Consider the following 288,358-nt stretch of genomic DNA (forward strand, 5'->3'; position numbering starts at 1 on the left):
TTGGTTTGTTCCATCTTCAAGGCTGTGGGTTAGACTACTACAAGCCAGTAACTCCATAACCTGTCTGCTATCTGTGTGACGTGGCCAGAAACCTTCTTTGATCCATCTGCATAGTCAGGAACTTCTAAATATGTCTTGAAATGAAGAAACTATTAGAGATCATTTCCATTGATCTGTTTTTTTTGGGGGGGGGGGTTATTCATGAGGAGAAGAACATAGAACCAAAGGGTATTTCTCCAGTGCAGTTGATGGATTTCAAAGCATTCTGAAACAGATGTTGGAGTTGCCTGCATTAATTATCATTAGCCTTTGGTTTTCCATCCATCTGATTAAGGGCAACCAGAACTCACAGTCGGCCACTGGTGACCAGGAGCTTTCGAGGGTTTTCTTAAGAGTCAAAGCAGTAACGTCTTGGTCCAACTGAACACATTCTGCTTCCTCTATGAACAGGTTGGAGGTAGGAAACATCTTCTAACTCGTATTGGAAACAGAAGAGAAACAAAGAGGAATAGTTGAGGTGTGAAGAAAAGCACACAGCAGCTTTGAAGATGTTGGTAACTTGGAGCAGATGAGTGGAGGAGACAGGATACAAGTTGTGTGTCTGGATCCAAAGAGAAACTGACTGCAGCCTAACAGACAGATTCAGATTTATTACAACTATACCTGGAACCAATGATTTTATTTTAATAACTGAGTTAATCCAGCTTCACCTCCAACCCAGAGTCTGACGTTGATTCCTTCCCTGAACAAAAATTCAGAACAATCTGAAATAGACACATCAGAGAAGTTCAGGCTAGACTACAGAGAAATTGTCCAAATTCTCAGGAGAACAAGTTCAATTTTATTCCTTCTCATCTATCCTCCCTGTAAAGCTTTTGTATGTGTTGATGCTCCAGGTTAAGTCTCTTCAATTCTGTCTCTTCTATATCCCTCATGAACTTTTCCCCAATCATACAATGTGCTCCTGGATTTTATTGGCCGCTTTTCTGTCTCTGAGGATGATTTCATCATCATGCTGCAACATTTTCTTGGATCACCAGAAAACATTTGTTTTTGCAGATGAAGACAAGTAGTAAGTTGATGGGATTGGGACCAATCTGAAGTAAAAACCAGCAGCAGCTCTAGAACAGCAGCTGAATGGAGAGAGAGCAGGAGGAGGTTCTTCAGTCCTATCCAAAGCTGAAGAACCTCTTAAAAACAGTGTCTGACTCAGAATTCACTGTCTTCTTTGTTTTGTTTTCCAGCTCTAGATTGGGTCTGGATCAAGTTCTTGTTTTACCAGAGCTAAAACTAGATGAAAGGGAGAAAGGGGGATATTTTTGGATCCATGTTTTATTTTTGCTGTTTATGGTGACAGTCATGTTAGCTGATCTCAGGTCAGCCACATGTCCATCAGCCTTTTGGCAGGGAGGAGCAACCATGCTGGCCTTGGGTCAGAACAGCAGAATTTCACTGCTGCTGAGGAGAATTAGCCCTTCTAGGTAATCAGCATCAACTTCAGAGTTCTGGAAAGATGTTTTGCTTTGTTTTATGCATCCTGTCTTTATCTTTCATTGCTGGCTGAACATTAGGCCTCTGATTTATAATACTGAAGAAAATCAAACCTAAACACAACTTGACCTCAAATGTTCAAAAACTTCCATCTTCAAACTTTGTTTCAAATTTAGAGCAGAGGATTTGTTTTTCCAACAAAGTTCAGATTTATTTTTCTTTCATCTAATCTCAGCCTTTCCCCACTGGAACTTTTGAACTCTGTCAAACAGACCAAACAGCAGAACCTGCAGTTCTACGTTCATCCAAGGATCCTCCTTACAGCTGGATCTGCCGTCCGCCTCCCCTCCCAACAACTTGGAACACAGCCACAACTGATTCCCTGTAAAAACTTTTGTGAAAGTTGCAGCAGCAGCAGCAGCTGGATGCTAATGGGGAGCACATGGAGCGTGTCCTGGCTGCTGATCACGGACACGGAGCAGAACACAGGTCCAAATGTTTCACACACTTTGGTCTCTGGAGGGAAACATTCCTGTTGGGTCATTACAAGTCAGTGGACATTGTTATGCCTCAGAGTTGGTGGATTAGGTGGCCAATCAGATCTAGAGTTAGATTCCTGGAGAAGAAAGACAGAGAGAAGGAAAACCATCCTTGTTCTCCATATATCCAGTTTAATCTCTGTTAATCTGTGTGTTCATTATAAATATTAATAATAATAATGGCAGAAAAGCAGATCAGAGAACTTGACTAAATAAACCTGCTGGACATTCCTGGCAGCAGTCTCTCATTAAACCCTCCTGGCCCGGTCAGTGGCCCACTCTGCTTTCAAATGGAGGCACCGGATTGGTCCAAGGAGAGAATTCTTTCCCCAGAACCATTAGACCCTGATGAAGGGATCAGAGGACCCTCACACCGTTTAGGGGCTTTGCATGCACAGCCCAGAGTCAAACACACTCTGCATACACAACCTGATACAACCCAGCAGAACCAGCCAGTCATTTTAGTTGGTTCTTTCATCACTATTACTGTCATTGTTCACCTGAGTTTGGGCCTGGGGGTAATGTGGCTGAAAGTTGTTCTTCCTTTACTGATCATCAGAGAAAGGAAAAGATTGAGTTTAATAGTGTGATTTCTGTCTTCTCTAGGAATTAACCTTCTTAACAGAAATATAGAATGATATACTTTCATTCAGAGGCAGCAGCTTGTGTTGTACACCCACTGCTCCATGGTTTACTCTGTGGTCTGTTCCTACGACAGATAAAGACCTACGTAGCACTTTCAGTTTGAAAGATCAGGAGAATAAGAGCCTCCATGGTTCAGTCTGTTGTAGTGAAAGCTCTATATCCAGACTAACCGCAGTGACTGATTTTTTTAGTGACTGAATATCTCAGAAGAAACCAGCAGAAGGGTTTACCTTCAGTTTCTGGTGAAGAAGCTTAAAAACATCTGAAAATCAGAACACAATGGAGGTCAAATAAAAATTGCTGAACTGTGGAGGCAAATGTTAACATCTCACCCGGAGAGAAACAGTTTAACATTGTGTTGGTAGCAACATTTGATATTAAAGTTATGAAGGTGCTAAATAACAGAAAAGCTCTGTATGCAGTGAAAATAACGAGCACCCAACCCAACCTAATTCCTTCAACCAGACTACTGATACCCATCTGAATCTCAGAGATCTTCTTACAGAAATAAAATTATTGAGGTTGATTGTTTGGTGTTATAGGACAGAAAATGTCTGCATCTGCTGCTTCTCTGCCGGCTTCAGATGTTGAACATGTTGAACTGCCGGGAGCGATCTGGCTGAGCGAGTTCTGAGGTCCACTTTGTGCTGTTTGGAGTTAGTGGAAGAACTACACAGCTTTGTCATTTTGTCATTTTTAATTTGTTAGCAGAAACATACAAAGGTTTTGTTCTTGTTGGATGTTCTCCTCCCGAGGTTAAGGTTTAGATTCAAAGTTTATGGCTGACTGATGATGGCAGATTTTAATGTTTACATACGAGTCTGACGGGAAACAGGAAAGTTAACCAGACACATTTATAAACTCCCAATCTGAGTCTGATAAGCTTTGAAAGAAAAAGGAGAATTTTCTACATTATTGTGTACTTCAAAAAGGACTGAAGAGTGTGTGTGTATGTGTGTGTGATCTCACCCGGTCCTCAGTCTCATCTCCTTCTTCACCTCATTAATCCCAGCTGATTTGCTTCCTGAATGATGTTGTCTGCAAACTCTGTGTTGGGTTGGATTGATCTTTCCCTCACTGGAAGCAAAATTAAAGGAATACCAGTAAGATGTCTGACACAAGATTCCTTCTTGGTGCAGTAGCAAAGCAGATCACTATGGATCTCTGTGCAGCAAGTCAGGATCTATGCTGACATTGTGTCTGCTGTCTAGTGGCTGTGGAAGTTCATCCCTGATATTCGTCCACCGATGATGCAATATCAGGGTTTCGTTAACATAATATATGTCGTCACTATTTTTACACTCAAGGTCTTTAGTGCTGAAGTATTCCTGGTTTCTTTGGGAGTAAAAAGAAATTAATCATCAGCAGCGCAGAATTAGAAAAATCTTCTGAGCCTGAATCTTTGGAGACGACTGATCTGTTCACACCCCTGCAGTCTGACATACACACTGACTGACTATCGGTGTGTGTTGTGTGTGTGTCTGATCTGCTGGGAAGGAACTTCAGTGTTGTTTCTGGCAGGAGCCAAATAATCCTGAGGACAACGTGGTGAGAAGCCTGATCCTCCAGGGTGAAGCCAGCTCTGTCTGGCTGAGACACCTGGAGGATTTGATGGACGGCCCCCAGTTCAGGATTAAAAAATAAAAAGTGTGGACATTTACTTTGGAGCCGTCTGCGTCTGGTTAATGAGGTCAGTGGCTGCAGCCAAGAAGAAAACAAGAGAAAAGGCCTGAAGCTGTTTCAGACACGTGGAGGAATGATAAAACAATGTTGTTGCAATAATAGCAACTTACAGGAACTTTGTTTTAATCAAAATCTTAAAGAAATCAGTAAGCAGCAAAGTTTATATGATGTTTTTCCTAGTAGTTTCAAAATGTCTTTTAGGTCTGGACAAGAGAAAGATCTGTTAGTTTCAGGGCAGAGAATAAAAATACAAAGAACCCATATTTGGTCTTAAGTAAAAATTTCAAACATTCAGTTGTATAACAACTTTTAAATTACTGGAAAGGCCATAAAAAGGACCAAAAAAATTCTCTTTAATATTTAGATAAAGGTTTTCACCTAAAGCATCAAGAGACACATGGATCAGCTCACTGTCTGTGACGTCATCATCCTGAAGAACAGAAGATTTACATTTTACCTAGAATGAGGAACATGTGTTACCTGAAACCCAAGCCTGAGATGAATCAAACTGTGGATCTCTCTGTTTTCTCTTTCGTCTATAGCCACCACTTCAGTAGAGCTCATTCGGAGCAGCATGATGGCTGAAAAATAGTCTTAAAACTACACCTTGGGGCTCTGAGCTGACAGGAGACTCAGGTCTGTGGTGGGATGAGAGATGCTTTGATACACTGTCTCTGGGCTCCAGCCTGATATCTAGTAAACCCAAGGAGACGCTCTGCAGAGTATTCACCAGGAGGCGCATATATAGCAGTGAGTAATTTAACAATATGGGATGAGAAGGGAAGATGGAGGCTGATAGTAGGTGGGGATATTTTCAACAGCCTGGACTCCTGACTGTGAGGCAAAACTAAGAAAGAAAGAAGATATATTGCTGCTTAGGTGCTATCTGGTTAGCAAAAGCTATGGTAAGTAGGAACTGTGTGGGAGAACCAAAACAAAGTGATCAGGATCTGTAAGGTATCTCCTTCTTCAATGAACACATCCCTCCTTAACTGTCTTCCGAGTCCTGGTTCTGACTTTCACGGAAAAAACGGTCAGCCATATTTCCAAATGTTTGGATCAGTGTTGAGGTAGTAGGCAGACAGGTGGGGAAAGGGGCATAATCTTGTGTTTCTCCTCTGTGAAGAAAAAAACTACTAACCAGGTTTCATTAAAGTCTGTGGATTGGAGCAAAATAACCATTTCTTCATCCAAGGCCTCAAATACCCAATAGCACAGCCAAATGAGCTGGAGAATGAGAGAAGAGACCAGAAGGTGAAACACAACCCAAACTGACCTCAACAGCAGAAATGCAGAAGTTTATGTTGGAGACAAAAAGAAACACCAGATCCTGTAGAGCTGAAGCTTCTAATGGATCTAGAAAACGTCACATCCAGTTGGAAGGACAGGTCTGATGCGGAACCAGACACCCCGAGCTCTGACTCCATCATACAAAACATCCAGCTTTCCACCAGCATCTCATCTGCTCTGATGGTCCAGAGAGGCCAGAAATAGTCCATTAGTAACCACATTACTGCAACTAGACAATGATGAGAGACAAAGTTGTGTCTCTGAGGTCAGATCTGACTCCTCAGTCTCTTCTACTGCAGGAGCTGTTCCGCTTCCTTCATCAGTCCTCATCATCATCATCTCTGGTGGACACCTGGTGAAAGGAGCGAGTGAGGCTGCCAGTGTGTTCAGCGCTCCAACATACCACAGACCCAGGAACATCTGCTGAGCTACTTGCTGCTCCTCCACCTCCACTTACTGAGGAATGTCTCCTCTGTGAGCAAACACTTTATTTACTGTTCAGGAGGCTTTCCAAGCTTCTGTCCATGACGCATTCATGGTTTTTAAACTTTTAGCAGAACACCTCTGTCCCCACAATGAGGCAGCGCTGCTGCTGGCTGATTAAAAATCTGTCCCGTGGAATAAAAACTAAAAAAAATAATAGAGATTAGAGCTGGAGCCAGAAAGGCTTCACTCAAAGCAGAGAGCGATCCAGTTCCAAACCACAACCTGATCTTGTGAAGTTTCTCCAATCAAACCTGCTGCTACTGCTTTTGTGAAGAATTCAGAAACGGTGAGAAAGCTCCAGAATCTGAGAAAAGATGAATGAATGGAGTTGCTTCTAACAGAATAGCATTTGTGTCCCATCTCCTCCTACAAACTTGTGCTTGCCTCCAGAAACAGCCTGTGGCTCCAAATCCACACAGAAACATGAAGAAAATCAGAGGAAAAACTGTAACACTACCTGGGAAGGACAGATCCAACAACATTCCAGTGAGAGCAAACTGGAAGAGAAACTGAACATCCATCTTCATGTTTGTCAAAAGACCTCAGAGTGTTGTGGAGGACCGCTTCGGGCTAAAGTTAGAACACCTCAAAGACTTTAAACCATCACTGGACTCTTCTGTGACCAAAGCAGCAAGAACAACAAAAAATGTTGAGCTTCCATCACCAACATGGAGAAATGGTTGAGGAAAAGGAGCAGCATCACAAACTCCAACCAGGGAGGATTTCAGATTCCAGCCTGGATCAGAGGAATGGACAGAGTGTTTCAGGAAGCAGAAGGTGAGGTAGAAGAAGAGGTGAGTTGTTGGAAGAAGGAAAGGTCTGGAGATCACCAAGATTATCAGGATTCTGTTTCTACATCCTTCAAGGAGGATCAAAATCTCTACTTAATATTCACTGGCCAGAAAAATTTCAGTCAGCCCAGTGGATGATCTTCCTCCTGGTCCAGTTTCTACCTCTACCCACCAGAGGTACCAGTATCATATTTCTGTTGATCCACCTAGGTCAGATTCAGAACACCACATCAAGGCGCCACTGCCTAGTAGAACGGATCCGATTCAGGAGACAGGAAGTGGTCGATCACAGACAGACCTGCAGGGCTGCAGCAGGAAAAGCTGAGAGATGATCCATTTACTCAAACAGGATGAGAGGAAAAGCTGGGATTGAGCTTTGCTCTGTCACAGCAGATACAGTTACAGGATTCTGGCTTAATAGCAACAGGTTCTGGACAATGTGCTGTGGTTTGTGAAAGACATCCTGCAATTGGCGCTTATGTGCACCACCAGCTCAGTGAATTATGAGTGAGGCATCAAGTGAACCCACCTTTAGTCAGAACACAACATATAGGAGGACATAGGATATTTTTTTGACATCAGTGATTAATCCATATTCCATTATGTAAATATTTTTTCTGCTGTATAAAAGCCAATAGTTCGGAGGCTGGACATGTGGACGTTAAACCCAGCATATTTCGGTAACCAGGACCCAGTGCAGAGAACTCTGGACCTTGTTATATAATCAACCTCTATGGAATGAGTCTGGACAGGTTGAGAGCTAATTAAAACTAGCAGAACATTAAATTAAAACATCATTGAGACAGGATACATAATTTCCTCCTGGAGCTTCTGAGAAAGAAGACAGGGGCTACTTCCTTTCTATAGAGGTTCTGGATCCTGGAAAACCAGGATGACGCAGGACAAAGTCAGAATCCTGAAAATACAATATAAGGCTTCAGATTGCAACGTATGGATTTACTGTATGAAACAATGCAATGAGAGAAGATTCCCTTCTGACTTCACCTGAATGTAACGACAGCAGATTGAACTAATCATCACTGCTGCTTCATTCTAGTGGGAGTTGAAGACCTCAGAGCTTCAGCAACATCAGGAGAGATTTTGTCTATTTTTCTGTGACAAACTGGAAGCAATAACTAAATTCCCACAAGAAGATTCTGTGGTTCGTTTGCAAGAGAACAATACAACTGGGGGTGAACTGGAACTGGATCAGTCATTCAGTCTGCCTGGTACCCAACAGCTACAGACTGAAAATGAGCTGAAACCCGTCTCAACTTTCCACTTAGGTCCATGAATCCCCAGCAGCAAGGTGAGCCATCATTAAAGGTCTGCAGCACTTTGTGAAGAACAAACTGGAGAGGCCACATCAATGATGCAGAGGAAGAACGAAGCAGGAGCCAAGCCTATTAGCAGCTAACAGGAGAGGGATTTATGGCAAGCTGACTGACCACAAAATGAGGGATCTCAGAGGCCGCCTAAAGGCTGCTGACAGAAACTTGGTCAGAGGAGAGAGTTCCACCTGAGGCAGGTGGAAACTGAACACTGCTGTAGATTTTCTGTGGATTTTTCTGGAGTGAGAACTTGGCAATAGAATAATGAGTGAGGCGAAATTTATACAAAGTTTGCTTCACTGACCTGCTTTCGTCAAGAGAGGCCATATTTATCTAGCTATGCTAGTTAGCTCTCCGCAGCAGAGCTCCCATTTCCTGCCAGTTCTATTCCTGAACTGATGAAAAGTCTAGCAAACAAGGAGAAATGATCATCCTCCAGTCCTGCTGAGAGACACTGGAAGGAAGGCATATTTTCATCTGGATGAAATAATCTGATCCCAAGGCTCTGATAGAGTCTCCAGCAGCATGACGGGGGTCAGAGACCAGAGACACGTCCTCATCAGGGACTGAAAGCTGTCCTCTCTCCATCTCCATCACCTCCTTTGGTTTTTCACCTCCAGACAGAAGCAGCAGAACCTGAGGAGCCTTTCTGAACCAGGTGAGACCTGAGCGTTTCCATGATGGGAAATCTGCCAGATTAACAGGATGTGTGTGTTTTCTCTGCAGCGTTTAGTTTTTCAACTAAAGGCTGCCTTGACAAATAACAGCTGGAACCTGTGAAGGCTTGGTGGCAGAGCGTAAGAGAAGGACAGTTAAGGTTATATTAAGGGTGCGTTGCTGACATTAGCCAGGTTCTCCTGAATGGTGTTTCTGAGTGACTGCTGCTCTCTACTGTAAACTGAGATGGTTGTACTGGTGTGTACTTTACAGTCTGGAGGCCTGAACATTAGGTTGATTTGCAGACGTCTGTTTTGCATCTCAGTACCACGTTAGAAGCAAAGGAAACAGAGTCTGTCTCAATCAGAACCGTCTTCAACTTTGCTTCAAATGAGCTAAAGGAAAATAAGAATGTGAAGAGCAAACAGAGTCGAGTTTTGATGAAAAGCACAAAATGCTTAATATTCATAGTTGCAACCACAGACAGTAATTTTTGGGAAGTTGAGTTGCTTCCTTGCAGTTTTGAGTTACCAAAGTAAAGTATCTGGTCTGAGAAGGTCCGACAGAAGAACTCAGATTCCTCTTCAAAGAACATCTCCTAATAATCATGCGTGATCAGGAAGCCAGACTGAACCCAGGAGCTCCACCCTCATGTCTGGCCGAACATCTCAGAAACACAACCCGACCTTCATTAGTCTCACCATGCGCCCTGAACCACGCCGTGTTTTCTTTGGGGCCTGAGAGAACCACAGCCTGAATGTGAACAGGCCCGGCCCATCATTATCTGTGTTCAAGCTGCCTTATTCTGTGGCCATCCATAACAATCTGGGCATCAAATGAAACCCGTCTGGTTTCCTCAAGACCCACCATCAGGGTTCTGACTGAACCCTTCTGAGGCAGACCATAAGTCAGACTCTTTTACATGCTCACACCGCCATGTTACAACCCTGGATCCTGAACAAACGCTTTCTTCAAAGAGATCATTGAGAAATGATGTGGAGTTTTCTCCTTCAGTCGTTTCTGACATAATATAAACCTTGTGGCTGCAGATCGAAAGACCAATGGGCGAAATATCTGTAATAGAATATGAAAATGATGATTGATATTCTTTCAAAATATAAAACAACATGCAAAGACTAAAGTCAGGAATAACACAGCTGGAGATGTTTTGTTTGTAATTCTGTTAGTCAATTGATGAATCAGAGGTAAAATAATCTGAACATGGGATTTGCTGCAAATGAAGTTTAATTTATGTAATTATTTTGTTTCTGAAGGACAAAAGGCCATTACTTACTGATAGCCAAAACCTCCATGAGGATGAGATCAGGACAGGAAGTCAGGATGAGTTGCAGAAGTTGGTCTCCAGGAACATAAATATACTAAATCCACTCTTCACATCAGGTTTTGGTAAAACATTTAGTTATCAGTTAGAAATGCTTTGGGACCAGAAGAATATAGATTTCATGAACATTTGAAAAGACTGAGTAAAGAGCAATTTACTCAGTAAACACTTTTACAAAATTCAATGGAGTTTGGCTTTTATTTAAATGAGATGATGAGTTTTTCCCTTTACCTTCAGTGAGTTTAAGGCTCTCTCCCTTAACATGCTGGCCTCTGGATGGCTGACATGGGACACAGCTGGGCTGGCAGGACATTGAGCTGAACCAAGAGTTCTTCATGAAAACAGGAGGTGTGAGGAGAGACATGCAGAGTTACATATTCTGAACAACGTTCACTGAAAGCTGCGTGAAGCTCTGCAGTATAGTACAGGAATAGCAGGAAAATGGGAAAAGCAAAAACAGAAACAACATAGAGTCTGTCTCATAAATATTGAGTGCCTATGGCAGCAGGAGCTAGCAGTGAACTGATGAAATAGGAGAGATTGATAGTAGGAAAAGGAATCAGTGGATAGAGAGCAGATGAGCTGATTGGCTGAGCTGAAGCAGCTGAGTGGGAAATTGAGACAACTGAGGTAATCTACTGGTAGAAGCTAACCCACAATAACAGGAAAACTAAAGCATGACTATGCAGAACATAACACCACAAAACAATGGGTGAACATAGAAAAGTACATTTTGATGATAAAATTTAGGTTTGGGACCTGATCTGATGTTTCAGAGACCGCAGAGTCCTCCCTGCCCACAATCCCCAAAGTTTTAACGCATTGTTTCTCAAATGCGTTAAAACTGAGGTGCAGGAGGGTCTAACAAAATTGGACAGTGTAGGTGCTAAACTGTCTTTTAAATATTGCTTTAGTCACAGAACAAAGGAAAAGATACACAGGAGAGAGAACAGCACAACTAGATCATCTATAGATGTGGTCAATGTTGGTGTGATTCATCCCCAAATCCTAATTTCTATTGGCTGACCTGAGTTGCTGAAAGGATCTCTGTTCTCTGTGTCAAAAACCAAGTAGACTAATGTGTGTAAGTAGTGCATTATGGGTAACACATCAGCCCCATTATCTGCTTTGAAATAAAACATAAAAAGAGAGAAAGGAATTGGTGCCACTTTCGTCTCATGAGGTCACTGTGTTCGGGTTGAACTTTGTGAATCAGAGAAAGTCACAGCAAGAGCTGCAGAGGAGCCAAGAGCTAAATAAAGACCAACTCTAACTATAAAACCCTTTGGATGGGCAAGCATGGAGGAAAGATGGAGGAAGAAGAGGAAATGAGGCAGGAAAATTACCCACTGAGGCTATAAAGTCACTGTGAGGAGACTAGATGATGTGAGGACAGATGTGTGGACATACAGAGACCAAAAGAGAAACTGGACCAACTCTTCACCACTGAAGGGCGGACCAGCTCATTTCTAGCAGCTCTGCTCTGATTTGTTTTGGCCGGAGTGTCCTTAACTGTCTCAGGCGGCAGTTATGTGGACTGGACCTGGCAGTGTCTCACCGTGGACCACAAGGTTCTGTTGTGGCTGGTGGTGGAACAGCCCAGAGGTCCTGAGACCCAGTTTGACGCTGCACTGGACGACTGAAACAAGCTTCAGAGTAATCAGAGGAGCCTGGGCTTCCAAAGCGTCCCGTACACAGGAAGTGACCACTACATTGCAAAGCAGCACTTCCTGTCTCAGACCCAAACCACAGAACCGGCTGAGAAAAGAACAACCTGGTTTATGGAAAGCATTCAAAGTGAAACAAATCAACTGTGATCCATCAAGTCAACAGCAGCGTACTGTCAGATGTTTAAAAGACAGAGAAGACTGGAACTAATCTAACATGACAAAACTCTGTGTCCACACGGACCACTGGGGACAGATTCATCAGCCTGTCTGAAACTAAAATACATCTGTTGTTGTTCGATGGAGCCACTGATTTACATTCAGAGAAACTTTCTGCTTCATTTACCTCTTACTCAAAGTCTGAAGAAAACAAAGTAAGAGAATGGAGGCTGACAAGGTAACATGATATCAGAAACAGTTAAAGATAAATGTAACATCAGAAATGGTCATCATCATAAATAACACTTCACTAATGGATGTTTACAGACAGAAAGAGACAGAGAGGGAAAGGACACAGTGGGAACACTCCTGAACATAAAGAAATGATCACAGCAATGATGAGTTCTGCACAAACCGTCTAGGGAGAAAGGGAGAAACTCAGGCAGACAGCGGGTGGGAGGAGACATTTGAACCAGAGGAAGGCTCCAAGTGTTTTAGGGTTCCTTCTTCACAGCCGGAACAGGAACGGACAGGATGTGTCATCAGTCCACCGGTCCTTCCAACAGCATTTCTGCTCTGAGTCACACGTTCAGGTAAAAAGTAACAAAAGCTGATTGTTAGGTACAACATGAAGTTATTCTGGTTGTGCTGTAGTCAGGCTGTAGCAACTCTAGATCATAAAAGAACATGTGGAAAAGGTATAGAAGAGGTTGTCTTATGACTGATACGGCAGAAATTGTTGCTCTATTCAGTCGATTTTTGCAAGATGCTGGTTAAGTCTCTAAATAATTGAAAGATTACCTCAACAAGCATTATGGATTGTTCTGGATCCAATCAAACATCACTACAATTAATGATGGTTATTGTAGTGATGCATGTAGAGTTGCCACAAGCCAACTCTACATGCATGAAGCCTGAAAGAGTCTGTTCTCTTTGAGATCATGTTTTATGTGCCAGCACCTTAGCTTCATTTCAGATCAGAGGAAATGCAGGCTGCAGGTTCTGTTCAGGACTGAGGAACACATTGTGTTTCAGTTCCAACATTTTAATGATCAAACAGGTGAAGCTGGATTGAAAGCCTCCAATGAGTCCAAAGAAGAAGGAACTGAGAGGAAACTTGATATTTTGTCTCAATCTGTGTTGTTTAATTGGTCTCCACTCCCAAAGACAGAGTCCTGCATAGGGACAGGTAAATGACATGGAGACTCTGCAGATTGCCCCTTCAACTTTCAGTTGCTGTCAGGATTAGAAACCTTGCAGGTGGCTGGAAGGCCAAGTGTGGCAGTGTTCATCCGAAGTCCTGGTTCTGTTCAGCTGGATCCAGACGTGTCAGTGCCATGCGTCTCTAGAAGGTCTAGAAATGGTCTTGAGACTTTGACTCAACATCTCACAGCCTGCTGGTCAAACAGAGACAACATTCTGAGAACCCGGTTTAAGGTAATCTTTAATGTACATGAGCATGTCCAGCCCAACAATAAGTGATTTAATACCCAGCAGTGATTGGAAGAGCATGATGGAGGAAGGAAGTTTTCATAACCCAATAAAAGGAAGAAACTCGTCTTTCCCTCTCTGTCTGGTCTTCTCGGTTTTTTTATTGGATTTTCTATAAACATCTGCCCCCTTTGAATTTTTATTTTTCTGGTAAGAGGATGTGGAAATTCTCATTCTGATGTAACTGGAAACATGGAGGTCTTCCAGCATATCCCAGCGTTTTGGTACAGTATCAGTGTGGCAGTGAGCCGCCTGCTGGCTTCTGACCAGGACAAATGTCTGAAGCTCCCAGAGGATCCACCAGCCCCCTCAGCACAGACCAAGTCGGCCCCAAAAACCTCCAAATGTCTCCAATAAGCTGAAACTGACTAAAGACCAGATGCTCGGGATTCTTTTCTTTCAGGATGGAAACTTTGTTATCCCAGACAGAGACAAATACTTGGACACATTCTTATTAAAACACAGATATTATTCAGATTCATGCTTCTACAAATACCACAGGACCTGTATGGAGATAGCGACATGATTAGAAAGGGAGAGTGTTTTGCTGTACCTATGTCTCATTACTCAGTGTCATTATACAGCCATCTCCTTTACCACATCCAGCCGGTGGTTATTAGCATGTCTGCTAAAAGCTTTGTCCCGTTCAAACATTTCCATGTGTCGGCTTTCAGCCTCCTCCTCTGCAGCTGTGCGTGGCTGAAGCGTCCTCACCTTTAACTGCTGTGTGGGAGCCGTAAACCTTGATAGAACCTGCAGGTCCGGCTTGGAATAACATTGCTAGCTTTAATGAGGTTAATAAAAGGCCAACGGGGTCTTTAGAAGAGACAGGGGAAGGTTGGAGCCTGCCTGTAGGTGTTCAGGGTTCATATTTATCTCAGCAGGAACCTCAACAATTTACCAAATAAAGACAATGACTATTTATTCAATAAATGAAACTGCCCTAATGAGAGTCAAAAATATTAACTGCTTAATTTCAATAGTTAGAATCTCATTCTGGCCTTAGCTTAGAAAGGACTTTTATGAGAGTTCTTTTGGGGAAATTCCCTCATTTTCTTCAGTGTGAGATTGCTTTAGGTCACATCACGCGATCTGCAGACTGTGGTTGTTCAGTCTCATCAACATACAATCAATCTTTCTTACCCTCAGACCTCTACCATAGTCTCCTTTTCTTTATCCTGCTTCTACTGTTTGTCTGGACATATGTCAATGACTCACCACTAGCTTCTCTCTCTGATCAGATAAAAATCAATAAAATAGTTATTAGATGAAGGTAAAATAGTAACATCTCCTTAGTACCCTCTTCTAGCACCAACTGGAAACATTCCTTCATGTCTGAAAAGATTAGATTACTTATTTTGATCGGTTTGGTTTCAGAGGGCAACATCCCCCGATTCTCCTTCTCCCCGACATCTGAGCCACTCCACCAGAAGACTAGAATTTTTACAATATATTTTTATAATATAAGATCACAGAGGTAGAGAGGAAATGAAGCTACAAGGAGCCACCGACCACTTTCCCAGCAGGAGGCGCTCTGACCTCTGAACAGCTTAAAGCAGACGCTGATAGTCAGGAGGTCTCAGTCAGGAGAGCAGAGATGTTTGCATCAGGAAGGTGGAAAAATCCACATAAAAAAACAAACAAAACAAGTCTAATGAACATCATAAATGTAAAAAATTCACGGAGAGAAAAATATCAGCTGATGAAGATGGGCAGGAAGCAGCAGACAGAGGAGTGGGTTCACTGTCTGGATCTCCCTGAGTGGGAGCCCAACCAAACTGAGCAGAGGCGAAACGGCTCCCTGTCCCCGGCTGAGTCCAGAACCAAACTCCATCCCGGCAGAACCGGATCAGAAATCACTGAGCAGCAGCTGTCTGGAGGAGAGGAATGACCTGGAGAGCAGCTGGATCGTTTTTCTGCAGGCTGGTGGGAGGTGGAAGACTGTTTCTGACTTCTGAGTGATGAATCTCCTCACTACGAAATGTTTGTGGCATTGAAAGATTGTTTTCTGTGTCTTCTTGTTCCAATCAGGATCAGACTGTGTTAGATCTTAAAAACAGGAAGCAGCAAAGTATCCTAATCAGCTGTACTGGAACAGGTCCACTCAGCTAAAATATTCCTAACCATCAGAACCTCTGCCCGAACAATTCCTAAGCTCTGCAACCCGATCCATTTCGAGGACAGTTTTAACTGTTTATGGTTTTATCAAAGTTTATTTTCTCACTATTTGGTTTCACGTATTAGACTAATCGACACAGACATCTGCTGTTGATTTAGACTGAACACATTAGATGGTTTGGTCTTAAATGTGTGCATTTATCTGCTCTCATGTTTTCTCTCCAAATACTCCAGTAATGAGGGTTTTAATGGGATGAATACTGGAATATTTTCCTGTTCACATTTGCCGATGAAACCAGAGATCTGTGATTAAACAATTATATCAATGGAAATATTATTAGTAATGTCATACATTAATAATTCACCAATCTGGGTCAGATAAAGTCAGGAACGGTTCTTAAGACAGTATGAATGGTCTTGTGAACATTGTCCTAACCTGCTACAGCTCAACATCCCTGCTGAACCAGCTTAAGAATCCCATCACGTTCAAAGACAGAAACGCAGCATGAATATCTGACGAAATAAACTGAAAGTCAGATTTAAACTTTTCACAACTATAGTGTTAAATCTCTGATCAACTGATGAAACCCTTTGAGGCCAGTTTCAATAGTTTGCCTTCTCTTTGCATTTTGGAGCTCTACGTACGACTTGTTTATGATCCACCAGAAACAAATGCTAATATTTCTGATTTCAGTACAATTTCTTTCCTGATCTTTAGATTCTGCTCAGAGTAGTGTTTCATATTTGCTGAACTCTGAGACAATGCCAGTAAATGTCTGTAATCCTAACTTTTGCTCTGGATTTCTACTTTATAGCCACACATTTCTGCAATGATGAAGCTTCAATAACTTTGTTAAAGTCTGGAGGCAGCAACACACACTTCATCCATCAGAGCAGAGCTGCTGTGTCCCTTCTGGCAGCTGCTTCACCGATGACAAGCTTGATAAGTTCTGACATCCACACATGTCTCCAAGGAGGAGAAAAAGATGCTTTGTGTTGTTAAACTGTAAATTTGTAGTGGTTTGTTTCTCATTTACTCAACTCAACACTGAAAACAGATTCTGGGTTCTTTTTCAAACGCAGTCAGATGGCCCAGAGTTGAGAAAATCAACTGAAGGCAAATAAGACTGTTTCTTCTTGACCTTGGAATGAAATGTCTTCTTCTTTGAGCGTAGTCGAACGAGACCCGGTTAAAGTTTACTATAAAGATGAATAGTTTGTGTTCTGGTAACAGGGAAACTAAAGCAAGAAGCAGAACTTCTACATATTGTCACCTTCCTAAAGTGATGATATTCAAACTATACAGCTGCGTGTTTCTGAAATAAACTCTGTTACTGAATGAGTTCCTTGGTGAAAGGTCCAGACCTGACTCATTGTCCGGTCCGGTCCGGTCCGGTCCGGTGGTTCCCCTCAGGCTGTGGAAAATGGCAGCAGCGTGTCAGAGTGGTGAGCTGCTGAACAGAAACCCCACAGAGCGGCTGGACCTGAAGACGGCCTTTATGGTCTCTAGAGGCAGCTTGTCAAATACTTCCTCAGCTACATACATGTGTGCTACTGCAGCCTGTCGCCATGGAGATGAACATCTATCATATCTAACAGACACATGCATGTGTTTGTAGCTGAGCCAGCCGCTGACTGACTGAGTGTTCGGCACATTCACACTCTGGGTGTTTACGGTCCAACAGGTTTCCCCCAAAGCTGCAGAACATCCTGCTGTGAACATGAGCCAACCACACCTCGCCTGAACCTAAACACATATTCAGCTTCACACACTTCCTTTAGAGTCCAGCAGAAACAAGGAGAACCTTATCCACTGAGGAGAAGGAAGGAAATGCAACAAGCCTGAGAAAAACCAGACAGATGTGGAAACTAGGGCTGGGCAATATGGCCTAAAAATATATTATTGAGCAGTTAACCTCAATAATAAATCGATAACATTAGCCGCCCCTACATCCCCTAAAAATAAAGAATATGATACATCAACATAAATTCTTCACAGCCAGTGATGTTGATCAATTTAATATCAGCACATCATCATGCCTACTGAGATGAGTAAAGTATGATGGAATCATCAAACAGATCTGAAGTGACAATTGATTTTCCAACATGAAGAGATCACAGTCCAAATCCAGCTTCTACTTTATGCCAACACTAGTTTATGGTCCAGATCTCTCAAGTATTTTAAACAGCTTTGCCTGAGGTTGAAGTGAAAATGTAAAACCTGATAAAACCAGAGTTCACTGCAGTTCAGGACTTTGTAATCAGCGATAAAACAGGTTAAGAGGAGAGAAGGGCAGTTGTGGCTCAAGCCACGACTACAACATCCTGAACAGAGGACCAAACCTTACGGCCACTGAGCTGCTGCCAAGAGAACTGACCCATGTTAAATCAGTTCAGTGTTCCCCAGAGAGACTCTGCATGGTTCTGTTGTAAACTTGGTGATTGGAAGGACAGACTTGGAGAAAGACAAAGGACAGAGGACATGAAGAGTGGAGCAGTTTAACAGCCCTCTAATATCAGTCTGTCACTTTTAGTTTGACCACATAATCTTCAGTCTGAGGAAGGATTTGTCATTTCTGGTGGAGCTTTCTGAAGGTCAGGAGGAACGGTGCCGGTTCAGGAACACCTGGGACTTTTAACAAGACCCAACAGGCTCATGATGGACGGACTTAGAGAAAGATTCTCCACCCTCATCACGCTCCAACGGTGTCTGCTCAGATCACACCGGATCAGATGGTCACTGGGGAAGTAAAGTCACTCTGCCATGTGGTATAAAGATGAAATATGATAAATTGAAGTGAGATATTTCTCCTTCTTCTCATTCAGATCTTGACTTCAGATTGTTCTGTCACCATCCAGTGGAAAGTTTCTTTACTGCAGGGAAAGCTTTCAGCTCTTAATTGGGACATAGTTTCTACCTGACCAAAGTCAACACACCCCATCTGTTCCTGGTTAACCTTGATGTGTGAAACACAAGGTCTGATCAGTATTTAAAGAGAAAATAGCTCCAGGTGGTGGACGGATAGATGGGACATGGGGAACACAGAGGTGTAGGAAACTGTTTTTCTTCCTCACTTTTCCAAAACAAGCCTGCCCATCCAACCGAGGAGCAACATGGGTGGAGGTGTTCAGCTCTCAGCTGGATGTTGTTAAAGTTCTTCTGACAACATCAGGGTCAGGAGGTGAAGCACTGACAGGTAAATGACCTGCAAGACCTTTCTGAAAGAGCCAATCAATTCAAAGCTCTGCTCCAAAACTTATCATCAGTTTTATTATTCAGTCTGTTCCTGTTTCTCTCCATCCTGACGTGGATGGGTCTGAAGAATGACGAGTGTTCAAAGCAAAGGGCCAAAAGACAATTAGAGCCTCATCAGGGAAGCAGTAGAGGAAGGAGTAGAAGGAGTAGAAAAACATTTCAAGTTGTGATATGTTTCCAGGGATCCCTGAGTAGAACGGTTCCATGTTCATGTTATGGTCATCTAGGCCTTGACAGGAGGAGCAAGAACTGGACAAAGGAGAGGTGAATTTTTCCAGTCAGAGCCATTTAAATCTCCCCAAGGCACCATCATTTATCCAGCATCAGATGACTGGAAGACCTGCTACTGCCAATGGATTGATACACGTCAGAGGAATGCTCTGGAGAGCTTCAGAGTCTGCAGATCAGCTTCAGCCTCATTATTTTCAACAGGGGTGCTGAAGTCCAGTCCTCGAGAACTACCGTCCTGCAACATGTATAATGTTTCATGTGGAAATATTAGATACCTGCTCGGAACCATTCCTGAAGTTTTTTTCTATTAATACTATATTAATGTCGAACCCATAATTCAACAAAATATTTTTTGCTAACTTTAATCTCAGATCAAAAGACAATTATTTGTCAGTGTTTCTATTATGAAATGTGAAAAAAAATCTGAGAGTTTATGAAACTTTCTGGTGATGCTTTACGGTATCCTGTGCACCGGGTTGTTCTGTCGTTGTTAGTCTCAGTGTATGAAAACAGACGTGACTCATTCCATTCAGAGGTTTATTCATTGTTAGAAACCAGCAATTTATAAACGAAATTTTACATGAGAAAAAATCTGAGAACACAAGGAGATGCATACATGGTCATTGGATTGAACATCCAGTCTTCATCTGAATAAACAAATATATTAGTAAATAAAGAAAACTGATGGTTACCACTTCCATTGCTTTGATATAAATACAACAAAGTCATCTTGTTTCTGTTTCATCCCTATGTGTCCTGATTTACTGTGTGATGCTACAATATCCACAATGACTCCTCTGTTGTCAGGGGAACAAGGTCCTCCCTGTTAAAGCATCAGTTCTGTTCAGGATCACAGACGATGACTTCGGTTCACTGATACAGAACCTTTTGATTTACAAAAGGATTGGAATGAGCTTCATTGTTTGTCCTCGTTTCACCTCCTCCCTGACTTATTTACCGTACTGTCGACCCTAACAGGGTTCTGTTGACTGGCTGTAAAATAATACAGACAGATTGTGGTTCTTCTACTGTCCCACCAGATGAAGTAATGTAACTTTGTCTCTCATTAGTTTGACTTTCCTTCATCGTTTCGTTAAAACACATTCCCAATCAGGAACTCTTTGAAACATTCAACACCAGAAACTGCAAAACGGTGCAGCACAGTTCTTTCTCGAGGTCTTTGATCACAGCAGTTTGAGTGTCAGAAAATATAAGACGGCGATACTTCTGAACTTCTGTCCAATCTGACCCACATGAACAGAACTTGTTTATACTGGAAGAATGAGGGGAAAAAAAGAGCTTTGATCCAAAACAGAACCAGTTGACATATCCAGGCAACAATCATATATGCTTAAGGCTATAGTGGCTCATATAAACACCTGGTCTAAGGAACAAAGTCAAGGTTACAGTGAAGCTTCACTGATGCTGACTTTTATTTTATAGCAATCAGGTTCTGTTTGTTGTAGATCTGGACAATCAGAGAGCTGATCTGCTAAAACAAAAAAGGCACTTTCGAGAATACAAAATTTGTACCAGTAAAAATAAAAATAAAAGAAGAGTAATAAAATAAGAGTTACAAAAGTTTCTAATTTTAAGAAAAGGATGGTCAAGAAATCTTGTAGACATTTTCAATACGAGCAAATACTGACATTTCCTCCAGCACAAGTTGTTCCTCTGTCAGGGCGAGTTTATTTGGCCTCTGTTTGCTGAGAGAGGAACGTTTGCTGCTTTGCGTAGACGGATAACGTCAGAGCTAAAACTTCAGCAGCAGCAGCAGCTGAAGGTTTTTTAACAGTCTTCACCTCAGCTATATGGGAGGACTTCTGGATGATGCAGCTGGTTGTCCTGGAGACGCTGTCCTTCCCCTGAGCCAAGTTGGTCAAGGCCATGGCGGCGTTGATCTCCTTCCAGTACGTCTCATCTTTGGCCTTCACCTTCTCCTTCTGCGTTGCTGGGACGTCACCGTTGCCCCTGACAACCGGCACAACAAGCAAACACGCACAGAGAGAACAAAACACAGAGCGTTACAGCTCACGTTCAGCTGGTGATTGGACACAGGTTATCTGGGGAGAGAAGGTCGACTCACTTGTCATGTTGACTTGATCCATGGTCTGTGGCTTCTGAAAGCAGAGAGAGAAAAGCTCAGTAGACTTCTCTGGGTCAGAACACCAGGACACTCTAGTAAAAGATTTTTAATCTCAAGTTTTTTATCCTGGTTAAATAAAGGTTGATGATGAGAACCTGCATGTTCAGCAGATTAGTGGATATGTGTGTGTGTGTGTGTGGTTTTTGACTTGTGTTTTGTTCTTTCAGTGGACACCGTGTCCTCAGCAAACATGTGCTGCTCTGGTTTCTGTCTTTATTTAAGATGCTGGAGGAAAAAAACACGTTTATCAAGAAGCTTTCAAGCGTAAAGGTGACTGATAGGATGGAGCTGAAAGATGTTTCTTATGACTCATAAAGTCCATGGATGTGATATTTAGTTGGAAAACAAATGGAGCCCAGCCAGCATAATTGAGTTGTCTGAAGAAATCAGATCGAAAAAGACAAAGCGAAACAGATCTGAGAGGGAATGAAAAGGCAGTGAGAGAGTCAGTGGGAGAAAGATGGCCGCCTGCTGGCTTTCCTCCCCCCTCCTCAATGGGACCAACCTCCATCTCATCTGTGAAACATTAGTGAGGAACAGCAAAGTCATTAAACAATGAAAGTAAAGTTGTCTTTATGGCAGCCAGAGTGTTTACTTCAGCTGTTTACTGAGAGTTCTTGGTGTTTTGAGACCTCAACCTGTCTTCTGTCTCGCGTCCAGCCTTCACTCAGATCTGCCCAGCAGTGAAAATGACAACACAAGCTTGAAGTTTTATGAGGCATTAAAAGACAGCAGAACATCTGGACCTTCTAGCTGTGCAGCCTCCAGGCGCTCTCCTTAAGTTCACTAAACATTTAAGAAGTTTGGTCTTTACCAGCTAGAGATGACTGGATGAGCAGAAAATGTTCAAAAGAGGAAAATTATCTGAAAGTTTCTATTTAGTCCAAAGGTATTAAGAGTGTCAGACGTACAGCAGGTCGTCCTTTGTTCAGAACAAATCCCTCACACAGGGAAACCTCGTCTTCTACAACCTCACTCTGCTCATCCTGCATGTCAATCGGTCCTTTCTCCTGAGTAACATTTTCATCTTCACTGCATCTTTTCTTATGAATATAAAAGTCCAGCATCATGTGAAAGCCAAAACATTCAACTGCTCTGATTTTTACAGCTTTATCTTGGTCACCTCTCTTTGTGCTTTAAAAGCCTCCAGAGTTTCCAAATATCCTGATCCACTGATCTCATCTCTGCAGGCTCCACCAGCCTCAGACTCTCCATCTCCTCGCTGCTCTTCTGTCTGCTTCCCATGCAGTCTGAGCCATGATGACAGGACAAGGTCTGAGACGCTCCGGGCTGATATGGCCCTGATTAGGAAATGTCCCTCTAGTTTTCCGGTTCACTTTTGGATTCTTCCACAGAGAGGAGCCTGACCTCACTCACCACAGTTGTCTCCTTAGAAGAAGAGAAGGAATGTGTGAGAGGGAGATGAGGACGTGATAACCCAGAGTTACAAACCACTCAGTTTTAGTTCAGGTTGTAGTTTGTCAGAGATTTCCAACAATGTCCTCACATTAATGTCTGTCCACAATTCCCTGCTGTGCCGTCTTTCAACAGCAGCATTGTACATAAACCCCATCTGATGTATCTGTCTATGATGATATGTATCAAACAGGCATCAAACCTTGGAATTAATAGCATGTGAGACCAGCGGGCAGGTGTGCACCTCCTCACATCCAGTTTTGTTACAGGTCAACTATAAACCTATAGCTTAAGCTGTTTTCACGGTCACTGTTACTGGTGTATAAAAAACCCTATTTAAAATAAACAAAAAACACTTTTTTTGGAAGTGGTGGTGGAAACATTTGCAAGGATGCGCAGTGTGATTGCCACTCGGTGCAGCACTGACAGTTGTGCGTGGCGGCCAGGTGGAGAAGAAACAGAGCTAGGTGCCATTTTCACCAGGAGCTTTTATTACAGCTTTCTCTGAAACATTCCCAGGAATGATCAGCTCTTGTTGGTGGCAAATAAAACCCTCACATTAGGGTGGAAAAAAGCAGTAACCACAGGGAAACATTACTCACATTTGTAAGTGTTTACATGTGGACAAAAGCAGCCTTTTTTGGGGATCTGGAGGCCAAATGACATGTTTGTGCAGGACTTGCTGCATCATTATGTTGCCCTTGTTCACATTGGGAACTCAGCTGCCCTCTGTGTGTCTTGACTGGGTTACACCTCTGCTCTCTGGTTGTGAAGCTCTCTTTTCCTCCATCCCGTGGGAACACAGAGGCTACCTATTGTTCTACAGCCGACTCGGCTTTTAAAATGGAAACAGTTTGTGTTTTCCACAGAGTCGGGCAGTGCGGCTCCCTGAGCAGGCGGACAGCTGTGTTCCTCACATCTCAACATCTGATGGTGTGTGTGAGCCTCATTGTGCTACAAAGTCCTGGCGTTCCGACCATTTAAAACCCCTCAGACTGAGAGAGCTTTTTATTCCTCTCTCTTCCAGTTCCACGTTGGGGAGCTGCCTACAAGTAAACTGTGTGTAAAATGTGTCTGTGTTGATGTTTGGGAACCTTTCTCTGCAGCTTCACAGACAGCATGAACATGTTGGTCTCAGTCTGTGTCCATGAAGTGGCAGAAACACATCTTCTTCCAGTGACAGAGATCCAACATCTGAGCTGGGAGATTTATCACTAAAATGGCAATAAGAGGTCATTTTGACTGCTGTATTTAAGGATAAATTAATTTACCTCGCAAGCTTATAACTAAGATAAATTTAATTTAAATTTGCTAAACAACATTTTTCAAATCAAAATGTCATAACTGGTCTATATTTTTATTTTTAATAGATGTCATTTTATTATGCATCAAGCTTTTACCCTTATTGAAAATCATCATCAAATGGTAAAATATACAAAAGCAGATTTTTTTTCAATCAATTCATCCTAGACGTCTAAGAAAAATACATTTCTATAAATCATTAAGAAGACGATGTTACTTAATCCATCAGTCATTCTCAAATCCATTGAAGAAGGATTTGAGAAAAAGACTGATTGATCCAGTTAATTGGGCTTACAACTGGAACACAAACTCCAATTTTGTAAAATTAAATTTGGTGTTTGATGCACGTGTGCATGAGACCTGCACAGCATAACACATGATTTATTGTCATGGCAATATCACCATTCTATAATAAATGTTAGCTCATTACTTAAGTGCCATGCATTAAGGCTCTCTCTGACCAGGGTATTTGTTGTCGGTTGTTTCTTGCTGTAGGATTAGAAGAGTAAAAGTTAAAGAGTTGCTAAAACAGCAAACATCGGTCAGAAGCATCTTTTTCATTAAAACCTGGTTGACAAAAATTATCCAATTTTCTTTTTTATGGAGATGGGTAAATTACATATGTTTAAAATGAGTTTATATGTTTGTAACAGTAACACTTCTTATCTTTTATTCATTCATCTTAAGACATTGTCACTGCAACATCCACCTGTATCATCACATGCTGCTTGTTTTCCTTCTACCAGGCAGCTCTAGTGTGGATGTGATGTTTGAGGTCTTGGAGCTTCACCAGTGGGATTCCTTTCAAAACGACTGAAGTTTAGTTTTTCACTGGAGCCAATCCATGATCTCCATTTGCTGCCACGTCTGACTGGTCTTTGTAGTCAGGAGTTCTGGCCGAGCCCACAACAACCAACTGGGACACAAATGGACTTTGAACCAATGGGACGCCAGCTACCAGATTCACCACTTTTCCTTGTCCAATCACAACTTTGTTGCAGACTGGAACTTACCAAGACAATATGACCAAAAATCTCCCTGGACAAACTTAATATGTGAAAATCTTTTAAAGCCAGAGAACAGAACCCAGTCTGGGCTTGAAGCTTTCAGTAATCTTAAATCAGATTTATTTGGACATTGTGTCCTCTGTGGAGGTGATAGAAGAACAGATTTATGTCAAATCTGCTGCACAGGGACACATTTGTCTCTCGCTGTAAAACATAAAACTCTTTACAAAAGAAGAATGTGTTCTCTAAAGAAATATCTGGAATTTCCAGCAAACAGGAGAAAAAAACTGCAGGAAATGATAAAAACTTGAGCTTGAAAACATTTCTCTCTCTCTCTGCAATTTTTCATTTGCTTTGTTCCTCAAAAATCAGATGTGGAATGAAATTTTTATTTTCTCAACTCTTAATGTAATTTGGATCAGATCTGATTTTCTCAGAAGGAGCTTGTCCCTTTTGAATGAATCGTTCCGTTTGACCCAACAAGCTTCTGTCACATGTAACAGAGTAATACTTGTGTAAATGTATCGGAGTCCAAGGAGGCCAAGAGGGACACGTCAGTGGCAAGAAATTATAATAACCAGAGATAAAACAGTCAGTGTCTATTAAAGGCAGCAGCTCAGCCAGCTGAATTCAGCCCTTCTGGGATTTGTCTTGATAAAATCTGCTGGAGTGAAGCTTCAGCAGTGAAAACAGCCTGATGTTGGCTCAGGTCAAAGGGTTTTAATTGTTCCTGTTGGACTCATTGATTCATTTCAGATACACACACTCTGTCTGCTTCACACTCAGACAAGAAGAAACACTTTTGTCCAAAAGAGACACAATAACAGCAGCTCTTCCCTCCAACAATCCAGTTCAGATCCGGACCCTCCTTGTTCTGGTCGTGTTCAACACAAAGGGAAAATGTTACTATTGGATGTGAAGTCCACCTGAACAAAGACCCAGTGTTCTCAGCCGATACAATCACAGCTGACCTTGATTGGTTACATCTCAGAAACGCTGCAGGAACTCCTGCAGCTTCCAGACGCTTTGGACTGCAAAGGTCCCACATTCAACTCTCAGTCTCAAGAAGCCTGTCGGACATTTTGCTCTGCTCTCTCATCTGGAGCCACAGCTGGAACAAAGACGGGACAAACAGCAGCCTGAAAGTCTTGTTGTGTCTGACCTGTTAGACCCTGGTTAGCTAGAGGTGAAGCTCCTCCCACCTCTCTGGACGGCCTCAGAGACAACCAGTGGTTCAGTGTGTGTGGGTTTGACAGTGTGCAGGTTACTGGATATGCTTGTGTGTTTCAGATGAACTGCACCTTGTTTAAATTTTACAAAATACTTCAAGGAGATCCTGAACAGCCTCTCCATTTCAGCAGCCATGAGGAGAAGATTCAGCAACACATCCAACATGTTCAATTAAAGGAAGCAGAGAGAAAGTAAGCAGGAGAGATATTAGAGATCCTGCAGAGGGACAGACAGCTGGACATAATGGACAAGCTGCAGGAATGAAAACAAACGTCCAGAAAGAAGACAAAGATCAGACATGAGGAATGTGGTGTGTGTTGGAGAGTTCCTGGAAGAGTCAGTGGTCTCCTTACCGGCTCGATAGACGAAGTGGGCCTCAGCTTCAGAGGACGATGGCGACAGCAGCTCGTCATCGAACTCGTTGGAGCTGAAGGAGCCAGAGTGGTTCCTCTTGCGAGCGTCCATGACAGCGTTGGCCACCATCACGTGCCGCAGAGAGTCGTTCAGGTAGCGGTGCAGCAGGCTGCTCTTGTACTTGGGTGGAGACACGTAGTCCTCGGCCTCCACTGCAGAACGCAGCCCTGGGTCCATGCCGATGGCCACGCCCACCATGGGGGAGCCTTCCTTCTTGATGACGCTCTGGTACAAGGGCTTGGTGAGATCCTCAGGACCGCTCTGTGTCCTCTGAGGGTTGTCTCCATCTGCAACATCAGGACATGCTCACATGACTGTTCTGTTGGTGGAGGACAGGAAGTCTTCTCTACAACAAGAACCATCTCTTAAAACTTTAGCACAAACTTCTGTTGCCATGGTGATCTGTAGTATAAGATAAACATCATTTTTATTCAGGCTCTTGTCCCGACTCCTAACTGGGATCAGTTATCAACATAGAACAGTGGAAATGAACCTCAACTCTCCACAATAAGGAAAACTGTGTCTGAATTGATCTCTGTTGGTTTGTCTCTCAGGTCTGTTCTTCATTTTACTGATAGTGAAAACCTGAAGGGAATCTCGTCTTCAAGTCTCTCTCTCAACCTAAAGTAAGAGCTCAATCCACTCGTTGGGTTGTAGAACTCTCTTTGGATAAAGAACATCTGTTGTTGGTCACATTGATGCAGAAACAGTAAAGACTGCAGCATAAGGCCTGTATATACATATGGTGATGTAAACCAGTGGCACTGACTGGTTCCAGTCTCTCCATCTTCATCTGGGTCACTGCATTTAGGTCCCATCAGTTTTTTTGTGGTCATAAAGTCTCTAAAAACAATCAGTGGAAGTGCACATTGTAATGACTCATTTCCTCCATCAGATGTTGGACTCCAGGTTCAGTTATTGTCTCAGTTCTGTTCAGCCAGTCTGAAGGAAAACGGTTATTTGGAGCTAATCTTTCGTTCAAACAGCAGAACCAGGAGACTCCAGCCTGCTGCTCCTGCCCACATGTTGGCATCGCCTCCAGAACAAAAAGCCCAGTTCAGACTTCAGACCCAGAACCAAACCGTAATGAATGCTGGTTCTATCTCAACCTTCGTCCCCTGCAGCATTACATCCTTCCCAGAATGCTTTGCAGCTGAGGAGACTGAATTAAAGCCCAGCTTCCCACCTGATGAAAGAAACAGGAGGAAGATAAAACTCTGATGAAAACCCAGAGATTCTCTGGCAGCAGGAAAATCAGAGACACTTCACTTCAGTTTCTGTCGCTGCCAGGACTGCAGTTCTGTAATTTGGCCGGGTTAGATGTCTGGTTCGGCCTGGTCCAAATTAAGATGAGCACTTCCGATAATCAGAACCACATGGTTCTGCCAGCATCTCCTCTGTCACCAAACAATCTGACCTTTTGATTTAGTCCAATAAAAATATTAAACGGTTCTACTGATCAGAACATCAGGTCTGCTCTGGACTCCAAGCAGAAAACAGGTTTTACTTTAGCCTGGATTTGCTGCTGCAGCTCCAGAACCAGCTGGACCGTTTCAGGACAGTAAGAGGAATGAAGACACGGTCAACAGGGTCAGATCTGCTCCCAGAAATAGTCTCTGGAACAAAAGCATAGGCTTCAGAACATAATGGAGGGCCTTTCAGCACACGGGCCAGCAGTGGGAGCGGGCTGCGGATCGCTCCAGAACCAGAATATGACAGGGAGACGAGTCAGGGAGATATACGGAGCCTCTGGTGGTGCAGCGGCCTGCGGCACACACAACACAAACACCATGCAAACATTCCTCTGGGAGCCACACGCTCAGCTTCTCCTCCTCACACACTGAGAGAGAGATTACTGACACCACAGAACTCTGAACTTTCTGTTCATTCACTGCAGGACGACTGAACTTTGACTTTCTTACGCTTCCTCACCAAAACGGGCCGGACCTTCCCATGAGAGCCAGCGTGTGTTTGCACATTTGCCAGCTCCACTGACTGATAGAAGGAGAACATGCAATGTTCTGGTTCTGAGCTCAGAAGATCATATCCAAGTGTTTGTGCAGTTTGGACAGTTTGTCCTCAGAGCAGCAGGTGAGGCGTACCTTGGGAGCAGCTGTCGTCGCTGCTGACGCTCAGCCTCTCTGCGTTGCCCTGAACGTATTTGTTGTAGAGTTTGATCCGGAGCGCCCAGCTCAGGTCCGGCTGCCTCACCGTGTTCTTCAGGCGTCTCCTGGCATTGGCGAACCAGTTGGACACCTGAGAGGGACGAAGAAGGAAGGGGACACACACAGCAAACAGGAAGACGTGTTAATGTCTAGAGTCCACACTCGTCCACATCCACAGCCAGACTAAACGTGTCGTCCTCAGTGGAGACATCGCCTCGCTGCAGAGACAGAGTCCAGCTGCAGATCAGCTGCAGCTCTCTGATCGGAGCTGAGAGGAACATCCCAGACGTTCTGCAGGAAAACTGAAGCCTCTCAGCTTTTTACTGTGTACAAAGAATCGGCTGACGGCCAGTGAACGCATCATTTCATGATCTAATGCTCTGACTGAGACACACGTCCCCATCCTGCTTATTCTGGACACGTCCAGACTCCCTCCAATAAGACGTTTTTTCCATCTCTGTCTTTAAGATCCAATAAAAAAGACACTTGAGCCGCTGCTCTTTCTTCCACTGGGAGTGGAGACCATTAGATGTTCTACTGGAATAACTTTTCATGCTCAGTAGATTTCAAGCTGCTTATGAACGGCTGGGGACGGCGGCCTCATGCTGGACTACTTAGTTTTCACGTCCTCTCCTTCAGGATCACATTTCTCATTAACTAGGACCGTCCCACCGTCTTCAGTCTGCAGGACTTGGAGGGGAAGGGACGGCGTCCTCATGAGGACGGGAGGTCCCAGAGGAGACGGCGTGTTACCACGGAGACGGAGTTCAGGAACCATGGAGACGGCACCGGATCATCGGCTCCATCTCACAACATCGACATGGAACAAAGCTAACTGCTGCCCTACAACATGACAGATTTAGCTGCTGTTTAACACCTGCTGCCAGGTCGGCCTCTCCAGGGAAAAACACACAGGAAGTGATGCGTTCAACGCCACTGGCAGCCTTAACAGCGGTCTGTCTGGACTAAACAGTGGAAGAACTGGGCTGTCCTCAGCAGCAATCAGTGGAAAGACAGAAAGACGTCAAGGTCACATCTGAGTTTATGTTCACACTTTGGGACAAAACGATCAGAAATATTTTCAAAGACTGAGAGGTTAAAGATTAATAACAATCTGTTTTCATATTCCTAATTGGCAAAAAACAAGATTTTTTATCCTTCAGCAACTGAAAATAGAGAAAATAGAGAACCAGGTTCTTCAAAAGAGAACAGAAATTTAGATCAAGAACTGATTTGCATCAAACCATTTTTCCAAAATAAATATTTCTATAAATGATCACTTCAATAAAACTGGAAATAATTTTATGACTGACTTTAAATCAGAAAATAGAAAAATAAATCAATAAATAATCAGATAATGATGATTTTACTATAATACATTTGAATTTTGTTATTTATACTTTTCTTCTTTTTTAATACATTTAAAACTTTTACCTAAATATGATTAATTATTTCAGCCATTATTTTACCAGAATGTTCCTTGAGAGAAAATCTCGTTTATTAATTTCTAGATGAATTTATCAATATTTAATATTGTATTTAAATATTTATCTCATTTGATGTCAGGTTGTTGCACTTTTGACCCTCAAATTCTCCACCTTTAACCTCTGACCCCACTAATGATATTTACACTCAAACACAGTGTGTGTTTGGGTCACAGCGTCCAACATCAAGCGCTCCCAGAAATGAGAAGCAGATTAAGTACAGAGTGACCATGTGAGGAAAACGCTGCTATACACACACACACACCCACACACACACACACACACGCCCACACACACACAGCTGCACTCAGTGCTGGGTGTTCCTCTCAGCAGTCAGGTTGTCAGATAAGTTCAGATGTTCACTCTAAACTTGGAGCCATCAGCAGTTTCTAACAGTTCTGCTCTGAACATCTCACTGGTTTCTCCAGACGTCATAAAGATCAAAGCAGCAGAAATATTCCTGACTCAAATCTTTATCAGAAATTACATTTTTCTGGAGCTTTTTAATGCAGCAGAACAGGTTTACATATTGAGACGTAGGAATATTTCAGGAATATCTCAAGAAAATCATTTTGAATCATTTCCAAACAGGTAAACATCTGTTCTCTGCAGAGTTTCTGAAACCAAAATGTTAAGCAGGACAAATTTATTATTATTATTTAACAAAACCTATTTAGTTCTGACACTTTTAGACTCTCTGGGACATGAGATGAAGCTGAGCTGCAGCTTTTGGAAGAAAGTGGAAGAAACAAATCAAAGCCTGAGACGCTCAGCAGAGAGAGGAGAAGCTGCAGGAGGATCTGGAAGGCAGAGGAAACAAAACTTCACTCCTGCTCAGCTGCTGCTAAACATTCAGGAACAGTAAAAGCTGAACATCTAAACTCCAGCAGCCTGATCACTCTCCTGTCTATGTGACTTTTCTTTGTCTCCTCCTGGAATCAGAGCAGAAGAAAGCGTCTCACCTGGACCAGAGTCATCTGCGAGCCGAGCGCCAGCAGGATTTTCTCCGTCTTGGTCGGGTACGGGTTGTCTCTGTGCTTGTAGAGCCACTGCTTGAGCGGCCGCGCCATGTCCTGCAGGGCCTGGCGCTTGTGTCGCACTTTGCTGCCGCTGGGACGACCCCTGTGCGCCAGCAGGGACAGCATTTAGACGCAGGCAAACAACCGGACACACCCCAGGGCTTCAGCATGCAGATGTCAGAAATTCACGCCGCGTCTAAAATGTCGGCAGATGAATCAGAGAAACGTCCTGAACCCACAGGAGGAACACCTGAACCTGCAGATGTCAGTATGGTGCTGCTCTCCACTTCTCCTTTAGCTCCCAAAACGGCTCCACTGGCTGCAGATGGAACCATTTTAGTCGGACCTCAAAGCGGGCCCGAGGTTCTGGTTCTCCAAATATTTTCCTTGTAATCTGGATCAGCCTGAACATCGTGGAGCGCATTTCACTCTGACCTTTGACCCCAGAGCTGTGTTAGAGAACATTCCTCATTTGTATCCAAAAGGAAAATCATTTTGTATGAAACTGTAAGTAAATTCAGGCGGCGAGATTGAAAGTGTTCATGGAAACTCTGGCTAACGCTGCCAACATGTGTTTATGTTAGAATCTGTTTGGTTTGAATTCATCCTGGTTTTTGTTTGTTTGTTTTGTTTCTTTTAGGCCTTTATGTGGTCAGACAGGAGAGTGGATGATGAGAGAGAGAAAACATGAACAAAGGTCATAGGTCAGGACTGGAACCTGACTGATAACGTGACATTTTCATTCGTGCGCCACAATTTAATTAAATTTGATGTCGATTTTAATAAATGATTTCAGTTAGGCTAAAAAAATAAAATAGTAATACTGCATTTGCTAAATAAACATTATTTATAGTTTCAGTTTCCAACTGAACATTTTGATTAAAGTGTTTAATCGAAGCAGAAAATGTTTCCTTTGCAGCTCCAGTCAGAAATGCTTTTGTTTTTCCAGCTGTTTCCAGTTTAACCTTCTTCTATTTTAATATTTTGAATAATCACCTTTTTTATATGAATATCTTTGATGTACTTTATAAATTTTATTTGAACAAATAAATTGAAAGGTTCATCCTACTTATTTTCGAGATGCTGAGGGTTGGACTTTATATATTAGATACTTTAAAGACATTAGTGTCTGGAGCAACGAGCTACTGAACAAATATCAGCTGCTTCTTGATTCTCACCTTAATTCTGATCACAGTTTAATGGTCATTAGATCAGCAGCAGTCTAGAAAAAGGTTTATTGTCGGATCTGTCAGATTTTTCTACATCACAACCTGAGGACGAAAATATTTAGAAACTACAGGAGTCTGAACGGAGACGCTTTTAAAATCATTTTAGCCAAATTTGGAGCAAATGCGTATTTACGCAGGACAACAGAAAAACTTCCATCATGTTCATGAATTGATTTATAGTTTTTCATTTAAAAACTCTGCTGCTGGACTTTAAATTTATATGGGTTTAAAATCTAAACCCATATCAGTCTTTAAATCTCCAGTTTAAATGTTTCATTTGCTGCGCTTATTTTCGCAAAACCCGAAGATTTAATCCCGGAGATTTTTCCCCGTTTCTCGCTCAGCTAACGAGAGACCAGCAGGTTGACCAGCAGGTTGACCAGCAGGTTGACCAGCAGGTTGACCAGCAAGTTGAACAGCAGGTTGACCAGCAGGTTGACCAGACTGTCAGATATTCCCCCTCCGTGGGTTCCTTCACCCACTACAGCCGACCCACATCCACGCATGCTGAGCAGCAGCCTCTACCAGAACAGAGAGCCTCACATACCCGCTCCGCCTGTGTCTGGCCGCCTGGCTGTCTCTGATGGCCGGGCTGCTGCAGAGGAGATCTGGATGTTGACCGTCGATGACCTCCAGGTAATTTCTGCTGCTCATTTCCACTTCCTTCGCCTTCTCCTCAAACAGGACCTGACTGCTCAGCTTGTTAAACACAACGGTGTTCATCTTTGGCCGCTCGGTCCGCAGATTTCTCTGCTGCGCTCGAATCCAAAAGGTTCGTGGAGGAAAACTGTCCCCGCGTCTCTCCTGCGGAAGAATAGATCACATTTAGTTTGAGGATCATATGAACTAAATCCTTCATCTAAACTCCTCCACATGCAGCAGCTTCAGAGTTAAAGGCGAGCGGAGCCGCGGCGCTCTGACTCCACTTCTGTGTCTCTTTGGAAACAATCCCAACCTGTTTGCTTCATTCAGTCTCCTCCCGCTTCTAATGCGGAGAGGCGCTTCTTTCTGCGCACTTTCATTGCGCATTAATTAGCACAATCAGCTAAGAAATAAATCCGGGATGAGTCGGTGCGGACAGCGGAACAGTTTCTGGTTCTAGATCCACTTTCCTGCTGCGCTGTGGGGGGAAAAACACAACCCACGAAGAGACACGCAGACTGTGGATGATGAGAATCTCATTTATTCTGCAGGAATAAATTCATGTGAATTTTGTTAAAGCGACTCTAAACTACAGTGTGAAGCAGATCAACCGACTTCCTGCTTCAGAAACGACCTGCTCTTTCTCTCTCTCTGCAGCTTCATCGCTGTTATCAGCTGATTTGTCTCGGACGCGGATCCAGCAGCAGCAGCAGCAGCTTCGTGGAAAACAGCTGGAATTTTTCCTTGACATCGACTAAAGTGATGCTGGCAGTAATGTGACTGATTCAAGTTGGGTTGAAGCAGCTGGAGCTGCGCCTTCAGAACATCTGAACCTTTCATTCAACCAGTGAGTGGATCTGTGGCAGTTACCTTCCCCGGCTCCCTCCTGCGTCTCTCGGCTGTGCTGAACAATAATCCCGCTCCCAGCCGCCCATGCCCCGCTCACATGTTCCCCGCCTGAGTTTCTGAGCTCCAACCACACGGACCGCCGTCTCCTCCTCTGGTTTTATCCGGCGGCCCGGGACTCTGAATATCTGCGCCTGCTCATGTTTCCTTGCACAGAGGCTGAGCCTGCGAACATCCTGCTGCTGCTTTAGGCCGGTTCAGGGGCCGCGGCCCCCAGAGGGAAGGAGAGGGAGGCGGGCATGAGTCTGAAAGAAGCAGGCTGTCTGTCTGAGCCACTGAGGATTAGAGACCCAATGGACAAATAATGTCTGTTTAGGAGCTGCTGCTGCTGCTGCTGCTGATGGAGTTTAATTTATTATGTCAAAAAGCTTGAATAGATTTTAGCTGCTAAAGATTCATGGTTTGATTTGATTGGCCGGGAAGCTGAAGGACAGAGCAACTTCAAACTTTCACTGATGAAAAAGATAAAACAGCAACTGTAACTGAATAACTTGGAACTTGTTCCTGTTTATGTTAGCTAGCATTAGCATTGTGGCACAGCCAGCTGCTACAGCAGGTTAGAAAAGTTAGAGTTTAAAACTAAATTTCTCTCAATCAAATCCAGTTTCAGTAAAAATAGTAAGTTTGTTCAGTAGCCGTCATTATCAGTGTTGCTGAGGATGTTGATCATTGCTGATCCTAATCACTAATAATGATCAGGATTGTTATTCTGATCATTATTAGTGATCATCAGGATAATTGTATTTGTTTAATTATATCCATAAACAAAGTTAGACAGCTGGACCATCTGCATCTGCCTAAAGCTGAAGTTAGCATCTCTGCTCTCTGCTACTTCAGTGAAATCCAGACAAATGGAAGAAACAGTTGGACTATAAATAGCCTTGCCACAACTGATTCCTCCTGTCACATTATGTGCCCATGACTCAAAGGTTCTGAGGTTCTCAGCTGTGGGTTCCTTTGGGGTTTATCCAGAGTAGTTATTCCAGGGATGTGACTAACCATCTGAAGTGTTCAGCCTCTGTGTAATTATTGTTTATTTGTGCTTATTTTCATTTAAAAGGGGGAACTGACTTTTACTAAGAGTTTGTGAAAACATGCAATGATTGACCCAGTCATGTAACGGGGTTAATTAAGGTCAGGAAGGGTTTATTTGCTCAGGTTTTCCACAATATTGTAGCTTTGCCTTCTGGCCTGAGGTGAACTTCTGTTGCCTCCTCTCACATTATTGCTGTTATCCAAACCTGTGGCTCATCAGCAACCTGCTGCAGCTTCTCTTGAATCTTAATCCAGCCTCTCCAAAGCTTCAGCTTTTCCACCCTGCACCTCAGACTGCTGCCTGTCTGTCGCCCTCTGTGGTTGAATAAAACCATTCAACAGGTAGACCAACATTAATCATGATGTCCCAACTCAAAGGGATCGGTGACGGGGAGTCTGCAGGCGATCCTGATTCACAGTTCTGTTTCATCTCAGACTGGACTCCAGGAATTACACTGGCATCTGCTTTCTTTGGTATCCATTCAATGGCTGCTGGGGTTGGACAAGTAATGAGTTTTGAGGCCTGGCACCAGAGTTCTGATGTCAGAGACAGTGGATATCTGCTGAGGAGCTTTGCAGAGACCCAAGATGCTCTGCAGCTTCACATATTGCAACAGGAACTCTTTACCAAATCCTCTTCTTACAGACTTCTTTATGACACTGAGGTTAACAATAAAGACATTATGAAGGAACCAAAATAACAATTTAACAGTTTGATCTCTGGTTTGAAGAGATTTTCCTCAGAGCTTCATACAAAGTTAAGTTTCTGTTCTCTGTATTGTCCAATCGGTTCACTGTTGTTAAACACAGACTTCACCTCCTGCATGTTTAGATCATTCACAGGAAATATAACACAACAATAAAGTAAACTAATTCTAGACCTTTTAGTTCTTTTAGGTGTGAGCTCATTCTGACTGAAAGGAAACTTGGAGTCATTTCATCAAAGTTGCATTTTCTGTCTCGGTTTACAAATGATCTGAGATCTAAGGAAAAATATATTTTAGAAAGATATGACCTTTTTTAATAATTACAGCAGCCTATTTTGCAAGAACAGTGACAGAGGTTCAGTACATGAAGATCCAGACTGGTAAAATCAGAAAGCAGACATCTAGAACCCATCATGACTCTGACTGGAACATCCTGTTTTTATTCCTCATTCAGTTAGAATTAAAGGAGCTGCCAATTAAAGATGTCCTTTACTACAAAACAGTGTTTCCTCAATGGAAACATGTTAGGTCATTACAGACCAGATTACATTTGTGCTTCTGTCTGTAACCACAATCTCTCATTGAGGATGATGTTTTTCCTCTAGACTTGGACCTCATTGCTCCATGTAAACCAGGCTGGAATTACAAGCCGTCTCACACAAACTATAAAGCCACAGGCAGATTGGTTGGGTAGCTTAGCCAACTTTGGAAACTGTGACTGAAGGGAAAGTGAGCAGGTTGTTGAAATGACCCAATTTCATCTTTTAAGAGAAATGTTCAGCATTTGGGATGCCAGTCAGTGTTAAGTACTGAAAATCATCAGGAATCTGAAAGCTGTTGGAAGTGACTGGGATTGATGTCTAGAATCATAGAGAGGAAGAAAGTAGATCAGCCACTGCTGTCTGAAACCCTGACCTCTGCTGCAGCTCTAAAAATACATGAATGGTGACTAAAGAGGAAAAGGTCCTTCAGTGATGGATGTCTGTCTGTCTGTCAGCATGTTTTCCACTCTGAACTCAACCCTCTGATCTTGCAAATTGAAAGAACAAATCAGTGTTTTGGTGCAGTCGTCCTCCCTCATGTTAGAATAACAAAGACTCAAAGGTCATGTTTTACTGCCAGTGTGAAAACTTAAAAGAAACATTTCAGATATTTCTGCGTCATCACCTCTGAAATGCTGCTTGTGGTATCTCTGCTTGTTGAGTCTTCAGCTGCATTTCTCTGCAAAGCTCTGCAGTATTAGGGAGTGTTTGGGCAGACTGACAGACAGCAGCGAGCGAGACTGGATCACTGCTTACTTCTGCATTAAACAAAAGAGAAGGACAATTACTGATGTCACATTTAAAGTGCCAAAACACACCAAGAAGTCAAAGAGGAGAAAAAAGGCCAAATCACAGAGATACAACAATCCTCATCTGACCTTTCAACTGATTTACTGCTTTCCCAAATATTCCTGCTAATTCTGTGAAGAAACTCAAACAGAGAACTTCTGCTGGTTGGTGCCGTTTTCTTCAGCCTCATGTCTTCCACTCCAGTCCAGAACAGCGATGGCTTGATGAAAAGGTCCTGATGAAAACTCTGGGATAATAAAAGAGTTGGTGGGGAGCCATGTAGCTCTCAGGTTAGCTTACGTTCCACTGAGGGAAACCTGGCCGGGACTCTGGTTCACTCATCCTCATCTGCTGTGAACCAGAACCGCCTGTTGGCTTCATTATCCTTCTACTTTCTCAGCTCAGCCAAACAGGAAGAGGCGAGGGCCCAGATGGTTTAAAGGTCACACAGAACCTGCTGCAGATAGAAAACTGAACAGTAAACTGAGCATCATCACAATGCAATTGAAAGAAGCTGACAGTAAATCACTGTAAAGGAAAACTCACTTCAAACATGTTTTTTAAGAAATGACCTAATGAGGCCAATCAGTAAACCTTTTATACATATATATATATATATATATTTTTTTTTTTAAATGACAGTCGTAGCTTTCAAGTTTCTTCCAATCAAAGTCCTGGTCTGGAAGATTTCCCAGTTTCCTCAGTTCTGAAGGTCAGGTAAAGAACTGAAAGCTCTCCGTGTCAATGTGCCGTTAGCCGAATGCTTTCCATCTTCGACGGGTTTTTCAAAAAAATGTCGACAGAAAAATCTGGAGGCCATTTGTCATTTTGACAGATCACAATTCACACTGGAACCACCTGGTCTAGTGTGATGAAATTTAGATTTTATGCACAAAGGTAACTACATCAATCAATGAAAAAAAAAAAAAGATTTTCATCAGAGCATCATCTCAAAGCTGGAAACCGTACTCGACGTATCTCACGATCTTAGAGCTGACAAACACGCTGAAGAGTTTTGGGTGAGAAATACAGAAAGCAAAGATCGTCTCCCTGCTCAGGATCCTCATGGAAACAGAACCTTTTCCTCCCGTGTTCACCAGAGTTTAACCAAGTAGTGATTAAGTGTGGGTACCATGGTTCGTGTGGTGGCCAGGGTTCTGGATTTGGGTGAGCCAGGGGTTTTGTGTGAATAATGCTAGGCCACCTTCAAGGTCATGACTGTGGGTAAAATCTAGAGACTGATAGCTGTATTGTAGTGAGTGAGCCAGGCCTGAGGAAATATGGCTTGACAAAGTTCACCCCGATTCTGTGACCCTGCTGGGATGGCAGAAAAACTCATTTTTGATTGAGAACAGAAGCTGTGTTCAGGCCTCAGCTAGCAGAGAGTCTGGTCCTTTGTCTGGAGTTCTGAGAGGACACAGATTTATGATGGGAGAATAACAAGTTAACCATACTTTTTTTTTTTATTAGAAAATGTGCCTTGGAGGGGATGGAAAAACCACTTCTAATATTTAGAACTTTTACTGTTTATTAGATTGTTTAGTGAATGTTGCAGCAGAGCCCAGGGGATATGTGGGATTTCTGAGCAACTTTAAATGAGCAGTTCCATTTTAATACAACTGAACATATCCCAATCAAAAAAAGAAAAAATGACAAGGGAGGACTGTGTGGTGGTAACAACAAAAAAAAGTTCTGGACATCTGGAAACTCTCCTCACAGTAGCCATGTGAACAACGGACTGGAGTCTGGAGACGAGGTGAAGGTTGGGCCAGTGGTGAGACACTTTCCATGGTCCCTGAAAACAGAAGAACTGCCATCAGGGTTATCCATATGCTTTACCCTCCACTTGACAACTATTTAAAAAGTGTTGGATCCCTGGACATGGAAGGTCAGAGTTGGACATAATTGCTGCACCAGAGAACAGAGACCGAACCTTTAATGTCCCAAAGAACGCAGACACTTCTCTTCTCAGAGGGCTTGTGGCAAAACTAAAACTCTGAACTGCGGCTTCATGACAAACCAGCCTGAGTTCCTTGAAAAGTTCTGCTGCTTCCTCTCAGCCTGACCTCAGAGCTGCACACGTTTCAGCTTCAGGGACATGCAGGACAGACATGCCTCCTAAATACTGTTCTGGGAACTATATGCTGAGTTATTGTTTTATTATAAACTAGTTTCTAAAGCCAATTATTCCATTTCTTTATTCATTTGATGGACTGTGTGGTTTAAACTTTCTCCATGCTTTAACAAAGTGCTGTGAAAAAGTACTTGCTTCCTCCCAGATGAGTTTTTGCTTTGTGTCCCTCTTAAATCATTTAGATCAAACTAATGTTAGTAAAGGATAAAGATGACCTGAGTAAATACAAAAAACAGTTTTCAGTTAATGATTTCATTCACTAACAGGAGAGCTGTCCAACCCACCCTGGACCGATGGGACAAATAATTGCCTTCTTAACCTTATAACTAGTTTTGCCACCATTTGCAGCAACAACTGGTATTAAGTGTTTGTGATAACAGGCAACGAGTCTTTATAATCAGCAGTGACGAATTTTGGCCGACTCTTCTGTGCAGAAATGACGTCTTAACCATCATGAGGACAGTGATGTCGTCGTGGAACCATCATCTGACATAAAAGCGTTTTGGGAGTGATGTTAATTCAACCATATTTAAAAGTGGTTGAATGTGAACGGCACATTTCAGGTCACACTAGAGCATCTGAATGTTTCTGTCTGACTTTCCTTCAGCTGGTTTATTACAGTTCAGTTACAAACTGTTTCTTGTTTCTTCCATTTGGTTTTTATGTTTTTTTGTTGTACATGTCCAACTTCCAAATCACGGTGTTGACAGTTTTCTGTCGTCTTCTTTAGTCTTTGTGTGTTTTCAGTTTTACAAGCTGACTGGAAACAACCAACATGTTCTTGGTGCAAATCCTTCCTGAAGTTGTGATTTAAAATCCTTTGAGCTGACAGACGTCTCGTGGGGATCATCAGTCTTTATTCATCACTGAGTGATTCCATCATTTCTTTCTGCTGTATTTCATCTGACTGGTTGTTTTGTCCATAATTCATCCTGATGGCAAACAGAAGCTGAGCTATTGGGCCACATTAAGTATGACAGTGTGATGTCATATGTTGCTATTTCTACCTCAGGGTGTTTAGCAGACATTGGACAGTCTGATGAATCAGAACCTAGAACATCATAACAGAACCAGCTTCTCCAGAGCTGATGTACCCTGAGCGTCAAGCTAGCTGCTTTGTTTCCAGGTAAACGCCACATTTTAGCTCCACATGGTGGAGTCACGTTGTTCAGAGTTGAAAAATCTTTAAGACTTTTTCCTGACAACAGTTCAAGTAGCAGTAACCATCCATCTTGTTCTATTGATTCTGTGATTTTTCCCTCCGAGTTTCTGTCTTCACCAGTTTGTGTTGTTTCATGTGAAGTTCCATCTTCACATGTAACCAGCGATCTCAGCCACTCTTCCCTCATCATGCTCTTCCAGTGACCCCAGCAAGCAGCTGCTGCTGCTTAGACATCAAAGAGCGATGAAGATCTCCAGACACATATTTTCTATGTTTTACTAATTTTCTGTTCTTGCATGCAGCAGATATTGATGAAAATCCCTTTAGACTTTGTGGCAGCGACTGAGGTGGAGAGCCCAGCATCTCGGAGCTCAGTGGGTCCAGGACAGCAGAGGAGGATCCATGATTGAAGCCAACAGTTTGCTATGGAGGGCCTGTGGAGCCCGACCCAGACAGTTTCTAATAAACAGAACCAGAAGACGAGCCCAGATCAGCAGCAATGATAACCACTCACACATCCCAAGAGATATAATGTCTGTAAGCTGGAAGAACAGAAAGAGATGAAATTAGTGAAGGAATCTGCAACAGGAACAAAAAGAACAAGTTTAAGAAAAAAGCTGAGCAACTTTTCTGTTCTCTAACTCACTGGGATTTTTTGTAGCTGCTGCTGACTGAAAGCATTAGAAGTGTGTAAAGATGATTCCTGAAACCAAAAGGAGTTTAAATTTTACTGACAGAAAAAATGAGCTGCTTTCTAAAATAGATTTGACCGTTTCTAATAAATGTTGAAACTAAAAATGGAATGGAATAAAAATGCTATTTAGAAAGTGTTTGTACAGACTCAGTGTGTTCAACAGAACCAAAGTGTTTTCTTGCATTTCTCTAAACGCTGCATTGAAGCTTTGGGTCTGTTCATATAAGTACACATGGATATAAACTACTGCAGCAGACTGAGCTCCCAGAAGCAGATGTGGCTGTTTAAATATTGTGGTCTCCTCTGAATCACTTAACAAAAGCAGAGACGGGGGCTCCAAAGTGTTTCACTTTTAAAACACATTTGGCAAAAGAAGCATCAAAAATAATCTTTATTTTGATCATCATAGCTTCCAGACTGAAGGAGAGCAAGAGAAGGGTTTGTTTGGATGAACTTGTGATGATGTCATTGACAGAAACAAGAAGCTCAAGATGAAAGTTTCCAGGTAAACAGAAGCAAGAGGACAAATAAATGTTCTCTCATCAACACAGATCAAACTTTTCATTTGTTTCCTCTCAGATTATCTAATAGAGCAGATCTGAAACACTTGTGCAGCTTTTTGCAACGTTTCCTCTTTTGTCAAAGAAACATTTAAAGGGTTATTATTATGTATTTCTCAGGCACATGGTGCCATTTTGCAGCACAATCAAGTTTCTATGTTAACCTCAGTTGTTTATATATACATACACACATATACATTCATAAGGGGAGTCGGAAGTAGCTGGTGTAATAACTTCAGTAGATATGCAGTTCCATCAGGTCCTTGCTAATTGCTGCTGGCTAGTCTGGAGGAGCTGAAGGGAACTCACAGAGGAATGGTGCTGTTAGGCAGAAACTGGGAAGCTTGGAAACTGCAGCTCTGAGAAGGAGCTGCGCCTCGAAGGCGGGGCTAGGTCCAGCCAGATGATCCGCACAGCTGATTGGTTGCCACGGGAGATTAAAGGATTTCTCAAATATGCATGAAAGAATCAAGGCAACACTTTGATAAGGAAATAGCATAACATGAAGCTCAGAAAAGTCGATTTTACATCATATTTCCCCTTCAAAACAGTCTGTAGTTAGCTTTCTAAGGGACACATGATAAGGTCAGTAATGTTGATTTTGCTCAGATGAACTTGACAAGATTCCAAATAATTCTTTCAAAAAGTCCTTTACTTTATTCACTTTTTTATCTGCATCATGTCCTTTGTTGATTCCTGACATTTGGGCCATCTGGACTCATCACGTCCTGCTCACCACCCTCATACCTTTCCTACAGTCTCTGGTGGATTTCCAGGGCTTCAGCTGAGATCAGCTGCTCTCGTTTCAATAAATAGCCCTCTGATTGGCCAACACCAGCAGACGGATGTTGCGCACACATCCAGCAGCAAACTCCTGGATCTCGTCGGTACCAGAAGCTATGAGCTTGACCAGTGGCTGTGGGAGTGGAAAGGACAGAAGTTACTGGAAGGAAAAGCACAGTGGACAAAGTCAACTTTGAAAAGAAATGGACCATACGCAAATGTGTTTGAGAACATTTAGTGTCATCTTCTCACTGCTGCCACCGACCAGAAACGGCAGAACATCCACTCTCCAATGCAAGCCTCAGCAGAGGGCTTCCAGCTGCCTGCACACACACCTCTGCAGTTTTGTCCAGATGAAAGTGGTGCAGAGCAGCTGGACGTTAAAACCCTGCGCAGGAGCCACAGAAGTCGACAGCTTTTCTGCTGCTCCAAAGGTCAAGCTCTATCCCTGTTAGCGGCTTGTGTAATGGATCTGGTTAGATTTCATTGCGGAACAGAAACTTTGGGCTTTACAGAAATCACCAGCTTTGGAAGTTTATTTTTGACAAAATAAAACTTGCTTTAATGAACTGCTAATGATGTGGAGGAAGCAGAAAAACCCAGACTAAATGAAACACCACTGAGCAGCAGGTGATTTTGGCCTCAACTTTTCTTCCAGTTTCTTCTCTGAAATTCCTGCTTCAAGTCTGCAGCCAGAAGTAGTGGAACCAAAATCAAAGTATATCTGTGCATAAACATGGTAAACCTGGTCAGTGTGGGCTGTGTGGTCAAATCACAATGACGTTCTGCTGAGGTTCCTCAAGCTGCATGTTTGATTATTCTGGATAGTCAAACATTACAACCCTGAGGTGAGAACTGAGGACTTCCTCCTCCTAAACACAACAAGGCCCTGATAAAAAACCAGCTGAGACGTCTGAGGCTCTTTCAGGCTCCAGACATCGAGGATTTTTCTTCAGGGAAGGAAACAAGATTCTGGGAAAAACTTCTGGGAAAAACAGCGAAGGTTCAACATTTCTCCTGGTTTCAGTCAACACTGGCTGTGTTTCCTTTAAAAATGTGCACAAAACTTTGGCTATATTTCACTAATATTGAAACAACAGAATTTTGAATTGCGTTGTTTCCACTAAATAAGAAATGCAATCAAAAAAATACAGATTAATTGTTAACAGTGGTTCCCTGCAGGGGGCGCAGTGCCATTACAGGGGAACATGTGAAGCGTTATGGATGAATAAAAATAAAAAATAAATATAAAGTTACACAAAAGTGATTCACTGTAAAGATGGTTTGTAGTTTGTTTTGTTGCAACCTGAAGTGTGAAATAAACTTCAATGGAGTTTGAAAACAAAATATGTGTAAATGTTTATGTCTGGTTTGTTCCCAGTTGATTTTGTTTTTCTGTTTTGGGGGCATTTTATTGTAATAAATTTGAGCCCCAGAAAATCTTTAGAAGCTAATATGTTAACACAATGAAGAAAACATGATGAATCATGATTTCTTTTTTTTTTCACTCCAACTCCTTCTTGTTGTTTTCGTGGTTTGTGCCAGAAAGATTGGACATCTGGTTGTTGATCATATGACTCGTGATGTGAAAAATGTGTTTCCAATGCAGTTTAATAAAATCCATCTGTTTTTATGTGATCAAAAACAATCGCTTCCTTTTAATACCAAAACTTTACCAAAAGCTACCGTCACATCCCTGTTCCTCAAGAGCAACTCAAGACAACAGACAGAACCAAACATGGTCCCTTTGTAAACTCCAGATGAGAATTATTTATGACACATTTAGCAGGATTATTATTCCATTCATCAGAGCTCCAGCAGCACATTTCCCTCCAGCAGCTCCAGAAAACATGCAGCTCCCTAAACAAGGCTCTTTAGTGAAAAGCAGGATGCCTGAGAAGTGCCAGGGTTGCTTTATTTGCCAGCCTGGTGGCGTGTTATTCAGACGGGGCCAAATAAGGTCTCCTGAAGAGCAAAGCTAGGCTAAGATAAGCACGTCTCTCTTTGCAGCCTTTCTTCCAGCTCCATCTCTCCCTCCCAGCTGGGATCTCTGGGAATATAATCCAGCACTTATTAGACATTCCCTGACTGAAGGAACATCAACACTTGCTTAGCGTTTGAAAACTGCAGCAGGAGTTCTGAAGATGTTTCCAGTGAGTCCAGGGAGTTTCCCTTCCCAGCTTCCCCATGTTTTACACTCAACTGTGGAGGCAAACAGGACAGACAGACGGCTGTGTTCAGCCGGGTCGAGGGGAACTTGGTGCAGAAGTCCAGGTAAACAACATTCCCTGCAGCCTCCAGTCAGCCACAGATGCTGAGCTGCTTTTTCTGGGTCTCCAAAGAGGAAAAGGAGGAAAAGTTTCAGGTTGAACCCAGAGTCTGTTAGAGCTGAACAACAAGAGGGACAGAAGCTTCAGTCAAAGGCTCTGAGACGTTGGATTTAAATTATGATGGTCCTAGTAAAGCTGTAGCCACAGCTCCTGTATCATCTGCTCAGCACAACCACAAGCTGAAAATAGATTCTCTACAAACTAAAAGAAAACCTGTGAGGCTGAATCTCCAGGTACTCCTGGTTCCTCTTTAGGCTCATTTTATCAAATCTCCAGAAGAACAAAACATGAGAGAAGAATCAGATGAAAACACACCGTGCCAGGGTGAGAGGGGAACTCAGAGCAACTAAAGAGCAAATGTTTTTCTCATTTAGATTAGTAAAATCCTAAAATACACACCAGGACCTGGCAAAGGCTGCATTCTGGAAAACATTCAGCTGCAAATTACCAATAATTACGGTTTGCATTTAGTAATTTTCAGCAATTTCCTTCACAAAGCTTTGCTTATGAAAGAGGCTGTTTAACACAAGCAGCTGTCTGAATCCGTCTGAATGGATGTATGGCTTCAGCAAACAATTCCCTGAACTTTGGAGGCAACATACAGGCCAGGAGGAAGGCAGCTTGATTTGATACACAACACAAAACGAGGCTCATCCAGAGGAAAGTGGGAGATGCTGAGAGCAAACATTAGATCAAACCGAGAGGCGTTTGGTGTTTTGGTTGGAGTGCATTTCCCCTGAGAGAAGCAGCTCCATCATTTCTGGTTGTTTTCATTTTTTATCCAACAGGAGAAGAAAAAAATATGATCTCACTAAATCATGAAGTCCAGAGTTAGAGCAACACACTCAGCTGTGGAGACGGACAAGCTCCCACACAGTGTGTTTCCTCTGGACTCAGACAGGTTAGTATCAGCTTCCCTGTTCAGAGGAGCTGAGATGAAGTTCAATCTGACCAATCAGGCGATCTGTGTTGTGTTTCCATGTCTGACATTCAGATAAACTGCTGAGCTGCTGCAGCTACAGGGTCTTTGGTGATTAAGCTCTGTAAAGTCCAAAAATACCTCATGGTGAAGTGTTGCAACTCTGAGCTGCAACACTAATAACAAGCACACACACACTAAAAAGAAGGAGTGTTTCACACACTAATATAGACACATAAAGAAATGGTCCAGTTTTTGTTGCGGCTCAAACTCTAAACACATTTGATTTCAGCAGCTTTTGTAAACTGGGTTGAACTCTGAGAACAGCTGAGGTTCAGTTCAGCTGAACCATCATGGCTGCTGCTTCTGAGTTCAAGTAAACCAGTTCAATGAACATGGGAACATCTGGCTTCAGCTGCAGAACCAGCTCCGAGTTTAGAGTCCAGTTGGTACTGGGAGATCGTTTCACACACTTGTGGTCACAGATGGATTTTTATGTGGTAGTTTTTCTGTAAAACCTCATTTAATGAAAGGATCAGACAGCAAGGTTTTACCAACATGGACATTTTATCCTTCATAACAAGACTTCAGTCACAGCATCGTCTTAACGTTCAATCTATTTTACTGTGAGACACAAATAGAGTGTGAGGAGTTGAGCAGGAAAATACAGAAGTAGCTCCTGGTTGGAAGACATGATGGCCCCAATGAAAAGTCTGGTGGATGTAACCAACTGTGAGGAAAATAAACAGAACCATGCATGTGTTTCAACTCTCAGCCGTTTCTCCATCAGTCCTTGGTCTGAAACATATTGCTGCTGCATTCTGCCCTGAGGTAAAGCAACAACCCTTAGCAACAGTTGCCCCCAGCTACAGTCCTTTGCCTTGTGCTGCAATGGCATCTAGGGTCCAGTGTAGGGTTGGCACTTTGCACACACTGAGCTGTTTGCTTTTCTCAATTCCCATGATGGCTGGAAAGTGGAGACTTGTTTTCACCGACTGTTTCTGCTCCATCGGTCAAAGGCTCTGAAAATAGTCTCAGCCTCTCAAAGTTTATCACTCTGTGTTTTTCACACATCACTGAAACAAGGGCGGCAGGAGACTAAAGCACATTTTCCTCAATGCAGCTATGCTAAAATTAGCCTCAAAGCTGTGAAACAGACTCGAACCTGGAAATGAGCAACAAATTAGGACTTAAAGAAGACGCAGGTATCCAGTCAAAGAGGAAGCCCAACTGACCTCAACGACTCCTTCCTCATGCATGGTGATGATGTTGTTGGGGTCTTTGGACAGTTGGTACAGGGCCATGGTTGTGTTAAGGAGGAGCAAATTGTCGTTCGACTCCAGGTAAGAAACCAGAAGGCCAACGGCTCCATGGTCACCAAAGCATGCCCTATTGGAGCTCCACATGCAGCAGTGGCCGATGGCCTCGGCCAGGTGGCAGCGGAGTCTGTCATCAGTCTGCAGAGAGGAGAACAGGAAGAAATTCTTGACCAACAACATCCTCCGGATCAGCTGATATTTGAAGAAACTGCAAGGAAAACACCAACTAAACTTCAACCTGACTGTAAACCAGACAGAATCCCAGTATTCAGACAGTAAAAGCTGCTTTGTTGTCAGTAGCGACATGTTCTTACTGTGTTAGTCAGCCCGGCCAGCAGAGGGACAACCCCGCGGTCAGAGAGGACGCCCAGGATCTCCTTGTCTTTGGCTAGCTTGGCAATGACGGCACAAATGCTTGTCAGCACCTCGTTGCTTGGTGACTTCAGTAACTGAATGATCAGCTTCAGTCCACCGATCAGGAAGAGAACCATTTCCCCGGCGTCCTGCAGTCACAGAGACACACAGTAGCTGCTGCTCAGTGAAGGTCAACACAGAAAACGATGAAAGGAGGGACAGTGATGTGGAAAAGGAGAGGAGGGCAGGTTAAGTTGACCACATTTAGGAAGTCTGGATGAAGAACTGGAATCAGCCCAACCCTATTCTGTAGTTTGTTTGGGTTGTTGACCTTTCCGTTATTACTGTGAATAAAGTTGTAATACTACGACTTTATTCTCTTAAAGTGTTTAAGCTTAGGACCTGGAAGAGGGTCGGTGGACAGAGTTATTCAATTTTCCAATATTTCTTAGCCTAATTGTATATATGCTTATTATTTATCTATCTTATCTTGGTAGATATATTCCAATGAAAAGATCTAAAGATCTGTAAATGTAAAGCTATAGTTGCAAAATTCTCTTTGTTAGCACTGCAGTTAGCATTTCCAGGTCTGTGTACATGTTTTCCATTCCAATATTTTCTCTTCTACGATTTAAAGTGATCTCTGATTACTATGTTGTCAATAGTCCTGACTTCTGGTTCACATGTGAGCCTTCAATCTTAAACATACAGCCAATGTAATGCTTGAAATTGGTCACCTCCTTAAGGTTTTATTCAATGTTTTTAGCTGCACCATCCAGAATGTTCTCCTCTGTCTACGTCATTAGCGGTTGATCACTAGGGGCTATTTTCAAGTGGAGCAGTAAGCAGGCTAGGTAGAGGAGGTACTAATACCTTTTATTTTGAAAAACGAGCCATTTTTGTCACAAAAATGTAAATTTCAGACTTGTTACAATACAAAGACTTCAACATGTCTTTAAAGTGAAAGATATACTTTAATATTGTGACTATTTTCAAAGTGACTGTTTTGTATTTTTATTTGATTTTTCCCTAGTATGGCTCTAATACTCTGTCATATCAGCATCGGGCCACTATTTAAAAAGCCAATGTACCATATCATTGCCACAGAATAAAACATGAATGTGGCTCAGTGTGTAATATTCAGGACTTTGAAAATGCAGCTGAAATTTCGTTCAATGCAATAATTATGGGCAACTGGATGAAAATCACTAAGTCTGCTGCAGCTCAGTCTGTTTCAACATCATCCACATGTCAGGAGCTGATACATGGTTCTGTAGGAACCAGAAAAATCTATTGATTTTCTTAAGTTTTCTGGTTAAATCAAGCACTGGATGTACTTCAGTGTTCTCCCCTCCAGCAGGGAGCTCAGAGCTGGGATCAGGAGTCAGTGCAGTGTATGGGCCCTGTGATTCCATGCCAGAGGATGAGGCGTGTGCACAGTGCAGGCCAGTGAGGGAGCTGCCAAGGCCACAGAGCCCCCGACACACAGGAAGCTTTTCCTCAGGAATACTGATGATGGCTGGCTGGGAGTCCCTGCGACAGAGGAAGCTCTCTCAAGCCACCAGCTGCCACAGACTACCCAGAATCCCTTTCATGCCCCAGACGGGCCCCCAGTTCTTAAGGCTGCTGCATTAAGAGGCTGCACTTGGAAATACATTTGTTACTAACCTCCCCCTCAGGATGAAATGAAATAGAAAACACATTATCTGTTGTGTTTGATATGAAGCTGAGCTCAGAAGAACGCTCTGAGGCTCTTCTCTGGACCAATCAGACTTCTAGGACTTTCACTGCTCACATGCAAAGGAAAAATCAACCAATCATCTAAATGTGCTTCTACAACCAGGCAGATTAATGACACACCTCATCATGTGGAACTGAGAGGGGTCCGTTTACTTGATTGGAAGGACCTGCTGCTCTGTAGTTTGGCTCATTTTACTGAATAAAATCAGCTCCAGTTAATAACCTACAGACAGTTAGTGTAGCTCCTGTAAATATCCGTGTCTGCAGAGCAGCAACATCACTGCATTTATACCACTGTTCTGTCATAAATTTACAACCGATCTGCCAACTCAAACATTTTGGGTTTTCATCCAAACAAAGACGGCAGTAAAGCAGTTGAATCGGGTTCAGCTCATCACTGCCCCGTCCCATAAAAACACCAAGAAACTGCCTTTGTGAAGCTTCATCAAAACTGGAATGCAGATGTCTAAATAACAGCTGTTGTTGAGAAGAGAAGAGTAAAACCATAATCCTGCTAATGTGTTTATGATTATTGATACTGACTGAGCGGGGTCGGATCGGTCTGTTCTGATTGAATGTCTCAACATTTTTATGATTTCACTTCTGATGTAACAAAACAGCTCCATCTAAACTGAGCTAATGTCTGACAAATTATGTTCCAGCAGATGGTTTGGAGTTTATATTGTAGACACAGATGTATTATAACATGCAGCGTTAATGTCAGTTATAGTGATGTCTAAATGCAGGTAAGATCTTCTGTTTTCATGACAGAAAATCGACCAACAAAAGCTTTTAATGTTGAAGTAAACATAGTAGCAGCTAAAATGATATAAGCAGTATTTATGGTCATGTAGTTGTTCCAGTTTCAAAGTGTTTTTATTGGAGAAGTGGCTTCACAGAAGCTGCATGGTCCACCATCTCTCAGCATGCTGAGGGAAGATTTTCAGGAAGGAAATCAGACCCACAGGATATTACAATCTTTCTCTCAGTCTGTTCCTCACTTCATCAATCCCAGTGTGCCAAGGAAGCTCCTCTGCTTCATATTAGCCCAGGGTTCATGTAAGCCTCTGCTGACACAGCCCTGCCTCTGCTGACCTCCCAGCAGAAGCAGCAGCTTGAGAGACAAACTGGGTGACAGAAACAAGCTTCTGCTTTCTGACTGAGACGACCTTTTAATGTGAAAATCTCTGATTGATAAATGTGTGTTTAAGAGGCAAACACTCTGCTCTGAGAAACAATGATGAACTTTATGTCTCCCAGAACTAAAAAATTGAATCTTTACTTTACCTTTGCATTCTCGATGCACGGACAAATGGCCCATGCAGCACTAGCCTGAACTTCTGCATTGGGATTCTTTAGTAGTGACCAAACCAGGCGGACTCCATCAAGCTGGTCAATGATTCTGAGGGAAACACAGAGAATCGTTTCATTGCAGAATCAAATCAACGTGAAGATTTGGCTCCATCAGGCCGACCAGAAGCAGATTTAACAATGACTATAACTAAACAGCATGGAAGCAGAAATTGATTTCAGCACTTTTTATTCACACTTAGCTCTTTTGCAGGGTCTGTGTACCACCCACTCTCAACTCATTTTCCACAAGAATCTCAGAAAAGCTCAGGTCAGAGGTCAACCAGCACACATCTGGATCTAGTTCTTCCTACATGGATTTATAAATAGATGCTGACAAACTTTGACTTCATGTTTTGGCCAACATGGGAAACTCCTTTCCTGACTTGGAAAGGAGTTCTGTTTGACTCCTTCCCAAGACAAACAGAACCAGAGACAGGTGGCTCCGTATTTCAGAAAGTCTAAGTGAAGTTTTCTGAAGCAGCAGTTTGATTTCATCTCATTTACATGACTGGTTTCAAACTGGAGTTGCCTCTGAGAGGTCAAAGATTTCCACCACAGACCCTCCATTGTCTGCTATAAAAACATGGAACGTGTTCCCCATGTGTGCTTCAACTAACAAAGCCCACACTGATGCTGTCATAATGACCTAAACACTCCCTAATCACAGTGTCTTCATGACTCCAATGAGCGGACGCTCATCAGGGACGTCCTCTGCTCCATCTGTCTTCCTTCTGCACAGAAATCAGTCCAGAGGGATCAGAACATCAGACTCCAGTCTGCAGGGCCTCTTCAGTCCAGGACCAAAAACTAAAGTGAAGCTTCATATCATCCTCCAAAACGGCTCCATCTTCCCATGGTGCAGCTAGGAAACAGATTACAATGAAGCTGCAGCTGACAGTGACGGATTAGAGGGGAGACCACAGACCTTGAAGGCATTAAAAATCCGTCTTCACTCTTGTTCTTCCCCTGGACTCATTGGAGGAAGTGTGATGTCATTAACCACACACTGCCTACTGGTGAAGAATGAAAACAAACAGGAGGATCTGATGGGAAACTGGGAAGTGATCATGCAGCTCTCATGAGCTCTGGACGACCTGATTCAGGATCATGATGAGAGAAGAACTGTGGTGACCAGCAGAAGGTCTGATCTGATAACAGAAACTTTGTTGGTAAAATGATGTCCAGCAGGGACAAACATGATGCAGCTGATTGGGTTTTATCACACATCATCAGCAATAAATCATCTAAAACTGGTAATCTGACAAACATTTCTGTCAGTTCTGGTTTGGAATAAATATCTACTGTGAGTTGTGCTAATTTCTCTGCAAATGACTCAACATGCGTGGAAACAAGCCATGGGGCCCAACATCCAGACAAAGGTTGTCTGAATCAGAGCTCTGTTGACAGATGGAGGCTGACAGACTGGAAGATCTGCTGTAAAAATGGAGAGTGAGAGAGAACATGGAGAACATGATGATCTGATGTAACAGACGTCTCTGGTTGTGTCAAGTTTACCACAGTCAGCAGCTTTATTTAGACAGGCTTCATTTTTATCCAGCCCAGGGTTTGTTTGTTTCCCAGTCTAACAGAGTCGTACCGCAGCAGAAGCAGTTAACTAACACCATAAACTCACAGGTTCAGTGATATTTCTGCCCAGTGATAATTAAGATGGCTCTTATAGTCTGGAACCGGTTTATAAAAGCAATGAGGTGCAGATGGAAGCTCCATGATGCTTGAGGTTAAATGCAGAGAGAAAGCCACCGCTCTAGACTCTGCTTCTCTGGGTTTTCCAGCCGTGGAGTTTTGGACAGGGCAGGGCTTTAGGCACGTTAGTCTGGGCAGCTCAGCGACCGCATGGCTATAGTAAAACACTGAGAATGAAACCACAACCATATTTAACACAGCAGCTACAATAAACAAAGCTTTTAAAATCGGTCATTGGGCTAAGGATGAAAGAGACGCCTACCTGCACAGCTCCCAATGAAAACTACAGGAATCTTTCTGAGCAGCAGCCCAGGACAGGTTAATGAGGCTGTGTTTACATCCTACAATTGGTCTCATTTCCTTGTAAAAACACATGACATCAATAAACAGCCAGGAGTGAGTTTGGGCTGATTCACTGATTATGGGAAATAAGCCACTAATCACATTTTAACAGGCGCCTGATGGACCTACTGTAAATATAAACAGAGCATGAAGCATTGAAAAGGAAGAAATAAACTTACGCCACGTTGTCCCTTTCTGTGGCACAAGCTCCCACAGCCTTTGCTACATTTACAAGCAGAGCCTGGTTAAATGACACAGAGCAGATGTTGGATCAATAAAGGAGTTATTTTGAACAAGAACTGCAGAAGAACCAAAGTTATATACCTGGTTTGTTCCATTGAGCAGATTAATGAGAGCCCTTATGCCCCCACCGTTGCAGATGGCGGCCTTGTTAGCTTGGATCTGAGCAAACTGTCCCAGAGCTCCCACTACATTGACCAGGACCTCTTCAGGCTGATCAGTCAGCAGACCAATCAGCATGTGCAGAGCTTTGTACTCCTGGAAGCTTTGAAGGAACAACATCAAGAAGAGATGATTGCATTAGAATATAATTAAGGTGCTTTGATTCATTTATTACAGAAACTGGACAACTAACATGGACTAAAAGTCAATTCAACTGATCTTGTTGCTCTTGAGAGAGAAGACAAAACTGTGAAACAAAACTGAAACTAGTTTAGTTTTCAACCCAGAGGCCAAATTTATTAAAGTTTCCATGATCCAGTGATTTGACAGCCAGACTAACAATGTGTCTCCTGAACCTCCTCTGTACAGAGCTACATGATCATCAGATGATTGGGTCAAAGGTAAAGATTGTTTTCCCTTCAGTAACATCAGCATCTTGCTGTAACTCAGCAGAACAAACAATTTTCCCACGGCTCCTCACAGCCGTCCCTCATCTTCGCTTTGCAGCACCAAACCTTGGAAACTCTTCCTCCATCTTTAACTGTGTGATTTTGCCTTGTTTGCCTTCGCTATAGAGTAGTAAACTATAGTCAACATTCAGAAGGGATATACTGTGGTTCCACTAAAACCTCAGCAACCCTCTGGTGCACAGTTCATTTCTCTGGCTGTTTTTATTCCCAGTTACGGTTGCTGGCATCATAGCCTGTAAGCTATTGTAGACGGCTAAGGTTGTTTGGTTCTGGGCAGGGTCCACTGAACCACAGCCTCTTCTTCAGAGTGAAACATTGCTAATGAACTTTAGTCCAGTTCAGCATCATGAACAACAATGGTCTTCCTCCATCATCTGCAGCTCACTACTCTACAATGATAAATCAACACTGTGTCATGTCTATTTCCGTCAGGTCCAGCTGAGGTAATTGTTTTCTGGCAGGAGTAACTTGACACAAAGCTGCCTGAAGCAGCTCCAACTGAAAACACAGGCCTCTACATGGCTGGAGGCTCATAAAGCATGTTAGAGCAGACAGGAACCACAGAGGAGCTTCTGTGTGAGCAACACGTTTTCATCTTCAGTCCTTTCTTCACCAACTCATCATTATAGAGAATTACTTTTCTACTGTGAGCTTCAGAGAAGGTCCAAGTGATATTAAGACGTTTCAGGGACCCTGAGATCTCCAGCAACGACCACAGAAACCTGACAATCATTGAATCAATGAGGAATATAATAAACAAATCAATCTATCAGGGCACAGACTAACATGAGGAAACGCTGAGCTGCAGTCGGATAAAGAGAAGAATCATTTAAAGAGGAGATTATGTTCTGCTCGTGGTCGGCCTGCAGCAGAACTAAGATGGAAGGAAGCCAGGATCTGGAAGCAAACTTCACAATCTTGACCCAACCGTTGCTGCTCTGGCAAACACACTCCAAGACTTGGCAGTCTCCACTTTCCACTGTAAACCTATTGCTTCAGCCTTTTGTTAAAGCCCTTTACAGCATTTCAGTGTGTCTATAACACCTCTGTCCACAGACCCAAGAGGACACATCTGGACAAGCTAAAAATCTGAACTAAATGTTTCACTGTTTCTCAGTCCTCACACTTTATTCAGAGCCTTGTCCTTGGTTCAGTGGGAGGCCTTTAAAAAGTACAAACTGTGACAATGAGCTTTTTACAGGTAACTGCTTCACTCAGATTCTGATCAGAGACTCAATAATCCTGAGAGAACAAAAAAATGTCTCCAGGCTGATTTCACTGTGATCCCGACTGGTGGAGTTCTAACGGGCCTTAAATGACTGAGGCCTGTAAAGTCTGCACATCTGCCTGATCCATTGTTAATAGAGGAAAGACTGAAATCTAAAAGTAAACACATCAAAGATCAGAGCTGATAGAATCTGAACAAAGTCTGAACATTTTACACCAATAATCTCTTTAACTGCATAAACCGAAAAAGGATCTGACAGAAGAGAGTGGAAACAATGACACAGTGAGTCGTGCCTAAGTAACGGCTGCATATAAAACTCACATATGAACTGATGCCACATTAAGCTGCAGCAGGCTAAACCTCCTGTTCTGGATCCATTGTGTTAATTCTTTGCACACTGAGAAACTGCTGTGAAGCACATCAGCTGAGCAAGCACAGGCTCCAAAGGTTATTGGCACGTGGGGATGAAATGTCTAATTCTTATTAAACCTCTTTCACACAGAACTGTATCAAACGCTGTTCCAGTGAGCAGGTAGAGATTTGTTGAAGTCATTCTGATCAGTTTTACCCCCCAAATAAATCACAAAAAGAAAGGCAGAGAACATGTGTTCTGTATGTCTAACATGGTGTGTTAACATGCATCTCCATGACTGCAGGAGGGACAATAAATAGTAAAGTTGTGTGCATACATAGCTACGTTCTCCATGCTGATTGAACACTTCCAAATGGCCCCGGTGGCAGCAGCCAGGAGCTGCTTGTTCTCTGCTTTAGAGAGCAGTGACACCAGAGGCTGCAGGCCGTGGTGGCTGCGGACCAGATCCCGGGTCAGTTTGTCCTCTGCACACTGTGAAACAAACAAGAGATCTGAGAGAGATCTTGCAGTCTGGCTCTAGTCAGTAGCACAGAGATCAGGTGTTTGTGTCCGTGATATGCTGGAGGGGCTTTGTTTCTCGACTGGCCTAGGAATATCTTGGGATTCCCTTGGAGAAGCTGGGCCAAGTGGCTGGGGAGAGGGAAGTCTGAGCTTCCAGAAGAAAATGGATGGATGTAAACATAAGTAATTTTCCAACATGCTCATCAGTGGAGTCCTATCTCCACAATCTCTAAGTTGTGTGATCAGACCTTCACAGAGCAGTTCTCTGACACCGCAAGACAACAGGAACATGTGTTCTCCATATCATGAAGCTAAATGTGAACCATTTGCCCATTAGCAGCAGTGGATCTACTGCTTCCTTTGTCTCCTCTATTCTAACTCTTCAAAGGATTTGCTGGGCCAGCTTCATGCCTTGTAAAAACAAGAAAAAATGTGATGTTCAGGAGCGATAGCTGGGAAATCAGAAAACAGATCATATGTTTTCATTTTCAGACGCTTTGGTCTGGAGGGATTGCCGACATTCTTTAAAACATCGACACCATCTGAAGTCTCTTATGATGAAGGATTCCTGACTTTCCTTCAGCAGGATCAGAGCAGATGCTCCAAGACGAAAACATCCAACCACTATTCAACCTTAGAAGAAATTATTCAAATCAATGTAAACTGTTTAAAACCTGTATCAGTGCTTTCTTTGTCCTCAAGTGTTAACTGAGATTTATTTAACAATCTTTGCTTACTGAGCTATAACGATCAGATTAGTTTTTATTAACAATAACAGACATGTTTCCACATGTTGCTTAACTTCCATTGAAAGAAGATCAAAATAATTTCAACAGTAATAACCTCTGTAGCCATGGCATTACAACATGCTGGCTATAGAAGATCTAGTGAACGTTTAATGAATATAAAAAAATGAAAGAATCTTCTTGGAGGTCACTCTGTAATAATCATTGAGGAAACGCACACGGGCAAAGGAAACAGCATTAGCATGCATTGGTACCGAGGTTCTGAAGGAGTTGACCCACTGAGAGAGTAAAAGTATTTAGGATAAAGTCTCTAGAGCTGTTAAAATATGTCTAAATAAAGCAGAAGATGTCAGTATATATTCTGCACAGTGGCACAGTTGGGCTAGCATGTTCTCCCTGAGCATGTCAGGGTTCTCTGAAGGTACCAGAAAAACTGTCAGGTGGATTAAACTCTACATTTTCCTTAGGTATGGGTGTGTGTGCATGACAGACACAACCCCACAAGCGTGTTGGATAATGGATGGATGTCATATCTATGAAAATGTCATAAGAGTGGTCTTTAGAGATTTGACTTTCAAGCGTCTGAGTGAACAACCTGAGACCAAGTCAAAGAATAAAAAGTCCCCAAATATGTTCGGGTGCAGATTACTCCACTAATTCTTAGAAATCAACACCACAGTGGCATCAGGTGCATAAATTAGTGATTCTTAACAAGCTCTTCTAGCTGTTATGGAACAGTTTATACAAACGTTTCATCTTCTTTTTTGATGAAACTTTGTAGTTAAAAAGGGTAAAACTAGTCTGAAGGATAAAAGCAGCACCAAAAGTTTCTTTCATGAACTTGATGAGCCTCATGAAGATTCCTTCCACATGTTGCTGCTTCTCTCCCTGCAGGTTTCTCTGCCTGAGCTGCTAACAGCAGAAGCCTCCACGTGGCTGAATGGAGGTCTTCTTGTAATCGGGTTCCTCTGGAGCTGCAGCTGGGATTCTGCAGACACAGTCTGACCTGCTGCTGCTCCAGGCCAATAAATCACAGCACTAAGGATGTGGAGCAGGAATGAGGTGAGCAGCACTGCCAGTGAGGCCCTGTTGACCCTTTATGCAATTCTGTTCTGCATGTGACCTGGACATGTTGCTAGAAGGAGTGAACATCTGTGTTAAGTGTGGTGCTCTGATCTGCAGCGTTGGGTTGGTGCAGATGAATGCAGGTGGCCGACAGAGCTTTGTAGATCTTAATGTCAGAGAGGAAACCTGGCAGAGTTTGAACTGATGAGGACAGATCAGTGTTCAAACTGCAGGTTCAGAGTGAAGATCACCCAGTAACAACAACAATCCAGTCTCTGGATGCTCCATAGGAAGGATGCTGGTAGAACTGGACAGAATGATTGATTACTGGATGTCCAATAAAATAAAGCTGAATCATTTAATATTTATCGGTGTCATAAAAGGAGTTAACCTCTAATGGTTAACTCCTAAAAGGTTAGATCTTGATCTAGATCTAGTCTTTGACTAGAATGAAGTTCTAGTCTTTGAGTTGAGAAATGCTTTGTTCACAAGAAGAAAATGATGTCATCATTAAACTTGTGAGAATAAATAATTATTAGAAAAACTAAAACAAACCATCAGATGTTAGAGGACAACATAATGAGACAGAAATGAGCTTCTGGTGAGAAAACCTGTTGCTACTGACTGCTTTATGGATCATTTTTATTGCAGCAATCAGTCATGAAGATCTGAGAAGAACAATGCAGCAGTTCTGCTTCTGGCCAGCAGAGGGAGGAAACCTTAACGAGGACACAGCTTGCATCAATCAGCTACTGTTAAATTCATTAGTTTAATGAAAATCTCAGTTGATATTTAAACAAGTTTAACATCATCTTCCTAAAATATCTCTAGTTTTATCAGCTCAGTTCCTTCCTGTTAAAATAAATCTATTTATAACAGGGATGATGAAACGAAGCTCATACTTTAACACTGATGCATCAGAAACTGGAGAGGAAAGTGAGAATTATGTAAAACAAACACATGAATTCATGTTTGTCAGAAACTGACTTCAGTTTGCATTCTGGATGTTGTGAGAATCAACATGAGCCTCATAGAGGAACAGGCCTGCAGCCGTCCAGGTAGAACAGCAAACACTTCAGACCCCTGAGCAAATATTCCCCCATAAACATCATTAAAACATCAAACAGATCATGATGCATGTGTCACTGTGTGAAAGTGTTTCACTTTCTAAACAACAAGCAGCAGTCTGTGGAGAGAGAGGGAAAAGATCGGTTCCTAAAATAAAAACAGATATTTTTTATTTGCTTTATTTATGGTGATGATATTGTAAAATGACTGCAGACCAAAGATCATAAATAACTGCACTGTGGGGTTTCCAGACAGAAAGAGAGCAGGACATGCTGTTTAGAGTTACATGCATCTTTCTGCTGCAGGAAAACACAAAACCCTAAAGCCATCAGCACAATCCTGATGTTAAACTTTAAAATACACTGAACAGTGTGTCTGCGACGGACTGGCGACCTGTCCAGGGTGTACCCCGCCTCTCGCCCGGAACGTAGCTGGAGATAGGCACCAGCAACCCTCCCGACCCCATTAGGGACAAGGGTGCACAGAAAATGGATGGATGGATGGATGAACAGTGTGTTGATTTGATCTGAATGTTGCCTCTTTCATATCACTTCCATCTCTTTGTTCCTTTGCTAGAAATAGTGAATTGCTCCTTTGAGACATGGAATTTCCTTCCAATTATTTTCTATTTTCTTCAGCTAAAAATTCCCTCCCATAATTCCTCTTGACTGGAGAGTTTTCCACAAAACATTTCTTTCCTGGAGTGAGCAGGATCTCATTTAGCAACAAGCTCTGGAAGTCAGAAAATAATCAGTTCCAACAGGACACCACAAAATTGTTTCCTGAACATCAAGCCCTTCAGTATTAAGCTATGAGGTTATTTTTACTGCTGAAGAATGAAGTGTGAAAGTTATTTCTAATATAATCTGTCTGAGTGATCCCGTCTAGATAAAATAGAAAAGGGATCAGAAAAAGGAGGAAGGAATTCTCAGGTATTTCCAGTCATTCTCAGGCGCTGCTGCATCCAATTTAATATTCCCCATATGTCAAATCTATCATAGATTTACTTGTCTGTGGTTTGGGCTAACAGGGATACAGTTGTCTGTCAGCACTGCCTCCTGAACTTTGGCTCTGATATGCAAACCAAACAGTTCTGTGTCAGAACAACAAGAATCCAATCAAACACTTCAGGAAACATCTCCATCCAAAGCAGAACTTTAAATAGGAGCAGTTGACATCGATTTCCTCTGACTTCCTTCAGTCACAGACTCGGATCACAAGTCTGGATCTAAACAGCTGGCATGGTCTTATAGGAATACAGATTTTGGGAACAGTTTTGATTGGAAGACAGATGGACAGAAACAGAGCTCTGATTTTACTGCCTCCTGTCAGCTATAGGCTGCTTTGCCTGAGCTAGAAAAACTCTCACTACATTGGGATGAATTCTATCTGTGGAAGGAAACAACAGTGTTCTGGGTGATGTTCTGATACCTTGAGGTACTTCACGAGTTTCTGGACCTGCCAGTATTCAGACTGCAGTTCAGTGCTGGTGTCAGGACGTCGCTCTGTCTGCTCCTCTTCCTCCTCACTTTCACTGGAGCTCTCGCTGCAATGCTCCTCTGAGAGGGATGCTACTATGCTTCTCCTGAACACAAACAGCACATCTGTGACTGTAGATAACCACGTATGCAGGAGTCAGAGAGGATCCATTTCAGACAAAGGGATGAGCTGTAACATCATGATTCATCCTGAGAGTTTAAATGGATAAACAGCCTGGCCGTCCCACACTAGAGCACCCATTAACTATATTCATATCTAAGTTTCAAGTTAGAACTTCCACAAGATCTAAGCAGCGGGAAAACACATCAGAATAATGTCACAGGAGGACTGGAGCTGTCATCATACGGAGAGCAAAGACTTGTTGAGCCATTTATGCAACCACAACTGTTGATGTTTCTTTAAAACTGCAGAGCTGGTTAGATGAGGAAAACTGGGCACTGTTCCCATAAACAGCCAGATCGCATTTCCAGGAAGAAGATTATCAGAGAGAGGAAGCTCATCTGAGTGGTTTTCAGGATGTGGCAGATGAACGATCAATGAAGCTTCTCCAAAGTGACCAGAACTGTGGTGTCCTGCTGTGGTGGGAGCTGATGAGTGGACCGACCCTGGAGTCTTCACTGAATGGACAGAGAACGTGGCCAACAAAGAAAGCAATCACATATGGTGGCTTAAATCAACTTTGTTGATTCCACTAGTGCTAGTAGCAAGAAACCACAGATGTGACAACATTCAGTTCCTTCTGTCAGCATCCAAATCTGATGCACAAAATACCACAAAGTCTTCAACATCAGAACAATATGAAACGTTTAAAAGGTCAACTCACATCAGGTTTTTTATTTTTAGAGTTTAATTGTTTAATTCAGCACACCAAGATTCCTCCATCTCTGACATGGTTCACGTTTCTTCCTGGCGTACAGAGCTTGCTGTACTTTCTCCCATTCTCATTCTACAGGCGTCTTGGGTTGGGCTTTTTCTATTTCATAATCCACGTGTGCAACATGAATACTCTTACGAGGTTTCTGTTCTACAAAATACTGATGGTGACAGAAAAAGAAAGAGGTTAAAAATAGAGAACAAAGATTCAGTTTGATTCCTGCTACTTGTGAAGATGTGTTCTGAATATTGTCCCAACCAACATTAGAGTTTAGTTATGTTTCATTGTTGGACAAAAAGGATATTAATGTCTAACAAAGTGTTGTCATGTCAGTCCAAGAAGAGGGAAATGAAAACAACAGAGCAGTTATTAGAAGCAAATGAGAAACCATGAACTGCCATAAAATCCCTTGTGAACAATCTGCAGGCCTGCATCAGGACTGGTTCTTTACTGAGGAACTGGAACAAAAGAACACGTTCCCAAAGCTTTCCAAAGCACAAATCCCTCTTTAATCATCTGAATGACATCAAACGTCTCCCATTCCTCAGAATCCAACTAAAAGCTCCCAGCTCAGTCTGAACTGAGCTGCTGTTCATCAGGTCTGATTCTGGTTCTGGAGGATTTGAAGCTCTAACAGCAAACTTTACAGCCTGTAGAAAAATGCCAACGTGCCTGTATGAATGGAGAGCAGGTCACAGTTTAATCACAGACACCTGCTTCTGCAGGAACAGCTCAGACTCTGATTGGCTGTTAGGAGCTGCACATTGTTAAGGGCAGGGAAAGGAATGAACGCGTCCATCTGCAGGTTGGGTTCACCATCAGCTGGAGCCAAGCACGGCCCATCGTCTCTCATTAAACACAAAGTGACTCGCTACTGGAAACATACAAGTCAGTTCAACCAACCACAGACTAACAGGCAGACTTTATTAGGCTAACCAAAATTCTGTAATTCTCTTATATGTGAAATGGACAAGAGCCATGTGTTTGCTGAAGGGAACACTCCCTAGAATAAAATCAAACTCTGTTCCAGATGTTTTTAAAACGCTGTAAGTGAGAGTGATGTCGGAGAGTTCTGAGCACTAAAACCTATTTTATTGGTAGGTGTCCTAACGTCCCCTCTGGGGTCCTCTGGTCCAGCACTGCTGGTTAAACTTCAACAACAAGCAGACATGTTTGGAGATCAGCTGCTGGTGTCTCTGGCTGCTGCTTTGTGGGTTTGAGCTTCTGCTTTGCCATCAGAGGAGGGAGCTGCAATGATGCAACTTTGTTTCCTCAAGTAGAACCTGAAGAGAGCCTGTCCATAAGAATGACTGCGATTCCTAAATACCTCCCAGATATGATGCTTGTTGTTCCATTTCACTAGAATCATCAGCAAACAACTGCTTTAAAATATCCTGCAGAGATAAAAACCTAAACTAACAGGCCAGTGAGCTGTATGGATCAAAGCAATGAAGGAATCTAAGGGGAACAGATCCAGACAATGATTAGTTCCACCACAGACTCCTTCACAGTTAGTTTTACTGCAGCTCTCCATCATTTTTATCTTCTTCAGGCTTTAGGCATCACCCTCCACACAGAACTCAAACATTAAAGCCCAAATGCCTTTTTTAATCAATCTGTATTCAGCTGTTCTCAGATCGGCTGCAGACATTTATCCTCTTTTACTTTTTTCCAGACTCCAGTTTTGAAAATGTTATAAAGTCCATTCCTCTATCTGAATGCTCTGTGTAAAGCTGCCTTCTGCATGTTCCCCACTGACAACTTAACATTTCTTTCTGATTATTTTCCACCAAATCTCTATGACCGCAGCGCAGGTTAGACCCTAAAACGTTGTCCTCCAGGTAAGGGGTGTTTACTGTTTACTTCAGGACAAATTGCGACAAACCCACTGAACTGACTGACAGGTTGAACGTCTTTCTGATTATCAGTAAAATCACTGATTTCCTCTGATGCTGACCTGTTTGACGCTTTATCTGCCAGCTGAACCAATAGGAAGGTGAGCTCTGTCTTTCAGATGGTTGAGAACAAAGTCAGAGCAGGTGGAGCGTCTTTGTCTCCACAGTTTGTAGGAATCAGCTTGATGGGGTCAGAATGTGAACCGATCAGTGAAATTCCCCCTGAGAGGAGGAGAGGCAGCAGCTCATCTACAGTAACAAGACAAATCATTTCTGATGCTGTTGTTGTTAGAGAAGTGAATTTATGAGCTTTCCTCCTTCTGCAGGTATTTTACTTGGAGGACTTTCTGAAAATGTGCCACTGGCTGCTGGAGTCGATGTTGAGTTCTGTGTGCAACAGAGTTCAGACACACTAGAGAGTTAACTTAGTGCATGATTTAATGTGAGCACCTGACTGGCTTTGAACAGGAAAAACAAAGAAAGAAGATGGATTGAAGACTGCGTGAAAATGTGGAAGCAGAAGCAGGATAAACGAGGGTCTTTATATATCTAACCCAGGTCTCTTTAGCCGACCTAATTGCTGTTTGTTAAAGCAGAGATTAAATGGAATGATCTCTGGGTCTTTTCCAAAGGAAAACTGATCTGCAGCGTGTTTAGAAGCACCTGCTCTCTTACATGTTCTGTGACTAAAACTTAATACAGCATAATAAACACAGGCTGCTCTCCATACTGTCTCTCCACTGCAGGAGCTCAGGCCCTGATTAAACTTCATGGAAACTGCTGGATGACACACAGAAACCTACTGCAGCCTGCATCAGTTCAGTGTGTCCACCAGTCCATTGTAGCTCAAACCAAACACACACAGAAGGAGTGTGTGAGCAGTAAGAGTGATGAGAAGGTGCTCAGACTCCTACTACTGTTCCTGTTCCTGGTTTGGAGAGAGTCAGATCGGGTCTCTGTTGTCATTTTTCAGTCACATTCTTCTCTCCGAGGAGTTCACTTGTTTTCCAGGCTCTGTGTTAAATCCAGATCAGTGGGGCTCATGTGGTTAAAGCAGGGAAATATGAAGGTGACTCTGGTCATTGTAAGAAGGAGCTGCTAGATATGTGTGACCACATCCCAAAGTTGTAAAATACTCTCTGAAACCAGCCTGTCTTTTCCCACAATCCTCTGTGATTTGGGACAAACAGGAAAATGGTAAAACCTTTTAAACTTGGTTAAGTGGGGCTGAAAGATTCTTTAAATCTGACCGGTAAGTTTCTTTCTTATAGCTCACATGTACTCAGATTTACAGCTTAGCTGCACAATGTCTTTTACTTTACTGACAGTAAAAAGATCACTTAGTGACTCTAAAGAAATTACGAAATTTGAAAGATGCATTAGACAGACAGCTGAAGTAAAGCCTGCAGTTGTGGCTGAAGGATGAAGAAATGTCTTCTTCCTCTTATTAGATTAATAAGCAGCAACAGCAGTAGGTGCTGCTTTTGTTTCCTTCCTGATGTTGAGTAAAACTCGTTTGCACCTGACAAACTGAGAAGATTTTGAACTATGACCTAATCCATGAGGTGGATGAACTACAAGAGGGTCATAGAGACATAATGTTGGCTACATGAGAACCAATCAGCTCTGATCTAAATGAGTCTCAGTAAACAAACCCTGATACCTCTGAGAAGATTTCCATATCACTGCTTGGACTTGTTATGCACACAAACCTGTAATTGTGGCTTTGGAATAATGTGGTTCGTTTGTATTTAAAGGGGTTGAGGCCTCGGTGCCACTGTTTTCTTTGGAGGGGACAGACTTTTGTCAAATATAGAAGCATTGTGAGATTTATGGCCATAAAACTTGTGGAGAAACCCAAAGTCAAACTCTGCATACAGGAGTTCACAGACTGTTCTGGTTCCAGTTCTGTTCATGGACACTTGACTCCTATGTTTTAAGTGCTTGAGCCAAATGGGAACATTAAAAAGCACACAAAACACATCTTTGAGAAAATCACATCATCATAAACTGGAATATTTTCAGTTGCTTTGATTGGCCGGTTTTAATGCAGTTTGTCAATTTATGTAAAAACAACAATAAAACCATGGGATCAACACTTTACTTAAAACCTTGTAGGAAATACATGAAGGTTGCAATGAGGATGTATCTGATTCATCTTGACCTGCTGGTGAGAAGAACATGTGGATGAAGAAAGAAAACTGAGATGGAGACGGATGTTGCTTGGAAGATGGGAAATGGAAAAGGTGGGAAGAGAAGCTGATGGGAGGACAAAGAGGACAGCATGTCAGAGTCTGAGGTGAGTCAGAGCTGGTTCCATTTTCTCCCATCGTTAGGAGCTTCGGCCTGAGACCTTTATGTTGGTGCAGCTCCAGTGCTGCTGCTGCCAGACCAATCAGTGAGGAAAGGAGAGGAATATTGCTGCTGGGAAATAATGACATCACTATGAAAGACATGAAGAGGGAAAAGAGACTTTCCTGCAAACAGACACATTCAGTTGAGAGCAGATTCACCTGATTTATTCAGGGCCCAGCAGAGTGCAGCTCTGTGGTTCTGATTACAGTCGTTGTTTTGCTGGTCTTAGCAAAATAATGTTTGACTTATTAGGTTTAAACTTTGATCCTTAATAATGTTCAAACAGCTTTTACCTGTTTCAGAAGAAAAGTGAGCTCTTATCACCATCTACATGTCGGCTGAGCTGTAGTTGATTCTCTCCACAGCAGAACTCACATGTTTGACCCTCAGTTATCGTTTTCTTTAAGAGCCTCAGTTAACCCCACACTGTGTACTAACATGCAGCCACAGCAGGCTGCAGGTATGCAGCAATATCAGCCTCAGCAGGCGGCAAGAACAGAGATTCATGAATGAGAAACATTGATGGTCCTCTGCTGACCCATGTTGGTTTTACAGAAGGAGGAATGTCTGTCTGACCATTCGATCTAAAACCTCGTGTTCATTTGATTTGCTTGGAGCCGACTGACCTGCTGCACAGGAAGGGTGTTTTACAAGAAAACTAAATGTACTGGCAAATGGTAAACTGCATTCAACTGTATAATAGCCAATGTGCTCCAATGTAATTATTCAAACATTTACTGAAGCAGGTTGGATTTGTGAGGCATTTGTGTCCTTTAAGTTCAAGAAGCTGAAATTCCAAGGGAGAGATAAAAAAAAAGTTTCTATAATTAGAGAAAACTAAAAGTAACATGAAACACATTATGCTTGATCTCATTAAAAGCCTTGTAGAGCTCAGCATCTTGAGGCATTTCTTTCCTATCTTAAAGCAGTAATCTAAGGCAAGAAGGCAAAACCCGATCCTCAGATAATGGCTGTCAGTAACCCATTAGGCCCAAACAGGAATGTGTCCATAGCTCCAACAAAGAAAAGCAGCTCTTAGGGAGTATTTCTCTGACCTCTTTGCTGTTTAAGAAGTTGGAAAGTGAGAAGATATTTCTGTACAACTGTTGAACAGACCAAGACATCCAGACTGAGTTTTTCAGACACCAACCCTTTAGCTGACTCCCAGAGCTCTAAGGACTGATCAGCCTGTCTGCAGCCTGTGTCCCTCAGCATTGACTAAAGAGGGCTTAGTTTCAGCCTTGAAGCAGGATCTTCAGAGGAATGAGAACCCTCAGCAGAGCGGTCAGAGCATCAAGCAGCCAGACTTTAGCCTGACAGCATTTCTCCTCCTCAGAAAGCTCCAGTTTCTGGAAGGCACAGCTCCACTTCCTCATCATATAACTGGTTGTAAACCAGTCCCTGTGGACCACCACTCATTATGGCCAAAAGCTGAAAAGCTCCCCATCCACTGCAGAACCACTCCCTACCATCAACACTTACTGAGGGCTGACATGGAGGTTCTGACCGTCGGCTCGGAGGATTCCCTTTGGTTCTGCTGCCTTTGCTTAATGAGTCCCCAAACATTTCTCTCTGACTCTTTTACACATTAGAAGGTTCTTTCTTCACTCATTTCATGTTGACCTCATGCTGTACTTCCTCATCAGCACCTCAAAGGTCCACAAGTTCTCTCACTGGAGGATAAACGTCTCTGGCACTGGTGTTGTGCTTTATGGTTTGTTTGTCTTCAGACCCGGCCACATGGTTTCTCTCACCAGACAGACTGATTGGTCAGTTTATGATGTTGGATGGAACCGACTTTTTTACAGATCCGTTCTCTGTTCACTGGCTGGGCCTCAGCAGAACCTGGTAGCAGCGTCTGCTGCCTGCTCAACACATAATATACTGGCATCCTCTGTGGACCAGTGGTTCTTTACTGGAAATGACATCAGCTCATAAAGGGACAGGCCTCATTACACAATCACTCTGCTGCTTGTTGGTTTTCTTAACAAGGAAGAAAGTCTCACAACCCTCTTTCATTTGGTCATGGTCTGAATCTTTCTGTCAAGATTGATTTTGTTTTCATTATCAGGTGAATTCCCATCATGCCTCTCTTTGGGCTGGCGGCCCATTAAACCAGGACAAGTTGCTGATTAGAATCACACACCAGCAAACAATCAAAATATATGCAGCTACCCTGAACTCTTTCCCATACCTTCCATCTTCCATCAACCAAACTGATTGAAACATTGAAGGGAACTTGTAGGTTCAGGGGTCAAACTTTGGCTTTAAGGCCTTAGAGATTCGTCTGATTGTCATAAACCTCTTCAGGCCTGTTGATACATTGAGGGGAAACAGTTCCTGACATCAACATGTTCTGCAATAACAACATAAAGTCTTTATGGTTGTTAGAAGGTCTTTATCTGAAGCTAAAGGTCCCACTGGTGAAAAGTTTTATCTTCTATTGATCTTTTGGATTTCCTCCTAACATCCATGAACACAACATGTTTAACACTGACTGATGTTTGAACCAGCAAAGACTGGAGATGAATATTACTGTTTAATAGTTTCTGAAATGCATCTGAGAACATTGAACGCATCATGATGGCAAGTTACTCTATGGAGTCGTAAATAGAGAGACTGGGTCGGTTCAAAAGTCAGACCAAGTTACTCCAGGTGAACTAGTTACTTTAATTTGACTTGGACAAACAATATCAAGGTAAAGTTAAGAAGTCGAGGAATTTGTGTCCCTGATGGATCTTTGAACTTCAGGTGGAATAATATACATCTGTTAAACACCTTCAACTATTCAACTCATCATTTTCAAAGACGCTAATTGAAAGCTAAGATACCCGTCATCGCTGACCTTCCTCAGTTTCTCTTCAGTTCAGTTTCAGATGACTGTCAGCTGCAGACTTGAGGTGATGCTGAGGCTGATCATCTGGAGAACACAGAGGTGGTGGAAACTCCAGACCTGATGCTCCATTTGTCAGCAACATCATCTCCATGTCCATTTACCACAAAATGAGGAAAACGGAGCGTCCCAGGATGGTTTCTGTGGTAAAGTAAAGGTAATGGACTGAGTCGCCACATGAAAGGCCGGGCAAAAGGCAGGATAGAGAAACAAGAGAGAAAGAACAGCAGGAACCTCAGAAAGAAAAAGTCCAGAGTTCTCAGCAGGAGTCCTTCTGATGCTAACGCTGAACAATTAGACACATTATCCAGACAGAGCTCCTCAGACTGGGCCCTGGTTGGGACACGGTCCGTAAATAAAAATGATTGCAGCGTACATGGAGACGGGAGACGGAGACATTTCAGTTTAATGGTTTCTAAAATGCATCAGGGGAACGCTGAAAGACCCACTATGGCAGCTCTCTCAGACTGGGCCGGGCTTTTGGCTGTTTGGCTCTGTTTCCATCTTCTGCTAAACAATGGCTTCTCATAGGTTTATGCAGATGAATATGAATTCATCACACAGAAAGAAAGAGCCTCATCAGACCTTTCTACACAGCATCACGAATCTCCTGGATCTGAGATACAAGCAGAGCTTTATTTCTTATAAATCTTCAGACTTCCAACAAGTTCTGTTAAAGCGTTCTGGTCGTCAGGAGGGGAGCAGATTTTTGATTTGGTGGCTGCTCATGACCAAGCTGGGGAAGTCATTGGCTGCTCTTTTCACATGGCAGCTCACTTTTCAAAGGACGTCAGAGAAACATGAAGAAAGGGAAAACAGGGATTTGTTATCTTAACTCAGTTAAGGCCAGACGGCCTCCTTTCTCTGCATTAAATGAAGATTTATGAAAGCTTCCCATTCCTGTGCTTATATTGTGCAGTGCCATTTAATACATTACATGTAAAGTACACACATAGTTTTAAAGCATCATCGCTCATGTTAAGTACCTTGGTATATGTGGCTGATCCTGTCTGTTCATTAACCAACCTGATCTGTGAACACATGTTTCTGTCATCTTCAACTGGAAGTAAATAAAGAGCAACATCTGGGCCGACGCAACACACTCCTCATGGAACAAGCTGACAGCATTTCAAAAACTGACAAGCAGAACCAGAGGGTCCATCAGTACCAATGATAACAGTCCATCAGAAACTCACTGGAAGAAAAAATACACGTCTGAAGAGTCCAGAAACCATTTTTACAGCAATCTGAGTGGAATCAAAACACAGCTCAGATTCCTTAAAGTGAAACGGAGTCAAAAAACACAGAAAAGTCAGAGCAGATGAAATACTTGGTCATTTAACACATGACTTTAACTGGCCTGAGTTGGACAATGGAGGCAACAACAAATAAGAGGATAAAAGCAGAACTATAACATTTAGATGTGCGCTTTAAATATACAACATAACATGTTAGCACTAGTTTACCTCTAGTGAAGGTCAGAGAGAACTTAATTAGAACATTTGTGAAATTTATTGAATGTCTTTCTTCTGACAACACAGAGCTCAACACGCTGTAAATGTGAATCCAGCTGTGTTGACATCTGTCTACAAGCCCTCTGTACCACTGTAATTGGACAACAGTGTTGTTCAATTGTGAATGAACTTTTATTATAACAAACAGGAAATTAAAAAATAAATAAATACACTTTGGGGGATGTTCTATGTAAAATCTGGATTTAATCGCATTCAGATTCTGAAAATGATCATAAACTGACTTTTTGTGCGGAAAGACCCTCTGATGTGTCTGAATTGAAAACATTTCTACAAAGAAGAGTGGGCCAAGATTCAACCCATGTGATGCAAAACATCAAATTCCAGTAATCGCCAACGCTTGACTGCAGCTGTTGCTGCGACAAGAGACACAGTTATATATATAGAGGCTTTTTGACACACGGCTAGGTTTTGTTGGAAAGCCTTTTCCCCTTTATATATGTATATATTATCTCAGAATAGCAGGTTGTGTTCACTCAGGGTATCTTTGTCTGATACACAAATTTATTGTTCTGACATCTTTAGGTGTCACAAAAAGGAGCAAATTAATTTTTACAGGTACTTGTATCTGCATTGCAGGGGTTCACATAAAACTGGAGTTTTACTATTTTTGACCATTTCATACTTGTGTGATACATAAAACATTGTCAGCTTCTGGTCTGGCTCTTAATGCATGAGTCTGCTTTATGTTTGAGGTGAGACAGGAGATCCAGTGAGCTGCATTACAATGCAATAAACCAACGGGATTCATAAATTAACTGAGGTTGGAATGTAGACAAAGTTCTTCATATTCAGCTGGGATAGTATGCAAGTATGGAAAGTATTTGTTGAATGACTTACTGCTCTCTAGTGCTCTCATTTACAAGATGAAATACATGAACTGGAATTTTTTTTTTCTCTGAAATAGATTCCAGTGACACTCAGTGGGACAAATCTCTAAACCACAGGAATCCTTTTAAATGATCCTCCTCCCAAATCTCCAAGACCTTTGTTAAATGCAAAAATGAATACAACTTTAGGAGAGTTAAATTAAATTCACTTTAATAAGAAATGTAGTATTATTTCATACAACTTGCCTGATTAACATCATTTACAGAAAGGACTTAAACCCCTTGATTTGCTAGAGACTGTACAAATTGGATTCTGATCATAAAACAGGCGTCAAAAAGGTAAAGACAACATGTAGTAAAAAACTCTGGAAGCACCGACTAAATGTGACAAAAGACGAGAAGAAATGGTGATAATTCCTGCAGACAGGAATCTCTACCTTCAGATTGACAGAAAGATTTTCCTCTGTCTGAAGCCAGTAAGTAATTAATGATGTAACTGCTTTAACAATAAAGTTGACACTGAAAAGCCAAAAAAAAAAAAAAAAGTCTAAAGTAACTTTTTTTTTGTTTGCATTTTAGGTACTTTTCTCTTCTTCGTTCCCGGTTTCTGAAGTCCAGTTTAAAGCTATGTTAAGGCTATGTTAGCTAAACAACCAGAAAAATCAACAAAGCTAATTAGCTCAGAGTAAAGACTGAACCCATAAGCTCCTCTTTAGGCAGAACAGAGTTTATTTCTAAACTGTTCTAGTTCACAAGCAGGAACAACTAAGATTCCTCAGGAGAACCAAGCTAGCCTATATTGCTAGCAGTAGCAGAGCTAATTGGTTGGCTGAAGGCTACAAGTGTTGTATAGTTTGGTAATTATTACGCTATCATTATTGGGAGATATAATTGTCATGACAAGAATTGTGATTCATCACAGTAAACATATACTTCAGTTAAGATGTTCGCAAATGAGAAATTTGATCAAAAACTGGTTAAGAGTGTTACTTGTGCTAGCATAATATTTATTTCAACTGCTGGTTCCCAAAGAGCATAAATATTAGTACATGTCAAAATATGAAAAAATGCAAAACTGTTTGCTGCTTAATGTTACTGGTATGCTAAGGTAGTCTATTTGATAGTGGGTAGCCTATGCTGTATTTTCAGAGTATCTGTGTTTATGAAGTTCTAACAGAACCAAGTTGTCCAGCCATATCTCCCGTCGCTAATAAGTGCTTCTGAAACTCAGCTTCTCATAAAACAGTGGCAGAGGTTCCCGCCACTGATCTTTGAAAACAGACAGGCTAATAATAAACCCATAAAAAGTGAAGTATTGGCATCACAAACCACCATTTTTCCTATTATTATGAATTCAAGGGACATTGTTTTTATATGGTTCAATAATTATGAGGAATAAACTCTACAATCAATCATTTCTAAATTTTATATAAATACATCACTAGTATTGTAAGCCACTGTTGTGTGTGGATGTGACCTCATCTGAGCCGAAGCAGCCAAGGAGAAAACTGAAAATTGAGAAACCAGTTAAGAAGAAATGAGAGAATCGCATTGATACACATTCAAGAAAATGGTAATTAATAAGCATGAGCTGGTAAGAACAAGTGACAAGTACTAAACCTGTGATTCTCATAAAATCAGGAGCAGCTACATCCTGAAGGTCCGGTGGAGCCGCTGTTGGCAGCCTCACTGAAACCACGTTTATGTGAATTAAATAAAAACTCCACCCTAATGAAACACTACAGTGAAGCTTTCTTGTTAAAGACAAATGTGACCAGGTCTATAAATGGCAAAGCTGGTCTGCTGGACACGCTCTAAGAAAGCTGCTGTTTCAAACAGATCCAGGATGGAGAGGAACAAAATACCTCTGGAGTAGCGTAGCAGGAGGAAACGAGATCCAAACACTTCAATGAAAGAAAAGATTTCAAGGAGCTACAGCTGGGATAAAGTTTCCCTTAGTGTCAAAAACAATTTCATCAAAAGTATTTTAAAAAAAGTACTGGAAGTATATAGAAAATATATTAATCTTTTTTAAATAACATGACAGTTATTGCCCTTCCTTGAGAGTACCTGGCAGTGTTTTCACTTGTCACTGAAGCACAGAAAGAAGACAGAAAACATGTTTTTATGTTCTGTTTTCCATCAGTTTTTTTTTACTTCTGTCAAATCTGTCCACCAAGCAGAAAAACATCCATCCCTTTGGTTTTCCACTGGTTTCATTTAAAAAAAAACAAAACACACACATTAAAGATGGAGTCTCAGTTGTTCTGCTGGCAGAACCGCTGGTTCTCCAAAGATCCGAGATTGCTACCGTTCCAGGTAGGTGTTCTGCGATCCGGATGCACTTCCTGAATCCAGCTCCTCCCAAAACGTAAGGCAGGTCCACCTCACACCAATCTGTGCCATCTTATCTTCTTCACAGTAGTGTCAGAATCAGTTGGTATAAAAGAGACTTTAAAAAAAAAAAAAGCATATCGTTTGTCGTAACCTTTCCCTTTTTGTCCTTTCCCGGACCGTGTGGGTCTCAGGAGTGAGTCCAGCTGACAGGAACAAAGTGAGTCTCCGTCTCCACTCGCTTTAGCGCCGACTGCAGCTCGCTGAAGGCCGTGGTGAGGTCGTCGTTCACTATGACCTTCTCAAACAGATGGCCGTACTGACTCTCCATCACCTCAGCGGTGTTCAACATCTCCTGGAAGTCCTCCTCCTGCAGAGTCACAGAGGAACACAGAGGAAGAAAGAAACCGGGAAGGAAAATCAGCTCCATGAAGACAATGTCAAAAGCATCAACCTTTTGCTTAAAACCACACAATGTAACTTTTATAAAAAGAAATGTTTTTAGCATTTTTGTTAAAACTGTCACCATCTTGTGATAGTTTGTTACGAGACAGACAATCTTCTCCGCCTCCTCTCTGAACTACTATTGCCATGTGAAGAAATGCATCGCTCCTGATCAAAAACAACCAATCAGAGCTGGAAGGAGGGTGTTTGCGATGTCAATCAAATTTGTGTATGTGCTGCTAAATGTGCTAATGGCAGAGAAACAACTTACCATTACAGGAAAACTGTTTATCTGCCGTCATTGATGGCTATGCTAACTAGCTTTAGTATCCACTACAGGCTCTGCTGTTGGGAAGTCACTGTAGCGTGCCAGAGAGGAAGGAAGAGAGATGGAGGGAGGGTGAGCAGCATGCACACGAGGGTGATCAACAGCGCTAAAACCCTCCTGGCTCTGATTGGTTATTTCTAGATAGAACTGGGAGAAGGCTTTATTTTTTCACAGATTATCTGTCTCATATATTACAGTTACAATGTGACCGTTTCAAATATGTAAAAAAAAACAACATCTAAATAAAAGTTCCATACTGCAGCTTTAATACTAAAGAGAATAAAACATAAAACACTGCTTGTTTGTAGAATGATAGATTGTTCTATCCTCCTTGAGACATGATTCTCACACATGAACCCTGCCACAGAAAATGCTCTGAAACTTCAAGGAATTTTCATTTTTTCCTTCCATTCAACACACAGGAATATCCACTCCACTCAGAAAACAAGACGTCCTCAGAAATCTCCTCCAAACAGGCAAAAAGCAAAACACACAGCTCTAATTTACAGAAAGGAAAGGGAACATTTGTGTCAGTCTGCATTGTGTGATGGGAGCTTGTGAACTGACTGCACAGCTCACCAAACCGACTGAAGCCATGTGGCTTCTGGTTGACCCCTATGACCCCGACCCCCTCAGTGCAGCAGCAGAGCTGGAACATGGCTGCACTCATTTAGCCTTCTGGTTTTACTGGGAACATCCAGCTTTAGACTGGAGGACAGATGTGGTTTTATGGAGAACCACTTTGTCAAACAGACAATTACAAACACACAAAGATACAAGTTCATGCTGAGAAACTCAGAGACACAAACAATCCTGCAGGATTCAAACTGAGTGGCAGCAGAAAACATGAACACAAACAGGCTGGTGAGAACTTCTAACTCCTGAACAGCTCAGTTTCTGGAGACGCCGCCTTCCGTTGCTGTTTGTTACAGTTTCTTACACCGGTTGTTGGATTTAGTTATATAAAAATAACGTTCATATTCTCTAAAACAATCATGTTAAAGTTTTAAGACAAAAGTCATGATGACGTTTTGGTATTCTAATACATAAAGCCAAAGGGCTCTGACAGATTACTCTGGGTCTCCTACCGTGAAGGGCCTGGCGGATCCTTTGTCATCTTTGCTTGAGATGATTTTGGTGTTCTTTCTCGTTTCATTCAGTCTTTCCATTGCTGGAGGTTTCACAAACACAATGAAGGGTTTGAACTCAGCCGTCCGCAGAAGCTTTATTGCCTATGAACAAGCAGAAACGCAGGAAAACGGCTGAAGGAGAAGATCTGATTATGTCACAGGGAGATTAGGGCTGGACAATAAATCAATAACTATTTATTTCGCAACAGACACGTGGTCAATATCAATAGATAACAGGTTTGATAGAATTTTACTGAACTGCCAGATGCCAGATTCCAGCCCTGCTCCAGATGCAGTACAAGGGTTTATGTCACTCACATGAGGCTGAACGTCCAATAGGCACACTTTCTTCTTGGCGAGGACGCCGCGTAGAGTGTCCAGACTTGTTCCGTAGTAATTCCCTTTGTACTCGCCATACTCCACAAACCTGAGGCAGGACAGGACAACACGGCAGCTGAAAAGCTGGACCACATATGGAAAGCAGGTGAAATTCTCGGGTGGAGATGGAGAAAGTCCAGTTGTCGTTGTAAGACAACTAGCAATGAAGAGCACTGGGTCAAACAAAAACTGTTCTTGTTTGAAGATATTAGATGTCGAAAGGAAGCTATTCTGTGGTTTGTCGCCATTTCTTGTAAAGGAAAAAGGGAAGAGCAGCCTCCATCTTAGTTGTTGTCTGCTTTACCACACTGCATTTCACTCATCCAAACACGCTGCTCGTTTAGAGGCCCGGTGGTGAGAATAAAAGGAGCTCAGCAACACCAGTTTGCTCCAGGACGACCTTTAAGGCCCCTGTATGGCTAAACCGTCCCTTCTTTCACCATCCGGGGTTTCAGCTCCTCAAGCAGCTGAACTGGTTCAAGAAAACATGTTTTCCACCAGAACACCTTCTTCCTGCCATAAGAGGATTCAGGATTTCCAGCTGTAAACAACAAGAAGAGTGAACCTAGAGCAGCAAAAAAAAGGTGGAAAAAATTTGGAGTCATTATGATGCTTTGGGACTGATTTCATCAAAAACCAAGACCTGCTGTTAATTCTCCACATTAGAGAGTTGTACTTTGATTTTAATGGGGCAGTATTAAGAATTTTCCAGGCACATAGTCCCATTTTACAACACAGTCATGTAACTATGTTACCTTCAGCTGTTATATAAAGGCTCTCTCTGTCAAATTTGACTCAAAAGAAATTAGACTTTGTAATTAAAAGACTTGAAAATAGGTCTCTGTCTCTTTAAGAAGCTCCTTCTCTTTCTGAAACGCCGCCTTCAGGAAGTCATCACATCATCTGTCCTCTATTAAGGACAGATGATGTTTTTACCAGCGATTCACTGAGACGTAGCTTGTATAATGAGCTTAGTAGATGCACAGTTCCTCCAGGTGTTTGCTAATTGCTGCTGGTTAGTCTCAAGGAGCTGAGTGAGGTACAGGGGTTGCTCTGAAGAGGAATCTTGGAAACTGCAGCTCTGAGGTCCTCCTTTGTCTTTGAAGGCGGAGCTAGGTCCACCCAGGTCTTTTGCACAGGTGAATGGTTCCCAAGGAGATTAAAGGATTTCTCAAATGTGTGAAAGAATCAAGGCAAAACTTCAGGTATGTTTTTGATGAGGGAATGACATTATAGCATGATGCAAGTCTCAAAAGAGTCAAATTTACATAATACTTTCCCTTTAAATGAGGTTTGAGGATTTCCTCTGGGAAAGCTCTTCAAGCTGAGCACACCGTTGTTGTGGCCTCTTATTTGGGAGCTGAGCGTATCGTTTCTGCTGCTGCAATGAGCCACAACATAAACAAGTTCATCTCCTCTCCTTCACTGAGCTGCCTGTAATTTCACAGTGGACATTTCCACTCTTCCAGCCCACATCACAGCTCTGCCACTCATCCCTCCGACTCAGTGAAAAACATCGCATGCCTCCACCTCCACCGCAGCATGCCCTAAATATAACACCTCCTCCAACAGCGCCACCACCCTCCACTCCTGCTCTCTGCATGCTGGGATTGTCTGCGTTCACTTAGGACCACAGAACTTCCTCCATGTCCAACTCTGGATGGAACTGTGTGTGTTTGCAGCACTTCTTCTTGTTATTATTATTATTCTCAATCATCCTTCTGAGCTTTACAAATAGCACTTTAATTAGTTGGCCACAAATATGGAAGCAAAGCGACCAAACCGGGGCCAGTTTCAGAGAGAGAGGGCCCCGAGCAGAGGAGGAAGCCCAGACAGAGACCTGGGGCCGGCTATCTGGAGATCAGTTACCAGCACAGGGCCCGGCCCCGTCATCAGCAGCTCACTCTGAGTTACAGAGACTCTCAGCTGACAGCAAACTACAGCACTCTGCCCCTAGTGGACAGGAGAGGAAACACAAGAGCTGGACTGATGGAGTTTGGAGGAGGCTCTGAGTTTGATGTTAGATTTTTAACACAAGTTTCTGCAGAAACATAAACATGTCGTGTCAACAGCAGAAAATAATCACAACCAGTGATCAATAATTTACAATAACACATTCCATCAGTATGAGACAAACTGAGACCTGATTCTAAAAGGTCTTGTTGATATTGTTTCTATCCTTACAGTATCATGTTAATTATGTTCTGCTTTAATTTTGTTTGTATATTTTTCAGTTCACAGTTAAACTCTCTAACACAGAGCAGCAGAGGAAGGATGCATTTCTGTTTAAACTTCAGGATGTGATGAGTTTCTGCAGCATCTAGAACTTCAAGTCTGATCAACATGAAACAGTTGGAGATTCAGCAGAGGCTTTGCTTCTCCACTATGATCTGTGGTTTTCTCTCTCTGCATACTTGTTGTTGTGGATGTCCGCCTCAAAGAGATGTTTGGAGATGAAGTGGTACTCCACACCGTCACACTCCTGGTTCTTCTTGGGCCGACTGGTATCTGGGAGAGAGAGAGAGAGAAACAGAGAGAGAGTGATGATCTCAGACTGTGTGACTCCCTGCTGCTACACAAAGTGTTTGAACCTGAGCCACGTCATTACAGAGCTGGAGGCCTGAGGAGCAGCATACAGGAAGTGTCAGGCCTTGTATCTATGAGGCTGTAAAAGCTCCAACCTGCAGCAGACGTTCAGCTCGGCTTTACACCGTCTCAGTAAATGTGTCTCCTGTAATGTGGCTACAAGGCCTGTTGGTGTTAGCAGCTGGAAGGCGACCCGCTCTTTTGGCCGAGCACCCGAACGCCTCACTGAATAACGGTGCAGCAGTGGAAGCGGAGCATGGAGGGAACATGAGAGGGCAGCCTGCTGGATCTAGTCAGGGTCAAGGGGTCAAACTATCCATGTTATAGAGTCTAAGAGCCTCACTGCAAGGCAGTCTTCAGTCACGGCAATGTTGGACTCCATTCTCCCAAAGCCGACTGATAATTAACTTGTCTCTGTGGGCAGAGACAAGTTAATTAAAACTAGAATGATTGGACATTGTTTATGGTGCTGGTTTAATGTCGTTATGAACAGTGTTCATGTTGTGTTTGCTGTTAATTTTAACGTGTTGAAATGATTGGATCCAAAACTGGAATCATGGAGAAGCAGCATTCAGCTTCAATGCTCCTCTAATCTGGAACAAACTTCCGAAAAACTGCAAAACAGCTGAAACACCGAGTTCCTATAAATCAAGGCTAAAAGTCCAACTGTTTGGAGTTATCTTTGATTACTAGATCAGATGATTGCGATGATGGCATTTGACAAAAGGTAAAAGTTTTTTGCTTGTTTCACAATTGGTGACTGTATGATGTTTTTAAGTGTAAAGCATTTTTATGTGTCCATGATGAGTCGTCGTATAAAAGCAGCAGACGACTGCAGGGAACTTACGTGGGATGGTCACACCGAAGTGCTGAGGGTCAGAGATCAACAGTTTCCTCTTGAGTTCATTCATGCCGACCCCTGAAGGTCCTGGAAGGAAAACAACAGAAACATCCCATAAATGTTCAGCAAAACCAGCAGAAAAAACCTCCGCTTCCTTGAAGATTCTTCAGGCTCTCTTAGTTCTCAGCTGGAACAAGGAAATACAGCAGCAAACATTTTGATGAGTTACAGGAGGAAAAGCACAAAGTGACTACAAGTAAAATGAGTGATGGGTTCACAGCCGGGTTCTGTTGTTGCTGCCGCAGCCTCACACTGATCCTACAGAACCCTACAGAACCGGAGCCGTTTGTTCCTGAACTCGTCCTGCTTGTTGGACGGCTGCAGATTATGACCAAACGTGCTTTAATACTTGAACAGAATTTGACCTCAGTTCCAGTGAAAGTCTCCAACTTTCCTTCCTCCACAGAGAAATCAACCAGTTTCACAGAGGAGCTGAGTGGTCAGCCAACTTATTCAGATCAGGAAGTGGAGTTCGTTTGGACTTGGGTTGAGGAATGTGGGAGGAATGCAGCGCTGCAGTTTGAACCGGGTTCTGTTGTTGTAGCCGTGAAGGTGGCAGAGCGCGGTAATAGAGGCTCTGTAGTGATCCTTATCTCAGTGGTGCAGACAGTCAATCCAGCAGGAACCAGACCTGCACACACAGGCTGAGGGGGAAACATGGAGCCTCTGGATCAGGGGGGACCAACACAGAGGAGGTCCAACAGAACCAGCAGCTCCAGTCTGAAGCCAAAGCCAGCAATAAAGCAGAAGTGCTGCTGTTTTCTCTGAGCTGAGCTCCTGGGTTTCACTCTCAGCTCACAGTTTGCTTCACCACTAAAAGTGTCAGACTGCATTACTGCTCTCATTAGAGAAACTGTGGAGAGTTGAACGACTTCCAGGCCAAACAGACCGAGGCCCGACCCGACGACCCGGCCTCCCAGCTGCTCTCATCAGCACCAGACAACATCCCAGCAGCGTTCCCAGTATGTCTCCATTTAGAGGGCTGCAGGTTTTCATCAATAGAAGCTCTAATGAAGCGCTCCAAACGTTCTGTTTGTGGAACTGTTTGCTAACATCCACTCTGAACTTTAACAATCAGATTTCTTTAAACTCTGCTGACATTATGTAAAACTGATTTTTATTAGCCGTCTGTCCTGAAAGCTGCAGAAGCCCAGATGAGCATCTGGATTCATCTTAGAAATGATCCCAGACTTCATTTCTTCAGCTCCAGTCATTAGAGGCTGCTTCGGATGCTGCCTCGACCTTAATGAATAAACGCCTTCAGGCATTAGGAAAGCACTTTTAGAGAGAAAGCTGCCAGGCTAAAGACAGGAGAAGGTTCTGGACTGTGTCCCATCTGCAGGTCTAAAAAAAAAAAAACCTCACTTCTCTGCAGAAACACGCTGAACGTTCCCTGAAGCTTTGCTTTTCCCTGTCCGACAGGAAGAAAACAGGAGGTACTCCTCATCAAACACTTTCTTTCTCTCCACAGATGCAACAAGCTGATCGGGAGACTGATTACTACCATTTAGTAAACTTCTAAAAGTCCGTAAACTCAGATAAATAAAACTATTCAACTGTCTGTCAACCTTTAGTCTTTAATCCATACAGCTGAGAGACAGAAACCAGAGTCTTTCTTCCTGCACTTCACTGAGTGTCCAAATGTCCACAGAGCTGAACAGGTGGGACGGGTTCAGCTGTTTGATTAGCAGCTCGACCCGATGAAGCCCATACTCTGAGTACCAAGGCCCGGCCAATCAGGCGACAGCTTGGAGCAGAGAAATAAAGGAGAGAAACGTTCTCCACCTTCTAGATTAGATGTTTCTAAAAAAAAAAAAAAAAACTCCTGAAATATCCAACTGAAGCTGCTGGAACAGATGTATGAGTTTTCCTTTGATTAATGGAAACAATGAAGAGATTCCCAGTGAAAACTTGAGGAATGCTGTTTCTCCGTTTCTGTCTGAGACGTTCTTCTCATTTTTGTTCTCATCAGAAACCTAAAAAGGGAAAACGAGGAGAAGTCGACAGCTAGAGAATGGAGCATCAGGCAGAGATTTAAAGCTTCACTGCTGCGCCTGGTTCAGCTCATTGTTCCAACATTTTTACTGCCAACACTCGTCTTCCAACCACAAACCCAGAAGGAGGAACCACTAAATTCGGCACATCATAGTGAAGCTCTTTGGAGAGCCTAGCAGCAGCAGCTGCTGCTCCAGGCAGGTGCTACCAGTTCCATCATCTGGACAGGTTTAAAAGACACAGAGAGGTGCAGGAGGTGAGAGCGTTTAATGGGACTGATTGATGCGAGTTCTGCACCGTCTGTCCCTCTGAGAGCTAAATGAAGGACCGCATGTTTCTCCTGGATCATGGAAGACTGAGGCCCATCCATCTGGAGTTTCTGGACTCCCAGAGGTCACACATCTAGAAGTGTTTGAGGAGTTTCATTAAAACAGTTTCTACAGAGCCAAGTCTGACAGCAGCAGAGTGTGAGGTGAGCAGTGATTTCACTGATTACCATCAGGCTCTTTACTCACCCACTAGGACCACCAGCCTGTGTTTAGCTCCACTCTGCCTGCAGTAGGGGGCGACCTCCTCGTAGGTGGGGACGTCGGCCATGTCATACATTTGGCTCTTCTTGGACTCGTACATGGACTTGTTGGTCTTCCTGTCTCTCCTGCTGAGACGGAAACTTCTCCTGAAGCCGGCTGGAGGTCAGGATCAAACCACAGACAGAAGGAACGCCATCATTACAATGCCTTGCAAAAGTTATGTCGCTTAAAATTTTCCCCGTTTTGGGATGCACAACAACTGAGTACTTGCTGTGAGGCTACTTTCTCACAGCAAGCAAATCCGAAGTATGTTCGGCGTTTCACAGAAGTCTGAATCCGCCCAATTTTGATCTTTTCACCCAAAAAAAAAAAATAATAATAATCTGATTTGTGCCGCTTCCTTATATGGTACTAATTTGAATATGTATCTGATTGTTTTCAAAGAGACCATCTTCAGTCTGAAGCATCATGTAGGATTTTATCAGACTTTTATGTTATTGATAAGAGACATGCATATTAATTCTGCACCAGAAAAAGACAGATTTAGTAAATCTGAACATAAAGAAAGGTTGAACCCACCATTCTTTCCTCCGACTATGCATCCAAACACATGGTCAAAGCTCCACAGAAGCATCATTTGTTCCAGTTTATCATGAAATAATGAGTATTTTTCTCAGCAAATTTTCTTTTGAAAAGGAAGACTGTTAAAAAGCACTTGATGGATTTCGTAATTTGTTTTAAGTATAACACTGCTAATGAAAACTACTTTATTGAAGTTGAGTAAGCTAGCATAGTAACACCACAAATATAATTACAGTATATATACACCACTTTCTTTGACCTGTCATATATACTGTATATAATCACACTAAAATGCATCTAGGTTTAGTGATTGTAGCATAACAAAATGAAAACTTTTGTAAACTCCAGTGCAGCTGTCAGACCAGCTGATCCTCTGCAGGTGTGAGCTTCACATTCTGTATGTGTTTCTGCATCCACACAGCTCCATGTCCAGGAGCTCAGGTTATTCTGATGGCAGCCATCTTTATTGGAGGTGAAGGAAATGCAGCACAACCGTCAGCCAAACACTTAGCTTGGAGATCACTCTCGTGCGCTTCACATTTTCCACTTTTGGGATTTGTATTGTTCCTTTATATGCATAGAGTGAATTTCTTAGTCTCTTGTATCTAAAGTGACACAAAGCAAAGACTTCTTAATAGACTGATTCATTGTGCAAACGCTGATCTCATAATGATTTAAAGTATTAAAAGCAGACATTCGTATTTATTAGATGTTGCTGAAACCTTAAAAGTTATAAATCTCTCTGCCTGCCTGCTGCCTTTAACTGAGACTTTATTTCACTTTTATGATTTCATTATAATTTAATCAGTAATAAATAAAAAGTCAGATACATGATGCAGAACGAATGAAGCAAAATGAAATGATGAAGTGAGAGGCTAAATAACAGCCGGCCTCATACTTTCCACAACATCCTCAGACAGCTGTGTTTCTCTGCCGACAAACATCTCAGTCACATTTTTCTCTGCTTGTTCTTTTCCAAACAGTCCCTTAATAAGAGACGGACCTGCCGACCAACGCTGAGCTCCAGATGAAACACGCTGTAAGTCACAGCAGCACAGCAACACTGCTTTTGGAGAAGCTCATGTGTGTATAAGAAGCAGTGAAGGCACGCAGCCTGGATATAGTCTTACACTGAACTGAGGCAGACTTTGTTCCACTCTGGCCAAGCTGTGGCTTTCATGGTCTGTGCCATCTCTCCTGTGAGTAATCTACTCATTCAGCACCAGAGCTCCTCTGAGCCCAGTTTCCAGTCTGATAATGTCTCACAGCCATGTAGGAAATTTAGCAAGTGTGTAAGGAAAGCAGCCGGCGGCCTCTGTAAGCTGAAGCTACAAACTACCCGCTCAGACTCCAACGTACTGAAAGCCACTACAAGCCTGGACCTGGAAAACAAACGTCTACAACTGTGAAGCAGAGAGAGAAAAGTTGATCTGAAGAGAAACCGTCACAAAGCCTGACAGCAGAGAGCAGCATCAGGTCTTCCGGACGTCACTTGGAGGCCATCAGGAAATGACAAGCAGCCGTTTTCCCTCCAATCACAACTCATTTCACTCAAAGAGTGTTGAGGGTAAAATGAAGGCGAGACAAAGGGGAAAAAGCTCCCAGTGAAACCAGCTGCTGTAGTGAGGGACCCTCCATCAGGGGCCCGGGGCCTAACTGTGGGTTTCAGAACCATCCTGGTTCTCCTCCTCAGACTGAATGGAGACAACATCCATGGAGGTAACCAGACATGGCATTGCGGGATGAAGTGAGCATTATGTTCTCGGCTCAATGTTGCGGTTTGACACTGTAACACTTCGCCCAGGTGGTGGGCACCAAATGTGGGAAGCATTAGCAGCTCTTCCTGACTTGTTACACATCCAGATTACAGGACTGGTTGGAAGGATGAGGAGGAGGGATGGAGGGCAGCCAGGGAGGAGTGGAGGCTTTCCATTCTGTCAGCCATTATTATTGCAACATGGAAGAAAAGGAAGAGAAGACCTGCAGTTCTTCTAATCTGAGGGTAGACAGGAGAACTGCTGTTCTTGAACTTTCTAATATGTGATCTTCTTTGTGTTTCTGTGTAACACAAAATAGTAGAAAGTAGAGAAATTATGAACAATCAGCAAAAGTGATGAAACATAAACCCATCCTTAGATGGCACTCTTCAGGCTGTTCTTGGAACCTTGAAGTGTTCTCAGGACAGAGTGAAAATATGGTTTGTACTGCATATCCAGGATCCTATTCTTTAAGTCATGCATATGTCATGCCCCTAAATGAGGCATGAAACAGATGAAGTAAATAGAAAAACTTTTCCTTTCAGATAAAGGCAAAGTTTAAACCATGATCTCCTCCTTGCAGAAGAAGCCTCAGTCCATCTATTCACACCACACCCCACCAGACTACTCATCAAAAGCAAAACCAAATGATACTATAACTTCTCTGCTTGAAGCAAAGACTCATTCTAAATGCAAGTTGAGCAGTCAATCTTTTTCTGGTTAAAGAAAGTGAGAATACTCCGTCCAAGTCAGAATATTCAGATTTTGTACAGAGTTATTTTGGAAAGCTTGAATTGGGTCATTGTCTAACCTTACTAAAAAAGATTTTAAGTTTTTTTTCCCTCAGATTAATATTGACAACGTCCAAAGCTACCAATAAACTCTTGCAGCCAATCTTATATTCAAATCCAGACTGGTTTTACAGACTGGAAAAAATGTATTAGCTCCCCCACCTGATCTAAAGGGTTATACATATGAAAAAACTAATTCTTGTATATTTCCTTCATGCAGTCATACATACTATTGGTTTAAAGAGTGTGCAGACATTATGTGTTTGTAACAGACATAACATCGACCTTTCTTTCCACACACAGAAAAAAAAAAGTCATTCTCCAAACATTTCCGGCCCAAACTCTACTGTACGAGTTCTCCAAATGTTCCTCCTACAACTGTAACAACAGACGTCTGCAGAAATGATTATAGTTCTGCACTGAAGTGAAGTTCAGCTTCTGATTTTTGTGAATGCATCCAGCATCTGTTTCCAGGAGCAGCCTACATATCTGGTCTGGTAGCTACTCTGACCTTCTGACAGAGGGAGGTTTAGCTGGGGTTAGACCGAATGATGCTTCACATCTTTAATCAGTTTCTGCAGTGGTCATCCCAGTGTTTAAACTGGGTTATCTGGGGAGAAGAGACTCAGAGAGGATGAGGGAAATGGTCTCCAACCCAACTCTTACAGGCTTACATGGTGGAATAACGTTCCAGATCTGAGGCTGCTAAAAGTCTATTTGCGTCAGAAGCAATCTATGTTTCCCCTCCGTCTCATCCCGCAGCTCTACGGGCTTAGAGACGTCTCCTCTCAGAACGATGCTGGTCGACCCAGAAGCTGCTGCTAGGTTAGCAAAAAACCTAGCAGCAGCTAATAACTGAATAAAACTCACACTGACAAAATAAGTGGCTCAGATTGTTGGGGAAACTTTAAAGCCACAGTCAATGATGCCAACACTAAAGAGTCTGGAAACACCAAAAGCAAAGAAATATAAAGTTATATCTACAAAAAAAATAAAAAATCCAAGATGGCTGCAGAAAAAACCAGGTTGAATCCGTTTTTCTTTTATTGATGTTGGCTGGTTAATGGTTCAACTGTATTCTGTCATCCACAGTTTCTAAAGTCCAGTGCCTTTATAACACAGAACTCCCTTGTCCTTTTAACTCTGAATCTTCCAGGCATTGATAGAAGCAGGAATAAAAAAGAATGATGATGTCCTGACTGCTATTTATGCACATGTTGTCTGTTGTTGTGGTTTCTCTTTCTGCAGGTTTAGAGGCAGACTTCAAGGATGTTTACTTTCTTTCTTTCTCTCCCTCTTTAATGTTAGGAGGGTTTGATACTACCTCCTTTCCTTTAAAACCCTTCCCCCGCTTTTCTCCCTCCCTTTTCATCTCTGTGTGAATTACATTTGAAATAAACCCAAAGAAATGAAGTGTCTCAAGCGGAGTATCATGGCGAAATGCTCCGCTTGTGGAAAGTTAATCTGTCCAGCCTCACTTTGATACAAACAATTTTGAGCGCCACACCGCCGGAGAGGACGAGACAAAAAAAAAAGGAAGGAAAAAGACTAAAACCTGAGGACAACAACTGCTCGCCTTCCACCACCTCCTTTATTCCGCCGTACAGCTTTAGTAGCATTGGAAAAACATCTGCAGCTTCTAGAGTTTCAAACCTTTGAGAAGGGGCCAACGTTACATCCTACAACCACATCCAACCGACTGAGAAGCCACGCAGCTGTACTCACCCAGAGGACGTGTTATTAGAATGGTTTCTGTTTTTTTCCCCTTCTCTTGAGGTTTTCTCATTTTGGTTAAGTCTCACAGAGAGCTACTGGGTTTCAAGAAAAGCTGTAAACCTACTACAGTGCGGGATGTCATTTGGGCCTTACAGAGGAAGAAGAGACGATGAGGTCACTGAGCTGGTGTGAAGGGCAGAGTGATAGAACGAATCCCCAGAGAGAGAGAGAGTGGAAAATAAACGGAACATTGAGGCATAGCTGAGACACAGAGGGCGACCCTCTTTAATGTTAGGAGGGTTTGATCCAAATGAAACAACCATTAACATGCATTCATGGGCTTTATTATAAATAAAGAGTCTAAAATAATATAGTGTAAAGAGAGGGGGGAGTTGAGATCAACCAACTTTTGACCCAAACATTTTTTTCAAAAAAAACAATATCAGAGAGAAAAACTGCTATTAAGACATTCAGATAAGGAGATTTACAAACAAGCAGAACCTTACAGAACCTCACAAATCAAATGTGTTGCACCTATATGACCACCTTTCACTCTTCTGTCTGTTCCATGTTGAGTGGGTTAAAGCCCCTGACATTAGACTGTGGTAAGCTTCTTTTTCCTTTCAGATTGTGCTTCTTTGACTGTGAGACCATACTTTTTTTTTAAATAAAAGAAAATTTTTATTTAGATGCATATATAATAATCTTAAACTAAATGAAACTATGTTTCCAGTTTCGAATCTAGTAAGCTTTAGAGATGAATCCATTCTTTTATGTTCTTCCAACGAGAAGGGATGTCCAGGTAGAGGTTGGGTGAACTGAATTGGCCAAAAATCTTTTGCCTAGTTTTGTTTTTGGGACTATAGCTTACTGCATAACATGAAAACGGTTTAAAAAAAATAGAATAGAATTTTTTGTGACTATTTTTGGACAACTAATTATTCAATACACAAGTGTGATAAATAGATTCATTATGGATTCTAAAAGTGAAAAGTGCAAAAACAATCATTCATTTTCAATTATTGCCAATATTATGACTTTTTATACAAATGTACAAATCTCTGAATGCAATTTGTGGCTCCATGATTTAACCCTCAGACTGAAAACAACAATAACATAATATATCTGATAAATAAGTCAGCCATAACAACCAGTAAGTGGAATTTTCTGTTTCCTGTGGAAGACACGTGACATCAAGGAGGTCAAAATTGATGAATGAAGGGAGAGCTGCTAAAGGAATGGGGAAGGACTTTGTCTAGGCCAGACTTTGTAGCTTTCACAGTTATTACAACAGTGAAACAATCACACCAACAGAGGAGAGGATAAGCTAGAAAACAGCATGATGAGAATCTCTCACCTACGTGGAATCCGCTACAATAATCAGCTTCTTCTGGTGATGGGAAGAAAAGGAAAGAAAAATCCAAAAGAGAGGAACAACAACTGATTAAAAAGAGGAATCAATCATGAGAGCAACAGAAACCTACCTCTTTAATCACAAAGTAAAAAAGGGGAAAATGATGCATTCATTGGAATACATGGTGGACGATATGGGGAGAGTAGCAGGACAAACTGATTAATTTTATTAGATATGCATTTTGTGATAACCATAGATGTAAAACCAAATATAAATAATGTTACAGCCTCTGTCACTATCTTCAGTCCTGCCCTTTGTCTGATTTAATTTTATATTATCAATAAATCTGTCAATTAGTATCGTTAGACGAGTTAGAACCAATAGGTTTCAGCAAGGTGCAACGGTCTTTTTCTGAGTAAGTAGAAGAGGAATGAGCAGGAAACACAAGGATGGGAAGCAGAGACTTGACCTTTCATTTAACACCAAACTGATAAAGGGGTTGGCAATCGTTAAGGGTTCTTTAGACTCGCGTACAGCAGTACAAGTACATGGGTAAAATATGAGATGGAGAGGGAAAGGTTGTAGTACCTTCAATTTCAGCAGCTTTGAGTGCCAAAAGGTAAAGAAGCAATGTTAGTTGCTTTTAAAAAGTACTAAAGTTTATGAAAAGCCAGTTGAGCAATGGGGTAAGAAAAAAAGAGAAGAAACCTACCAAGCTCTATCTCCACATCATCTTTCAGAGGGAAAAGAAGAAATGGACAAAGAGAATAAATAAGTCATAATGCTGCAAATACAAAACATATGTCGGCCAGGGTTTCACCAAAATACAGCACCTCCCCACACACACACACACACATGCACACACAACATGAAGACCCAACTACAACCTGCAGTATACCAGCCAAAGCATGAATGCCATTGGTACTGTTTTCTTGAGTCTTTTAGGTTTGTGTTAATACAGACTCCCTTTAACATGTAATAGAGCATGATGATCATTCAGCTGCAATGACCAATCCATGCTCCACAGCCTTATAGACGCATTCGTGTTCAGTTGTCCTTCATTTGCCTTTTGGACACTAAATAAGAAACACTTGCTCTCACTATGGGTAAGGCTGCTGGATGAGGAAGGAAGAGGAACAGATGTGGTTCAGGAAACTACTTCTATCCTCTGATGCTGCTAATGAACTGATGATAACACTGTTGGAGGTAAAACTGAGGAGGACCCAGAAACCTCCCATCTGTGCACAAAAAGTATAGAAAAGTGTCAATCGACGTCATATTTCATTATGAGCTCAAAATGAACTAAATTGGTTTAACATTTCAAGTGAGTAATGTCTGCCGACCACTTGAGTTGGGGCTATTTTTATCCACTTGTCTATATGCAATGCGTTTGGGTCAGTTACTCACTAATGTGAGAAACTTACTCCATCACTCTGCAATAAACAGCTGAGAACATGCTGCTTAAACTTAACACATCAAGATAAATGCACATAACCATGACAACCAGAGACAGTTTAAAGGCCGGCTGACTTTCGGGAGACAAGTTACGTGTTCGTCCACTGTGTTTAGGAACATGTATTCCCTCTGAGGTAAGGGTGTAGCTGAGCATTTACATGACATGGAGGACTGCAGAGGGATGAAGGTGGCTCTTCAGTTTTGCTGCAATCCAGCGACGTCAGTCACAAACTAGTTTCTGTAGTAAGTGTGAAGACCTTTGATTCAAGTTTACCTCCAACTCTGCCACCTTCATCGCGCTGAGAACACGGGAAATACTGCTTAAGGTAATAATCTAGATGTTTGCCACACTGTCAATATCAAAACTAGAATCTTTTCAATATATTTAAATCTGGATCTAATGCAACTATTTCTCTAGATAATGGATATCTACGGTAGTTCATTACCTAGTGTGACACAATCTGTGAAGCACGGCTGTGGAGTGGCCACTGTGTTTTCACAAGGAGGAAAAACATTCAGATTCAGAAACCTTGGAAAGGAATGTAACATTTATGTGCTGCTAAAATGTCTGCAAATAATTTGGTACTGTTGTATAAAGCAGAGATTAAAATAAAAACAACGAAATCAACATCAAAGACAGACGGACCTTAAAGTGAAATGTTTCACCAGAATTTAAAACCTTTAGATTTCCTCCAGATGCTCCTGAGTTGCATCAACAGCAGGTTAAAGATCTCTAAGCGGCAGCTGGAGCAAGGTCATGTGACTTCTGCTCTGATCTCTGAGGACATTTGGACACATTTTTAGTTTGGACCAAATGTTTCTGCCAATCTAGCTTCACATATTAGAGCTCACATCATTTTCTGCTCTCGTGCTCCCCTCCTCCTCCAGCTGGACAGCTGAACCAGCAGCTAAAGCACATTTGCTGAGATGTGATTGTAGAGAGAGAGCTTAAAGAGGAAACAATAAGGACAACATGAGAACGAGAAAGATATCTTAAATACTTCCCAGAGCTGCCTTATTATTCTGTGCAAGGTTTTCATCTGCTGTCTATCTGACCAGGAATGGTTCACATTGTCCAATGGCCTCCTGGCCTTGTACATGAGCATTCCTGCTCTAATAAAGCACCATGTGATAACAGAGCAGGATGGAGATCAGGCAGGAACGATCTGACCTCAGTTCATAGAGCTGTTTGTCCTGACGTCCAAGGTGACATTTGAAGAACCAAGACGAACTGCTGAAGCTTAGACAGCTCAGAAAATCAAGTTACCCCAAGTTACCCCATCTTAACAACGGATTAAACAGTTGTTGGAAAAAGCGTGTGGGACTTGTCCCATGTGTGCCCAAACGTCCATTAACGCCCACACCCTGTGAAACTGAAACTGTCATGTTCAGGTTTGTTTGGTAAAAAACACAGCAGGTGATGAATGCTTACATGGCCGTCTGCTGAGGGTCCGTTGTAGTGGCAGAGTTGCAGCGGGCTGCCGTAGAGCAAATCTCCTGCCAAATGAAAAACAAGAATAAAGGAGGACATGAGAAAATCAAAGAAAATGTAGAAACACCAATTTTCATGGTCAGTGGGTGAATATTTCATTCTTCTCTGCTGCTAAGTTTCAGAGAAGCAGTTCTACAATGACCAGCAGCTTTATTGTGTCAGGACAAACTTAGAAAAACAGAAAATAATGAAAGGAGAAGTGGAGACACTAGCAAGTTAAGTACCCAAAAACTACTTTACCCTTCCATCAGGAGTGACAGAAACATTTTCCATTTCAACCCCGAGGACTTGTGAATGACAACAGAAAACCTACCCAGTGTCATGTGTTCCACATCAAGGGAAGGTTTCCGTTCTCTTGCTGCCCAGAATACGTCAGTACCGTCGCTATCATTACTGTCATTACTTATTACTATGTGTGTAGTTGCTATGTGAAAATCCAGCTTATGTTTGGCAGTCCAAAGCCAGCAGAAGGAAGAAAACGAGGCTGAAACATCAGGGAGTCACAGGGAGTCACAGATGGAGGTTGTTTCTCACCTTTCCTGGAACTGTTTGGACGGGATCAGACCGGCACGGGGATTAGCATCCCCATCATGCTTTGCCTGCCACCAAGTTGCATCTTCTTGGCTCATTATTTCAAGGATGGAGCCTTTCTTGAAGCCCAGACCAGCCTCTTTACACGGAATGGCACTGTCTTTACTGGGATCATAGTCGAACAGCGCTCGCAGAAACACCTGGACAAACCAGCAATAGGGAGGACAAAAGAGACGAGCAGGAAAAAACAACTTGGTTATCGAGGCAGAATCTGGAGGGCCTTAATGAAAGTAGGGCTGAAACTAACAATTAAATTAGCAATCAATTAATCGATAGATCAATTAATTATTCAGATGAGATATAGTCAGAATAATCGATAGATTACAAAATGGCATTTTACATATTTTTAATTTCTATACAATATTAGAAACACATTAAAATATAGAGATGAAAATAATTAAATTCAATTTTTAAATAAGAAAAACATTTAGCATAGCACAGCATTCCTTTAGTAAAGTTGAACCAGGTGAAGCTAAAATGATGCCACTCCAGGAATTTTGGCTAAAACATATTTACAGACAATGGTGGTATTATCTCAAATGCAAAAAGTCTATATTTTCTGTACAATTTTGGCTTGCTACTCTGAATATGTTGGGGTTTTTTTTATCTGAAATTTGCCTTTTTTGAGTCCATTTAAAGATTAATTGATTACTAAATTAGCTGACGATTATTTCAATAATCAATTAATCATGATTAGCCACGATTAATTATGACTAATTATGATCAATCGTGATTAAGCCCCTCATGAAAGCACAGAGTGATTACTCAATTTTTTCCCCAGGTGTCCTGCCCTGCTTTTTTTTTTTTTTATCCTTTCCCCAGGAATGCCATGTGCAGAACCTGGTCATCAACTCATGTACAACACAACATTGCTCTACACAAGGGGGATTCCAAGAAAGTCACCATGTTGGCCAATTAATGCTCTTCCATCAAAGTAGCCAGGCGTGGCACATGGGAGGCGAGAGGTTTTTGTTGAGGGGTCATCTGGAAGTGTGTAGTTGTTAAGACTGTCAAGGGTAGAAGCTGCACAACAATGCTCAGCACCGACAAAAAGGTTTGTTGTTACCCCATGCAGTAGGATCTCAAGAATCCTCCCAGGACAGCCTGAGCCCATGTGCAAAAAGAGTGATTCAAACTTGGATTTACTGATAAAATACTGACCTTTGGCTCTCTGATAGGTGCGTCTTCCTTCGAACCAGGGACAACTTTAAAAGTGATGGCTCCCTGTGACTGGGCCTGGATGGCGGGAAAAGTATATATATAAAAAAAACAACTTAAAAGTTTTGTTTCTTTGCTGAAGTATTTCATTTTCTGTTGGGATTAATAAGATTAAGAATTGTTTTGACATGACAAACTCTCTCTTTTGTAAGAGAAAGAGAAGTTGAAACAAGATAAACATTTGAATATTTAAAAAAAAAAAAAAAAAGACACCAGCCATACCAGGATACGAATGATGTCCTCTGGGTTCTTGTCGTCCACAGGGATCCCGTTGACCTCCTTCAGTTCGTCTCCAGAATGAATCAGCCCTGACATATAAAAACACCAGAATTAAATCTCTATGATTATCCTGATATTGATTATCCTAATCTTCCAACTCAAGTGAGCTACTGTGTGAAAGTGCAGCGTGTTCGGAGCCGGAGGTTGTGTACAGAACGGCAAATTAATGTTTACAGTGACGTGATCAGTGGGCCTGGAAAAGAATCATGAAGTTATTGAGGACATGTGTGGAAATTTGCTTTTGGCTCGACTCTGGCAGAGCCGACACACCCAGGCTGGATGCAGTGAACACACACACACACAAATGTGGACAAGCAGCAGAGCTCTGTCGTCTGTGTTCACTTTTAAAGAGTGGATTTATTTAATCTACGGCACAAACACACCGTTTCTCTGCTGCAGAGTCAGGATCTGTCACACCTCTGAACTGCTGACAGACAAACACGTGGAAAGAACAAGAGCAAGAGCAAGAAGAAGAAAAAGAAGAGAAGATGGAACTGACCGCTTCTGTCTGCTGCTCCTCCTCTCATGATCCGGGCCACAATGATGGCTCCTGTTCTGTCGTCACGTCTTATTGTTGCTCCCTGCAGAGGAAACAGAGGCTGCAAACATCAGTCACATCAAACTGAGTTTATATATATATTTTATACGTTTTTTTAATGGGAACAGACACACAATAACAGACAAATATAATGAAGCAGCAGTTCCATGCCTGTATCATGATGCTTATAGTGAGATAATTTCTAGCAACCGTCCCAAAATAGGCTTTTACAAACAGTATATCTAAGATACTGACAGGAAGGTGAGTGGTAATAAAAAATGAAATAATTATAAATGATGTCAATATCATCCTACTGTTGGACTGTTGGCTACTTTGTCACTGAAAGTTGAGCTGAAAATGACACAGCAACTCAATTGTTTTTTTCAATTGAATTGTACAGGATAAATTTCAATTCCTGTGTTAAAAAAAAAAAAAGCACTGGTCACTAAGGAGAAACAGGGACACTAGAACCTCTGCAGCTCAGCCACGGCCTCAACTAAAACCACTTTACTGTTCTTGACCTGCCAGAGAAAACAAACAAAGCTCCATTTTAAACTCACAGCCGCCTGGCCGGAACAACCACTCCAAACATCGGCCATGAACCCAACCGAACACTGGAGCATCTGACAAACATCGTTCTCCTCTAGATTGAGAGCGACAAGGAAAAACAAATAGGAACGGCCGAGGCAGAGAGACGCACATATTTAGACATGATGTCAATTAAAGCACAAGTGGAACGACGACAATGACCTCCTGCTGAGCTCTAAACACTGATGTAAAGGAAACACAAGATGGTGACCTTCACAGCAGATCGGAAATACCAGGAGGAACCAAATACAAAGTGGTTAAACCTGGACATAAAAATACAATTACCTCCAGTCATATCTGCTGTTGGACTGTTTGATAAATCTTTATTATAGTTCGTAAAGTTGCCTAATGATTTTCTGGGTGCTGTAACAGAGCGCCCCCTGCTGGGAGACCCTTCACCCAGCAGCCCATCAGGTGGGATTGTGATCAATAAAAGCTTCTCCTGCTACTCTACTCTTCTCCCTGTCAACATCCAGACTGGTTCTGGTTTCCTTTTTGTTTCCTTAACCCCCGTCTGGACCTCCCCTTCATCATTAACAAGTCAACTGAAGACTTGTTCTAATAATTATGAGGAACAGGAGCGATACCAGGAGAAGCTGCCATCTGATTCACCGCAGACGACTCTCTGACAGGAAGGTGCACCTTCATTTATCTTCCTCCTCTGAATCTTTACACCTTAATGTTGGAACTGGTCATTATCCAGGTCTTATGACAACACTTACAGACCACCTCAGTGCTTCAGACAGGTGGGGGTGTTGGGGTGTGTGAATTTCACCAAGCGTGTGTCTCCGTCTCCATGCTGCTGCCATGACTCAGTGTGTGAAGAGCTCAGTGATTCATGCAAGATGAGTGGAAATGCCATCTCCCTGCTAGAAGCTGGACAGAGCCACAGGTTTTCTCTCTGCATGTCTGTGTGAGCTGGATGAGCTCACATAAAGAGTTCATCCAGCAAGAGGATGTCATCGAAACAGGTCTGCCTGTGGATGTTTGTTTTTTTTATTTTGAGTCTCGCAATTGAATACTACAAACCTCAATTCTTTGTAAATACATTCACCAAATGGAGACACTCCAATTAAAAAAAACAACAAAAAAAAAACATTTTTGATAAGTAATAATTAGGTGGATGTTTTTTGGCCGTATGGAAATTGGTTTATTTCACAAAATTGCAATGGAAACATTTTCTTCGCATCACATGGTCAATGACTGTATGTTAATACTGGCAGAAACGACAAGACAACTGGACGTAGTTGGAGGATGATGGCGCAACATGATTTTTAATGACCTATCGGGTGAACAAACTTATTCGCATGTAATTTTAACTGCGTTTCTTATTTAATGGAAATACCGCAATTGCAAATTTTTTTTCTCAACATTAATGGAATACTGACAAAGTTTTGTGCACAATTTTAACACTGAGGCCGAGAAAAATGACAGTCATCATCAGCAGAGCTCTCCATCTTCTTCTGTGGGATCCTCACCCCCACAGACACTGTGAGCAATCCATCAAGTGGAAGACATGTTGCTTTTAAAGCTCGTGGGTCGGTCTGTAAAACACTAACATGTGTGCTGTCTGCTTGAGTCTCATTAGCTGCTTCATTTATTTCCAGTCTGAGTCATTCCTTTTCTTTCAACATTCAGATGGAAACAGACAACAAAGAATTCTCCTTTTCTAAACATGGACACCCATCAGGTCTCTTCCTGGACAACGTTTCAATCAGGAGCTTCTCTCAAGATCAGCAGACAAACTGGGACGCCACTTCGTTTCTAAGCCTTCCTTTGTCTCCACATCAGCCCACACTGAGCTCAGAATAATGAGAGTGGCTTTTAGGCTGAAGGGAGGAAGACGATGACTGAGACTAGAGCAGATCTCCAGATGAACTGGAACCAGAGCAGCTCTGATCCGACTGTCCTGAAAGTGTCAGCAATGGAAAACTGTGGCGTGCTAGCAGTTCATTCCCATCACTGTCATTCATAGAAAACCAAACTGGACAGATCCCAGCTCTGAACCTTCTCATCAAAGTGATCAGGTCATTATTAAACACAGAGAATCCACAGACATCCATCCTGCAGCTGGAGCTCAGACAGTAATAATGTTCAACATGTCGTCTGCGTTCATAGATGCAGTCGCTGCTCCGGCTCTGAACGTCTTCCAGTTGTGGTCCCATAATGAGAAGTCCAGCTGATCCCATGGTTCCCAGTGGCTAAGGTGGCTGATGGCCGGGCCTTGAAGCTGCACAGATTGATTGGTGCTAGCTGATGCCAGGCAGGACGATGTGTCTGCTGGATGCCACCGAACCTGCAGTTTCCTGTTTCCACTGACTGGGAGCCAGTGACTCTCAGCTATAATAGGAAAACCCAACATGTTTGTTCAGCAAACAGAGCAGACAGAGTCAGACATTAATGCTGTCATATTCTTGGCTGCTAAGGATGTTGAACAACCTCAGATGTTGATCTGATCTGATGAAGGAAGAGATGGACTGAGTTCGTTTTACACCAAAACTTGATATTTTGTTGCAAAACAAACATTATAGTTCAGCTGCAGCCGCTGGTTTGATCAGATCCACCATCTTAGAACACTGAAATACAAAATGAGCAGAATGAGTAAAGGTTAAACTGAACCAGAGGAAGATGGTGTGTCAGTGAGAGGATGACTGAAGATGAACTGAGCAGGAAGTAAATGAAGCAACAGGAGCCTCCACTGACCGAGTGGCTTTGAAACAGCAGACAGTCATGTAGAGAAGGAAGGCGGACGCAGCGGGGCACACACAGCCAGAAGCTCCAAGTCTGCTTTCTTCATCCGAGTCCCAGAACTTTCAGTGGATCCAGATGAGAGAAACAGAGTCGGCCACAGCAGCTTGTTGGCCTCTAATGTTCTCACATCGTAGCCATGGTGACCCTCAGCAGCCTCCAGCTGCTGAGGGTCCTCAGCATCTGGAGGACCCTCTTTGGAGGCGTCTGGAGGCGTCCTCTTTGACTCGGGGACAAATTACACGACTTTCACAGTCTTGACAGGTTGTGAAAAGATGAGGTGGTCCTACTAACAGACCGGTCTTGTTTGACGACCTGGTGGGGTTCTCTTGTCTTATCCCGTTGCTTGAAAACACATTTCTGTTGAAATGTACTTGAGATAAACGCAGCAATTTGGAAAAAACATTAGTTTCTTCATAAAGTGTTGGCACTAAGATGAGGTGATTTTTTTTGCCCATATCGAAATAAGATTTATTTTGCAAAACTGCAGTAGAAACACTTTTTTCGCATCACACAAGTCACATGATCAAGAACCAAATGTTACTGCTGGCGAAAACCACAAAGAAGAGGACAGGAACTGGTAGGAGGGCGATGATGTAGCATGTTTCTTAATGACTTATCACGTGAAGAGACTTATTCACAAGTGCATAGACAGAGCAAACCAGCTCCTCTCTGATTCTACTCATCCTCTCCATGGTCTGTTCATCCGGTTGGCGTCCGACAGAAGATTCTGTAGCAGCCAGATTCAGAAATAATCATCTTCCACAGGCCATCAGATTGCTCAACATTATTATTTATATATACTTATTTTGCAATTTTGTTATGCTTCTTTTTAAAACAACAGCTGCCGATTAAACTGAATCTTACAACCATGACATGATTAAATGAGTTGTTTTACCGAGAAATCGATCAGAAAAGCCGTGAAAATGGTCAGAATCGCCTCTCTGGCTGCAATGCGCGCTCCCAACACAGGGGAACAGATTTTCACAGAGGAACAGAATTTCGCACAAGACCTCTTCGTTAACCACTAACGCTCCGGCCAACCGGGACCATAGACATAAACTTTACAGGGAAGACAGAGCCACACGCCGGGCAGCGTGTTGACATGCATAATTCTGTCCACAAAGATAAATCATTCTCACCACTCGCTCAACGCGTAAATGGCTGCAAACAGACAGGCGACTAGTTATTCCTGCGGTTCACAGAGCTGCGCAGTCAGAGCTAACTCGGTTCGTTTTAAACTCTTTCCTTGATATAGAGTTCTCCAAAGAAAAATAACTAGGCTACCCACACTGGGTTGATGTAAATATCCATACAGGTCAGCCTTTGTCCAGTTTGAGTGAAAGGAGGCGCGCGCGGGATCCGCGTTGAGGTAAACCTAATCAAGCAGCGGCAGCGCGCGAGGCGCCAGCTGTGTGATTGGTCCACTCTCCGGCTTTAAATGCATAAACTATAAAACTTTTAGAAATAAATCTGATTCCGCGAGTGAAACGCTCAGAACAGAGACGCTTGCAATCCGACTTAAAGATTTATCCCCCCCCCCCAAAAAAAGTAAGCGATTCCCCCCCAATTATTAATTTTTCTAAAAATAAAAACAAGTCTTAGGCCATAATGTTCTTTGAAGGTATGCACATGATCACAAAGTAAATGTAGGCATGACTGGAGGGACTGTAGAAGGATAATCAGATTAGGGATGGGCATTTATCTAAATGTTTATCATTTGTCGTAATAAATTTCTTAGGACATTGTTGTCATGACAAATGACAGTTAAAGGGGCAGTATTATGTTAAAAAACAACAACAAAAAAAACCTTTTTGAGCTTTACATCATGTTATGCTGTCATTCCCTCATCAAAAACAAAGCTGGAGTGTTGCATTGATTCTTTTATGCATGTCTGAGAATTTTTTTAATTTCCATAGCAACCATTCAGCTATGCAAAACGCTTGGTTGTACCTAACTCAGAAGAAAAGAAATGGTCCAGCCTCAACTTTACAAGATCACACATTGGAAAAAAAAATTTTTTTCTGACGTTCTCAGTCCACCGAGACAAAACCCATCAAATCCCTTCCTGGAACAGCAGGAGCTGGATGATGAAGGAGACTGTGGCTTCTCTACATCACATTATGGTTTCAGAAAACCATAATGTTTTTCTGAGACATCATCCCGCTCTGGGAAACCTAGAGCAGGAAGTGTCCTCACCAATGTGTGCAGTGAGACAGAAACCCAGAACTCCTCCAAGCCTCGTTGTTGAGCCCAACAGCTCCAGAGAACATGCAGCAGGCGGAGGCAGGAAAGCCACAACGGCTGAGGTGTGTTCCCACTGTCCTCCCCTTCTTCTTGGGTGTGGTGAGAGGAACGCCGGCCTGGAGCCAAGATGGCGGTCGGAGTGAAAACCACAGAGTGAAAATAGAGGCGGCCGGGTCCAGGACATGTCCGCTGCAGATCAAAGACGGACGGGACCTCAGCACACAACAAAGCTCTGGGAGGACAGATGGACGTCTGAGAGACCAATGAGGACATGTGTGTGTGTAGCTCAGTGTTTATTCTGCTGTAGGACACTGAGGTCAGTCAACACAATAATAGAGACAAAACTGGGACAGTTACAGAAAAAAAGGAGGTATGGCATGCAAGCAAACCCAGTCATTAGAGAAGTCTATTTCTCTAAGTGTCTAAACAGCTAATTAGCTGTTGGGAACGTTTGAAATGGCAACGATACCACAGACACGCACAGTAAGTCGAGGGGTGCAGAGAAAATTAAACAATGAGAGAAAAGAGTGGGAAAATGGTTGTTATGTCTGGGACAATGAGACTCGCATGTTCTAATGATGAGGCACAGGAAGAACAAAGGTCAAGCATAGACTGACTAAAAATACTCGTCGCCAACAGAAGGGCAGCCGTGGTTAGTTTACTGTGCTACAACTCCAAGGCTGTGGGTTGAACAGCTACAGGCTACTAACTTAAAACATGTCTGGTACTGGCCTGATATGTGGTCTGAATCCCTCACTGAGCCAACTGTATTTCTAGAGATTTGATGAAAATGCTAATTTCATCCAAACTTTTATAATGCCAGCCAGTCTTACCATTTTTGAAGAAGAGTGCTCTCAAAAATCAGACTTATCTGGATCTATTTATCCATTAGTGGTCATCTCCAGCAGCCATTTGGCAAGAGGCAGTGTACTCCAAGAGCTGGTTGCCAATCCATGACACTTTAGAGTGTTTTTAGAGCTGATAGTCCGGTAGACTTGGTTAGGGTTATTGAGGACCAAAAATGAGGTTTGTTACATTAACTGGTGTGGTTCACTTTCACACTGCACAGCATCTAATAAATCAAACTCTGAAAAACCTGCTCCCCTCTTCACCTGTAGTGTGCTGCACCAAGAACAGCTGAAAGAAATGACACAAAAAGACACCGAGCACAACTTCCTTCACAAAATATAAACAAAAATTAAGTGGCATCAGATTTGAGTTATTACAGGATTTCTTTGACAAAAGACCACAAGCTATTTCTCCCACTTGTGTATCACTTGATTGTATTTACCCAGAATACCCTTCGCTGTGGACCATTTCCTCCTTCAACTGAACCGAGACGGACCAGATTGTGCTTTTCAGCTTAGTATCGGAGTTCAGTAGCACATTGAAACCTCCCAAAATGAACCGGGCTTTCTAGGGAAGAAGTTTGAGCAAAGCAAACTAAACCAGGCTTATGTGGATGCACTCTTAGAAAAACCAGCTAAAAACAACATCCCGGTGTCCTCTTGTCTGACACTTTATGAAAGGTGCTCTATATTAACAAATCTCTTATCTAAGCACTTTTGATACACTACCACACACCATTTGAACAGTTCTATTAAGTAGAATAAGTTGATTCAATTAAGATGAGAATCAAGGAAATATATCCAGATATTTATCCTGGGAAAATACACATACAGGTAAGCACGTGTCCAAATCAGCTCATTGGCATCATCTTGACCTATAGAAGCAGAGGTCTCCAGACACCATATGGTCCCTGTGCTCACTATGCTAGAGGCTAAGCTACATGCTAGGTCTGATTCAATGGCAGTTCAGGAAATGTAATTAATTGCACCCTGGGCATCACCACAAACCTTTGCAGCATTTTTCACTTTAGGTATTACTGCTCCAATAGAGAGTAGTTGCTTCCAGTAGAGCCTATTCTCTAGAGTGAACTCCAGTCAGCTTTAGAAACAAGTCATGAGGCAAAAGAAAAGTATGCATGTTCCCATAGTGAGATCACAAATGAATGCTTGAAAGAGAACTAAAGTTTAGTGAGGAAGAGGTTTATCTGGCAGAATGAGTCTGGCTTATAAGCAAGAGACGTCTGAGCATCAGGTTTAAAACTGTAAGCCAATCGTCTCCTGCATCTCAGAGAAATATGGGGTATGCGTCATACTCTGTAGTGAAATACCTCACTCATTCTATCAGAGGACTGAGGTTATTTATGCAACAATGTCTCAATATACTTAGGATGGCAACAGGGAACAAAACAATGCAACTCCATGAGCTAATCGATTAACGACTGGAGAGACCGAACCTTTCCTCGCATGTTTAACTTCTGTAAACAGTACAGCTGAGCACACAATAAAAAGTGACTTACAAGAGGTTCCTTGTTTTTGACAAGTCTTATAATCTTCACAGAATTCTCCTCATCATCGAGGTCTTCAGGCAGCGGAGGGAGTTCGGGGTCATACTGCTTCTGAGCAACTGTATCATGGACGGACAGAAGGCTCTGGAAGAAATAAATTGTAAAAGAAAAGAAATAAATTGGGGGAAAAAAAGATGCCAAGTTCAAGTTATCAGTCAAACTGGAAATCTATTGATTTGCTTAAATAGACTTAGTTAGACTTGGACCAAACTTAGTTTGGCCCTACTTTACTTAGTTAATTGAACTTGGGTCCAGTTAGCAAAATAAAGTGGAACAATGTAGAACTTTGATCCACATTTTAATGACTGCGTGTCTCAACCGAGGTTCATAGGAAGGATTTTTGGGGTTGCCTGTTTTGTCAGGCACCTTATATGCCTGACAAAACAAGAGTGAGATGTAGAACCTAAATTTAAAGATATGTTGAAATTCTCATTAAACGAGTTCAATTTTATCGATGAAATTCATTGCGTCTATCATGCAGTCTTAAAGATTTTTTGCTATTACACAGTTAATTTTTATGTCTCTTCAGGCACGCATGACATGTTTGACGGCAAACTTCCTTCATTTTTGTCAGAGGTATCACAGCTGAAACATGTCAGGTATGTCTGGAGAGACATAGAAAATAACTGTTTAATAAAAGAATCTAAGGAAGTTCAATTGTATTTCTTTTTTTAATCATTTATACCGGTGATGCTCTTTATTCGTTGGTGCTCCAGGTTAAATCTCTACACCTTCAATCCTGTCTCTTCTTTATCTTTCACAAATTTTCCCCAATTATACAATGTGCTCCTGAATTTTATTGGCCTTTCTTTTCTCTCTGAGGATGATTTCATCAACAGTTTCTTTGATCACCAGAAACCATTTGTTTCTGCAGATGAGCACTATCAGTAAGGTTATGGGAATAGGATCAATCTGCAGTAAAAACCAGCAGCAGCTCTAGAACAGCAGCTGAATGTAGAGAACAGCAGGAGGTTCTTCAGTCCCATCCAGAGAAAAAGAAAATCTCTGTCTGCACATCAACAGAAAACAGCTTCCGACTCAGTGCTCTCCTCTTCTTAGTTTCATTTTCCTCTTTTTCAGGGAATCCAGCTGCAGGTTGGATCTGGATCAGGTTCTAGTTTTATAACAACATTCTCTGGTGAAACAGACACTAAAACTGGAGGTTCTATTTTAGTTTCAGGTTGAATCCATGTTGTGTTTTGGATCCTTATGGTGACAGACTGTCAGTCATGTTAGCTAATCTCATGTCAGCCATCCTGGTAATCAGTATGAGTTCTGGAAAGATCTTTATGCATCCTTTCTGTTCCATTTCCACTGCTGACTAAACGTCAGACCTCTGATTTATAAGAAGATCAAAACTAAATACAACTTGACCTCAACTGTTTAAAAACTTCATCTTCAAACTTTGTTTAAGATTTAAATCAAAAGATTTGTTTTTCCAACAAAGTTCAGATTTATTTCCTTCCATCTAATCTCAGCCTTTCCCTACTTAAACCTCTGAACTCTGTCAAACAGTCCAAACAGCAGAACCTGCAGTTCTACCTTCATCCACGGATCCTCCTTAAACCTGGATCTGCCGTCCGCCTCCCCTCCCAACAATCTGGAACAGAGCCACAACTGATTCCTTGTAAAAACCTTCTTGGAAGTTGCGGCAGCAGCTGGATGCTAATGGAGAGCACATGGAGCGTGTCCTGGCTGCTGATCACGGACACGGAGCAGAACACAGGTCCAAATGTTTCACACACTTTGGTCTCTGGGGGGAAACATTCCTGCTGGGCTGATTAGTTGGTGGATTAGCTGGCCAATCTTTATTCCTGGAGAAGAAAGATGGAGAGAAGGAAAACCATCCTTGTTCTCCAGGTATCCGGTTTAATCTCTGTTAATCTGTTTGTGTTCATTAGAAATAAATAAGGTAGAAATACACATCAGAGCACTCGACTAAATAAACCTGTTGGACATTCCTGGCAGCAGTCTCTCATTAAACCCTCCTGGCCTGGTCAGCGGCCCACTCTGCTTTCAAATGCAGGCACCGGATTGGTCCAAGGAGAGAATTCTTTCCCCAGAACCATTAGACCCTGATGAAGGGATCGTTATTCTCAAGCTTCTTCTTCTTTTCCTTTCGGCTTTTTCCCTTCAGGGGTGGCCACAGTGAGTCATCCATCTCCATGTAATACTACCTTCCGCATCTTCTTCTCTCTCACCAACTACCTTTATGTCCTCTTTCACCCCATCCATAAATCTCCTCTTTGGTCTTCCTCTAGGTCTCTTGCAGTTCCATCCTCAGCGTCCTTCTACCAGATGTATTCAGTGTCTTTTCTGTGAACATGTCCAAACCATCTCAATCTGGCTTCTTTGACTTTATCTCCAATACATCTGACATCAGCTGCTCCTCTGATGTATTCATTTTTGATTGTATCGATCCTTGTCACTCCCAAAAAGAACCTCAACATCTTCATCTCTGGTACCTCCTGCTCTGCCTCTTCATCATTGCCACTGTCTCTAAACGAAACAGCACTGCTGTCTTGTACACCTTTCCTTTCATTCTTGCTGATACGCTTTTATCACACCTGACACTTTTCTCCACCCACTCCACCCTACTTGGAGACGTTTCTTCACTTTCTTTCCACACTAGTCGTCATTCTGGACTGTTGACCCTAAGTTCTTACAATCTTTCACTTTCTTTATTGCTGCTCCCTGTTACTTCATGTCTCCACTTGGGTCTCTCTCGTTCACACATATGTATTCTGTCTTGCTACGACTAACCTTCATTCCTCTCCTTTCCAGGGCAAACCTCCATCTTTCAAGATTTTTCTCCACCTCTTCTCTGCTCTCACCAAAGATCACAATGTCATCTGCAAACATCATAGTCCATGGAGATTCCCATTTAACCTCATCTGTCAACCTGTCCATCATCACAGCACAGAGGAAAGGGCTCAAAGCCAATCCTTGGTGAAGTTCCACTTCTACCTTGATCTCCTCTGTGACTCCTACAGCACACCTCACCACAGTCTTACAGCTATCATACATCTCCTTCACCACTTTAACATGTCTCTGTTACTCCAGACTTCCTCATGCAGTACCGCAGCTCCTCTCTTGGAATCCTGTCATATACTTTCTCTAGATCTACAAAAACATAATGCAGCTCCCTCTGACATTCTTTGCACTTTTCTATCAACATCCGCAATGCAGAAATTCCATCTGCAGAACATGTTCTTGGCATAAACCCATACTGCTGCTCACAGCTGTCCACTTCTGACCTGAGTCAACAATTCTTTCCCATAACTTCATTGAATGACTCATCAACTTTATACTACAGTCGTTGCCACAATTTTGGACATCTCCCTTGTTATTGAAAATTGGCACTAGCACACTTCTCCTCCATTCCTCAGGCATCCTCTCACTCTCTAGGATCCCATTGAACAGCCTTGTCAAAACCTCTACTGCTGGCTCTCCTAGACTCTTCCGTACCTCTACAGGTATGTCATCTGGACCAACTGCCTTTCCACTCTTCATCCTTTTCAATGCCTTCCTTACTTCATCCTTACTCATTTTTGCTACAGCCTTTTATACAAATCAGTGTATGTACTTTGTTTGGCCTTAGCTACCTCTACCTTCACTTTACGCTGTTATCTCCCTTTACTCTTTGTCACTCATCAGTCCTCACACTGTCCCACTTCTTCTTAGCTGCTCTCCTTCTCTGTACCCATATTTGTACTTCCTCATTCCACCACCAAGTCTTTTTATCAACGTTTCTTCCAGAAGACATACCGAGTATGTCATTATTCCCAAGCTGATTGGTTGTTTGTCTTATTTTTGTTGTTAGAGTTGGGTTGTAATTTTTTATCTATAAACAGTATATAGTTTAAATATCTATTAAGTTTTACTAATAAATGTAAAACATTAATTAAAACAAGTAATGGTGATTTCCTCATGGTTTTGGGTGAACTCTTTCCATCAGACTGAAAAATAAAATCATAGCACCGAGAAATAAATTAAACTCATCTTTTTAAATCTGTCATGGTGATTGTTCCACTGGGAAGAAATATTAAATTGATTCATTATATAAATGCATAATGCATCACAGTAGTAAAATATAATGCTGAAATATCCACTACTACTGAGATTAAGAGCAAGTGTGGTCCTGATGACGTTTTACTTCCTGTTACCGCGAAAAATAAAATAACTTTATTCTTGTGGATTGATGAGATTTCCATTTGCAGAAGTAATAAAGCCTGGCTGAAAATGTTGCCAAATGTATTTAATTGAAGGATAAAAATTTTAGATTTATTTTTATTTTCATTAGACAACAGTCTGGGGGAGATATTGATATGAAGCACATAGATCTACAGAAAACTAAATTGCAGAACTTCGATGAGCTTTGAGGGAACATGAGAATATTCTTCAAAGAGAGTGATGAAAACATGGATGGAAGCCATGGAAACACAATCCCTTAAACTGTTATTTTCACTGTGCGGGTGTGTTAAGCCGACCCTCGGCCTCATCCACCTTTTTTCACCTCATCAGTTACAGCTTTTACCAGCTTTATGCTGTGATGGATTGACCTCAGCCATTGTCATTTGTCATCTGTCAGCCCTTTTCTCTTTGGGATTGTCTCAGACAAAGCAGCTCATCACCATCTCTCTGTGTAGCACTGTAGTAGAGGTAGGGATACATTCTGAGAGTTTTCCGTTCAGAATTTATCAAAACAACTGAATTCCTCTCAGCAGTGCAGACTTTAAAAATCTACTTCTGAGCCCGAATCTTTGGAGATGACTGATCTGTTCACACCCCTACAGTCTGACACACACTGACTGATTGTCGATGTGCGCTGTGTGTGTGGGGGGGTGTGTGTGTCTGATCTGCTGGGAAGGAACTTCAGAGTGAAGTGTTGTTTCTGGCTGGAGCCAAATAATCCTGAGGACAACGTGATGAGAAGCCTGATCCTCCAGGGTGAAGCCAGCTCTGTCTTGCTGAGACACCTGGAGGATTTGATGGACGGCCGGAATTCAGGATTAAAAAGTAAAAAGTGTGGACATTTATTTTGTAGCCATCTGCGTCTGGTTAATGAGGTCAGCGGCTGCAGCCGAGAAGAAAAACGAGAAAAGCCCTGGAGCCGTTTGGGGTTCGCATTAGTGTTGATGACGCAAAAACAGAAAAGACAGAAATACAAAGCTGCTCATCTTTTTCTGCCAATTTTTATAACAATTTAATCATTTAGTGAAGGATTTATTATTTCAGTCTATTCAATTCCAACAAAAAAGGGCAGGAGTGGTTCTTACCTTCACATGGGGGTTTTCCAGTAGCTTGGTGAGTTCTTTTATGTCTCCATTTTCAGACTTTAGTTCGAGTTGCTTAGAAAGCTAGAAGAGAATAGACACAGAATGGTGACTCAAATAAGCTTTAAGACAATATCCACATATGATACAGTAAACAGCAACATCACAGATTTATTTCCTTGACTTGCTGTAATTTGAGTTCAGGGTCAAACATCTTACAAGCAGGTGAAACTTGAAATAAAGTGATTTTAACTGGCAGATTTACAGCTGGTTATGAAAAAAAGGTTTCATGGGAAACTGAGCATTCTGTGAATGCTTTATGAATAATATCTCTGTCTGCTGTCATCACAGCGGGGTTCACAGATCTAATCAGCTCTCAGGCGCTGTCCGTGGTCCTGAACTCAGAAAAAAAAAACACAACAACAATGCAACACAGTGAGAAGCTGGGATTCCTCGTGATGAAGAACTTAATGTGGTTACAAAAACCACCCAAATCAGCAACCAATCAGGTCAACTTCTTTTCTAGCTTAATGATTTTTGTTACACTGTTTAGGGACTAATTCTAGAACAGTTCTGAATAAAATAAATAAATAAACACAATTTTTTACGTTGAGTTCCAAGCCATGGTCATGACATATTTCAGTTGGATGCTTTTGTAGTGAGGAAGCAGGAGCTCAGGGTGAGATCTGCAGGACGATCTCCCGGCAGCAGGAAGATTCTGGAACTACAGGAAGATTTCAGAGCAGCAGGAACATGAGGAGGTGTGGAGATTAGCTGATGAAAGCCAAGTCCAAAGGAAAGCTGGTACAGATGAAGTCCTGGCACATGTTTAGTGATGGCCTTCAATTCAGACAGTGGAAGAGATTTAAAATTAAACCTCCATTTTCTTTTCTGTTTGTTTCAAGACAGAAACGAAATGTATGCAAAGAACCCATATTTTTTGTGAAAGGTTTATACAATTAGTTGTAGTTTCACTAGAATGAGTTGATTTTAAATCCCTCCAGAGGAAATAAAAGAGCAGTAGAAGTTTCCCTCTGCCACGGGGATGATAAGTTTAGCACCTAACGCACCAAGAGGCACATGGATCATCTCTCTGTCTGTGTCGTCATCAAGCAGGAGGACAGAAAATTCAAGCTTCAGACGTAAAGCTCAGTAAGATGAAGGAGAAAATATTTCTGAGTGACGGCTGCAGGAGCAAGGCAGCAGAGGTTGGAGTGTTGGGGGAGAAAACACGAGGGGAAACATCGTCATTATATCCACCAGTTTCCGTTCCCTGAAGGTAAAACACTGGATTAATAAAAAGCAGCAGAGATCAGAGTCAGGTCTGAGTCAGTCCTGCTTCAACAAACTAATGCTAAGAAGGAAAAAAAAAAAAAAAGCTGAAGAATGAGGAAATCTAATACATGTGGGCTAGGAAAAACCTGGGGAACAATAAAAGAGCAGACTGGATGATCAACAGAAAACAGGTGCTGTTTTCAACAAAGGCAAAAGCAAAAGTTAGTTTAATTAGATTACATTTTCACAAAGTCAATAAATAATTAGCCTTATCTCTAACTTCCATTGACTGTAGGCTACAGATCAGGTCACTGAGGACACCCAGTGGATTTTGCTGCAACAACAGGAAAGGCAATAAAAGCTTTGTGAGGCTGACCAGAGGTTTCTGTAAGGGAGCAAGGATACGAGCCAGGGTTCAGATCAGGAAGCAGAGCTGCAGCTTCTGTAATGCTACCCAGGCATTACCCCAACGGGACAACGTCTTGTCCAAATTAAACAGATTTAAAAAACCAACCTAAAAGAAATAGACCAGAATCCGCTGAAAATAAATAACATTTCAACTGGACAAAAAGCAGAGCAGCTAAATGTGGCTCACTGAATGTCGGGTCTTTCTTCAAAGACTTGAGAGGAACAGATTTGATTTTGTCTCATAGAAACCTGCAGCTGAAAGATTATGTTAGCGTCAATGAGTCTCGTAACTAGGTCTGTCATGGTAACAAGTTCTGCTGGACGATAAACTGTCCCAGAAATGATCGCAATTAAATCTAGAATCAACTTGGAATGTAAGTTTTTGACTTTGATTCAGTTTGAATTATTAAATGTAGTTGTGTTTTTTTTGTCTGTAACATTCCTTGCTTGTGAAGTGGTGCCATATAAATAAATTGAATTCAACTGAGAGAACCAGCAGAACATCCAGTGATGAAATGACCAGGTACAGCCCACCTAACATCTACTTAAAGTAGATGTTAGTTTATTAAACCTTTGACAGGATCTCTTCACTCATACTGTATTGTATCTGGATCAGATATTAACTCCGAGCAGCCAGGCCGGGTTGAAGTGTCGTTTTGTGTTAGCCAGTAAATTCAGCCTCCTGTTAGCTGAAACCAGAGCCTGAGATGAATCAAACCGTGGATCTCTCTGCGTTCTCTTTCGTCCTCGGCCACAGCTTCAGCAGAGCTCATTCGGAGCGGCGTGACAAGTGAAAAACGATCCGTTTTTTTAAAAAAAAGCACGCTGTGTTTGAGCCGACAGGAGACCTGGGTCTGTGGCGGGCTGAGAGACGCTTTGATTCACCGTCTCTGGGCTCCAGCCTGATATCCAGTAATCCCAGAGAGACGCTTTGCAGGGCATTTACAAGGAAGCACAAAGGTAACCGTCTGTAGTTCAGCTGAAAAAAATATGTAATTGGGAAGGTGGGAGACTTGGCAAAAGAAAAAACGGGGCTTATGATTCACACAGTGAGTTTGTTTTTTTTTGTTTTTTCAAAATGTTGGTGTCCTGGTTTTGGCATGGAAACATTGTACATTTGTGTTTCCTTCCATCCAGCAGACATCACCATGTGAAACGGGTGCGAAGAGGAACTGAAGTAGCTTACTTCTTGGGCCAGGATCGTGGCGCTGCCCAGGACTGGAGCCGGCTTGCTCTCCTCGTAGTGCTGCAGCCGTTCATGGATCTACAAAAACAAAAAAAAACACGTATGTCAAACTTTGGGAAGAATCGTCTGAGAGCGGAGATTCTTCGAACACTTTCTCCTCAATTCAGACACATGATCATCTCCAATTGAAGTCTGAAAATCAATGTTCATGGCTATTTCACACCTTGAGGTCTGATGTTAATATAGCTAGAATTTGTGTGTGTGTGTGTGTGTGTGTGTGTGTGTGTGTGTGTGTGGTGGGGGTGGGGGGGGGGGGGGGGGGGTTATTTTTATTCCTGACTGATAAAGCTCTGACTTGCTTTGTAGCTTTGATTATTAATTATGACTGTGTTGCGTTTTCTGGGGTCTTGTGTAGACATGTATTCCACCTTCATTTTAGCCAAGAGTCATATCTCCCAAACATGAATCTTAAGCTGAGACCTGATTGGAAATGCAAATCTTTCACTGCCGAGCGATTCCACTTAATTCCAACTTTTAGGATCACAATTTTCCATTCAGAAAGCAATTGTTTTCTATTTAAACAGTCTAGAGATTCTGTTTAAATGATGTGACTGACAAGAGAAATAAACATTGTAAACAAATAGAACATTTGTTTAAAAGGTTCCACATTTCATCAGATTCCACCAGTTTATATTTAAGTAAAAATAGGGTTTGTTTTTACAATTCAGTAACTTAAATGATCAATGTTCGGTTGGCTTATCTGCCTGACTTTTTCTTAAATAAAAAAAAATAGCAAAGAATTATTCAAATACAGTGGGTGAGATGACCAAATGGTTCGATCTGCAGAAATCTGATATGCAGTGAACTCGCAAACAGGAGCAGAAAAGACGAAGTTTTAAGTTTTAAAACTGATTTTTGAGCAAATTTAGGCAGAAATCCACAGACTATGTGATGTTACCAATCTGACATGAGGTGGAAAAATTCTGTCTTGCATCTGGAACGAATGTGGAAGAATTTCAAACTCTTTCCTCCCACTTTGTCCTTAAATTAATTGCAAGTCAGATTAGGTGAAGATGTTTTCATATAATTAGAAATAGGTTGTTTATCAATTATCTGTCCTTGCAGTTTTTTCCTTATGTTAATTGAGTTATGCTTTATTTTAGTAGCTTGTTGTGATTCTCTCACTTTCTGATTTGAGCACTAAGAATTAAATTAAACTTCTGTTGTTTTTATAGTCCAGACAAACAAAATGCTTTTCCAATAGTCGATTTTTACAACCCATGCATCCACTTTAAAAATTAACCGGTTTTCCAACAGCACATTATAAGCTCATTGGCCACAGAGGCATTCTAATCATTTCCACAGTAAACAGGCTCATTTTTTCCATATCACCTTTCAGGACTGCAGCTGTTTAATGTTGAGAGACAAAGCTGTTTCTCTGAGGGGTTACTGAAATGGAAAGTTAGAGGCGAACACATTCAACTGTGTGTAAACATTGATTATAGTCCTCACAGAAACACCTGCATCAGTCCAAAGTTGAATTTTGGAGCAGCACATCACACATCATCCTACATACGGAGTGGTTCTAAGCTGTATGGCTCTGGCATTCTGACTTAGAAGCAACACTGAAGCCATTATAATGACAGCCTGCAGGTCGCTGTGGGCTCTCATCACAGAACAGACTGGAACCAGTTTCCAGCCCCAGCAGCAACTCCCCAAATCCCCACTCTGCCCAGAATGTGGACAGAGTAGGTCTGGTTTCAGACATGGAACCTCCAGCTGAAAATACAGAAAGCTCCATGGTGACATAGAAGGGCCTCTGAGCTCCATGTCTGCAGCAGCAGATTCACAAAACACACAAATGCAGATGAATCTCTAAAAATATTGTGATAAAAGTGCAAGATTCACTGTCACTCATTTAAACAGTAAAACCTAGAGTGTTTTCACACCTGACTCTTTACAATTGGGGACCAAAATTGCAACATTTACTCCATTTTCAGCTGCTGTGGCAAAACCTGTTCACCTCCTCGCCTGTGGTGGTGCTACACCAAGAACCACTGAAGGAAACTACACAAAAACCTCTGAAGAAGACACAAAGTGCAACTTCCGTCTTCACAAAATATAAAGACAAATGGAATGGCGTCAGATTTTAGCAGCTGTATGATTTTTCTTTCGTCTTTGGCAAAAGACCACGAGACATTTCTAGCTAGCACTAGACTCTCCTGCTTGTTTTGGTTTTATTTACCCAGAATGCCTTGTGCTGTAGTCTGCTTCCTACTTTTGGAGAAGAGTAGAGTTCACTTCAATCGAACTAAGGCTGAGGTATTTTGGCAGACCAGAGTTCACTTTTTGGTCCACATCAGAGTTTGATTGAGCATTCACATCTCCCCAAACAAACCAGACGTTCTAGACAAACAGGACGAGGGTTCAATTAAAGTGGACTAAACAGGGCTGGTGTGAATGCACTGTTATATTCCATTGTTTTGCAGCAGACAGAGATGGACCTGTGATGTGAAGAATTTACAGTAAAGCAGAGACGAGGGCAGGAAGAGGTTCTATTAAATGCTGCTGCTGAAGGGCGACTGCTGCAGTTTTCATTTTACTGAGCTAGTCAGATCTGCAGAGCTCTTCTGTAGCTGCTGATTAACCCTCTGGTTCTCCAACCTGCGCTAAGACTCTTCTATCTCTTCTTCTGCTGCTGCAGGAGCGGCTCCGCTTCCTTCATCAGTCCTCCTCCTCATTGTCTCTGGAGGAAACCTGGTGAAAGGAGCGAGTGAGGCTGCCAGTGTGTTCAGCGCTCCAACATACCACAGACCCAGGAACATCTGCTGAGCTACTTGCTGCTCCTCCACCTCCACTTACTGAGGAATGTCTCCTCTGTGAGCAAACACTTTATTTACTGTTCAGGAGGCTTTCCAAGCTTCTGTCCATGACGCATTCATGGCTTTTAAACTTTGAGCAGAACACGTTCTGTCTACACAGTGAGGCAACGCTGCTTCTGCTGGCTGATCAAAAATCTGTGGAATAAAAACTAAACAAACAGAATAGTTCCAAAAACAACCTGTGGTCTGAAAAAAAAGAAAAAAAACTGGAATACGGGGAAAGGATGGATTGGTTCCAACGAGGAACAGAAGCTGAACATCCATCTTTATTTTATCAAAATACCTCAGAGTGCTGCTGAGGGTTGCTTCAGGTCAAAAGTCAAACACCTCAGAGGCTTTATAAACTATCTGTGGACTCTCCTCTGAGCAAAGCAGGATATGCACTTTGCAGGCATTTATGTGGAAAATAGGCTGTATGCAGGTTCCTGCTTGTACACTTTAAAAACTTGGAGGGTTTCAGCAAAATCAAAATAAATTTTCTTCATTGTACATGACAGTAGAAAACAGGATTAAATCATTTATTAAGTTCATAATGGGAAAACGGTCTGGCTGTTTGGCTTCCAGAGTTTCCAGAGATGAATATCATAGAGTGAGTCAAATCTGGGAGGCGAGTGGTCTGCCTGGTACCCAACAGCTACAGACTGGAAATGAGCTCATTCACTGAAACCCGTCTCAACTTTCCACTTGGGTCCATGAATCCCCAGCAGCAAGGTGAGCCATCATTAAAGGTCTGCAGCACTTTGTGAAGAACAAACTGGAGAGGCCACATCAATGATGCAGAGGAAGAACGAAGCAGGAGCCAAGCCTATTAGCAGCTAACAGGAGAGGGATTTATGGCAAGCTGACTGACCACAAAATGAGGGATCTCAGAGGCCGCCTAAAGGCTGCTGACAGAAACTTGGTCAGAGGAGAGAGTTCCACCTGAGGCAGGTGGAAACTGAACACTGCTGTAGATTTTCTGTGGATTTTTCTGGAGTGAGAACTTGGCAACAGAACAATGAATGAGGCGAAATTTATAAAACGTTTCCTTCAGCGACCTGCTTTCATTGAGAGGGGCTATGTTGATCAGATATACTAGCTAACTTAGCTAGTGTTGGTTTAGTTATGCTACACGACTTGCTAAACCAACACTAGCTAAATTCGCTAGCTAGCCGGCTGTGTTGAGAGACTGTGTTGGTTTAGTTATGCTAGTTAGCTTTCCACAGCAGAGCTCCCATTTCCTGTCGGTTCTGTTCCTGAACTGATGAAAAATCTGGAGAACAAGGAGAAGTGATTCATTTGGATGAAATAATCTGATCCCAAGGCTCTGATAGAGTCTCCAGCAGCATGACGGGGGTCAGAGACCAGAGACACGTCCTCATCAGGGACTGAAAGCTGTCCTCTCTCCATCTCCATCACCTCCTTTGGTTTTTCACCTCCAGACAGAAGCAGCAGAACCTGAGGAGCCTTTCTGAACCAGGTGAGACCTGAGCGTTTCCATGATGGGAAATCTGTCAGATTAACAGGATGTGTGTGTTTTCTCTGCAGTGTTTAGTTTTGCAAACTATCCCAGTTGCTGCCTTGACCAATAACAGCTTGAACCTGTGGAGGTTTGGTGGTGGAGCATAAGAGGAAGGTTACGGGTTTTTTAATGGTGCGCTGCTGACATTAGCCAGGATCTCCTGAACGTTGGTCCTGACTGTAAGCTGAGATAGTTGGACTGTTTGGTGTCTGGAGGTCTCAGCATTGGGTTGGTTCACTGACGGTTGCTTTACGTCTCAGAAGCAAGTAGAAAACAGAGGAAACAGAATACTGTCTGTCTGGATCCGAACCATTTCTATTTTAACTTCGATGCCAACAACAAGAGACAATGAAATACCGTGCAACTATCAGTCAGGTACTGACCAGAAGGTAACATACAGTATTTTGGAAAGAACTATGTAAGTAAGACAATGAGTCAAAGCTATAAATATTAAGTCTTCCCTAAAATTTGACATAATTGCTCATACACAACAATGAAACCTCTCTGCTGAAGTTCTATTAAGATGAACCTGGGTGTCAGTCTTAAAAAACCCAAATAGAAGTACAACTCTGAAGGAGATCTGTATGTCTTTACCTTCACCAGTGAGTGCAGACCTCTCTCCCCAAACATGTCCTGCAGGAAGGTGTTGTCCTCTGGACGGCTGACATGGGGCTGCAGCTGGGATGGCAGGGCTGCCAGCAGCGCATACAGACCTGCTGAGAAGGAAAAAAGAACCCGTCAGCACAACGAGAGGTAACAATCACTGACATATGCGAATACCTGCAGGTTGATGATACACAGCAGACGTTTTTTTTTTTTTAAAGGATGAATATTATATACACTCATGAATATGTGCACCCCATCAAACGACAATGTAGACATGTGACTACATTCACGAAGGACCTGTGATGTCTTTTTAACCGAATGAAGCACAAGTAGCTGAAATTACAACCAAAGCACTCAAACACGCGTCAAGAAAAGCAAAAGTCAGCAGTTAACAGGAGCCCTTTATGCAAAACTCGTATGTTGCACATTTTTGTACTTCCATTTAGGTTTCTATTGCTTCTAAAAACAGCAATAGCAATTTCTTTTTCCCTTCTTGAAAAAGAAAAAAACGCAACCATTTTTTGGCAATAAGTTTGTGTTTTTTGGTGTCTGAAAAATTAGACATTTCAGAAACTCGCTGAATGTAACATCACAAATCGGCAGGCACCGCCCCTCATCTAGCAATCCAAGCTGAGCACCAGCAGGTTTCGTCAGCTGGTTTTCCTGCTGTACAATGGCTGCTGGATACGACAAGTGTTTTGTTGTTGGCTTGCCATCCAGAAACCACTTGCTGCATTCTTGTGCAGGAGGCTCCACTTCTGCTTTTCAAAAATGTACCGATGTATAATTACACATCTATTTGCTGCCGTTTTCATGTGTGAGTGTAAACATCGAGTTGAGGGGGCGTGGCCAGCAGCACCTTATTTAGATTTAAAGTGACAAGAGGCCCTAAAACAACTCATTCTGAAAGAAAAAAAGAACTGAGCAGACTAAAATCTCATTATCTAAGAATGATTTTGTGCAAGAATGTAATTAACATGTTTTGTGAAGCACATAGACTTGGAATGTCACCTGTCAATGCCACCTTAAAAGGTTCATCCAGCATTTCTCTTCCATTTTTTGCCCCGACAATCTCTTTTTTTTCCACCCCCCACAGAAACAAATAAAACTCCAACACCAGTCATCTTCTGGATTCAGTTGCTTTTAGGATCGGGTGAAACATCCATTCCAAGACTTTTTCCATTAAACAGATGGTCTTTGTACTTTACAGCCGCAAATTTTTCCTCGCATGTAAACACTCATATTTGGACTGAAGTGGATGTGTGCTTCTGTGTTTTGGAAAGTGTTAGAGATAAATGATCGCTGTTGCTCTTCTGACTTTTTGCAGACATTTTTCCACAATCCCATAAAAATAAAAAATAAAAAAAGATCTTACAGAGGTGAAACCGAACAGAGTGCATCGGTGGCGGTGAGAGGAAGCACATGATTGAATCTGAGTCATCTCCGAACAACGCATGCCTGAAATTCAAACGGCCTTTCAGACATCACCAGGCCGTCATATAGAGGGAACAAATATTTAAAATTCCCTCTAAAGAGAACCAGACTGAGAGCTGGTGGTTTCGGGAGCAGCAGAAGGTATGTGGTCGTTTCTCGGCTCCAGTCTTCAGTTTGGTGGATATTGTAGATCAATCACTCAAACTGGGCTTCAAAATAACCATCAGGAAATGACTTGCAGATTTAAACTCAACCACAGTGAGGTCATTAGGACAGATCATGAGAGCAAAGTTTAAACAAGTTTATTGCAGACAATGGTCAAAACAAACTGGAATGGTTATTTTGCACTTGTTTATTTATCTCTGAAATTGCCTTTGATTTGGGGTTTGGGGCTGCTTTGTGTTCCAGGTGATTTGTCATAGTTGATAGAAACATGAATTTTGTTCTCTACCAGGAATTCCTGCAGGAGGATGTCCAGCCATCATTACATGAACCTTAAGCTTAAGCCCAATTCCACTTTGGTTCTGCAGCAGAACAATCAACCAAAACACTTGACCTTAAACTCACTGTTCGTACTTGGACACCTTTCAACATGGCTGAATTAAAAGACTTCTTTAAAGATTTATCACCAGTTATCAGTCAGTCATTGCTGCCAAGGATGACACAGCTAGTTATAAGGTTTTGTGGGGAATTACTTACTCCTATAGGGCAGGAATGGTTTAGATAGCTTTTCTCCTCAAATAATCATTTGAAAACTAACGTATGTATGTGTTTATATTAATGTCCAAAATTCTAATTTGTTTGATCATCTGCAACAGTGTGAAAAATAGCAACTCTGCAAAGGGTTAAATACTTTTTCACAGCATACACACATACCTGTAAAAATCTGTATGTATACATTTTACCCTGTGAGATTTCAAGTAGAAATTCTAACGTGTGCACACAATCCTTCTTTATAAAAAGGTTATATCAAATTATTGCATCCATCATTTCACCCTTGTAGGGTGAAAAGAACAAGTAGTCGATAAATGCTTAAAACAAATATGACACTCAGGCCCAGGATTTCTGTATTTGTAATACTGAGAAGCTTATCTAAGGTTCTCTGTAATGTATGTGAGCATGTCCAGCCCAACAATAAGTGATTTAATACTCAGCAGGGTTTGGAAGAGCATGATGGAGGAAGGAAATCATCATAACCCAATAAAAAGAAGAATTCTGGATATTCAAACAAATAAAAGATATCATTGCTCTTCGTCTGTTCCTCTCTGTTGTGCTCTCTGGATTTATTTCTTATCCATCTGCTCTCTTTGACGATACTGTTATTTAGTTGTAAAGATGAAGTGGAAATTTAGAACTACTCTGATCTAACTGGAAACATGGAGCTCTTCCAGTGGCAACATATCCCAGAGTTTTGGTACAGTATCAGTGTGGCAGTGAGCCGCCTGCTGGCTTCTGACCAGGACAAATGTCTGAAGCTCCCAGAGGATCCACCAGCCCCCTCAGCACAGACCAAGTCGGCCCCAAAAACCTCCAAATGTCTCCAACAAGCTGAAACTGACTAAAGACCAGATGCTCGGGATTCTTTTCCGTCAGGGTGGAAACTTTTTTTCCCTATACATGTCCATATACTAGTACGGCTGATAGCTATGTCAGAATGAAGACACAGAGTGGTTTACAGATTATCTGTATCTCATTACTCAGTGTCATTATACAGCCATCTCCTTTACCACATCCAGCCGGTGGTTATTAGCATGTCTGCTAAAAGTTTGTCCCGTTCAAACATTTCCATGTGTCGGCTTTCAGCCTCCTCCTCTGCAGCTGTGCGTGGCTGAAGCGTCCTCACCTTTAACTGCTGTGTGGGAGCCGTAAACCTTGATAGAACCTGCAGGTCCGGCTTGGAATAACATTGCTAGCTTTAATGAGGTTAATAAAAGGCCAACGGGGTCTTTAGAAGAGACAGGGGAAGGTTGGAGCTTCATATGTTCAGGGATTGTTGGCATTCGACTCACCAGGAACCTCAACAATTTACCGGACAAAAACAATGACTGTTAATTCATTAAGTGAAGCTGCATCAATAAGACCTGAAAATAAAAGCCATCAATGCACTCGCATCTTGCACTGGGTAAATCATATTACAAGTTCACACTTTGCAATTATAGACTGTCACATGAACTTTTGTCATCAGGAAAGAGCTGCAAAATTGAATCAGTCTGAGTTTATTCCATGTGAAAACCTAATGTACTGTTCTCACAATAGATGACATGTGATACAATAAATGTAAAGCAGTGTCAGAAGTTGTCTTAAAAAGATTCAGTGTAGGGGCGTGCTGTGGTGGCGCAGGGGGTTAGCACGCCCCACGTTTGGAGGCCTTAGTCCTCGACGCGGACGTCACGGGTTCGACTCCCGGTCCTGACGACCTTTGCCGCATGTCTTCCCCCCCTCTCCTCACCCTCCTTCCTGTCTGCCTACTGTCAAAAAAATACGTGCCACTAGCGCCGCAAAAAAACTCTTCGGAGAAAAAAAAACAAAAACAAAAAAAGATTCAGTGTGACTGCTCCTGCAACAAAAGGTCTTATTTTTCCACTTTTTCCGAGCTATGATCATGTCTTAAACACTCTGCTTTCCTTCATCCTCTTCATTCTGTTCTGAATCCAGAAGTGCTCACACTAGCTAGACTGATCTCTCTACCAGAGCTTTCTGATGCGATCCTGCTCCAGCTTTTAATTAGTGTTGCATTTTAAAATTGTACAGTGTGACACAGGGTTCGTAGTCTCAAAATCTGTTGAGCTCAGTAAGTGTGACACATTAAAGTCCTATGTCAATTTTTAAGACTGTTATGGTCTACAGGACATATTGCAAATAAATAAGCGTCATCATGTGTCTTATTGTCAGACTTGGCTAACTAGGATTTTGCAAAATCCTAGTTATGTATAAATATATTTATACATATACATTGGTGAACAATGCCCTTGCTTTGACAAGTTGCATGCTGACATAAATCATTTATATACAGTGATATATTAGCACGTCTGCTAAAAGTTTTGTCCCGTTCAAACATTGACACAGAGAAGACACGAAAAGCACAGATCAGATTTTTTTAAGAGGCATTCTTCCAAGTATTGATTAATTTTATGTTACCTGCAGCAGATAAGTGTTCATGTCTTCTGCATTTTCTACCAGAGACTAAAGCAGGTCTGAGACCGAGGTTTTCTACTACAGTTTGAACAATCGTTATGAGATACAAAAACAAATGCATTCAGTTGATTTATGTTGCTGTTGCTTATAACAACATGAAAGTAATGTGGTGAATGAGTCAGTAATATGTCAAGAAGATGTAGCCAGTAAATTACAACCAGTTGTAATATAGTCATCCAACCACAAGGAGGTGGTCTTTGAACTTCTGTTTTGTTTGGCTTTTTTTTTTTTTTTTTTTTTGGTAAAAATTAGTTACATTTTCATTACAAATGTCAATATTCTTGTAAGAAAACAAACAAGCAAAAAAAAGAAACCAACAACACAATTTCTCAATTGCAGTGTTTCAATTAAGTATGTTTAAAAAAAAAAATGTCATGAAAAAACATGCCGTGCCAACATGCTCCTACCACTTCCTGTCGTCTTCTTCGTCTTTTCTTCCAGCAGTAACATCGGGCTGTTGATCTCATAACTTATGATGCAAAAAAAATAATGCTTCCATTGCAATTTTGCAAAATGCACTAGTTTAGATACAACCCAAAAAAATATTAAAAATAAAAACACCTCACCCTAGCTCTTTTTTTAAAATCAAAACACTTGAGTGTTTTCGAAATTGCTGTGTTTCCATTAAGCAAATTTATTTTCCTAATTACAATTTGCACAATACTTTGGTCAATGGAGACACAGTGAATAACTTTAGATTTCTCCACTTCATCTCAGACCATCTGAAAAAATCTGCTAGTTTCATCCCCTGAAAAAAAAGAATATTTTCATAAAATGCAAGAATGATCTACTGTAGGCACCTCCACCACTACAAAACTAGAATCACAGACGTCAACATGCTAAGAGGAAATGGGTGTACAAGGAGCCAATACTCTCACAGCAGGATGCTCAGTGACTACTAAATGGCGTAGACCAGATGTGGGTGTCAGAAGGTCTCAGCAGCAACGTTAGCATGAGAAAGTAAAGGGAAAACTAACCTTAAATTCAACCTTACAGCTAATGAAGTGCAGGTAGGAGCAGCAGACAGAGAAGTGGGTTTGTCTGTCTGGAGCTCCCAGAGTGGGAACCGAACCGAAGCAGAGTTCTGACTGAGTCGGAGGTCTAAGAAACTTCCAGTAATCCAGACAGAGGTATAATGTGCTATTAGGCGTGACACTACCGGTGTTCTGTACATTCTTCGATTTAAGGCCAGACTGTCCTGGTGCCATGCGGCCCACAAGACCTCGTGACTTCATCAGTGATTCACCACTCAAGCAGAAAGTTCACCGAGATTCCTCTGCAAACACAGCTTCACGGGACCATCAAGGAGAAAGAAGAGGAGATGGGCTGGAGGAGTCTTTATGGGTTTTATTTGGAAACCTGAGTCCCTGCCGGTAATTGCCCACAATGACCGTAATCAAAAGTGATGGTCTGGCATTCTAATTTGCCCGGAGAGATTTCCACAATGATGGGGCTTTTGTCAGTCTATTCAGAAAATGCAGTACTACACACATTGGATTCATCAGAACAGACCCTATATATCCTGTTGTTCTTCAACTGTTACAGAGAGTGTGTTTGTTTAAGTTACCTCTTTAGGACTGTTTCATAGTATAATCATCTCTATCAAGACCAACGGGCTTTTTGTGAACCTATGCCTGGTCAGAAATCAGGTTTTAGGGTTAGGGCGTTGGTGAGAATTAAGTTTTAATGTGTAGTGTTTGTTGTTTACTGGTAAAAATTAAGATTAGAGTTGCTTATGGGTTTAGGAAAAATTGGGTTACTCAAATGGTAATGTAAGTGTTTGGGTGTGTAATTTTAAGCAACAGGAGGACACGGTTTCTAAGGAACGAGTCGGTGCTCTCTGGTAAATTCCTCATTCTAGCTTTTTATTTGACTTCAGCTTATTTTAGTGACTCTACTCATGCCTGAGTCTACCATCCTAACCACTAGGGCTGGACGACAAGGGTTTCATTTCAGCTGATATCAATAATTATTTGTTAGTTTTTTGCTTTAAATATCTGAAATACTGACAGACTGGTAGTGGGACCTTTCCTGTTTGATCTACAGTTTTCACTTCACCCCATTGTTTATTTTTAAGCAGGTATGAGGCATGGTGGGAAAACCTTATGGTGGCAAATTACTCAACAGGTTGTTTCTAGGTAACTAAAGAGTGAGTGAGTTAGTGGATGCCACCAGCCTAGCTTAGCTAGCGATGAGAAGTTAAGAGACTAAAGCTTTTCCTCTGCCTACATCCCCCAGAATGCTGAGCGGTTTCGGATCGGAGTTCAGTGAAATTATTGAATATTTTATCACCTGTATCATCTACTTATATTTATTACGTCTGTCGCAATGAAAGTTGTTATTGATTTATTGTCCACCCACTCAATTAAGATCAACTTATTTTGTACCGTTGCTCCAACCTTAACTACTAACCTTAACCTTAACAATGCAGGTCAACCACTTTGAAGAAGAAGAAGAATTACTTTATTCATCCCAGCAGGGAAATTATTTCGCAGTTACAGCAAGAATCTTTTATACACATTTATACACTTTATGACAAGCCTTTGTACCCAAGCCACAATGGTTAATATACCAGGAAACATTCTAAGTTCATAACATAAAAAAGTACAAACACACACATAGAGAAAGAAAAAATAATTAAAAAAGTGTGTCTGTCACATAATTTTGTTGTTAAACTGTAATTTTCCAGTAATGTGTTTCTCATTTTTCTGGATACAACTCTATAAAAACATTTGTCAAACATAGTCAACCATTCCAGTAAAACTAAAAAAATAAAAATAAAAAAATTCTGCCCTGCCAATGTATTTTCTAAAAATACATTGGCAGGGCAATCTGCACTGGGGTGTGGTTGTGCAGAAAACTGTGTTACTGAATGAGTTCCTTGCTGAGCGTCCCGTACCTGGCTCGTGGCCGGCTCCGGTGGCCAGGGCAGGCATGTCTCCTGCCGACAGCTTCCTGGTTTCCCTCAGGCTGTGGAAAATGGCAGCAGCGTGTCAGAGTGGTGAGAAACCCCAGAGAGCAGCTGGACCTGAAGACGGCCTTTATGCCATGGAGCCCTGCGAGGAAACAAGAGCCTGCTTGTCAAACAGAACATCCTCCGCACACACGTTAGGGGGCAATACAACAGTATGCAACCACAGACCAAAAAAAAAACATATGTTGCAAATTCATATGCTTTTATAGGTGAGCCAAAGATTGACTGAGCGTGTGCACATTAAGTTCAAAGTTGTTCCTGGATGTTTACGGTCCAACAGGTTTTCCCCAAAGCTGCAGAACATCCTGCTGTGAACATGAGTCAACCACACCTCGCCTGAACCCAAACACGCATTCAGCTACACACACTTGATTCAGAGTCCAGCAGAAACAAGGAGAACCTTATCCACTGAGGAGAAGGAAAGTCTGTGACTGATTGAGATCCTTCCTGCAGCCAGATAATTGTGGCCACATTGACAAATTGTTTATAATAGATGCGTGGCTTCGTAGTTTGATTAACTGGAACTTCTAAAAATGCCGCAAAATACTAGAAACAGATCTGGTCGGCCTTAATTTCATCCGTATTTAATCCTGCCCATCTACAGTCACGCAACCAGTAAAAAAACACTATGTGGTAACAGGGAATGGAAAAATGGACATTGAGCTCTTTGCAGCATGCAGCTTAATGGTCCGTTATATGTTGACTCCTACGTCAACGGCCCGGCTGAGCTGCAAGGCCTTGGGGTGCTTTAAGAAGTTCGCCACATTCAAAGAACAAGTTCAAAGGGAACCCAATCCACGGCTGGAGCTGAAGTCACATTTCAGCTGACCCCAAACCACGCAACATATAAAAAGATACAACCCAAACAACTGCACCATTTAACGTCCATTGGATCAATTAATGACTGTCTGTTGGTCTGTAACCTCTGTCAACCATAAGAACTCCAAAACTGTAGAGAAGTTCCTGCTCAGCCACTTATTGTGACAGCTGGAGGAAAAATTGGGATCTTCAAGATGAGAAAAATAATATAATGTGCATAAGAAATATCGAGGTGTGAAATCAACCAGGACCTAATGGGCCCCTGATGGAACCTTTCAGAAAAAGCAGTCAGGAAGTGAGCAAGTGATCAAGTCGGTAGGTTGTCCTGGACTGAGATGTGCAAAGTATGGTGGGATCATCAAACAGGACATAGTTGACAAACGGTTTTCCAATGCTAGATCAGAGTTCCAGTCCCAGCTTCAATTGCATGCCAGTTTGAGGTCCAGATTTCTTGGCCGTTTTAAACAGCTTTGCCTGAGCCTGAAGTGAAAATGGAAAACCTGATAAAACCAGAGTTCACTGCAGTTCAGGACTTTGTAATCAGCGATAAAACAGGTTAAGAGGAGAGAAGGGCAGTTGTGGCTCAAGCCACGACTACAACATCCTGAACAGAGGACCAAACCTTACGGCCACTGAGCTGCTGCCAAGAGAACTGACCCATGTTAAATCAGTTCAGTGTTCCCCAGAGAGACTCTGCATGGTTCTGTTGTAAACTTGGTGATTGGAAGGACAGACTTGGAGAAAGACAAAGGACAGAGGACATGAAGAGTGGAGCAGTTTAACAGCCCTCTAATATCAGTCGGTCACTTTTAGTTTGACCACATGATCTTCAGTCTGAGGAAGGATTTGTCATTTCTGGTGGAGCTTTCTGAAGGTCAGGAGGAACGGTGCCGGTTCAGGAACACCTGGGACTTTTAACAAGACCCAACAGGCTCATGATGGACGGACTTAGAGAAAGATTCTCCACCCTCATCACGCTCCAACGGTGTCTGCTCAGATCACACCGGATCAGATGGTCACTGGGGAAGTAAAGTCACTCTGCCATGTGGTATAATGGAATGGTAGGTATAATTGTAAAAGGATATTCCACCTTCTTGAAATGAAAGTCTAAGAAACAAATGAATCTGCTGCCATCTAGTGGTTAATTTTGCCTTTTAACTGTAGACTTTGGAGCTCTCTGGTCCTAACTGAGACAAAACATCTTTTGGAGACACCCCATCTGTTCCTGCTTAACCTTGATGTGTGAAACACAAGGTCTGATCAGTATTTAAAGAGAAAATAGCTCCAGGTGGTGGACGGATAGATGGGACATGGGGAACACAGAGGTGTAGGAAACTGTTTTTCTTCCTCACTTTTCCAAAACAAGCCTGCCCATCCAACCGAGGAGCAACATGGGTGGAGGTGTTCGGCTCTCAGCTGGATGTTGTTAAAGTTCCTCTGACATCAACAGGGCCAGGAGGTGAAGCTCTGACAGGTCAATGACCTGCAAGACCTTTCTGAAAGAGCCAATCAATTCAAAGCTCTGCTCCAAAACTTATCATCAGTTTTATTATTCAGTCTGTTCTTGTTTCTTTCCGTGGACAGGTCAGAGGAATGATGAGTGTTCAAAGCAAACAGCCAAAAGACAATTAAAGCCTCATCAGGGGAAAAAAAAAAAAAAAAAAGTGTGCGCCTTCAATCCCTGCCACTGGGTGGAACAGATCCACATTCATGGTCCGGCCATCTACGCCTGGACAAGAAGAGCAACTACAGAACAGGAGAGGTCAATGTTGCTATTTAAACCTGAAGTAGCTGACAGGAAGGTCAACTAAGAGTGATGGATTTTATTTGCCCACCGTTAACAGCCGAGATAATCTTTTTCACATGACTGGAAACCCATCCAGACCTAGAACCGTCTCACCTGCTCCAGTTACAGCTCAAGCAGATGTGCTGCCGAACTGTCTGCCAGCTTCAGAGTCTGCTGATCAGATTCAGCCTCATTATTTTAAACCAAGTGTTCCAAACCCATATGACAGAAAATACAGTTGGCTAGTTGTCACTTTCAACATTTCCTGAATTTTAAGAGTATAATTTTAAAGTATAGTTGATCTGCGTTTCCTGTTAAATAAAGAGACTCCTTTTTTTTTAACTGTACATCTGATAGTGACTTGGCCTGTCATATTATTAATATTTGCTGGACAACAAATTGTCCCAGAAGCTTTTGCCATTAACAATAAAATTGTTGTTTTAAGACCACTTTCAAATAATACAATGACGATAAACGTATATTAATGCGAGCTCACCCTCTCAATGATCAATAAACTCTCATTTCTATTGAACATCAACACTAGATCCCTGCGACAGACTGGCGACCTGTCCTGGGTAAACCCCGCCTCTCGCCCGGAACGTTAGCTGGAGATAGACACCAGCACCTCCAGACCCCACTAGGGACAAGGGTGTAAGAAAATGGATGGATGGATTAACACTAGAACTCAAAGTCATTTTAAATATCTAAAACAAGGTAACTGAAACAACAGAAAAAGAGGCTAACTGAGACCAAAGCACCAGACTGAAGCCTTTTGTCATCCAGACTTTGGTAGAAAGAGAAAAACAATCAATCATGCAAAAAGCTCATTTCAATTTATCATAGTTATTGAGTCATTGCTTATTGCGACAGGCCTAATAGTGACTTCACAAGTATGTGACCAATAAAAGAAATCTCCTCTGCGATTATAATTTAAGTGGAGTTATTTGTGCAGAAGCATATGTTGGACTTCTTCTCCTTTCTTTGCTCAGCAGGAAGTTGGCCAACAGCTGTTTAAAGTTTTCTATGCATAAATTGAGGCCATTCTTCAAAAAATATCTTGACAATGTAACTTACTGTATCCAAGAGAAGTAAGTCTTTTTTTTACTGATAAAACCACAGGAACCAAATAAACCATACTGTGAGTAATTTTCAATTCTGAATGTGCTGCACATTTGAAAGTAGAGGGCCAACAAAAGATGTTGTAGTTACCAATATTTTTTTAACATCCAAAATTAAAATTTACGACTAATACATTCAACTCTTGGCATCCTTTTATTGTCTTTCAGTTCTTGGCGCACGGCTAAATCAACCAGGAGTACTCAAGTCAAGCATGACAAATGAGAACCTGAAGCTAAAATGTTTGCTAAAAAAACTTTAGGAATGTTAGATGACAACATTATGGACCAAACATATAATGAATTGTTGCAATGAATGATTTTTGCCCATGAAACGCTTAACCTGCAATAAAAATCTATAGTTACCATATTGCCCGTCCTCTCACAGAATCAATAAATTTCAGTATAGGTAATATCAAAAGCAATGCTAAAGAGGTGACTGAGTTTAGCTGTAATCACTATTAATCCAACTATTAACTTAAAATGTCAGGAGATTTAAAAATCAGTTTCTTCCAGGATTCGTAATCTTACTTTCAAAGAAATGTGTGCAGTGATGCAAAGAACATCGCTAACACCATCGCAACTAAAAGTGAACTTTTCTGTACCACCAAGTGTTTGTGTTGCCCAAAACTGGCCAGCAGGTGTCAGGAGGGCGTTCTACAGGCCCAGGGCTTGGTCAGCAGATGGGTGTGAGCGCATCGACACACCAGTGTCGTGACAAAAGGGAAAAAAATGAGGCAACTTTTGTCCAAGAAAAACCAACAGACTGAAATTCTGCAAGAAGAAAGAGAATAGACGGCAAAAGGCTGCTGCAAAGTTCATTTCTCTGAGAAATATTTCTTCTGATTGTTTGAGACATCTGAAAAATATTTTGTCCAGAAAAGGTTAGCAGTGTGTATATGCTGCGTCATGTCAGAAGTGATGCATCCTAATGCCCTTTGACTGTTTACTGCAGCTCCTCCTCCTCCAACTGCACCTTCTGCAAGAGTTGCAGGTTGTCTTTTCTCTTCTATTTTTTAGCATTTTGAAACAAACCAACCGTGAATGTTTTCAATGTTTCATAAGCTGCGATCTAGTAAAACATCATGTTAAAATATAAGGAAAAAAGCAAAATATAGAAACTAGGTTTTAAGTCTAAAAGCAAAAATCATCTGGCAAAAAAACGAAGTAATGCCTGCTACCAAACATTTTATTAAAATAACTCTATGTATGATGACAAGTGCAGTGATTCACAGGCTACTTTGTATGGAAAGTCTTTTGATGTAAATCACACATTGCAGCTGCTTTGTGGGAGCATTGATACTAGGAAGCAGCTGAAAAATGTATCACAATATAAGCGTTTTCTATTGCTCAGTATCGATGATTATTGATTTGTTTTTGTTTTAAATATTTGAAATACTGACAAACTGGTGGTGTGACCTTTCCTGTTTTATCAACAGTGTTCACTCCATGCCGTTTAGTTATTTTTAAGCAGTTAGACATGCTGGTTAAACCTGGAACTGCTGCTGCGCAGGTTACTCAACAAGTTGTTGCTAGGTAACCAAAGAGTGAGAGAGTTAGTTGTTGCCACCAGCCATGCTTATCTCGCCATCAGAGATTGAGCAGCTAAAGCCTTTCCTCTGCCTAGTTTGTTTGTTTCCTCTGCCCCCGTGTAGTTTGTGTAGAGGTCTGTGAAATGATCAAAATTATGTCAATGTCAATTTCTGTTGATATTATGTGTCTATTGCGATATATACTGATATTAGGTTATTGTCCAGGAAGGTAGGGTCAAACGTAAGGATCAAATGATTTTGGAAGTCAAAGACCATAGCAGTGAAAATTTCCCTCTGTGGCCAGAAACCCTGTGAAGAAGCCGTGGTCAGTTCTCTAAAAGCAGAATGACAAACAGCCGATAAACTGTGGTCCACTCCATGTACCATCATGACAAGAATGGGTCCCTTTAAGTCAGGATTTGACCCAGGTGTTGGACAAACTGCTGAAGTTCAACAAAAATGTGGGCTCTTCAAGTAAACCTGAGAGTACTCCAGAAACTTATAAAAAAACTACTACAGGAAGAGCTAAATATTTGCCAAGTCATTAGATTAACGGTGTGCAGTAAACAGCTACATGTTAGCAGGCAAAATAAAGCATGCAACCCTGCAGCAAACACACAAGCAGATCTCACGTTTGTCGGAAAGAAAGTTGGAGACCGATACAGCAGAACAGCTGATAGATGAAACATGATCTACAATGTGGATTAATAAAGTTAATTTGACATAAATTTGCTGTGTTGAGCTTCAGCTCTGCTTGTTATGGAGGCAGCAGTGAAGACAGACTGGATGTAAAATCAGGTTTCATTTCAGCTGCTCTATGTTATCGTCTCTTGTAGCGACCGCAGAATGCAAAGTCAGTTGGACAGAACCAGATAGAGTTGCAGCCACAATCACCCGACCAGCCATGACACCAACAGACGATGATTGCAGAGGACCCAGTTGTGGTGAAGACAACATTTGTTTACAGACAGGCTCGCACTCGGACTACATTTCAATCTGCTCTGGAAAGCTGCGTATAATTAGCTACTCAGGCAATACTCATCCACATGGCATTTGGAGAAGGAAACAGGTTTGTAAAAAAAAAAAAAAAAGAAAGTAAAATGTATGCCAGCACTGTTCTTTCTCTTTTCAGTTCTGTGGAAAAACACTTAGTCAAATAATGATTTCCTCCTTTACCAAGGAGGTGTAGGTGAAGGACTGTGATTTCTGGAGTGTCTTGTCTTTAATAGCTGCTAGCTAACAAATACGACACTGTGGTCTGTGCTGTAGTGATTCCTCCTGGGAGCTCCAATAAATCCAGATTATAGCCACATAGAGGAGCAACATTTACTCATGTTGAGTAAATGTGAAGTATCTGACAAAGAGAAGTTTAAATTCAAAATGTTGGCATTGTAAAACAGGTTGACAGACAAACGGGAGTTGGCGTCTCTTGATATCAGCTAAAACTTTGCTAATGGCAAATATTCCACCCCAAACTCCTGTATGTTCACAGTAGCTGCGTTTCCATTAACCATTGTATTGTGCAAATTGAAATGACAAAAATAAATTTACTTAATGAAAACGTGCCCATTTCCCCACAATTCATGTTTTCGATAAAAAGTCTTTGCACTAGGATGTGGCAGTTTCTGTAGCCGTATCGAAATAGATGCATTTCCCAAATCTGCAATGGAAACACCTTTTTCACAACCTAAGTCACATGATCAATTGCTGGATGTTACTAACTGGCAGAAACATTGTAGAGGAGAAGTAGTAGAAAGATGGGGGAGGGGGTTCCAAGACAATAGAGCTCTCACAGCATTGAACAGTTCATAAAACGTTTTGTCATTCAAACGTGCTGAGAGGTCCTGTGTAAAATCACCGACCACAATTTCTTCAAAACGCCGCATATACAGTCTTATGCATCATATAGCAAGAGCTTGGTGATATTTTCCTATACATACACATACATACAATTTATGTACACAAACACTGAATACACTGAATAATAAAAACTTTTTTATTTTACTGTTTGAGGTGAAATAAGACCAAAAACTTTGCTTGTTTTAGCTTCTTTAGAATTAACAATATTGTTTCCATTTCCTAAAAGCCAGAAAACTTGGCAACGAGCATTTTTTAGAACCGTATTCTGTAACTTCCCTTGAATTCATAAGTTTACATAAATTTGAGAAAACTGTCTTTTGAAATGTAAAACTTGGGTCAAACATTTTGAGCTTCCTTCCACAAACCTCTGATAGTTTGAGTTAACTGGAGTCACACCTGTTGATGCATTTTAAAGCCATGCCTTTCTTGTTTGATACGGTGGCAAGGTCAGAAGAAATCAGCCATGATATCAGGAAGAGAATCATGCAGCTGCACCAGTCTGGTTCCTCCTTGGGAACAATCTACTGATGCTTGAAGGCGTCGCATTCATCCATCCATTGTCTAACACCCTTGTCCCTAGTTGGGTCGGGAGGAGTGCTAGCATTCCGGGCAAGAGGTGGGGTTCACCCTGCACAGGTCGCCAGTCTGTCGCAGGGCAACACAGAGACAGACAGAACAAACAACCATGCACGCACACACACACACACACTCACACCAAGGGAGAAATTGGAGAGACTAATTAACCTGACAGCCATGTTTTTGGACTGTGGGAGAAAGCCGGAGTACCCGGAGAGAACCCACCATGCACAGGCAGAACATGCAAACTCCATGCAGAAAAGACCCCGGGCCAAGAATCGAACCCAGGACCTTCTTGATGTAAGGCTACCAAACTGTGCCACTGTGCAGCCCCGTCACATTCATTTGTTCCAATAATTACATGCGAGTATGGACATGATGGGATTGTCCAACCATCATAACGCTCAAGGAGGAAATTAGTTCTGCGTCCAAAATGTGCAGATAGACCCCAGAACAAAAGCAAAAGACCTGATGTAGACGCTGCTGAATCTGGTCAGACAGTCGTTATCCGCTGTGAACGGTGCTGTGTGCAGACATGGGCTGAAAGGTCACTCAGCAAGGAAGAAGCCTTTACTTCAAAAGAAACATGAAAAGTCAGATTGCAGTTTGCAGATGAACACAGGGACAAAGTTCTTCATCTCTGGAGACGAGACCTGCAGTCTGTTAGTGCAGTGAATAGCTGTTCAAAGCATTGCCTCATGAGGGCTGACTATGCCCTCCAAATTTCAGAGGTGTACTAAATAAATAGAATAAAATAAATAGAAAATAATTTCTCATTTTCCTTCCACTTTGCATTTATTCTTTGCTTTGCTGAATCCAATGACTGCAAACTTAATGGCACGCCAGACAAGTAATGAAGGTTGTGTGGAGCAGTACTGCATGTAAACCTGCAGGACTGCAGTTGGAAACCCCTGGTCTCTTATATGTAACCCATAGGAAATGCATTTTAGTTTGAGGTTGAACATAAAATGTGAAAGAGCTCAATTCTGAAAGACATTGTATTTAAGGTAGACCTGTTTTTCTTCTTTTTCTTTCAGTCACCTCTACAACCCAGCAAATTGGTGGAAGAGCCTCAGTGGTAAGTTGTTAATTTATTTTACAGCTAAACAAACAGGTGTATTTCAGGAGCTCAGGGTTCATTCAAGGAAGAGTACGATTCAAAGCACTCTCAAAACCAAAACAAACACGTCTGGTGACATTTGTTTCCCTCCCTGGGAACAAAAATATATATACGCGCCCGTTTCTGGACTTCATCCAGAAATGGACAACCAGAAGACTCAAAAAGACACAAATGAAAACCAAAAACACTTGTTGCTGCGAGCACAAACAAACGTGAAACTTAAGGCGCTCACCTGTCAAAGCACAAAGATGTGAAGTAGAACACAGAACCTCTTATCTTGACAACACGGATCACCACTAAGTAGAATCTCACTCACTGGATCACTTTTTTCCTGAAGAGACAACTTCACCAACAAGAACAGGCGCTAAAACACAGACCCACAAAACGAATCCTCCCTCCTTCCCTCCCTTCCTGCCTGGCTGGGAGTCTCCGCTCACCTGAACAGACCTGAAACTCGAGTTTTTTTTGTTTTGTTTCTGTTGCATTTTCCGCTTCTCTAAAGGCTCATGGTACTCCACCCTTTTCACTTCACTAACTGCTCACATCCAAACAGAAAGGGATTAACCATTTTCACAGAGTTGACCAGTGAGAATGCACTGTAGAGCCTTAATTTCCCTCCCCTTAAACTTATTCCTGGCACAATGTTTCTGATCAAACCGCACTGGAGGAAACCGTTTATGACTGAATTTAACTTTTAATTATGACAAGATACTAATGATCTACTTTCTGAATTTGATTTACGAACACCACTGGAGCAACATATCATGTTGCTCACTCCTCTTTCACATTGGATAGGTGTAGTGACACCATTTCACCACTAGATGGAGCAATATGATCACTAAATAATGTTAGTTTTAGTGCTGTTAAATAAAATATGAAACTGTTTTAAGAAATGCAAGTCTCCTTGTTAGTTTCCAGTGTTGCTTTTCAAACGGTATGTTTTGTGTGTGTATTTCCTGTCTATGTTCAGAGGCCAGCATTGATCAGTGGCACTAACATCATCTCCAGACTGTCGGTGTCAGTCTTTGTAATGTCTGAACTAATCATTAAATCTCAATTTACAGGAATATCTAAAAGGAAGCATCTTCGATTCTAACCGTTTCAAATTGGAAACAAAAGCTTCATTCTAAAAATAACTCTGCCACATCACAATAGTCACTGGACGCACCGGTTGGACATTCTGCGTCGTGGTCAGTTTCTAACACCTCTTCCCCTTCTTTGTCCCAGCCCCATCCCTCTCCTCTGGTTCCCATGCACACACAGCAGCTCTTTGTCTCTCCCGGACCCATTAACCAAGAAGGGGAGTAACAGTTGCTATCAGTCTCTGCTGACACATTCCAGCATCTCTCCCTCTCTTCTCTCTCTCTCTGCAACACATACACACCTTCAGTTGACCCGCACATTATTACGGTACAGAGTCAATGGATTTTCTTTAAATAGAAACACATAGTACCCACCCAGGGTACACCTAGGGCTTAATTTTTGCAGTAATTAGAGATGCACCAATCTTGCCAAAGTACTGGTCCCAATATTGAAAAATTATTCAGAAAGTGAGAATGACGGACAGGAAGATCTGTAGTAATCACAGCCTCAGGTGTTCTGGGTTAACTCTCTGCAAGCTTAGCACGACTGGTTTGGGCATTTTCCAAGATGTTGAACAAGATTTAGGAGCAGACTCTTCTCTGCCAGTCAAGGACATTAACAGTCTGCTCCAGACGCCACTGCTTTGTTTTCTCTGCTGTGTGACAGAGTTGCCGTTTTACAGCACAGTTTGCTGCTGTCATGTTACTCGCTGTGTTGACAAGTCACAGTTCCTGCTAAAGAAAAGAGTTTTCATGCCATGGTGCTGCCAACACCATGCTTCACAGAAGGGATGGCGTCAGCCAGGGGATATCAGTTTGCTTTTGCTTTTTTGTGCTTTCGGGCAAGCTTGATGCGATTTACTCAAACAGAGGCAAATGCTGCTTCCATTTCAAATCATGTCGAATCAGCAGAATTTTCCACAAGTTGACTTGTATCAAGTTACAGAAGCATCTGAAGGCTGATTAGTAGAGATCAGATTCACTAAGCCTCAAATTTGAGTCTCATAGAAAAGGATGTTGAAGTAAAAGGTCAGAAAACATGTATTGGTTGTCAATTTAGTATTTCTTTATAATTAAAACTAGTCTTAAATCAGTTTTTAGAATAATTTTTTTAATGTAACGAAACATAAAAAGAAGTGAAGGGGTGTGAATACTTTCTGTGCCACTGAATACTTTCACCAAAACAAGGTTAACAGACAGTTCAGTTTTTACTGATCAGTTACTTTGATCATAGAGTAATTGAAAAAATAAACGCTACTCTGTAATTTGGACATCAAGACAAGACGGTATGACAGCATATTTGGCCCATACAAAAAAAAAAAGTTTCCACCCACAAACGTTTTGCGATTAATCTCAGATATTTTCTAGAAAACAACTTGGAAATTTGGGCGTTAATTTTCTGAGATCAAAAGCCATCTAGCTTGCCTTTCTATGAAGATGTACCAGGGCCACTGTAAATAGAAAAAAGAGTAATGTTCAGCTAAAAACTCAGAAATGTCGAGATTAATCTCAGAAATTTTCTAGAAAAAAAACAACATTTTCACATTTTTCTTCCACTTTTGAAACAGAAATTTATTCTTATTTTTCTATAAAACTGAGATTAATCAAAAATGTTCTTAGTCATTTTTTCTTGCAAAATACAGACTTCTCAGACTTAGAAATTTTTAATTTTTTCCTAGAAATGTCTGAGATTAATGTCAATTATTTTTTTCCCCCCAGTGGTCCTAATCCTCTTCTGTACTTTTCTCTGAGATGAGGACTGTTGTGTTTCTAAAGCTTTGGAACATTCAAAGTGTGTGAAAAACTATTAAATTAGCAAATAGCTGTTTTATATTAATAATAGCTGAGTGAATGTGTACAATTCACTCTGAAGCAGGTTTTACAGCATTAAGTATATGATGGATTTCCAGAAAACTTTTCAGCTATAACAAACATGGACATACTCCAAATGATGAGAGGCAGGCAGAGGCTAAAACGGAGAGGCGTAAGCCTCGCTAATCTGCAAGTCCTAAACGTCCCTGTGGTTTAATAACCTTCATCCTCAGCAGATAGTACATGAGTGCATTGCTCTACCTGGAGTGCACTGGCAGCGCCAGCAGCGAAACATGTCAGACAAAGAAGGAGACAGCTGGTCTGACAGAAGGACAGATGAGATAAAGCAGATCAGAAAGCTGTGATGCAACACACAGAGGCTGACGGGGTAAAGTGAGTTCTGGACACTTGTGCAGCATGCTTGCACACATGTTCAAGCCTACTGTTGTATGTTTACCGGACAAGGCATCAGCGGGAAGTGAAGGTGAGCCGGTTATTTGATGAATAATTAATAGAGCTGGGGAGTGAAAGAACCGAGAAGGAACGAGGAGAACAGCAAACGGAAAAAGAAGCAAAGATACCAATCAGTGCTCTGTGTTCACCAGGCACAAGACTGAGTCACTAACATTTTACTGGCAGTTCGAGGCAATAAACAAAACATCATAATTAAAATTTATTGGACACAATTAGAAATGATAAAATTAATTACCTGCCACACTTCGGTGTACAAACCAACAGTCTTATGAAAAAAAAAAAACTCAGCTTTAAACCAAATAATATTATCATATAGGTAGATTAAATTAAATTTTTAAAAAATCCTAATTTTGTATTATGTTACATTGCAGATCTAATTTCATGATCTAAAAATAACTACAAGAAAAGATTTCATCATTATTATATACGTACAATTCTATGTGAGTGTCAGTATTTTTTGGACTTACAAACAATCCAAACAGCTCAGGTTTTTATTGAGTTATTAATATTGAGAATGAGAATGTGATAACAGGAGCTCATGCCATTTCACTGAAACAAAAACAACATATTTGTGTCGGTATGACTTAGTGAGATGGAAATTCAATACGCAGATTTTTTTTAAGCACACATTTTAAAACTGCTTTGATGAAAGTTTGCCTTAGAAATGAATAATGTTTCGATTACTCTGACTTCTTTCTAACAATTGTACAGCTGCTAAAGGAAATTGAAACTCGGGTTATTTATTTTAAGTGGTGGACTATCTCATCCCAGGCAATAATAGCTGCGTTTCCATTACAAATAAGTAAAACATTTTGTCTGCATCTTGCTAATGTCGAAAAAACACAATTTTGCAATTGTTGTGTTTCTATTAGATAAGATATTAAATTAAAATCACACGTTAAAAAGGTTGTTCTCTCAATAAGCTATTAAAAATCCTGCTGCGCCACCATCCTCCAACCACTTCCCGTCATCTTCTTTTTTGTGGTTTTCGCCAGTGGCAAAACCCGCTTACTGATCCTGTGACTTGTGTAAAAAGTGTCACTATTGCAGTTTTGTGAAATTAACCAATTTCAATCCGGCCAAAAAAACTCAAAAAACAACAACAAAAAAATCTCACCTCATCCTAGCGACAGAACGCTTTATTGAAAAACATGAGTTTACTTAATATTGCCGTTATTCCATTGAGAACATTTATTTTTCAAATGTCAAATTACTCACTTATCTGGTCAATGGAAACACGCTACAAACTAGAACTCATACCTTCATTCGTCTAGCTCATCATCCCATTTCGTGTTCAAAGAACCAAATTACAGTTTAGCTGTAATATTGGCCAAATTAGACGTGCAGTTCTCATACAAATGTGAGGTAAAAATTAACTTCGGTGTCACTATAATACAAAGATAAAATCATACACTAATAGTAGCATATCAACATCTCTGAAAGCAGACAATTTGGTAGAGTATCACTAAAATTAGATGTGATAGTCACAGCCCGTTCTAAAAATAGGAACATTATTTCACTAATCCCCAGAGAGGTGGTTTTATGGGAATGAAGCTCTTTTCCTTGACATGGCTGCTGTCCTTTGAATCAGCCACCACGAGCTGTTCACACTCAAATGAATCTCCAACGATGATGATGACGAGTCCGGGGCCGTTTAGGTCATTCCTGTTTACTAATACGAGTTACTTTGCTCATTTTTGTGCTGTCGTGTGGAACCAGAAGTATCCTAAACTCGCTCGCCTGCTTTTCCACTGTCACTCTGATTCAACATCATGATGGTAATCTGTCTCATAGAGCTTTCTGTAGGAAGCCTTAAAATCTGATGGTTAACATAAATCCTTGCTATAGTGGTGGAGTATCTGTATTCAGCGATGAAGAAGGGGGAAAAAATATTTGTTTCTAGGTGGACAAAGCATGGATTGGACACTCCGAAAATAAATTTGAAGTTGTAATTGCACTAAAAGGTAGTTTTACAAAGTCCTGACTTAAGAGGTCTGAATACAAATGTACACCACATTTTTCAAATCCTTATTAGGGAAAAAAAACAACTAAAAGATAAAATAAGTAAGCCATGCATGATGTGATTCAAACAAACACATTAAGGTATGTTGTTTTAATTTGGGATTACAGGAGAATATACAGGGAGCATACATATTTTTAAAGAGACTCGAGTGTTGTGTGATACCTAATTTCAGGTTATTAGGGTCGATAACGGGTCAAGAACAAACAGTTTGGTCAGTCATGGTGAAGGTACATTTAGAAGAGATAACTGGGATAATTACCAGTTCTGCCAATACTTCCATTACCTCCAGGCTAGACTCAAAACTGTAGCTGCGTTAATGACTGTTGCTTTTGCTTTGCACTACGCAACTATCTAAGCTAAACTATGGGCCAAGTTACAAATGAAACAATGCCTGCATCTCAAAATACAATCCTGTGATATGATGCAGGATTTCTTAATGCTGATTTTATAAAAGCAACATACTGGAAATACGTCTGGCAACTCCCTGACGACAGTCTGAAGCAACACTGGAAACAGAATTGGAGTCTCAAAGAATCAACAAGACCAGGCATCAAACTAACATCAAGGTTCATTCTTGATAGTAACTTGTAGTATTGAAAAAAAAGCTCTTCATACAGTGCTACAGTGTGAAAGAAGCCTCAGCCTCACTCCTTTACCCTCCCTACAAGGCAGCAGTTCTAAAACAGCTGCAGAAGTATCACTGAACACCAACACTGTCTGAGGGAAGCTGACTCTAACAAAGGATTAGAGTCGCTGCTGTAAAAGCACTAAATCCATTTGGTCAGACCTCTCAGTGTAAGAGATAAACTGTCAGGAGGAAGCAGAAACTGGGAAGTTGTATTTCAGGACATGGTGGTCATGTTGATGGGACACCGAATGCTATTATTGTTGGCAAACACCTGCTGCTTTAAAATCTCATGAGAATGTGATGTTAGAGCTCAGACGGCTGAGGCATACAGGATTCAGTTTGTGTGAATCGGTGCAGGTGAGGACAATGCAACAGTCCAGACAGAAAAAGCCAGACTATCCCGGCATTTACAGCTAAACATTTACTCATTCACCTTGAGCTCTGGGTTTGTTTTCAAGGGCGGAGTAATCACTTCAAAAGAACCTCTCAGAGGAGTTCCCCCGAAAGCTTAATGACACCTTTAATATGTCATGACTCAGACATAAAGGATAATGCAAACGCATTTAAAGTGGAGTAAGTTTTTAATGCATTTCCTGCCAAACTCAAACATGAAAAATTATATTTGTCCATACGAGACCGAAACACACCCTTATAATACACCAGGATAAGACGTGGAAATCATACACCCAACATTCAAAATGTAACACATTAAGCTCCTGATCTACAAAGATTCCAAACAAGGAGTGCTAAATTGCACAAGCCAAAGCCAAAAACCAAAACAACACAAAACAAAAAAAAAAATTATATGAAGTAAGGGTTTGCTAAGCCTGGTGGTAGGGGCGCTAAGTCAATCCAGTCGCATTTTTTGTGTTAAAAAATGTGAAAAGTTACAAACATGTATCCTAATTTGGAAATAACAGCATGTGAGTCCAATGGGTGGCTGCAGGGATAGAGCAATTGGTGCGCACATCCTCACATCCAGTTCAATGAGTTAATTATAAGACTAGCTTAATCTGTCTTTACCATCACTGTTACTGATGTATGGAAAACCCTTCAAAATGAACAAATAGTAAATCTGATGAGGTCGGGAAGTAAAGTCCGGTGGCCCGCCAGGCTTACAATGCACTGGGAGAAACCATGCATAACTATAGCTAAAGAGTTGAAATTTAAATCCACACTACTCCTTTTCTTACCAAAACAGATTGGAGCAATGGCCAGATCACTGCAAATTAAGCGCAGATCACACTCCATCCTATCTTTATTGATCAAGACACCAAGATTCCAGGAGGCAGAGAATCACAGCCAAACCACAGAACGAAACACTGCTGAAAATGATACAAGCATTGCTGTGTTATCTTGTAGTTTTTAGTGCAGAAACATAAAGTGGGCATCCATTTTTTTCTGAGTTTTGAAAAGAATTCATTTTAGAGTCATGGAAGTGTGACGTTTTCCGCTTGTTTCAGTAACATTTTGAGACAAACTTTGCCTCTCACAGACTTTGTTGCTTCGGCATTGTTAGAAATTTTTTTTGTCACATTTCAGTGGTACATTTTATATGTTCATGACGGGATTAAGATTTCTGAAGCCAAAATCTCAATGTTTTGATCTCTGAGCGACTTAGCATATCAGCTTTGTCACATGGCACTCAATTACGCTAGAACAAATTGGCGTTCTTTATCGCCAAATTGCTAGATAAAATCTGCTGTGGAGGATAATTTTTGACATTTTCCCCAGGGAACTTTTATGCCTAAATTATGATTGACCTTCTCCTTTGAATGTGAGGCAAACTCATACATCAATGGTCTCTGAATGCTTCTGCATGACAGATTGAGGTAGGAATCTCTTATTTCCCCATGGAAATTCCTGTTTTTAGATGTCCTAAAGAGCTCAGTGTGATCAAATATTTTAACCCAGTCATCAACAAGTCAATCTTGGGAAAAGATCAATGATAAACTGACAAGCTAAAGGAAGCATGCCGGTTTATCATTCATGTCTTTCACACAAACTAAAACACACCTACTTGCTGGCATTACTAGCAACTCAATCCCTTGGTTAAATCCTCTTTACAAGATAGTCCTGGCACTTGCTTGATTTTCTTGGGCACCCTGAACCTTTCTTTCTACACAGCAGCTGGACTTCTCTGATTAAAGTTCTTCCTAAAAAGAAGATGACTTTCAAGTACAATCTTAAAAAATATATATTAAAAAAAATAAAACATAAAACTTTCAGCTGTTATTGTTCAGTCTGGATGACCCTGTAGTAACAGCAACCGTAGCCATATTAAAACCTTCTCCTAATCTCACTAAAATGATGCAAGCAGGTCATTTTGTGACTCAGCTAAAACCCAGCAGACTTAACATTACAGTGCTAGCATTAATTTTAAATACATCTGCAATTAATGCATTTCATTTGATCACCCCTCGTAGCAACATAAACTAAAAAGAAATGTAAATATGCCCTGTAATGAGCAATGATCAGGACTCTGCAGGGAGGCTTTGGCCTGGTTAGAGCTTCAGGCGGTTCAGAGTCTGGTAACAGGGTGGAAGCTAAAAGATGAAATGATGTTGGGATTAAGTGCGATGTGTCAGTTCCCATGTGACTGAACATTCTTAGATAAGTAATAAACTAAGTGTGTGGATAGCTGACAATGCAAGTCTGAGCAAGACTCTATTTCGGCTAAATCAGAGCATCTGCTGTATTTAGTGCCATTTAATATCATTCCTTAACGCAAGATCAAACATGAAGCATCAGTCAGTGTTGCATCACAACCTCAAATGTTCATATGCGTTTTCTAAATCCAACATCCAAAGTACTTAAGACAAAAGAAAGATGAAAAAAAACTTAAGGCAAAGAATAAAATGATGAAAGGTAAGATGGATATGCATCTCTACATCACCAAGCTCTCTATTGATTTTCTTTGAGACAAAAAACAGAGATTGCTTCATAATCCATTGTTAGTTCTTATTTTAACAGATTCACTTGAAGTTTAGGGCTGTACACTGAAATCAAACCCAGCTCTGGATGAGTTCTTGCCTGCAGTAATTGGGCAGACTGAGACTCTGCTTAAATTTAGAAAGAGAATGAGAACTAGAGGTATTAGTGGAGATTTTAGTTAAAGTGACGCTTCCTCCAGCTGGGAATTTGTGCAGGTTAAACACACCTGAGGAAGGGTTAAAGAGTAAGTGGATCACATGGGAAAGCCTGTTAGCTGGGTTACTTTTCCTACTCTTAGTTAGATCGACTAATTAACGCATTCCTTCGCCGTGTAAGGCAACGTGTGAACATATTGGACCGTTGTCTGGAAACATGGTTGGGTGTAGCCCCATTTCCTGGTACCTCACTTGGCATAGGTTGCTAGGAAGGAGGGGAAGGAGGCATGAAGAGGGAAGAACAATGCCTCAATTGAGTATTAAGAGCGGTGCCCTGAACTCTAAATTTAACACACCCCATTTAAATACCAGCCTTTCAGTAGGTAACTGTTATCAAAGTGCTGAAAAGTGTCATTATGGAGCTCTACTGCAGAGTCAACAATGTCGGTAAATCTGCTTGGCTATTCAGACCTTCCATTCAGCTTTCCTGTTGTTGAAGTAATTAGTTACCGTTTCTTTCAGTTATTTGTTCCCTGCTTTGTCAGGTCTACCACGGTGGAGAGTTTCATGAACTGTGAGACATTTTCAGGTCAATAATAATCCCCATTTGTCTACAACAGCCTCTCTGAGAAGCTGAGCAGCACCTGTCGGCACCTCCGTAATCGCACAGAGAGACCGCTGTGCGAACCGTCCCTGCCTCCTTCGTTCACTCTGTAGTGCCCTCGTCTCTGCTCTTCTGTGCATTCCACACACACGGTGACATGCGGCCAGCACTTCCTCCTCCACTAGAGCAAAACGGTATCTCGTTCTACTACCACGGCTTGGCTCACGTCACCCTGCTGCTTCGTCCCTGAAATCTGAGTCCGGTGGGTTACAAGACACTCAGACAAAGGGAAAAGAATAAGAACAAGAGTGGGGAGTGGGGGAAAGCATATTCTGAACAGCTATCTTCTCTCTAGTAAAGACAAACAACCACAGAACATGATGCTGCCACCTCTATGTTTTACCAAAGTGTGTTCAGGATGATTGGTTATATTAAGATTTCTATTACCAAATTATTTCTCTGGATGACTTGGGGCTAAATTCAAATCAAACCTTCAGTTTTGGTTTGCTTCTTGCTGTTGTCTTTTTACCAGATTCCTCCACCTGAGCAGTGAATCTCTGCAGCCCTTCCAGAGTTACAACGGGACCCTAAGCTGCTTCTCTGGTTAATCCTCTCCTTGCCCCCCTCCCCCAATAAGTTCTGTGAAATATTACAGATTATTGTACTGACATGACTTAAAATTTAAATTTTGCATATTTATTGTACTTCCATTTGAGTTTCTGCTGCTTCTAAAAAATAAAAAATAGAAAACACAAGTGCTTAAAAGAAACAACAACACCCAGTTGGTTTATGGCAAGAAGTTAATGTTATTGCTGGAATTCCCAGCTGGAGGAAGTATCACCTTAACTAAAATCTCCACTAATACCTCTGGTTCTTATTCTCATTCTGAATTTAAGCAGAGTCTCAGTCTGCCCAAATACTGCAAGCAAGAACTCATCCAGAGCTGGTTTTGATTCAAGTGTACAGCCCTAAACTTCAAGCGATTCTATTCAAATAAGTACTAACAATGGATTATAAAGTATAAAGCAATCTCTTGTTTTAGTCTCAAAGAAAATCAATGGGGAGGTCTGATGATTTAGCCTTACCTTTCATCTGTTTTATGTTTTCTCCTCTTTCTCCTATCTACAGTAGAACTATTCATGTTGGGCTTAGAAACTGTATTTGAACATTTGAGGATGTGATGCAACACTGACTGATGCTTCATGCTTGATTTTGCATTAAGGAATGCTATTAAATGGCACTAAATCAGCAGATGCTCTGATTTAGCTGAAATCTAAATGACAGCGCAAGTCTTGCCGAGACTTGCGCTGTCAACTGTCTACACACTTAGTTAATGTTTTTTTTGTGTCTGGAAATTTTCAATTACCTTTTGAACGCAACATCACAAATCAGAAGGTACTGCCCTTCATCCAGCGACCCCAATGAAGCAAAGCCTGTTACCTAGCAACCCCAGCAACGCATTGCCCATTAGCAATCAACCTAAGCAGAGCTTCAGTACATTTGGTCAGCTGGTAATTGCACATCTGTTTGTAGCCATTCTGAGTTGAGTTGGGGGAGTGTGGGCTGCAGCAGTTTATTTGAATTTAAAGTGACAAGAGGCTCTAAAACAGTTCATTCTGAAAGGAGCTCAAAGTAGGTAGAACTGAGCAGACTGAAATCGAATTATCCAAGAATGATTTTGTGCAAAAAATGTAATGAACAATTTTTTGTATCGCCCATAGACATATCCTAACCTGTTCAAGAATACGTAATCAGTCACCTTTAAAACTGAGCCTTGCTGTTGTGCCATCTTATGACTTGACCACAGAAGACTAGGATTTTCAAACCACATTTAGACATGTTGTGAAATAAGCGACTGCACAAATCTGACTGGAACTGCCAGGTTGATTAACTTTCCATGGTAATAAAGAACTAAAGCCATTTAAAAATCAGACTGGAATTCAAAGATCAGGAAACTTTCCAACTTTATGAAGAACAAAACCCCGACAAAAACACAACTTCAATCCAAAGTTCCAACAGCTTGGAGTGAAAATGGGAGTAGACTTTCCTGCAAAACATAGAAATATTTTGAAAATTCCAAGAGATGATTCTTGGAAATGACCTCAGCTTCACATTAAAAATCCCCTGATAACTGCAGGGATTAGTGGAGGAGTACCTGGCTACTATCTTTACTCAGAGAGGGAATATGATGATGGAAAAAAATGCTGCCTGGTGACCAGTGAATGCTCTGTGATGACTGAATACACACCAACGTTGGCTAAATAATTATTTTGGGAATCGACACACAAAGCAACTCACAAAAATTCTCAGAGCTCTAGAACTTTATGACCCCCTATAAACACTTGCAGTTCTCCAAGTCAGCAGAGAAAGGTAAATCATTTTTCAAGCCTTATCAGGCACCACTGCTCAAGCATAGCAGTTACGATTAAATGAGGAACTGATGGAAAAAATAAAATAAAATAGTGAAGCAACTTGCAGTACAGTACAAACTGCTACCATCCATGTGAATGAAAACATAGAGGAAACTAAAGAAATGCTAAGTAAGCAAATACACTCAGGCGTGAACAGCAGCATTCTGTCAGACTTTCCATTACACTACTTGGTATTTTGCATCTTAATTTTAAAAAAGAAGGTCAACAAGTTAGAAACTTTAACAGATATTGTGAATATCCTTTACAAGTTCACAGCACCATATAAGCAAGGAAGGATTTTCCAGATCTATGTTCAGTAATGTAACCCTAATATCCAAGAATGTTTACGTTATTTTCATTCTGTAAAAAAAAATAAAAAATTATACATGTATATAAAATCACTCTGTTTTTTCATAACCTTTTGGCACACAATACTTCTCTGTTCACCGAATGCCAAACGGTCCAGTCATCCTCCATGCAACCCCCCTTAATCTCCTCCCTTCACCGCGGTCCATCTCAGTCACTTCCCTTTGTATCCGTCTTTCTCTGAATGAGAAGCTGCTGATGGTCAGTCCGATTAGCATGAGAACGACTTCAAAACGCACAAAGAAAGAACTGATTTGTTTTGAGGGTTGTTTTTTTTTTCCTTTTCTAGTTCTGATGACCCCGGAAACGGAGAGGAAACTGGGGACATAGAAAAACAGAAACATTCTGATTGCCAACACTGAAACAGGAAAGCTAAGAAACTAAACTTTGTTTTTAATAAATATACAGCAGCAATAATCTCATTTAATTCATAAAAAGAAATCACACCTTAATGTTAGGGGTAGTCTTCAGTAATAACTGAAGTTGTATGGCTCTATATTCTGTGTGGTTGCAACATAACACCATGTTAAAGCAGCAGCTCTTCACTCTCCTCACTGTATTGAACAACGAGCCACTAAAGAAACCGTGTGACCCACTGAACCTTCAAACTCAGCCCCAACTCCACCCTGCACATCTATTCAAACTCTATTCAAATCTAAAGTGGTTCTAACCACCTCTCAATGGAGCACAGTAGATCTCTGCATGAGCGCCATCTGCCTTATGTTATCAAGGACCGACAAAGCCAAGCAAGTTAAAAATAAAACACTTTAATCTGACCCGAGCTTAAGAGGCACCAACATAAGGTTACTTGGCAATTAGTGGTGAGCTACGGGTGACTACGCCACAGATGTCCGTCACACCCTAAAATATGCAGGAGATTACAGCTGTTTTGAATTTTAGAATGCCTTTCAACTATAGGGCAAATGCCAAATTACATCTGTGGCAAAGTTGGGTTCCAAATATGCCGAGCACACGTGTTGGTTATATGTCTTCACTGTACGAAGGCAAACTTTGGTGCCAAGCTGGAAAACCAGGTTAGCATAGCCTAGCAAAACTACCTGGTTGACAAAGGAAGTATTGTTTGTATTGATAAAGAAAAAAAATGAAGGTGTTTTACTAAAAAAATGTAAACCCCAGTTTTCCACTGTTTGGAGGAACTTAGCCATAAATGAAACAAGACAGCATTTTTAAAGTGGTATTTGTTCCCCAGTTGCCCTAATTTCACTCAGCAGCAACAAGGGAATACATGCACAGCTTTATCTGGTGATCTAAAGATGAATGGATGCCAGGCAGGCAGATCAATATCCAAGCATATTCATGCATGCTCAACAACTTGCTTTTAGCACCAAACGGCAAAAGCATGTATTCACATCCAAACGCAGGCCTCTTTTCAACCACCAAAAAAGATTTTCATATTTCATAAGCAAGTGGACAGTCAAATGAAGGGGTTGAGAAAGACAGATGAACATGCAGCCTGTGTGGCTGTGGAGGAATGAGGTGGTGACCGGAGGCATAGCAACAAGCAGGAAGTCCCACATTGACACAGAACTTGCTCTTAAAAAAAACTGGAATGTTGTGTAAAAACACTCCTTACCAACTAATAAGAAAAGGGCAAATCCTCCTTGGTCTAATGTGCCAAACTGAAACATCAAATGATTAATTTCACAAGAATGGGTCTATTGAGAACATATCCATGGTACATTACCAAGTTACAAGCAAAATCTCCTGAAAGCATTGGTTTTGTGTTGTAAATATTTTTTTCCTCAAAAAACAGAAACATATCCAAAGCCAAAGGAAGTCATGGAATGAAAGGGAGTGAAGCTGACGGATGCTGGTCAAAGTGGGAACGCAGCAGAGTGATGAGAAAAGTAACAAGAGTCTGAATTGGAAAAGGACAAAAAATTGTTCAAAACCTCAGCACAAGAACGTGTCAGGAAAATATTGTGACCTCTATCATTTGCAGCGCTCAGTCACATGCAAAAGGCAGATGGTGTTGGCACAAATCTGTCAATAAATCACAAGTCAGCTTAAATTACCCTTTCATAAATTACAGTCTGGATCTTGTGTTCAAATTGCTGTCAGCTATAAAGATCAAGGCAAGGATGGAAAACATGGGTCAGGTAGCGGAGAAGTACTCTGAATGTCAACACAAGCTAAAAGATTCTGTAACCTGCTGGACCATTAATGGAGAGCTATATGCTAATCACTGACAGGACAAGAACCCCAAATAGATCCACAGATGATGCAAACAATAAGAAATTAAGTCAGGTGTATGGAATAAAAAGAGATATTTTGGTCCTCAACTTTAATTTTTCAACCTTCACATATGCACCAAAAAGATGGTTGGTGTCCAGAATTGACCATTTTCAGCTTGAGTGGGTCTCACCAGTGACTGGCTGGTCAGAAACTCCAAAACCAGATCTATTTCTAATGGATCAAACAAACCTGCTACGAGGCTGCACAGACAACAACCCTCTTTGGTGTGGTGTGGAAGTTTTTAATACTGGAAAATCACTTGAAGTTGGTCGTTTTAACATCCTCCACATATTTGGTCATAATTCATCCAGAGGATGTACTCAAAGTGGACATTCTCCGGACATGTAACCCCCAAAAATACATTTCTACAACTGTTTGCATGTACTCGATGTCGCATCGAACTGCTTTGTATGCAATAATATTGAGAATGGGTACAAGCAGTCATAAGGGCGCACAACAGCCATGCTGCTACTTTGTGCCACACTAACAGGTGTTCGTTTATTGGTTGCTCTGGTGGAGAAGAAACAGGGACAGACACCCAACTAGATCATCAAATACTGCGATATCAATTTGGTTTGGATTTTGAGGAAAATGTATGCGATTGGTACGCTTGACTATGAAATCTCAACCATATAGAGAGTGTGCGCGGAGTCTGCATGGCTCGCAGCATACACAGTACTCCTTTAGTATCATCATGGTGTTTTAAAATGAAGTCAGACAAAATATACAAATTGTAAGAAGCCTTTTAAAAATGAAAATGTCATAGATGCATGTTGGCTGTTTATTCAGGAAGCTACAGCAGAGTGCTAGACTTAAATAGGTGCTGGTCATTTTGACTGTTTTGAACAAGGGTAGTAGGTTTGTTGATTTGGTCATTTTGTACCTGACTTGTGGGCATGAAAAGGAGTCACCTGGCAAAGGATATCATTTTTACCCAACCTGAGGATATTTTTTTGAACTGAGGAAGGACGGAAATGCTCTGTAGAAGACCTCAACAGATAGCAAGATGGCTCATGGTATTACGTCATGTCAGCTCTCTTTTATTCTTTTACAGTCTTTACATTTGTCTGTTGAATAAATACTAGATTTGGAGAGGTTGGCAGCCTTTCTGTATCCACTAATGATTACCTTGTGTTCACAGTTAGCAATGTTAACCTTGCTAAAATGGGTTTAGTTTATTTCACATTCAAATACCATGACACACACACAGACAACTTGATATAACCACTCACAGTGAAAAGACTAAAAATAAAGATTTACAGCACTATTTGATTGTATGCCTGGAAGAGAAATAATTCTGACTGGCAGCTTTAACTTTACCAAAATCGTCACAATGGAAATCTTCCAAACCTCCCAGTTCTACTTCCGTTATTTTTGCAAACGTACTAATTAGCAGATGTGATTACTGGAGTGAGCAACAAACATGGACACACTTTGGAGCTATTTTGACTCCATTTGCCCCAAGTATGTTGAATTATTCACAGCGCTGCCATACTGGAAACATCCAGGAGCCATGATCTAAAAGCATTAATCAGCATTTTACAAACAAGCTTGATGTTAGCCATGAAAACTACGTAGTAGTCTATTGACAAATTTGATACATACTGACAGTCTTCAAAGATTGATGAAATCCTAGGAAACTATGTTGAAGGCTGTGTTGGGCATTTGGGTGTTTTTTTAATTTGAAGAAACTAATTCCTGTTTCTTTCAGCAACGCTATTCATTTTGAAATTAAAAACAAATGAGGTTCTATAGAAAAGTAAAGAAATATATGACATTACTGGCCCATTTCACATCTTAACTTTGCATGCGTTAAAAGCAGTAATGAACCTTTGTCAAGACAAGAACAGCACGCTTTGAGAACATTCGTGTCAGGACCAGCACAGTAACACATTATAGCCTAATCTTCTCTCCAAGGGTTTGGTGCCTGACTGGTCACCCCACAACAAGCACTTATATTCATGCTGCTGCCATTCATTCGGTCCCACGGCGTTCTCCATGAAAACACAGCCTACTGTGAGTCAGGAGGCCGGCATATCTTAACAGTGAGCGCAGCAGTTTCATGTATACGAGCCGGACTTTGCTACGCTGCCAAAGTTGGTGTCTGATAGCCAGCATCTGCTGGGTGGGCTCATTCCACCGCAGCACTGCGAGGCTAGGGTCAACCTGGGAGCAACCCTACACCTCTGCAGGGTGGGCCGGGGCAAAAACAACACAACATCACTACTGCTGATGCCCGTCACCCTCAACCGTGACCTTTACAGAGACCCTTACAAGCTCATCATTTTAATCTCCATCTGGAATCCACAGAGCAGCAGAAGGCTCCCAAGTCTCCTGTCGACTCAGAGATTAGCAGCAATAGGGAATAATGGTTATTATGAATGGTTAGTGTGATGAATAGATAAATAAATGGATTGGAAAGGCCAATGAAAAGGGGGGAAAACAACAGATTAACAGAGAAACTGACTTAACCCAACACAGTTGGACTGACGTGATTAAGTTCATTCTACTGAACTACAACAACCAAGCTAAATGGAAAATTTTAATTGAATAACGGTTCTAAATGCTTATGATGCAGAATATTGCATCTTTTTCTGTTTTTTTTTTTTTTCCTTTATAGACTAACAAGTATGACAAGTTGATTTGGGCTTGTTAATTGCTTTAGCTACATAGTAGACAAGAGTCTGCAGTCGGCTGCATAGCTGGCAAACAGTAGCTTTAAAACAGTGAGTGGCATTTCTTTAGTTTCATAATGACTATCCATGTTTCCCACAACCAGAAATGGGCCGGGACCTTGACACATTATTTCTGTTAATTACATACATTTTAATAGGTCAGAAAAAACTTTAAACAATTTTTTTACAATACAAAAGTTCTGTTTTAAACCTTCATATTTGTGTGTTTCTGGTGCACCCATAAATCTGATGCACAAGCAACATCTGCAAACAACGGATATTGAGAACAAAGCCACTTGTCTTGTTTTACAGTTGGGGTAAATTTTCGCTTCAAAAAACGCTCTGACGGAACTAAAGACTACTGTGTGCAAGTTGTGCAAAGAGGAGTTAGCCCATCATAAAGCTATTCAAGGCTGAAATATTATCTCAGTCCTAAACATGTTGCAGCAAGCACAGACGTCCGAAATGCTAATGTCACCGTCCACATTTCTAAAAAACTATTTTTTCAAAGAAGTTCCATGAATGATCAGGGGTTCCTGAAATAGTTAAAAGATGACAAGGTGTATAAGAGCACTTTTATCCAATCTGATGGTTGAATAACCTAAATAACAGATGAAAAACAATAGATCTTTGTTGGTGAGCTAATATGACAATTTACCAATTTTGCAGAAAAAAAGTTTTTGAAATGAAAAAGGCTTACAGTGTTGATACAGTTAGTGATTAAAATGTGAGAGTACAGACTCTGTAATTAACTCGATTAAAAATATGAATTAAGTCCCACCACCAGTCCACCTAAAATTGTATTGTATTTGTGAGGAAAGGAACAGTCCAGCAGTGTCCTCTCAGCTGGCTCGTGTGCAACGAGTGGCCGAAGGACACAGGAGTCTTACTTTACTCTGCAATCTCCAGTCATCTCATCAAAAGGATTTTAAGCTGCAAGTACAATAAAAACTTTAGCAGTGCACAAAAACATAACTATGAACACCTTGGTATACCTAGATACCAGTAACCAAACTGTTCTGGCACCAGACTTGAATAACATAGCTTAGACTCATTGAAAGTTTGCCTTCATAAACTTATCACTCACAGAGACCAAAACAGTTTGCTAGTTCAGTCCCAGAAAACAACAGTCAGGGCTTCAGTCAAGTGAATGTAGAGTACAAGTTTTCATGCGTCTCATTTAAGACTTTATATAAACTTCTGTGGCAGCTTCCTGGTATTCATATTTCATGTGATGCCATGTTTAGCCGTGGCTAGTAGTAAAATTCACTAAGATCTCAGAGACACCCCTCACACACTGGTGCTGGAAAAGCTCTTAAAGACTCACAAAGAGACAGCAACATAACTTATAGAAATGGTTTCATTTCACCAGAGTGACAGCAGATCAGAGAAGCTTTTACCTACTTCTCATGACATTATTTAACATCGAAATTTAATTTATTAGAAGGTTCTGGTAAAACAAATTAATCTTTAAATGGAATAAAAGTCTTCTAAAGTGTAACGTATCAACCTCTTTCTTCAGACAAAGGTAGTTTCTCATGATTCGTAGTGAGCCGATAGTGATCCAAACTAATACTCGGATTAGGTGTCTTATAGCACTGAATCCCACCCACCCTTGAGCTCCAGGAAAATAGCTTTCCAGCTGACAAGCAGTTATGGAGGCCCGCTTTTAGCTTTATTCCCTTGCCATGAGTTTTGCAGCAGGGGTGCTCAGATTATTCTCATCAACATAACCGTGGACGTAGCAATGACAGGAGGCATTTGACTCCATCAGCAGGTTGCCTGGGTGAACTTAATCCTTGCAGCGATAGAATTTTGAGTTCACACACCTCCTATTTCACTAAGCAATGACTGTCCAAACCTGGAACCAAATTCTGGGAATGAAAGCTATGCAGGACCGAAGCTCAGACACTTGTTCAGCTGTTCAGACAACAGGCAGGAGTACATTGTCCTACTCTGGGTTTTTTCAGGGCCACAAACCATCCTGACTCCTGCCTATCCCAACATATTCTAGGACTGTGTGCTCTGAGAACAAAACAAAAAAAAACATCCAACAGATAAGTGTGTGTTTTCTTGCCATAGGCTGAGACAGAGGTCAGAGTCAGCAAGCTGATTTCTAGGCAGTAAACCTTTGCAGCTCAACACCCTCAGCCATTAGTGAACTTGTTCATTAAGTGAAAGGATTAATGAAATCATCACAGCCATGCCAGGATGCTGGGGTGTTTACTACACCGACAGACCCAAGGAATGAACTTGACTTAAGTACTTACAATCAAAGTCTCCTGGGAGACTCTCTCTACCCTCTTGGAATGCAGACTAAAGGCCTCCCACCTTTCTCTAGTCAAGATCCAGAGGAAGATCTGGGTTACTCCCAGTCAGAGCAGAACAGCAGCTAAAACATGAAGGCTTCCACATTCTTTTCCTTAGAGGCTTTCAAACATACATGACAGGACTCTATCTCTGTATTTACAATCACCAACAAGGTACCAAGACACCTAGGAATTACTTTACTGAAAAATATAATCAGAGCTGTTGGGACACCATACCTGACAAGAAAACAATATATCCAGTACAACTTAGCTTTTAAAAACATTTTTCCTACTTCTGAAAATACTTCTTCTTTCTGACATTCTTACCAACCAGTGTAGATATTTGTTTGAAATAAGGGTCTGGTGCCTCATTTCCATTGAGTGGAATGGCATTGGTTAGTGTGATTCAGTATGGACTGGCGTATTCATGAGAGCATTTCACCACCATTTGGACTCTCAGTGGGCAAGCAGGTGTGCCACCAAACACCTAACAATGAAAAATGCAATGAAACATGTGGCACACGGGTATTTCTTGTGCTCTAGTCAATGGACTGTATTGTGTGACGCCAGTAGCGCCACCCTAACGGTACCATTGACCCATGGACCTACAGCTTAACGGGGCCCAGAAATGGTGCCGAACGGGTCGGTTGTATGGACCACTTTTACAATGGAAACAGACAAACAGCGCACTGCACCGACCGGACCAGTGGAAACAAGGTATTCTTGTTATCATCTACAGTCACAGCAACACAGAGTTGTTCCCACTACTGTAGAAAAGTGTTCACATCCTTTGAACTTTTCCACATTCCCTTGCATTACAACCACAAATGACTACATGTTTTGTGTGAGAGTCTGAGACAAAGTAGTGCATAGAAAATATTGGGTTTTAATTGCTTAAATAAAAACATGAAAACTTTGGCATGCGTTTGTAGTGTACGCTAAATGCTATGCTTAGATAGCCCTAAATAAAATCCATTCCTAAGGTTTGTTAGAGAATAAACAGAATTATGATGACCAAGGAGCACAGCGGACATGGTCGAAAGTTGTGGAGAGGTTTAGTCCACCATCTGCAAACATTAAGCATATGGAATAATTGCAGACCTCCCAAGTTATGACCGTCAACGTAAACTGATAAACCTGCCAATTAGAGAAGCAGCTAAGACGGGCAACAGAAATCCATTCAGGTAAAAGAATGTGTCAACAGGAAAACCTTTAATGATACATTCCACAACCCTCTCTTTTATAGAAGAATGCATTGTTGAACTCCTATCCAGACCAGAACTCACGTTTGAAGCTTGTCACAAGCTTTGCTCTGTCCACTCATTTTGTGGACAGAGCAAACATGGGAAAGATGGTGCTCTGGTCATATGGGGCCACAAAACAACATTTTGGTCTACATTCAAACTCTAAACTAACATTGTCACCTTGAGAAAACCATTCCCACCATGCAACTTTGTAGTAACAGCACCACACTTTTGGGGACGTGTTTCTTTTGCAAAGACAGGGAAGCCGGTTAGAGTGAGTAGGAATAAGGTTGTAGCTAAATACATGACAAAACCTGGAATTAAACCCGTTAGAGGCTGCAAAAGACAACAGTCGGAAACCATGAAAATATAGTTACGTGGTTTAGTTGAAATTATATTCCTGTGTTTGAATGGCCCAGTCAAAGCCTGGATCTAAAACCAATTTAGAATCTGTGGAAATATTGGAAAACGTATGCTCACATACACGCTCCTTCCTGAAATGTTGGTGTCTGGATGTCTAAAGCTGATGGAAACACACTTCAAAGGACCAGCAGTCACAGCACAAGGTTAACCATCAACTCGGGTTTGAATACAGATAGTGCACTTGGATTGCATTATTTTTATAATGACAAATGGTACGTTTATCGATCTGCAACGCCCCGTTTCATGCAAGACATGTCGACTTGATTACAACACTGAACACACCTGGCCTCTGGAGAATCAGGCTGACAAGGCAATTTCCCCATTCGAATCAGGTGTGGTGGAACAAGGACGCTGCTGAAATGTGTTGTCTTCAGGTGAACAGATGCAGAATGAGAATGCCGCTATCCTAAACACACGTGTGTGTGTGTGTCATAAAACAAGCAAAAACAAAGAAACTTTTTGAAGAAGTAGCTGGGTGCGGTGGGAGTTGACCAAGTGAGTGTCCTATAGGAGGAAGGCCGGTCAGAGGCTTGTTGTCGTCAGCCAGTGACAAGCTCCGTGTCACCACACTTGGCACTACAGGGCACCACGGCTCTGTTTTCCCTCCCGATGCACTTCCTGGAGTGGAGGAACTGCGCGCTAAGGGTGTGGGAGTGGAAGTGGAGCGCTGTGTCATGGGGAAACTAACATTACGTGTTTTATACGATAGTATCCCTGTGTCGTATGTTTTTTTTTTTTGTTTTTTTTAGAATGTAGTTTAAATTCATAAAGAAAAACAAATACATATTTTGTGTGGAAAAACAAAATATGTGCTTGTTGCACATAGCCAAGTGTTATACGCAGTAGAAGTTCTGTATTTGGTCACCTCGTAGTGAATAAAATGCTATTATTTTAGCCTCCGCATCACACAAGCACTCAAATAAAATCACATACGTCATTATTGAGCCGTAGTCAGTGTTTCACATTCAAAAACTTTAACGTTGGCTAACTTTCATTTTTTTCTAACGACAGGAAAAGTCTGTTGCTTTCACTGTCCTGACAACTGCAATTATAAGTTCAGAAGTAAAAAACAATAAACATGTGAGCCACTCACTTGTATCGCAGCTGAATGGTTTCTTCTTCACAGTATTGCAACTCCAGAGCTTCCTTCGAAAATCGTAGCGTTCTCTTTTTTCATTCCCCACTTTTAAAGTCTCGGGTTGTTTCTCTGCACTCCATTATTTTATCCCCGGTTCGGCCTACCACGGACAAAAATCTTTTAAAATGTTACGCCTCGACGGTTCCTACTGTCCCACGGCAGAGAAAGTGTTGTCGCCAACGCGCTGACTTGGAAGCGGTTCGCATATTTGAACGCAATGTTGGGCCGGGGATAAGCCTCCTCAGAGAGCTGATCTGAGATCTGCGCTGTGACGGGTTTTCCTTTCAGATGCCGCCCACTTTGCGCTTTCATTGGTTGAAATGTGTTCGAGGCGGGCTTGATAAGAACGTTCTCTTTGTGATTGGATGATTTTTACCATCCAGTAGCGCGGCTCCTCGATATGACTGAAGAAAACAGAACCTTTGCAACAACGTAGCTTGTTGTTTGTAAAAGATGCCATTTGAGCCGCCGTTCATTCAAAAATATGTATTGTTATTAATCATTCAGAATTTTAAATTGAACTTGTAGAGCAATAATTGTAATAATAATAATAATAATAATAATAATGATGATGATAATTAATAATAATAATAATATCTATTTGTAAAATAAACTCAATTTAATTGACAGCAATTTGTATAGTTCTGGCGCTCAAGTTACAAAATGGTGAAATATCGCCCTCTAGAGGTCAACTGAGGAGAAAAACCAACAGGTGGTCAAACTGTAGTGACCTTATTTTGAGGAATTAATGCTGATTTGATTATTTGACTATTTCGGTTCAATTTTAAGACATGTAGATAGACAGGGGAAAGAAAGAAAGAAAGAAAGAAAGAAAGAAAGAAAGAAAGAAAGAAAGAAGTTATAAAACATGTTATCCCAGTAGATTTGTGGGGAAAGACACGGTGTGCCTGTGTGAACAAGCTGCAAGAATTTCACTGACAATAGATGCCACCCCCATTCATAGGTCCTCGTGTTAATGCATTGCGAACCAGAGCCAATTGTGTCTTTTGTCCTCAACCTACAAAACAATGTGAGATACATTGTTTGTGAACAATGACAAGCAGGCTCTCATTTGAAACTTATTCTTTTCGAGTAGAATGAATTCGGCCTATTATGAAAATAGACCACAGGGCGCAGAGATGCTCTTTAACATGGACTTCGATGTTTGAAGTCTTCACTTGTTGTTGTTGTTTTTTTGTTTTTCAAGTCTTAGTTATTAATTCATATTGTATTGATGCCCGCTTAAATACTTTCTACTTTATTGTAGTAGCCCCACATTCTAGTACACATAATCGACTTGCTTTGGAAAAGTAAATAAATTGTGAAATTAGTGTTCGATATGATGAACTCTGGTTCAGGCATTATGCATTTTTTTTTTAAAAAAAAAAGCTTTGATATAACAAAATTATTCAGTGAAGTGTATAAATATTTGATTATTTTCAATAAACTTTGAACAAATTTTGATTGTAATGTCACAATTCCACCGCTAGATGTCAGGAGTGGAAAACCTTCATTGCCTGCCTCATTCATTAAACCACAAACTGTTTTCGGCGTTTTTCGCAAATTATATAAAAAGTATTCTTTCTCGTAGTAATAACGGAATTGAAAACTAATTAATCCGAAAATGTGCTGATTTAAACTTTTCAAAAAATGTACTGTTTTAAATCAGTACATAGACATCAGAGGGGGCGTTATGAGTTATCAGGAACAAGGTTGCCATGTTTGCCCATAATTGACGTTTGCGGTTCTTATAGTGTACTTTCTAGCTATCCAGTTTGACCTGTAACCAATTACAGAACATGTATTTATTTATCCACTTATTTATTTATTTGTGTTTCCACAATATATTATATATACATCTACATATATATATATATATATATATATATATATATATATATATATATATATACATCTTACCGTAGTTTATTTGCAACTGTAAGAGTATTAATAAAACACGGCGTTAGCATGTGCATTGTTTTCATGAATGCATGTACAAAGAATTATTTAAGCTACCCAGCAAACCTTCGGATTTTGTTATTAGATGTATTTATAAGCCATGACGCAGGTTTTCTGGATTTCTGAAGGTGGATCCAGTATGGGTGCTTTCCTCCGACGTGGCAACCTGGCTCGCTGCTGCGCTGTTCTGTTTCGCTGGAAGCGGTTGAGCTGTGTTTTCAGAGTGGGAGATGGATTGAGTGAGGGCGCTCTTCACACCAGCGCTCCCGATAGCATTGCTATATACCAACAGACGATTTCAGGTCGTCGAATCACAAGAAAACATAGTGCCATTACCACGTCTTTCACATCCCACTCTAAACACACTAACACGGCATTGATGGTAATGTATGCAAGGAAACAACCGAGACTCGGCGATGGGTAAACATCCTTCTCTTACGTTACTTATTCTAATTTTTTCACCCTTTCCTCGTAGCTACGCGTTGACAATCCGCCATTTTTGCCGAAACCAAAATAAGTGTTTTAAAACTTGAACGTGCCGCTTCCGCAGCCTCGCAAAGTCATTTTTCGGCGTTGGCATTGAAAGCTTCTCACTCTTTACTGTTCTGTTGTCTATTTTCAGGTGCGACCGAAGAGATTCTCAGCCCTATCAGGTACTTGCTAGCTATCCGTAGCCTGCTAGCTTTGCTAGCAGCAAATAAGATTAAAATGGACACTCTAGCTCGGGCTTCTAGAAAGCACGGGCCTCAGTCGGTGCGGAAAAGAACACGAAAAAGTAGTGGGCTTGCTACCCGAAATGAGGGACAAAGCATGGAAAATATCCATAACGCAAACATTTGAATGTCAATAGAACACATAGCGACGTGAGTCCGTCGAAGGAAGAGGTTTAGGGAAAAGGGCAGGGTGAGTTTTACTGCAGATCAAAGCTAACGATAGCTTGGTACTGTTAGCCTTCTTGCTAGCTGTTCCAATCAGGCCCCGACCGCAATCTGTCATTTTAAGGATAAAGTCAGCTTAGCTTATAACATAGGAGTCGCAAGAATATCTTCTCAAGACCAACATTTTCTAACCAAAACGCACAAAAAAAAAATCCAGTTGACAGTGGAGGCAATTCGACGTCTGTGTTTTGAAATGTTGTTTACCAATTAGCCGATCATAATTATATATTTAAGTGGTGAAAACACTTAATTACGCCTAGATCTACAACAAATTTGAAGAGTTAATTAGCTTTGCTGTCATTTAAGCTGCTAATTTGACATAAACGCAAAAGGCTTAGATTCATAACTTACTAGGAACGTTGCAAAAAAAAAAATCCCCCACTATCTGTCAATATGTGATTGACTGATATAGGTTGAAAAGTCTAAAAAAAGATAACTAGAATAATACCACTAGTATTATGGAACTAATATTTTAAGAAATCTTGATTATTTCAATTTTGGACTCAAATTTTGAGAATGTTTTGTGGCTTGTAGCATGCTAATTTTTAGACATAAAAAAGCAAACCATGACAAAACATGATATTTGCGTGTGATGTAAGGTAAGATAAGGTTTGTAGAACAGCAGTGGATTGGTAAAAGTTAAAGTGGCGCTCACCTGTCAGAGTTTCTTCAATTTTACAGCGCTCTTTTCTTCACTAAACGAACCGTGCTATGTGTTGTGAGAACGGCTGGGTATCACAGACTTATAATACATTTGCTTTAGCAGTGACTCAGCAACCATCTAGATTTGATTTAAAAGTATAGTACCAGAGCCGGCTGGGGCGCTGTGACAACTTTGACGACCAGATAACGGTGAGCTCCTCCCTTTCCGTGTCTCCAGACTCTCAAATATTCATCCAAAAGCCATCCGGGAGGGGAACACCGCCACGAGAAGACGCGCGACCCCACAGAGGTCACCCCTCCCTGCAAAATGCTCAGGAGGTCCGACAGCCCAGAGAACAAACACTCGGACGGCACGGGCCACAGCAGGGCGAAGGCTCTCCACACACACCGCGTCAGAGAACGGGACGGAGGTGAGATGGCCGATGGTGTTCACACACATGCTCACACACAAATTTGGAGGTTTTATAGCCACACACCAGCGCAGCGGGATGAAGCGACTAACTCCACTTCTCTTCGGTAGGCGTCAGAACAGATTTTGGGGGGTGGAAAAATCCACAGATGAACCGAATTTTTAAGAATTTTGTTGAGTTTTGCAACATCTCTTGGAGTTGAACGGGATGTAATTCATGTGAATTTGTAGGAGGGACTCGGATTCAAATGTTGAACTAATTAAGCATGATAAATTAAATTGAACTCGTTAATTTTCAGTCTGGTTAATATTTTTTGAAGTGCAGTTTGGCTTACGTAGACATCATAATCCATTTTATTTCTGTTGTATTTGGTGTTTTATGTATTGAAAATGTGGAAGCTTCTCAAGCTTTGAGAAGACAAACTTAGATTATTATGGAGTTATCATGACATTATTTGAAAATGGTCTCAAAACAACAATATTATCGTTTATTCCAATAATTGCTGAGACTGTTTATCGTCCAGCAAAATTTGTTAATGTGACAGGTTTATTTATTTATCTATTTATTTATTTTTTTAGGTTTGAACATTTCTCCTTTTCTCAAATTTGCTTATTTGTATTCCAGGTTGTTGAAGCCATGCTTGCAGTTTGAGTTGCGTTATGAAGTGAAATGACTGTTTTAACTTTAGTAGCTTCAGAACACTAGCAGTTTGTTTTTCCCTTCCCAATTGTTAACGTTGAAACGTTTTCAAACCCAGGCTGAGGTAAACTCCGCTCAGCCGGGGCTCCTCGCTGCTCCGCTGGCGATCTCTTAACACCCAGATCAGAATTAATTGGTGGTTTGACGTACCTCGTCGTTTTCGTTAACCCGGGCTTTCCTCCAGGCGCTGTGTGGACTTCCTGAGCAGCTATCATTTTCAGCTTCATTTGGACGTTTCTGCAGACACTTCATTCATAAATCAACTGGAGCTCATTGTTTGAATGAGGAGGTGGGGGAGGAAAAGTAACATGAGGCTGCAGGCAATGCATGTTTCTACAGGTATGGTAATCTTTGCATGTATTATGGTATTGACAGAGTCTGAAAAAATAAAGAAAAGTTCCTTTTTCTGGTATCTGACTCTGGGTTAAATCCGAAATCAATTTAACCAAACATTTTGGATGTTTGGTTAAATTGACTTAATACTAGAAATTAGTTCAGACCAGAATTACTATTTACTCATATATTGCAAAGATTAAAGGTTGAAAATACTTTGTGTCATAACTGAAGTATAGTCGGCAAACATCTAATCACGGTTTACATTTTCTATGTTGTACTTAAAGATATGTGTTTTGTTTTAAGATTGTTCAGTCAGTTTATGTAAGATCTAAAACTTCAACTGAACCATATTTGTAGGTTGTAATTTGGGACATAAGTAAGAAAAGCAGCGGTAAAATTATAGAAACTGTTGCAAACAATTTATGCCAATATTTGAACAGAATCTCCTCAGATCCGAGTTGAATTTTCAACATTCATGACTCCTAAAACTATAACTTTTCTGCTCCAAACGAACATGAGAACGATGTAACAGGCGAAAGATGATTCCTATGAAAATTAGTTGGCAGGACTTGACATCCGGGAAGCTGAAAGCCTGGGCAGAGGAGTCCACTGTTTCCCCCAACACACACAGGCACACACACACACACACACATTTACATGAACGAGCAGAGTTTGTCGTCCCGGTGGTGTGATGTGACGTGCGTTGAGAAGCAGAAGATGCATCTTTAAGTTCAGTCCAGCAAACGGTTGATGCTGAGAGGAATCAAGCTAGCATTAGCATGCCACATCAGCAGGCTAAAGGGTGAGATTTAGCAAAGAAGTTGCCTTCCTGCTGTGAGCGGTCAGTATTATTTCTACTGGTTTTATGCCTCTGGGAAGAAATGGTCAGTTGGTGTTTTATTACATCACCTGTTATCGATCCACAGAAAATGCTGCTGAAAGTCGAGGCCTTTTTTTGTGAGTTGATGTAAGCTTTTGGTCAAATTCAACGTTGCTGGTTTATATTCCAAGGTTTAATATTTTCCCATATTGGTTCTAAGCTTTAACCTTCTAATGTAAGCTTGTCAAAGTGACTTCAGCTGGTAGCGCTGCAGATGAGGGAGGCCCGACGTTTTACTGTTTTTTGCAGCAGTTTACATCGTTGCCACGCTGCAGTTTAGATGCGTCTCCCTTTTTTACTCTTAACCAGTTTATTTTTTACAATAACAGTGCTGGTGGATATGGCTGGAAATGAATCGGGTCAAGCTGCTAAAACCTTTCCTCTACTTTCATCTCCCAGAATGCTGTGCGGTTTTAGATCAGAGTTTAGTCAAATTAATGAAAATTCTATCAGACGTATGGTCTGTTGATATTGATCACGTTTCTATTGTGATATACATTATTGATTTATTATCCAGCCGTAAGTCACAGGGGGGAGTCTTTGAGTTGCGGTGTTGACTTTTCTGATAGGGAGCATGCATGTAGCGACAGTGGAGAGGAAAACCTCCCCTTTAACAGGAAGAATCCTCCTGCAGAACCAGAACTGGGCCGTCTGTCTGCCAGACGGAGCAGAGGCACAGAAAGAGACGGATGAACTGATGTAGGATTATTTTTTTTGATGTTCACGAAAGTAAAAAGTTAATAGTATGTCAAATAAGAGATTTGAAAGAGAAAAAGTCAGTTTGAAAAACATTTGCTCTTGAAATGCAAGAAGAGTTTTTCTGAACCTGAGTCACTATCATAACCAAAATGGTTAAAATTGAAATTATGCAATAATATTGACCCCAAAAAATCTGTAATCCTCTTTTTTTCTTTTTTATTTAAAAAAAAAAAAGTATAATCAGGAAGCCAGAACCGTTGCTTTAGATTCAACAACTTTTTGTCTTTTGAATGTTGCTACAATAAAATTAGGATCTTATAAAAATCCTGAGTTTTTGCATAAATCAGAATGTCAGACTCAGAAGATCAAAGTTTACTTTGTGGCTTTCATGTCTGGTTTTCCGTGACCGGATCACTCATGTTTAGAGCACGCTGCTCTCTACATGAGCTGCAGCATTGTTGCTATTTCAGAGCTGCTTCTCTGGCTTTAAATTCCCCTGTAATTACAGTCGCTTTTACATTTTTAGAGTTGTGTTGTTAAAGCAACTGTTGTCGAGGGCGTTTTGACAGCGCGTAGTGAAACATAAGACGATAAACACTGTTACAGGATATTCCTGTTCTAGGTGTACTTTGTCACAATCAGAAAAATGACTCGATCAGAGATCTTGTAGCGCAGGGGTGGGCAACTCCAGCCCTGGAGGGCCGGTCTCCTGCAACTTTTAGATGTGTCTCTACTTCAACACACCTGAGTCAAATAATGAGGTCATTAGCAGGACTCTGGAGAACTTGACTGCACTGAGGAGGTGATTCAGCTGTTGGATTCAAGTGTGTTGGACCAGGGAGACATCTAAGAGTTGCAGGACACCGGCCCTCGAGGACCAGGATTGCCCACCCCTGTTGTAGCAGGTGAAGGCTCAGTCCAATCTTCTCCCCATGGTTCCTGTTGACGAGCTTCTTCTCTCTGTGGAGGAGTGCGTTTGGTTTGATCAACCATAGAAAATACGGCGGAAAAACATTGATTTCTATATGTCAGTAATCTTTTACATGACAAGCAATTTGGATTTTAAACAGTCAGATGTTAGGACATGTGTTGACAAGGAACAGCCCATTAGCAAGAGTAGATTGTGAGATATTTTCTATATCTTATTAGAAGTCCAGAAAAAATAATTCTATTAAAAAAACTGTTGCAATTCCTTGACCTGGGAATTCCGAATTGATTCAGAATATTCCAAAATCGATTTTGAAATGCATTTAAGTTGCCGCGAGTATTCTGCGTATCACTTTACTCGTCCACTCGACTGCCGTATGTATTTGAATAATTATTAGATTTTTTATTTTTTTACGAAAAGCTAGGTAGCTGAACGAACCTAACCCTAGTCATTTAAGTTACAGAATTTAGTGCACAAACCTGTTTTTGTTTAAATACAAACTGATGAATTTGATGGAAGCCGTGTCCGAATTCTAGGACTGCATCCTTCGAAGGACAGATTTGTAGGCCGCTTACGTCATACTGCGGCGACAAGGCCTGTCCGAATTCGAAGGCTCCTCCAAATGCGTCCTCCTTTTCCCCAGATTTGAAAGGTGGATGCAGTGTATCCTTCACAGCCCGCCATATCCCATAATTTCCCATAATTCATTGGGGGTCCAAATCAGGTGTTCAGGCAAGGCAATGGCGGTGAAGAGCTTCAAATTATTTAGCTATATAACACTGTAAATGACACTACTACCAATATTATTCAGTCAGGTAACATCTAGTAGTGAAATGTTTTGTTTACTAAAGTATCTAATTTATTTCTGAGCAAATCGGTTTGATTGACAGTTTTGTCTCCAAGTTGGTTAACTGTGCCACTTTTGACAACGACATAACCTGCCAGCTTCACATTGCTTTTGTCCGTTCATTCTGAAACCTTACGCAGTTCCCCTTTTGATAGGTGGCAGAAACATATGCTGTTTGCTAATATAGGTAAGGACATAAGAGGAAGATGTAAACTGAACAATAATGAGAGCAGGATAAATGAAAATGTGACTTGAAGCCGTTGTGAGGATTACATTAATAAAACAAGTTTCATCCTCAACACAGCAGCAGCAACTCGGAGTTGATTTGGTCCAGTGATGGTGAGGCAGCAACGAGTTTGGCTCTGTGTGAATTTCTATAGAATTCTATATTATCCTATAGATTTCTAAATTTCATGGTCTTGTCAGCATGAAGTTTTATTAGAATGCTTTTCATGTCTGAATAAGAAAATAAAGGTTTTGGCAATATTTTTAGTATTTCCAGAATAGTTAGAATGTGGAGTCAGATGAGCTTCAGGATTTAAGGCAATTTGTCTCCACCTAGACAGGAATTGTCACTATCAGGTACACACTATCGATTTATAGGATAGCTTTAGAAATAACATTTTTTTAAAAAGTTGGGGCTTCTTTCAATTGGGGGCCAAAATTGCGACATTTGATCCACTGTCATCTGCTGCTGTTTTTCTTTCTCACTGCACTGTCAAACCAACCAAATTGAAAAATTTGTTCCCCTCCTCGCCTGTGGTGGTGCTGCACCAAGAACTACTGAAGGAAATGATACAAAAACCCTCCAAAGAAGATATTGGACACAATTTCCTTTTTCACAAAATGTAAAGAAAAATGAAGAAGCATCAGATTTTAGGAGTTGGAGAATTTCTCTTTTGTCTTGTTTGTCTCAGTCATTTCTCCCGCTAGCCTATACCCTCGTATTTGTTTTGGTTGTATTTACCCAGAATGCCCTGTGCTTTAGTCCACTTCCTACCTTCGGAGCGGTCGCCGGTCCACTTGGCGTTCACATTTGCATTCAAACCGTGTCTTTAGTGTGAGAGGAGCAGCTGGTTGTAGCCTTATCTTACTGAAAAATACAGATTCTACCGTAGCATCCTGAATTAAAGATGAATAAATGTGTGAAACAAATGTAAAGAAATAAAGGCAGCGTAATGCAGAATTGTTGTCAAGTAAATGAAAGGCAGAGCATCTATAAAGTACAATGGAGTATTAGGGCCATTGTAGAGGAGGAAAAAAAATCGAGGCGCAAGTTTCTGCCAAAACAATTGAGGAAATTTGAAAATCAACGTCAGAAATTCTCTTGAAAGAACAAGGAAATTTCTGAGCTCTGAGAATGAAACATTTGCTAGAAAAAATTGAAATTGAGAGATCTCAGAAATTTAAGTTTTAAAAACTCAAAAATGTTGACTTTTAAATCCCAGAAATGTTTGGTTTTTCTTTTTTCTAAAAAAAAAAAAAAAAATCAGAGATTAAACTCCAAATTTCTGAATTTGTTCTAGAGACTTTCTAAGATCAATCACAAAATTTCTTTGACTTTTTTTATTTTTTGGCAGAAGTTTATTCCCCACTCCCTCTCCCCCCATCTGCAGTGGCACTGATACACCACCATGCAGGTGAAATAACTGGTTCCTTCTACAGTGTCATGAAATGCTTAGGACAGACTATAATAAAGCTAAATACACCACAGCTGGATCGTATCACGTTGTGTTGCTGTTTTGTCCCTCACTGGACCCGGTCATTTATGATGAATTTCTGTGTGTTTTGCTGCAGGACCCAGTTATTCTCCACAAGAAAATTCCCACAACCACAGTTCCCTCCATAGCTCCAACTCACATTCTAACCCCAGCAAGACATCAGACACAGTAAGTATTGTTTCTACTGGAGCACGAGAGCCGATGACAGACCGCTATAGAATTGATCTCAGTAATGACTTCTAAGCGCATAGTTTCACACAAAAAACAAAAGTTCCAGCTTCATTTTCTGCACTTTTCAGTAATTTCAGACACATTTTTATTACTTGATGCAAAATAAAAACAAACCTAAATGACATCTTAATGAGAAAATCCTAAATGTTGGAAACTGAAGTTGAACAGCAGTAAAAGGAAAAGTCTTTTTCTCTCAGATTATATTACAGCCTCTTGCATCAGACTGTCACAACATGAACTCTTGCCTTTTTCTCTCTCTCTCCTCGCTGTCCTTTGGGTTCTGCGTTTCTCAACCCAGCCCTACGAGCCCGGCGACGACTGGTCGGAGCACATCAGCTCCTCCGGAAAGAAATACTACTACAACTGCAGGACGGAGGTGTCCCAGTGGGAGAAGCCCAAAGAGTGGCTGGAGAGGTAGCCGCGGCGACGGATGCACGGCACTCTTGCGCGTCCCGTCCATCACGCGCGGTCGCCGGCTCACGCAAGTTGCTTTGTGTTCGGCAGGGAACAGAGGCAAAAGGAGGCAACAAAGAGCGCCGTTGTCAACAGCTTCCCCAAGGACAGGGACTACAGAAGGGAGGCCATGCAAGCCACGGCAGCCCCCGGCTTCACCGGACCCAGTAAGTACCGCGTCTGGTTCTGCAACGCCGAGCTTTCGGTCTTTCATCTGCCTGCATCACAGATGCTTTGTTTTGTGCCGTCTTTGTTGAAGACGGTTTGCTTCGGCGGCTCAAAGGGTGATGTATTCAGATTGTGACAGCAGAAAGAACTGCTGGTTCTTTTTGATTTTCATAGCAAACACTTTACCTCCTCTATCTAACCCACGTTGTTTGGTTTCAAGGTTTCTAAAGATGACAGGTCCAATTTCAAACCAAGCTGTATGCTATGTTTCGCCTTTAGGTTGCTTTTTGATTCAATCTGAGTTTATGGTTTAGTTGGTCAAAATGTTGCTTTCTTAAGTTGCTCTGTTTTTTGAGTGATGTGAGGAGAAGTTGTACTGCGAGAATAAGCTCTGTTAACCATCGACTTAAGGAGTTAGAGCAGGGATGCCCAAAGTCGGTCCTGGAGGGCCAGCATTCTGCACGTTTTAGTTCTCTCCCTGGTGGCACCAATAATCTTCTCAGCATGTCAATGTTCTTCTTAGGCCTTCTAACAAGCCATCATTGGATCCAGGTCCGTTAAAGCAGGCCCTGCATCGAGGGCCGGCATCCTGCATGCTGGCCCTCGAGGACCGACTTTGGGCACCCCTGAGTTAGAGGTTTAAGAGTCCTAAGTTTCAAATCTCTACCTGGATCTTTTTGCTTATTTTTCAGATAGCGCAAAGTAGGCCTGTCGCGATAAACGGTAAATCAATTAATCGTAAGATAAATTAAAACTATCAACCTCATTTTAATTATCGGCATTATTGTCTCTTCCGGCCTTTTTCTCTTTCTGTTAATGACACTGAATGGAAAAAAGGCTAAACTCCGGTGCTCTCCACCGACTCCTCCCTTCCTCATTTCCTTAATGCCCAGCGCACACTACACGATCTTAGAGTTGTCGGCCGATTGTCGGCCCATTTTCAAAACCTGACAGACTGCACATTACCCGACAGAAATCCTAGGTATAACGGTTTGATTGGGATCGTTCCTGCCGTGTGGTGTCCAACAATGGGCACAAAATAATGGCTACAAGTCCAGTGAACTAATTTTAAAACCGGGCACTAATCAATCTACCTGCAAAGCATGTGGCTAGTGTCAGCGTAAAGTCCTGACCGAATGAAAATCATTATAACCTGTTTACGTCAAGTTAACGAAGAACAGCTGAAAAGTTACCGGGTTTATCAACTGTGGTAGCAATTTCGCTCCAGCTCCTCTCCTTGTCATTTCTATATTCTTTGCATGTTGAATAAACATTATTGTTGTTTCCACATATCATCTCCAATGTCCACTGGACTTCGGGTTGTGCCGTGTCAGCTGTTTGGGATTCCTCTCTGTAATTTCCCCTCAGAAAACACGGAGGAAAATCCAGGCTTTCTGATTGGCTACCTGTCACATTCAACAGGCTGCGTTAAAGCGCCCAGTCGGGGAAAACCCCTGATTTAGATCGGAGCGGCAACGATGATCTACCGTAACACACCACACAATCTTAGAAAGACCAACGTTTTAAGATTGTTGTAAGGGGAAAATAGGAGCAAAAAATCATGTAGTGTGAATTATTGCATCAGGTAGTCGATGTGCCCATTTTCTCTATTTAAATCTGATTATTACTGAAGGGCAACATAATATACAGACTTCATAATCTGCACTCTTTTGGTTGAATGCAGTATTTATTTCCACTTTGGCTTTATGGTGTTTAGGTTTTATTCAAGTGCGTTTTTTGTTAATGGAGACTGAGAATCCATTTTATTTTTATTTTTGGTTGTTTTGTTTATCAGTTCCAGTGTTTAGTATTCTTTTGAAAATAAAGTGCATCTATCTTTGGCAGGAAATCACATGCATTATTACATCATTTTCATTAAATCAGTGTAAAAAGGTCTTCAAACAATATTAGCGTTTATCGCAATAATTTTTGAGACAATTAATCGTTCAGCAAAATTTGCTATCGTGACAGGCCTAGCGCAAAGTGTCTCAGAATTACCGTACTGTACATTTTTCTGTCGTTGCCGACATGGTCTAGAAGGGTTAAACTGTAACCACTCAGAACCAATCTGAGAATCATGCTTTATTGGTTGAATTCAGCGGTCCCCCAGGAAACTTGCCAAGTCTGGTTTCATGGGGGGCCCTTCAGCTGGCATCCAGGGGCCTAATGTGTTTTTGAGTTAATAAAGTTTCAAGTTTATAGGAAATTTGAAACTATCACGAGGTAGTTGGGTATTATGACTTCCACTAACACAAACTATGAAGGCAAACATAAAAAAGAAAAGAAAAGGTAAATAATTTCTGCTCTGAGGTTTTTGAAGGGCAATTTTGTTTGATACTTTCTAATATATTTAATTGATGTTTTTTGTTGTGTGTGGGTTTTATTTCTGTTTTATGTATTGTTTTTGGTCGTTTAGTTTAGTTCTGATTATTTAAAATATCTCGTAGTTCCAGTGTTGAAAGTTCTTTACAAACATTTTTATTTACTTGAGAGGGCAAACTTGCGTTATCATACTGTTATAACTACTTGAAACTGGTGTCAAAACGACAACATTATCTCAATAATTTCTGGGACAATTTATTGACGGATTCAGCGTTATGAATCCCAGCAGTAACTGAGAATGTTAGGCTGCTTTTGCAGCATTTATTCTTAAAGGTGACAGTTCAGAATCACAAAACTCCTGGATTTTTGATCATTCGCAGATTTCAAGTTTGAACAGAGCAGACACATTGCTGCATAGGATGTGGCATGTATCATTTTCCTTCTGCAGACATCAGTTCATAAAGATCCCAGGATGTTTTCAGAGGTTTGTGAAGCTGTTGTGCTTTTTTGAAAGCAGGTTGTGTTTCTAAATGCAGCGTTTTTTTCCGATCTCCCTTCAGTCTGGAGTGTCGCTCATTTAAAAACGCCCACGATTCCACACAGTTTGGAGTGGCGGCTTTGAGATCACAGGAATCAGATATTAATGCCGTTTTGTAAAATGTTGCTGTTGTTAATTTAAGCTTTCTGGATGTGGCTGTTTTGTTGCGCATGGATCTGTGTTTCTAAGTGAAGAGAGCATTCCTGGAGTACGAGAGGAACTTTAGCGTCAGGACATATAATGTATGAAAAGGACGCATGAAAAAACCCAGTGCAGTCAATCAGTTATGTTTTCTCTTGGTTTATTTCTGTCAAACTGGAGGCTGTTGGGAAGCTAACTACCTAGCTTCCTGTTCTAGTGGTCATCTGTTTAGTTTGTAACACTTCCTGGTCTCAGAGCCGGGGTTAAGCTACACTTAAATCTAGGCTACCGCATGGTGTCCAGCGCTGATTATCCTTTTCAGAGACGGTTATCTCCACACCAGCTCACTAAGTTAGCAGTCTCTATCTCAGCAGGTTCTTACTCATAGCTGCCCTGTTGTTACATCAGTGAACATGACGTGCTGCTATGTTCTGGATCTGTCAGTGCAGTCGTGTGTCAACAGACTAAAACACAAACTCTGGGCACACAGGGGGGGATTCTGTTTTAGAGTTTGAAGAGCAGGGTCTTGCTTTCTAGAGATATGAAGATTTCTCAGAAACGACTCTAGCGCTTCGGCAGAGCAGCTGTGGTAAGATGAGCTCAGTTTCTAATCTTCAGTGTGAGATCTGGTTTTATTATTTTTCAAATTCCACTTGTTCAATTTTCTAATATTTATTAATCCAAAAAGTGTGTAATTCTGGAGTGAATGAAAACAGTTGAAGAAAACAGTAGCCAGAGTTTCACGTTTACTGTTGTTCAGGTTTCACAGATATCAGCGCTGTGGTTCAACAAAGGACTGAATGACTTTACAAGGGGTTTGTGATTAAAAAAAAAAAAAAAAAAAAACTTAAACATTATGTGCAAAATGAAGAATCTCATGTTCTTTTACAATTTGTAAAAGAACATGAGATTGGATATACCATCTGATATATCCACTCCTTCACCGCTGCAGCTACGGGAGCCAGGCTGTCCTTTTTAAGTTGCTCTCAAACGTCAGTGTGTCGGTTTAAGCGTTAGCTTCTGGGCTCTTCCTGCTCTCCTGCCTCTGAGCTCAAACTCCTCATAACTGTCTCAGAACAGAACTTTAGCATTCACCTTGTTGACTAAATGGTCCCAGAGGCTCGTTCTGATTTTCGCTCCAGCTGCATCTCCATCTGGCCGTCTTAGTTTTTGTCCAGCGGTTGTTCAGGTGAGCCTCTGTAAGCAAGAAGAGGAGGCTGATTGTGTTTCTGAAGCAACAACTAGGCCTGTCACGATAACACATTTTGCTAAGCAATTAATTGTCTCCAAAATTATCGCGGTAAACGATAATATTGTTTGAAGACCTTTTTACACTGATTTAATGGAAATGACGTAATAATGCATGTGATTTCCTGCCAAAGATAGATGCACTTTATTTTCAAAAGAACACTAAACACTGGAGCTGATAAACAAAATAAACAAAACAACCAAAAATAAATATAAAATGGATTCTCAGTCTCCATTAACAAAATATGTACTAGAATAAAAACTAAACAACATAAAGCCAAATAAATTCTGCATTCAATCAAGAGTCCAGATTATGAAGTCTGTATGCTATATTGCCTTTCAATAATCATTAGATTTAAATAGAGAAAATGGGCACATCTGACTACATGATACAGTAGTTCACACTACATGATTTTTTTGCCCTGATTTTCCCCTTATGACAATGTTAGAACGTTGGTCGTTCTAAGATTGTCACTTGCGATAACCGATCATCCTGTAGTGTGTGGTGTGTTATGGTAGATCAGTTTTTCCCGACTGGGAGGTCAAGCAGCCTGTTGAATGTGACAGGTAGCCAATCAGAAAGCCAGATTCCCCTCCGTGTTTTCTGAGGGGAAATTACAGAGGGGAATCCCAAACAGCTGACACAGCCAACCTAAGTCCAGCAGACATCGGAGATGATACGTGGAAACAACATTAATGTTTATTCAACATTTCGTGCAAAGAATATAGAAATGACAAGGAGAGGAGTTGGAGCAAAATTGCTACCGCAGTTGATAAACCCGGTAACTTTTCAGCTGTTCTTCGTTAACGTGACGTAAATAGGTTCTAATGATTTTCATTCAGTCAGGACTTTACGCTGACACTAGCCACATGCTTTGCAGGTAGATTGTAGTAAAGCATTGATTAATGCCTGGTTTTAAAATTAGTTCACTGAACTTGTAGCCATTATTTTGTGCCCATTGTTGGACACCACACGGCAGGACCGAACCCGATCGAACCGTTATACCTAGGATTTCTGTGGACTAATGTGTGGTCTGTGTCAAGAAAATCCGAGCTCATCCCACTTCCCCATGCTGGAGATTTTAGTTTAACAGTAATAATAAATAAAGTTATCTTTAAAATGAATCACTCAAGTGACATCAAGGCCCAGCAGTAGACTTAAGTGTCAATAAAGTTAGTTTAACAGTAATAATAAATAAAGTTATCTTTAAAATGAATCACTCAAGTGACATCAAGGCCCAACATTAGACTTAAGTGTCAATAAAATAAATCTAGTTGTGTGTGTTGTTTTTGTCTCATGCAAACTTTGCTTTAATTCTACTTTTTTCTATCTAATCATAAGAAATCATAGTCAGTCAGAGAGATTCATGAAACAAGAAAAGCAGGTTTCCTGGAAAAAGAGGAAGTTTCCAGCCTGCAGATTTATAAAAATAGCTGAGACTATTTTAAAGCATGAAAGTTTTAAAAAATTAAATCTAAACATTTTGAGTAATTTGATAAGACTCAAAGTAAAATACTTATATTAATATTGATTTACTTGTAATAATACTTACACTTACATTTGTGAGAACACTTACAAGAAAAACAAGTAACTGTAACTTTGGTATTATATAATTAGAATCATGGATTATTCTTGGTTTCTTTTCAGAAAAACATCTGTAATAACTCACATTAAGATTATAATAAATATAATTAATAAGTTATAGTTATAAAATTATAAATGAATGCTAAATCAGAGAAGCTAAAGAAAATAAATGTGATATAAATGTGATTTTGACATTGAACTTGAAATGGTGTAAAAGGTTGTAAAACTGCAATTAAACATCACTGATATGTTGGAGGTAGATGGTAGGTGAAAGGTGACAGGAAGGGAAAAAGGGGAACTAACAGGAGAGCCGAGATGATCAGCACCTTATATGGAAACAGGAGGTTGAGCAGCCCTGAGACATTGGCACAGACATCATGACATGATGTCTCTTAAGACAGTGACGGATATGAGATCATCTGTCTAAGCAGACAGATGAACCCTATATAAGGTGGGTGCAAAAGAGGAACCTTTTGTTGGATCCTCCGGGCAGCTTCGAGCCAAGATCGAGATGGACAAAGAACTCTGCAGCTGAAGAAGAGCCGGGGCCACGGAGCCGAAGACTGTCCTGCACATGGAGACCAACCCGTCTGGCCCACAATCTGTGGCTTCGAATCGCACTTCTCTCATCGGCTGGGTTCAGACCCCAAAGACAAAGATGAAGACAAAGACAAGGAAGAAGAACTGGTGCCTTTTTTCCTGCCAGCACCAAGTCCTGTGTGACCTCAGCATCCATGCGGAGAAGAAGCTCATCGGACCTGCGGAGATCCTGGCCTTCGCCGATCAACATCTTCCTCCTGCTGCCACACCTTCTTCATCATCAAGCCAGGTCTGGGGTTCGAAACACCAAACTCCGTCCGTCTCTCTCAAAGGTTCCCTTTTTTAGTTCTCAGTGTCAGCAGTAGGGAAAGATAGACTAGATGATTGATTTTACTTATTTGATTATTTCTGCTACTGAATTAAGCTGTACTGACCCTTGCAAAAATGCCTTACTAATAAAATATTTAGCATAAAGAAAATCTAAAGATGTTGTGGACATTCAGTTAATGAGTCACCTTAAAGTTCTTTGATGGTTGTAAAATAGCTGTGATGTTTGATTCTGGAGAGGAAAAAGTGGAAAATGTTTTTAGGTTGCTGGTAGCCCATATTTAAAACCTCATCCTTGGGACTCGCCCGAGTCACTAAAACCTACCTGGTTCAATAACAAATGCAAGTTGCAAAATAGAGAACGAGCGACCGTTAACAGGTGTGCTCTGTGAAACTAGTTGGCTGTAGGCTGCTCAGTCTGGCTAATTCACAGGGGGAAGAAGGGTGGGACACCTGGATGTAGGCCGTCAGATAACCAGGCGAATCGTTTCTCGAAACCAGCTTAAACAGAGTTTACTTCAGTTCTGGACAGGGTAAATCCCAGCAGATTTAGGAAACTCAACGGACCCGTTAGACGGAGAGCTGGTAGCACATCTCCCCTCTCAGAAGAGGAAGTACGAGAGTGAGAGAGTAGAGACAGAAAGGAGGGGGGGGGTGTTGCGCAACAACATCTGTCAGGTTTTGAAAATGGGCCGACAATCGACCAACAGCTCTAAGATGGTGTGGTGTGAACTGGGCTTTACTCTAAGGAAATGAGGAAGGGAGGGTCAGTGGAGAGCACCGGAGTTGAGCCTTTTTTTTCATTCAGTGTCAACTGAAAGAGAAAAATGCAGTAAGAAACGATAAAGCCGATAATTAAAATGAGGTTGACAGTTTTAATTTATCGTGCGATTAATTGATTCATTTGTTTATTGCGACGTGCCTAGCAACAACTTGGCTAAAAGTCAGACTGCTTGTATTGACTTTCAATAGTGTTGTTGAAGAAGTTATATTCTTACTGTGGATTCTATCAACATTTCAATTTTAAAGGGGCAGTATTATATAATAATTGGGTTTTTTGAGCTTTACGTCATGTTAAGCTCAAAAACATGATGAGCTTGGAGCGTTGTATTGATTGATTTATTTATTTGTTTTCCAGACATGTTTGAAAAATCCTTTAATCTCCCATAGCAACCATTCAACTGTTCAAAACAGCTGAGTGGACCTAGAACCATCTTTGAGGCTCCTTTGACTATCAATTAGCAAACACCTGGTGGAAAAAAATTTTGTTAAAGGGTTAATAGAGGAACCATGTTACTGAAGGTGGCATAGTTCAAAAGACTCCCCCTTTCCTCTCCCCACAGAGTCGACTCAGGTGGAGAAGCCCTCAGCGGCTCTTCCCAGCCAGTCGCAGTCATCCTCCTCGGGTGCGGGGAGCGTGAACCCTTCATCGGCGCCACCGGGCTCGTCAGCGTCCACCGTGCCCGTCTCCCCAGTCCTACAGTCCTCCACACCCCCCATCCTCCAGGACCCCAACCTGCTCCGCCAGCTTCTCCCAGCGCTTCAGACGGCCCTGCAGCTCAACAACGCCAGCGTGGACATGGCAAAAATCAACGAGGGTAAGAAAGAAGCTACAAGTTGACGATGCAATTTTTTGTGATGTCGTTTGGCCTGTGTTTGCAAAACGTTTGATGTGATGCTTTTTGCTTTGCAAGTTTAAGAGTAGCATATTTAAAACTTAAGTTTTCACCCTGGAGTTAACACCATTGCCTTATATCTAAGTTGAAATAATCTGTGTTGTAAAGCTTGTGTATTTGATGTATTAGATGAGAAAAGCTCACTGGCGTGGCATGTTTGATTAATTAGAGGAAGGCTGATTCTTATTGCTTTGAAATTGTTTTGTGAGCAATTTAATCAAGCACTTAGTGAGGAATGAGACTTTAGCTGTATGAGTGATTTAGTTTTACACTCTTTTTAACTTCTTGTTCAAGCTCAGTGACTCCTGTGATTGGTTGAAATGTGGCTAGAATAAGAGAATTTAACAAGTCTAATGAAATCCATTGACAATGTGCCACATAGTGCAGCTTGGTAGTGTGTGAATGAGAAGAAATCGTAGTTTTTCCAACTAATGGAAGTGATTTTTCTCAGTAAGTTTGAAGAGTACAACATAATTCATTATTATTGTTATTTGAAAAATACTCTCTGTAAATAACTGAAACCACAGTCAGTCCTTGCTCGGTGGCATTATGGCTTCTCAATTTGCTCATAAGGGAAACCATTTTGACCTTTAGGTGTCAGGACTTTCCCCCAGAAAACTTGCTAATCCCAATTAGGGGATTATAAGACAAACTATGTAATGCTGGTCACATTTAAATGTTAAAAAAATAAAATAAAACATCAAATGGGAGGAGTGAGCATATTTTAATAAATATTCTCTGGGCACAAAACTTACTGCATTAAGTTTTGTTGTGTTTTTCGAAATCTTACTGTTTTGTAGGATTTACAAAATAATTATCAGTTCATTTCCGTAATAACTTCTTGCTGTCTTTGTGTTGGCTGGGATTAGTTGTTATTTTTCCAAGTGAATGAATGCAGACTTGCAACAAATAACTCTGGATGAAAAGGACCCGTCTGTGATTAGCTGGCGGTGTGGTTTGTTTAACAATTTGCAAGCACAGACGCAGAGCCAATTGCCAGAACACACACACACTGAGTGAGCGTGCTGAGATGTAAACGCACCTGCCACACATTATTCCTTATTCACAAAGATGTATTCGCTCACATCAGTCTCACTGCTCGCTCAACGCGAATCTCTAAAAGCTCAACAAATCTGGGCCTTTAACTTGTGTGAACCACTAAAACGCTTCACACATTTTCTACATGCTATAAATCTAGCTTTACCTGCCTCTTTGATCACTGCTGTAGAAAGAAAAAGTAAATAAACAATAATTAGCCAGAAGCTGGTTATGATTTGCATGGAAGTAAAATGAAGTCTGTCGGACCCAACCGGTAAGACTTTTACTGTGTGGTATTTAAAACAAGTAGTGTGTTTAGCATCCTGCAGAGGAGCTTCAATAATCACATCGGCAGCATTTCTCATTATCCAGGAGCTTTTGTGTCGCAGTTTACCTCATTTGTATCCAAATAACAGAGGGGATAAATCGCAGCCCTGCGGAACACCTGTGTTCAAGACGGGACACTGGGAAGAAATGTTGATGCAATCTCATTGTGAAAAAACCCTCCATAATCAGAATTATAAAATTACTGCTTGCATTCTTTTTTTAAAAACACTTTAAAAGAACGTGGGGTTGAACTGTGTGAAAAGCAGTTGACCAGTCCATGAAAATGCTGTTCACATATGACTTGCCCTTATCTAAATCACCACAGACCTTATCCAGAACAGTGACGGCAGCACCTTCGACTTCCTGGTGTAACCAGATCAGCACCGCTTGCTGAGAACATTTGCTTATTACAGATTAGGTCTGTTGGGTAGACTTTTACTGCCAAATTTTGATGTATATTTTTAGCAGCTGAGATGTTGAAGTTCACAAAGTCTAGCGGCGACATTATTATAAAACAGAGAAGAAAGAAGAAGTAAGGAGTGCACCGATAAGTCGGTCACAATTTCCTTAAATTGGTTCAGAATCTAACCCGTCACCGACATGTTTTGTGGTTTTCTTTTCTTTGTGTCTGTAGTTCTCACAGCTGCTGTCACACAAGCTTCATTACAGTCGATGCTCCACAAGATCCTCACAGCTGGACCGTCGGCTTTCAACATCACTACTATCCTCTCCCAAGCTGCTCAGCTCTCCAGCCAAGGTAAAGGAAGTCGAACGCCAGCTGAAATGAAACGTCCGTGCTTCCCGTTCTTGTTTTTGCACCGTCAGCTCGTTGCGGGTCCCTTACGGTTTTGTTTCTCCCAAAAGCTCAACAATCAAATCAGTCGCCGATGTCTTTAACGTCGGACGCCTCATCGCCGAGATCCTACGTGTCGCCCAGGATCAGCACGCCGCAGACGAACGTCGGTCCTTTAAAGTCTCACCTCAGTGCACAGCCCATCATCTCACAATCCAAAGTAAGTAGAAATGCACCAATCCACTTTGGGTTTAGTATCGACCGATACGATCTTATACAGCAAATCAGTGCAGAATTGACTTGAAATGTTTCTTTTTTTAAATAAAAAAAAAAAAACACAGACAGAAATGTGTTGAATATGTGTTTATTTGATAACTCTGCTCCAGCACAGCACACTTGAATACACCAGTAGCTTCATAAGCTTGCTAGTTTGGCCAAACATGTGAAAACAACAACTTTTTTTATTTGTTCTGTGAGTGGAATTACGAGGAAAATGTAAAATAAATAATAAAGAAACTGAAACTGACTACACAATGGGTTCACTACGTTGGTCAAACATATAAAAATAAACTGCAACAAACTTTTCAAATGGTTCAGAAAGTGCAATTAGGAATTTTAAATATAATGTAAAACAAATAATAAAGCATGATGTTACTCAGATCACAAACGTAGAACCAAACTGAATAGATCTGCCCTTATGGGTCAGGCAAAATGTCATCAATCTAGATTTGAGTTTTTTCCTTTTATCAAGACTGATACAGATATTGATATCGTTTCGGTGCATCTCTAAGTAAGTCACTAAAACATGACTGTTTTTATGCCTTTCCATAATTTTCATTGACTTTTAAAGATGAAAAATAATAATATATCAAATTTATATAGTGCTTTAGAAGGACACTCAAAAGTGCTAGTTTTTGTCTTGCTTTACAAGAAATAAAAATAGTGATATGATTATGCAAAGTGGCATTTAGCACAAACAAGAGAGCATGAGTTTTCTCGGAGCTAACCACACCACAGAGTGATTTGGTGTTCTGTTCAGGTAGTGTACGAGTGACACCAGCTGATCCCAGTGATGTTAAAGAACCTTGACTGGAGCGGGTCGGCGTTTTGTGCTGACGCAGCTTCTCCAACTTGCGTTTTCAGATGAGCACGCCGGCGGTGAAGCAGCCGCCTCATTCCCAGCCCACATCTCAGCAGTCGCTGTCCAGCGAGAAGCCGCACGGTCACGACGCCCCCACGGCCTCCCCACGCACACTTCAGCGCCAAGGGTCAGTACCGACACCGCCGGACTCAGCTGGTTGACCCCTAACCTTAGCTCACTTACTGCCTGTTACGTTCCTGCTCCTACCTCCAGTGGAAGGGCTGTTTGAGCTCATCCAGTCTCAATGTGTTCTGTTGTTGCACCACCTGCTGGTCATCAGTGGAACAAAGAGAAGCTGCTTCACTTTGATTGCCTGGGCTCTTCTGCAGCGCTGCGTCAGAGCTGCTGGTTTACTCTTGTTTATTTGATTTATTTCTTCTGAGAGCTGTAACAGATCCCTATAATCACAGGTCATTAGTGGTATTAGGCTTGTCGTAATAAATCAATTGAATGTGTGATCAATTAAAACCAGCTCAATCATTTCCACTTGCATGGAAATAAATGATTTTGGGTGTTTGTTATCAACCAAAAACTGGATGATAAAAGTCTTCAGTCTGGTTCTTTGGTCTCTTCTAGCCTTTTCTTTAAGGATAATTTTGTTTACAGACTCAAAATTCACTTTATTAATTGTTTCTGTGATTTTGTGTATTTTTTTAGGTTATTTAAAATGTCTTCGTTAAATGTTAAAAATTGAGGTATTGATCTTTGTGAATGTTTTCTTGTATTATTATCCCATTACCTTTATGTTACCTGAAAATTGTCTTAAGACAACAATATTATAATCTGTCACAATAACTTCTGGGACAATTAATCGTCCAGCAAAGTTTCTTACAGTGATGAGCCTATTGTGTGTCTGTGTCGCCCTGGCAACCTGTCTAGGGTGTACCCCATTGTTTATCTAAACCTCATTGCTTTTTAAAAAATATATATATAATTGTCAGATTGATCACGGTTGTAATGATTTCCGTAATAAGGCAATAGATTCCCACACCATTACTTTCTCTGTCATTTATTAACTCTAATTTTAAAGTTCTGTTTACTTTGTTTCTAGCTTCAGAGCTGAAAGCATAGCTTTCTCATGCAGAGACATTTCTCTGCATGTTTGTTCTTAAAGCTGTAGTTGTGCTGAGTGATGCTAGCAGAAACCTGGTTCATCAGAGTGCAACATCGCTGTTTTTGCCATCTTTGCGTGAGCTGCCCTGCTCCACAGTTAGCCCCACACTAGCAGCCTGCTGCATGCACTTTACATGGTCTGTGCTGAATTATTTCACTCTAGCTCCACAATAATCTACTCAACTATTTCTAAAGCCAAAGAATCAAAAATATATCTATTTTGGATATATCTATTGGAAATAGATGTATTTTGAATATACAAATAAAGATTGTTGCTGCCCATGAATCTGAAAAGAGCTTTAGATCTGTTTATCTCCTAAGAGGACATTTTACAGTGTTTTAAATAAGATGTTGACTCATCTTTAATTCTATATGTGTATATGAGTTACTGATAATCTTTAGTAGTTAATATACTCCAAATCAGAACATTTACAAAAGGACAGTCCTGCTGCCTTTTTTGCCTCTACATTCTCACAGATCAGGGTTTCAGATCGGTTTGAAGTCTGACGTTCTGAAGCTTAGACGACAATCAAAGTTTTGACTCTTTATGGTTTTGAACAAAGAAACCAAAAGATCAGAAACTACAAACAGGACTTCAGGTCTGGATTTTATAGAGGTTCTACTCTTTGTTTAAATATGAAATGTTAAATAGGTTTGTTTTTTTTCTTTTTTTACTTCACCTCTGAAGCCAACTAAACACATTTGCAGAATTTTGTAGAATCTGACAGATGGTTTTAGACGTTCGTTTTCTAAAACTAATTTTAAAAGGAGAAATCTGCAGAAACCACGGTTTAAAAAAGGAGGAGCAGAGGATTTTACTTTGATCTTTGAAGTTAAAACATGAGAAACAAAAGCAGGTTATTACATAAAATTTTAAATTGTTGATAATGTAACAGTTCTCCCTATTCCATTGTATCAAACTATGCAGTTTGCAGTAAAAGGTCCTTTCTTTCTTTTAAACCCCCTTTGGTAATTTCAGACTGTGTGTGGACAGCACATCAAATTCTTACCTGCAGTATTTACCAGAAATCTCCTCCCGAAACGTAATGAAAACGTTGTTTTCTGATTAAAACCAGCAGGAGGTTTTGAGGGAGACGTTTTTCTCATGAACGTTTTCCGTTTTGTCTTGTGGACCGCAGCAGTCAGAGGAGTCCCTCTCCTGGACCCAACCACGTCGGCTCCGGCAGCAGCGCCTCCCACGCGGCCTCGGCTCCCCCCGGCGCCTCGGCGGCGCGGCCCTCCTGCTCCCTGACCCCCACGCTGGCCACCCACTTTAATGAGAACCTTATCAAACACGTGCAGGGGTGGCCTGCAGAACATGCAGAGAAGCAGGTCAGGACCTCCTGAAATCTTGTTTTTTTTTTTTTTGTTGTTGTTTTTTTAAATCTTGCACAACCAAACATCCTGAACTAAAATTCTACATCTAGCAATAATATTTTGTTTGTATAACACCTTTTTAATCAAATGTTTCAAAGTTCTCTGCATTAAAAGAAATTATTAAAACATTATAAATGACAAACACAAAAATTATACCAAATCAATTAAAATACACAACAATGTAAAACAAATTGAAATGGTAAATATACTAAAGAAATTCAAATATTAATAGCCTTATTATGAAAGTAAGTTTTAACTAATGATTTAAATGGAGACAGTTAAGACCTAATATTCTAATATTTAGAGGAAGAGGGTTCATCAGTTTTAGTAATGTTCTCAAAATGTTGACGTTGGCTCCAAATGCCATTAACTCAGTTTTATCATTATTGATTAACAGATAATTATCAGACATTTGGGTTTTGATGTCTAAAAGACGTTGGGTACGTTTAAAAGTAGAGAGCTCTGAGGGGTTGACAGCCAAAATGAATCTGGGAAATCATCTGCATAGAAATGAAGAGACGTTGAATTCAGGGTTTCTCCTAGAAAACCTGCTAAGCCTGGTGGTAGCATCCAGCAGCTTACCATGTTTTTGAGTTAAAATCAAGTTTAAAGTTGAAATTTAAAAACACCACCCGGTGATTAGGGACTGTTAATGTCTTCCAAAGAATACAAACACCAACTATAAAACATTAAAAAGGAATAAACAAACGAAGCTTAGCTTGGTGGGGTCTCGAGTAAAACCTGGTGGGCCGCCCAGGCTGATAAAACACTGGGGGAAACCCTGGAATTCATGACTAACCTGATCAAGTGGCAGCATGTGTAAATGGAAAACAGTAGTGGCCGGAGAACGGCTCCCTGGGGAACACCCAACAAGCTGACCTGTGGCGTGAACTCTTCCAGGCGTCCAGGCTACGTGAAGAGGCCCACAGCATGGGCAGCATCTGCATGTCCGAGAATTGCACTGAGCTCAAGAATCTGCGCTCGTTGGTCAGAGTCTGTGAAATCCAAGCTACGCTGCGGGAGCAGAGGTGAGACCGCCGGTCGCCCTCAGTCACGACTCGGTCAAAACATCCACACGTCTAACCCTCTCCTCTCTCCATCTCTCTCCCCTCAGGATATTGTTTTTGAGACAGCAAATCAAAGAACTTGAAAAGTTGAAGAATCAAAATTCCTTTATGGTCTGAGGACTTTTGGGTCGAGTTTTGTTTTTGGGGGGGCTTGGAGGGGAAGGGGGGGGAAACCCATTGCACATAGTTGAAAGCTGGAAAGAAAGCAGCAGTTCGGTTCCTCTTGAACCCAGTCTTAACACACACATAAACACACACACTCACTCTCTCAGAGGAGTTTGAGTCGGGTTGGTTTGGACCGTTGGACTGGGAGACCGGAGAGGGAGAACCGAGGAGCTGTTGTTGGAGGAGGAGGGTTGATTTACAAGACTTTGGTTTTGTAAAAACCCTCGGTGGGGGAGAGTGGGGGAAAAAATGTAGATTTCTTGTAGATGTTATTATCTATGTTGTAAATATGTTTTGTAGATTGAAGCCATGGAAAGCCATGCCTATCAAAGCTTTTTGGACATCCAGACTAATCAACGCCTCGGCGGCTCCGGTCCTTCACATTAACTCATCTGCAGATCTCCGGCTTCACTCTGTCACTTCACAACATCTCTGAACCATTGAGTCAGCTGGTGTGTGTGTGTGTGTGTGTGTGTGTGTGTGTGTGTGTGTGTGTGTGTGTGTGTGTGTGTGTGTGTGTGTGTGTGTGTGTGTGTGTGTGTGTGAGAGTGAGTGAGAGAGAGAGGGGGTGTGTGAGTGCATGTGTGGCCTGCAGGCTGACTTAAAGGTGTTTGAGGCATGGAATCAACCAGAACAATCTCTTCGGCTCGTCAAACCTGGGTAAACTCAGCCGTTCCCTCCAGCCTCCCTGAGTGGAGGTTGTACCTGGCAGACCTTCCACCTGCTCCCAATGCTTCAGTGATCTGCTAGCAGCTTCTGGTGGCCCTGCATTACCCAGTCTGAAAAAAAAAAAAACAACAAAAAAAATCAGTGCCTGGTGGTTGGTGAAGTGAGTGATTATTTAAAAAAAAATAAAATAAAATACAAAAAGGAAAAAAACATAAAAAAATCCATTGTGGGATGTGATGGCGTGCTGCTTTGGACCATTCCCGGTAACCTCCACCACCCCGCCCTGGCTTCCTGACCCGCCCGTCTGCCCGCCACGCCTCTTTTCTCTGACACATCCCACCATTCTGTGTTGTGCTTTACTTTCTTCTCCTTTGGGTTCCCACTGTTTTCTGTTCCTCCCCCCTCATCCCCCCCACACCTCTTTTGACTTTTCAAGTTGAGGTTGCACCTCTTGTTTTTTTTGGGGGTTTTTTTTTTCCATTCCTTTGTACAGTTGCTAACATAACAGTGGAGTTTTAAGAGAGACGGAATTAAAAATAATAATAATAAAAACTAAAAAAAAAAAAAAGGTTTTATTTATAAGAGTTGTAGTGACGAGCGGAAAATCACGACGATAGCCACACATTTTCACCAGCGCCCGGGTCGAGGAGCGGTAGGACGGCCTCAGCAGGTCCAAGGCGGGTGCATGTGGAGCACCTCTTCAGTCAGCGCAGGGCAAGAAGAGGTCAAAGCTCAAATGTGAAATGTACGTATTGTAATAAACATGTTAAACTAAAGCTTGTCGGGTTTGTTTTATTGGTGCCTGGTTGAAAAGCTTTTCTGTGATGCTGTCAGGTCAACAAGAGTTCACCTCCTGGGTCCTGAACAGCTCCTCTTAAAGGGGCAGTATTGTGTGTCTTCCAGCCACATATAATTTTATAGCACTACCAAGTAACTGTTACCTGTAGTTGCTATAAAAATGCTGTGTATATAAAATATGACTTAGAAGAAGTCTTACTTTGTAATTTAATGCCTTGAAATTGGGCCTCTGTCTCCTTAGAAACTCCTGCTTTTTTTTCTCTTTTTTTAAAACTCCTCCTTGAGGAAGTTATCACATCTCTCCTATTAACCCTTTAACAATGTTTTTACAAGCGCTGCCCTGAGTAGTACTTGGTATAATTAGCTCAGCATATATTCAGTTCCTCCAGGTGTTTGCTAGTTGCTGCTGGCTAGTCTGAAGGAGCTGGCTGGGGCGAGTCAGTAGAAAGGGCTGCTCTGTGAGGCGGAAACTGCAGCTCCCACGAGTACCTGCGTCCTGGAAGGCGGTGGTCGATCCCACCAAGGCTTTTACAAACCCAAACTGTTGCCAGATTAGAGGGTTTCTCAAACATGAATTAACGAATCGAGGTAATGTTCCTGGAATGTTTTTATGAAGAAATAACTGTAACAAAGTTTATTTTACATAATACTTCCCCTTTAATACATTCGGAATATACGAGGCGTTGTCGCTTTATGCATTGTTTCCTGATATAAAGTGACGAATACATTAAAATGTACTTCTCCACGGCGGCGCTGTTACTTCCCACCTGCTTCATAAAGAGGGCAACTCCTCTGGAGACACCTGCTGGTGCATTACTGAACAGCAGTTTTCCTGAACCGTTAAATCATTTGACTAAGAAAATCTATTATTTTGACAATAGGCCATTTGTTGTAACTCGTTGGAGCTACCATTTTACTTATTTCTAGATTTTAAGCTAATGAAAAACTTAAGCAAAAATGAAGGATAAGTTTTCTTCCGGATGTTTCTAGTGAAAAACGGATGTAAATAAAACAAGCAGCATAAAACCAAGCATGTAGAACTGTACAATCTGGCTCCATCTAGTGGTAAAACGTTTAAACTGCAGCAAGAAATGACAGGAAATATTTGCGTTTTCCGTCCAAAGACTCAGCCTTTTTTTTACACAACTGTTGAAAGTGGTGTTGTTGTTTAAAGAAAAACTTTAAAAATAATTAATATTTTACTTTTCCCCATGGTGGTTGGGTGAAGGAATTTATTACAAAGCGATTACATGTGGTCTTTTTAAATCAGAATGATCCTGAGCAGCATATTCTCTGCCAGCAGAGGGCAGCATTGTTGTTTCCTTTCTTAAAATGATTTAGTAGGGCCAACTCAACCCAGAATGTTGATTTCAAGTCATAAATTAGTTTGTTTGGTTTTTTTTGTCTTACAGTGTGCTAGAAGAGACTTCAGTCTGGGTTTCAGTGATTTATTTATTTCCACTTAGAACATTCATTTAAAAACAGTCGATAATGGAGTCATAAAAAAGCCTTTAAAAGCCTAGTTTGTCTTTAGGTACAGCTGCCCGAAGGGGCCACAATCTTCTGTTTAAATAATTAAATGCAAGTACAAACAGCATGGGAACATCCACCCATTCTATTGTTCAGGAAGGAGACAGACTCTTTGTCTCTGAGATGAATGTGCTCTGGTGTAAAATGTGAGTATCAACCCGAAAACAAAGGCTAAGGATGAGTAAGACTGAGAGTGTCATTATCCAGAGCAAAACGAGACGTGTACCAACATGGGCTGGAAGGCCGTTCAGAGAGGAACCACAACTCTAAGAGTGGAGTGAAAAGGCCAGATTACGTTTTGCAAATTCACATGGAAACAAAGATTAATGATTGCAGACATGCCCTGCGGTCCTATAGTACAAAATCAAAGTCTTTGGCTAAAATGAGCGTCAATAAATTTGGAGGGAAAACAGGAACCATGCTAACTGTGAAGTACAGTGGTGGCAGCTTTGGGTTGTGGGCCGGTTTGCTGTGGGAAGGATAGGAACAACTCATGTGGAAAAAAAATATGTAGATATGAAACCACATTAGCCAATAATGTAAAGTTCGAGCACATAAAGGTTGTTCACACTGACATTAATCCTACGAGCTCTGCCGAGTTACGTACAAAGTGGCTCCAGAATACAGTCAGCATTTTGTTGTGGCCATCAGAAAAGAAATCAGTCCCTTCGTCTCGTGATTATCAAAACACACAAAAAGAGAAGCGCAGAAAAACTGGAACAGATTATTTCCGAAATGTAGCTCTCTACAGACAATTAGCTCCCCAAGAACATTACTTTAGCAAATACAGCCATAACGCTGGATGTTGGGCCTGTGGTCAATTATCAAGGCAAAACTGGAGGTAGGGTCATGGACAGGAAGTTGACCCCTAAGCTTTTTCCTGCTCTCTTTATTGACGTCGTTGAGCAAGATAAAGGCGTTGTGTATTTTGCATTAGTAAAATCGCTTTTGACTAAAAAAGCATTGAAGTTAAATTGGAAAAGCAAATTTTTGTCTCTTTTGGATGACAGACGGAAACACAGATCTCCTTCCCCCCCCCCAAAAAAGTCAAAAACAGTCAGTTTTCCGACTTCCGTACGCAGATCTTTTAACCAAATCTGGAACATCAAAGCTGCCAGAGCGGCTTTCTCTCTCTCTCTGTAAAACCAGTAGTACTGAACATTTCCCTTTGTTACAGTCAGGAGGGCAAAACTAGATCATGCAGGACGGAGACAGTCTGCCTGTCTGGGTCTCTTTGGAGACACTGATATGGCTCAGATCAAAGAGAGGACAGGAAGCACAAGAGGAAGACGTTTCAGGGAGGCCTTTCTGCCCCGGCTGGCCTCTCAGTGAGGGCTGCATGGAGATGACCTGGGTGGGACTACGGGGCATAACACATACAGCTCTTCAAATGGTTTGGTTTTTAGGACATTCAAAGTGAAATTCTCCAAAAGAGCTTTTTGGTCAATAAAAAAACCGAGTTGCCCGTCTCTCCTAAGTTACCACAACAGCATTCCAGCCATGAGGTTGCAAGAGGGGTGGAGAGCTGTTGTCATGCAGATCGGTAACAGGTAACACTTCCAAGTAAGCGTCTCCTAATGTGTGAAACCAGACGCAACCTGCAGGGAGCGATGACTTCCTACGAAGAAAGCCGCTCACATGAAACCCACCCCAGCGGGGGACACTCATCCTCTCAGCAGGAAGAAAACACGCCACGTTAGCATAAGATCAGGCGGTGAAATTTGATCAAACAGACCCAGAAATAGTTGTTTTTTTCTTTTTTTTTTACCCAAACATAAAGTTGAATCAGACGTAAAACTAAAATCCAACCACAAACCTGTTAAATGTATCATCTGACAATGATACATTTATTTACAACCTTGATTTTACAGAGTAAGTTGGTTTGAGACGATGGCTTGTTCAAAAAAAAACATTTAAACAATAATACAGCGGAATGCGACGCAGCAGAACAAGGAAGAACATCATGAAAAAGAGAAAAAATTTAAATGCAACCATATTCATACTGACTAAATGTACTTTAATACACATGATAAGTCAGCAGTTTTTAAAAGCAGACTTAAAAGTAAGGTTTTGACTGAGTTGATAATGGTTGATATTGACATTAGGTACTGAGCTTTAGTGTCTTTTTTGTGGAAGTTCTAATTTTTGTGGAATTTCAAAATGAAATGAGGATTGGACAAATTATGTACAAACTCTTGAGACCATCATAGTGATGAATTTATTAGAGGGTAAAGCGCAAGTATAAACTTACCAAGATATGATTATCCACCTGAAATGACAGAAAATTTCTGAGATTAATCTAAAAATTTCTGTTGTTTTTGGCAGAAATCTACTACTCCTTTTTTTCTATGTACTGACACGCTGTCGTAGGTTTATCTGGTTGATCTCCAGCGCTTATTCTGAAACAAGCAACCGCGACGTCGAGAGCATTTCCAAGTCCCTGCAGCATATCCCGGAGAACGGCTGCATCACTCGCTACTTCTGCTGAAAATGATAACCAGGAAGAAGTCCCCACCGCTCAGCAGTCTGAGACAGAGAGGATGTTTGGGTAAACCGAAGTTGCATGAGTTCAAACTGCCTGCAGTGCAAGCCAGAATATAAACAGATGTTTATCCTTTAAAGTCCTGAAGATAATTATTGTTACTCTCACCACCGGCCACGACAGCATCCACCATGGCTTGGGGGCGGGGGGGGGTGTTTCCAGTCAGTCTCTGGCTCAAACTTGGTAAAATACAAACATCTAAAATAGAACTTGACTCCTTCAGAATCTGTGTTGAAATCTCTGAAAAGTCCCACATCTGCAGTAAGGTTTAATAATTCCACGTTCAATGTTTTCATGTCTTTTGTGATATTGTTGGAACTTCATTAGTTTTTTCTTTTCTTCTATATCTTTGAAAGAAAACGTTCTATTTTGTGAAATCCTGCATATATATATTTCATAATCTGTCTGGGTTTTGATTGTCAGTCTACATTTGTTTGTAGGGGGGAAAAAAATGCACTCTTACATATTATGACTGAAAAGGACTAATCTTGGTACCAGCTGTGGCCACTAGATGGTGGTATTTAGCCAATATCCCGTAAGATCGCACTAGCAACTGTCGATGTTAAAGGGGGATTTCTAGAAATATTTAGAGAAAAATGTAAACACTTACACTCTAGTATAAACTGATAATTTAGCGCCAAATCAAATATAAACTGCTGAATAAATTAATTTTAAGAGTTAAATCATCCAGATACAAAGCTTGCACATTAATTAACGCAGGGGTCTCAGAATATTTTAGTATACATCTCTCCCAACAAATCCTAAAAACAGCGTGAGCTGACATTTTGAACCCGTCTCTTTCCACCTTTACTGCCCTTTGCACGGGATGTAACACCAGCCGTGGAGTGGCGCCTCCGTGGAATTGCACATAATTGCGGTAATTGCAGTGTCGTCTTCTACTTTGCCCGAAGCGAGGATCCTCGTCTTGTTTTCTAAGACCCACAATAAAGGTTGCTCGACGGTGAAGCATATGGCTCCGGTTCAGGGCGGAACCGCGCTATCACACCTGTAGGCCGAGGCACGGAGTCATAATGAGATTGATTTCATTACGAAGTGAACGAAAGTTAAAAAAAAAAGAAAAAAGGAAGTCCGTCTGGCAAGATACAGATGGCGCGTGAGGCTTGATACAGATCTTTCGCCGGTTTGTTTTGCATTGCCAGTTGGTGAAGGGGTAAGTGTGTGTATGTAGTGTGGGCGCGCGCGCTGGGGTGTGTGTGTGTGTGTGTGTGTGTGTGTGTGTGTGTGTGTGTGTGTGTGTGTGTGTGTGTGTGTGTGTGTGTGTGTGGACTGGGTGGCGCCATGCGCTTTTTGGATTGCTAATTTCTCTAACCGGCTGTCCACTCCTCCCAGCAGCAGCAGCGGTGTCAGCCTGAAGGAAGGCGGCTCAGCCCGGCGTCAACCTGGCTGCTGGCGCGATGACGCTGCAGGTAGCTGATACCGGACACAATGACCTGACGTCACACTCTAGCTTCAAGGTTACACCTTTAATCCTGTCATTCTTTTTTTTTTTTTTTTTTTAAATATATATTTATATGTAAAAGAATACTGATGTTTTGATTCATTCCCCATAAAGATTTTTTCATTAAACTGTGTTTATGTTGAGGAGCTGCAACATAAACAGGTCCGACCATCAACATACCATAATATTACTGATTACGTCAGCGCCGTAATTATTAAGTCACTTAAATGAGTACAACCCTGTTCTGTGATGACACATGGAAGACGCTATTATGGAAATAAAAGGCTATGAATGAAAGGTGGAGGGGATCGCTTGGATCAGGTCAGAATGTAGGGAGACGAGTTAGACCGGAAGTTAGGTGAAGTGATGTACAAAATAAAAGCTTGATGTGATCAAAGCCCAAAATGGACATAGCGCCGCTAAAATTAGGTGCCGACTGCTGAGCAACGAAATTACGAGCTACAATATGATGAAGATTTGAGAAATCATGAAAGTAGTATTTTTACTTGTACAATAAAGAAACAATTGCGTTCTCAGCTTATAAAAGGCAGAATTGCGTGGAAACTTTCTAACACCTTAGGACTCGCTAGTTTCTTCTTGGAGGAACAGACTAAATTATTATCATTTAAAATGGTAGATTTAAAATAATTTAAAAGGCCTAAATAATTTAAACAAGCAAATACAAAAATAAATACATAAATTTAACTCTTCAATCCATCAACAAACATTTTACAGTTGTCCCACATAAACTTTTTTGTTGTTTGATAGTTATGCAGGTTGAATAATTTTGTACTGCTCAGATTGCTCTCAATTGCTATTCAACCTCAACCTGAGGTTCGTGTGTGCCTATCAGCCTGTTGGTCTTATTCTGAAATTAAGTTACCGGATGTGCCCTGAGCTGCACTCAGATCAATTTTCTGCCCTTGGTGGTCGGACCAATCAGAAGGAAGGAAGGAGGAGCCTGGGTCGCTCGCTGCTTCTTCTCCAGTTAAATCGCCGCCGTCTCCAGTCTGAGTGTGCAGCCCCGCGGACTGACTCATCTGTTTTTCCACCCAATATTTCTCCGTTCAGGAATACAAACGTGATGCTTCACTGCGACCGGCCACTTAGAGAGGAGCGAGAGGACCAGTGGTGACGCCTTCACATCCCCTTCAGCCGTTTCAAAAGGAGTATATTCACATTTTTTTCTGTTTCTCTCTCTTCCTGGAGAAGAAGACCGTATTTTGGGGGAGTTTTTTTTTTTCTTTTCTTTTGATGTTGTTGCGAACTCCGGTAATGCCGAACCGCTTCGAAAAACAGGTCCACTAGCATTTCAGTCTCCATGCTGGAACGGAAGCTCTTTTTCCTGTGTGGTGGTGTTGTCAGGTCGGTGAGCTGAATGGCTCGTTTTTCACCCTAACTCCATGTAAGCCTTTCTTCCCTCCTTCCCACCCTCCGTTTTTTTTTTTTTTTTTTTTTTGGTTGTTTTTCTTGCGGCTCTCTGCTGCTGGATATAACCGCGGTCACTGCGCAGGAATTCGGCGTAAATGGAGCGCCAGTCCAGTTTCATTTCCATCTGGCTCCAACTGGAACTCTGTGCCATGGCGGTTCTTCTGACCAAAGGTACGCTCAGACTTCGCTCTGCTGACGGGGCATGTTTGTTGGCCTCTCCAGGCCCGGATAAACACTGTTTCAAGGGGAGACATGAAACGAGACTGCGGGGTTCCGAGTTCCGACGCTGAAGTTAGAAGGCGACTTCATAAAGGACTATTCCACCACTTTCTTTTCATCTGGTTTACCTGTGGTGTGGCTCTGGTTCACGAAGTAAACACTTGAACCGAGCTGAATCACGCTACAAAGATGACACCGCTTGTGATGAGTGAAAGGTTTACTTGTTAGGACAAAAAAACCACCAAAACACAAGGATACGTTGTAATAGGTTTTTTTCTGTTATTTACACCAAATTGAATGAATTTCTGGTTGAAAATTGGACCACAAAGTCTGATTAAAACCTGTACCGATTTATCTTCCACTTCTTTAAAAGACACCTTCTAACCCAGTCCAGTCTAAAGTCCAGGTCGGGATCAGGTTTTTCAAATACTGGAAAAACGATTTAGTTTTCTTAATTTGTCTATAAGCCAAGTGCGTCAAAACTAACAAGTGACTATTGATGGTTAATAACACTAACAGGCTGTTCTGCACTTTTTAAAGTTGTAACTTAAGTCCCAAAAATCAGAAAAAAAACAGGCTTTGATGCTTGATTTCAGTTTGTAATTTGCTTTAGTAACTTGTTGTTTGGACTTTAATTATCTATCAAAAAACTGGTGTCGTGTTTCTTTCCGTCTTGTTTTCTGGTTTAGTTAGAATTGGTACTGGTCAGGAAAAGCTTGGATCGGTGCACTGTTCCTATAAAAGTTAGAAAAGAAAAAAAATACTTTGTCTCTTTTTTTATGTTGCTTTTTTATACATCAATAAACGTCTGACAAATCACAAGCTGTGTGGTCAGAGCAGAATAAGGCGTTCCACGTTTTTGTTTTTTTTTTGTTTTTTACTGATCTTAATTTAGATTTTGATCTGGAGAGAGTCGAAACGTTTTCCAGATGAATAATAAAAAAAAGACACCAAGAGAAACCGAATTCTTTAAAGTTCCAAATCAGATCCCGAGATCCGTCTGGTACCTCTGGAAGTCGTAGCAAGCAAATATTCAAACAAAAACCTTTAAAAAAAAAAAAGTGACTAAAATTTCCTAAAGAAGCTGAAAAACACCAAAATTGTTGACTGTTTTAATAACTTGAAACCGTCAGATAAACTAACTTTACCCTACGAGGGTTAAACAACCCAAACTGTAACAGCTCATCTTCTCTCACTCCTGGTGCGAAGCCTCCATCCATGTATCGGACAAACTCGGGGGGGCCCAGAGAGCCTCTCCGCTCATCCCGGCTGAGGGCCCCTCCCTCTGGTCAGCCCACAAAGGGGCCTCTCCTCTCTAATGAAATATTCTCCAAATGACCTTCCTTAGCCCTGCTGCTCCAATCATTCACAGGGAAAACACTGATCTGATGAATGTGGGCCTTGCACTGCAAGCTCCCAGCAGCTACAGACATTTCTTTTTCTTCTTCTTCTTCAGAAACATTCAGGTTGATACATTGTATTGTTTTAGTGACAGCTAGCCAAGTCGCCTCTGGGCTGTGTGTTGCTGTGAAGAGCGAGGCGGCCGTAATGAGAAGTTAGCCAGAGGCTCTTCAGTTGAGCCCACTCCCAACCAGCAGAGCTCGGCTACAGGGTGGGAAGAGCTACGTACTCATTAGCATCTACTGTAGGAGAAGCTAGCAACAGTTAGCCAGAGGAAGACGTGGAGGAAGATTGAATGAAACCAGCTGCTGTAAAAAAAGAAACATAAAATTTAGTTTCTCTTACTCTTCTTCTCCTCCTCCAGGAGAGATCAGGTGCTACTGTGACGCGCCGCACTGCGTGGCCACTGGCTACATGTGCAAGTCTGAGCTGAACGCCTGCTTCACCAAGGTCCTGGACCCGCTCAGCGCCAACTCGCCCCTCACCCACGGCTGCCTGGCCCCCGTCTCCGGCGCCGCGGACGCCTGCAGTGGCGGCCGCCGTGCCGCCGACCCCCTCGGCGGGGCACTGACGTTGGAGTGTTGCCACGACGACATGTGCAACTACAGGGGCCTGCAAGACCTGACGCACACCAGGGACTCGACAGGTGAGGCAGCACGATGAAGTATGGCGATGGTCTGGTTGTCTCGAGGCGGCGTTGAAGCGATGGCGCACGAATAATGACGCAAGAAGGCAAAAAATGGATTTCATTTAGTAAAGACCGCTTAACAGGAACTGGAAGATATTCAAAACAAAGAACTCAAACCATAAATAAAATGGATCATGATGTTTCTAAACAAAGCTGCCCTTCAAAAAATATCAATCAGAATGGAAATTATTGCACTCATTTTAATCTATCAATCGATTAATTAGAATTAATTGCGACAGGCTTCCTTTGAGTTATTCTGAGGGCTTTTATTTTCCTTCTTTCAGTTTCAGAAGCAGCGTTTACTTTTTCCTTCTTTTTTTTTTCCATATCCCGCCTCATTCTTAATTTTCCAGCTTAGCAGAACTTAACGTTTTAAACTTTTAACAAGCCCCAGCTCCGCGCCTGCAGAGGCGCGAGAGCCGGGCAGTTTTTACCTTTAAGCTCTTGGAAGGAGATCAGATGCTCTGTGTTTCTTTTTTTTTATTGCGTGTGCACCGTGTAATTTTCCCACCGCGCTGGAATGTGCCTCGCAGGGCGAACATCCCCGACGTCCGCTCAGAAACGCGGGGCCTGTCGGGTTCTGAGACGGAGGAGGGACTTTTTCAGGGGGTTTTTTTTTTTTTTTGGGTTTGTTTTGTTTTCAGAGGCAGAGCATACGGTAGTTTATTAGCTCAGATTAATCTGTGGGACAAGGTGACTCATTTGTTTTCGCCTCTCCTCACCTCCTCTCTTTCTCTGTCTCTTTCTTTCTCTCTCTGTTGTTTGCCTTCTTTGCTTTTTCTTTTCTGTCGGGGGGGTTTAGAGCATCGCTCCTTAACAACGTAAAGCTAACCTTCCACTTGTCTCCACCTTCGCAGAGAGCCGTTACCCCGCCGACGGCAACCGGAACCTGGTGACGCGCGTGCAGGAGCTGGCCTCGGCCAAGGAGGTGTGGTTCCGGGCGGCGGTGATCGCCGTGCCCATCGCCGGCGGCCTCATCCTGGTGCTGCTCATCATGCTGGCGCTGCGGATGCTGCGCAGCGAGAACAAGCGGCTGCAGGACCAGCGGCAGCAGATGCTGTCGCGCCTCCACTACAGCTTCCACGGCCACCACACTAAGAAGGGCCACGTGGCCAAGTTGGACCTGGAGTGCATGGTGCCGGTGTCGGGGCACGAGAACTGCTGCCTGACCTGCGACAAGATGCGGCAGGCCGAGCCGGGCGGCGGCGGCGACAAGATCCTGTCGCTAGTGCACTGGGGGATGTACAGCGGCCACGGCAAGCTGGAGTTCGTCTGACTGCCTCTAAAAGGACATTCCTTTGTTTTGCTAAAACGATGCGGGACTGAGTTCATGCCGCGTGTTTTTGTTGTTTTTTTGCTAGAGGAGCACTTTACTTGAAAATGAAAAGGCAGATCTGTATTTAAACTTGAGAGGGGCTCGCTGAGGATCCTGGACTTTCTACACTGAAATGCTGAAGGATTCCAAAATTTTTTGTCTTATTTGCACATTTGTTGTTGTTTCTTTCTATCTTTTTTTTTTCAATAAAAAAAAAAAAAATCAAAAAACAAAACAAGATTTTTACACTGACACCAGGGTACAAGAAAAGGACTGATTGAGGAGGAGGAGAGAGAGAGAGAGAGGTCGCGGTGCTTTTGGACTGTAGGTGTGCACACTCCTCTGGATGTTTCATGATTCAAGCTTATTGTAAAGATTTAAATATATCTATATATATTTTTGTCTGAGAAAACTGACCGGTGTGCGTCTTCTTCGGAGTGAATGTTCCAACTTCTTTCTGTGATCAGACTAAAAGCTTGATTTTAAATGTGTGTGTGTGTGTGTGTGTGGAGGGGTGTGCATGTGTGTGTGTGAAAGAACTTCAATTAAAGTGACTTTTTATTTAAATCTGGACTCTCTGTTTCCTGGTTATTAGACAGTAATAACAGGAATATTATCAGCTGGAGAGCTTCTGTTTTGTCTGCCATGATTCTACCGACGGGTCACACTGAGGATTGAATCATCTGGTCATAAAGTTCCTATAAAGTGCTTTTTTTAAAGCAAGATTCAGCTGGAAATGTGAGTCTAAAAACTTGCATTTGGGTTTGGTTTGTTTGACTTGCAGTTATATCGACACACTGTAGCAAAATGAACTCTACAGTAGGACTCGTTTATCCATGACTACCAAATAATCACATTTCCCCTAATTTGGGAATGTTTTCCATGGAAAAGTAGAGTTTGCCTTGCTAACGTACCCACAAGTCTCGCTTTGTTACATTGCAACCACATCAATGTATTTTATTTACTCAAAAGACCAACACAAAATGAAGTAGAATGAAAATGAATGACAATCTGAAAAGTGTGGTGTGCATTTGAATCCAGCTTCCCTGAGTAAATACTTTTTCGATGAGCGTTTGGCTGCAGTGTGCAGATTAGACGGGTTTGGGGTCTTTCTCCGCCAGCCTTGCACGTCTACAGTTTAAGGTTTTTGCCTATTTTGACAGACGTCCTCTATTGGATTCACTTCAGGAATTTGACTATACCATTCTATCCCAAAACTTTAATCTTCTGCAGCCTATATGGTTCTACAGTATCGTATTGTATTGAACTCCATTTACTCTAACCAGCTTCACTCGCTCTCTGAAAGAAAACCATCCCCACAGCATGATTCTACCTCCACCATGTTTCATGTAAAGATGGTGTATTCAGCGTTTTTGTATTCTGAGTTGCAAACATTTGTTTTGCATGTACACACCACAAAGTCTGTTTAGTGGTACCAGAGTAAAAGAGCATGAATACTTATGCTGCGTTCAAGTTGTAGTCAGAACTGGGAAATTCCGACTTCCCAGGAGGAAAAATCAACTGGAATGATTCTGAAGTAGGATTTCCCACTGGGAAAAAGGAGCAACTCCAATTTGTAAGGCCAACTTCCTGTTTCAGTTTGATCTTACCGTCTACAGGACAGCTAATCTTATTAGACCCAGAGGAGAGTACTTTCAGGTCTGTCAGACGATTAAGTTCAATAAAAAAACGAGCTGTAATTGTTTTTGGGAAGATGGACTCAAGGTACCACTTTCTGTTTTGTCTCTCTTTCCACTTGCTTGTAGCAAAGCACCGCAAATGGCCGTTAGCAAACCTTCCTTCCAAACTCTTCCTTCCTGCCAAATCTCCCTCGAAGTGGGGATGCAAGCAGAAATGAGCAGAAGGGTAGGAGCCCACTGGTGACAGCTTGTTTGAAGCTTGAGGTCGGGTCTCTGTGGCGCAGGAGTGTCCAAACTCCCTTTCGATTATTTACATTTCTGAGAGTCCGAATGCGGCAACGCTCGTGACAGGAGTCGCCGCAAGTCGGTGCCGTGAGTACTGGCTGCGTCGCACAATGGATAATTGGGGTGAGTGGGAGCATTTGGGTTGAAAAGTTCACACCCTAGGGCTCATGGTTACCGTAGAAACCGCAACTAAGACATCTTGTAAGGATTTAAAAGTTGAGGTCCACTATTCGCAGAGCTCAGCCTGTGTTTTTGTCCATTAGGAGGACATGAAAACACTATTAGCAGCTAACCACTTAGCGGCAGCATGCATTAGTGAGGCTCAGGGCCTCCCAGAGGACTATTAGCCTTGTAATAATAACACTGTCCCCTGGCAGCCTAATGTGATGGCTGTTTTCTTTAGCTTGATCCCACTTTGTTGGCTAATCCACGGGTGTCCTGTGGTAACAGAGGTGGCGTAGAGAATTCTACAAGACCTACCAGCAACCAGTTCCTTCTTATGCCTTAGCTCTGATTGAGTTGATTGCATTACACTGATTAAACACACACACACACACCACACACACAGACACCCTTGTACTTCTGTACAAACTGAAGACTTTGTATTTACTTCCATTCATTTTAGTAACTCCCTTTATCCTTAACCAGTACTAATCTATTCCTAACCCTAACCTTAAAGGGGAAGTATTGTGTATTGTGTATTTTCCAGGCACAGAGTGCCATTTTAGAGCACAATCAAGTTTCTGTGTTGCCTTCAGTTGTTCTAAAGTAACTGAAGTAACTGGTATAATGACATCAGCTGTACAGTATTTCTACCAGGTGGAAATTGCTGTTTGCTAGTCTGAAGGAAGTGAGTGGGGGAGTCACGGAAGCTTGAAAACTGCAGCTCCAAGGAGGAGCTCTGGCCTCGAAGGTGGAGCTAGGTCCAACCTGGCGTTTTGCACTGCTTAAGGGAATTCTCAAACATGCATGAAAGAACCAAAGCAACACTCCAGATGTTTTTGATGAGGGAATCACATTATAACTCACAAGAGTTGCTTTAATATAATTCTGTCCCTTTAACTGAAACTTAATTCACACCATATATCTAGACCTAACATCTAATCCTGAACAAGGGGTTCCACCGTATTAGGACCGGGCCTTGGTCCTCATAAGACCTATTGGTCTTCAGAAGGTTAATAAATATGCCATAAATGGTCCTAGGAAGAACAGTTCAACAAGAACACACACACACGCCCACACACACACCCACCCACCCCTACACGCCCACACATACACACACACACACACATGCCCCCAAACACACACCATGATCACCACACAGAACCATGTGACAATCTATAATAGGACCTTCCACTGACTTACATTTAATCTAAACCAGACTTCATCACTAACTTTTGCTGTAAATAAGTCAAGTTGTAACAATTTCCTCTCATGATTGCCTCAAATCCAGAAAGTTTTGCCTGAACTCGTCCCAATAACCACATGCATGCGGTCCCCACAGGTATTACTGGCCTTGACGAGATTAGTGTTCTTATCTGAAAGGTCCCAGAGAAGTAGAAAAACAAGTACACACACATCAGAATGCCAGAGCTGGGCCTACCCCACACAAGCAGTCACCTCAGTCATTAGGATTAGCCTCTTTGTGCAGCAGAAGCCGCTCAAACTGTTTACATTCATATGCAAATGTAATGAGACGACCGACTGGCCTCCGTCAAAAGAGCCCCTGTTCACTTTAAAGAAACTACAAGGGACCCCTCTGACACCACCACCAGGTCGCCATTTTCATTCTTGTTGCTTTCCAGCAGGAGCCTGTGTGTGTGCCGCCTTTGCTCACCACCCCCTTCCACATGTCCTGCCTCCTCAGGTGAGTTGCATTCCTGACGCCGGATTAACAAGCATGCAAGTGATTTCAATTTGGGTGGTGCCCCCCGCTCTGCTCCCTGCCCTCTCAGAGGTCCTGTAACTGTCCTGAAAAGCCTTGTGCCCACTGTGGAGGCAGCAACATGTGGAACAAAATATGAAGTGTAAACACACATGGAACCTGTTAACACCTGCGCATGGTAATGGATGAACACCCGGGGTAGTAAAAGGCTTTTCATTAAAGCTTTGGAAGTGCTCACATGGCTTCCTTCCTCCCAAGCTTCAATAGCTTTCCTCCACTGAAACATGAGCATGTGTGACGCAGTGCAGATTAGTTGTTAAAATATTTTTATTTAACAGTCATGGTAAAGAATGATAAAAAGGCAATAGACAAACATTTATCAATTTAGAAAAAGAAGTACTCTTGGTGGACTGACACAATGCCGCTTTATATGAGTGTAGTTCCATTTCTGGCTACATGTGGCATGCTCAAAATAGTCCTAAGGCTTTCCCATGGTTCACTTGAAGCCGATCAGTTGACTTATGGTCGCATGATTAAAGGAAATTCGTATTTACACCCACGGCGCCGACCATCTTTGTAAGTATTTTGTGAGAAGTTGTACGAATGTCCGTAATTCCTCGCCGTGTCTGAAAAAACGTTCCTCAAAAGTATTTATGTTGCCTACAGATACAAAGACCAGAGAGTGGAAGCGGACTAGCTGAAGAGAAATTTCAACATTGGTGTCCCGAGCACACCAAATACACAAAATACGTCTACAAACCTCTGACCAATCACACAACACGACACTTAGAGCTCCGTTTGAAATAGTTCCACTCGGGCCTGGTAGAGAGAAGAGGAGGAGGAAGCCTCCCTGCGGACTGCATGGCCCAGTTTTTTACACAACTACGTCATCAGCTATGTTTCCATTGACATTAAAATTAAGCAGATTTAATTATGAAAATAAATTTGTTCAATGGAAACATGGCTATCTTGAACAAAACAAATCAGGTTTTTACATAAAAAGTTTTTGTATTAGGATCATGAGGTGTTTTTTTTTTTTTATTGAAAAAAACTGCAATCACATGAGTCATCTGATCAACAACCAGCTGTTACTACTTGTGGAAAAGAGGAAGAAGACGACAGCAAATGGTAGGAGGATGACATTTTTAAATTCCTTATCGCTCATACATGTGATTTCATTTGTGTTTCTCATTTAACAGAAACAAAGCAATTGTGAAATTGTGTATTTTTTTTTGACTCTACCAGAATACTGACAAAGTTTTGCGCACATTTGTAATGGAAACACATCTAATAAGAGCTGATTTTGACGCTTTGGACTCCATGTTAAAATGAACAACTTTACGGACGTAGTACAATGTCAAGAGTCTGGTTTTGCTAGCAGTCTAGATAGTCCTTAACCAGCTAACTGGCATAATAACTAGTAATCATAGCTTTCTTCAAAGAACTATAATCATAAGTACGCTGTAACATCAAGCTTTGATGGGTTCTTCAAGGCATATGGATAAAAAGCAGTCGTGCAATCACCGTCATCCATCTGTGCAGTTCAAATAAATTACAGATAATTTGCACAAACTTATCCTAATTTATTTATTTGCTTACTTATCTTTGCAATCAATTGTATTTCTACAGCAATATCTGTTTTTTGCATGTTAAAATTACACCAAAAAGATGTTGGTGTGATCCCCTCGGAAAGTCCCAAAATTAATTTTTGTAAGAGTGCATAATTACAACCGTTGCCTTTCTGGACTAAAAAGTATCAATCAGAATATTTGCATAAATTATAAGCTCTATCAGTCTTAAAGACTTGCTAAGCAACCCAACTGGACTTCTTACGCTCACAGAGGATCCTGCAGGACTATTCCAAGGCATGGCTTGGCATGGAGTAGCGCTAGTCTAAATCATATCACCGATACCTAAACGCTGTTTACCATTCCTCAACCACAAACAAACACAGACATTCCAGAAAATAAACATAGCTTGTCATTCCAAGATCCAAGAACAAAAAGAGAATTTTTTTTATTTTTTTTTATTGAGTAATGTCCACGACTGCACAGACATGGACATGACAGACATCCGCTGGAAGAAGACGCCATCTAAATATTTGGCCAATTCATTTCCTTCCTGTGGATAAAAAGTGCAGCTTTGAGTTCATGTCATCATTGCCCACCCTATGACCCCCAAATAAACATTTACCCAAATGTGACGTTAACATTTAGATGGAAATCTTGGTCAAAGAAAAATAATAATGTTGGGAATGTTTACAGGATGGAGTGGACCTCTTGAAGTTAAATGTCACTGTTTGAAGCCAGCAAAATAAAAGGTTGCATTCCAGTCCTAAAAGGCTGACCGGGAACGGCAAAGTGAAGTGGCTCATGCGCAGCCTCTGACTCGTGTGCGTGTCGACAGATCTGTTGAGGAGGTTGGGGAGAACGGTGATTGAAAAGCTGATGAACTCGTAGGTGCAGGTCCACTTTCCCATGAGCTCAGCGGTTGATACATGGGTGCACCTCGCCCTCTTCCTAATGCCAGGGCACTTGCTGCTCCGCCTGTCAGCAATGGGCCTCTGTAGGCAAATGGCTGAATGGCGTTACTCTGCTTTTCCTGCCAAATGTGGCTGGCAGATGACACAAACTGCATTATGTACACCTAACTCTGTATTTTGACTGAACCTACCCGGTTCCAGTTTGGTTTGGAAGTTCTCGTCTGCCTTGCCCTCGAGCAGCCGCCGTCATCTCTCCCTGGGTTTGGGGAGTAGCTGTTTTGTAGCCTTGACTTTCATAGTTAAGTCACAGATCATGAATAAAGAAAGCAGAATGGTTTGGACAGAATTTCTGAACTCACCCTTATTTTTAGTTTTGGAGGGAAATTGTCCTCATTTGAGATGACGTCTAAAGGTACAGGAGGTAACGGCGCAGGACTCCGGTAACAGTGAGGGTTGTGAATACCTGAAATCTGCAAATACTTGAGACCCCCTATAGAAACACGTAGGACTTCCTATTTTAATCGTTCGAACACCAAATACACCTCAACATGGATTAATACAGTGGAAACTGTCTTAGCACTGCCATAGAAGAGTTGGCTTTCATTAGGCAAGTAACGTCTGCAACCCGACACCTTTCATGGTGACATGATAAGCTAATGTTGAACTGGGGGGGGGGACAGTGAAAGGTGTAGATACTGAACCTGAATGATGATGGCTCCCACAAAGTGTTCTGGCCTAGCAGCAGGCCAGCTTTTGCTTCTCTGCATGGGGTGTGGAGCTGGAGCTTCAGCGGCGTACGTTGGGTTCTAATATTGTTGAGCTGGCTCTGATGTGAGTTCATTGTGAGTGTAGATCCCAGGGATTACTGGCCTGAAAGCAGAGAAGCCTGGGTCTTTCTGACAACATCTCAGTGTGAGCGCAGCTAAAGCCGCTATCAGAGGTCAGGAAGTGGTCTACAACAACAAGCAGTTGGTCAGATAGGATCTTACAGCGGGTTTTTTTAAAAATAATAAAACCGCCATCAAAGCAGATGTGTGGAGTCACGTGGAATAAGGTCAACAACAATACCTTCATTGAACTCAACATACATAAGTTGTGCATCAAACTGCAGGCAGTAAGTCATATTTTTCACTCTAATTTAGCCTGCCTCAGGAAGTCATGGAGACTAGTCAGCTACTCTGGCCAAATTGAAAGGAAATACTGGATCAAAAGTGTGAAATTAGAAGGTAAATCCTCCAATCATCCTGGTACAAACTTATGTTTGATGGAAATCACTGCATTGTAGCTCTTAACTTGTTTCTGTTTGTCATTGTCCAATTTCTGTAAAGTCATACTTGGTTTTAGCTTTAATTGGGAGTGGACCAAGTGGATGTGTTCCAATTTCAAACAAAGTCATTCGCGTCTTAAACAGGAGAGCAAGTGTTCTGTTGCAGCACAAATTTTCTGGGAAAAAAGCCAACATGTTTATCCTCCGTTTCTTTCTTAAAGAGATGAGTCACTTTAAACCAACTTCACAGACATCAAACATCGTCCGATCTACTTCAGCTGACCCCGATAAATGTCACTATCTCGCAGACTAAATCCTGAGGGCGGCCTGTATATCTAAACATTTTTTACTACTCCCCTCCTCAGCCGGTGTTTATCCTGGCCTTGTCGAGAGGAGCCGTCCAGTATGTCGAGGGAAAATTTGCTGAAGGGTATATACAGAGAAGAGCCGAGACTTTCACACACCGCCGAGGGAGTCTGAGCAATAAAAGCAAGCCGAGCGCTAAAAGCCCATCCGCCTGACATCATGAATTTATCTGTTTGTTTATGTTTGAGCGCTCGCTAACTGACATGGCCACGCCGCACGTTGAACAGAGCGCCCCAGGGACGTAAAATACAACATTTAGGAGCTGCTGGATGAGCAGAACGTTGAGTAATTATACTCGTTCTGGAGTACTTTATGACATTTCCTTGGGAATGTTTAAACTCTGATTTTTTTCTTTTCTTTTCTCTTTTTTTTTTGCCTGTTTTTGTAGAGGAGCCATCTATAGAAACTGTGAAAAAACAAGAATAGAACTGTTAATAACGCGGTGCGGAGTGAGACGTCATCCCAGCAGGACGGTGGATTTTAAATTTATTCATGTTATGCGAGTGTATTCCAGAGGTAAATCACAGCCTTACCCGCCACCTTCCCATGCACACCCTGCCGCAGCTTCTGAGGAACAACTGCTTGTTTAACAGAGATTTATCCAGTGTCTGAACTCTTAATTTGGCTTTTCAGTAAGTTGGCCCCGCCCGGTACCACCACTCCTTATGTTCTCATCTCATTCTCCGTCAAAATAACTTCCACAACACAGGGCAAAACCAGGGCCTGTATAAAGAATCATACAGTCAGAGTGCTATAAAAAAGCATCGGCTCCCTTAAGGTGAATTCTGTTTTTGCTTTTTGTCACATTCACACAAAAAGAAACTGAGTATAAACAAAAAGTCCAAGTATGACGAGAAAATGCTATTCAAACCAATCTGGCCCTGGTGGAAAAAGTATCTGCCTGTAAAACTAATGATTGGTTGTACTGCCCTTATTCTTCCTCTTGTATTTTTTTTATGCCGGTTGGCAAACAACCTGAGGTTCATTACCGCCATATTCCAGATTGGAGTATGGATCAGATTTACTATTACTATTATGTTCTTCCTAAAATACCTGCTCCTCTTAAAAAAGTAGAAATGCTGCTAAAAACAACATCCCCGGATGACCTTTGAACTAATTCCCTTACCTCTAACTTACTTTTATTCTTACTTAAAATTCTAATTAATACCTCTTTTCATATGCATATTTATTACATTCCAAAAAAAATATGTTCTATTGTTTCCATTGTCTACAATGAATACAACAAACTGTAGCATGCTAACTGAGTATTGATTGAGAGCTGCCTGCCCATTTCTTTCCCCCTGGTTCGGGACGTGACCCCCCAGACGGCACCGCCCACACCCTGCACAGCAGTGTTCAGCCTCCAGCCTCCATCAGGTGAGCTTAAATAGGCCAATCAGCAGAATAGTCTGCTGTTGAAACATGAACTCTGACCATAACTGAAGCGAGTGTGCCCTGCAGAGTTTAGGTGTTGTTCTGGGTTCTTTTTGGGCCTGGTGAAGGTATCGTCAATGCCCTGTTGGAGTAACGTCGGTAAGCCGGTCCACTCCTGAAGGTTTGCCGCTGTTCCATGTTTTCTCCATTTATGGCTGCCACTGTTCACTTGATCACTTGAGTCCCAAAGCTTTAAAATGACTTTGGAATCCTTTCTGGATACTGATGTAAATCTGTATTTTACCTCAGTATCTGTATTTGTTAGATGTTTTAGATTGGGGTATGATGTGTCGCTTTTAGCCTACTTCATGTTGTCAGACAGATTCTGTTGAAGTGGCTAGTGAAATCCTACCCAATAAAGACTTTGGATTGGACTTTCCCTTAACAAATGTATCATATTTACTCAGGTTCTGCTTTCCTGATATTTAAATTAGTTTAGTGATCTGAATAATGTAAATGCGACAGAGTAGAGCAGTCGCCTTGAAGCCAGGAGGTTGTGGGTTTGATTCCAGCTTCCACTTGTTGTCACATCAGTGTGCTAGGCACATCGCCACAACTTACCATTTGATCTGAGAATCTGTAAAAGTAAAATATGAGCACATTTGTGGTTGCTATGGGGTGGGAATGTGGCTAGTTGCATTTTAGCCGCATAAGTGAAGTAATCTGCCAGTGGAACTAGCACTTTCTACATGAGTATGAAGGAATTATTGACTTAAAACAAACACCTACATCTAGCTAAAGAATTACCTTTGAGTTTGTCTTTGTTCAAGTGTGTATCTGCAGTTGAAACTAGACCAAAAATACTTGGCAAGATTTTGTTTTTCCGGTGAAACTGGTGACGTCACGTTGTTTTTTTACTCTTTGCTGCTGTTGTTTTTCCAGGTTGTTTTGGTGAAACCCGCAGTGTGACTGTTAAACGGCACAGAGGTGTGCTCCTCGTTAGCTGCGACTTTATAGTTTTCACACCAAATCACTCGGTACCTGGATAACGGTCCGCAAGCGGTCAGCGGCCGCGACTGGTGGAGGAACTTTGGCTCCTAGTAAATACACGTAAACAGCGTTTAGGAGAACGAGTCCCACCGGGCCTGTGTCTCGTCAGGACAGAAGGTGGAAGTGGACCTCTGAACATAAATATGTGGAGTTGTGGGTTTGAGGCTGGGGGTCACCACTGAACAGGTCAGGCTACACAAACAGAGGGCTTCCTCTACGCACTCCGGACTGAACCGAGAGGCAGCCATTTCCTGTTGTTAACACCGACCCCATCAGGTGAGAGATTTTTTTTTACCCAGGCCAGGCAACGCAAACAAGAGTATTTAAAAAGCAATTAAAAGGTGCAGAAATCTTGTCTAGTAACACAAGCTTTCTTTTTCTTTTTACCTGGAGTTTTTCCCCCAGTTTTCAAGTGCAGGACAGAGGGCCGTAAAAGATTACAGTCTGGAGGGATTTCCTTGTGTTTTAGAGAGAAACCATGGTGAAGAAATCCTGCTTACATGTGATAATGTTACTAATGTAAATCCAGGTTATAATCCCGTCTAAGCAATCCATTTAGTCTTCTACAAATGAATTCCTAACGCTTTAAATGTTTTTCTACAGCTTCACATTAAAACCACAAACTTCAAGGTAATTTGGGTGACCATGAATTTTTAAAAATTTTTTTAGTGTTGCCACAGTCTTTTTTTTTTTTTTTTTCCTAACTTGAATTAATATAGTTATAATTCAAACCACCACATTCTAACCTGGCTGTACGTTTAGATTTGTCTTTTTGGAGGCTGGTTGTGTTAGAATGTATTAATAATTGATAAATAATAACTATGAATAGCTGACTGCATTTTATGAGAATTTATAGAAATTAAATACTGAGCAGCTTTTTCACATCCATCTAATTTGAATAGGATAAAACTGCTTCTTTGATAAAACACTCAAACAGTGTTATCTTGAAGGTTCTATTTCTTAAAGGGGCAGTGTTATGTAAAATTGACTCTTAAGATTTATATCATGTATTCCCTTGTCAAAAACATACCTGGAGTTTTTGATTTTGTCATGCATGTTTTGAGAAATCCGTCAATCTCCCGTGGCAACCATTCAGCTGAGCAAAACGCCTGGGAGGGACCTAGCCCCGCCTTCTCGGAGCTGCGGTTTCTAAGCTTCCTACAACTCTCCCACTCAGCTCCTTCAGACTAGCCAGCAGAAAGTAACAAACACCTTGTGAACTGTACATGTGCTGAGTTCATTATATGTGCTACTTCTCAGGGAAACGCTGGTAGAAACGCTAGAGGATGAAGAGAGGAGCCATGTTGTGATGACTTCCTGGAGGCGGAGTTTCAGAAAGAGCTGGAGTTTTTAAAGAGACAAAGGCTCAAATTCAAGGTGTTAAATTGCAATGTAAAAAGTATTTTAAGTTATATTTGATATATGTAGCATTTTTGTAACAACTAAAGTTAACACAGTGCCATTTTATAGCACAATCCTGGAAACACATAATACTGCACCTTTGAGTCTAGAGGGCCACAAAACCCTTCTGGAAGCCTGGATTTGGCCCCTGCGCCTTGAATGTGACGCACGCCCTGCGGCAGATGGAACGTGTGTCAAACTCGTGTTTTTCTCCATTCGGCTTGTTGAAGCCACATGAATGACTGAAATTAAAGATTGTTTGCAAACGATAGTAAAATATTTGCGCCGTACACCTGGAAGTTAAAAGGTTCATAAGGCGTGGAGTATTTATTGCAGCTCCGGTGCATACGCAGGTTTTTATTACTTTTCAGCTTATATTGGGAGCAGGGATTTTTTTTTCTTTTTTTTTTTTGCTGGCAGTGCAGCAGATGAGCAACACACGTCAGCAGACTGGGTTAGCCTAATAAAACCTGGACGTCAGAGTTCAGCCAAAACATCACTGACCAGGGTTGAAAACTGTGCAAATGGCTCCTGAGAATAAATCCCAGCAAAGACGCTTAAAACACAGCTGACTGATTTATTTTTTTTCTTCCCTCGATTAAAACCTTGGAAATTTGATTGTATTTATTTTCTCTGACAGCTTATTTGACATAGACACTGTGCTATTTTCTGTCTTTTATATGGAAGCAGATGATACTTTTAGGTCAGGGGTGTCCAAACTTTCTGTCACATAGAGCAAAATTGCCAAGTCAAAAGGATTCAAGGGCCAAAAAATATTGCAAAAATTACAACAAAAAAAATCAATCCATAAAATGGCCTCTGCGCCACACTTTGGACAGCCCTGGTTTAGGTCATACCCAAACACTGTAGTTAATTTTTGGTAAGGCTATTGTTATCTAATCAGAGTAAAATGAGAGTTAAAAAGGTGGAACTAACCTTTATTCCTTCAATATTTTTGACAACAATGGAGCTCCACAAGGCATAAGGAATACCAGGGGCTAAACTATCAAGCTCTCCCTATCAGAATGTGTAAGGAGTCAGAGAGCAGCAGCCCTTCCTCTGCGCCTTGCCCAGCTCTGCTATTCATCATCAGGTGGAGAGACTGTTTACTGCCGGGGTCAAGGTCCCAGGCGCATGTTTACGGTCTCTTTCAGAAGAGCCATTGTTGTTAAAACGCAACTGCAAGCATGCAGCGGCGTCACTGAAGATCATATCTCGCAGGGCCCCTCCGCCCCGAGGGCCAAACGAAGCCCAATTCTGCCAGATTCTTGACTTTCAGCCACAAACGGACATTTAAAACCCATTCAGCGTTTCGGGATAAAGCTCACTTCGCGTTTGATTATCCGTCTCCTGTGGCTGTTTTCCCTCGTCGACTTATTTACTCTCCGTTATTTATGTAAATGTTGCTTTATTTGTTCCCGAATCGGCCCTGAGACATGTTGAATTAAACATAGCGTTTGTGTTTCCGTTGCAGATCTTTTGCAAATCAACAACCGGTGAGCTGGGAGCAGGAGCTCTGGCTTTCATTTTTTACCCCCTTCATCTTCAAAGTAGGAGTTTTTTTTTGTTGTTTTTTTTTTTTACAAAGGCTCAGACCTTTTCGGCGTTGAACGTTTTCCATCTTTCTAGATCTCAAGATCTCTGCCCGTCTGCTTGTTTAACTCCCCTGTGAGGTGTTGAGGAAAAGGCTTTTCACCACAGGCCCTTTCTTCTTTCTCCTCCACTCCTCTCCTCTCTCCAGCGTTCTAACAACACGTCGCGCCCCGAGCGGGAGCCGTGCGGTCCGTGGGGCTAGAGCGTCCTGTGTGGTTAGGGCCACAGTGGCATCTGTCATCTGTGGAGCATTAAGAGCGAGAAGCAGATTCAGGCTGTCTCTTCATGCTGGGCAGATTTATACAGGCTGAAGTCAAAGACGTTCACACAACTTCAAACACAGCTGAGGAGGGCCGAGACATCCTGTTAAAAGGTTTATTTTACATGGTATAGCAATGCATCCTGCTCACAGCTCTCACCTCTCACACCAGCCCTGCCCTGCAACTCAGCTCCTTCAGACTAGCCAGCAGCAATTAGCAAACACCTGGTGGAACTGTGTGTCTGCTGAGCTCATTACCGGAGCTACTTCTCAGTGAAACGCTGGTAGAAACGTTGTTGAAGGGTTAATAGAGGAGCCGTGTTGTGATGACTTCCTGAAGGCGGAGTTTCACAAAGAGCAGGAGTTTCTTAAAGAGACAGAGGCCCAAATTCAAAGCGTTCATACATATCAAAGTCAAATTTCTTTTAAGTTATCTGATATATTTAGCAATTTTTATAACAACTGAAGGTAACATAGTTACTTGATTGGGTTATAAAATGGCACTATGTGCCTGGAAAACACAGTACTGCCCCTTTAACATGTCAGTTTCTGGTTAGCAGCCAAATTACGAAGAGTGAATCGGGTAAATTTGATGTCTTCCTTAAAACCGGATTAGGTTACATCCTACAAACTGTATCATTCTCTCCATTTTCCCTAAATTGAAGGAGCTTTGGACAGCTATGGGTAGGAACATGCTGTTTGACTTCAACATAATGACATCTGAATACCACAATAAGTCGACCTGCTTTTTTAGATGGGCTTTTTTTTTTTTTTTACCCAAATGAAAGAGACTCCCAGTAGCTATGAAGTAGATCTCTGCTTGAGTACCTGATACTCACTCCAGCTCTGCCTTCATTGATTTGTGACAAAGAGGAAAGCTAGCAGTGAGTGTGGGCATGATGGCAGTGGCTGGTTTATGAGGCAGCCCAGGACAGACTGACTTAATTTACACCAGAAGTGGAACCTGAGAGCCCTCCGGTCTGACAGGAAGCACTGGCTTAGCTCCTGTCCCATTTGGACGACAGGAGGCCTGGCCTGACCCAGTCAGGACTGGCTTTGGTGGGCCGACAGTAGCTCAGCAGACCTGGACTCTAGGTTGGGTGTGCAAAGAGGGAAAAAAAACAAAACTATTCAGGCAGTTTCTAAATTTGGTAGGAGAAGTGTGCTTGGTGTAATTATTTCTCTTGAGTTGACAAGTGATCTGAGGAAATATAAGATCTCTTAAAAAAAAAAGCTCAAAGACTTTGAAGACTTGAGTGTTTGTTAGGAACACGAGCTTCCAGCTTGAATAAATCCAGTGTTCAGTGACATTATGACAACAAAGATTTAGATTTCTTTCTTTATTTTGAACAAATACACACAAAAAACAAGACTTTGCAAAAGAGGAGTTTGTAATTTTAGCTGTTGTACTTGTCCGAATAGGAGTGACTTTTTTCCTCCTTTTCTGTACATCCGTCATCTTTCATATAAATTCAGAAATATTTTCTTGTACCTTTTATTGACTATTTATACTTGCTCATCGCTTCATTTCTTGAACATACAGTTGCAATAGAAGTACACATACACTGTTGCCATGGTCATTAAATCAGAAGAAACCCTTTATACCAAAATAAGTTCTACTTGCTAAATGAAAATAAAAATAAGCAAGATCATTTTTGGAACTGGGTTAAACATTTTGGGTTTCTGCCGCCTTTCCGCATCAGCTTGTTAGGATGTTGGCCAATTCTTCCTCACACAATCGGTTTGTCATTTGCCTCTCGATGTCTTACTCTGTGTACTACAGTTGACGCACATCCGTTCCCTTAACCATAAAATTGTGCAAACTGAAATTACGAAAATAAAGTTGCTTAGTGGAAACATGACATTACTGGAAAAAACCCCGCGTTTTTTGCTAGAAGATTTTTGGTAAGGATGAGGTGGTTTGGCAGTCGTCTTGAGAAAGATGTATTTTATTTTTGCAAAACTGCAATGGAAACACTTTTTTCCACATCACACGAGTCACGTGATCAACAGTCGGATGTTGCTGCTGGTAGAAATGACGACGACATCAGGAAGTGGCAGCAGGATGATGGTTAGTTTTAGTGTTTTTTCAGACGTTGAGCAGCTGGCGCCTGCAGAGATCTCTCAGCATCGCACAGTTTCATAAAAGGTTGTGTGTTATTTGAATGTGTTGAATCCATAACTCTTCTGTAAAATTGCTAACCACAATTTCTCCAAAAAGCTGCATAGTTAGCCGCTCCCAAGTAGGCGGGGCTTGTTGCTCCAGTGCCTGACGTCTCCTCTGATTGGCTGATAGATGATGAGCGCTAGCGCCACGACTTAGATACTAATATATGTAAGTCGTATCTGCTTACATCCATCGCATCATTTTTAATGAGTTAACACGTAAACAAACACATGTGAATTTCATTTCATTTCTTATGTGACAGAAACACCGCAATTGCAAAATTGCGGGTTTTTTCCCCCCAACATTAGTAGGAAATAGACAAAGATTTGGGCACATCAGTAACGGGAACGCAGATAACAAAAGCCCTTCATTCCAGGGACGTGAAACTTGTCTCCTTCCGTCGTTGTGATCTCAACTCGGCTATTGAGAACGAAGTCAGGTTGATCTGTCAGACGGCAGCGTGTGGAGAAGCAGCCGCTGCTCTTGGGCGACTGTCACCATCGCCATCATGCTCTGTTAACGAGTCCATAAACACTGAGAGCTGGCTCACTAATAAGATGGGAGCCATGTTGGAGCCTGAGAAACAGCTGGTATATTGGGTAAAGCAAAACACGAGATCTTATAAACTGCGTCTGCTTTAAAACGGCATCGGAAGGAGAATCCGCTCCCTTCTAGAGAAGAAAAGTCGAGTTCAAAAGCCTTTAAGGCCCAAAGCTGTGTCGAGTTAAGAGGTGACAGAGTTAGTCGGAGAGCGTCTGAGACAAAGTTTCCCTTTTTAAATGCCGTTTTTGTTTTTAAAAGTCGGTTGGAAGTTTGTGAATGTTTAATAACCATATTCATTAATGGACTAAAATCCTGTCAGCTGTAGTCTGCAGTCGTCAACCAGTTCATCTGAAAACATTCAGTCTGGCCGTGCTGCGGATGTTTGCCCCTGCCCAACCAGCGGAGATGTTTTCACTGTTGGCAGGAGCTTCGTGTTCTCACAGCAGAGTCCAGGAATTTTTCTTCATCCTTTTTTCTGTTTTCACGACCAAGGGTGTCGGTGATGTCATCTCGGTGAATTCTGAACACGGCGACTGTTCTTCCTCTGAGGTGTTCCCTCTCGACGGACTCGGCCGCTACGCCTAAAATGTTCAAAGGTTCCGGTCAAATTATAAGCTGTAAATCTTTTTTTTTTTTAATTATTATTATTATTCTATTTTTGTATACACAGTTCCTTAAAGAATTCCTACCTCTTGAGCATTTTCATATGTTATGGTCATGTTATGTCAAGGAATTGTCGCTGTCCGGTGCTGCTGTGAGAGCTGGGAGGGGCTTGGGCGGGGGTCCGCCATAATACAGGACATTTACGGGAAAATATTAATACTAGTCTCAAGAATCCAATCAAAAAACAAGTTTGAGGTTCTTTGTAAGGATGATGAAAACTGCTTCAGTCTCTAGAAGTTCCTCCAAACACCTTCAGCTGTAATTTCCATTAAGAGGTGATTCTGTAAAGTATTGATCCAAATCAACATAAACACACACCACACTTTTCTCTTTTGTTTAATCGATGAAAAACAGTTGAAAACCACGCATCGCTCTTTCTCTCAATTATGCACAACTTTATGATCGTGTACCACATAAAATCCAGCGCTGCGCAGGTCTGGTCTGTGGTCGTAACGTAGCAAAGTGTGAAAAAGTTCACTCTGTCAGAGAACTGTACCGTCGCCTAAAAAGCCGCTTCGTCCTCGCCTTGTCAAATTAGACTCAGCAGCATAAAAACCAAGTTAACCACGAAGTTCATTTAAGGTTTCTTTTTGTTCTTTTCTTTTTTTTTTTTTCATTTTAATCCCAACCCAATAAAGAGAAGCAATAATGCATAGAGTGAAGAGCTGATCAAGCTTACAGCAGCAGCAGTAAAGTTGCAAAGGGGAACCAGGCGAGGTGCTGCTACCCCACAAAGGAATCATCCAGGAGGTGAGCTCTGCGTTCAGCTGGAGCTGCTGCAGCGTTTATAGCCCAAGAGTTTTACACCGAATAAGAAAATCAGCCCGAAACACTGTAAAAATGAACCCGACCACACTGTGCATTAATGTTCTTGATGTGGCGAGCTTTCTTGAAACGGCGCAGCGGATTATTTACAGTGGGAGGGTTGGAGTGTGGTCCGACGTGGACAATAAGAGCTTCCTCCCACTACTACTACTATTATTTTTTTTGCTTTTATTTTATAACTTAGATTGAGACTCAGACACAGACGTGATCTGGGTGGAGAAAGTTTCTCGTGACCTACAGAGAATCCCGTCTGCTGCTGTGTAAGTCGGGCTTGTGATGGGCTGCAGGGATGTTAATGAAGTCAAATTCTTCAGATTAAAACTAAGTTTTAACATTGTGCGTTGGACATTGAGATACATTCTCGTTCTTCATTTGTCCACTTGAGCTTTGCTATCAGGAAGGCTTCAGGCCGAGTCGGATTGAGTCGCATTAGATGAAATGATAGTTTAGTATAGTTCTTTTATTTAAGGCTTTGTTGCCCAATTCTGTTAACACTAAGGACAATAACAGCCAGATTATTTTGTGAAATATCATTAAAATTACAATATAAAAGAGAGAAGGTGAAAAACTTGATCTTAACCATCATTTTCCTTCCAATCGTTTAAAACAGTGATGTAGTGTTCCCATTTTCCAGTAGCAGAATACTTATTTCTATGTGAAACGTTCAGTATTATGTGTTTTCCAGGCACAAAGTGCCATCTTTATAGCACAATCGAGTAGCTATGTTAACTCCAGTTGTTATAAAAGTGACTTAAAAGAAATTCTACTTTGTAATTTAACGCCTTGAAATTGGGCTTCTGTCTCTTTAAAACCTCCTGCTCTTTCTGAAACTCTGCCTTCAGGAAGTCATCACAACATGGCTCCTCTAGTAATCCTTTAACAATGGTTTCACCAGCACTGCACTGAGAAGTAGCTTGTACAATAATCTCCACAGATCCAATAAGTATTTACTAGTTGCTGCTGGCTAGTCTGAAGGAACTGATTGGAGGAGGCCTGCTCTGTGAAGCCCCGAGGAGGAGCTGCGCCTCGAAGGCGGAGTTTGGTCCACCCAGACATTTTGACCGGCTGAATGGTTGCCATGGGAGATCCAAGCATTTCTCAGACATGCATGAAAGAAACAAAGCAACACTCCAGGATGGTTTTTAATGAGGGGATAACATTATAACATGACGTAAAGCTCAGCAAGGTAAATTTTAAATAATACTGCCCCTTTAAAAAAGGTTAATTGACAAGAAACTAAGAGAATGGATTAGAAATCACAATAAATATTTTTGGTTGTTTTTGGCTACTTGAGTATTCATTCTATGAATAATAATGAATATTATATTAACTTAAAATGGAAGTACAGTTTTTGGCTTATTGACTAACTTACCTGGCCTGTCCTTGTCTTGTGGACAGACCATGTGATGCTGTGGAACAACCATTCAGTAGGAAAGCTAGTAGGTTTCTTCTAACAACAGATCACTGCTGATTCAGGTTGGGGGAAAAACCAGTGAAACAGATCCATTACAAGATGTAGGTCTGATTCTAACTTCAGCTTAGAACCACACCAGAACCTACCTGTTATTGTTATTTATGTTATTGGGGGTGCTTTTGTTCATATTTTCAGAATTAGTATTTTAAATACAAAGCTTGAGAAAAAGGCAGCAGTCAGGAATATTTCATTTGTTTTTTTCTTCTGTTTTGAGTTGTTGCAGCTCCGCCCCCCCTAGAGGTGGTGCTCTGGGCAAACCGCCTGTGGTTTATGCCAAGAAGCAGCCCTGAATGCCTGGATGGCAACATTGTTCCAGTAAGCATATTAGCAGGCTAATTTTAGCATTATGCTCAAGATTAGATAATGAGACACAAGCCTGGATTTCACTGTTTTCATTGTATTTCTTACTTAACTGTTTAAATATTTACCAGTACTTGATAGGTTTTTTAAAAAAAATATATATAAACAAACGTGTTCAGAAATTGTTTGTAAATTAGAATGTTTAAAATGTCTCAAAGTAAGTTTGAGGAGTAATATAAAATTGGTGTAGATATGGATCTAATGATCAAAACCAGCAACAGGCACCAGGAGTTGAGCTCAGGGATTATTAAAGCTTTAAAAAAACTTTCATGGGACGTACATTAGCTACACTGATCACATGACATGTAATTCAAACATTAGCTAAACATCTACAGCCAGCTGGCTACTGTAAGATCTCTGTATTGTATTAAAAAAAAAATTGGACTTGACTTTGACTCCTTTTGTTTTGCAGACATTCTGTTGCTCATGTTTTGGATCATTAGCCAGTCACATTTAACTCTTTGATATTTCAATGTACAAAGGAATCAAATTCTGCCAAGGTTCAGTGTCCTGCATGACAAAAAAAAAAACCCACATCATAAACGTTCAACCGCCTTCCACAACTCAAGTGACATTATGGTGGTAGAGACGATATAATGTCATACTTTCCATTAAAGTGATTGCACTGCTGCTGTCCGTGTTGCGCCATAAAGGACATTTGTGTCCATAATGGCCACTCTTGCTAATTCATTATTAAGCCAAATTGTGAGTTACAAATTAGGGCTGAGAGAACGACAGATGTCTTCATTTACCAAGCAGACAGCGCCCTGTAAATAACTCCGCTAATTACAGGACTGCCTGCTGTAAACGTCTCGTTCTTTTCTGCGCTCCACTAATTCTTTGTCCTCATGTCTGCGTATTGACAGGCTTCCAATGTGTGATTTAGCTCCTCTTTTTCTGGCTTGTTTTTCCATCACTGCGTGTTGCACTTTGGTGCTTTGTGCTGCTGCCCTCCGTGCCGGTTAGCAGCTCTGAGCAGTTCTGCTCCAGTAGTCCGGTGACTGACGGGAGCCCGCTAAGTGCTCTGCTAATGAAAGTCGTTCGCCTGCATGTCTGTCTCCATGGAACCCCCCATCCCACGCCACCCTATCCCACCCCACGCCAGCTACAACACGCGGTTACTGTTTCCAAGAGGTCGGGTTTACTTGATATCTCTTACAACTAAAAGGAAGAGGAGTTTCAGTAGAAGCACTCAACGCCTTCTGGGTTAGCTAACCCCATGTTTTCCATAGTAGGGTAATTAACAGGCTGTCCCCGTTTTCTTTATTTATCAATTCAACAAAAATACCGTGGGGGTGGGGGGGGGGGGGGGGGTACCGGGTTCTGACGGCACGCAGAAGGTCACAGGCTGAAAACCGAAGAGGTCGAGCGGTTTACCCCAGGTAGACGGTCTGAGGCAGAGAGCAGACAGGAAGAGGTGCCCAGCAGGAGGCCCGACTCGTTATGGTATCGTGTTGCAGCCTGGAGCACCCTACCAACCTCGGCACACATTACAGACTCCCACTCTTTATGTGGGTTAGGCGTCTTTTTTTTTTTTTTAGTGCTCTAACACTCACACAAAAATAAAATGAATGATGAAATAACAGATTCATTGTCTTTTTTTATGCTTTAACCATTTTAAGCTCTCGCCATTGTGCCACCCCCCCTGCTGACTTTCTCAGTTTTTATAACGTGCAATGATTATACATGATGAAGCAGCGCTACCTTTTCATTTCCATGGAACCAGCTCTCAATTACGCTCATCAAAGCTGGAGGTTGGAGGCGAGGGTGGAGGTGGAGGGGGTGAGGGGCAAGGTTGAGGGGGCATGAAGGTTGTGGTTAGCCTTTCAAACGCTACATGACTTCCTGTTGCTGAGAAGGGGGAACCTTAGGAAAGCTGGAGATGTTTTTTTTTCTTTTCTTTTCTGCGTCTCTGAATGATAAAAGCTAACGTTTTCCAGACGTGTCGCGCGTCTTCAGAACGGCTCCTCAAAGGAACGGCGAGCGCCGGCCGGTTTGGACGGAGACGGTGTTTAGAATCGAGCCGTACCTCGTCTACTGCAGCAAGACTATGTGCCTCGCTCACATACGTAGGATGTAAGAAAATCATTCATCGCAGGATCAAACTGGGGACGGGGGAAAAGTTCCCCCTTTCATAAACATACCCAATGATTACCGAAGAAAGTTTAACTTCCTGTCCTGGGAATGACTAACCAGCATTGAAGCGCCACACTTTTCATCATTAATCCCACTGACTGCCAGCTACTCCTGCTTCGCCCAAAACGGTTGCAGTTTTATGTTTGCCATTAGCAAAAGGTGCTGAGAGGCTCAAAAATGCCCCCCCACCCCCCTTTATACACACACACACACACACATATATATATATATATATATTTATTTATTTATTTTCTTTTTTACAAAGCCACAACCTTTACGAGTTTTCGGGTGAAGCCGAGCCACACAGCTAGATGCTGGGGGAATCACGTTGGTGCGCCGCTCTGTGCATTCACTTAATTCCTTTAAATTCCATGCCCTGATTTGTGACTTAAGGCGCCAAACCGAAGCGTAATTGCATGCAACTTTATGAGAACTATTCGGCGTAGTGTGTGATTCGAGAATAAATATGCGCATGCTGTGCGCGGGTCTAGCATACTGATCCTGTACTCTTGTGGGTTGCGCGCCCACAGCTCCACGCAGTCATTAAATGAAAGGCTCACATTGTCCATAGTTCACTGCGGTTTCTCTGTAAAGGTAAGAACGAAGGCATCAAAGCCGAGCTGGTCCACCCCGCCTGTTTTTCCCCTCATTTATCACAGAATCATGTGTAAGGGTTCACGGTTTAATTGGATCTAGTCACTATTGGAGCTTTGGAAAATGCCATTCAACAGTCGGGAGAGAGAAAGCGGTGGAAATGGGCCATAGAGCTAACCAGGGAGCAATATGGATTGAATTTGCGGAATTATTAAATCTCCCCAGAGAAATAAATATCTTTTCCTCGCATGAGCTCAGCCTGTAGAAGCAGGAAAACACGAGAAGTAACCTGCCGATCTCGGTGGCACAGCTTTCTCACCAGATTGTGGCATGAGGCAGGGTGTGGTCACGCATACCTTTAGCTTTTTCCGTGATTTAGGCCTGTTTGTGTAACTTCATCTGTTTAGGTTGCTTCTGATGAGGCTGAATAAAAATAGTAACCACTTGGAGATGAAACTTGAGTGAGTATTATAACATTTCACACAGTTTCTAAACACACATTGTCCAAAGGAACCATTCTGTTGTAGGGGAAGCAGTTTGTCACAGGGCTGCCACATTTTTTATTTTTAAAAAACGTTTTATTGGCTCTGGTGGCCTTTATTTGATAGATAATTGACAGGAAAGTGGGTAATGAGAGAAGGGGAAGACATGTGGCAAAGGTCACCAGGCCGGGAATCGGCCCTGCAAAGCCACGCCGAGGACTGAGGCCTCCATATATGGGTTGTGCTTAACCCCGGCGCCACCACAGCACATCCCAGCGCTGCCACATTTTATTTGGAAAATTAAACAGTGCGTACCTATTGTTGTTCCTCATAACACACGACGGGCAGTTTACCACAACTAGCATTATGGGCTAAAGAAGATATTATGATTCCAACTTAATATTTGAAGTGTTTGATTGCTCATTGATGTGAAAATAAACCTTTGACCCACTAACTAACTGTTAATGAAGTTGCTGTTACCGCATGATGCTACATTAACGTATGGGAATGTATGCCAATAAAACTGAAGAATAATAAAGGATGATGTCAATAAAGTATTTGTAGTTATCACTAAGCCTGTAGCAGTTTTGTTTACAAAGCCATCACAATCCTTTTTATTTATGGTTTCTGTTGGGTGTGGTTTTTATTTCCATTTCATTTATTGGTTTTGATTGTTGTGTTTTAATTTGGATATTTAAGTTGTCTTCCATTTAAAATGTGGAGAGTTCATTAAGAAATCGGTCTTTGAGAGGACCAATTTTGTTGGGTGTGGTCTTTGAGAGCCACACCCAACACACTCTGTTATTTCTGAGATATCTTCTATATTTACTGTGCCTTTTTTCCTCTACAAGTGAGCTTGTCTACTGTAGTAAGACTGATCTGTGTGATCTGCCAAATATATCAACTTTATCCCAGTCAGAGTTGCTAAAATAATTTTCAGAGCCTTCGTCTTCTAGACTATGTGATCATCTGGTACGCTAAAGAACAAGTGAGCTGTGACACTCTTGCAGCCACAAATTCAGCATCCTCAGTGGATTGGTAGATAAAAGCCTTTTTTCATCAAAGCTGGCATCGTCACAAGCAATTAAATGAGGGCAGTGACATGTTGTTAGAACACAACATGGACGTCAGACCTAGTGTGAGGGGCTCCTGCTGTATCAGGTTAGCTGCAGATGTCCTTTCAGTCTTGACATTTTCAAAATCATTGCACACCAACTGTACACAAACATTTTTAGCTCTCAGACTTTTAAGAGTCTGGGACATCTTTTGTAGGTCCTATAACCCTGTCATTTGAGGACTGCATGACTTCAGAAGCCTCTCATCTTCCCTCAGTTCCTCTATTCATTTTGTCCCCAGGGCTCAGTTCCAGCACCAGTTCATAACAGCTATGCTGCTAAACATAGATTCTTGACGTTGACATAAACAGAGTTAAAGTTGAAAATTTGTATGCGATGCAGAGGGACTGGCTAAATGGTGGACGTTTTGGGAAGAGCTTGAAAGCTTCTGACAATTTTAACGGAACAAGGGTCTATTTTATTACTTAAAGCCTTATTTACAGTTTAAGCAGCTTCATTTCTTGACATTACAAATCATTATGGGATTTGCGATTCCTGTTGGGCCAAGATCCACAAAGTGACCTCTGATCATCTTATACTGGAACAGCAATAACTGGCAATGTCCATTTTTTCTCATTTGCAGAAACTTTAGTTTCTGACATTATGCAGGCTGTAATGTAATATACTGTCACAATGAATAGTTTTTTAAAAAAAATTGGCCACATTAATGATTCAAACCTAAAGGAAACTAAACTGTGTCAAGGTCAGAGCTCAAAAGCTCACAGTTTCCATTCCAGAAGAGACGGATGATGTCAAAGACTGTGGTTCCAAACATGGAGGAAACAGAGTTCAGGTCCATTAAGATTTTAAGCAGTGAAAAAAATGGCAACAATGGTGAAACATATTGCACAATCACAATGCCAGAGATCCGTGCCATTGGGGCAATGCCGCAGTTCAAATGTCTTTGTGACTGTTGGAACCTTTTATATTTTGCTATATGTGTAAGTACTAATGCTGCTCCAGATCCTAAGAAATGCATACATTTCTTAGCTTGGGACTCACTGAGAAACAGTGTGATACAGGCCATAAGACCAGTAAGAGATGTCTGATCATAGAACAGCAGACGTTTGCCTATTCATGACTCATGTTTTTTTCCATTGTGCACACCTAAAATACTGGAAAGAAAATGCAATTAGGAAGCTAAAATACCTTAAAATACAATACTGCTTGACGTGCCGCTGGCTGGCATTTACCAAAAGACCAGTCCAGGAGCATCATTCATTTTCCTTGGTGCTGTTTGCATGTATGATGTTAATCACAGAGTTTTAACTACTGCTGAAACATCGTTCAACAACTGGCTGGCATTAGAATCTATGAAAAATGGACATCAAGACTAAGTATTTGGAGAAGTATGACCTGATTTCAGATTCCAAAAGCTGCTGATGTTAACAGTAGTTCTGGCATCATGTCCTATCACATCCTTTTACTTTTGGTGCAATACCATTACCTCCTTTTCTAGTTTTGAGTCTGACTATGATTGGACCCAACTGGTCAAATCAAGTTTTAGATGAATTAATCTGAATATGTGTTTAACTCTTTCAGCAGAAGCTTCTCCAAGCTTTTGTCACTACAGAAGTAGCCAAATCTTCATCAGCGCAGACAGAGTGCATGTGTAGCTTTAAATAAGACTAAGTAATATTCTTATTGGGTGATTGCAACATTTGAGTAAGAGTTTTGTTATTTCCGAGTCTGTGGTGCATATGCGCAGTATATATGAGGTGCGGCATTCATCTGGTGAAACTTTCGTCCAATGTGTCCAATGTGTCCAGGGTTAGAAGAATTAAACTTGTCCATGACACAGGATTCATAGAACTAAAAAAAATACCCTCTGTGACCGTCATGACTCTCCGAGACTGTAAATTGCTTTTATTTTTTTAGGTTGATTACACCTTCACTGGCATTCAGAGTTTAGTAGTTTAAAGTTGAGTTATTTGGCAACACTTGGGTATATTGGATCACATTTTTAACAGAAGACCCACTGACTTTTCCTTCAGGCTAATTGTTTTTGTTATATCAAAGAAGAAAAAAACAAAATGGGAGATTAAGTGAATTAGGAAGGAGGAGAGATGCAAACACTTGAGTCAGCAGAGGAGCAAAGAAGATAAAAAGCAAATATTTACCGTGCTGCCTGGTGGAGTCCCCCCTAACACTCCCCGCCCCCCACGTCCCCTCAGGCAGTTTGGAGGAGGGTGCGGCAGTTCAATTAGCAGTAGCCAGTAGTTTGTGTACAAACACTTAGCTCCCACTGTGCAGAAGGAAGGGTGGAGGATGGCCTTCGATCAATCTTAATTAAACCACATCCATCTTTTTTTTCTTCTTTATTTCATGTGGTGTATTGAGGGTGTAGCTGTGGTCATATAGCTGCTGTTTGGTGGGAGGGAGCATGCAGTGGAGCGTGTGTTGTCAGGGGAGGGAGGAGGGTGCTTGTATTATCTTTCCAGCTCTTCATTTTGGTAGCAGTGTTTATGCTGTCTGTTGAGAACCCCCTGGGGGATGTTTAGACTCAAGTCTTCACCAACTAATGCCGAAGCCATTAGCACCGCATGCAAACACATGCTTGTGCACCCAAATTTGCGAGGACTCCAAAAGAATGCGCTCTGTAAACACCTCCCACCCTCATCACCAACACCAACATACACCTTGTTCTAAAGTTGACCTTTTTAAAACTTGACTTTTAAATGCATCAATGGGCTTACCCCAGAGTTCGTGTGCAGAATGATTCTAAAAGACAGCAAGACAGGAGTGGCAACAAGTGGTTTGTTGCAACCGCCGAAATGTGAAACAAAATTTGGTCAATCTTCGTTCATGTCCTCGGATCTGGAACAATGTACCATCAAAAATGTTAATAGATTCTATTGTTTTTAATTCCCAGGTGAAAAAATGCATAAGATGTTACTTCGTCACCTTCCTTAAATGGCAAAAGAAAGCCATTGTTGGTAGGACTTTCCCTTGACAAACAACCAACGTTGTGAGGACATATGTAGTTGTGAGGACATTTTGCCATGTCCACACATCATAAAAACCTAATTTGGGGGATTAGGACGAAGGTGTGAATTGAGTTAGGTTTCGGTGTGCTCTCGAGGTGGTTAGGCTATAGAAATTAATTGAATTCAATGCAAGTCCACACAAGTACGCCAAAACAGGAATGTGTGTGTGTGGGGGTGGACTTGTAACAAGGCTGCCTTTTGCGGCTGGATTTTAGAGTGAGGATGAAAAGCTGAGGCAGAGTCGGGTGGAACAGCAGTTGTTTATTCTTCTCACGGCAACAATAATCATTTCACAGGTGAAACTGCAGCCTTAAATAGTCCCAGCTGTGACGGACCAAACCACCTTTAATTCACAGGGGATCGCAATTCACCAATCTCCACCTATTTAAATAAAATACCTTTTACTAAATACGAACATTTCCACTTACTTTTTATAAATATTTTATATATTATCATTACACCGTAATGAAACACTACAAAACCCATAAACAATTCCCCTCCCCCCACACTTTTCAATGGCCTCTCCTGCAACCTATAAATGGTGTCTGGACCCCAGGGCAGTATTTGTCCAAAAACCCTGGAGAGGACACAGAAAAGACAGGTGAGTCACTTCATATTAGCACTCCACACTTAATAGATTATGCACAAACATTTGCTCAGTTTTACCCACCAGTAGCTCATTGCTCTGAGTAACAATTATCCTCCCTTCACAGGAAACCGCCTCACTTCTCAATGAGGAGCAGCTGTGCAGAGCCCAGAACAAAAGGCTACATGCTAATCACTAAAAACGCTCAATAAATACAATTAAAACTTCTTGTGTGCAAATTATTTATGTGCAAATCTATGCTTAAAGTGCAGCGCTAAATAAAGTGCTTGTCAATAAAGTGCAAAAAGTGCTTTTAAAGTACTTAAGTAAAAATAGTCCCAGTAACGAAGATTTCTTCATTACAGGACTGATTAGTACTGTTTTGCTGTACTTAAAAAAAAGGTCCAAATAAAGTAACTTTCAGCTAGAATATGGAAAGGTAGAATATTACCTTTCCATGGTAATAAAACAACGCTTGCATTGTTTTATTGTGTTAAATCATCTCATCATCTTATCCTTGGTTAAATAAACGTGACTAACTACAACTCAGTACCTATTACCTCAACCAAGTGGAACCCTTCAGTATTCACTAAAACAAGCTTTTAGGGTTTGTCCCCACAAATCCATTGAATCTCATACAGAGCATAATGTTGTACTACTTGAATCCTCAGTAAATCATCAGAGAAGTAAAAAAAAGATGAATGAAGGAGCATCACACGTATACAAACATCCACACTATTACACCTTCTAAAGTAACACTTAAGCCTTGCTTGTATGTATCTGAGAGACAGTGAGGTCATCAAGAACCTCCTCAGCCTGCAGCAGTGGGTGAGCAATCTTACCATCCACTAATCAAAAATGTTTGTCATAAATGTATGTCACAATCACTCCGTTCAGTTCTATTTACAGTAAGAAAAAATAATAATAAAATAAACTTCGAATCATTAGCTGCCAAAGCGGGCCTCCTGGCCCGCTATAGGCGCTAGGCGTGCGTTACATGTACGGACTCTGTGGTCAAATGAATGTTGTGTGTGTGCAGAAAGTTGGAGCTGAACTCACGGGAGTTGGCAGCAAGCGAGCGAGCGCATGCCAACACTGGGGGAGGCGGGAGGAAAGAGATTGGAGGGAGCACGCAAGTGCCCCGGGGTACGATCAGACATCACAAGACGGGTTTGCTCCTTTTGTTCCCCTGTTTGTTTTGGAACTTGTATATGCTTAGCTGCGGTTGATTCTGTCACCAGCAGTGTAGGCTGAGCAGCATGCAGCTGGAAAGCCTACTTTGATCTAACCATTGTCTAATTTTATTTCAATTTTACGATGTTTACTTCGTTTTACTTTGAGTGAATAAGAGGCAGGGAGGGCATGGAAGGGTGAGGGTTCTGATTTCTTGCTCCTGCTGGGACCTAATTACCATATATTTACATTCATATTCCATTTCCTACGTTCATTCTTTGTTAGTAAAAACTCCTGGACTCTGATCTTCATCTAAGATTGCTCACACATTTGCTATAGTTTTGTCTAAAAATAGGTAAACAATCATGCTATAAACGTATCTCAAGGTCAAAAGAGGTCACATTTTCACAATTAAAAAATCCATATGCATTTGTGGTAAGAACTGACTGTTTATTCTTCATTCATAAAGCATCTGTCTCTTTCACAATCCTTTCCAAGGGCTCTAATAAGCAAGTGGTCTACGTTTGTACACTAAACCCGATGAGAACATGTGGCATACTGGACTATTTCTAAATGCTAATTTTTAGTGGTCGATTGTGACAAGGTCCACACTTCTTCTCAGGTGAAAAATCAAATGTAGATTCAAGTGGCGCAGAAATAATTTTTATCAGAAAAGGGTTGCCTTGATTCTTTCATGCATGTTTGAGAAGTCTTTTAATCTCCATGGCAACCATTCAGCTATTCAAATCGCTTGGGTGGAACTAGCTCTGCCTTCAAGACGCAGCTCCTCCTCTGCGCTACAGTTTCCAAGCCTCCACCTCCCAGAGCAGCACTCCCCTATGAAACACCTGGACCTACTGAGCTCATTATACGAGGTGCTTCTCAGTGCAACATTGGTCAAAATGTCGCTAAAGGGTTAACAGAGGAGCAATGTTGTTATGACTTCAAGGCGGAGTTTGAGAAAGAGAAGTTTTTAAAGCGACAAAGCCCCAATTTCAAGGCGTTAAATTACTAAGTAAAATTTTTTTGAAGCTATATTTAATACATTTTAAAATTTTTTTTAACAAGCTATGTTAACATAGTTACTGTATTGTGCTATAAAATGGCACTATGACCATGGAAAACACACAGTACTGCCCCTTTAAAATTGAAGGTGATCTCCAGATGGACCAGGCTACAGTGTGGCTACAAGTTGTGTCATTACATGCTACACCTGCAGAAGACGGCACAGCCCCGGGAATATCTGACAGTGTTTGAAGTGTGTTCGAGGGCTGCAGGGAACGAGAGCCCACCCCGTCACCCACAGAGCGGAGAAGACGTTTGGGGTCTGCGTTTAGGCCGGCACTGACGCTGTTTATCTTCTTCTTATCAGCAACTCTTCCTCTTTCCTTCCGTTAGTGCGCCACTTGACAGAGAATGCCCACCGCGCCATGTTTAGAAAGTTAAAAGGGGAAGAAGCAACTGACTCCTTTAAAAGTGGCCACGTCAGAGGCACTTAGTAAAAGTGTGCAGCCATGTTGTGTCCTTTCTCTTACTTTAGTCTTGGGGAGTCCAGGAAACGCCTTTCCTTTGAAGCTTCTGTTTGCCTCCCAGCATCTCTCCTGTTCTGGGCTCAGATCTGCTGGGGCCTGTGTGGCTCCGCTTAAGGGCCCACTATAGGAGTGTTCATATTCTGTCTTTATGAGCATGTAAAACATTCCGTTTACATTATGATGCTGCACAGAATGGTCTATTAACTATAATTAGCTCCTTGGCAAACATCCAAATCATAAATAAAACAGGTATTGTGTCTTTTTTCTCTCCCGGTCCCAGGCAGTAGGCAGTAGTGTTAGAGGGTTATAGAGCAACCAAATCTGTGCACTTAATTAACTGCACAGCATCGTCCGATGGTCATGAAAGAACACACAAACTATGAGCAGATGAGGGACGCTTTCCCCTGGCAATTTGGGAGAAAAATAATAGTGTTTTGTATGAAACACTATTATTTGTTTTTTAAACGGTTAGTATTGTCTAAAATTAACTGTTTTTTTAGCTTTAGGCTATAATGTTATTCCCTCATCCGAAACATATCTGGAGTGTTGTTTTGATTCTTTCATGCATGTTTGAGAAATCCTTGAATCTCCCGTGGCAACCTTTCAGCTGTGCGAACTACCTGTGTGGACCTAGCTCCGCCTTCGAGAGAGAAGCTCCTCCTCTGAGCTGAAGTTTTCAAGCTTTCCGCCTCAAAGAGCGTCCCTCCCACATTCTGCTCCTTCAGACTAGCCAGCGGCAATTAGACAACACCTGGTGAGCTCATTATAAGAAGTACTGATCAGAGCAACGCTGGTAAAAACATTAAAGGGTTAGCAGAGGAGCCATGTTATGATGAGAGCAGAAGTTTCTTAAAGAGACAGAGACCCAATTTCAATGTGTTAAAATGTGAAGTCAATTTTCTCTTCAGTTATATTTGATATATAGAGTGTTTTTACAATGACTGAAGCTAACATTGTCACTTGATTGCGCTATACAATGGCACAATGTACCGGAATAAAAAAATTAATACTGGACCTTTAAAGAGGCGGAGATTCACAGATGCATCCTTTCCTCGTGGATCAGCTGTAACCGGCTTTACGCAGGTAACCTATTTATGATGCGCATTCCTGAGGCTCGTTACGTTGAGCCTACTGGTGTCCCAAAGGTTTCATTATCAACACTTTGCATGTTTCATAGCATCCCTCTGGTTTCACAGAAAAAACATTTGTTAGACAGCCTGAAGGCATGTCATGTAAAGTTGCCAACAGCTCACTGACAGTAATTAGTGGTGTGAATTTAGAAACATGGCTTTTGATTGCAAAGTTTATGTACCTTGGTGTTGAAAATACAACTAATAAACGATGACCTCACGCTTCTCAAATCGGGGAAACAAAGGAATCGCAGCAAGCAAAGTTCATGACGAGAAGGATGTGTTCTGATCCCAGAGTCCTGATGATGGCATCGTTAAATGATTGCTACGGTTTGTTGGCATACGTTCAGGGATTTTTTTGGGCAACACTCCAAGCTAGTTGTGCAGCCAATTTGCAAAAATGAACAATTTCAACACTTATTTTGAGCACAGCTAGCAAAACTGCATCACAGGCATTTAGGTTATTTTCTTGATTATTTTCCTTTTAGAATTATTATGATTACTTTTTCTTTTTACTATTTTCAGTAATGCTCATGGTGAAACAGAGAAAAGCTGCGTTGGCTTCCTATTGGTCTGTATTATGTGACTTCCTCTTCCTGCTGCCACTGAATTTCTTTTTTATGTGCTGAGTTCCTGAAGCAGGTAAGCCACCTTTTGTGTTAAGTTTTGTCTTAACATGATTAAGTAGAATGTCAATAAAATATACAAACGGAAATATCAAACTTGTTGATATGCTAACGATTGGCATTAGCGTTTTGGCTAATTCCCAGGTGAAATGCTTGGCGTTAGCCTAAATGCTGGTTGTTAGCCTAATGTTAGCCACTAGCACTGGCATTTAGGCTAACACCTAGCATGAAAATGTTATCAGAACAGTTATTGTCCAAGTCCTCTAAGAACAGTATACATGCTTGTATTTTCTAATCATATATTTATTTTGCCACATAAATCTCTACACTAACTTATCAAAGGAAGCTTGGTTGGGAAAGGCTAACTCTTTCCACATAAGGTCAATGGTTGTCTTCCACCAGTCAGATGAAGCTAGCAGCGCTACGGAAGAGAGAAGGATCTGAAAAATGACACAGATCTGGGATCATCAGCTGCCAACAACATGCAGCTCTAAAGAAGAAAAACTCTGCAATTACAGGTGGCGGCAAGAAAACATACAAACTTCTTCTTTCTTTGAAAAAGGTTTGCTGCAGAAACCCCCTGTTTGAATCTTGAGCATACTGCTCACTCAGTTAAGCACCAAGATTATGGATGCAGATGAAGTAGTTTGAATTGGAAATAATGTGGAACACACTCAGACCAACAATGGGACTATAAATGGTTGAATTTGCCTAAGAGGCACTAGAACACTGCAAAAATGCAAAATCTTACCAAGTATTTTTGGTTTCTAATGAAAATGTCTTATTACACTTGAAATAAGACAAAACTAGGTGACAAGTAACTTTTCAGCAAGATAGAAGCTTGTACTAGTACTAGTACCTTCAGCAGATTATTTCACTTGTTGACATTACATTTTTCACATGTTATAAGTGAAATACTCTGCCAGTGGAACAAGTACTTTTTCATCATATTAAGGAATTATTCACTTAAAACAAAAATGTATTGCTAAGTTATTTAGAAGTTATTTCTAAGTCATTTTTGTCTTATTTCAAGTGTAACAAGGAATTTTCACTAAAAACCAGACAAAAATACTTGGTAAGATTTAGCATTTTTGCAGAGAAGGCGTTAGTAGTGGCATCAGGAGAGTAGGTTTAGTGTTAGCTTAGTGTCAAGACATTGAGTGAAGGTTACCTGACCCTGAGCATACTTTACAGAACAACACCAAGTGGTTTGGTAGAGCAGTAAGAGGGGCGTCCAGACATTACTAAAACCCCATGGTGGGATCGACTGGTGGCTGAGTAAAGCGTGAATGATTTGTGACTGCTCTCATGGAACTGGATAAGGAGAAAACATATTTTCTCCATCGAATTGATCTCCATAAAGCAAACCATCCACATTACATGAAATGCTGCGTAGCCTTCCGTCCGGTTTCTCTGTTGGTCCATGAGATCAGATAAGCTAAAAACATAAATTCCTTCTTCGCCTCTTTCTTTAAACTAAATGGATGAATGTAGATATGCAGGAAATCCTGTGAGTGTCTGCACATTGGATCCGGTAAGTGGGTGTTTGTGTGCGACGGGCAGATAGGGGCGGTTAAGGACTGTCCTTGGGAGGGGAGCCAGCCTTCCTCCAGGCCTGTCTGGAGATAAGACGTCGAAAATTCCCCGTTTCTTCCCCCTTCCTTGTCTGTTTCTATATTCAACAGCCCCTTCCCGCCATGAATATGCCAGCTGCCTCTTGTGTTTCACACTATCATGTGCTTTTTAGGCAAGAAATTCTAACTTTTTTTTATCCTTAACTTAAGTTGTTTCAACTGGCAGATACAACCCCCCCCCCAAAAAAACTAATAGAGTCGCTGTGGTTCTTTTAAATCTCATGGATGTTTTTACATGTGAAAAGACATAGACGTAGAGAGACTTTATTGTCGTTCAACTGGACACTGAAAATGCACCTATTGAATAAAATGCCACAAAATATTCAAAATCTCTTTAATCAAATGAATCAGAATGAAATAAATGACAAAAAAACTGGTATAATATGTCAACTCCCAGCTCTTTGTTGTGATGGGACAAGATAGTTCCTGTCCTCTGAATGGTTTAGTGGAATCTAACAGCGTCTGAGCTGATGCACCGTGGCGGCATGACAAATTCCTCCATATTTTGTCAGTTAGAGTGAGGGCCTTGACAACGGTGACCCCAGAATCACCTCTGTGCGCAACGCTGAGCCCGGGAAACCCGCCTAGTCCCAATAATGAGATCATTACCAACAGTTAATTAAAAGCGATGCGTCTTCTAAAGCTTCGTCCTGTATTGCTTTGTGTCCAAACAATTGCGTCCCTTGTGGACGACCAAGGATGAAAGGGTGAGCCAAATGGAGGAGAACGCCCATTGTCCTTTTCCTGAGAAATTGTCTTCCCTCGCTTTTTTGCCTTTCAATGAATTCATTGTGCGCACGCTGCACTTTGGGGTCAGTCAACTTGAGTTCATAAGGACAGGGCTTGTGCTGAGCCGAGCTAAACTGGGCCGGAACCTGGGGACGGACAAAAGCCTGGTGAGCACTGGGACGCAAAAGGAAAGGTTGCCAAAAGGCTCAAAGGAGAGAAAAACATTCAGATGTTACGGCTGTTTTAAAAAAGATTTTTTATAGGTGTGTGTCACTGTTTCAACCACAGTAACACCTCAACAAGTGTATGGCATCACAACTTACTATTGCAAAATCCGTACTTGGTTCAGCCTCTCTTATAAATAAAAAAAAAAAAAGATAACATCCTCAGAACATTTTTCCTCTCTCACTTTATCCATCATGATAACCCTGGCAGACATATGTTCCACGGATGGTGGTTCTCATTCTTTATCTGCTCTGTTTGCTGTTGCTCACTGCAAAAAAAAAAAAAAACCTTGGAAGGGGGAGCAGAAGTTTGCAGTATATCTACATGTCCAATGCCACTTCCACTATCACTCAGACTGTGTGTCTCTGAGTTGGAGGGATGGGAGGCGGCGATGAAAAATCACTTTGTTATTAGGCATGTTTTGCAGTTACGTGACTCTCGGTCAAAGATTGTGCTGTTTGGGTCTCACTGGAGCGGTCCAGACTTTGAGGCTTCGTTTACACAAGACTTAGATTAAGACTTGAGGCATGCTACGACCCTAAATCACACAAAAACTGCGCTTCCACAAGGCCGGTCTCAAGATATTGACGCTGCGTAGAGTTAAGTGTTACAAGAGGCACCAAACGCCGCATAGATTTAAATACCCAATTCAGTTTGAAAGCTGCACAATATCTGAAAAATGGTGGCACTCTTTAAAGAACATAGAGTATGTGAGTTGTGGGAGAATTTTTGTACAGTTTTGTACAGACTAAGTTTATTAAACTGTAGACTAAGTTTAGTAAACCTAGTCTACGGAAACTAAGTTTCAGACCAAGAAACAGACTAAGTTTCCGTAGTCTGTTTATCCGCGGAAGCAACTTTAGAGTTTAAACAACCTTTGGTGAATAGTGAAGCCTGTCTACCAGGAGTATTGAGTGGAGATTAGTTGCCTGTCATGCGTTTCAAAGCAAAACTTCATCTTCGTTCTACTTTACTTGTAGATTCTGCTTTGTTTTGACTTTATTCATTTTGAGTTTGTTTCTAATATATAAATATTTTTATCCAACCAAATGTATTGCTTCTCAGACATTTAGTGGCGAGGAAACCTGTGAAACGCTTGTCTGTTCTTGTTGCGAGTCTTCTGTCACTCCTCACATCCTCCTCCGTATAAGCAGGCTTAAAGTTCACCCTGGTGCCTCTCTGCCTCAGGCGCTGCCGTAGGCCTGTAGTTAGACCTAACCTCTCTTGTTCAAACAGCGTAATGACGAGATAACAGGAGTTCAGCAACACTGCAGCGACACAACAATGTGAAAGGTCTTTAATTTTGGGTGGAGCATAAACTGGCGCCTTAGTTTACGTCGCATGTAAAAGATTTTGGATATGAAATAAGTGAATGGGTTTTAAAAAACGTCTTGACCTAAAACTTTCTGTTTGTACTATTTGATATCTGAGTCAAACTTTTTTAGTGGTAGGTAATGAATAAGAAAAAAAAACAGACTAAAATGGACTAAAATTTGGACCAAAATGATTAAAAAAATTCAACAAAATAACTTCTTGTAAGCACAGAGGTTTGCTGTCCTACTTAAAGTCACCTTTAGACCAGACATGGCCTGTTTACCTTTGCTTTTCTATTTTTTTTTTTTTAGGCTTACAAAATTTAGCAACTAAATTCACTGGGACTTCATTATCTAATGTTAATGCAGTTGTGTTTCCTTGTTGTTTACAGATAATTTAATAGAAAAAATTGTTTTGATTATAAAATAGTTATATTTTATAATCTACTTTACCCCTGTTAAATTAACAGAAAATAATAAATGTAGAGGAGGTGACTAAAACAAGAAACGTTCAGTTTTTCTGATCCTCCCATCATAAAAATCCAACCTGTAATGACATGTTTTTCATCCTGCATTGTAGCTGTATTTATGAGTTGTCTGATTTTTAGTTTCTTTATTGTTACTTATTCAAATGTTTCTTTTTAAATGTGCTTATTATGTGTTTTCCAGCTACACAGGGCCATTTTATAGCACAATCAAGTAACTATGTTACTTTCAGTTGTTACAAAAATGCTCTAAATATCAAATATGGCTTAAAAGAAATTTGACTTTGTAATTTAACACCTTGAAATGGGGCCTCTGTCTCTTTAATTAACTCCTGGTGTTTCTGAAACTCCACCTTCAGGAAGTCATCACAACATGGCTCCTCTATTAACCCGTCAACAACGTTTTTACCATCTGAGAAGTAGCTCATATATTGAGCTCAGCAGATGCTCAGTTCCACCAGGTGTTTGCTAATTGCTGCTGGCTAGTCTGAAGGAGCTGAGTGGGGGAGCTGCTCTGTGAGGTGGGCACTTGGAAACTGCAGCTCTGAGAAGGGGCTTTGTTTTTGAAGGCTGAGCAAGGTCCACCCAGCTGAATGGTTGCCGTGGGAGCTTTAAGGACTTCTCAAACATGCATGAAAAATCAAAGCAACACCCCAGGTATGTTTTTGATGAGGGAATACCATTATACCATGATCTAAAACTTAAAAAAGAGTATTTGACATAACCCTGCCCCTTTAAATAAGAGAGTTAATGGTGTGGATTACAATTTCAAGACCCATTGATTTCTCTACTCTTGCTTAAGCTATCTAAACCATAAAAACATAATATTCCCACATGTTTTGACTTTTGACATTTCCTACACTTATGTTCATCCCTTTTCTACTTCTTGTCTTTATGGAGCTACAGAAACTTCTTAAGGTTTCTTACCTGACAGGCCAGTGGTGTAAAATCTACTGTGCGTGTTACTCAGGGGGTGTATTTGGAGGCAGAGAGCTGCAACAAGAACTGTTCTTACAGTGTGCCTCAAGCTAGTCGTTGAAAGCTGAGAAACTCCCAAACCCATATTTAAGGAAGAATGAAAGGGAGGCGAAAGACACTGTTTGTGCCACTTAGAAAACAGTAACCGTACCATGAAGCTTTTAAGGGATTTAAACACAAAGTATGGGGTGCCATCAGTCAGCGCGGCAAAGTATCACTTAAATTTATTTTGCAACAAGTCATTTCTGGGTTACAGCACTACAGTAACTTAGACACAAACATATTTTAAAAAAAGACAATAGATTTTTCTTTTTTATTTGCTTCCAGCTGTTTGAAACATCTCTGTGGAACATCTGTTTGTAATGCTGTCTTCTTCTGGCCAACTAAGGAGAAGATGGAGGATGGATTTCGACTTGCATGCACAAGGCACCAAGACATGAATCGGATTGTTTTAACAATGAGGGATCTTTAAGAAATAAAGCATACCAAATTTCCATATAGATGACATAACTTTCATGCTTTATGTTCGGTCTTTTGTACGACAGTTTGAGGATCCTAAAAGTTTCCGTTTAGTGTTTGCCTGGTTTGACTCATTTATTAGTGTTCCTCTCCTAACAAGGAGGCAGCATAAATTCAACCATAAACCATTCTGTTTACTCTTCCATTAAGCCATTCCTTGTCTTATTTTCTTCCTCTTTTTAAAGGACACACCCGTTCCCCATTACCTTGCCCTACAACATCCCTAATTGGACAAAGGACAGGGTGCCTGCGAGTCCGGGCGATGACATCATGCGTCTCCGCAACGCCTTAAGCACAACGAGATGCCGTCCTTCTCCGGCCAAAACACGTCTCCTCTGTTTTCAAGTTCACAGGCCTAATTACGGCATGTCATTAGCGATCGGCCATGTAAACAGACGGCGAGGTGTTGTGTAAATGTTATGATCTCAGTGACACTCCTCGCGCAGTGTGTTATGTTACAAGATCTGAATTAATTACCGCAAGAGCCTATGAAGCAAAAACTCCCTTTGTTGTATTGACAGAGGAGTTTGCTTTCATTTGGATAGTGGATTATCCCCCTCCCCTGTAAGAAACGTCCAAGGGAGAGGGAAGTTCAACGCAGGGTGCTTTGAAGTTAAACTACAACCCTGTTCCCTGTACCCGGGAGACCGTCTGTCTGTCTGTCTGTCTGGCAGTGGGAAATAAATGATAAGTAGAGACAGACAGGGAAAGGAGACGTCCTGAACATACAGCCGACTTTTACCTCTAGCCCAGATTCACTTCACCCTATGATACGGCAGAGTCGGTACAGTCCAACAGTACTGACGGTTGGGGTAATCCTACTTCGGCGATTGATCTGAAGAGGCACAGCTGACAGCTCCAGCTGAAGATCAAAGGAAAGCCTCTCCTGCGTGGAAAAAAAAAGAAAAAAACTGAAAAGTGTAGGAGTGGGGGGTAGGCAGTGGAGGTGCGTCCCGCCCCTGTCCACCAGTGCCAGATGTTCTCCTCCCTCCATGTCCCATCATGCTGGATAATTGCACAGCGCACTCTAGGCTCCGTCCATGCCCCCTTGACATTAAACTGCAGCGCCTGGCGGGGCGCAGCGCTCGGCGGAGCTTTGAATTAGTCCTCCGCTTAGCAGTTGCACAACCTCAGCTCCGCGGAGACCCCCACGCCGCCCGCAGGGGCCTTGGGTCGAGAGCCTTGATCCTGAGCCAATTATGGATCTGCAGACTGGCAGCTGGGCGGTGGAGGTGGCTGTTTGCATGTTTGCCCACTCCCGAGTCTCCCATTTGAAAGTCTGACGAGGTTGCGTGCTCATCTCTTGTCCTCGTTAAGGCGTCAGTCACCGACCCTGCTGGCCCCTGGGGCCTGTTCCACTGGCACCAGCCCTGCTCTGTATTGCTTTCATTATAGGTGTCCCAGGGAGCTACGGGGGATGAAATTAGGGCATGCAGGGACAGATAATGACAAGGTACAGACACTGTAGACATGACACTAGCTTTTAGCAAGGCAAAGTGGCTCCATGTGTCTCGATTTCCTCCCAACGGCTCAAGTCTCCTGCCTCCCTACTCTTACCACCACCTCCTAACCCCAAGTCTTTGTGCCCCATTGAGAGGCTCCTCTCCCTGGATTGTTTGTGTGAGTCAGGTGCCTCCTCCATCTGTCCTCTACAAGCCAGATGGCAGATAAGTGGCTGCAGGCTACAGGTGGTGCATCCACTGCTGAATTCAACTCCCACAATCTCTCTCCACACACTCCCTCTCTTGCTACTCCATCATCACCCGACCTTGGGTCTGACCAGATGGTATCTCCCTCCCCCCACTCACCCCAGCCCCCTCGAGCCTTAACCTCACTGCACCTGTACCGCTCAGGATAAACCCAGAGATAGGCCTGGCCTTGCTTTTATTTGTTCATTCATTAAGGCCTCTCTTCGTTCGGAGGGGTGCGGCGAGATAGCGCGCTGTGCGAACAGTAAGAGCATTGAAAACGTTTTAGTGAATGGATCCAGATGTGAGCAGCTGCAGTGGAGTGAAAAGAGGTTGTTCTTTGAGTGAGTTGCCAAGACATTTTGATTTGGGTCTTCAGCAAAAAGAAAAAAAAACAACATATTATTCTGAAAATTACTCATGATTACAACATGAGCCCTTCTAATGCTAAATCACACTAATGTAAGTTTATATCACTGAAGTCTGCAGCGTACCTCCTGTGGTTCGGCCCCTCACAACACATTACTGTTGCTCTTCTGTCGATAAATTACACCTACAGAATGGGGCAGGATGTGTTTACATAGCCTACATTGTTGCCCTACTAGAGTTCTCTGTTTAGATCTTTTCTCATATTGCCCACATACTTTCCAAACTCCAGATTTCCCCCGGGTCATGTACCCTGTTAAATCACCAACAGGGGCCATAAACACAACCGGTCTCTCATTCACGGAGAAGGAGTGAGGCCTGAATGGGCAGCTAGAGAAGACTTTTAACTCATGAATGAAGCACTAATATAATATAGAGACTATGTAGTGGGCCTCTCATGGCTCCCACTCACTGCAGACTTTTTTCCCCCGCGCTGCGTTGCAGTGCGGGTCCTGAAACTCGTTTGACACTCGGAGGTGTAAGGGGGTGAAGGGGGAGGCGGTTGCCGGAGATGGACCGTAAACCTCTCGTCTCCTCAGAGGTTCCTCTCAGACTTTGATGGCGTTTCCAACGTTAATGCCTCTCGCCTCGGAGTGCGGGCAGCTAGCAGGGGTTGTAAATGGGAGCCATTGTGCGGAGCTACTAGGGCCATGTGTGCAGCCATGTAGGGGTGAGTTATTAGGTTTATGAACTTGATGTCAGCTGGAGGGAAACACATTGTGGCGGCAGTCAGCTCTGTTGTCCTGTATCAATAACCTTCTCCTCCATCCGAGTTGACCATTTGGGGAGTTTAGTTTAGATGCTTTGGAGCAGAAATGCATGTAAATGTTTCTGGATGGTATCTCATGAGGACGTGGCTTGGGTTCTGCTGATCTAGACCCCTCCAATGCAGCTCAGGCTCCATAAGGAGCCTATTTATACATTTTTTACCTTCACTCCCAGACTAAGCTATGGTCCATTCCCTCACAGATTGCCTTAAAAGACAATTTCAAAAGACAAACCAACAAATTGCGTCTGTTTTTGGACTGTTCAAGAAAGTAGAAGCACCCTGAAGGTATCCATGCAGAAAGACCCCAGGCTGTGGCAAGACTTGAAACTTGATGTTCATGTTGTGGTCTCTCCATCCACACTGAGAGGTTGAGCAGTTTTACAATGAAACGGTTTTAACTAGACAAGATGTGGAACGTTTTAAGGAGGATGAAATCTTTTGTGAGAGATGATCTGGATGTGTGGATTGGTCCAAATCAGACCATTCCCTCTGTGAGTGTGTGCCTATCTTCAGCTAGTTACTCAATAAGTGAAATTAAGATGGGAGAATAATTTATTTTTAAAAAATTATTATTATTACAACAGATCTCTCTTGTAAATGCTCTCTTGTGCGAACCGGTTTCTGATTGAAAAGAAAACCTTGTGGAAGAACAGACTCTCCTTCTCTGCCATATTCTGAAGACAATATGTCAGAACTCTTCCCCCCCTGATTATTGTTTCAACATCCGTTGAAACAAATAATATTGTTGCTTAATATTGTTAATATTGTTGCTTATTTTCTGGAGTTTATTTTTCTACGTCTCTCATTCGTTATCCCGTGACGTCTCCGAATCGCAACCAAGCCACCTCTGTTTTTCGTCCAGTTCGCCTGCTGCTCTGTGCTGTCAGGATTCCGGGCTGGGTTGTCATATGCGAGGGGGTCGCCTGCAGAGTTCATGGTGCGACTCTGTCTTTGAAGCGAGGGGGGGAGTGATAGGATCTGTGCTCTGATCTCTCCATAATCATATAAGCCGCGTTTGAAGTTTGTTTTGCTTCCCTTCGCAGGGACTCGCTCTGGCCAAATAAACTTATACAAAATGTATTTAGGGAAGATCACAAACTGATGAACTGCAGACAGAAAACAAGATTTGTTTCATGTCACCCAACACCACTCCCCTCCATTGTCTGTTCTTTGTCTCTTTCATGTTCAGCGTGTATTCTCTTTTTGCAGCTCTACATGCCTATCACTCCGATTTTATCGTCTGTCCCCTCTGAAGGTTATCAGGTCAAAGTGACGTGCATTCCACAGTGTCTTAAAGCTGGAGATGCAAGCCTCAGAAAAGAATCATGATTAGTTGAAAAGAAAAAATCAGAACCGAGGAAGGAAGCATTTCTTTTCGGCTTCCAGCCGGACTTTCTCTTTCTAGTAATCTCCTGTACAAGAAGTATTACAAACAAGACTATTTTTGTTTTCTTTAACTTTTTACATTAGTTAAACAAATTCAATGATTTTTATTTTTGGATTTTAATGTGTATCATAATTGTGTGGTGGAAGGAAAATTAAATGTAATTTCCACTTTCTTTCTTTTTTATTTTTTTTGGTAATGAAAATCTGAAAAGCCTGGCATTCCCCCAGCGCCAACATTCACTGCATTTACAGCAGCAAGTCTTCTGGGACATGTCTCCTCCTGCCTCACACATGTAAAGAATCACATTTATGTCCAATCTTAGTAAAGTAGCTCAAGCTTAGCCTCATTGGATAGACTGTGCACGTGAAAATACATTTCACATACTTTGGCGAATCTTTGTGGTGTACTCCTGCTGTGATAGCAGGAAGTCGTGTCTTGGTTTTGGATTGGAATCGTTTTCTTTCTATGTTCATCTGATGGATTGACCAGAACTCTGAGATGTTCAATCATTAGAATATTGGTGAACGTCCTAACTCTGCTTTATGTTTCTGAACAACTTCCTCCCTGTGTTCCACGATGTTTGTGAACAAGTGTTCTCAACCAGATGCTAGAAACCGTCACAGAATATGTCAGTTATATGTGAGTGATTTCTGCACTGGATTTTATTTTGGGGTGGAAGAGTGAAAGGGGGTTAATTGAAACACACAGCAACATTTACGTTTTTGTTTGTAATAAGTGGTAGTTTCTTTTCTAGCGTCAATCCTTTCTGCATGTCATGCACAACTTCTTGTTTATTTGTCACACAAAATTTCACTGAAAGACACTGACATTTATTGTTGCATGGAGACATAATGTAAATATGTTTAAATTTGTAGTATGTAACTTTTATTTTAAAAAAATATTTTTCTTCCATATTTGTTATTGTGACAGTTTGTAATGGGAGAAAATATCTGCGAAAACATCAATGTCCTCCACCACCTCCCTAAGCTGCTATTGCCTTCTGAAGAAATTCAAAATTAACCTATCAGAGCCAGGAGGCGGGTCTTAGCGCTGTCAATCAACATTATGAAAACGTTGTTAAACGTGCTAACACCGGTACAGGAAAACTGTATATCCGCCATCATTGTTGGCTATGCTAACTAGCCTTAGCATTCATAACAAGTTATGATAGCTGCTAGCTAGAGCAAGAGGGGGAGGAAAGACAGGCGGCGTCTCACTGGGTTGTGATTGGCAGCGCTAAGACCCGCCTCCTGGCTCTGATTGGTTGTTCCTGGTTAGGACTGGGAGAAGACAGAGATTGATTGTTTAATTATTTTTTTTCCACAAATTGTCTCATACCATACCGTCATGTCATAGTGACAATTTCAAGAAATAAAGTATATATTTAAAAAGACATATTTTTAAAGGTAGCTTTAAGGGGAAGGAATACCTTTACAAAGTGAGTCACTCTCATACTCAACATCATTTCCATGTTGTCATGACTACTTGTTAAAAACCTTCTACATTGTATAAGCAATGTAGTATAAAAACTATGAAATACAAGCATTCATAAAAATGTGACATGTTTGCCAAAGACATAAGAGTCTGACATGTCGATGAAAGAAAACAATTTGAGCTGCGCAGTGTGGTGGGATCAGTTTTTCAGCAATAAATTACCAGTTTATTATAGAAGGATCAAGTCATTTCCATCAAAATTTGAAGTCCTGAAACTCAAAACGACAGAGCTGGAAAGTTTCCTCTACATAAAGTGGACCTCGTTTTTTTCCCCCTTCTTTTTTTTAAAGCTGCGCTCGAAATAGTGCAAGATAAAATATCAAAAAGGCGACTGTACGAAAGAGCGCGGCCTATCTGCACAGTTATAATTTAGCTTTCAGAACAAGCCCAAATAGTGCTTTTCTCCCACTTTATTTCAAAAAGATAGGAGGGAAGAAAATAAAGGAGTCAGGAAGCCAAACCATCCCCAAATGATTTAGAAGTCTATCCGCTTGGTGTGGCTATAATTATGGCTGCTCCAGATTGAAGGGTAGGAGGAGATGCTGGAGCCCCAGCCAAAATTATAGTCTGCTTCGTAAAAACAGGCTGAATGAAGAAGAGTAGGGTTAAGGGATAGAGAGAGTTGGCGGAGGGGGATGGAAGGGGGCACAGTGGAATGAAAAAGCAACAATGTTAGAAAACTATAAAAAGACAAGAAGAGTCTGAAGACAGGCGGGAAATAACAATAAATGAAGCGGTAGTGAGGAGGAACAGACACATTTAGCTAGTGTAGCGACCAGCTAACTCCTGCTACAAAAGCTAGCATTAGCAGAGAAAGTAAACGATTTAAGCTGCAGCTCAGTGGACGAGTCAAAGGATCGAAATACCGGCTTCTGGGTCAACTTCAACATTACCCATTACCATTCCAGCTCCCTGCCTCTCTCTGCGTCACATCAGCCGGCATAAATCATATTTCCACCACAGATGCAACGTCCAGCGCCGAGGCTAGGGAGGCAAAGAGGGGAACTTTGTTTTCTTTTTTGCTCCTGAACCTCAACAGAAATAGCCTAAAACAGCACATAAAGCTGCGGTATGAGAGTGGCCTCCCACACAAGTGATTTTCCATATTGTATGGAAATGAAATGGCATCCTGGGCCAAGCCAGAGCTGTCAGAGGACGCCAGAAGGATGCTAGCTTCTGTAGCTGCATATTACTGCTAAAAATGTCCTTCTGCCTGCGGCGGCATAGCAGCAGTTGGCAAGAACATGCGTTGAGTGGAGGAAGGCAGGTACAAAAAAGTTATCTGAATTAGCATCTCTACTTAGAACCTACATCATTAAAACTAGTTATTTCCAGGGTCAAGTTGCGGCTGGTTTGGCGAGTGGTTTTTATTAAGTTGGTCTTTTGTCAAATAGATCTACTTCCCACAGTGAGTGAATATCAGCTTTCCCCTAAAGGGGAGGCATTATATAAAAATTGACTTTTTGAGGTTTGTAAAGTTATTCCCTCATCTAAAACATACCTGGAGTGTTGCTTTAATTCTTTCATGCATGTTTGAGAAATATTTTAATCACCCATGGCAACCATTCGTCTGTGCAAAACATCTGGGTGGACCTAGCCCCGCCTCCGAGGCAAATTCCTCCTTTGTGTTGCACTTTCCAAACTTCAGAGCTGTTGTCTCAAAGAGCAGCCCTCCCCCGTTACTCCGCTGCTCGGCTCCTTCAGACTAGCCCAGAGCAATTAGCAAACACCTGGTGGAACTGAGCTCATTATAGGAGCTAACGTGACAGAGGCCCAATTTGAAGGCGTTAAATTATGGTGTCAAATTTCTTCTTAGTCATATTTGTCATAGCATTTTTACATCAACTGAAGATAACCTTGGTATTTGATTGTGCTATAAAATGGCGCTATGTGCCCAGAAAATACATAATACCGCACCTACAAATAGTGAAAGTCCAGTCTAGTTGAATCCATTGCCTGTTGCTTATTTCCTCTCAAATTGTTTAGTATTTGTGAGGAAAATGCACATGCAGAATGAACAGCAGGGTTTAGTCTGTGGACCTTTTCATATATTTTTCATATAATACACACACAAACAGCAACATATTTTACTAGGATTAAATGCGAAAGACCAACACAGGGCACGTTTTTATTTTCTTTACACTAGAAATGAAAATCCCAGTAAAGTACTTTAAAGTTTGTAGATGTGTTGTAACAGAAAGAGGGACAATCCAAAGGGTATGAAGGCTTGTCAGGAAGTCATACAGCAATTCCACAAATTTCTTCCAGTTCCGTAGAAAGGCAGTGACGTCCTGAACGGTGTGTTTACTGGACACACTGTCCAGTAAACGGCGTCACTCAGAAGCGGAACCCAGTGAGCGCCTGAGTGGCAGCTCCGCGCCTGTTTGTCTATGGAAGTGCTGCCCGCATTGTTTCCTCCACATCAGCATCTCTTTCAGCACAATAGTGGCTAACGTTTCTCACCCGCCTGTCGCTTTACCTCCCAAGCAGCTCTGCTCCGGGTTAGCCGGTGATCCGGTTGGTTTTCTGGAGGCTTCTGTGGTCGGCTGACTCAGTCGTTACCTTCATGCTAACATTACCCTTTACAAAAACATGGGGGTGGGGGTTACTGAGAAATAATACAGATAATGCTATGGCATCACAGTCCAAATCTTTGAACTCAAAACACCAGCAGCAAAAAAAAAAATTGTTCTACAATAAACTTAAACTTTGAACCAAAAATCACTAAAAGGTTTAAAAAGAAAACAGGTGTGACCCTAGTACAAGTTCTTAATAATATTCCTGCCATAAAAGTCTAACAGTGACACAAATCCACCAAAATAATTAGTTTTTAAATGTTTTAAAGGTGACATATGAATAAAAATCCATAAATATCCCCATAACTACATATTAATGTGTATATTCATGCATGCATCAGCTGCCTCAGTATTTTTGCCCCGGTATAGAAAGGTTTGTCTTTCTTCCAAAACCAGTCGGACAGTAAATTGTTTAGCCAGCAAAGATCAAGATCTCAGCTTTCCAGCCACTGCCACTTGTTTCTGTGTTTTCCACCAGAACACACACCCTGATAGAGGTGCAAACACTGCAGTCTGCCCACAGACCTTTCTGGCTAACCCTCAGATGAAATTATGGTATGTTCATGTATACAGGTACACAAAGTCACAGCTGGCAAAGTGCTACTTCCAAACCTTGGTACCACACATTAGAAGAGTCTGTTAAGTGGAGAAGAAGGTGGGATGAGGGGGGTGTTACCTGCTCCCGAAACAAAGCTTCAGTCAGATCCAAGTGCGCAGCGGAGCATGGAATCAGCTACTGTTGACAGATAACTCTAACTCGAGCACAGACAGAGGGAGAAGAAGGTCAATGGAGTGAGAGACAGCAGAGCAGAAGAAAAAGAGGAACGTAATCACGGGAAGGAAAAGAAAGAGACTTTGAGTTGAGAAGGAGGGGGGGAAGAGTGACGCTGCCACCGTGGAATTAGCTGATTGTGAAATGGCAGAAAAGCCCCGGCAGGTTGTTCCGTTGGTTTTTGTCAGCCATTACGGCCCATTAGTGCCGTGTGTGGCTCTAGTTTCTGGCTGAGATTAAAGTCTTAGCTGAGGGATACCTGAGAGAGACAGCCGTAAGCTTTCAGAAGACAGCAAAGTCACCGGAGCACTGAGAGGAGACGGCCTGAGGAGGGTTAGTGGGAGGTAAACCAGCACAGAGGGCCGAACCCTGCCAGAAAAATTCAGCCAAGGTTTTTTTTTTTTTGCCTGTACTAATGTGGTGATGAATCCCTCTGATTAGAAGGAATTTCCGAAGAGTTGCAGTTTTATGGTGCATTTGAGTACATACTGTATATTTCACCTGATTGTCTAAATACCAAAACAACTTAGAAAGTGATTAACTTTTTTTTTATCTTCAAATGTTTGCAGTAAATTTAGAAAAAAAACTAGAGGACATTGAAAATTTTAGTGATTTAATAGTTATAAAATCCATCCATCCATCCATCCATCCATCCATGAATGAATGAATGAATGAATGAATGAATGAATGAATGAATGAATGACATACTGTACAAGTAAACCTCCAGTCAGGTTTATGGCGGTCATTTCCTATTTGTTGCTCTTGTTTAAACCAAACCAAACACATAAAGCACTTGATTGGACACACACACATTGTGCGTGTTGCAATAGATCAATTAGTCACATAAGTTAAAACAAGAATGACAGGACGTCCTTTTAACATCAACAGTTTGAACTACTTTGATGGCGTGTGATGGGTTATGTTCGACTTTCATTCACATTGATTAAACTTCAAGAGCTGAATGGGAGAGCGTGTCCACGAGGTCCGGGTGGGCAGACGGTCGAGGAAACTGCAGCAAAGGTCTGTGTGCTGAGGTTGTCCAGATGGCCTGTTAGCACTCATTAGATCTGGCTGAACGTTTGGCGTAGACAGATGACAGCGGCGGTCTCCCCTCTCCTCCTCAGACCTCCTCAGTGGGTGTGTGAGACGGAGAGCGATGGCGGGGCAGATAGACTGCTGACGGATATATAAACACGCAAATCCTGCACACACGCAGGCACGCACACATGACGCTCATGTAGTGTTTTCGATTCACGCCTGGAAGGAAGGAGGTGGAATCTGAGAAGCGCAGCCGAAACACAAGTACACGGTCACATGCACATGTTGGAAAACGGCACATAGGCAAGTTCAAGTGCACGAAAGATGTAATCTGTCTCTGTCTTCCCTCCAAAAACAAAGAAACCCTTCATCTGTGCTAAACCTACAGTAAGACAGTAGGCTGGTGTGGTGCAGAGGTGTAATTAGACTGTCTGCCTGCACAGATGCCTCTGTTAGACTACAAACACTATCCTCTGACTCCATCATTATGTCTGTGTGTGTGAGAGAACAGAACACTGACAGCTCGGGCTTATCCATGTAATTCAGTTTAAAATGACACAAACCAGCGACTTCTTTGGGTTTGACGTGGAATTGAAAATAAGAATAAAAGAATTTGGCACATCTTGAACATCTTTGTCGTCAGTCTGTGTTGCCTTGAAGCTGAGCTTTTCCGGTTTTCCGACACGCTGACCACGCTCCCGCTTGGCTGGAGGCCGCGGGGGGGAGACAGGAGAGGGGGTCTCGTCACTGGCAGCTCCTTTGTCTTGTGCGACCAGAAGAAAGCTAACTGGCTCTGGCTCCCCCACATCCTGCTCCTGCTCCCACACAGTAATCTTTCATAATCCCACCCCTGCAATTTGCACCCTCTCTTTCCTACAGCTAGCCCGTTTCTGATCCTTTTTGTAACCCGGACTCTTTAGGAAAAACATTTTAAAAGGAATCACTTAGGTGCTGCAGGACCTTCTAAACAGGTTCCTACAAACAAGCTGACTGTGGAGCTAGCTTAGCATGCTAGCTCTACAACGCCGTGAAAACTTGCATTTTTAAAGTCACCTTTTCAGGACCGACCCGCGTGTAGCTTTCTAATTAAAGTCAAGAAACACGGCAGACACCTTGGGAATAAAGACAACATCTCGTAAGACTGACTCTGCGCATCACCGTGGAGACAGCATCCAAAAAGTGAAAGATGGCGGCGATGGAGGCTGACAACGGAAAGGCTTTTCCTCATGGAGGCTGCTCAGTAGCTGCGTTTCCATTACAAATGTGCACAAAACATTCGCCGATATTCCGCTAATGTAAAAAAAGCCACAGTTTCACAACTGCAATGTTTGTTAAATGAGAAAAGCAATTAAAATCGCACTTGACTAAGGTTGAATAAATAATGCAGCCATGAGTCGTCCAAAAAAATGCCTACCATTTCCTGTCGTCACCTTCTTTGTTCTTTCTGCCAGCAGTAACATCCGGTTGTTGATCATGTGACTGGTGTGAGGAGAGAAAAGCGTTTCCACTCCAGTTTGCAAAAATAAGCTGCCTCATTCTAGCCCCAAAACGTTTAATTGAAAAACATGAGTCTGTTCAAATTTGGTGTGTTTCCGTTAAGCACATTTAGTTTATTTGTTTTATTTATTTACTTTTTCACCTTGCGCAATTGAATGGTGAATGGAAACGCGGGTAGCTTTTATGGCACGATGTTTGAAGCTAAACACCAGATAATCCAGGACGAAGAAGTTTGCAACAGACTTGAGGCTGCGACGGAGATCCTGATATTTATTAAAGTAATAAAATCTTTAATCAGTCCACACCATCTCGTTGTAGAGATATCATTGTAATTAAAACATTTCTATCAATTTGAGTCTCAAATCGCCTCAACTAACACCTTGCTGTCCCTGATTTTGTGAAAGCCTTTTTTTGTGTGTGTTGTCTGTCCCTCACCATCAGCAGCCCCTCCTCCCCCCAGACCCCACCTTCTCCTATCTCCTTACAGTGGCACAGCTCCATCTAATCCCCTCATTCATATTTGGGGCCCCATGAAATTTGTGAGCCATTACCAACGGGACAGGTATGAAAATTACTCCAGCTATGCCCGGCTTTCCAAATGGGACTCATCCCATTTTTCTGCATTCCCTCCCACCTTTATACACACACGCACACACACACACCCCTAATGCACACCTTCTACATCACCCAGATTGTGTATAGTAGAGACTGGGGTAAGCTGAGCCTTACATGTTGCTAGGAAATAGAAGCAAAAAAAAAAACAAACATTGATAATGTGACCAAAGAGTAAGGAGGAAGGCATCATTTAGTAAAGTTTGTGAATATTAGAACTTCATGGGTGAAGTGGTTCGACTTTTATTTCTTAAAAATCCGTTTTTCACTCTTGAAAGTGAATCTAGTCATAAGTTTCAATAGACAGAATTGTGTTTAAACCACAATAGATATTTTTCAGTTTGATTGTTATATCAATTCAGCTACAACATGAGGTAACAAACCAAAAACAAAGGGTGTAGTGTTTTAGCTGTGTGAACAAATGAAGTTGAAATACTAGCTTTGGGGTAGAGAGGACGTCCTTTGGACATGCTATATCATCGAAGCAGTAATGTTTGAAGGGATGCACAGCCCCCTGAATTGTATTGTAAACCAGCTATGCGCCATCACCTATGACTATGCTAACTAGACTGAACATTCATGACAGATTCTGCTAGCTGCATTGCCACATGGAAGTTGATTGACAGCACTAAGACCCGCCTCCTGGCTCTAATTGGTTGTTTCTGGACAGTGCTGGTAGATGGCAGAGGAGCTAATTTTTTCACAGATGATCTGTCTCATAACATACTGTCATGATAGTTTGGACAAATTTGTATATATATATATTTTTTTATAAAAGTCACATACTGCAGCTTTAAATATAAGGGAGAAAAAGACCAGATGGCGCTGCAGAGGTTTGATTCAGGGACCAGCACTGTCTTTTGTCTTCACTTCTTAATTATTATTTTTCTCTTTACATGAAAGAAGATCCCAGATTTAATCCAAACAATATTTAGGACCACATATCTGCATAAACATTACTAAGTGAATTAAGATAGACTCCTGTTCTTGGAGTCTGTCCCGCCTCAGTATGTGTCCTTGTGCTTGCCCCACTAACCTTACTGAGCCTCTTTGTGTTCTTTGTGGAAAAAAAGAAAAAGAACAAAAGAACTGTACGCAGTGCAGTATGGGACAGTAGTGACCACTGTGACCTGAAGCTGTGGCACACGGGAGCGCGACGGCGGCGGCGGCGGCGGCGGCGGCTGACAGGTCAGCCTGGCGGCCCATCTGCTCCCTCACCCCGCTGAGAGACTCCGACAGAAACATTTCCCAGCATTACTGCACTTGTCAATTCAGACGACTTAGCTCCCTTGTAATTAACCAAAACAAATAAAGAGCATGCTATTAGCTGTTTCCTTTCTGCGTCAAAAAAAAAAGAACTCCAACATCTGCTCTTTCTCCTGCTTCTCCTTCGTTTGAAGTGCACAGAGCTGTAAAGTTGTGGCTAATAGGCCCAGCCTGCTCCGTATTAATCTCTGGCTTTACTAAATGCGGCAGCTCTCCACACATTACATATTCATTTTTCAACCACAGCTTGCCTCATGAGACGCAGATCTGTATTTTCAGGCCTTCAAACACAAAAAGGTAATTGGAATTGTATGCTTTGAGGGGGCGAGAAACAGAGAGAGAGAGAGAGGGAGGACTTAGCAGGATGTTTCTCTGGGCTTAACTAGAAGTGGGTTTCAGCTTAATGTTTGCATGAGATCTTTGGTCCTTGAGAGTAATAAAGTGTAAGTATGATTCTCTAAGAAGTAAAGCGCACATCTGTTTTTACGACTTTCCTTCCCGTTCTAATTAAGTTGTTGGTGAGAGGAAATGATTGTTAAAGCTACCTTTTAAATTAGAGAGGCTTATAAACACATGCCCTCATTAAACGGTCATATATCTGCCTTACATTTAGTGGATTAGGTAGGTGAACTTTCTTTGATGGATAAAGTTCCAGTTAAAGTTCCAGCTTCATTAGCATCTGATGCTGTAGCATATCGTCACTTTCCTAAAATACTAGCACTTACTTTCTTCCTTTTTTTTTTTCCAAAATCACTTTTTTTTTAGGATGTCCATCACCTTCCTAAAAAAAGTGATTTGGAAAAAAAAAAAACCCGCAGTTTGTCCAGCAGGCTGTGTCTCACATGTTTTGGACATGTTGAAAACAAAAAAGTGGTTTAGGTGTCATAAATACGGCCCATCTCTCCTACAGAATGTCTATCAGTGCAATTCAAATGTCACTGCAATGACCTCACACTTATGTTGCTTAGTCCCACTGCTACATTATGCAGATGTTCTACCTGCGCCGACGAAGATCCACTTACCTCGGAATGTGAATGCTTGGATTTTGGAGTGATAATTTCCACTCAGACTTCGCATCAGAGTGGGGGAGACATTTGTATTTCCTTCTTTTCTGACCAATCACAGCAAATCAGCTGAATTTTGAACCAAACCCCCTTCGCCTTCTTCTAATTTAACTTTCTGTTTCATATCTCTTGAATTTTAAACCTTCATGCGTGGTGCTAAAATGTAGCATTTGCCTATTTTCTTTTTTTTTTTTGCTAAAACTCATTTTGAGCTGTACTGTAGGATTTGTGTATAGCTCATTTTAACTAGAATGACCCAAATAGAATTATTTTCACAGTTTGACATGTCAGGACTTAATTTTATTTGTATTAAAGCAGCAGTATTATAGTGGTGGCACATAGTGACATTTTACAGCACAAACAATTAATTTAATGCCTTGAAATTAGCTCATATATTGAGCTCAGCAGATCAGTTTCACAAGGTGTTTGCCAACTGCTGCGGGCTAGTCTGTAGGAGTCCTGGGGGGAGGACTGCAGCTTAGAGGAGGAGCTGCACCTTGAAGGCGGGGCTAAGTCCATCCAGGCATTTTGCACATCTGAGATTAAAGGATTTCTCAAACATGCATAAAAGAATCAAGGCAAAACTCCAGGTCTGTTTTTGATGAGGGAATGACATTATAACATGATGTAAAAGCTCATGTCATGATTTTACATAATACTGCCCCTTTAAAACATACTTATTTTTTAAAAACATTTGTATATTTAAACATTCACTGAGTTAAAACCCTGTTTTTTTTTTTTTTTTAGAAGGATGTGCAGCTATTTCAACTTTTTTTTAAAAGTTAGGCTAAAAAATAGCAAATTTCACTGTAACTTCTTGAAACAGTTGCAGTAATAGCAGTAATCACAGAAAGAAAAACATCTCAGTATCCTGCCGGGGCCCGGCTGATTTACACCCTCCTGGGTCCAGCTGACGCACTGTCCACCTGAACTCATCTTGTCATAAATGACGCCTTATCAGCAGCTGTGACGATCCTGTCTGCTCTCCTGACGTGGACCTGGACTTGTTTTCCTCCCGATTAGATAGCAATCTCATTACACCCTTCGGTTTTTAGCCCGTTTTTTTTTTTTTTAAATCTCTCTCCACGTAAGCCAAACGTGCCACAAGCGATAACGTCAGCTGACGATCCCTGTTTTCCCTTCGCACACGTCCTTCCTTTCCTCTCCGCTCCTCCCTGTCAGCGCAGCATTCCTCTCTCAAACCCTTCTGCCAGGTATTCCGGCCTGCATCGCCCACATTCCCAGCTGTACGTCTGCCCGCAATGAAGCCATAACACTGCCGTCTCCACGGCCACTTAGTGCTGGGAATACTGCCCTGTGTGTGGCTCCATCAAATTCATGTGCGCCCGTTTTCCCCCCGCATGTGTGTTGATGACTTCATCCTCACCCTGCTCCCAGGCGTCAGGGTATATTTTTGACAACTTTTGTATGCGAATGTGTGTGTGGGGGTGTATGTGTGTGGGTAAGATTTGTGAATGGACCTTGCTGTTATGGAGCCCGGTGCTGTTTCACATTACAGGGAAGCTGGGGTTAATTTCCTGCTGATGGACGCGACCGGCCTTCAGATAGAAGCAGGTTTAAACGGGGAGGAGGGGATTAAGATGGCCGCTGCAGCGCTCAGCTGTTTAGGAGGTGAGAGTGGGAGATGAAGTGTAGCATTAACTCCCATGTTTTTCAAGCCTCTGCTTAAAGAAGTCGGGTGTGAGGGAGATTTTAGGAGATTTACTTTATAACTTTGTGGTTAAAATTACAGTTGCCTGGGGGAAAAAAAGTGAGCTTGAAGACGTTTCTGACGACAAAAAAAGTACTGGTTACTCACAGTTGTGTACTATGTTTTTATAACGTTTCTTCCTGAATTATCCGTTGCAGTTCTTTGAAAAGAAATCCATATACTTTTAACTTTTGCATGATTTTGTCAACCAAAAACTTCAAGCTGCTTTAGGAGGTCTTTAAAGGGGAAGTGTTATGTAAAATTGGCCTTTTTAAGCTTTACATCATGTTATCATGTTATTCCCTCCTAAAAAAGAAACCTGGTGTTGCTTCTATTCTTTTTTGCATGATTGAGAAATCCTTAAGTCTCCCATGGCAACCATTCAGTAGTGTTAAATGCCTTGGTGGACCTAGCCCCGCCTCCAATTATGAAGCTCCTCCTATGAGCTGCAGTTTCCAAGTTTCAGAGCTTTCGCCTCGCAAAGAAGCCCTCCCCCGCATCTCCCCAACTCAGCTCCTTCAGACTAGCAGCAATTAGCAAACCCTTGGTGGAACTTGGAGGTCATTACAGGACCTCAGCTGAGGTCATTACAGGAGCTACTTCTCAGTGCAACGCTGGTAACAACGTTGTTAAAGGATTAAAAGGGGAGTTATTTTGTGATGACTTCCTGAAAGTGGAGTTTGAGAAAAAGCAGGAGTTTTTAAAGTGACAAGAGTCCAGTTTCAATGTGTTAAATTAGGAAGTAAAACTTCATTTAAGTCATATTTGTTAGATATAGCATTTTTATAACAATGGAATTAACATAATTACTTGATTGTGCTATAAAATGGCAGCATGTGCTTGGAAAACACATAATGCTGCCCCTTTAATTTATATACCAACACAGCAAAGAGCATAAATGTGTAGAAAATATACATTTTTATGTTTTGCAAATAAAAAGCATCCTACTGATTTCTACATTTATTTCAACCTGGGTATGATATTTCTAATATAATATATCTGAATAGAATGTTTTTTTCTTTTTACTATGCCATAAATTTGCCCTTGCTGTACCGTCAATCACTTTTGAGAGCAAAGTTGAGAATTCAGCCTTCTGGCATCCATGATTGTTTTGTTCAGCAGAGACAGGGAAGATGATCAGAGTTGAACTGAGGAGGGATAGATTTTAATACAGGTCAAAAAAACCTGAAGACTGAGGTGTAGTTTCTCTTTCCAACAAGAAAGTGGCATGACGTGACAATTGATGTTTACGGACTCATTTCATCCAACTTGACTGAGCTTTAGCTCATTTTGCAAAATAGAAAATAATGAGAGTCTACATGTCTAGTCGAGTCAGAACCCCAAATACTTGCAGATGTAATTGCGGTGGAAAGTGGTTCTACAAAATATTAACAACCACATGAAATTACATCAGGTATTTATTTCGTCGTGGCTTAAGTCGTTTGTTTTTTTTTTTTTTTACAAAAGTGATTTTGGTAAACAATCACAATCCCTTTCTTGTTAAAAGATGATCTAGGCAAAAAAATAAAATCACTTTTGGCATACAAATAACTTAGGCTTTGATATTACAAAGATGATGATTTGTAAAAACTATGTGATTACACCACTTTATATTAATCTATCACATGAAATCACAATAAAATACTTAGATATTGACACTGTCATGTGCTAATAAGTGGGTTGTCATATGTGGCTAATCATTCTCTCTAAAAATGTGTTAAAAATAATTTGCACTGATATTTGTAGTCATTATAAGGCCTGACAAGTAAATTATGACTATCAGAAGAACTTGGTGAATCTGCTTTAGGCATCAGAAAATGTTTAAGTTGTCGAGGCGAGCAGCTACCTATGTGTGACTAATTAAGATAAGATTTATCAACAGATTACAACAAGATTGAGATTTGCTTGATTCGAGTTAAAATGCAGGTTATGTGTATATACATAATATACAATATACATACATACATAAAAAAGATAAAGAAATAAATAGTACAAAATGAGAAATAAATAGACATCAGAAGATGGTTGCAGCGCCTGGAGGTGTCACAACAGAATTTACATTTTTTAACAAAGTGGTGTCAAGAGCAGAAGTTCTTATGCAGCTAATTGTGTTCCGTTCAAGCTGGAACAAGTTTGACCCACATATATTAAATAATGTTTAAAACTGCTTAAGTAAGCTCTGACACATAGACAGAAAAAGAAACGCACACGTGTGTGTCTGCAGACTCTGAGCAATTTATGGGAGATTTCCCATTTGGTCTCAATAAAGGGCGACGGATTTAAAAGATACAAACACACGGCAAGTAAATATCAGCACTCCTGCTCTCCGACAGCCCAGTCTCCCCATGTCACGCTCCACTGAGTCCCCCAAGGGACCCTAAAGGAAACCCATCCCTCATTTTCCCCCTTTTAATAAGGAGCACCGCTCTATACGGCCGGAACAGAAGGTTCGCGTTAGCGTCGTTAGCGATAGCCGCAGTCCCAGCTACTGCCGCCACAGACTGTTCCTCTAAGGGCCACCTGGGACTAATTCTGACCCCAAAGGCCTCACCCCGGTTTTGGCTGTGCCTTTACGATACACTGATCAACAAAAAAGTTTAAAAAAATGAAACATTAAAAAAATAAGGCCAGAGGCCCCTATATCAGAAGGAATGAATAGCGGTGAGCACAGACGGTTTTATCTGCTGTGGCACACGAAAAAGCAAGCAGAGGGAGGAAGTGGGATAGCAGCATCGAGTCTCAGAGAAAGGGCAAATACCACGAGGGAAATGAATGCTTAATGTGCTACATGTGTGCAAAGCTATACTGCTAATATGAAAACACAGACAGACAAACACGCAGACAGAGGGGCTCCCGAAGTAGCTGAGAGGCTCCATGTTCCAGGAGCCATTAATCTGATTTCCTGTCACTTAATTAGCGCATCTCTGTTTTAGATTGACTCCTTTCGCTCTCCAAGTCAAACGTGTCACTGGTAATCTCTTTCTTTTTTTCAATCATATTCTGATTCATAGAATTTTTTTGTAAAAATTAGAGGCATAGTGCAAATAATAAATCTGATATGTTATTGTTTTATTTATCCCGATTAAATGCAAATGTAAAAAGTTAAGTGAAAAAAATATATATTCAGCTGAACAGAAAGGAAAACTGAAAGTACTTACTTTTATTTAGGTACACTGCAAAAACACAAAATCTCACCGAGTATTTTTGGTCTAGTTTCCAGTGCAAAAACCTCCTTGCACTTGAAATGAGACAAAACTAACTTACAAGTAACTTTTCAGGAAGAAATAGGAGTTCCACTGGCAGATTATTTCACTTATAACAAGACATTTTCCACGTTACATAGTTTTGTCTTATTTCAAGTGTACTATTTGTGCATTTGCGCTAGAAACTAGACAAAAGTATGTGGCAAGATTTTGTGTATCTGCATGCTTTGTGCTGTCCTAGAAAATATGTGAATGTATTGAAAAATGTGTGACATGGGTTGAAACGTGAGATGAAGATAGAAATCTTGTAGAATATAATCTTGTTACATCTTCAAAATATGTGTTTTGCTTTCGACACCGTCCTGTTTTTGAATAGTGTGTGTATATCGGAATCAATATATTGTTCTATCAATATAACAGGTTGTAAAAGTGTTAGCCTTTTGCAACGATGCTGATGGTTGCTGTGCTTTAAGTTGCTTAGTTGTCTGCATCTGTGTTTTAGATTACAGTAGCTGTGTTTCCATTGACCTTATAATTACGGATTTTGACATTTTGAAAATAAATTTGCTTAACGGAAACACAACAATTTTGATAAACGTATTTATTTATTTTTTTCAGCCATACTGAAATAGATGTATTTCGCAAAACTGCAATGGAAACAGCTTTTTAATGTCACACGTGTCACATGATCAACACCCGGATGTCACTACTGGCAGAATCATTGAAGAAGAGAACAGGAAGGAGAAGGATGATGGCTTGTTTTTGTTTTTTCAGACAATCTGCAGCTGGCTCCACCAGAACTCTTGCAGAATCACACAGTTCATAAAAGGTTGTGTCATTCCAATGTGTTGAATCCGTACCTCTGGTGTAAAATCACCAACAATTTCCACAAAATGCCGCATGCGTAGCCTCTCCCAAGAAGGCGGGGTATGTCGCTCCAAAGCCTGAATAAGACATTGATGTCTCTTCTGATTGGCTGATAGATGATGATCACTAGCACCATGGCTACGTTATGAATATATCTCTTGTAATTGTTTACATCCGTCGCTGTCATGATTTTTAATAACTTATCGCGTAAACAAGCTTGTTCAGGTGTGATTTTCATTTAAATTCTTATTAATGTAAACACCTCAATTGTGAAATTGTTGGGGGTTTTTTCAATATTAGCGGAACATTGACAAAGTTTTCCATACATTTGTAATGGAAACACAGCCCTTTGTTTCTCCTTCTTTCAAATTTCTCTATCATGTTAAAGACAAATCATGTTGTCGTCTTAAGAACAACATTTCCATTTTGATTACTGATAATGATTACTTTTGAGTGGGGGACTCAATGTTTTTTGACTTTGATGGACCACAAGGGGTCATGTGATGCAGTCGGAGTGTGGCTTCGTGTCTTTATATGACAGACTGTGTGTGAAGCCCCTGTCTCCATCCCCCTTGTAATGTCAGCCCACAGTCTTCACCACAGTTTGCCCAAAGTCTGCCAGGCCCCCTCGTCTTATTTATCGCACCCTGACACCAAACCCCCTCCCGGTCTAACCCCTCCCATAACTCAGCTACTTCCCCTTCCCTCACTCACCCCCGTGCATTCCTGCATTTCACTGCCATAAACAACTATTAACCTAATGGTTACAAAAATCATTAAAGTAGGAACATCTGCATAGCCGCGATGGCCAATCAGGAGAGGCGCAATCGTTGGAAAGGAGACTGTGGTTGGCTGCCTGCAGAGCTTGCACCTTGTTGAGTCCCACCCACAACCATGCAGGCTCTTTATAGTCTGTCTGGTGAGGGGAAAGAAGCAGCAGGATATAACTGGGGAAAAAAAAAAACACGAGAAGGCAGGATGGGGGACTATGCAAAAAAAGACACACAAACACATGGAAACGGTTAGCATCTCAGCGGTGGCGGGCTGCAGCCCGCTTTCGTTCTCTCTCTGTTCTTTTTTCTTTTTCATTTTCGATCTTTTACGTCCCAAAAATAGGAACCAGATTGCCTCTGCGGCTCCTTAATTTGGGCTCCCTACTATTTAAGCATGTAAGTGGAAATTGAGGTGGAAAAATTGAACGAAAAGAAAAAAAGAAAAAGAAAAAGGTGGGGGTGAAGATTGATAGGTTTCCATGGGGGCATAAACAGAATAATTGCAGAAGTTAAAGCAGTACGAGTTTTAAGTCAGGGGCTACTGCTCTCTTAATGCCACATTATGCAATTAGAGGTTTACTGAGTGAAGGTCGTGCAGTAGTCAAAATCGTATTAATTAAAATGATGGAAGCTGATTGGATGACGATGGAAAGGGGAAGGCGAAATGATTTTTTAACCCCTGGGCACTCTTCAGAGCTGTGAGGAGAAGGAGTGGGTCCTTTAGGGGGGGAATGTGGCATTCAAGACCGGGCAGCGCCGGGACAAGACTTCCTCAACCGAATGCCTGTGGTCAGCTCTGCCTTCCTTCAGTCCAGATTGAGTGTGACTTTTGTCAAGTGATGAAGGCCGTCTCCTCCACGATCAGGAGCGCGGCTGTACCGGTGGAGGCCCCCGGGAAAAAGTTTTCCACGAAGCGTAACATAAAGTAAAAACAATGCAAACATTGTTTTAGTGCCGAGTCACGAGGCCAGAAATATGGGGTTTAGAAAACATAATAACACCCCTCGAACTTTTCCACATTACAACCACAAACTTTAGAGTATTTTACTGGGATTTTATATGGAGAAAGTCAACTCAAAGGAAGGAAAGCTGGGTGAACAAAATGTGAAACTCTGAAAAGGGAGACATCTCTTTTATTCTTTGATGAAAATTTTCGTCTCAGAAGTCAGCTGATTGCTAAATGAGGTCGATCAGCGCGTGATTTAGAGTGCATTCACACCCAATCCACTTTAATTAAACTTTACTTTGTTTGCCTAGAAAGTCTGGTTTGTTTGGGGGACGAGTGAAGGTGCAATCGATATCTGATGTGGATCGAAAAAGCAAACTCTGGTCTGTCTAAAAACCCGCTTTGGTTGAGGTGAACTCTGGTGTGGTTCGAATACATATGTGGATGCAAGTGGACCAGAAAGTGCTCCAAAAACAGGACTGTAGCGCAGGGCATTCTGGGTAATGCCAACCAAAACAAACTCGACTACTGCCGGCGGGAGAAATGATTTGCGGTCTTTTGCCAAAGCCAAAACAGAAATGAACTGTAAGAAACTTACCAATCTGTGTTGTTGTGTGGTGTTGTGAGTCTGGGAGGTATTTCACCTCCCAGTCAAATACCAGACATAAATTGAATTGATAATCTGTATATTCAGACGCCTCAATCCAATCTGACCGAGATCGAGTCGGATTGTATGGAGAGTCTTCTTTGCAAAGAAAAGTCTTTTTTGCAAAACTGGTAGAAACACACCCCGAAAGTCTCTGGGCTGCATTTGCAGCCAAAGATTCTGGTGCTAATTAGGTAGCTAATGAAGGTAATTGATGCTGGTAGGTTTTATTTAAGGTTAAGAGAGTGGAAAACCAATGCAAGGCACACTAAAATCCATTAGGGAAAGTAAAACGCAATGAAGTTTGTGGAGGTAACGAGACAATATGTGTACAAGTTTGAAGAAGTGTGAATAATTCTCAAAGGCAGTGGGTTTTAATCCATTTAGTCTGCAGAACACAGAGTTAAGTGCAAGAGATAAACAGACTGCCTCAATATCCTCCCTCTCCACCAAATTATGCACATTATGCACATTCAAACTGCTTTATTTAATGATGTGACAGAGTTATTGCTGCAGGTGAGGACAGCATAATGGGATTTGGGCAGAAGGATGCATGAAAGCTGGTTTGCATGTAGAGTCATGGGAGGGGGGTAATAGTCTCTGTACTCAGGGTTTATTTCTGCGGTTCGTTCCCACGCTGCTGGACCTACATTTTCCCCTATGTTTCTGTCAGGGCAGAGGGGGCGTGGAGAACCAAAGTGGAGGGAGTCTGGAAAATGGCGGACGCTTTGAGTAACGTAAACAGGTCGTAAAATCCCTCGTCAGTCCGTTTGCCACAGCCAACTGCAGCGCAGGACTCTCAGTTCAGGTCCGGGGGCCATTTGTCTCTGCATCTCCGACTTTTCGAATCTCTGGGTGTTTTAAGCGATGTGTTTGGACGTTATGGATCCATGTTCACGTTATAAAATTTACATTCATTTACATTTGATGCAGTGCAGCAGAATAAGATGAAATCAACCAGCGCCACAGCAACAAATAAGAACTCATAGTTTACATGTCAAGCTAACTGTCCTCAGAAAGTTAGAACTTTTATTAAAAGTCCGTAGCAGAGGTCTCCAGGCAGGTATTTGGTCTTACACATCTATTCTCAGGGTTTTGTCTTCTAAATAAACTCACGCTCCAGGAAAGTCGTTGTGACTTCACAGTGACATGAACGGTCCCAGAACTGAGAGCTGTGTGGTTTGGAGGGCCCCCGCCATTCATGTTTCCTTGTAACAAGAAGATCCTGGGTTCAAATCTCAGCCAGTGGTCAAGGAGTTCACGTGTTCTCCCTGTGGACCAATGGGTTATCTCCGGGTGACTTCCTATCACAGAACAAAATAGACGCATCGACCGAAAACGCCACAGAACATCACTTCTAAAAATCAAACTATTATGAAGTTGAAATATTCTTGTTCTACCTGCCTGTTGATTGCTGGACCTCTTTTTGCTTCAACACCCTTTATGTTTGAGCAAAAAATATAATCTGCTTGCGTCGTTTACGTTGGCTTGTTGACTCTAACGTTTCGGATGAGGATGCTTATCCGATGAAGCAGTTCCTTGGTAAACAGACTGCTGCCATCTCCGCTCAGCAGCCATAGGGTCACAGCAGCCATAAAACATGATTAAGTGACGGAGCGGAAGCTGTAAAGCTCCGTCCAGCCGCTCAGGAATGAAAAATGACAGTGAGATTGGTGGCAGTATGGGAACACAGCTGCAGTCTCAGTAATGATTGAACTCCTGGTTTGGATAACCGGGAGCGGAGCGGGGCACAACACGAGAGCAGCATCATTTGCAGGGTGCTTTCTATCACATAAGCTCAATGGCGAATGATTTAGGGTACATGGTTACTACGGTTATATGGCAATTTTCCATACGGCTACGCTGCCCTATGTTGACATTAAAAGACTTGGCAGGAGACTGAAGTTACACAAATCATGTGGTGACAGAGGCTTATTGATCTTTATAGACAAAGTCATTTCTGTGAAGTGCATAGTTGTTTTTCAATATTTTATGGTTTTTAAGTTTAAGTGTTTCGGGGCATAACTTTTGTAGCAACTGTTACACTCTAAAACTACTGGGTTCAAACATCCAGCTTAGTTGATATAATCCAGACCAGGTATTAGTTAGAGGTCGCACTAGACATTTTCATTTTCAGTCATTTTGACTGGCGGTGTCAAACAAATAAAGAAAATAAATAAATAAAATCCTGATGTAATTTGTTCTTACCCATCACTTTTTAAAGGGATAGTAATGACGTTTCATTACTTCTCATTTTCATTCTGTTTGATTAACATTCAACAAGCGGAGCAGTTAGTCCACATCATCAAGATGAATACATTTAACTTTTTTCTCTCTAGGGATGAAGTTTTGAAATCAGGTAACATTTCACCATTTGAAGTGATCAGAAATTGGCAAGACTTTCTGAAAGTTACCCAATCCAAACATTCCCCTCAGATAGAGAATAATCCTGCAGCAGTGGTTCAGCACTTCAAAATCTCTTGTCCATAACGCTTCAATGCGCCGCTGTTAGCTTTCAGATCTACGACACTAGATATACGATTAGGGCCACTTGTATGCGGGGGGAAAAAAGGAGTAAATTTCCTCCGAAAAACTTCACTGTGTTTGAAAAGTTGAAAATTTGCTAGGAAAAAATCTGAAAGTTTGAGATTGATCTCAGAAATGTTCTAGAAAAAAACGTGAGTTTTTTTAAGAGTTTCAAAAGTTGAACATGTTTGACTTTTGGCAAATTTCTCAGATTATTCCCAAAATTCCAGACACAAGTGTCTTTATACTAAAATCCCTTTAAACACCCTCTCTGCACTCAGGTCATCCTCATTCCTCTCATTGTGAAACCACTGGCACCAACTGGCTGGACCTCTGTTGAATTAAGTCAGTCACTTTAAAGAGGGTGAATATTTATAATATCACTTATTTATGTTAAATATTTTTAGATAATTGTCATAATGTCATGGAAATATGTTTTTTTGTTTGACAGTAAATGGTTTGTTGTATTTTTTTTTGTTGGTTATGACTGAAATGTAAAAGTATTAATAATGGTAAAACATCCAATGGGGTGAATGTTTTTGCCTCCACAGTCCAGAAACATGATTAAACTTTAGCTTTAATAACATAAAGCTACATAATTTTTTTAAGTTTAATCAGTAATACTTTTATAACAAATTTATGTCAGATCATGATTTCTTGGTCAATGTCAAGTTGTCATAACAAAGACATTTTGAATAATGTCAACTCTGTATTAAAAGTGTCATGATTTACTGAATGACCCTTTCTGACAACAGTCATAAATATTCATGAAGTTCATGAATATGTTATGTTATGTTCATGACAGATGTATAGTTATCATAAACATGACACCTTGTTACAGGTGTCATGTTTATGACGTTTATGTTTATGTCTGTTTATGTCATGACGGTGTCGTGACAGTCTTATTCACAACCCATTAAATAAAGTGTTACTGAAACTTGATTCAGAAGAAGAGACTCAGACCTTGTTTTGTTTTGTAACATTAGTTTGAATCTTATTTACTCAGTTGTTATTGGTTACAGGGACTTTGCCCAAGGCCGGCTGAACCTTTGTGTGTCACTGTTTGGTCAGTCTGTGCAGGGCAGGAACAAAAGCTTGTCCTCCTCTGCAGAGAGGCTCCTCTGACCTTTAAAGCGACAGTTTGAACACTCTTCCTCTGAGGCAACACTGTAACATTCAAAGTCTTCTTGATCAAACAGGTAGGAAGGTAATGTCTTTTGTTAGCGCCACCGAATACCGCTGACGCTGCCAGGAGTAATTACGGTGAAATTGGCAGGACAATACAGCGATGACAGCTGTGAAGCCGTTGCAACATAAGGGCAAGAATTGACTGAGCCCAGGCGCTTACTTCAACTCCTCAGCACTGTCACAACTGACTGGGCACAATTACAGCAGACAATAACCTTTTTATGGAACCCTGTCTGGCACATATCAGCTTCTCATCTACAGAAGGAGGCTGAAAACTTCAGCTTTCTAAATGCGATCTCTGCTTTACACCGGAGGCACTCGATTCTCTGGAGGGAAAAGCGCTAGGAAGCAATAAGCGCATATTATCGTCAAAGGAGATTGTGTTTGTTCTAATGAGAATGGTTATATGAGTACTTTCACCTGAAGAAGTTCATGGTTCAAACCAAATTCGGTCAGGTGCTGACTGTAGCTTAGAATGAGACTGAAAGTCTCAATAGTGCAAGATATATCTTAAAAAAGAAAACAGATGCTTTTTGGCACCACAGAACTTTTCTGTTAGTGCAAAACCAGGAAGGCAAAGACATGAATTTTAATTACAGGAAGATTGGGTGGGGAAGGTAAACAACCCAGCAATTATAGATTATAAAAGTATGTTGTTGTTTTTTTGTCTGGCTTTCCTAATGTGACGCTATGGTGCGTAAGTAAGTTTCTTGAGTGAAGTGGCTTGAAACTTGTTCTGTACTCATAAGGAATATAGACTAACAAATGTTAGAGTTTGTGAAAGACCTTTATGCCAGACAGACCAACGGATGTTCGTCTATGACTCTCCGGACTCTTGTTTCTTACTATGTTTCTTACTATTCTTTTGGTCATAATTAATATCCTATGACAAGGGTTTCCGCCAGTGTATTATAAGCCTGGCAGGCCACCAGGCTTTACTTGCCCCACCAGGCTAAGCATTGTTTGGTTATTTTAAATAATTTGTCATACACCAGTAACACTGACAGTAAAGACAGATTAAGCCAAGTCTATAGTTGACGCATTGAACTGAAGAACAATAATGATGTAAACAGTGACATATAGAAAGTGCTGAGTAATTATGCTCAGATTAGCATAAACATTAGCTCATACATTGCACAAATATAAGAATCTAATGTTTCCAATCTCTGAAGTCTATTTCTTTAAGTGCAAAATCAAACTACTCAAGTAAGAATAGTAATAGTTCATAATATTACTCAAATAAAATTAAAAAGCACAGAGCAATAAATGTACTCCCCTTAGCATGGTGTTTTTATTGTTTTTTAAAATTTGTCCAACAATTACTCAAGTAAATGTACAAATGTGCGCAAACCTTTGTCGATTTCCGCTAATATGGTGTTTCCATAAAGCAAGAAATAAAACCAGAAAATGTCTGAAGAAATTTAAACGGGGCCAGCCAAAGTGTGCCTGTCGGCTGGAACCCAGCTCTGATGCTAAAAATTAGCATCAGTGCTACAGTAAGGTACAATGTACTCAACAGCATGTGGAGAGTTGCAAGCAGGTTGAGTAACATGGACTTACTCCATTAAATATGTTAAAATTAGTGTATGAGCTAAAATCAGAATGTTAACGTTAGCCTAAATGCTGGCAGTAGCATGTGGTCTTACATTGACTTCCTCCATTCAGAACGTCAATGTACGACGTCCTGAATGGAAGCTAATACATAAAGAACAGCTAAAATGCTTAATATAGGAAAAAGGCTGCTGCTAAATTGCTAGTGTACTGCTAATGTTTGTGCTAATGTTAATGCACTGACTTCTGATTTTTACTCTCTTGACACCAAATTAATAACAAGTAATATTATTGTTTATAAAACACTAGCTCTTTTGAAATACTGCTTATCTGCTAAGACACAAGAAATTCACAGTTGGTAAATTTTGCAAAAGTAAAAATCGGATGTTTACTGTGGCACTTCATTAGCAGAAAACGCGCGCATCTCTAAGCAACAGATTAACAACGAATATTGTTATTGATTAAAAAAACATGACGTTTTTAAGTCCGCGTTTGTAGAGGTATGTCTGTCTAGGTCTTGGTTCTTCTTAAAGTAGATGCTAGCTTTGGCCTCCAAACTAATTTGGGTTTATCATCTACAGCAAACATTCTGTATATATATTTTTTTCTTAATTGGTGTTTCAAAATACTGGAAGTAAACTTTAAATTATGTGCCTGTCTACCGATATTCTGACTTCATTCCCAAATGCATTCCTTACAACAGTTTTGAATGAGTGTTAAATTAACAGCCATTTATTATCAGCTGTTGATTCAGACATGACACACTTTTCATTATTTCAAGCTCTGTTTTGAGCTGAACACTCATATTAACCTCCGTTTTCCATGGACAAGTCACTCTTTCTCAGAAAGCAGCAGCACTGAGTGAGAATGGTGGGACATGGCAGCCAAGAATTGACCTGTTTGCTGTGGAGAAAAAAAGAGGCAAACACACGGACAGAGGCAGCATTGATGAGCACAGACCTGAAGAGCTAGAGTCATGAGACATTAAACGCAGATAAAATCAAATCCACACAAAATGTTGGTGGGTCAGAACAAAATGTTACTACGCTGAGCTTATGCGATTCTTGTTTTGACTGTGTCAGCGGCACATCGTTGTAATCCATCAAGTTTATTGTATGTTTTTCTGCTAGCAAATGGCAAGGCATGAACTTTGATCAGGCAAATGAACAAAGCCTCCACTGAACTTTTGCCTCATTGATGGAATCAAATTTGTATCAGTAGCTTAACACCAACACAAACAGTGAGTGAAACAGAATGTCCTTGTCTTCCAGGAGGGCCACAAAGTTCTGAAGATGTGTCTTGTAGAGTGGAAACCCCCGAAATCGAGAAAATGGTTTACTTTGTTTAGAGGATATTGTGCCAGTTTCTGGTATTTAAAAGGGCAATAAAATGTATCTTCCGGGCTATTTTATAGCACAATCAACCGTCAGTTGTTTTAAACGTTGTCGGTGTGTGAACTCTGTTGCAAGGTAGTGAATGTCCTGTTAAGACGTTTTCTCCGGCGGATGAGATGGACACCAGCCTTCTCATAGTCATGACTAACTTCCGCTGCTAGCCTTCCTCACACCGACTATAGATGACTGCTGCTGCGGAGCCAGACTGGGAGCGTCGTCGTCGCTGCCTGCCAGCACATTCTGCTCTTTAGAGTCCTGCAGAAACACAGAACACAATCACACAGCATCCCATGTCTCTCCTATCAGTGCCGGCCGCGCGGCTTGTGTCCCCCTCGGAGCAAGACTGAGCTGAAAGGTCACCGCACGTCGCCAGTGAAATGTCAACCGGCCACTCCCCTCCCTCTCCGTCCCACCAGGGAGTCATGTCTGCGTGTCACGCCGGTTAGCTTTAAACAATGAGCTGCACTAAAGCAGGAAAGATCTAGGTGGCCAAATGTACTTGATTCAAACAAGCTAATACGACTTACTGCATCCGAGCTCTTTGATTTGTTTTAGTTTATTTTTTTTCCGGTTTCCCAGGGAACAACAAGCACTTTTTGGGATGAGGCAGACTGAAGAGAAGGAAGAACGGGAGGCCTGTAGAGCCATGTCAGAATGTTTTGATGATAAGCACGGCATGGTTAATAGTGAGCACATCTAAACAGAGTGTGGCTATCAGTGAGTTTGGAGATGTCTGTGGGAAAGAGACAGGCCTCAGTGTGGGAATCGGCCTTCTTTTGATACATCAGCAGTCCGCTATTATCTCCGGAGGAAATGCTCAGCCTGGATTGAAGAAGGAAGAGGCAGAAAGAGCCTTTTTTGTGCGCCGGCCTGACCTTTTGTCATCCTCATGTGGTCAAGCTAATAAGCAGAGTCTTTTGAGGACGCTTGATAAATCGCCCAGATAAGTGGTGTGACACAGATCTCCAGCTACCAAAAAAAAAGGAAAAAAACCTGCTAGATTAGACTGGAAATGGAACAGATAGATTTAAACAATGTTCCCTGCTCATGAGGCTGTGCCTCTCCAGTCTGCCGCTGGTCGTCCTGGCTCCCAGCTCACCGAGTCACATGGTTGGCTGATGGAGTCGGGGTGCTGAGACAAGCTCAGTGGGGCGATGTGCAGGAGTTCTGACGGGTATCCTGCCTGCAGCTGAATTCAGCCTGAATAAGCCAAGCTCTCCTAGAGGCACAACGTGAGACACAAACACACACACCCTCCACGCTTACCCTCACCAGCTTCCCGCTTTCATCTGACATGCGCCCAGGCTTGGCCCCGACCACAGGGTTCAGCATGTCCAGACTCACCTCTTCTTTCTCACACCAGCGAGGGTGGACAGACTGACAAAGGAACGTGGGTGAATAAATACAAATTCACACAGCCGCTTCTGTTCTCTGGAAGAAACGCATCCTTCAGTCAAATGAAAGAAGTTATTTTGCTTTCTAAGAGTTCATTGGGTTAAGCATCTGGACGAGCTGCGGCGCATTGCTCCAAGAACTTGTCAGGTACATCACTTTGCAGTCACATCTGGAAAATTTGACACGTTCCACTTTTAGCGCTGAGAAACCGTCACGGAGAATCAGTGCCCTTTACGAACACCTGCTGGACTTCTTTTTTTTTCACCTGGCAGGCCAAGAGGAAGGATGGAGGGAAGGGCAGCGGGTGGATTCTCAGGCAACCCTTTCCCCGTTCACCCCTCACCGCCCCCACCAATCCAGGCTCATTAACTCAATTCATAATCGACCCTTTATACCCACTCTCCCCTCTCTCGCTCCTACCGGCTGGGTAGGTAGGCTGGCGGGCAGAGAGTGGAGGTTGGAAGGTGGGGGTGCAGCTGAGCTCATTAGGCTAAGGATCACTGCACGCTTCATTTGCTGAAAATACCCACTGCTAAAGCCCCCTCCTTTGCTTGCTGCCGTTCTTAGCATTCAAGAATTATGGCCTGACGAGGAGTGGGTGAACAATCGATTCCTCCATTTTTTTCCCAATCTGTCTGGTGGGTTTCACTTTTCATCTGCTTCCTCAGTTTTTCCATACTTCTCAGCTCAGGCAGCTTGAAGCAGAAGCATTAAATGGGGATAATTGAGGATGGGGGGAGTGGGTTGCACTTGTCTGACCAATCTTCTAACACAACAATCGGCAGATTGTTCCCGGGACCCGGCGACACAACAACCTCCTAGTGTAGATTCGGCGACATGCTAGGCAGATCTGGCTGCAGTTAGCGACTCAAACAACTTTTAATATCAAACAGCCCGGCATGTTTATGCCTCCGTCTCAAACTTGGTTGGTGTTAAGAGATAAGGCAGGTACTGCCAGAATATAGAGTGCTTTTAGCTGAAATAGTACTGTTCTTCACAAACCCACAATTACATGTCATAGCAACTTCCTATCACTTGGTGGCACTCACAGGAGAATTAGTATTTTTCAAAATCTTGTACTAAAGCTACTGCTGTCACACTTTCTCATTTTACCATGTATATGTTTAAAACCCACATTAAGTAGGTCTACATGTGAAAAATTTTTAATTACCGCACTTATAGCGCATTTCCTTTTTGCATAGTGAGGGTGTATCAGGATGTAGGGAATAAAATGTACAGTGTTGTTGCACAGCAGTAACGTTCTATGCTTAATTATTACAAGACAATCTTGGGCTAAAAGTTCAATGCTTCATGGTTCACCAACTGTGTTACAAGAACCCATATGTGTGCTGCGTATTGGTACTACGCAGAAGTTATTGGTCAACTAAAAACAAATTAAAAGTGTTTCTGTTTAGCACATTAATCTTTGTTTCATTGGAAACTTCTTAAAAGAGAAGGGCATCAGAGAAAATTTGAAGAACAGCATCTACAAACTGAAGTGGGTCATGGTGAACCAAAAACAAATGACCTTTAAAGCCAGAACTTGGATCTAAAAATGGTGTCTTTCTTGTCAAAGTCTTCCAGTTCCAAGTTTGAACAGCCTGCAGGATCTTTTGATGGTCTTCATGACGAGGTTAGCACAAATTAGAAATGCAAATTAACATTTGATTTCTCTGCATTTTGTACTTTCAAACACAGTTGTACCTTTCCACTTAGAATTCAGACTTTAGATTTACATTTAATTTGTTTCTCATTGAAACATACTCCAAGCAGAAGTTTACATCCTGTTGGAACTGTATGTTGAGAATCACAGCTCCAAACGTTGTTGATGCGTACAAATAATTCAAAGATGAGCTACTTAGAGAGACCTTCTTACTACCATTGGCCGAAGCCCTCGGCATGCCCAGATTGTCACGGTTCTGGGCAGATGTCTGACCCATGTGAAAAAGACTGTCAGAAAGGAAAAAAGTGTTAAAATATTCATTGAGACGTAAGATAAATATTATTTACTGTCAGGTTGGCACAATCTTGTAAAGAGATGAGTGACTGAAGTCCAAGACGCATTGGTCCATATGGTACGATGGAATCTAGGTTAGTGGTGATCTAAGGATGTTTTCCTGTGAGAGTTGAATGTGGACGTTGACACAATACCCTGAGTGTGGACTTCTGAGTGGGAAACACCAAGGTTCCTCACCAACAACCAATCAAACTCCAACATGACTACCCTGTATTTGAAGGCCCAAATATACTCAGGCATACTTCACTCTTCTATTGAAATGGACTTACTGTGTACTTGAAGTGGACATCCACTGGCCACATCCAGGCAAAGGTACACTTTTGCAACTGTCTATGCATACTTGGTGTTGTACAGTAAACTGCTCTGCTGGAAAAGGTGTTCACACTTTTGTTTTGTATGAACCACGGAGCTGATAAGGTTTAGAGTTGCCGCAACCAGGTTCACAACAACGTGGAGCATGACAGTTGCCCTAGTGGAGAAGAAATGGGGCTAGGTACCAACTAGCTCACCAAACCTACTAGTACCCATTTGGATTGTGGGAAATGAAAACATTTTGTCACAAGAAACATATGCAATCGGTACATTTGACTAAGAAATCTCAGCAGTTCGTAGACAGTGTGTGAAGTCCGCACGGCTCACAGAATAGACACAATACGCCCAAGTATGTGGAGCCTTAAGACAGTAATGGCTGCTGAAATAAAATGTGTATTTTTATGTTTGACAGTTTGTGTTTTGTTAAATCCTTTAGAAATAACACATAGTATGTAGTTGAACACTTTATATTGCCACAGGTGTGTATAGCTAACAGATGCTAACCAGGTCACGAATCACATTGGTTTTCAGATGTTGAGCGTGATTAAGTTGGGTAGGACGTCGTTCCGAGATTCAGCAGTCCAAAAGGAAGACAACTTATTCATCGCTGTACTACAAAAGCAAGCCTGAAAGTTACTCCCAGTTAATGACTTGGCAGGCTGTACAGCAGTCAGTTTGCTTTGGTTTAGTAAACATGGCCATTCAATTTGGGTTGTGATGTTTTATGTGTGTGACAGGACAGTGGTTAACCATCTAATAAGGGCAGAGGGAAAGAGCTGAGCAGCTGGACCTGTTTCTGTCTGACAACCTCTCCAAACCCACCTTGCATCCTCCCACACACAAACACTGATGGACTTTTTCTGACGCTTGCTTTGTGTACACACATAGAGTGCATAACATGTGGGGGACGTCTGTTTTACTTTCAGTTGCCTCATCCTTCGCTTGATTTGCCACACAAGCACAAATAACAGTAGCCCACACAAACAGTCTGCAGAGTTCGGATAGCGCTAAAGGTTGTTTGCTGTTGTTTTTATGCTTGGGAAGTGTATTATCCTAAGTACAATAATGCATTTTGCTTCCTTTAGGTCGGTGATAGAAGCGCTACCCTCTGGCAGGTAGTGCTAATCAAAGCCGACACGAAGGATACGCTTGTATTTTCACAAAGATAATACATCAGATACATATTTTTTCAAACCAGTTTTTTTCATTCAGAAATTTTGTTTGTGTTAACATGTGACATGTTGTTCAATATAAACTGTAAATGACTGAAGTAAACAAATAAACTAACAAACATGTCAGTTAAGCGGTGGCCATGGCCTCCACTCCACCAGGGGGCCCACAAGAGCATCAAGCTAGCATTAAAAAAAAATGTTAATGGTGTTTTTTTTTATCAACATTGAGTAATACAAACGAAAGGGTACTATACATAAAAAAGTATTTCTATGTTATATTGTAGTTGTTACACAAATAATAGGTCAATGTTGTCCTGCTCCTGTTGGCAGCTGCCACTGTTGGGGAAATACAAGATATCAAACTTCTTTAAAGTTTTAAAATTTAAAGTTTGTCAGCTGTTCTTACTTTCAAATAGTTAAAATAATATGGCACAGTTAAATACCACACCACATTTCAAAATCCATAGTTTTTTCTTGGTTTGTTACTCCTTTAAGTTTAAAATCAATAGCCATAACAATATGTATGGTTTAAGCTAATTAGAAATTAATCTCATGATGGCAAGCAGGTCACACTCCAAGAGTAGTGACAAAGCATCCGGGGTTGACATGTTTCTATGTTGGGCCCCCAAAATGAAAATCTGCTTAGGGCCCCCCAAAAAAGCTTGGGCCAGCCCTGGTGCTGATATTCAAATTTATAAGTCAAATCCCTGTGTACTCGGTTGCTGTATCCTCTGTTTGCGCTGTCTGTTTTACTCATTTCTAGAGGACACATACGTAGATGCGCTCTAAGAGCACAAGACATGTAAATAGCGGTTGCCTAGGGGGGCTTTCCCAGTTGTTTTCATGGAAACATTCTTGCTAGCAGCTATTTTACTCCAAATAGTCAGGCTGGATATGTCAACAACGGCTGCATGGGGCCATAAACCTGGAGTCATCGCCTTATGAGAATTAGAAGACGTCTTTTATCATCATCTGACACGGAGACAGAGAGCAGACATGGCTGCTAGATAGCCATCAGTAGGTGTAAGCGATACTGCTGAACCCGGAGTATCACGTCTCATACGCAGGTCATCCTAGCGGCCTGCAAGTGATGACAAACATGATGTCTTATGACCCTAGAGAACGATCTGAAAGAAATAACGCAGTCTTTTTTTTTTTTCCCAGTCAGTGCAAGAAATGTTGCATTCCTCAAAGCACAGCCTCAGAGTAGGAGCAGACAAACACCATGGCTCTCTGTTTGAGCAACTGCAATTATTAATGTGTGCCGGAGGTGATCTGAGGTCAGTTTGTGTTTGTATTTACGCATGCGTGTTTGTTTTTGAGGGACATGTTAAAAAAAAAAAAAGTCAAAGGGCCCAAACGTCGGGCAGCAGCAGCGCAGGAAGTTTGATGTGAAAATTAAACATCCTATTAAGTTGTCAGAAGCTGCCACGTTCAATAATACTGCAGCTGGGCCTCGCACACAGACAGGCTGATGCATGGAAACAAGGAACAATAACCACTGTTCAGATATATTTTTCAATTAATGTTAAAGTATACAGTGTGTTAAAGCAAATCATTGTGGCAAATACTGTTTATTGGACATTGGTCCAAACTGTCTGTCAGTCACACAGGAGATTTATTTATTTATTTAATCAAAAAGATGATGAAAAAGTTCATAGATGAGGCTGCAGTTCAGTAGAAGTCTAGACCAGACGTCCAGACAAGTTTAAAATAACAGATTAAAAAAAATGTGACTAAATGTTTGTTTTTGTCCCAAATTACAACTCGATAGGCAATCAAACAGGAAATTCCCAGCGTGGAAGACAAACTTCTGATTATTTTTCCACCAGCAAATCTAAAACCTCTCAACATGCATTTATAGAATCATACCAACACTACGGGTGCTCAAAAGCTTTAGAAACCCCCCCCTAAAACGTATTTATAGAGATTTAGATTTGAAATGATTTTCATTTAACCAAAATGTTTGTTTATAAAAAAAGCCAGAGGGATCTTTCAAAATATTACCCTGGAGATATTACCAGTTTTGTGGCCTTTACCACAAAACCAGTAACAATAGTGAATATTCATTACTTCCACTAACTTAACTTCAAGTCCTTTAAAGGACTTTGCTGATGCAGGTTGATGTTCCATGAACAACTCTGACCATTTTAAGGAAAGCAGTGTTTCTGAGTTGGAACAGTTGGCCAAACAAAGAGAAAGGCCTCCAGTTTGAAAGAGCCACCACATCCGGTGATCAAACACAAAACCTGAGCCTCTCCCCTCTCCATACCTGACATCTCCGGAGGTTTGGTCGCTCCCTGCCAGAGGGGGATGATGGGACTAAAGCCCAGTGGTTGGACAGAGTAAGCCAGGAACACTTTTGGGGTCAATTTCACATGTGACCGGTGTTTCGTATTTAATGAGAAGTGCCGTCACTTCTCATCAGCGCAGTCAGCGGACAGCGGAAGGAGGGAAGGTAGGGGATGAGGATGTAAGGAACTGTTGGCGTGGAGCGTTGTTATCTAAATGTCAGACATGTCCTAAACTGTTTTTTTGTGAAATCTTTCCATGCCGTTAAAACAAACCTGGAAGTGACACAACATCCAATCTCTGTTTTTTCTTTCATATTTCCCTCCTCACCCACATTCCCCATCTCCTCCCCCCTCCAGGAGGCCTGGCTCGGCCCGGACCCTCATTAGGTCATGTGTACTCAATCCTGTTGTTCCTGCGTCCCTTAATTTCCACTGTTATGAGGACAAAGGGAGGTACAAAGTGCATCGCAGCCCCGGGTCCTTGCACTCGACCTCATTCGCTCATTACTGTCGCCATGGAAATTCACTCTCCCAATCACCTCTAGACGACCCGTCCCACAGTGTGTGCAGATGAATGGAATTTTTTTTTGTTATTATTATTTTTCTATTCGGAAATGATGGGAGCAACGTGCAACTGTGTTTTATGTTTATGCTTGCTGAACGGGGCGGCGCCTCTTCTGCTAGCCGGTCTGCTGTCAGACTTTAATACTTTTAAGTATTTAACTAAAACTATTAAGTTTAAGTGATTGCTGCTGAGAAGAAATTTTTGCAAATGCAACCCCAGACAAACCACTCACGTATTGCGGCACTCCATTATTTGAAGAAATGACAGAATGTAGAAGCAGTCCATATTTCAGCAGCTTGTAAAACCATATTTGGCAGCAAACGCCTCAATTATCTTCTGTAAGACCTCATGAGAATCTCGTGTTCTGAGGCCCACTCATCTCTGCTGCTGTTCAGTAATGCTTGCAGGTATTTATTCATGAAGAACATTCTGCTGTGGCTCCCCAACAGCATGTTAGTCATATTAGGGACTGGAGAAACAAACTGGTGGACTAGAAGCAGACAGTTTATTTTGTTTTTCCACTCTGAGATTTGGTTTAAAACAAATAATTCATATCTTAAACCAAAATGTTCTGTCCAGATTTAAACCACTGCTAGTTTGATCAGGCTTGTTACTACAGAGTTGAAATAATCAGCCTTCAAAACCTTTAAATGGCCTTTTTGTTTATCAGTAACAGGAAGCTCTGACACAGATGCTAACATTAGCGTTGTTAGTGGCTAACATTTAGCTAATTCTTATAAAAGGTGCTTGAATCTTGAAAGCCACTCTATCACTATTTTTTTATTAGTGTGTAGCCAACATGCCGCCACACAAATGACATAAATGTGGTGAAGCAATGGAATCCAAAAACTACTTCCTGTCCTACATCAAAATAAGAGTCTGGAAAACAGATAAAACTGGTTTGGAAGCTGAAACCAGTAGCCTTTATGTCTGGGGCAAAAAAAGAGAGAAAAACTCACAACTTGACATAAACTGGGTGAGAAACAAACTTGACTTTAACAAAAACACAGGCCTGATTGACAGCGCTTAGACCCGCCTCCTGGCTCTGATTGGTGGTTTCTAGTTAGCACTGGGAGAAGACAGAGGAGCTCGACCTTTTCACAGATTATGTGTCATAACATAGTGTCATAAGATAGTATCAGTTTGAAAAAATATGGGAAAAAATAAATTTGATGTTCTATAATTCCTCTCCATTTCAAAAGGTGAAATTCAGACTAACTGTTTTTATTAAAAACAACAATGCATTAATAAGCTGCAGTGCAGCTGTAATAATTCCTTATTGTATTGTTTGATTTTTGCATGTGAACAAAAACATTACACCTTTTTACCATGCTGCTCTTAGAGGAATACAGCCATAAAACGCTGCTCTTAGCATGTGAATTTGTCAACATATCTGCTCAAGCAGTCAGTTCGCATTTGGTTGCTTAACTGACATGCAGCTGATGACTGTAATAGGAATCATGGGCCTCGTTCCTTCAGTTTCCACAGCAGGCCTTTTTCGCACTTTTTGTGAACTGAACTCTTTCCAAACAGCTGAATTTGGCTTGCTTGTAAATCAGAGCAAAGTGTAGCAGCAATTTTCAGCTGGCTAGCTGGCTGCAGCAACAGGTGGGGGAAGGGAAGCATTTTCTCTGACATCTCATTAAAAGAGACTTTTAAAAAGTACGGATGGTGTGACAGATTACATTCTGCCGTTTTAAGCCAGGGCCAGATTCACAAAATTGTACTCACAATAATGCAAAAAAAAAGAAAAACTCATACAGTGACACACTTAATGTGGGTGAAGCGCCTCGCCCAGGGGCCCATTGACATGTGGCAGGAGGAACCTGGGATCAAACCCAGAACTTTTCCCACAACCCTGTTGTCTTTAGAGTGACTGTAAATTTCTACTTTCTCCACTTGAAGCTCTTATGTCTAAAGATTTTAAAGTCTAACAGTCCATCTTCTCCACGCTTTGTTTGGTTTTCACCCGGAATATATGAATTATGTTTTAGCCTAGTCAATTAAGAGAGAGAGAGAAATGGTTTCCATTTATCATGACTGCATGTGCAGGAGCATGTGATATGAAGACAAATGTTGTGTGAAGTCTTGGGAACCTGTCATGTCAGGTGAACTCCCAGAAGTAATCAAGCTTCTTGACTCTGGAATGGATACAGGCAACGATACCGGAGCGGAAAGGTTTCTCTGAAACAAAGCAAAAGCCTCAGCAAACACACAACGGTTATGGAACAACCAGATCTTTTCGATTCTGAAAGGCATGCATAAAGTCCCATAGTTTTTAAACTTTATTTTGATTCTCTTCTTCTTCTCCTAAGCATCACTTTGGTTAAAACACTCCTAACTTTAACATATAAAGGTTCACACAGCGATGCTTAAAAGTCAGGTGACCAGGCTATCACAGAAACCCGTGGAAATGTTTCATTTTCCTAAAACTCAAACTGATCCCCTTCTCCAGCCCAACGTGAGCCGATTCAGTCAGACTCACACAGAAAGAGCTCCCTCTGCTGAGCCTGGAGTCCACCGCTGCCTCTGGCCCCCCGCAGCAACACTCTGCTGAAGTCAGACTGAATCTCTCTGCATCTCAGCCCGTTCACCATCAGCTGTGACGTTTACAGTTATCACCAATATTTACTGAAGCATCTGGAGAACAAAGACTTACAGTAATGTTAGTAATGATAATTTTATGGTGTTCCTCTGTAACTGTGATAAGACACACAGTGCTGTGAGAAAACTTGAGTCTATTTATGATTTTGTTTTTGTCATTAATATGTAGGGCTGGCCGATACAGCTGAAAAACTTATCTTAATAAGCATTCCATATCAGTCTATCGATTATTACTGAATTATTGATTATTTTTTTTTGGTTTTAAATATCTGAAATGGTGCCAAACACCGTGACTTTTCCTGTTTTAGCCACAGTTCTCACTTCACGCTGTTGTTTTTTACATTTTTAAGCGGCCATGAGGCACCGTGGTGAAACCTACAGCTGCTGCTGTGCAGGTTACTCAACAGGTTGTTGCTAGGTTACCAAAGAGCGAGTTGATTCCACCAACCTTTCTAAGCTAACAATGAGAAGTTGAGCAACTAAAGGCTTTCCTCTGCCTACATCTCCCAGAATGCTGTGCGGTTTTGGATCGGAGATCAGTGGAAATGATCAAAATGGTCATGTGTCTATTGTGATATATGTATGCATTGATATATTGTTTGGACTGTCCAAAGCTATGTAGGGCCAACAAACTCATTTTAATTTGAGATGACAATAACCCGAGTAAATATGTAAACAAATGGCAGTTTTCAAACTGTCATGTCATTAATTAATGCGGAAAATCTATCCCAACCCACCGGCCTCTTGTGAAACAACTAACAATTGTTACCTCCACCCATATTACTCCCAAACTTGCAAAAATCAACATATCACAAAAACAAAACTTTCCCCCCCAAAAAAAAGAATCTCAAAAACGCAAAACCTTATGACCCAATTTACAAAAAAAGAAAAGAAATTGATTTTGGATCAAATCCAAAATCAGTGAGTCTGGAGAAGGTTTATAGCCATTTTTTAAGCCTCCAACAGTAACAACAAAGTAAAATGAACAATTGCTAGTTGGTGCAAATGCTTGATGGTGGCTGTCAGTAAGGGAGACACATCCAGTTATTAGGTTACGATGATAATCACCAATCTTTCTTACTTAACAAATGATCAATTTTGTATTTACTCAGGTAATCTTTGACTGATATAAAAATCTGTTGACAACCCAAAATACTTAACTGTGTTAAAAAGCAAAAGTAGATAGCATATAGTTTGGGAGCACATACAGTATATCCTGTGAACCAATTCAGAAATAATAATAAAAAAAACTCAAATAAAAAAAATAACACATTACATGTGTGTAAAAAAAAAAATCTGCTTAATTCTAGAACAACAAAAAAGGATTCCACACATCCCCCCCTCCCCCCAGAGATAACCCTGGGGCAGGTTTACCTGCAGCTCAGGGGATCAAGGTGGGATTAGACCGGAGCCTGGCTTTCTGCGACGCTTTGCTGTTCACTTCTCCTTTTCCCGAAACATGTTACTTGTTGGGAAGTGTTCTCAAAATTGTACTGCTTTGTCCTCTTTCGCATTCTGATAGTCTGCGATCATTTGTGCCAAGGCTGTGATTGCACTGAGAAAACAAACACTTCACACAAAAATATCTCCAGCATGTGGCATATGAGAAGATGTGAGGCGTGACTTCATTTTAAAGCAGGGGTGTCAAACTCCAGTCCTCAAGGGCCCTGCAACTTTTAGATGTGCCTCTGCTGCACCACCTGAATAGAATAATTAGGTCATTAAGGCTCTGGAGAACTGATCTACACAAGGAGGTAATGAAGCCATTTCATTCCAGTGTTTTGTACTTGTGGCACATCTAAAAACTGCAGGACGGTGGCTCTTGAGGACTGGAGTTTGACACCTGTGTTTTAAAGGATGGGCACGACTTCCAGAGTTTTTGGCTGGTATTTCTGTCCACAGCTGTTGGAGCGACGGACTCATACCTGAACCTCCAGAGACAAATTGAGACGATTACAAAGTTGGCCTTCTATCCTCTGCAGAACATCTCAGGTTCTCTACCTCAGCAGAGAATTATCATATTAGAGTTAGCTTGATTTTAGTCTTTGTATGCCAATTGCTTTTTAGATCAATGCCCTGTTGTAGCTAATTTCAGTCTTTTCAAACATAAAAAAAATCAAAACAATAGAAATTGAAAGCTAAACAGAAATCCAGCTTGTTCAAACATTCAATGTGCACCTTAAAAATGTAGATGTGGAAACATGCTTCACCGTTGAACAAATTGTGAATTGAAATACGTCACTCCAGCCTTAGGCCTACACTTCATCAAAGCATACACAGCACCCAAAACCACTTTGAGTGCTGAATACTCATTTTCAGCACAACAGAGTCTACAACACTGACAATAAATAAGTTACTGTTACTGAGGAGGGTTTATATGGTTGGCTTTTATATATAATTTATTTAAGAATAAACTTTCACTGTGAGCTTAGCAAAGACATTATGGCAGAAATCAAGACACTGCCAACAAAGTTTGTATCTTTAAACTCATTGAAAAAAAATCTGTTCAACCTGATCAACCAGCACCTTTACCAATGCAACTTTGCCTGGCAACGCAGATGTTATCCGTTCGAGTGTATCCAGCGTGTAGCATTGATTTACACAAATCTCACATTTTGTTACTTTGCATTGCTTTAAATAGCCAACTTCAACTGAAACAGCTAAAACTCATCTGATCAGCAGTCCCACCTTTCTTTACTTTTTCACAATATTAGGAAAACATGACATGACAGTATTAATTGCGTTGTGCTCACATTTTCCTCGCTGCTCTCTTTTCACCTCCCGCTATGCGCTTTAGCATTCGAGTAACGAAACTCTTTATTCGGTGTAGGAATTAAAGGCAGTGAAAATCCATCCAACTGGCCAAATACATTAGTGACAAACAGAATTTGGATGCATGACTAAATATTGCACCCATGTAGACTTTTGTGGTTGCATTATTGCACATATTGATATTGCGATTCAATCTGTTAGACATTTTGGCCTGTTAAACGCTAACGCTGTCAATGCTGTTGTGCAGTACGTTCACTGTGTTTATGGAGTTCGCCCGTTTGCCTTTCTCTACAGCATTAGTGCCTTTCAAACGTAACTCTGAGTAAGCTGTGGCGGCAAACAAAGTCCATCAGGCAGGATTTTGAGATGGCGGGACTGGCGGCTCGGTATCAGTACATCACGCTGAGGTTGGTCTGCCTGCTTGTACAGACTCGCACCAAACTCAACAGGTGAGCTTCAGCTCTAATCTTCCAGAGGAATGCAACCGAAATCAGATGGAGAATCTGCAATAAGGTAAAAAAAAAGAAAAATGGACACAGTGACATAGACGTTGCTTTGATGAGTTATCTTTTTGGTTTTTTATGAGGGATGAACTTACATCACATTCATCAACTTCATGTTTGACTAAAACTCTTGTTTCTGTGTGATTTATGTTTCTCTTGTTCATATGCATTTCTAGGAATATTTCACAGTTATTAAAAATGCTGCAGCAATAATGGCTGATTTTCTTGCCATTTCTTCAATATTGGACTAAAAGAAATCGTTTTTATCAAAGTCATTTATTAAAGACTACAAAGTGACATTTGATCCCGGCACTATGAGGGCTTCCTGCCCATTCCTCAACATGACGCAGCTGAACAGGAGAAGAAGGAAAGACAAAGGGAAGACGTTCAACAAATGAAATGAGTAAAAAGGAATCAATGCAATTTGGATGTGATTTATTTTTAATGAGGCTGAAGTCAGGGAGCATGGCTGATGTGAGGACCAGGGAGTTGTGGAAGCAGAGACTAAGCAGTGAGGCGGCTATTGATCATACGGCTGGTGGAGGGAGGCTGGCACCATGAGAGAGCCAGATGGACCGGCACAGAAGTCCATCTGGCTGCAGGATCAAGACTGCAGCTGAGGCCCAGCTGAGTCTGTCGACCTTTATGTTAGAGCTGGTATTAACGTGTCACAGCTGTAACATGTGTGGGTGATAGGGTAATTCAAGTCATAGTGAAGAAGAAATATATATATATAATAAAATAGAATAGAATAGAAACAGCCTTTAATCCTCAAATCGGGAATTCAGAGCATGGGGTATAAAGGTTCACGCAAAGAAGTTCTGAAAGTGTTAAAAACAACATATAAAAACATGACTGTACAACAATCATAGTAATAGGAATAACTAGAACATTTCTGAGGAAATCTTAAAGGGGCCAAAGTGTGTGTATCAAGTCAGCAGTTCTGAAGCTGAAAATCAGCAACAATAATAAGTTAAATGTACTCAGTATCATATGGGGAATCACTAGCATGTTGACCAACGCTGAGTATGCAAACATTATAACTTAAAAGAAGCTCAATGCAAATTACTAGTAATTAAGCTAACATTATTTACTAATATTACTTGTATGTGGACTTATATTGACTTACTCCATTAAATATGCTGAACACAGCTAATAGATAAAAAATGAGCTAAAATGCTTATTTTACCATTAGCATGTAGATCGACTAGTTGACACTGCCAGTAAGATGTGGATTATCACTAGCATGTTAACTGAGATTGACAAACCCCATTTAGTATGTAAAGCGTAGCTTTTATTTAACAATGAGCTAAAAAGCTAATGCTGCCATAGCAATAGCCTATCATAGCAATTGTTATGGCAGGTACCAATAATAATAATAACAATATACTGTGCAGGACTGTAGCAGAAAATACAGACTCGCAATCCAAGGGATATGAGTGAAATCTCTTCAGCTTCAGAGATGAATGCTTTGCATCATGTGTATTTCAGTGTTTTGCTTTTCATTTTCAACTCTGTGTCGGCTGGCTTTCTTTACTCAACTGGAGGAAAGTGGAGTGTGAGCCTAAAGCCCTGAGAGCCGGCTCTCTGAAGATGCTAACTGAAACCACAGCAGACCACTAGAAAGAAGGACATTAACAGAACAAAGCAAAAAAACAACAACCAAAAAACCTGAAACAAATCACATAAATGTGACAACATGTGGTGTTAATCTGGAATGCTTTCTTCCCTTTCCACGACTTCTTTGTTTCAGAGTCAGATTCCAAATTCAGTCAAAGATTAGTTGTCAATCTTCAACATATGTTGGATTTGTCACTCATACAGGTATTTATTTCAGTGGTTAATGCTTTATGTATCAACATGTAGTGTGTACCGTACTTTGTAATGATGCTATAATAACTATTCTTATATAAGCATGTTGTTTGATTCTATGGTTTCTTGGTTTTGTTTTGGCACTTGTGCTCTCTGTCCATTTTTCTCTCCTTTACTCTTATCTCCTCCTGTCTCTTTAAATCTTCTCCCCAGCTTTCTCCCTTTTCTTTTCTCCTTTTTATTCTGTTTTGTGTCCATTACATGTGAAATAAACAGCAGGTAATTTCTAATGAGATTTTACACATCATGCGTAATTCTCCACTGAATATTTTGTGTGCCATGCAGCTAAACTTTACAGATTTGATTTCTTTTTGCTAACATGAGTTTAGGTTTGGGCACTTTGTAGATTTCTTTGAACTCTGTCAACAGGAAGTGTGTACAAGATGAACTTGAGTTAATTTCTCACCTTAGTCTGGCCCAGAAATCATCCAGACTCAGTTTAATTTCCCAGGGGAAATTAGTACGGGTCTACAGTCTGTAGATCCTTCATGTCTAATGAAAATTAAAGAGTCTATATCTAGCAGGTCTTGTTTGAGACCTAGCTAGTGAATGTTAACAATCTTGCCATGTTCAGAGACAAAAGGGCTTTTTGCTTTGTCATCAAGTGTTCATGGCAGTGTGATGTCTGAAAGAAAATGACATAAAAGACATTGTTGTTCACCAGTTTTGACTAATTAAGGGTTACAGACTTTGATCAGCCAATGACCAGCCTTCACATGTAGTTTTATGTCATTTTTTATCTTGTCTCACTTTTTTGTATTTTGATGCTTAACCATATATCTACTGGCAGGAATTACTAATACTTATAATTTCCTCCCTGCCCTAAAGATTTAAATGCTGTCATAATCCAGGTTCATCAGTCCAGTGAAATAAATCATCTTCCCAGGAGCAGCCCTAATGCAGTCTGGTGTTGGCCCCATGCAAGACATTCATCGTTCGCCTGAACTACAAAACGACTCAGTTCACAAGGCAAGAGATGTGGAGCCGGATGGTTAGCTCTGCACACTGTGGGAACCCGCTTTGTTTTTTCCAAAAGCCATCAGGTTTGACAAGATTCAAGAAGATAAGTCACAAACAGAGAACTGTGTCAGGGAGCAGAGTGTCTGGCTGGGTGTGATCAGAGCTTTGATGGAGGCTCCAGTGGAGCGACGTAACGCCGCTGCGACGAGGACAGTGGCACTAAAGCGCCTCTGGGTGGATTCCTGGCTCCGGGGAGGGTGTCACATCCTCCTTTAATCATTAAAGAAGCAGGAAGACCCCCTACCCCCTCCCCCAGCTTGACCCCATCCTATCAGCTACCATTACCATTTAACCCCCCTGGCCTGTCTCCCTTCGTTGCCCCCGGCCACCGTAGCTCCTCAGCCAAGCGACGGAGCCTTCCTCCCACCACTGGAGACAGACCAGTGGCTCCACGGTGCCTGAGAATCGATGTCTGCCCCTCCGCACCCTGAGGCCCGGGCCTGCCTCTTCAGCTTTAATAAAAACGCCCATTCGCTGCTATAAAGTATAGAATCTACACATATGCAGCATGCGTGGAACGGCTACATTTGGACACAAACAGGCCCACTGGCCCGCCGTACAACGGCCCACTCCATCCGCTGCGCAGACACAGACATCGACTAGCTGAATCACAAGCCCTTTACCTGAGTCAATAACCCCCCTCCACACCCTGCACCAAATTGATCTGGCAGTGGGAGTGAGAGGGGAAGCAGGAACGTGGGAGTGGGGCAAGCAACAGGACTCTGAAATCCATACATGGATTTTTGACTTTCCGTGCCTCCACTCTTGTCAGTCATCTCTTTCAGAGAGAGCTGACTGGCGTTATCTCCACCAGACTGGTTACACAAGACGCTTGGCTTCTTTTTAAATCTATCAGTAACTGATTCGGGTTTATTTTCAAATGGACACGGAAACAGAAAAGAAAGGGAGAAGGGTGGAGGAAGTCTGCGTCTACACCTGCAGAAAGAGAGAACCTCCCCAAGCCCGAAAAAATAAAATAAAATAAAATAAAATAAAATAAACACCGGGAAAAGCAAAAGCCATGTGTCACTGTGCCAACAATTTTCCCACCGATGCTTAAATGAAAAACAATTTAAACCACATTTAATTACAATATCATTTAAAAATTCAAATGAAACACATGATCTAGATTAACTACACACACATATCTACACAGGTGATTAAAACATAACATTTAAGACTAAACTATTACAGCAGATCGTTAAAAACAAACAAAAGATAGAACCTGAGGTTAATAAAACATGAGTTTAATACCTGAGGTACGTTTGCTATTTTCAAACAGTATTTTTAATCTGACTAACTGATCATAATGCATATTTCTTGAATATGATTATGTTGCTGATGAGAACCCAGCACTCATTCTAATGCACTCAAAAAAACGGCTGTGTTTTTCAGAGCAGATTGGACATTAGGAATTTATCCAGAACTTTCTTTGTACACATCTTTACTTTGGGTAGGCAACAGACTGTGCTTTCTGCTGCTGATTACACTCTAACTAAACCGACTAATGCTGCCTCACTCGAATGTAATACAACACAGAGTGCAATTTTGTCAGGCTCTCCGACAGAATTGCAACGGAAACCAGTCCAAACGAGAGCGATGAGTGAGGGGAACAAGGTGAGAGAAGGTCTGGCATTAAATGTGAACCACCAACTCAACCAGTACACACTCCAAACACTGCTGCCACGTCAAAGGGGAGTGACCTAACTTTGGTCTGTACAGAAACCAAAGCCAACATTCTCTTTGTGTTGATTAATATGAATTTTGTTCAAACAAGGACTGACAGCTAAAGGAGTTGTTTGACAAATTGCTCCGTTTTGCAGTAATCTTTGTCATTCTTGTCCATTAGAACACCTGGGAAAGCATATATATATAAAATATGCACATTTATAATTTCATCAAAAGAGTGAAGTCTACGCCTTGTAATAGTTCAGGAAGGAGTAGAACTGGCCAAGTGCAATACAAACTAATCTTCAAAGTAAAGTTAAGCTATAAAGCTGCAGTGTGTAACTTTTAGAAACTTTTTTTTATGTGTTTGTTGAAACTGACACTTTGCTGTGACAGAATGTTATGAGACAGATAATCTAATAAAATATATCTCCTCTGTCTTCTCCCAGTGGTATCTAGAAACAACCAATCAGATCAAGGAGGCGGGTCTTATTGCTGTCAATTACCTCTTTACCCCTTTCTCATGAATGCTAAGCTGAGTTAGCATGGTCTTAGCATTCATGTTAAATTCATGCCTTGGTTTTTCTTTATCCTGTAACGGTAAGTCTTTTTTTCTGTTAATACATTTAGCAGCACGTACATGAGATCGATTGACAGCGCTAAGACCCGCCGCCTGGCTCTGACTGGTTGTTTTTGTTTGGGAGCGGTGCATTTCTTCAGAGAGCTCAGGGAGGAGGTGAAGAAGATCGATCTTTTCACAATATCTGTCTCATATCAAACTGTCAAAGCTTAATTCTTTGCAAAAGGTACAAACTGCAACTCTAACAAGCTTCAAATTGCAAAAATATCAAATATATTTTTCCTTTCCTTTTATCAAGTAAACATGGTAAAAGGATCAGGATCAACGTAAATGTATTTTAATTAACCACAAACTCTCTGCAACATTGGTTTATGGCCAAGCACATTCAGATTACATAGGCTTACATTTTTCAGCGTAGTATTCAGCCTTTTGTGAGAGTTTGGCCATAATCCCAATAAAAGCCACAAAATGAAGAAGCAAAAAATAATAATTAAGGAGCAAAAAGAAAATAAAAAGCTCCATGTGTGCTTTGTGTTTTTTAATAATCTTTGCCCAGTGTTTTACAGCACAGCGCCACAGAGGAACATTTGTAGCCACATCCAGACAGAAGGCCTCCTAATAGGTCGGGTTTTGCCGGGGTTTTTTTTTTGCACGGTCGCCTTCCCGCTGCTAAACGTCTCATTTTATTTGTGTCAACATATTAGCTCGGTACGGCACACGCAGCCAGGCCCCCTGCTCCTGCATGCAGCCTATGAAATGACTTCATGAGTGGCGACAGCTTATCTCTCCCCACGGATGCGATCAATAGGCTGGCGCTCTTGCTTTTCCTTGTTGACGTGAAACCCCGGAGACCTGCTATCAAGCGCAGAGCGGCCGACCTGCTTTGGGTAAACATCGTCTGGGTTCCCCTCACTCCCACCTTGATGTTGTGCAAAGAGACTGGGAACACACGGCCGACCTCTGTGTAGTACAGACGTACAGGTGAACCGATCTGGACGTGTTGCAGTGAACTGCTCAAGACACACAGACTCCGTCTTTAAAGTGAGAAACTTCATGGACCAGTAGAGGTCTAACTACACATTCGGCTAATGAGGGTTTTAACACTGTCTTTTGCAAATGTCTTAGTTCACTTGAAAACAGACAAAACTACCTTACAAGTAACTTTTCAGCAAGATATAGAAGCTTGTTTTAGGTCAGTAATTCCTTAATATTGATGAAAATACTATTTACATTGAAAAATAACTAGTGTTTGTTCATCCATCCATCCATTTTCAGGAAGATGGATGGATGGATGGATGAATATACTAGTATTTGTTATAAGTGAAATATAACAATGACACAAGAACTTTTAGTACAGTATTATGTCAAATCAACTTTTTTGAAACATATTCTGTCTTGATTCTTTCATGCATGTTTGAGAAATCCTTTAGTCTCCCATGGCAACCGTTCAGCTGAGCGAAAAGCCTGGGTGGACCAAGCTCCGCCTTCGAGGCGCAGCTCCTCCTCCGAGCTGCAGTTTCCAATCTTCTGATATTCCTCCTCACAGAGCAGGCCTCCCTCATTACTCCCCCTCTCAGCTCCTTCAGACTAGCCGGCAGAAATTAGCAAACACCTGGTGGAATGAGCTACTTCTCAGTGCAACACTGCTAAAATTGTTGTTAAAGGGTTAATAGAGGAGCCACGTTGTCATGACTTTATGAAAGCGGAGTTTCAGAAAGAGAGGGAGTTTTTAAAGAGACAGGAGTCCAGTTTCAAGGTGCTAAATTACAACGTAAAGTTTCTTTTAAGTCATGTTTGACATGTACAGCATTTTTGTAACAACTGAAGGTAACATACAGTAGTTACTTGACTCTGCTATAAAATCGTTTTGCCCCTTTAAAGACAGCTGACTGTACATTATATACACTGTGAGTGGAAAAACTGGGTTTATTACATAAAGCCTCGCAAGTTAGAAATATAGATCAATGCTGTTGTGGTGTAGCTTGAAATTGTTAGTGTGCACAATGATTGTGCATTTCAAAATCACTGAAAAGTATCTGAACGTGCAACTTGCAAAACCATCCTGAAAATAAAAAAAACATTTCCAGATAGAAGATTTAAGAAGCTGTTGTGAAGTCCCAACACCAAGCAGCAATGGGATCCAACCCCAGAACCAGTCCCACGCCTGTCTGAGTAAAGAAAGACGACTCTGTAAAACCCTGAAAGAAAATCATATTATAATTAAGGCGGTGGCACTGAGGCGATCCCGGATGCTAACCGGCTAACGAAAGGCGACCACTTTGCTCCACATCGCCCGGGCCGTTGTAAAGCCTCGTCACGAGAACGCCAGTGAGAGAAGCTTTGTCACTCGAGCGCTCACAGAACGGTTTCTTTGCTCCAGAAGCGGCCTCCGGCAGCAGACGTGTAAATCCTGCAACCCTTTGACCCCGAAAAGGCTGTCGTCCCGCTTGTTTACACAGACGTCCATACGCCCTGTATAAACACACGTTAAAAAGAGAAGAAGAAAAAGAGTAACTCCTCTGCCTATATGCGCTGCGTTTAACAACACACGCAGATGTCATGCAGAGTTTAACGGTGTGGGTGAGTGCTTACTAATTTATACGAGCGCTCTGTGATTACATTAGGCTTGGCCCTTTATGTGACTGTGGATTTGGATGAGGGATAGGTTTGGAGCAGGGACAAACTCTGAGGGTCGTTTGAACTTTTTTTTTTTTTTCATTCGATGGCTTACTCAGCTCCTCCTTGTCAAAACAGTAACTTTAAAATACTTTTTAAATGTCATTATTATTTGTTTTTGCATAGGTTTCAAGAATTGGAAAACGGCCAAATAACTTTAGTGTCTTACAGTACTGCATAGATAGTCCTTATAGGTTGTTTTCTACTTTTGTAGATTATTTTTAAAATATGAACACATACCAGATGTGAAGCAAGCAGGGTATCAGACGGTGTGAGCATGTCAAAAAGGAATAAAAACTGAATCCAAACTGGGTCCTGCCACGTGAAAAGCTGCAGTATTTCCATACATATTTCAACTGTCACCACTTTATGACAGTGTAGTTTGATAATCTGTGAAGAGAAAAACGGAGCTAAAATCTGCAAAAATTCACAGCTCCTGTGAAAAACAACCAATTAGAACCGGGAGGAGGCTCTTAGCGCTGTCAATCATCCTTGTGTATGCGCTACCAAAAGTACTAATGGCAGAGAAACAACTTGCTGTTACAGAAAAACCATTCATCCGCCATCATTGGTGGCCATGCTAACTAGCGTTAGCATTCATAAACCAGTTGTGGCATGGTAGAGAGCATGAGATAAAAAAGAGAATATTAATTATATTGTTTATCATTAATATTCTCTTTTGGAAGAAAAAAAACATGTTAATTGTTTGCATTGTACTATGATATATTGTAATGACTGTATCTTGAGGGACTACAGATAAAAACTAGCCTTTATGGCTAACGCTGGCATAATAACTTTTCCTCATTTAGAAAACATATTTCTGCGGTCATCTTGAGTAAATCCAGGTTAGTATCAGATGTCCACCAGTAATTAAGTTACTTTCATTTCCGGTGATTAAAACTAATTCCATTACACATTGAAATGTGAATGTTTCTGTTGAACAAGTTACATTTTTCATGGAGAGTCCTATCCTCCCCCCAAAGACTGTCACCAACAGCTTTATTTAAACAGCGTTTTCACTTTCTTTACAGCTTTCTGCATTAACGTTTTTAAAGTATTACTAATTAAGCTTTAAAAATGATGTAGCTTTATGTTATTAAAGCTAAAGTTTAATCAGTAATACTTTTATAACAAATTTATGTCAGTTCATGAATTCTTGGTTAATGTCAAGTTGTCATAACAAAGACATTTTGAATAATTCCAACTTTGTATTAAAAGTGTCATGATTTACTGAATGACCCTTTCTGACAACAGTCATAAATATTCATGAAGATTTACTCATGTTTATGACAGGTGTTATGTCATGTTTATGATGGTGTCATGACAGTCTTATTCACAACCTGTCAAATAAAGTCTTATCAAAATGTGCATCAGCCTTTCAGCTGAGCTAGGATTGCTTCAGTAGAGCCCAGTGAGTGTTATCAGTGAACCCATTAATTCTTGATCTGGATTAATGAAGCTTGTATAAAAGCCAGGATTTGTAAAGTATCCGTTCATATTCCAGATTTCATACTGGACATTCCTCTCATACTTTCTCCAACATCCTCTTTGACTGAGCAGAAATCCCCCCTCCACAGATCTTATTGACTGTTATTTCTGTGTGGCTGGCTCCAGACAAATTAGATTGAATGCTCAGGAAAACAAGTAACATCAATCCAATTAGGTTGTGATCGGCGGCTGCCCACGATGTGCCAGGATGTGCCGTAGTGAGGACAGAGATGCTCACACACACCGCAAAAACAATAAATCTTACCAAGTATTTTTAGTCTAGTTTCCAGTGTTAATACGTTATAAACAAAACTAACTTATAAATAACTTTTCGGCAAGATATACTAGCTTTGTTAAGTTGGTGTTTCTTAAATATTGATGAATATTCTACTGGCAGACTCATTTACTTATAACATGGGAAAAAAGTCTAAAACGTTAAATAATCTGCCAATCGAACAATAACTTTTTCATAAATATTAAGAAATTATTTACCTAAAGCAAGCTCCAATATGAAGCTGGGATTAATTGTACTATTAATCCAGTATTTCAGTATTTCCCTGAGTTGCAAAAATGACAAATAAGGTTCGATATATGGAGCAAAAATAGTGTAAAAATAGTGACTATTTTTAGTTCAAAGCCTCTAACCAACAATGGCTTCAACAAAATGGCGCATTAACAACATATCAGCATTGAACAGCATTGCTACAAAACAACTTCACTGTAAACTGAAATCAAACAGTCCATTGAAAAACAGCAGTGGCATAATGAGAAAGATATGATATCAGCAACATCATAACTTTATCTTCGTACGTAGAAAATAATACTCAGACATTAATTACCAAAAATCCAGAATCTTGACTCACGTCATCGTCTCCAAAGTGTCTCGGCTCAAAAACGTTCTTCTTATACGTTCTTCCCAGTCCAAGTGCCTCAGAGTACATAAACAAGGAGTTTTTTTCCCCAACTTCCTGTATCTGTGGACCTCTCCCTGTTAAAACAGCACCACACGGTGGCCCAAACAAGAACTACAACCGGTAGATGGGAAGGGGGGCAAAAGGGCAAAACAGGGGGCGTGCTGTGGTGGCGCAGGCGGTTAGCACGCCCCACGCTTGGAGGCCTTAGTCCTTGACGCGGATGTCGAGGGTTCGACTCCCAGTCCCGACGACCTTTGCCAGCCACTAGCACCGCAAGAACTCTTCGGAGAAAAAAAGGCAAAACAGGATGTACAAAATATATTTTATTTATATTTTTCACCTGGTTACATGTTGAAATGTTACGTATAAGTTAGCTTTGTCTCATTTCAAGTGCACCAACTAAGACGTTTTCACCAGACACTAGACCAAAAATGCTTGGTAAGACTTTGTGTTTTTGCAGTGTTGAGAGACGGTGCTGTTACCGACTCTGATCTCATGGCTACGTTACAACAACGCGAACGCAGCCACTGTGTAAAGTCGTCCTTTCCAGATTAGATAGAACTAATCCTTTCTGCAGCTGGACCTCACGTCGGCCCATCCAAATGATTCGAACGCCACATTAAACATGAACACTGCTAGGTTTGAAGCAGATTCAACCCCTGAAACGCATGTCTCACATTCTGGGCCTGATTCCTGACTGTACCCTGTTCTGTTCTATCCCCAAAAAGCCTCTCTCCAGACCTGGGATGGGAAGAATAGGGTAATTACAGGAAGCAAGGCTTGACCACTAAACATTTTCCTAACCAGATGATCTTGGAGAGGGATTCTCCATCTGGAAGGAGGCAAGAAAAAGGGAGGAGACTGAGAGATCCAGGCAGTCAGAAAGGGAGTCCGCTTCTAATTTTCTTGATCTGGATTAAAGATCAGCTACCCATCCGGCCGGCTGTCCTGCAGCACATTTATTAACTTCGGCCTTGTGTGCGTTCGACTGAAGACGTCTCGAAATAAAACAGAGGGATCGAGGTGTTGCGTTACCAAGGTCACTTTTTCTGTTGCAAAAAAAAAGAAGAAAGAAAGAAAAAAAAATCAAAGAGAATAATTTAGTCTAAAAGATCCTTGCAGCAGATTATGGAGCCCCTCCCCGAGCGAGACCCGATCTGCAGGAGCTGCCGATTCATAAAAGAGCCTGTGGCAAAGATAAATGAGGAGCAGCACACAGAGGCGTATGGCGCTTTCATCAAACTGTAAGATTATCCAGCCTCCAGAGTGCCTAATGGGGAGAGCAGGCTGAAAAAATACAGGAAATGTTTTCAATCAATTTTTAGTGCTCAACGCACAACACTGTTTCTGCAAACTGCATATATTTTGTTAACATAATTAGAATTTAGCATTAGAAAAGCTAAAACAGATCAAATTTTGTGGTTGAAAAACAAAATTGTCTAATGATGACTGCAAGCAGCTGCAAAAACAGCAATGTACTTTTGATGCTAAATGGAGATACAAACATTAATGTTATTAGCTATAAGGCATTTTACATAAGAGAACAGTAAAATATGCATATTCACCTGTAATTTCTGCCAACATAGAGGCTAGCAGAGCTACTCATACAGGAACTTAGAAAAGAGATGGAAATAAAAAAGACTAAATGGATGCACATGGCTAGTAGTTCCAAGTGAACAACAAAACCTCCAGAAAAAGGTAAATAGTCAGACATATTGCATATTAAATACGTTTTTCTGCTTCAAGAAAACATTTTTTTAAGGATTTCTGTCCATTTTGATTCATGCAGGGTCACAGGGGACCTGCTGAATACATCCTGTGGTCATTGGGGGAGAGGAAGCTGGAGAAACCCACTAATGTAAAGATAGAAAAGGCAAATTTAATGCAGTCTGGGATTTGAACCCAGGACAATCTTGTTGCTAGGCAAAAATGCTAAGCCACCGCTCCATTGTGTCATCTAAAATTTTATGGAAACTTAAGAAAAGCAACAAAAACTACTTTGTATATTTTTATTGTGTCTGAACAGGACGACAATTTAGTATTTCCTGACTATGATACCAGCTTAGCTCGAGATGGTTTGTCCAACGTGCAGCTGTTATAAAAAGGCAACATATATTTATGAAATATGGCTTAGAAGAAATTTTACTTTGTAATTTAACACCTTGAAATTGGTGATCTGTCTCTTTAAAAACTCCTGCTCTTTCTGAAACTCTGCCTTCAGGAAGTCATCACATGTCTCCTCTAGTAATCCTTTGACAATGTTTTTACCTGCGTGTCACTGAGAAGTAGCTCCTATAAAGAGCTAAGCAGATGCGCAGCTCCACCAGGTGTTTGCTAATTGCTGCTGGCTAGTCTGAAGGAGCTGTGGGGGTGAGTCGCGGGGGAGGAGTGGTTGGAAACTTGGAAACTGCAGTTCAGAGGAGGGGCTTCATACTCGTAGGCAGAGCTAGGTCCACCCAGGCGTTTTGTACAACTGAATGGTTGCCATGGAGATTAAAGGATTGCTCAAACATGCATGAACGAATCAAGGCAACACTCCAGGTTTGTTTCTGATGATGGAATAACATTGTAACATGATGTAGCGCTAAACACTGCTCCCTTAAAGTATAGATATTGGTATAAAACATACATAAGATAAAAATCATAAATAGAGAATCTGGAACAGCCATTTTACAGCCCCACCTCAACCTCCCTCCACCGGCTATCCACCCTCTGGGCTCCATTATTAACCTCACACTCAGAGGTCACACCCTCTGACCTCTGCTGTGACATCCTGCAGGGTCCTAGGTGTCCCTGTCAGTGTTTCTTAACTAGACTCAGGAAGTGCTGGACTACTTCTTCTCTGCTCCCCGAGGACCCCGAGGTGGCATTTCCCCTCCGACTGGAGCTAAAAATACCCAGCCTGCCCTGCGAGCCGCGGCCCCTGGGCGATCGTGATGGAGGCAGGAAGGAAGCTGCTTTTCCTCCATTTCTTTCTCCTCGTTTGTCATTTGACATCCTTCTCTCCCTCATTCCTTCTCTTGCGCTCGATTCCGACGCAGTTCTTTTTTCTTTTGTTTTTTCTGTGATGGAAAAAGCTTTCCGGACAAGCAAAACAGCATAAACTCACTTCACCGCTCCCAGGACACGAGCACCCGTTGACATGGAAAACCGTTTGAATGTAACGGTTTCACAAATGACTGTAAACAAGACCATTAAAAGCAGGCTGGAGCGGCTGGGCGTTGGAGGAGGTGGGAGTGGGTGGCGGAGGTTTTGGGGGGTGGGGGGGTTGAGATGCCTTAACCTCTGGATCCAACTTCAGCTAATGCGCCTTTAATGCCTGGTCACACTTACATAAATATGTCATTAGAGAATTCATTTCCTCATCCAGAAGAAGAAGAAAAAAAGAAAAGCTGGCTTGAGCTAGCGCTGGGCTAATCATGTGCCATGTAGAGTAAATAGTGAATTTGTGGCCCTGAATTAAAAGATTTCCTTTTTCAAACAGGATGAGGAGGGGGGAGAAAAAAAATCCCCAAAAACTCAAGACGCAGTTTGAAAGCAAAAGGGAAAACATTAACCTGGCAAGAACACAAATGAGTCCGTACTTTGTAGTAACACGGCTTTCTTCCTCATTTAGAGTTCTGCACAAAGGTCAAAAGGTTCAGCGCTTTCGTCTCTTCTCATCTTCTTCCATGTTGGCGCCAATACAGTATGACTTTGAACCTGTAATAAGTTTCTTTTCCCAAAAAGCAGTAGCCGTCCTTGCTATAGATTCACTCACCTAAGTTGTGAATGTGTGCAGTTCCGTCTCTTAGCTGCTTCTTTCTTGCATTAGCTGGGTTTCCATTAACCATACTATTGAGCAAATAAAAATAAATTGTCTTAATGGAAACACGCCAACTTTGAAAAAACACACATTTTTCAATGAAAAGGTTTTGTTCCAGGATGATTTCCTGGCAATTCTATAAATGAGCTAAACATAAATTCATCTTTCAATGCAGTAGCATAATCTCACAGTAACTGCATTTCCTTTATTAAACATAAAGTTACGTAAATTCCATGTTGAATATTCAGTATCAAGACATGTAAATAATTAAATACTGGCAGGTTAAGAGAAACGAGCCTCTGTGACGCATATTTATACAACATGAAGGATACGTCAAAGTAGAAATGGAAGGAATGCTTGAGTTCCATTTATTTTCACAGGACTTGGTCTGGATGATGATTGTGCAACTGTTTTTCCTTTGTGGAAAAAAAACCCAATAATTATTTTTGATGTAGGAGTTTTTTTACGCCTCATTAAAGGTGACCCATTATGCTTCCTTAAACAGGTTAGGATATGTTTATGGACGACTTGAAACAGGTTCATTACATATTTTGCACAAAACCATTCCTGGATAATGAGATTTCAGTCTGCTCAGCTCTACCTACTCTGAGCTTCTGTCAGGATGAGCTGTTTTAGGGCCTCTCATCACTTGAAATCTAAATAACTTGCTGCAGGCCACGCCCCCCAACTTTTACACTCACACATGAAAATGGCTGCAAACAGATGCTCAATTATACAACCGTACATCTTTGAAAAGCAAAAGGGGAGCCTACTGCACAACTAATAATAAATTGTCTTTTCCTGCGGCAATTGTACAGCTGCACAGAGCGGTAAAACCATCTGATCAAAAGCTTGGGTTGCTAGGTAACTGTACAATCTGGAGGTTTTTGAAACAGCTCATTTTCCAGACACCAAAAATCATTAGCTTATTGCTAAAGAATTTGGGTGTGGTTTTTTTTAAGGATTTGGATTGTTTTTTAGAAGCAATAGAAACCAAAATGGAAGTATAAAAACTTACAAAATGTGAATTTTGAATAGTAGGTCCCCTTTTAAAGGAGATCCTAATAAATGAGAACACTATCTAAAAGGTTACCATAAAAAGGCATCTAAAAATCTTTTTTTCACTTTAAATGTTTCATTATTTCCTCCTCACTGAACATTTTTATTGAATTCAGGAACACACAACACGAAAAATGACAAGTAACGCAAAAATGTCACGCGGCATCATTGTGCTATACACCAGCTCTCTGCTCTGATCCCTGACCATGGCCGCTGACCAACTGCTCCGTCCCATCAGCTCTGGCTGTTTTCGGCTCACATATTCGTGGAGCCACATCACCAGAAAACGCCGCAACCGTCCTGGAACAGAGGCTGCTCTCTCTCCTCTGGGACAGGCTGGTGCCAGGCAGAGCGCTGTGGGTAAACCTCCCACCCCGCCGCCCCCACCCCGACAAACAAACCACAAACAAACCCGCCGGGGGCCCGAGGCACCAACACGACCGCCGGCCCCAGCCCCTCAGTCTGCCTGAGTCAGCTGGCTGGCTGTGTGTGTGTGTGTGCGTGTGTGAGTGTGTGTGAGGGCTATTGTTCAGGGTGAGATTAAACTTCAGAAACCTGTCAGTGCATGTTTCGTCATTAAAATGTCCCGAGCTCAACACATTTTCTGTCGGCGGAGACTAAAATTATTGCCATAATTGTTGTAATTATTTCCAGAGGACATTTTTTTTTGTCTTTTCTGTCTCAGGACAGAAGCTGCTGCTATGACTTTTTTAACACTGATTGGTCACTGATGGTCATATCAACTAACAAGTAAATAATATTACAAATAAATGAGTAAATATGCATTCTATTACTAGATATTAATACGGTTTTTATGATGTAAATCTCTTTGAACTGCCTTGTTGCTGAAATGTGCTACACAAATAAACTTGATTGATTGACTTAATAATTTAACCGATCGCAAATTTTCTGAGTGAATCAATGTTCTCTGATCTTTCTCAAAATGAACAGAAGTCAAAGAGATTCTAGGAAACCAAACTATTAGTAATATTTTTATAAACCCAGCTACTGAACCCTGCTGTAATTACAACATGACTGATGGTAGGTCTGAGAAAATTTCAAGGGAAAGAAATTCTATTTTTAATGTAAAGAAACTGTCATAAATAGATTCCTAAAACCTACAACACACCTCTCACGTGTGAAATGTGAGAGGTGTCATCAACTTGTTTTTTATGAAC

General features: G+C 41.5%; 5 protein-coding genes across 11 annotated transcripts; 2 read left to right on the forward strand and 3 right to left on the reverse strand.

Moving 5' to 3' along the window:
- Positions 1-19,700: 19,700 nt before the first annotated feature.
- On the reverse strand, positions 19,701-37,186 carry mkxa (mohawk homeobox a). Of its 2 annotated transcripts, none has more exons than XM_028005501.1 (7): positions 37,047-37,186; positions 33,137-33,393; positions 31,304-31,463; positions 28,795-28,948; positions 26,632-26,979; positions 21,264-21,297; positions 19,701-21,148 (listed from the first exon to the last, which is right to left on the reverse strand). In XM_028005501.1, the coding sequence occupies exons 2-7, from the start codon at positions 33,310-33,312 to the stop codon at positions 20,866-20,868; spliced, it is 1,155 nt and encodes a 384-aa protein (XP_027861302.1). In that variant the 5' UTR covers positions 33,313-33,393; positions 37,047-37,186; the 3' UTR covers positions 19,701-20,865. The 2 variants fall into 2 exon arrangements, with proteins under 2 accessions (XP_027861302.1, XP_027861301.1); XM_028005500.1 differs by lacking the exon at positions 37,047-37,186 and adding an exon at positions 34,102-36,039.
- Positions 37,187-41,573: 4,387 nt separating this feature from the next.
- Positions 41,574-60,092, reverse strand: LOC114137206 (armadillo repeat-containing protein 4-like; the record flags this gene model as incomplete). Its single annotated transcript, XM_028005825.1, has 8 exons — positions 41,574-42,676; positions 47,028-47,249; positions 47,426-47,614; positions 50,493-50,607; positions 52,784-52,845; positions 52,929-53,109; positions 55,394-55,548; positions 59,889-60,092. Coding segments are annotated over 8 exons (1,239 nt in total), but the record flags the coding sequence as incomplete, so codon positions are not given.
- A 10,438-nt stretch (positions 60,093-70,530) lies between these two features.
- mpp7a (MAGUK p55 scaffold protein 7a) lies at positions 70,531-153,054 on the reverse strand. Of its 5 annotated transcripts, none has more exons than XM_028005184.1 (19): positions 152,766-153,054; positions 121,394-121,550; positions 113,854-113,972; positions 108,877-108,954; positions 106,011-106,091; positions 100,684-100,815; positions 92,697-92,778; positions 92,141-92,226; positions 91,862-91,936; positions 90,644-90,840; positions 90,050-90,114; positions 87,875-87,895; positions 87,166-87,198; positions 80,948-81,118; positions 78,384-78,464; positions 77,365-77,458; positions 74,891-74,999; positions 74,531-74,674; positions 70,531-73,040 (listed from the first exon to the last, which is right to left on the reverse strand). In XM_028005184.1, the coding sequence occupies exons 2-19, from the start codon at positions 121,428-121,430 to the stop codon at positions 72,861-72,863; spliced, it is 1,785 nt and encodes a 594-aa protein (XP_027860985.1). In that variant the 5' UTR covers positions 121,431-121,550; positions 152,766-153,054; the 3' UTR covers positions 70,531-72,860. The 5 variants fall into 5 exon arrangements, with proteins under 5 accessions (XP_027860985.1, XP_027860983.1, XP_027860984.1 ...); XM_028005182.1 differs by having other exon boundaries at positions 113,854-113,975; XM_028005183.1 differs by lacking the exon at positions 152,766-153,054 and adding an exon at positions 130,509-130,681 and having other exon boundaries at positions 113,854-113,975.
- A 1,900-nt stretch (positions 153,055-154,954) lies between these two features.
- waca (WW domain containing adaptor with coiled-coil a) lies at positions 154,955-180,585 on the forward strand. 2 transcript variants are annotated; one of them, XM_028005308.1, is made up of 14 exons: positions 154,955-155,189; positions 155,392-155,422; positions 156,588-156,780; positions 162,967-163,058; positions 163,399-163,535; positions 163,626-163,741; positions 171,787-172,041; positions 174,119-174,241; positions 174,349-174,497; positions 175,421-175,545; positions 177,671-177,863; positions 178,809-178,936; positions 179,023-179,624; positions 179,706-180,585. In XM_028005308.1, exons 1-13 carry the CDS (start codon positions 155,149-155,151, stop codon positions 179,090-179,092), a joined length of 1,653 nt encoding a protein of 550 aa, XP_027861109.1. In that variant the 5' UTR covers positions 154,955-155,148; the 3' UTR covers positions 179,093-179,624; positions 179,706-180,585. The 2 variants fall into 2 exon arrangements, with proteins under 2 accessions (XP_027861109.1, XP_027861110.1); XM_028005309.1 differs by having other exon boundaries at positions 154,958-155,189; positions 163,420-163,535.
- Positions 180,586-187,102: 6,517 nt separating this feature from the next.
- bambia (BMP and activin membrane-bound inhibitor (Xenopus laevis) homolog a) lies at positions 187,103-191,759 on the forward strand. Its single transcript, XM_028005584.1, has 3 exons — positions 187,103-187,740; positions 189,554-189,835; positions 190,735-191,759. Exons 1-3 carry the CDS (start codon positions 187,665-187,667, stop codon positions 191,151-191,153), a joined length of 777 nt encoding a protein of 258 aa, XP_027861385.1. The 5' UTR covers positions 187,103-187,664; the 3' UTR covers positions 191,154-191,759.
- Positions 191,760-288,358: the final 96,599 nt, after the last annotated feature.

Source organism: Xiphophorus couchianus, chromosome 21 (genome assembly GCF_001444195.1).
Source record: "Xiphophorus couchianus chromosome 21, X_couchianus-1.0, whole genome shotgun sequence".
Classification (NCBI taxonomy): Eukaryota; Metazoa; Chordata; class Actinopteri; order Cyprinodontiformes; family Poeciliidae; genus Xiphophorus; species Xiphophorus couchianus.

What these genes read in the sequence shown, in the direction of transcription:
- mpp7a (XM_028005182.1), bottom strand. Translation starts at nt 121,430, where the DNA reads ATGCCTGCCCTGGCCACCGGAGCCGGCCACGAGCCAG. An exon ending in TCAAAAACAAGGAACCTCTT is followed by an intron (nt 92,779 to 100,683) that starts GTAAGTCACTTT and finishes TTTCCTCTGCAG; the next exon opens with GGAGCAACAATAAGACGTGA. An exon ending in CACCTATCAGAGAGCCAAAG is followed by an intron (nt 90,841 to 91,861) that starts GTCAGTATTTTA and finishes TGGTTTGTCCAG; the next exon opens with GTGTTTCTGCGAGCGCTGTT.
- waca (XM_028005308.1), top strand. Translation starts at nt 155,149, where the DNA reads ATGGTAATGTATGCAAGGAAACAACCGAGACTCGGCGATGG. An exon ending in GAGATTCTCAGCCCTATCAG is followed by an intron (nt 155,423 to 156,587) that starts GTACTTGCTAGC and finishes CCGTGTCTCCAG; the next exon opens with ACTCTCAAATATTCATCCAA. An exon ending in CCAGCAAGACATCAGACACA is followed by an intron (nt 163,059 to 163,398) that starts GTAAGTATTGTT and finishes GCTGTCCTTTGG; the next exon opens with GTTCTGCGTTTCTCAACCCA.
- bambia (XM_028005584.1), top strand. Translation starts at nt 187,665, where the DNA reads ATGGAGCGCCAGTCCAGTTTCATTTCCATCTGGCTCCAACTGGAACTC. An exon ending in GGCGGTTCTTCTGACCAAAG is followed by an intron (nt 187,741 to 189,553) that starts GTACGCTCAGAC and finishes CTCCTCCTCCAG; the next exon opens with GAGAGATCAGGTGCTACTGT. An exon ending in GCACACCAGGGACTCGACAG is followed by an intron (nt 189,836 to 190,734) that starts GTGAGGCAGCAC and finishes CCACCTTCGCAG; the next exon opens with AGAGCCGTTACCCCGCCGAC.
- mkxa (XM_028005501.1), bottom strand. Translation starts at nt 33,312, where the DNA reads ATGAACACCGTTGTGTTTAACAAGCTGAGCAGTCAGGTCCTGTTTGAG. An exon ending in CGCAGATGACTCTGGTCCAG is followed by an intron (nt 28,949 to 31,303) that starts GTGAGACGCTTT and finishes CGTCCCTCTCAG; the next exon opens with GTGTCCAACTGGTTCGCCAA. An exon ending in GGATCAAGTCAACATGACAA is followed by an intron (nt 21,149 to 21,263) that starts GTGAGTCGACCT and finishes GCCGGTTGTCAG; the next exon opens with GGGCAACGGTGACGTCCCAG.